Source organism: Xiphophorus couchianus, chromosome 15 (genome assembly GCF_001444195.1).
Source record: "Xiphophorus couchianus chromosome 15, X_couchianus-1.0, whole genome shotgun sequence".
Classification (NCBI taxonomy): domain Eukaryota; kingdom Metazoa; phylum Chordata; class Actinopteri; order Cyprinodontiformes; family Poeciliidae; genus Xiphophorus; species Xiphophorus couchianus.
The window spans coordinates 9,136,463-9,390,842 of NC_040242.1; the positions used below are offsets into that span (position 1 = coordinate 9,136,463).

A 254,380-nucleotide genomic window follows, 5' to 3' on the forward strand; every position below is an offset into this window, starting at 1 on the left:
AAATCTTCATTTGTAAAAATGTGGTTAATATTTCTGATTTGCTTTCTCAAGGAAATAACCTTGATTTGATGAGAAATGACAAAATTAACTCCTTTTCACCACCATTATAGGATTCTCTGTAAATTTAACATCACACTCATGTCCCAAAAGCACAATCCCCCCTACCCCTATTTTCCCACCCATCAGCATTAACAGAGTGGATGCAGATGGGCAATGATCTGAGATGGCATTACACACCATCTTAGGCATTTCCTGTGGCGTTTCCTGCTTTCTCCACGACTTCATGTGTTAATGTCAATTAATCCTGCCAAACGTTTTTGCCAGCCTCCAGCACAACAAAGGCTTTCTCTCTCTCTCTCTCTCTCCCTATCTTTCTCTTTTTCACTCCCTCTGTGTCTCTCTCTCTTTCTCTTAGAGTTCACACTCTGGACTGAAAAGAACAAAGTGGAGCTTCCAGTTATTCACAGGTAATGAGATTGAACTTTGGGGGCAGAGAAATGGATTTAACATTCTTAAGCTAATGTTAAATCCATTTCCAAATATCTGATTTAATTACGGTACAAGAAAGGTTGAAAATATGAGAAAAATGTTACAAATTCAGTAATATGCATTGCTATTTCTTCTGTTTCTGTCTTGTCTGTAAGATTTGAATAAAAGTAAATACCCTGCCTTGTACACATCTGTCATAAAATGATTACTGGCGCAAAAAGACTGTCTAATCCATAATACGTTTTGTTGTGGCTGTCCTCATTTTTCTTTCAATTACACCCTGCCTGCAGGAGAGCTAAATCACTGCTCCTATTTTTAGCATTTCATCTGTCAAATTGCCCTTTGACACAATAAACACCAGACGTCATTTATCTCATGCAGCATGACACAGATCAACAATGTTCCCCATAGACTGCCACAGACAAGATCTCTCTCAAACATTCTCACGGCATATATCATCATGCAAGTCAGCGGAGTCACCACGCGAGACAAACTGTAGAATCAGACTAAATTCAGACCTGAAAGTATTCTTTTTGATAAACCTCAAAGTTGGCATGACCTAGATATTTTTGACCTATATGGTGCTTTAAGTTTCGGCTGCTGGAGGAAGTACTTATCCCTTTTCTATATTGTGCTATTCTCCATATATGCACTTGCAAATACTGCTGACAGTACCTTTGAGTGCCTTGTTTTCTTTCCATAGAAAGTAATATTGAAATGTGCAACTTGGTTTCATTCCTGGATGATACCATTAAAGTAGCTGTTGCTGCAAGTAACTTTGTTTACTGGTTTTCCCTTCACATTTAAAATACCACATGGGCTGTATTCACAACCTGCACAATTAGTTAAAGTTTGCTACAAATTTTTTTTTTTTAACATATAGTAGTAAAAACATATCCCCAAAAGGCGGTAGATAATAGCAGACGACCCTTTCTGCTGTTCTGCTGTGTGCACTAAACAGACATTGTTAAATGTGGAAAATCTCTATCTGGAGGGCAGGAAGTCATTTTGTGAGTCCCACAGTTGAAGTCATTTTAGATAAATGGCTGTTTACAACAGCGTTTCATTTCCTTGTGTTGCTGAGTGTCAAATGATACTTCTGCAATTTCAAAACGTGTAAACTGAAAATTTCATTGGAAGATGTTTAAAGCTGCAATAAAACAAGACAACCCAGTTAGACACATATTGAGTTAAAGATCTGCAGAATATACAAACAGAATGCACTTTTTCCTACCACACATAGAGTTTATTACAGTTCTCTTAGTAGAGCATCTGCTCTATATGGCACTTCCATATAACTGAAACTGGTTGGGCATGCTTCTACAAGCATGCAGAAAAACAGTTATTATCCAACAAGATTTTTTTTCTTGAGAACAAGACACTGACACGATGGGAGGACAGTAATGTTAACAGACAGCTTTGCTCTCATTTGCCTTTCAAGAAGCTACCTGAGGGAGTAAATCCTTTATAATGTTGAGGATTTGAGTGGTTTCGGTTGCCAGTGAAGTCATCTTGATGTGAGAAAGGTGATATTTTATTGAGAACATGGACTTCACTGTGAAGCAAATTCTCTGTGGCATAATCATTCAGGGTGAGATCTCATCCACAGTGAGAGTATTACTCACCAGACGAAACACGAGATCTTTAAAATGAAGACGTAAGGGGAGGATTACATTTATTAACAAAGCAGTCCAGACAAAAGAAAATGGTTTACAGAGGAAAATAAAAACCACATAACCGCATAACGTGACCCTTCATGATAATAAGATTTCATTAAATTTGAACTTGGGTTACAATGACCCAATATCCTTCATGTTATAGACATCCATCCATCCATCCATTTTCTGTTCACCCTTGTCCCTAATGGGGTCGGGAGGGTTGCTGGTGCCCATCTCCAGCTACGTTCCGGGCGAGAGGCGGGGTACACCCTGGACAGGTCGCCAGTCTGTCGCAGGGCCATGTTATAGACATAATTTATAAATATATATATATATATATATATATATATATATATATATATATATATATGTTAATTTTCAAAATAATGGTACTGAATGCGATGAGCAGGTGTTGACTATTTAGCGGTAAGCTTCTTTTTGACTGTCGAAGTTGTTACGCATGCGCAGGCCATAGCGCCAATTATATTGAAAAAGCAATGACGTATCGTTGTAAAAGTTACCAGCTGGACTTCAGTAGAGAAACAGGGAAGTGAAGTATTAAGACGGACTTCGGACCTCCTATTTTTAATGTTAATGAAGGACGTCATGTCTCCAGCGGCTGCAGGGAGTCGAGGACGTGAACTCCCTCCGAAGACTTATTCAGAAAAAACACGTGAGTGATAACATACAAGTTCTTTTCCTATAATGAGCAAAAACCATTTTCGAGTGGAGCGTTTAATGAATTACTCCGGGGCACAAGCAAGAACAAGAGTTTCGTGTTATCTGATCCTTAAAACAGGTGTGCAGGGCAGGTAGAGCCCAGGATAACGGAGATAAAAGCTGACAGACGAACGCTGATAAAAGATAATAGGTGGGATTTATGGTGAAACAGGTTGCAGGGTGACCCTGCGGGGCGGTGACTGCTAAGTGCTGTGAGATGAATGGAAAGAACGAGGAGTTCAACTTTAATGAGGGACAGTGGTGAGACTTGATAAACTCACCCTTTATGAAAATTATCTTGTATAAGACAAGACAGCAGTTTTCAAAAGCACTGTCTCACTGAAGATGGTGTTGAGCTAATGACACTGACTATTTCCACTTTTTATTCCTGGTTAGACTTCAGCCTGGTGATAGAACAGCAGCAGATGGATGAAGGAAAAGCACAGTTTGTTTTGGCACCTGCTGAAGATTTCCACAGTGAATAATTTCAGTCTTCTTAAAAAAAAAAAATAAATACTGAGGTCACCTCATATCTCAAAAATGTGTGTATCTGTGATGAAAGCAAAATCAGCATGAAGAGAAAAAGTCACTCAGATGCAGGGAAATGAGATGGAACATATACTTTAAAATTGAATAATCTAATTTATTTTAATTAACAGTAATGCCTAATATGACCATTTACTGAATAGATGCTATGAAAGTAGTATTGTCTGCTTGTAATGGGCGTGACTCTGAGACCACCTTTATACAAGCTGACTAAGACCAGGTGGAAAAAGAACCTGCTTCTTCGTCCAAAGATCCCAGTTAATCATTATTCAAAATTAGTTTTCAACGATTTCAATCTAAGCAAATCTGGCAGATTGCATCGAGTTATGGACTTGCAGCATTCCCTGCCTGGACGAGCTCGTAGCGAGACTAGACAATCGCTTGCATTGTGTCGTTGAGTTATAGCAATCCATTTTACTGCGTATGAGAAGACAAAGCTCTCCTTAGCAGGGGTCTCAAGCTCCAGTCCTCGAGGGCCGCAGACCTACAGTTTTTAGATGTGCCACAGGTACAAACCACTGGAATGAAATGGCTTAATTACCTCCTCCTTGTGTAGATCAGTTCTCCGAGCCTTGCTATTGACCTAATTATTTTATTGAGGTGTGGTGCAGCAGAGGCACATCTAAAAGTTGCAGGACTGCGGCCCTCGAGGACTGGAGTTTGAGACCCCTGCAACGGGTAAAACGCTCCAGAAGAACCTGGCTCAGTCCTAGTTTATTTGAAAAAACACATTTGACCCTGTACAAAAAAAGAAATGAATAAATGATGTAAGAGTACTTTCTATATTGAGAAAGGCACCACAGCCTAACAGAAAACCAGACCAGATGTAGTTATGGAAAGAGAAAAAAAAGCTAAAATAAGACATGAAGTCGACAGTTGAAATAACCACAAATAATGCAAATTGGAGAGTAGTAGAAGAAGAAAGTGGTGAGTCTGTTCTCAAGCAGCCTTATTTCTTTCTTTTTAAAATGTATTCAATAATTTGTTTCCATATTTGGACCTTATTTTTAGATGATGTGAAAAAAAATGCTTTCAGTTTTTTTATCTGCTTTTCAGTTGAGTCATTTATTATCAAACTGTTGTATTTTACAATACAACAGAAACTCCACAAATGATGAAACTGTATTTATAGCCCACATTTTAATATTTTGTCTTTTCCTTTCTAACTTACAACTTGAAGTCTTCTGCAGTAGTTGTGAATTTTGCCCTTTATTTTCTCAGATGGAAAAGCTCTCAGTTCTTCTTGGGCAAAATGGCTTCAGTTCCTTTATTTTTTAAATCATTTTACTTGAACTGCATATTTGACTTCTCCTCAAAGTGGATCATAGATATTGAGGTCAGACGACTGAAATAGCCGCTGCAGAACCTTCACTTTTTTGTGCTGTTGTCAGTGACTGGTCCACTTGGCCTTGTGTTTTGGAGTGTTGTGATGTTTGAACACAGGGTTGGCCCAAAGTTGTATGGGGACTTAAATAGAATTTGATTTGGGGCACCACTTTGTGAAAAGAACATCATTAACAGCATTTCTGTACACATTGGCGGAAACTTATTTGTCAACAAACTGAGCTAAATCATAAAGAGAATATTTGTCTTGTAGCATCAGATTGCAATTATATTACAACATCCATCTAACGATGAGAATTATTCTTTGCACTTAGATAAAATAAACTTGCCAGTTTCCTTAAATTAGTATATCAAGTCTTTTAATTGATTCATGGTGAGACCATCAATTCAAATCGAACAGTCTTCTCATTCTCTATAAATAAATTGTTTCAAAATGTTTTCAATTTGTGCTTATGCAACATGATTTGCATTGTATTTCTACATTGTTTCACTCTGAAGCCCGTTGCCCTTTATGTGTTTGTCCAGCCAAAACACTGTTACCATGTAAACAAGAGCCCAGTGCGCAACTAAACATTTGTGTTTCACTGTCCTATAGCGTTGTCATGAAAACTGGGACTTAGTTTGCCGGCGCTTTCTTCCAGCTCTGATGGAAGGTCCAAATATTGATGATGATCCCGTAAAAATGGACAGTGTGAATTCTCTATTCACACTGTGCACACTGTTCATTTACTATTCTTTTGAGTAAATTAAGGTTTCACTCAAAAGACTCAGTCTCAAGGATTTCCAAGTCCTTAAATATTTTTCCTCTTACAATATGACCCTCATTGCAAAATAATCCCAGACACCCTCAATTGTTATGCCCTTTCAGTAATTTGGTTTTTATGACTTAATGTCTTCCGCTCATCTTCTGATGAGATTAACTTTGTCCTTGGGATTGTATACTGATGGCTTCGAGACCTTTCTTTAAAGGCATTAGGGTATGTCTGGAGATTTGGACAGCTTGGAATCCTGTAGCAAGTAGCAATGATATTATTCACAGAGATGCAGAAGGAAAATCTCAAAGAATGTTTTCATTTTCCAGCAGAATAATTGGAAGGAGTATTTATTTCCCAAAATAGGTAATGGTAGATATATTCATCTCTGCTAGATGAAACACAACCAAAGGGTTGGCTCATTTTGTGATGAGTTGCACCTGTCCAGCAGCCTTCTCCCATGTCCACGGATGGATATTTTTACTGGAGGGCTTTTAGACGGAAGGCTCAACAGGATGCATTTGGTCCCACGCTGTATCAGGTTTCTGTCCCTGAAGATTAACTAAAATCACTCCACAACCTGCAATATCTATGTTAAGGTCCAGGTGTTGTGTATGCGCGTCCAAAATGCATCTTCATAGTATTCTTTCTTTTGAACAATGATGTTTTAAATGTTAGTGTCTGCATGCAATGATTGTGTTGATGTCTTTTCCCCTCCATCTGGGTCTTTTATCTCTGTTCTGCCTGATGCATTTCCAGGAAGCATGTGGAGTTCAAACATACTGCAAGCGGAAGAAACCCAACTGTGTTTCCATGGGAGGTTTGGCACATATGTGGACTATTTTGGACCAGATTAATTAGTTTTTGAGGAACTTGTAGTGCAAAAAAAAAAAAAAAAACATATTCGGAACTGACATAAAAATCAACAGATTTATTTATGAAAGGTTTATTAGTTCAACATTTCTGCTTCTTGTCTGTCAAAAGGACTTCTGTATTACCTCCAGTTTTTGTTTTAAGGCAAATTATAACTGGTAGTAAGGTGTGTTTTTTTTTTTTTTTTTTTTTTTTATCTCTGCTTTGCCCCAGAGGTTGGGAGGCGGGCAAAAGGTCTTTGTCTTTTGGGGTCATGATCTATCACCTGTTGCTGGCATCCATCCATGGTGCAAGGTCACATGCAGGAGCTGAGGCGTGAAGACACTAACAAGACAGAGCAGGCAATGGAGGACTGGAGAGTAGACCAGGAAAGGTGATAGGGGGAATATATTTTTCTCACTTAATACCTTGAAGGACTGTTTGGGGAGAGAGATGAATGTTTGCATTGGACTAAAACTGTTGAAATACAAAGATAAAAATAAAAGCAAGGGCAAGCAGAAGGGCCACGAGAGGCTCCCAGCTCCTATCAACACCAACATTTGTCTCAGTCAGACTAGCAGGGCTTTAGCTGCATAGCTGAGTGAGCTTTCCTTCTTGTCATACAGGAAAAAGGAAGTAAGCTGTGCTAACAAGCTGATTTAAAATTAGCTTCTGCTTTTATACAATGCTGCTTCACAAAATTGTCCTGTCAAGTTAAAAACCAGGAAATGTTGTTAACCTCAAGAGGAGTATGTATGAGTTCTCAGCGTCATCTCCTTTTCATGCAAGGTAAATTTTCCTCTTCCAGAAAATATTGATAGTTTACGTTACAGCAAGTCTTATCTGCCTGAGGCGATCAGATTTTATAATACATACACAGTCTGTAAAGCTGTGTGTTTTTAAATGTTACTTAAATATTTAGTAATGTACTGAGCAATATGTGTGTCCTTAGGACTATCACTGCTCATTGTTATTCATTATTGCTGTAAGTTTATTGTTGCTAACCAAGTCACTGGAGTCCAATATGGACAAAATTCATATAAATAAAATATGCAAACTTTCTTTGCCTGTCTACTTACCTCTTGACCAATTTTTTGATCAAATTGTAAATGTTTGTTATAGCTTGCACTAGTTTTCACTAAGTGCTTAGTGAGAAAGTTTTTTTTTAATCTAGTCTATTTTTATTTGTTTACTTTGATTTCTGAACATCATTTCAAGACTCCAAGTGGAGTCACGCCCCAATCGTGGGCACTGCTACTCTGTTGTGATTATAGAATTATAATGCTATTATCTTAGTGTGTATTATTTCTTCTGGTAAGAGATTTAGTGAACAAGTTCCATCAGATTGTTGGTTTGTTGGGGGACAGGAGGGAGAGGCTCCTCAAGTTTCTTCTCTCTTCTGGATCACAGTCTTTCAGCTGATATCTTTACATCATATCCAACTGTTGCAGTGTAAGATGTTTGAACTTCAAAATATATTTTCTTTGTAATTTTATACAGTTGTTAATGATGTGAGTGCTGAACAGGACAGGACATGGAGTAGTTTGAGCAGCATAAGGACAATAACTGCTGGATATTTGTCTCTACCTGTTGTGAGCTGAGATGCAAAAAAAAATGGTGCTGGCCTCAACTGTCATGCAAAGCGTGGCCTTTTCTCATGCAAAGCTGGGTGGTAGCTGCACACTGTGCAGCCTGGAATAGACATGAATGTCAGTGTGAAGAAAAGGTCACACGATTTCATTAAAAGTTTATCCTGACTTAATGTGATCAGTGTTCATTTCGGCTTATTTGGGTTTGTTCTAATTATCTCATGTTTTTAAAAAGTGTCATCCTGTTGGCCTGATGAGTGAGGTCATCAGGCCAACAGGATGAGCTCCGGTGAAGCAAATGGCTTGCTTCCTGTTATAATTTCCAGATTGTCTGTCACTGTGCTGCTCATGTGTGTCTGTATACATGCACTCCAAAGCACATAAACCTGATGCATATCACCATGTGCTTCCTGTTGATGTGCATAGGCGTGCATGTAGGTTCATGGCTGATCGTGTATCCTCATGTCCAGCCAGCGTTTCACTGGCCCAGACGGGAGCAGAAGACAAACATGCTGGGACCTGCTTTGTGCTGAACTGGGATATTTTTGGACTGTTGGGTTGCTATGACATAGACTGCCAAGGAACTCGCCTTAAAAGAGCAATTTGGATTTTTTTTCCCCTCCCTCCTTATTAAGTCTTGGTTACTTGATTGTTTAGCAGTAACTTTCTCTTTACTTTAGTGTGGAATTACCATTAAATCTCAATAAAATAAAAAATTGTGAGTGGGTACAAGCAACTTTGGCAAGATAGTGATTTTTTTTTTTTGCATTAAAGGGATAGAAGACACATTAAAGAAGATTGTCCTGGGTGTGCTCTGTATTGAATGACCCAGCTTCAAATAAATGTAGGCACATAAACCACAAAAGAAATGAACTCATCTACACAACACAGACTAATAATAAATCAATGAAGATAACTTTAAAAATTCTTTGTGGTCCAGATGAGTCTTTTATGCTTCATTAAAAGTAAAATGACGCATGAAAAATTTCTGTCATTACCACCTTGAATAGTTAACCCATTAAAATTGTTATATAATAATTAGTGTACTTTGGTGTACTTTGACCTGCTGAAAGGATTTTTTTTTTAAAGCAGAGTTTTTATTTCTTTCTGTTTTAATAACATAAGATAATATAAAAAATCTTATCCAAATATGTCTTTCCAGCTTTCTTGTGTGAGAGCGCCTGGGTGGGTTATAGAAAATACCATGTCCTTCACTGATGATAAAAACTAATCCTGAGTGTTCGACCCTTTTGTAAAAATGTCCACAAATATGAGTGGTATTGCCACCTTGACCTGGTAATACTTGTGATGATGCGTTCAGGAAGTGAAGAAAATATAACATTTATCAGATAGGTCTAGCTGATTGTTCTCAGCGCATCTCAAATCTTGAAGGATGCTCATACTTTTTACCATTAACTTACTTTAATGTAATTTTTCTTTCCTTAGAAATGGCACGTGATCATTGGTTTCTTTTTCCTGTGCTTATTCAGCATTTTTCCTGAGCTAGTCTATGCGTGAGGCTGCAGTAAGTGTGCGTCTGGTTTAAGACTTTAATCACTAAAGCCACAGTAAATGGGAGCTGTCAAAGGAACAGCTAGGCTTACAATATAACTGACACACCCACATATAACTCAATGCATTTGGTCCAGTTGTTAAATGAAGCATGTATTGGCTTATTTGCACTTGTCTTATTCTACAGGTCGCAAGATATCCTGTGCATCTGATAACTGCTGGTTTTCTAAATTTGTTCAGCTGAGAGACATTCCAGGAGTTTTACCTATAGGCTGTTATTTAAGTATTCATGTCTGCTTGAGCCTTTATTTTAGAGATGGGCTGTAACAACATGTTGTGCCTAATTACATGGTTTGTTACATTTACAGAGAAAGTCTAGCCTACTGTCTCGTCTTTTGTGTAATGTATAAATGGTAACCTTGTAAAATTCTGTAATATGTTGCCTCAGACTAGCTTCACCTGTCTGGTTAAAATGAGCCTGAAATTAGAGGGGTTGCAGAGGTGTATATCCATACCAGGATTGTTTTCTGCGTGTTGGGTTGAAATAACATCTTGACAAATGTTATTTTCTCCGTGTGGGGTTTTGGTACATGATGTATCAGAGTAAAAGGGTGGCATTCCTGGTTTGTAATTTTGATTCACTATTGCTCTGAAATTTCTGATGGATGGACTACAATTAAATTTGTGCACATTCATCACATTGAGTGGTTTCTCTGTAGAATTCCTTATATTTTTTTCAACTTCTTGATGCATCAGTTTCCAGTATAATCATGCAGGTTGGTATTTTATTCCTTGGAACATGTTGCATGAATAGAGTGTCTATTAGTTTCTGTAAACAGCAGTCTTTGTGTGTGTTCCAGGCGAAGGCTAGCTTTCTGTAGCAGCCAGTTTAAACAACTAACATATGTCCATATAAAATGCCAGTTTATTTTTAAATAACTTCTTGCAACTTTTTTTGTGCTTCTTTTCACTACAGCTTAAACATCTCACCGCTATGTTAAATATTTCAAATAGTTAAAGGACATTAGCATACGTTTGATTGCCTGTCTTTATAGAAAGAAACCTGCACCAAGACATTAGTTTCACACTCAATTTCAGCTGCATATTACATCTATATTTTTATAGAGACAAGATATTTTCTTTCCGTGTTAGGCCAACCAATGAACCCTCAAGACATTTGGGCTGGTTGCTCTTATGACGTCATCATGATTCATTGGGCCTACTTTATATTAAAAAGTCACAATCATCTTTGCGTCTTGCAGAACAGACTCAATAAAATTGCACTTTTTTTATGATGGCCTTTAAAATATCAAGCAGAAAAGGCATAAATCTCTGCCCAAGCAGCATTTTAACAATTTTCTGACTTATGAACAAATGTGTGTTGGCATTTAAAAAAACTAGTCATTACTTGCTTCAACAGTATTACTCATAAAGTTGCATGCAAAGACATGCAACTTGTAATTGCATGTCTTTGGAAATATAATATTTTTTGAATGCTAAGAGTCAATCTTTTCCCCATTATGCAGCACACTTATGAAATGAACAACACGTTTGTCTTTCATTGGAAAGATTTAAAGATTTTCAGAGTTGCATCTATTTGAATTTTGTGGTCAATTTCTGGTCCACAAAAATGGCTGGAAATTTAGCTAAGTATATTATTTCTAACTACTTAATATGATCCATAAATCTTTTTTTAAAGGCTGTGATCTTGACTTTCAGTTTAGCATCTAGTCATGTGTGCTTACATGTGTGCTTAATAAGTATTCTCTTTGTGTATTGGTGTGTGCAATTTAGTGTATTCGCAGCTGGAGATTTCTTATCTAGGGTATTTACATATTATAGGAGCAGTCAAAGTATTTATGGGGTTGTAGTGCAACTGACAGATTTTCTTGCCTAATTTAAAGTTGCTGTATATTATAATGTATAATATAAACTTTACATTGCTTTGTAAGGGAACTCCACTGTTCATAATAATGAATAATGCTTTAATGATATTAAATTTAATATTCTTTAACAAAACATTTTAATAACAATTTTGTAGAATTTGTAATAGGAAGACATTAATAAACATTGAAGTGGTTGAACATTAAAGTAGCATTCTTGCTTCTCTGTGGTTCCCATTTATGACATCATGTTTATCAGTATAATAGACTGGTGGTGATCTGCAGAACTATTAAGGGACAGAGAGATGGAGAAGAAGAAGAAAAATGGCCAAGTGGGTCAGGGGTCACAAACTTGCCATACCCAAAGAATGTCCCTTGACAACCATTGACATTTTTATATCTGTGGGGCAAATTCTTAGCTATAATTATCAGTTTGGCGACTCTAAGGTGAGACAAAAAAGAATTCCTCTGGTTTTATTTACATACATGCTAAACTTTTACTTGTCGCTGGGAATTAGTCTTTAAAGTAACTTTTTCATACCCAATATTATATATGCAGAAACCCAATAATGGATGTTGTTGCATATGATCGAACACACTTTTACCTTTAGAACTACCTTAATTCTGGTGACGTGTTGGATTGAGATTTGGTGACTACATAGTCCAATGGAGTACATTAAACTCAAGAAACCAGTTTATTTGATCTATGTGAAATGGTGCTAGCAGTAGCAATCAGAGAATGGATGTACTGTGACCATAAAAGGATGGGCTTGAGAAGTCCATAAGACTTGCACAGTGGTTACTAAGTGATCTAAAGTGTACCAAAACAACGCTCCCCACACAATTACATCACCACCAGTAGCCTGAAATATTTGGATGTACAAGAATAGATCTATGCTTTCTCCCCCGAAGTTGATATGAATGTCATTTCTTATTGTCCAATTTTACTGAGAATCTGTTATTTTCCACAGTAACACATTTTTCTTTGATTGGCTGCTTTGTCACATCATAAGACATTGTTATTTCAAAGGGAATGATGTGGGATTATTATGCAGGCCATTTAAATGAAAGTGGATCAGAAGATACCTTGTAGTAATGCTTTAATTTATAAGATCCATATCCCATTTCCCAACTGTTACCAACTTCTTTCTTTGAGTGTTCCCTTGGCTGATGAATTGAATCCACGAGGTGCATAGGTCATTATACAATGATGTTGGCCAAAAAGCAGATGAATTAGCCATTATTGTTTTGTGTTTGCAGCAGTTTCAATATGCTATGGATGCAACAAATTTTTCTTGTAGCTGTAATATGCTTTAATGTAAAACAGACTTGGAAGTTATCCATTTGGCTACTCTCGTGTTTTTAAGCCTGGTCACAGATTCATTTATGTAACAATCAAAGCAGATGATGGGTGCAAGTCAACCCACTGCTGTTTATGCTTTTAAGCTACTCACAGAGAACAGAGTTCTTTTGTATCTGCTGTGTAGGGTCAAGAAAATGCTATTGCAGTACAGTCCCGATATGCCTTTTGACATAATGTTTGTTCTATTTATTTACTCCAAAGCTGTTAATAATGTTTTAGGCATAAATTTAAATGTCATTGAAGTGACATCAGTGCAATTATAACCAATAGCACTGATGTCTCCGATTGCCCGCTTCTTTGATGTTATTGTGGGACATGAGGTGTTTGAGCAGCTGATAAGTGGACATCCAAAACAACTTAAAGTGAGCATATTGTTTTGCAGTAATTTTGGAAAGTAACTTTTTTTTATTTATTTAAAATTTTTCTATGTGCCAACAGTGAAATCTTGACTAGGAGAGAAATTGGTCTCCTAGAGCAGAGATCTAAAGTTTGTAGGACTGGATAATACATTATTTAGTCTGTATAGTTTTGTTTTACAGCTTGAACACCTAATTTAAATTCCTACATTTTGTTGTGTTCTACTTGTGTTACCACATAATGAGGCCACCAGAAACTTTTAGGTTGAATTAGTATGTGAATGTGTGCCATTGTTGGCTTCTCCTTTCCTCATCATCAGTGTTCTCTCCAGGGTCTCCTCTCTGTGGCTTGCTTCTTTGCCCTCTGATTTTATGTCTGCAGTCTCTCCAAATACCCTGGACTATTTCTGGCATCCATTCATTTTAACATACATGTGAAAAGACCAAGCTTTAAAAATACAATGAGCAGTTAGAAGATTGCTTCATAATGTATTGGACGATAAGAAATTTAAAACCTATGTTTAAAAAAAAAAAAATTATAGTCTAATCATAGTCCCTTTTTTGGCTAAAAGATCTGAATTTTATTCTAGAGTCCCCAGGTCAAATATGCAACGTTCTAATTGGCTGATTTGTTTTCCCAGTCTGTTGGGTGGAGTGAGCAGCTGTATTTGGACACTGCCAAGGGCTGTATCAGAAACATCAGTGATTTGATTAGAAGTTTAAGCCACTTATCTATCTCACAGAGCACTAGGAGTAACCTATCAAATGTGGGGCTAAAGTACAAATATAAGAGCGAATAGTTTAAGTTGGGTTATTGGTTGGTATTAAACTCTTTTGCCGTCAGACAAAGTTATTTGACATCAGGATATTTAGCTGTTCAGGATTTCAAGAGGAACTTTTTATTAAATGACATGTAATAAGTTATTTCATAGGTCACAAAAACCAGGTCTTTTAACAGTGGTGTGTAGACCTTTTGTATCTGCTGTGTAGGGTCAAGAAAATGCTATTACCAACTGTACTGTACTGTAATAGATATATCTATTACAGTACAGTCCCGATAATGCCTTTTGACATAATGTGTGTTCTATTTATTTACGCCAAAGCTGTTAATAACAATGTTTTAGGCATAAATTTAAATGCCATTGAAGTGACATTCTTATTGACTATTGTGGAAAACATGAAAAGTGGCCTAATGGAGAGTCATTTCTTGAATTCCATATTTCCCTAGTCCTTCTCAGTCTTTTTACAGTTTCAAATTATTCTAAAGTATTCAACTTCTTGCATTGTTTCCAGAAATGTTATATCTATAGGTGTGATAAACCAGTTGGAAGCACTTCAGTAATCATGTTTTGTTGTTGGCAATACCACTGACACATTGCATTGCTTAATGGTGCATTGCTGTCAACAGCTGTTTATTCCAGGTGACAAACAAGGGTGAGAAGCCAGCTTATCACCACATTGCTTCATCACCCCATTTGTGATCCCTCTCATCAGCTTTTTATAACTCAGTTCAAAATATGAAACTTTTGATATATCTGTTAAAACCTGGCTTTAAACCATGTCATGTTGACATAGATTGGCTGGTCTCAGCACTAAGCAAGTTCAAGAACATTCTAACTCATCCCTGTCTCCTTCTGCGCAGTTAAACTTTCAAAGCTCATAAGATATTCAGTACCGAACAATGAAGCTATTAGCTGTGTCTTTGTATACTTGCCACCATGTGTAGAGTGCAGAGGCGGGGGGAATGAAGCGCACTCTAGCGATGGCAAGCTACAGACATAAAAGTAATTTATTTCACCGACAGAGGACAGAGAAAAGCCCCCGTTCTTCCAGGTTTCTTTTTTCTCCTTGTGCTCCCCCTTCATCCGACGCTACTGCTCGGCTGCTGCTCTGCAGCTGTTCCTCTCACTTTCTGCCCTCCATCTACCCCAGCGTACCCTCCTAAAGACTCCCCCCACCTTCCTCCAGCAGGCTCAGCGTGATCGCTTTGTTTTATTGTAGTGCAGCATTTGGCAGGGGAAACCCCCGTCTGCAGAGGGACAGGGGTCCGGCTTGTCCTGACTGGTTGGATGTAGTGAGGGTGCGCAGATAAGCAGAGCTGAGGATTAGTGGCGGCTGTTGGACATTTGGTTTCTACATTAGCTCTATTATGTTTTTTTTTCTAAGCTGTTAGCTTTGGCTCTTTCTACAGAGAACTGTTTTTTTTAAACACCTGTTGGAGAGGTGAGGTAATTTTTCTGGACATATTGACTTTGTAGCAGTTTTAGCTACTGGAGAGTTTCTACTTGTTTTTATGCTTTGCTTTTTATTATTTTGCCAACAATGTATTTTTTCTAAAGAATTAAAAATTGTGCGTTTTCCACAAATCTTTTTACCCAACCCAGAATGCTCTGGCAAAAACAAAAGGAACATCCCCCAAATTTAGTCATTGGCTTTCACATTTACTATGCTCTATCCCAGACCCTTTGTCATGCTTAGCAAAAACAAAACCCAAAAAACATGGATCACATGTCATATCCACACTGTATTCCAGGTTATTTCCACACAGGCAAAAAAAAATAAATCCCTTGTCAAGGACAGGAAAGAGAGGGCATTTATTTGTGTTGACAAAAGGCTGTTTTCCTGCACAGAGGAGGAAAAAAATGTAGCGGGACAGTAAAATCAGTACTTTATTACTGCAGTGCCCAACAAAAACCTCTTGACTAACTGCCTCGCTGAGTGGTAAACCCACTTTTTTTTTCTTTTATTGGCATTTTTTCTATTTAACTTTTAACAAACAGGATCTGTTTTCTTCATCATTTAGAGTCTGTTTTTCTTCATCTTTTGTGCAGCCCTTTGCTCACTTTGCCTTTGCATTTTCAGCAATAATCTGAGCTGCAGATGTGCTTTTAAGTTTGTTCCCAACTTGATTACCATGTATGATGTTTTTTTTTTCTTTTCTATAAAAGAAGCAAGTAAGCGCAAAAGTGTGTTGGACATGCCCCAGACAAATTCTGTCAATGTAAATGGAAGCACAAATAACCTTCACCTTATGCTCTTAGACCCTTATCTCAGCGGTAAATTGCATGTTTGCACTAACATTCAGAGTGGAATACACAAAAATAAAAAGTAAAAATGGGAGATATTGTCAAAACTGCTTTTGTTTGAATGAATTAATCATACAGAAGCTGTGAAGAGCAGATGTGAAGCCTTTGCTACATTTCGTAATACCTGGATCAGCGTCGTAGATCTTCGTGGTTAAAGCAGTTGGTCAGTGGTTTGAAAACAAAACCATACTGGTTTCCTGTACCCCTGCTCTGCCCCACTGCTTTACTCCTGGGGCCTGCTGGGTTGGAAATATAATGATGTGAACTGTTTACCCTATAGAGGCCATTTTGGGCTGCTCTTGTCCCCAAAAGAAATAACTCTCTGGAATGGTCTGCAGAGATTGTTAAATTACAGAAATCTATGTATTGCCCATTTGGCAGATACTTACTGTTTAGAAACTCTAGAAGGTTTTTAGACCCTTTGAAATATTGTTTTAGATTTTTGATAACAAAATTAATCTTTTTCTGGTTGCTCCGGTTAGGTCTACAGAATACATATAAACACCAATTTGATTTAATTATGGAGAAAAACAGTTGTACTCGACAGTAATCTGATTGATTGGCACAAGATCTCAGAAAGATGTAAAGATACTTGGGAGATTAGTTCATTGTTGGACTTTATGATTGACAAACTATAACTAATGTGGGCTTGACTGATTTTGTACCAAAGTCTAGCTAGTTAAAACTCACTTGAAGAAGGAATTAAGCTGCAACAAAGGCACTAGACTTCATCCCAGTGGCATTAACCTTTACTGTAAAATGGGTTTAGGCAGCATTATTCTGTAAGAGCTAAGAGATGAGCAAAATTAAACCTAAAAGCTTAAACACAATAAACTGAAAGTTTAATGTGACTGTTGCCTGTGAGTTTCTGCTAAAAAATTTACAAGTTCAGGTGATAGCCTTTCAAGTTTTAATACTGTATTATGAGCGTCTGTTGGCTTTTTGAAGGATCTGGCTGTTTTAAAAAGAAAAAAAATTATGTATTACAGCTGACATGTTGTGGTTTAAGACTTTAACAAGCTGTCTGCTGAACCCTCTTTCCAAGTCTCCAACATTACCACTCTCAATTTTTCTGCTTTGTGCACAGGGGTCTGAAAATTGATGCAGTTTTTATATGAGGTTGTGTGACTTAAATAATGTTTTGTTGTGTGAATTAGTGTGCAAGAATGTCTGGGTAACAGGTGGCATCGATTTGTAGACTTTGTCACTCAGGCGCAGAACAAAAGCAGTGGATTTTCCCGAATGCTGTCTTGTTTCTGGTCTCTGGCTGACATTCTTTGTACTGCAGGCCTTCTGAGCTGTGTGTGTGTGGTCAGCTACATATGTAGACCAGCCATTGTGCCCTTGACCCTCAGCAGATGTGGTCTGAACAATGAGCTGGGTAAATAAAAGGAAGTGGTGTATAAATAGCCTTTTACGTCTGAGGGAGTGGACTTCACATGTGTGTATGTGGAAAAAGAACGATCCTGTTTGATATGAACAAATTGTATTTTAGGAAGTTGCTGAACTGAATGCTCCACAGGTGGTGTTTGCTAAACAGTCAGTCATGTAGACTTCCCAGCAGTTTTGTACATAACTTGGCTTTGAACCCGTCAGCTATTCAGAAGAATTGTTCACCATTGTTCTTAGATTTGACTCTTTGTTAGCAATACAGTGTTTTTCATGGGCACCTATATTTTGCCTGCAGATTACGTTGAGCTTCATCACTTCTCTACATCGCATCCTAGTGAAAAGTGAATGCGGAACAAGACTAAAAATAAAGCAACCTCCTCACTCTAACTCTCTGCTTGGCTTTCTTGTATCTAGGCCACATATAGATCAGTGACCTGATGTATTTCATGTTGCATCATACAGGAATGTATTAGCCTTTGAATCTTGCTCAGCATTACTTTATTACTACTCCTTAGTAATAATCTTTGTACATACTTGCAATGTGCTTGAAATTGAAATTTGTCCAAGGTAATTTCTTTTACATTGACTGTTATATTCCTTTTTGCACTAACTGAACAAATTAAGTTTGTTTTGTTTTTACATGTTTCACCAAGTTTGTAAAGCTATTGGTGTATTTAAGTGTGCTGTACTGGTGAAGAGTTATAAACTACATTTGTAATTTAGTACATTTACGACTGCATTTAAAAAGAAATGTTTTAAGTCAATTCAGCACTAATTTTCTGTATTGGATCAGTATTGGCCAATACTAAACCTGAGATGGTTTAGTCACTTTTTCCACGATACCAATACAGATATCTCTGTCTGATAGATATCTCTATCTCTTGGTATCATGTTGCACACACGATACACACATTGTGAAAAACGTGGACCGGTGCATTTTGACAGACTAATCATTTACATGTACTATCCACACATTTTAAGTATATTAATTAAAATGTATGGAAAATCTTCTGGTGAGTAGTTCTGGCAAGAAATTGGCTTGTCAGAAACTAAAAATCTGACTGGTTTTCCAGCTAGTTACTAGCTGACCCAAAAACAAAAACACTCTGGATACTGTTGCTGAACGAAACAAGGCTAAAAAGTAAAAGCGATTAGCATTTATGAATTGAATAAACAGCTGTCTGATATAAAAGTCACTAAACTTCAGTCTTTCCTCAGTAACAGTGGCCGCACTGATTGAGGGGTCTAGTCAGTACAACCTAGTTAATATTCTGTACTTCTCAATCAGGAAAAGACAGGATTTTTAAATTTTGGTCAGAGCTAAACAAGTTCAAAATGAGCGTCTTTCTGATTTTGCAGTAGATGTTTAACAATATTGTGTACAAAGGGCAAGTTTTTATTTTTACATCTATTTTGATATGTTTTTGTTGTGGTTTAGAAATTATTCATGTTTGCCTTCTTTTAAAAAGTTGTTTAAGTTATTTTAAATGGCTGAACATTAAGCATGATTATCTTTGAACATTGAAGTTGAACTGCTGTTAATTAAATGATTGATGTCAGAATGTAAATATTTGCTCTCTCTCTGATATTTTCAGTTACAAACCATTTCCTCATGCCTCTCTTCACATTTATCTCTGATGTCCCAGATCCTGAGTTCTGTTACAGCTCCACAGGGATATATGTGTGCGTGTATGTTTGTGTGTGTATTGCAGATTTAGTCTCTGGTCTGGATTTGGGCAGTTGCTTGATGTTACTGAAGTCACTGATGGCCTACATTAGCTGCACACTTCACAGGAAACATGGCACAGTTGCTGGACTCTGCGGTGAACCTAAAGGCAGATCAAGACTGAGAGACCTGGAGATTATTAAAGGTAGAGTTCTGGTAAAGAATGAAATAGAAGGGTGTAATCAATTTTGAGTCTGGGCCTTTGTTTTTTGTTTGGAAAGCTTTGTTGATTTTTACTGCAGTTTGTCCCCTGTAAACTCATATAAAAAACGTATTTTTTTCCAATTACCCAGTAACTGTTTTATTATGAATAGCATTTAACCATAAACTATAACATTATGGATTGGATGCACATTTCTGCAGTTTATGCATTTTCCTGTATTGTCACAATCATAAAAGCTTACTATTTGCAAGTTTAGATAGTTTTTAATGTTTATTTACTTGACTTTTCATTAATGAATGCAGAAAATCCAAATAATAAAGTTCTCCAAGCATGTCTATTTTAGCTCAGATTAAATGTTGCAGACTTATTCAAAATGTAGATTAAAGCCAATTCAGGTGTAGAATTGATGCTCCAGTGTTGTTTAAGGGGTCCATCTTCCATTTGGTGATGTCTGGGTTAACTTTTGACATGTCAGAACCATCTGCCGTTACTTTTACTTTCTGTTCAACTGTTCAGACATCATTTACCGGTAGTTAAAGTGTGAGATATTTGTAGCCTGGGTGTCTAAATGCTATCAGAATAACGCCTCATATTTTCTCTCTGTCATCAAAATCAGTAGCACAAGGCCATCACATTCACCAGAGATTGGTCAGACAGAAGCTTCCTTTCAAAATGCTGGAGCATGAATTTATTAAGAAGTAATAAGTATGCATATTTTCTTTTTTTTACCCTATTAACCTTACTTTTATGTTCTTTCCAAGTACGCAAGTACAGGTTTACTTGATTTGTGGACAAATTAATTATGTTTTAAATAAGAAAATCCTTCTTTGCCAGTGCACTTTTAGAAAATATTTGCTTTAGTTGAGACCAGATAAGTCGAGCCTTCTTTAGACAGCCTTTGACTTGTCATCTTGGACACTTTTTAAAAAAAATTAAACAAATAGATGCATTCCAGAGATTAAGGTAACTCCAATCTTGATTATTGTAGGTTTTATATGTGTATTTTTATCCTGTGCTCTTTAACGTGCCTTAACACAAACATTTGAAGCCTTTTCTAAAAGCTTTCATTGTTTTCCACTAATTTTAGAGGATCAGGGTTTCATGTTTTAGCTATACTCGCGTGCCCTACATGGATCTTCGTGTCTGTTTTTGGATGGCTCACTGGAGATTTGGCATTCTGCACCATAAGGTTTACAATTAATCTTAGACTTGCTGGTTGCAAAACCTACAATTTACTTTATTATGGTGATGGGGGTGGAGTTGAAAGAGGGTGAAAGACATGATGGAAAGAAAGTGACGGAGGAGAAGAGGTTTCAAGACTGAATCAAAGAAACTGACTGGAAAAGGGTAAAAAGGAGATGCAGTTGAGGATGACAGATGGGTGATTTTTAGAGTGGGGTTAGTATTTGGGAGAAGAGCAATTTTCTTTTGGTACTGTAAATAATGGGCCCTGCTTGAGTTGGAAAGCTTTCATTGCCCCTTTTGTGTGTGCTGACATCTTAGGTTCCCAAAGAGAGAAGAGGGACGGAGAGGGCTCGGCCTCCAGGGTTTTGCGCTGGCATGGGAAAGACAGAGTATTAGCCCAATATGAATATGGGAGAAAATAAAGCCCCCACAGGTCAAAGGGAACCTGCCAGTATGCACTCCTGGCTCTTTATTCTTCTCAAACCCACATCACCACACACACAGACACCACTACCCACAAAGTGGCGCCTGAATGGAATGGAACAATTCCCCGACTGTGGTTAAAATACAGACAAGTTTTCTCTTCCGTACTTTATCACAGTCTGAATAATGATGTGTTTTGGCTCCTACTTCACTAAATGTTTGAGTTTCTTCTCTTTTTTATATTTTTATATATTCTTTGTTTATAATTTGAAAGAAATACTAGAGTTATATTTCCCATTAAGATAATATTGGGAATATGAATATATTTTTGTTATTTTAAAACTGTAGGATGTCTTTAAATGCTTCTCACAAAACTGTACATGCAAAGTTGTAACAATTCTTTTCTAAAAGCACTATTGTCAACCTTTTGTTTTATATTTATGACAAATTGAGTGCATAATTCTTTTTAGTTGATTTAATATCATGAAAATTGATAGGATTAATGTGTGAAGTTTCGATTAAAGTTAAATATAAAATCTTTTAAAACTGCATATAAACAGTAGCAGCCATAGACTTCTGGTATTTGTCTTCAAAAACTGCACAATCCATAATCATTTCCAGATTGTATGATTCATACAGTCAATGGGGTGTATTAACATTTGTTTGCTTGCCAGACTTTTCAAAAAGAGCAAAGTCCTTACACTCGTTCCATTTATTTCTACTGCAGATCTAAACATTTCTCATGAATGAAGGAAGGTTATGTCTTTTTCATCAGTAACCCTTGAGGGTTTGACCAGTCATGGGACCATCAAACCATCTACTCCTCATACGGATAACTTCTGGATGCTTCATTGTACCTACTGTTTATTATTGCATTAACAAAACATCAACTGTAATCTAGTTGGTGTACTATAACATAGTTGCAACTTCTTTCAATACTGACTCAGTAAAGACAGAAGTGTCACAAAATGTCAGAAAAGACGTGAATGCTTCGTTTGACATTTTAAGCATAAAATGCACACGTCTCTGCTCAAGCAGCATTTAAATAGGATTCATACAAACGGATGATTTTCAGCATTTAGGAAACTACTCATCACCTGCTTCATGTGAAAGAAACAATTTTTTGGCCCTGGCTTCCTAACATTTTGAGAATAATATTCCTCCAAATGCAAAAGTTGTCACTGACTAGAAGTTGGATAGGGAAGCCTTAAACGGATAGCTTAATTTTTAGTGGTGCACACAATAATAACAGAAAAGGTACAAAAATACTAGACTATTTAAAATAGTGTTTAAAAGGAATTTTTAAAAAAAGAAAAATTCTCATGTTGCTATAAAAAAATGGCTAATGAAAAACTCAAATTCCTCTACATTCAAAATATTTCTTTATGTATTGGTGGTTAGAAATACTTACTTTTTCCAGTGTGATGGGATCGGAGGTTTCCTTTTGTTGATTATGCATAGTTTAAATTGGAGGGATTTTGTGAGCATTTGTATTAAAATGTTAATTTCTAATCTCTTTCTTCTTGGAGACTATTGAAGGTGCAAGCTTAATGGAAAACATACTACCTTGGACTTTTTTCTTGTTTTTTTTTAAAACTAGAAGTTCTCTGTATTTTATTAGTATTATATATGATAGTTCAACATGAAGTTGTGAATATATACATGTGAAATGGACAGAAAATAATACACAGTCTTCAATTTTATTTTACAAATTTGTAATCTGAAATGTGTATTCTGCCTCATTTACTTTGATTCCATTAAAATAAATGAAATTTTCTTCACAAGTCATGTGTTTGGTGAGCAAATTTAACACAGTCATGAATCCTTTCATCATTCAAAAACGGCTCGAGTCCTGATGGGTGGTGTGCAAAAGACTGTTCTAGAAAGTATTGACTTGGGTTGCTTCCCTTTCCTTCCACTTCACAGTTATGCACTGCTTTGTTTTGGACACTTTAAATCCTAAAAATGAATGCTTGTCGTTGCAATGTGATATGTAAAAATGTTCAAAATATGTGAATACTTTGGTACTGCACCTGGATTATAGTTTGTATCTATTAAACTACCATATTCTTTGCCACCTTCATCATTATTCAGAGCACAAACTGACCACATTAATTGACACGTATGAAATATAAAAGCTGTGAAGTGTGGGTGGAGGCGGGAGCGGCTAAGAACACTCAGAGTGAGATCACTGTAGTGAAGATCCTGAACAAAGGGGACAAATGATGGACTCAGTCGCATTTCCTCTGAGAAGATACAATCAGAACCTTTAGTGACGTTAGAATGAGAAAACCGTCATGCGAGCATGATTCACCTGCTTAATTATGTCACGTCCTGTTTGGTCCTCGTTTGTAAACAAGTCACTGAAGATATGCGGGAAATGGGAGGAGGGACCCTTCCTGTTGTTTTGTTTTTTTTCTCTGTGCTTTTTGCTCCTGTTGGATAAAACCTCTGTCATTCTTTCAATGACACCTTGGTGTCCGAAAGTTAATGCAGGGGAACAAAAGAAACAATTCTTTTCGACTAAATACAAATGTTTTATGGATTAGTTCACTGGTATGGACAGACCCAGCCTGCTAGATAGGATATGACTTGTTTCCTTTAGTAGTCACCCAGTTAGATTTACCATGTAACATCATGAGCTAAATGTTTGTTCTTCAAGCATTTGAAGAGGATACAGATTAAACTTTCACCGGAAAGGCACCATTAAAGTTTGTCCTTTTCATGGATTGAAAATGACACGAAACTGTAACTACACTTTACTAAATACAGCTTGCTACTTTAAAGCTATTAATTAAAATATTGTATATTAACAACAAAAATAAATCCCCAGACTGAAAATAAAAATAAATATTCACTCTAAACATATGGTCGATAAGTTGATTCTAAATATTTACCCAACCAAATAATGTTGCTATAAAGGTAATGATTATTCTGTTTATCAAGACAAGCCTCTTGAAGGATATATTTTCTTAGACAACTAGCCCAGTTAGCTGGGTTAAGTTTCACAGAATAGAAGCTGATTACAAGTTGTGAAAGGTGTCAGCCATTAATACTTTATCAAAGTTGACGTGTCAAAGTGCTGTAGAAGCTGTTTTCCTTTATTCATACAAATATAATCAGTAGCCGGGGCTCAATTTCAGTCTGTCTGACCATGATGAAAATTAATAATTCACACAGACTCCATGGTTAACAGAATATCAGGCAGACTATAATCCTGCCTTAAAAGATCCATTACTATTCCAGATATTCCAGGCAATGACATTTGCAGTAAGTTTCTAACCCATATAAATTTAGTTTTCATAGTCACCCCTCATTTGAGTGAGTTAGTTCCCTCGAAAAGATTGACCACTCAAAAAGTAATTAGGGCATTAGAGCAAGCTGTGAAGTTTTCTTATCAAAGTCAGTGTTTCCCACCATCTGTTTTTGCTCTAGGGGCACTTGCAGTTTTGTTTTCCCTGGAAAAGACGGTGAAAACGTTGAAGTGAGAAAGTTATGCTGACAGGGCCAGGAGTCGCTTTATCAATCTCAGGAAGCCTTGCTACCAGAGGGCAGGAACTGCCACTGGCTCCAGGAGAAGGGACTTTCCTTTTTCCTCCCCCACTAGAATGCAGAACAATGACCAAATAAGTTATATGTTCATGGCCATTTGCTGAAGTTTCTTCTATTGCTGCGAATGGGTTCATGAAATGTGTACTTTTGTTTGTAGTCAAGTTAACCTCTCCCCAGAAACAAATGTCTGCATCGGAGGCATGTGGATATGAAAGTTGGTTAGGCAGAAAAAGTCCCTGAACTGCCTCTGCAGGCAGTGAGACCCACTTGTTGGTGTATTTTTGGGGTTAGACAAGACAGCTCATCTGTGTGTAGTCCTCTTTTGCATAAATGTCACGTTTTTTTTCCTCACCCGTCACCCTCCTCTTTACTGCTAATCACTGTTATTTCACATTAACAGTTTGTCACCGCTGCTCATCTGCCGTTTAGCCTCTCAGCAGGTTGTCACAGTTTCAGTGACAGCTCCTCTTGCGCTTTCCAGTGTCACTTGTGTCACCTGCAGTGCTGGCAGCTCTCCAGGTACTTGAAGCGATTGCGCTCGGCAAAGTGAGGGAGGATGGATAGCGCAACTGGCCATTTGGAAAAGTGGAGAAAGAGAGAGAGACAGAGAGAGAGACTAGTTTTGCAGCACTAATTGGTCAGGAAGTGGGCTGCTTGGATGTGCAAGCTCTTCGCTCCCTGTCGCTCCCCCTCCTCTCCCAGTGGGCAGTCATTTCTGTTGGCGTTGTTTCCATCTGTCCCCCCTTTGCTTTCCTTTCAGTGTCTCTTTTTCTTTGAGCTGACCTCATTTTGTAGAGGTGTGGGACGACAACAGCGAGAACTATCTCTTTAAATCATTTGGCCTTATACTGAAACTTTTCAGGTTTTCGGACATGGATCTAACATGCGAAAGGATACTGGGATACAAGCAACTGAGAAAAGGCTAACTGTGAGAATGGTCTCTCAGAGGTGAGTGGCAGGTTGTGTCTCTGTCTAGAAGGGAATTGTAAAGTCATCAGTAAATGTTAAACTGTAAAATAGGTTGTACGTTGGGATATTAGCTCATACATGCAAGTTTTTTCCTTGCTAAAAGAACCCAGGTCTTTATTTAATCATAATTGCAGATGTTGTTCCTGCCAAACCAAGTCTGACCAGCAATTACGCACGCCAAAGTTTCAATTTGGCAAAAGTCTAATGGCACCTTTGTATACTTATCTAGCTGGACAGCTTGGCAGCTTCTGCAGTCTGTGTTTAAGACTTTGTAAAATGTGTTTGAAGAGTTGAAGACCAGGCAATTAAAATGATGCTGGATCAATTTTGGTCTTGTAGTTGAAGTTCTAATTTAAACAAATTTAAGATGTTTTGGTTGTAAAAATATATTAACATTTAAGATATTTCTTGAATGTACAATCTCTCTGAGTTCCATTCCAATAAGACTTATCCATGCAGGTAAAGTTTGATTGGGTGAGATCATTATATACCTGGTTGATGAATCATTTCATTTTTAAGGTTACTGCAATGACACTATATTCTTGCCTGCAGTGTTTTGTGTAGGCGTGCACAAATGTGTGTGCTCTCTTGTGTGGTTTGTCCTCATTTGAGAAAGTCCTAAGTGGAGCACCCAGCTTTCTGGGGGTCATAAATTTAGATACGATATGGTAGCGACTACTTTATCACCCCAACTCAATGATGCAATAATGCTTATGTGTTTGACAGGTTTTGAAAAGTTCTTTATTAAAAAAAAGGAAACCTCATTTTTGAAGAGATGATATATTCTTAAGAGATAACAATGTTCTTATCTAACCTGCATTTTGATTTTTTTCTTTGAACATAATGTGTGGCTTGCACTTAAAAACACAAGCAATTTAAGAAATGTGTGTTTACATCTACCTTTGGGCAACCAAATGATGTCAGATTTTGTCAGTGGTTTATGTATTATTTGAGTGTGTCATTACTGGCCACTTCACAAAGTACGCCTTGCCAGTTTGGGATTTGAACCTATTTTGTCTTCAGGACCACATTCCTTTTTGCTTATTCTCATCGAACCCTCAAGATGTCTGCAACACTTCTCAACTTTTTGGTTCACATTGACAATGCTGGCACTATGTATGTGCAGCACTGGTACTGACTGCACATCTGTAATGCTAATCTCCTACTATACCATATCCCAAAACGGCTATCGGACTGAGATCTGGTGGCTGTGGAGGACCACTGCAGTACTGTGATCCCATTGTATTGTTTAAGAGACCAGTTGGAGATGACGCAAGCTTTCTAGCACGGTGCATTGACCGGTGAGAATACTGTTGTAAAAGGGTCGTCAATAATAATTGGGTAGGTTGTGGCATCTTTAACTATACTCAGTTGCTGCTACAAGGCAGGCAAGATTTATGATTTCATGTTTATTCTACATCTGACCCTATCTAAATGTTACAGCTAAAATTAACTCTGATTGGGTGTGTTGTTACCTGACAGGAGCGCATTCATTGATCATATTAGCATTACCTTGTTTGAAGCAAGTTGTTTAAGCTTCTGTTGCTTTTTCATCATCTGGAACCATTCTGTCTATCCTCCTCTGATCTCTGATACCAACAAAGTATTTTCGTCCAAACGATTGCCTTTCACAAGATATTTTCTCATTTTCTAACCTTTCTCTGCAGTGGGAATGCATGAAAATCCCACTAGATCATCCGTTTTTGAAAAAAACAGAATGTTGTCTGGCAACAACTGTGCCTTGTTCAACATCACTTAAATCCCTTCTCTTTGCAAATCCAATGCTAAAACTTCAGCAAGTAATGCACTGAATTGTTGAAATGTGATTGGCTCATTTTCTATTCGTATTGTCAAGAATTTGAAGAGTTGTACCTAATAAGATGGCCAGTGAGTGCATGTCCCTAATGGAGGAAAAATTCCCCCTGTTTGGTCTCTTTTCCTGGAGTGGGACCCCAGTGTATTCTAATCTGAGCCCAAACACAGCTTCCTCCATATATCCGCCACACATGCTCATGCGTACAATGATTGTTATCCTAAACCTTAATACGCTATTGTTTTCGTGGCTTAATGCAATATATGTATATATTTTAAATGCCCTCTTCTTTTCATGAAGAGGACATTAATCTCCTGAAACAATTACAGAAAACATGTTAGCTAGGCCTGTTACAATAACATTTTTTGCTAATGCAACAACACATTCTGAAATATCAAGAAACTTTAAATTCTAACATTTAACACTGGAACTGGAAGACATTTTAAATATACAAAATGAATAAAACAGAAATGACAAATAAAATGAATTATTAAATCTCTGTAAACAAAACTGTTCTTCAGAAAAAGAGCTAGCACCAGGCTGAAGACTTTTATCATCCAGTTTTTGTAGTAGAGAGTGAGAAGCTAAAAACTGCAAGTTGTACAAATGAAAATTAAGCTGATTTTAATTTATTACAATGCATTTATTTATTGTGTATTGCAACAAGTCTAATGGTAGCCCATATGTGTTTCTGCTTCTTTGTCTATTGCTCATTATTTAGCTTTCACACTTCACATCTACCTTGCTGTATTTTAAATACTTTTCCCAGGTTCTTCATTAGCCATGGTACCACCCTGCTCTATCATTAGCTACAGCTGTTCCTCCGGAGGTTGCTTTGTTGGCGTTGCGGCTGAAGTTTTTGTCTTTGTCACTATTGATGTTGTTTAGTCTGCTAGAATGGGAAATACATTTGTTTGTGTTTCTAGCTGCTTGTCTGGCAAAGTTGTAGGTACTCCTCCTCTTACGCAAGCTTTAACCGGTGCTGCAGCCAGGTTGTTTTGGCCTATAAAACTTAGAAATTCCTGAACTTGTCCTGGCACTGAAAGTGGACAGCTGAAGCCAGAATGAATGCCGTCCAGGAGTCTGGAATGCTCATAAATATGGAAATGAAAGGAAATTAGTATTAAAGCAAGTTGTGAAATGTAGAGTTCACTGAAATAAGAAATATAATTTGTATGAGCTGAACTTGCTCTTTATCCATCAACTCCAGCGCTGGGCAGTTTTGAGAAAGTCTTGTAACAGCACTTCAGTGGACACAGATCTGTGATCAATCACATTTATAAAAATAATCAACTTAATGGTACTTCGGACCACCAATTTTGGCAAGCATTCTACTGTAATGTTTGAAAGGAAAGATAATAAAATAGAATTCATATCAGTTTGGATGGCTAATAGTAGTTGGTTTGGTCACTGTGCACAGGAATTAGCAAATCAAACTAGTTTTATGACTTGCACAATGTAAAGTCAGAATTAAGTCAGGTATGATTCTAGATCAAGGTTCTGACGTCCCGGCTGCAAGTAATACAGAATTAGAAGCTAGTGAGCATCATGTTACGTTAGCTGCAAGTTATGCAGAAAATCCCGAGGTGGCCCTAATGGGAACAAAAAAGAGAAAATGCGTGTTATTACATAATCATATTTTTTAACTTTATTTCATATTGTAGTGTTATTCCCTCACCAAAACTTTAATGCATTCTTGAGAAATCTTTGGATATACTATGGCAACTATTCAGGGGTGCCTCAGCACAGAGGTTATCTGCGTAATATGGGAAATTTACGGGAAAATACTAATATGGAAGCAGGAGTAAAATATGGTAGCTAGCACTTAGCATCAAGAGGAAGTTTGCTCACATTAATACAAATAACATGTCTTTTTTGGTGATTTTACACAAAGCAATGCTTTTAATGAAATGACAAAAGCTATAAAACGTGATTTAAAATTTACCCATGGTTCTGTTTTTATTTTTGCTTGATATCTTTTACCTTTACTGGCTGTGCGTTCGGTTTGTTGCCTACAGTAATACAGACTAAGGAATGATTCTTCAATCTCAAACTTCTTAGCAAAGGGGAAAAACAGACAAAACAGTTAATTAATTCAGACGTCAGGTTGCAAAAAGAAAAGCTGTGAGTGATGGCGACACTTAAAAGAATCTGTGAAGATAAAGACGGACTGTGTATTTTTTGCAAATGATCCATCTCAGCATTGACAGTGTCACAGAGGGAGGGGGAAACCATACATAAATGACCCCTCCACCCGCCATTAGTCACAGTCTCCCTCGCTTTCCGGATGCTTTTTTTCTTAATATTCACACTTCTCTTGTTACCACAGAAACACTTAACCTCCTTTTATAAACTGAAAATTTGAAGAAGCTGTCTGACTGCGCGCTGAAGTTGGGTCCTGATTTCACACTCAACACGGTCACTCACACATACTGTCAACTGCAGTAATGAGCTTTAAATTAGCCCTCTGCCTCTCTGTGGGTTTAAAGTCCTTCTCTGTTTAGTACAAAAGTAAAAATGGAAAGGAAACAGAGTTAGTTTTGACCATACAAGGGGCTGAAATACTTTTGGAAAACAAATTTTGTGAGTGGGGGAGTGAATGTCTTTGTTTTATAATCATGACAATCTGACAACATGCAGCTAAAATTTCTACACACTATAAAAACCTCAGCTCTTCCTCTGCATGAGGAAACCCAGTTTAAGGATGTTTGCCTCCTTCAAAGGATCCAACTGCCTTGTTTTAGCTTGTTGTCAGTGTGTGAGATCCTGTTGAGGAAATTACTGAGTGGTGATGGATGAGAAGTTGAAGGAACGTGACTCTGGTGTTGAGCTGTAGACAATGGTCCAAAGTTGGTAGTGTTTAGGGAAATAAGGTGCCAGAGGTTCAAATAATTTGGTGTCAACTTATGGGTTTAATATGAACTTAAGGTTTTATCACAGTATTTTGTGGTAAGTTGTGATAAGAAAAGTGATAATACAAACTATTTTTTACTTTTTTGAAGAAACCTTGGCTTTGACAGCATTACACAGTTATCATAATCCCACAAACACAAAGACTACTCTTGAAAAACATTCCTATTTGTAATACGACAGTCTCACAAAGAAGTGAGTTCCATCACTAAACTGCACACAGTAGGGGCATTTAATCATATTTTCAAACGTATTAATATTTGTTGAAGCTCTCATTGAACAAACGGTGGAGAAAATGGTAAAATTAACAATCCCGACAATACAGTTATGTGGGGGTTAAACATCATTAATTGGAATTTATCGTGACAATACAAGAAGTGTAGCATGATAAACGATACAATAAATGCCCAACCCTTGCTATATATAAAGAAAACATTTTTCAAATTCTATTTTTTTTCACATTTTTTTTTTTTATCAGTCTGAATTTCATTTTTGCACCAGAAAAAGTACCAAAGCTCTTCGGTTCTTCCTATGAAATGAGTTTAGTATCATTTCAATCATCAAGAAGTTAAGGCTTTGGGAGCAGCCACAGGTCATCAGATAAGGGGTTTCTGCTGTAGCCTTATGTCCTCAACAGTTCACGCTTGGGTGAGCTGAGGAGTTTTGAAGATCCGTGTGCGTGTTTGCTAAGCTTGTGTTGCTCATTATAGAAGAGCTGCGTGTGTGTGTGTGTATTTCAGAAGAGAGGGGGTTGCAGGTGAACCATTTGGATTCAGACTGAGGTCCTTCGTGGGTCAACGGATCCTCTGACTGGTTGAGAGAGAGGTCGTGATTCTTAGACTCTGTTCTGTTTGTGATGGTCGTCCAGGGGGAATCTATGTAATGGCACTGGTTAGGGAAAAAAAAGAAGACTGTTAGGACCCCTTCCTGCTGTGACCAGTCCTCGTCTTTATGGGAGGAAAAACAAATAGTCAACACATTTGCTTTGGTGTACAAGACTGAGGATTGGGTGTCTCGCATGTGTCATTTTGATGACACTCTGTCTGTCCTGATTTATTGTAGCCTTTTCCTGTTAACTATGTGACCATTGAAGAGGATGGATCAATCATCAGCACAAATCAAATTGGTGAATGTAGATAAAAAATAAAGTCAAACTATTTTTCACAGCAAAATATTATTTTATATTTACTCTTTTTTTCTGTTTTAAGGTGATGTCAAAGAATAATTCTGTTTTTTTTTTCCTTTTTATTATTTCCAAGGTTTCCCAGAGAAAACTTGATAAGGTCGGTAGTTGGGTGGTAGGGGAATCATTCATCCAGTGGCCAGTTGTGCTTTTGAGTTAAGACATCTTTAAAGTTGACAGGAAATTTAAACATTTCACTTGATAATCATGTGTTATTGAAAGATTGGATGATTAATGCCTGAACACCAACTATAAAGTCTTAAAAAATGCAAACATTTTAAAAAGACTTGTATAAATAAATAATGATTTCCCTGGTGGGGGCACAAGTCAAGCCTGGTGGCCCGCCAGGCTTATAACACTGAAGGAAACCCTGATTTCAATTCCCTAAACTCCAAACATTAAACTTTTACCTTTTCTTAATTCTCGTAATATGAGTGCAATTCCATTTGGCTTTCTACAAACTTTTGGTTGTTTTGTAAGTTTGACTAAAATTGAAGCAAGGCTCAACACTAAAGAACAATAAAGGACATTCTCATCAAAGCAGTTAATGCTTTATTAACATCATTTTGAGTAATATATCGACATTAGCCCATCTTTAAATCCTACAAGGCTTTTGAGCTACAGCTTTACTGAGTTTAATCGTTTTTTAAAAAAAATTTCTTTCTTTGGCCTTCTTCTGTTTGGGAATGTTTTATGATCATCCTGTGCTGGTGTTTCTCTAATCTGCAACACAAAAAAGCAGTCCGATTTCTCTCAGTGGATGAGGAGCTTTTGTCCAAGCCGACTCGCAGCCTATTGATCACTCATAACCCCCTCTCCTTCTTGTGAAGTGTGGATCAGTGTGGAGCCCATGCAGTTGTGCACCAGCAGCAAGAGTTTAGCTGTTTTCCAAGTGTGCAACAAATATACCTATAAACTTTTTGTTGCTGTGCAAACTTTCAGGCAGAAATCTAAAAATTCAGCTTAAGGCTGAACTGACTTCAAATGAAACAAAAAAACCTCAAAAAAACAAACAAATGAACTAAAATAAGGAGTGAAAAACGCACAAATTGTGGGACTCCTGTCTTCTTGTAATTTGCTGCAGGAGAGTGAGAGGAGGAGCCAGGGGGAGGGGAATACACAGCAGGGAGGGGAGCATGAGAGAGCAGAGGCCATTCACTATGATACACACACACACACACTCCAATGCAAACACATGAACACTTCGAGACGCGCACATGCACGCTGTGGATGCAGGAGAGAGGGAGGGAGAGAAGCTTTCAGAGACAGAGTAGGCAGAGAAGATCATTGGCAAGTTAAAGAGAGTGAAAGAAAGGACCTGGATGAGTTAGTTCAGAATAAAACTTACTAACTTCTAGAAAAGAAAAATAAAGAAAATCACAATGCTTTGGAGAGTTAAGAAAATCTGAGGATTTTTTTTTTTCCTGGAACTGCTAGGAGTATGTTTTGGAAAAGTCTGGATATGTGACCTTCTGTGGAAATCCTGGTTCCTTCTGAACTTTCTCACTATCACTTTTGAGAAACATTTTGTCATCATTTCATCTGAAGAAGGGCCAAGCCACTATGCCTACTGGTAAGAACGGAAATGTCCAGCTACCAAACATATATTTCTTTTCTTAAATGGGTATCAACAGGTTTCTGTTGTGATGTGACTTGATTTTTATGCCTGACATTTTTCTTTAATGTTACACACTAGTTGTAAATTTCTACACTATATGAAATTTTGCTATCACAATATCACCCTAAGTGCATAATTTCTGTGAACTACTTGGTTTATGTTTTGACAAATCTTAAACATGTTGCTTCCCTCTTGCTGCATGTTGAGATGCCATTCGGCAGCCTGTGACCCAATTTAGAGCCTCAAAGGGCAGCAGCTGGCAGCAGGCTGCAAATGGGTATGAAGCAGAAAAGAAGAGGAGGGGGAATAATTACTTTTTCGCGCAAAGTCTTTGGTTTCGAGGTGCTGGAGACAATGGAGTACTCCGTATTTCTCCTCCCACTCTGCATGTCCGCGGGGAGGGAAGGTTGCCCATCCAAAACACATAAGTGCACATGGCTCGGGGGGAAGTGGGTGGTGATGAGATCCCTTAAAAGTTCCTACTTTTAGAGTCTCTCACCTGGGGGGGCACAGATGACACCCTGTAGGTCCAGCTGTATGACTTTTTTATTTCCATTCAGAAATTTAGGCTAGCATGCCACAGTCTCAAGCAAGGCTGATGGGTGTGAACAGCAAGCGTATCATGGGTGTCCCGTGGGCGAGTACAAGAGTGTGGGTGTCTGAAAATAGGGACAGCATGTGGGTGAATTCTTCTCCCACAGCTACTCGACTATAACTACACTGCACATTCCTGAGTGCTGTCTTTGTGGTGTCAAAAACACAAAGAAATCTTTGGACTCTTTATTTTTCATAGGGGGATTTTAGATTTTAAATGTGTTGCGGTTTTGTTGAATGTGTTCTCTTTATTATGTGAAAATGTTGTTGTTAATTAGTCCACTAGCTGCACGCATGTGTTTGCTTAGGTTTTATGAGGCAATGAAAGCCCAGATTTACGTTTAAAGGGATAGCGCAGTGAGATGAAGTTGTATTAAACTGTAACAATCAGTTAATATCTTGCCTACAGTGGATAACTCTCATAATGACTTTGTTTAATGTAAATTCATATTCTTTGGATCAGAAGGCTGAAACTGACAAGTAGTCTTAGTTGCCAAGAGCCAGGGGCTTCTATTATTTTAAAGAACCCCAAATTTCAGAAACATCCAATTATTATCCAATAATAAAGTGTAAAAATAAAAAACATGATAGATTGAGCATTATTTTAATTTTTCCTTTTACATCGGAGATTTGCTGTGACCAGAAATACTTTGCATGTTCCAATCTCAATACGTTTCACGCAGGACGCTCATTGGTGGCACACCGCCTCTAACCTCAGTGTAAATAATCACCAACTTCTGTGTAAATAAAGATTTAAAAGGTCACAAGACAATGTTTTCATAACTTTGCACTTTTGAAATTGGAGTTAAGACATTAGGCGTCTGATTTGGTCTTAGCCCCTCTTGGACTAGCCCTTAGCTGCAGTTAATCTGGATTTATAATAAATCAAAATGCAAGGAGAGCAATATACTGCAGATAATTAACTGCTTATAAATCGAAACTAACTTTAAGCGTCCCAAACTCTGTTTAACCCGTGCACATATTTACTGTAAGCATCTTGTGGTTATGATGAGTGTTTATACTTCAGAAGACAAATGCAGTTGTTAATTGGTGCACCAGGTGTGTGCTGTGTTTACTTTAGTTTATATTAGAGCCTTTGTAAGCATGTTTTCTTTTCTACCTCCTCTTACTTTGCTCCAGCAATTCATGCAACATTTGCATTTGAGTATATTCCCCAAACCCGTGCATTTCTTTGTTGGTCTAGCAGTAAGTTCAGTGGAAACTCCGCCTCATTTCCAATCCTATGTTTCACCTCTTTGTCTATATGTGCCTAACCTCTGGGCCCTGTGTTCGTCTGCCTGTCCTTGCTGCATTAATTGGGCTGCAGTGTGAAATCCAGAGCGACACTTTGAGGTCTTTAATGTCGGTTGCGATCAAGGCTATGACTCTATTAGAAATGGAGACAGATCTGAAGTGGAATATGCAGAAAGTGGGAGGTCGAAGATTGTCAAGGTTTCAGAGCATTAAGTTAAATTTTTAGGATATACTGTTATAAAGTTAGTGCTTCATTGGGTAGATTGGTTGGGCAGAAGCAAAAGGCAGAATTCACAAAAAAAATGTTGAGTGGGAAATGGAAGAATGGAAAAAATATGGGAGTGGGTGGTGTTTGACCTTTGGCCTTCTTTTTCATCTTTTCTTCCTACTTTCATTCCTATGAGACATCTACTCTCATTCCTCACTCTTACTCGCAGTTACTCATGTCCCCGAGGTTAAAGACGCTGCCAAAGTGAAAACAAAGGCGACTGCATTGCAACTGGTTTCGGTTATCCGTTCAGAATTCTTGAGTTTCTAGTAAGAAGTACACAGGAAGGTCAAAGATTGAGTTGCCATCTGGAAGACATACCGTTTAATAAACAAAATCTTGCAAGCAACTTTGAGTAATGTGCAGTCAAATCCTGTCTCGTGCTCACACTTTTTTGTTGGGATCCCTTCTTTTCCTGCAAAGGCTGGTTGAAAATTTAAGGATGTTCCTGTACTTATGAGTAAATCCATTTGGTGTTTAAACAGCTGTCAGTCAGAAAGTCACTGTTGGGAACTGCTTATAATGGGAAGCTCAGCCAATCACGATGTTCAAATATGCATATCTCTTGCAAAAGTAACCAAGTCCCAACCAGGGAAAATGGAAATCTTATTGTTTGTCCACCTTTTTATTTAATTGACTTTACTTTGGTTAAAATTGCAGTAACTTATTTTTTGAGTGTTTTTATGTCCCATAAACTTGGAAAGCAAAAAGAGCCTGAGGAGGAAAACATTTACTGCACCTAAATGTGAACATGGGCCATGGTGGTCAGTACCCACATTATGTACAGGTTGGCCTATGGTTATTTTCCTAAATAGAATAGAACAGGCATGGTCTGACTGAAAGGAATGTCTGGTGGAAGCTGAATTGTGAAGTTGGCAGGGTTCCTGTCGAGAAATACCAGATGTGTTTTAAGTTTCATAACAAGATATGATGTTGGAGAAAAAGAATGACAGGAAGGGAGGAAGAAAAGGATCGGAAGTCAGTTTATGACTGATTCTGAGTGGTATGTGAGCGTATTGTAAAGGTGTGAGAGAGCAAGATGGAATAAATTATGGAAATAACTGAGGGAAAGTCATTTAACTTGTTGGTGTGGTTAATGTTTTGGCCTCTCTCCACTAAGATGGAGCTGAGATGGAGCTTGTTTTCCCTGCTGCATTACACTCAGTTGCATGTGTAAATTAATCTTCATTAAAACCTGTTAGATTATTTCAGTGTTTGGCTAGCTTTGGCTGTTGGTGTTTGATAAAGTCAGATGCTTAATTAGAAAGACTAATAGAGGCTTTGTCATATGTTTCTATTCTGTCTTGTGAATGTAACTACAGCAAAGAGGGACATATTTTAGTCATTCAGAAAAACCACCATCAATAAGTAGTGACTAGGATTTTCCTGCAGGCTGAGGTTTTTGGAAGCCTCCTGTTTGTCTTTAAAGAATTTCATTTAAGTGATTGTTGTTGAAGTCGCTGCAACATCTGAAGAAAACTACAAGAATTTCACTATAAAGCTTTTTATCTTTTCCGTGACTGTCAGAAGCTCAAATCAGAATACAAATAATTTAAAATGTTCTTGGGGGAAGAAAAAAACTGGATCAAAACGCTTGTACAGTGGTAAAGTCCCAGTATTTCAAATCAGGAATTGAGTGTCTTCTAGCGTTTTACTTCCTGAAATAGCATGAAAATAGTGAGCAGCTTGAAGGTTTATGAGAAAATCAGGATTATTGCATATGAAATGTTTTTCTCCCATGTTGTCGTCCTTTGTTTATAGAAAATCACTTTAACTGTCTTAGTTTTCTTGCAGTGTAGCCAGAGAGAAAGGGGATCTAATTACTGCATTTAGTTCTCATAAAGGTGCCAAAGGCTGTTGTGTGTGTAATGGACATGTTTATCTTAAATTATATTAAAAGCTTATATCTTTAGTCATTTTTTGACTTTGACACAAAATAATTTCTGTAAATTTCTCTGTTTTTGCAACAATTATGGTGCTTTGACGATGCATACGAAGTTGAAATTTGAATTGAAAAAGTCTGCGTTTCACAAACACCCACTAGTTTTATTTCGAATGCGGGCTGTGGATACATAAAATGTAGTAAAGATGGCTGATATATGAATGATTTAGTAGTACTTAAGATTATCTTTACAACAAGGGTCCAGTGCATTCATTTTCTCTATTCTGACAAATTAGGAGAATTCATTGTCTTAATGCATCTTGGTCTTAGCCACAACAACAATTACCATGACTGATTTGTGCAACAATAATTGTAATCCTAAAGTACAGATCAAAGTAGTGATGAGAGCTCTCAGCTGCACAATGCAAAGCAGGTTGCCATAAGGCTCCTCACATCAGGAATGAGTCTTGTGCCTAAATGTCTCCTGTGGATTATTTCCATATATTTCTAACCCAATGGTTCTTTGGGCATTTACAATGCAAATTCAGGACAGACCTTTGTGCATGCAAGTTCAGGACATGTTACTTCATTTGCTCCACATCTGTCTCTGTAATGTATTTGTCTGCCTCTAAAATGTTTCCTCTCTTGCTCTTTCATTTGAGTCTCTTGATGTAGCCAAACCAAGTGGGTATCTTCTCAAGTGGCAACCCTTACAGGATGAAGTTCCCTTCTTTGATATTCTGTGGACTGTGTTTTCTTGCCAACAGATCCTCCCTGGGAATCACGTGTTGGATTTGTTGCTAGAGCCACCATGTTACAGATTGTCAGTGTGTTTTTCCTGTTGGAACCCAGTGATTAAGGAAGCCACTTCACTTCAAATAAGCACTGGGAACAGTTTTTGCTCAGTGACATTTTGTGTATAGAGTAATGTTTTTACGGAACAGCTTCACAGTTTAAAAGATTGCATGAGATGTGTATTACAAAGCACTCTTAGAGCTTTTTAGCTACTTGTGAGGCCCCTGGGGCCGTAAATAGAGAGCAGCGCTCTCAGCTGTTTGCTTACCACTTCACAACAAAGAGCACTTCAGGTGGCTGTAAAGAGTATGACTGAAGTGAACCAGTTAAATTTAGCATGAGTCATTAAACTTGGCTGGACTGATAGGGAGGCTTGTCCGGCTGGCTTGCACCAGTGGAAGGGAAATCACTGTGCTTCTGTTTGCAGATCTACAACTCATTACTTTGCAAGTCTGTGTGTTGTGAAGGCCCTTTTTGTTGTATATACATTAATTAATGCTGTTAACCAGTCTTGATGAGAATTGCTAACAATGATAATGAAAATGACAAAGTGACTTTATAAGCAAGAAGACTTTCTCTTTATGTCATAGAAATGTCCATAGACTGGATGTTTGGCAGCTTTGAACGTTAATTATGTACACGCTTTAAAGATCCATGACTACAGGGCGAACTTACACAAGTCAACAGTAACGGCGTCTGCAGGTGTGAAATCTGATGTTTCTCTTAAGATTATGAGTTAACCTTGCTGTTATATAACGAAAACCAAGATGTTTATCTCTTTATCTGGAGACATCAGTCTCATGTTTAGTCAAAGCGACAGCCTTTTATATGGAGAAAACAATGTTTTCTTGTGATCATGAGATAATGATGGCAAGAAAGCGAGACTGTTTTGTGTAAAACTCAGTTTCATTGTTCAGCATCACTGCAGTCACACGTATAATTGTTTCCCGCAATGCTCCTTAAAGTGATATAATCAGCTCAAATCAGTTTCTACATGCCCCTCCTAATGTCTAATAAAGAAGTAATAGTTTTGTTTTTTAGTGACGTCACACTGAATTATTCGCATAACAAAAACAAACTAGAATTGCAAGCAGTTAAAAAAGGGGTGGAAGCCCTGCTTAACAAGTCTGGCCACATCCCTCCTCATGCTGTGTTGTGCTGGTAACATCGTCTCTCCCCCAAGTTGGCTGACTGGGTGTTGCCAACAGGGTAGATATAGTCCTCTACAAACTACAGTATGCTTTTCAGACTCACTATACCATAAAAAGCAAAGAAATGTTAAATGCAGTTTTAATATGATGCCAGAAATTAATCACAGTCTTGCAAAAAATTATTGGATTGATTTAAAAGCTGTCAACGAGAGTTAGACTTCTTATTTTTAGCATTCCCCAACCTTCAGTTTTCTGATGTTTATTATTTTTTATATTTGATTAACATTCTAAAAATAACATAAAACTTCAAGCTGACAGGCCACTCTAGGTCTTTGGCAATTTATTAGAACTGTAATGTCAGCATTCAGCTAAAATGTTAAATGAATTGACTAAAAATACAGAAATTGTTTAAAGATATTGTTTTCTGGTGACAAAGTCCAATTCTTATACAAGTAATTTTTAAATTAAAGGTATTTTCTTTTTTATCTTAAATATGGCTTCTATCTGGTCATGCACAAACTTTCTTCTAAATCAGTTTGTTTTATGCAATAATCATTTTAAGTATATTGAGTGGAAAGATTATTTACTTCTGTTACTGTCACTTACTATATTTAAGTTAAAAAATAAATTCTAGAGAATAGTCCACATACTTGAGCGACATAATTTCCTCATGGTTTCTTGTAAAACATTTCTCTTAATCCATTTGCACACATTATGATAAAATAAATGATCCAGCGTTTTGTACTCGGTGTTCACTGTTTGCCAGTCTTCCGTCTGTTTCTTTCTGGCTGTCTGTGTTTGCCTTTCAGCTGGGCCTAATGTCGAACATATGAAATCCTCGCTCTTTGTTTGAGTTCAATGAAAGCCAGAGATTGATGCCAGGTTGCTCAGACACTTGCTGTATTCACTCTCTCCCTCCTTTGGCAGGAGACACTGACCTCACACACAATCCTTACTCCTCTCGTGCACACGCAGAGACAAACGACACACACACATGCACAGCGCAGAAACAGTCCCAGGCTGCATACTTGGGACCATAATTAGAGGTAATTTACATGGATCAAGTTGAAAATAATCTGGATAGCAGGTAACTAAATCCTAGTCATCCTTATTCTGTGCTTGTGTATGTGTGCGTTGAGGTCAGACTGGTTGATGTGTGAGAGGGAAAATGGCCTGTTCACCCAGGAAACGGACAGGGTGTGCCCCAAACATGAAGCTGAAGGGTGGGAATGAGGTGCAGGGCAAACATAAGATGGGGTAACTTCTCTGTGGTGTTTGGGTTTTTTGTGTGCTCACACTTTAGTCTGCATGTGCAGGATTCACAGATTTGTACGTTTTAAATAGTTGAACTTACAACTAGGTAGAACCGTTGGTGATAGAACCATCAAATAATCAGCTTTGGTATGGATTGTTGAATAAATAATTTCTTGTGAAATGTGCACTGAAAGATTTGTCAAACAGCAAAGGAAATGGGCATTTTCTTCTTAAAGTCACAGAGTTCAATTTAATCTGTCTCTTTGTGTATTGTATGCATGAAAGCAGAGTGTGGCTTACTGAAAAGCCAAGTCTGTTTGTGTTTATGTGCGTTGTTGATTCACTCCATAGAGTTGTTATTCTTTCTGATCTTTAATTGTTAGAAAGTGGGTCAGAGCTGGGGTTTAAACATTTAGAGGACACAAAAACAAGCAGTAAATCCTTTCCAAGCTTGTCAGAGAGAAACTAAAACTTCATCCCACTTAAGTCTTGAGACACTGGAATTCCTTCCTGTTTTTCTTGGCAGGGGAGTAGAACTATAAAGAATCCTGGATCATTATCCATCCATCCATTTTCTGTACACCCTTGTCCCTAGTGGGGTCGGGAGGGGTGCTGGTGCCTATCTCCAGCGAACGTTTCGGGCGAGAGGTGGGGTACACCCTGGACAGGTTGCCAGTCTGTCGCAGCCTGAATCATTATCTGTAAAATATTTCAGGTTTTTACTAGAAAGTGTCTGTTTATTTTGGTTTGCTTTAACTCTGAGCATGTACATCCAGACCGTAGACTCATAATGGATTTGGGTTCAGCTTCTTACTATTTGTTTTGAGTCCAGTCTGTGATCTGCTTATCAGAGAACAGTCCAAGTAGAAAACAGACATTGCTGTGGCAAAATGATGGGCTGTTTTGAAAAGGGAGAGAACGGGTATGGAGCTGGATTCTTTGAGCTTGTCCTCAGTTTCACGTTTCATGTTTTGAACCTGAACCTGTGATCTCAAATGCTTTGAAGTGAGAAAGGTTGAGCTGGTGCTGCTGGCATTGATGATCTTCCTGGATGTCGCTGTTGGCACAACACAGCAGCTGCTGGTACACCAGTAACAGCCTTTTTGAGAAGTGATTTCTGTTTTGAAACATTGAATGTTAAAGTTTACTTCAGTTAGACTCACTGTATGGCCATTTGAGGTTGGTAAACGGTATTTTAACGAATTTCTACAAACGGACTCTGTTGTGAACCAGTTTGACACAGGCTAGATGCCAGAGAGACTACTGTAGGTGCACATATCTTTGAAATAGGGCTTTCATTCATAACATGGGTTGCTCTTAGCATGCAGTGTTCAAGCAAATCGTCACCCATACACGCATTTGGTCAAACAAATTAGAATTCAGAAATGCTTGGTTTTCTTTCTGTTTATTTTCTAGGTGGTGTGACGACTGTTAGGCTTTTATTTGTAAAAGAAAAACACTTTTGGAGAGATTTATGGTAGATCTCCAAGTGGCCCACATATGGTGGGTGGTCAGTGTAAACGTCCGTTAACTGTGGTCAGGAATGAGGATGATAAACAGAGGCCCTGTAAAGATGTTTAACTAGCACTTGCAATTACAGAGAGGGATTCATATTAACACTGGTACTTTTTTTTGTTTAATTTGAATATTAAATGTGATTGTTGGGCCTCAATATTTCTTTTTATTTTTTAAGAGGTTTTTGCCCAATAAGATTTTAGACTTATAACATGCAATAATACCTTCCTCATGAAGGAGCTCTGATGTTGTAGGCAATGTTTTTATAAAGCCTTCCCACTGGTAAATTCACAATGAGTTAACTAAATTTTCATAACGAATAATCTGATTACTACCCTCTGTATCAAAACAGTAGAGTTTTTTATTTTTTTCTAATCTGTTCTGTTCCTGGAATTAAGAAAGTTTTAGTTGTTTTTTGAAAACCTACCTCTTGCTTTACTGTTTAAAGAGTAAATATATGAAACCAAAATGCTAACCTCAAAACTAAAAAGTTAAAGAACAATGCAACTTACACAGGGTTTGTTTCTGCAAAACCTGAACTAGACATTTGGTCTTGCATTACATGGTTGTGTGATATCACATTCTGTTGGTCGTTAAGCTGGCTTAAACGTCAAAACAGTGACAGAAATATAACTGCACTCCTTTTGTGATAATCCCCAGATTTATCCTAATTCATACAAAATGAATAGCAACATTGATCTGTGTATTACACAGTTGCCATTTTCCAGTCTACAGGCCTCAAAAGGTTTCACCAAAGCCTGCATCTGGATAAATAAGAAACATGCTTGGCCTTTAGAATTAAGTCTAATAATGTTTTTTTTTCTCTCTCTCTTTTTTTTTTTCTCGTTAGACGACTATAGCTACCTGCCTGATGTGCTGCCTCCTCTTCCCGAAGTCCCGGACTCCGGCTCAGACCTGAGCTCCGTTGACATCCCAGCACGCTGCCTCCGCAACCCGGCCTTCCGCCACGCCTCCTCGCGTTATTGCTCCGCCATCAGCATGGACTCCTCTCCTGACAGCGCCGAACGACCCATCAGCTACAGCTCCACGTCCTCCTCTGCCTCCTCCAGGGACAGTCACTGCTCCTTGGGCAGCCGTTCGACCCTTGTCGCGGCCCCTCAGTGTAACCCCATGACCCCTGACCGGGACTCCGGGGCGATTCGATTGGAATTGGTCCCTGCCAGGCAGCTGGGATGCGAAGTGGAATATGAGGGAAACAATGGAGACAGAAGCAGACAGACTGCTACAGAACATTTACAGCCTAAGTTGAGTCCAGAGGTACAAGAGAAGATGAGCCCGGTGCAGGGACCCAGGACGTATGTGGACCGGGTGGTGCAGGAGATTCTGGACACAGAGAGAACCTACGTTCAGGATCTGCGCAGCATCGTAGAGGTAAACTAGTGTTTATTTGTAACATAATATACAAATTAATTCAAAGTTCTTTATGGAAAAAACAAAAGGACAGAGATATGACACATTCAGAATGTGAAATACATCAAAAATACATTCAAAAACTTCTTTGATAGATTTTTGATCTATCTAGAAAACTTACAGTAAATATCACATTTTCAGTTTTGATTTAATGAAACCAAATGTTTCTGGACTCTCAAGCTTTGGAAGAAGCTGGTACCAGACCCGATCAGCATAGAAAAAGATGATACCTCTCTGATGGCCTGAGGAGCCTACTGTATATCGTACATACATGGCTAGAAATTCTGACTCCTTACTGAGGCCCAACACAATTCAGAGCCGTAGACCATCAACAAGATCTTGAATCTGTCCTTTTACAAACAGGGAGTCAGTGGAGTGATTTGTGGCCCATTGAAATATGATTCAGGTTTCAGTAACCTCAATAGATAAAGCTCAAGTTGTCATAGAACTCGAAAGTTGTATGTCATCAACATATATTGTTAACGATATGGTACTCTATGGTGTTTTTAAAATGAAATACTTTGAAAATAAATTAGACGGCCGATGATGATTTATTCACGTTTTATACTTTTAATGTTTACAAGTTAAAATATGGTAGATTTCCTTTAACTAGTAAGAATAATTTTGCTTTTTTGTGTGTCGAGCAGTATGTTGAAGTTTAACCATCCTTTCGATTTTATGGGGGTTTTTCACACACATGAGCTCCTCAGCTTGTTGCCTGCAGGGAATCTGTAAGGTCACCTGTGTGGGCGGGGATGGGTCCAGTCATATGACACCCTGTACCTTTGTCCTGCATTCGCTGGCACACATTCGTTGTATGCATACACACTCAAGCAAATGGGCTCATTTAGTGTTGTTCGCTTTGAACTGCAAGAATACACATCACCTCAAGACTGAGCTCCAGTGGCTTTGTTGAGGACTGGGTGTAGTGGCTTGCATCAAAGCTAGCACTCTTTTCCATTACCTCCCATTTCTTTCTGAATTGTTTGCTTATGCTCAGTTCCTTTGTTGTGGATATTAATACAGACTTCAAACACATGCACTGTTTTTCTGCTTAAACATTGTGTGGTTATTGTGTGGCTATTTGATTGGTCCAAAATGACAAAAATCTTTTGTTGTTCTTAGAGCTTTGTTGTCAATGTTCTTTGTTCTTTATGCCTCTCTTCCATAAAGTCCATATTTGATGATTGTCATGTCAAGACATGACAAGTCATGATTGTCGTGATTGAATTGCATTCTTTGGTCTTCATGGTGCATTTGTTTACTAATGTTCTCAAAACTAAACAGCTGTCTTTTACTGGATTATATTACTCACAGGCAGAGCTTCCATTAGATGGCTTCGGAAGGCAGCTGGTTCTATTGAAATTTACTTTGGTGTGTGAGGGTGAAGTCAATACGTGCCACACTTTTTCGATTTTTTTGTTTTTTTAAGTTTTTCTAAAAAAAATCTATTTTCCATCCATTTATTTTTATTTTAAGTGCTGACTTGTGACAAAATAACTTGCTTTCGATTTCAATGGCAGAGCAGCAAATTCTGCACCTGAGGTTTCTTCTGTCTTGTAGCAAAAAAAACAAAAAAACAAAGACGCACACACAATACACACAGCAAACTGCCCAACTGAGTTGTCCCAGAGTCTGTGTTGCAGTAAATCCCTCTGCCCAAAATGCTTCCTGCAAAGGAAGAGGGTGTGACAGCCTCGGAGAAATATTTACCCAGGCTCCCCTGCGTTCACCTGTGTATCATCTGTCAGCAGCACTGCCGTTGCGAGTTATTCTTGCCCGTTTTTTCCTTTTTTTCCTTCTTAGTGATGTGCCTAATGATTTTAAATATTTCTGTGTGTTCATTTTTTCATCTTTTGTGAAGTTGTGGGGTTTTTTTAACCTCCCATGCTGTGTATTTGGTGTCTTTTCACTTCTGCATGACCAGTAATTTCTTCCCTCAACTATTATGTGCAACCAGACCAATCCATCACCAGTCAGCTAAGTTTAAAGTTTTAGAAATTGTTTGGATCTTGTTTTCCCCTTCCTACTTTTCCAATCTCCCTCTTGAACTGGGTCATTTCAAGTTGTCCATCACTTTGGAAATAATCTGCAGACATTTCCTGGCCTATGAAAATACTCAAGCGTGAAGATTGAGATGTTTGCACTCTTCGTTGTATGGAGTAATCACTTCCTACTGTGGTGCAGTGTTAGGGTTATGTTTGGGGAAAGACTTGCTCAAGGTTAATGGTTAATACATGAAAGAATCAGGTTTGTACTTGTTATGTCTGATGCTCAGAGGAGGGAGTCAACCTTCAGGTGTGTGCATGTGTTGGTCTAACCTTTGTTGAGCTCACTGAGGCGGAGCGTGTTTATATGAGCAGGTCACACCGGGTCAGATCCCTAACCCTGTGGCTAATAAAGCATCACCTTACATATTACTGCTTAAAGTCATCAAATCCTAAACCTGACCTGCTTACACAGCCCTCAGCATAACCACCAGCCTGTCCATAGTGGATCTCCAAAATCTCAGTCTATACCTCAAACCCTTTGAGCCTGACAGTGTCCATTTTGTCAGGATGGACAGACTTTGAGTCTCCATCCCACAATCCAACTATTGATTGATTCTCCTAATTAATGCATAACTAATTAAGCTGACTAATTTGTTTTTTTTCTGAACCTTTAAAACATTATGTTTTAAAGTCTAGTAAACAAAGTTGTTTGAAGTTTTGGAGCTATCAATTAATATTAGAGGTAATTGATTGTGCTTTCCCACCAAACCTTTTCCTGTCTTAAGCCATGATTAGCTATTTCTTATTATGCCTTTTAGTACAACTTACATGTCAACCTATTTTTCTCTTATAGATTAAAAAGTCATAAAATAAAAAATTGACTGCTGAGGTTGTAATATAACTCGGAAAATTGGACATCTCTCCAACCATCCTAAGCTCAATATCCAATATGGCTCCCACATGTAGTCAGAGCTGCAGCAATAAAATGTTTCTTACACTTTTAATAGTTTGTAGGGTATTAAACCCAATGGACACAATCTATATGAAAAAGTTTTTTTGAGTGAATTAGGGTTGAGACTTTAACATTATTTTTGATAAGTTAATTACATAGATTTTAATGTGCTAAATATTTTTAACGCAATATATTGCTTCTCTTTTTTTTTTCCACAAAAGTTTCAAACCGGAATCTTCTGTATACATGTTTCTGATACACCTGTAAATCTGACACACAAACACTTCTATGGGGATCAATGACGACTTCGCCCATCCGGGTGTTAAGTTTTGCTTCAAAAAAACAATCTAATGGGATGTTCGAAAAGACTATTGTTGTGTGCAAGTTGTTCACAAAGGAGTTGGCCTGCCACTGAATCTATTCAAACCTAAAATAACATCTCGGTGCAAAACATGTTGCAGCAAGCTCAAATGTCCCCAATGCTAATGTCAGTATCCACAATCCACATTTTTAAAGTATTTCTTCAAAGAAGTTACATGAATAACCATGGGTTCCTGAAGCACTTGAAAGCATATTGTCCCAATCTGATAATTTAATAATCTAAATAACACTCTAAAAACAATAAACATAGTTGTTGTTAAGCTTGTCTATCCCAAATTGGAACTAGACCACATTAATTATCTCAGATTTCAAAGGCAAATCAAAGTCACACTTAATTAATCCTTGTTTACACTGGTGAAGCATGAAATCTTCTATGTATCAATGTAAAATAAAATGGAGACCATCAAAATAATAAAAAGTTGTGAAGGCCATTTAAGGTCTGTGCACTGATTCAAGATAGCTTTTTATCCGTTGATCTAAACAAAAACAGATGAAAGGACTGATGTCTGGGGCTCAGCTGCTCTTATTACTAAAGAACAAACAAAACAACAACAGGAACTTGAGTTAAACCATCAGAATAGAAATTTTAAAAAAAGTCAATAAATTGAAGAAAATGAATAGGGTAACTCCCTAACCTTCCCTCTTCTTTGTGTCTTATAAAAGCAGCTTTATGTGATGAAATGATTACTGGGTGTTTCTACAGGTTCAGGACAGTCTTGTTTTTCTTACTTTCTCAGTGTTGTAACATCTTTGTAGGGTCTGGTTACAGAAATGGTGTTGAGTTTGTATCTTATGTTCATCCAGCGCATCGTTTGTATTACCAAAGTGTGCGTAGGTGTTTGACCGGTGACTGCTGGGGAGTGGTTGCCAACACTTGTTTTTGGGATGAACTCAGACCTGCAGGAACAGATGCCATCAGAGCTCCGACTAAGACCAACATTTCAGAGATGTTTACTCTGGATACATCTGTCCTATCCAATATCACTATATAAAGTTTTTACATTAGTGATCAACACTTGTATGTTTTCTAATGATACCTTAAGCTTATTTGTATCTTCTCTCTTTGACTGCCACCTTAATGCAAAGTGACATAACATGTCCATTCAGTCAATGCTGTGCAACAAGAATTTCTCCCGTAGAAAGTCCAAATGCAACTTGCATGGAAACCTTTCCACCTGTCCTAGTTTCTCCACGTCTCACTTTCTGCATGTATGGCAGAGAGAAGCTGAAGACTTTTGTCTAAACACCATCCACACGCATATCAGCACCCATCAGTAACGGATGTGATTGAGGCAGTGATAAGATGTGCTGAGTGAAATCCTCCCAAGCTGACATGTACCTGTTTTTAATGGAGTCTTGTTAAACCAGTCTTTCACTAATTTGTATCAACGTAATAGCCTGCACCATCTATTCGTCAAACTGTTTACCGAAAACAGAAAGTGAGCAGGCTTTTAACTTTTAAAAAGAAGCCAAAGCGTTATTCAGAAACCTTTCTGAGGGTTGTTTTTGATTACAGTGTTTCTGCACAATTAAATACTGTATGAGAATAGCCAAATCTCTATCTCAAATGGTTGGGAGTTTTTAGATGAAGAAAGTGAGTGGAAAAATCAAGAGATTCACACCAGACTGAGGACTTATTAGCTTTAATATATGCAGTTATTTGTGGAACGCCATGACGTTCAAAAGTTCACATTTTTAAGAGAACTTTAGAATTTAAAATATTTTTTATATGATTCTTTAATATTTGACCAAGGCAGTGAAAAGCAGGGGGAAGGGAAGGCTGAAAACCTGAAACAAAGTCAGTGAAGTTTAAGTGAATCAAGATGTGAACTTTAGTGTTTATAGTCCCTCTCCTGACTGCTCTGCCTTTGTCTCTACAGGACTACTTGGAGTGCATCAGTAACCAGTCTCGACTGGCCCTGAGCTCGGAGGATAAAAGTTCGCTGTTCGGCAACATCCGGGACATCTACCACTTTAACAGGTACTGTACACACACAGAAGCCCAATAGATTTAACCTCAAGAAATAAGTCAGACATTAAATTGCAACAGCAGAGACTGGTTGATATTCCTGAAGGCTAGTTGACAAAGTCTGCACCATTTTTAGATTCTGATATCTTGGAAGAAAATCAACATTGGCTGTCTTCTGATAACACTCCAGAGTGGACCCACATCAGTGTGCAGTGAGAATTTCAATAAAAATGTCTACTTAACAAATGGTTAACCTTTTCTAGTTAAGGTTTGGTAACTTAAGGTTACCAAATGTATTTTTCTTTGCTAACTGTCAAAATATTGAGAGATAATTATATTTTTGTTGCTTTTTTCAAAGTCCAATTGTTAATGACTTTAAAAATGTTGGAAAAGCCCAGATGATTAAGTCATGACTTTGTAATTCACAATATTTGAATTAATTGGAGACAGACCAACAACAGACAGGACAACATCTCCAACCCACTGCTTCCTTACGTGAAATCTTTGGAAAACAAAAGCATGCCAGCCAAAGCAACAGGAAGTGAATTTTGAATCTTTACAAGTCTGAATCTCCCCTCGGGTATAATTTCTAGATGCCTGTATGTGCCATGTTCATCTGTTCAAATAATTATACACAAGTAGAAGAGCAATGGAGACATCTGCTATACTGTTTAAAGAGGAGGTGGTATCTTTGTTTCGGAGATTATTTTTATACAAAATGTACATAGAAATCCCAGGACAAAAGCAAAATGCTGGCTGAAACTTGTGTGTCATTATTTAGACTGAGTCCAATACTAACATGAGCTTAAAACACTCATTGATGAAGAGGCATTTAATTGAAAAGCAACATAAAAAGCAAGTCTGAAAAACTATCTTCACTATGAAGCACATGTGTATAGGAGCATCGTCTTGTGGATGAAGGAACTGGTACACTCAGAAAATGGATGGCACTATGAGAAAAGACCATTATGTGGAGATGCTTAAATAATATCTCAGGACGTCAACCAGGTAAATTAAGCTTGGACACAAATATATTTTCCAGATGGACAATAAACTTAAGCATGCCAAATTAGTCAAAATGTAGCTTCAGACCTCAATCCCTTATATTTATTTGGCCCACAGTGTGAGGTACTATTTTAAGTGCCTCTATAAAATGTGCACCATAAATGTTAAATCAGTCAAAACTAACTGCAAGTAACATTATTTTGACAGTGTCTGTAGTAGCTCTATTGTGTGCAAACAACAATTTTTAGAAGTATTCAGAGACGTGGGAGCTAATTTAGACAGACAGGAATATTGTTTGGAAACAACTTTTGCTGCTAAAAGACACACCCCGAGTCTCTGTTCTCTTTCTGGCTCCACAAACGATGTCCAGCTACCAGAGAATCTGGGTTGAGGTGGTTGTCTGATGTCTAAGTATATCTTTCCATCAGCAGTCAGGTGTGTTTACAATATTTTTTGTGTGCTTGTGAGTTCTAAATCCAGAAGATGTGGTGAGTGGAGCTTCGCCCACGGTGGTCTGGAGACACGGCCGTTTTCTCCCACCTATTCATTTCTGGGCAGTTGCACACAGACAAGCTGGCCTGTAAAAAGGAGGAATTAAAGCAGTTTCAAGCAGTCATGATAACCTCATGCTTTTGCCACAAAACAATAACCTCAAGCAGTCCGTTTTCCTCAGCGTGCAGCAATACACCCATATAACTTTACACATGGGAGCCGGTTGTGTGAATGCATGGAAGTTCTTTATTTGTTCACTGCTAGTCGCCCTATGATCTACCTCTTACACCTGAAATTCAGAGGAATTGTTTTGGAGTTTAAAGTTTATAGAATCAGGAAAATAACAGCATACACAGTTCCTATCTTCTGACATCTCTGTCGTCTGTTTTAGGGATCTTCTTTATGAGCTGGAGAAGTGCAATGCAGACCCTGTGGCCATTGCAGAGTGCTTTGTATCCAAGGTAAATATGATCCTGTGTCTTTTATTCCCCTTCTCTCTCTTTTATCTTTATTCACATCTCAGTTTTCAGTTGTGAAGTCTAATGACTTTCATTTATTCAAGGAATTAGCTGTGACTGTGCAACTGCCTTCTGCAGTCTGATTGGCAACTTTTGCCATGCAACCTTAGTTTTATGCCAACATTCTTCTCTAAGAAATACAAATCAGAGAAGATTACAAACTGAGGTGTTCATAAGTAATACTCTGTTTAGCTGCAGCAGAGGTGGTCAGGAAGGCATTGACAGCTTCACAGGAATTTATACCCATTATTTAAAATTCAGCCATCGTTTTTCAACAATAGGAATAATAGCAATGCTTCTCTAAGCAACTCTACTTCAAGAATTCCTCTGTTCATGTGGTTCAGCTGTTCTTCTACACCCACTCTTCATTTACTTAGGTCCCATAGAAATGATTGCACGATCATGTCCCATGATAATGTATTGCATTCCAGCACTTCCTACTAAACATATTACATTCCCTCCCTGCCATACTGCAATTACCCCCACAACCACACAGCCACTGTCTGACCAGATACAAAAAAGAGAAACACCCATTCAGCATCACTTACTGTCGAAGTCCACCAGCTGTTGTTGAAACACTTGTTTGTTTGTTTTTTGTTTGTTTTTTTGTTGGTTTTATTGCAGCCCACATCACTTTTTGGGTAGTTAGTTGAAATTCATAAACAAACATCCTGTATCTTGTTAGCAGCTGATTAATGCTGTAGGAAATCTCAAAATGAAAGTTTTGTCAGAGAAAAAAAAAATGCTGTGGTATTTTTTTGGTTCCAGGTAAGTGCTCTACTTACTGGACCTAATATGAGTCATATGATGACTGTTTTTTTTTTTTCTTTGTTGTAATTGCTGCAATGTGGATCATTAAGGCAATGAAATATCTTTGTGGTGTTAAAAGTTGCTTCATTTAGGAGTGAGGTTGAATTATGGTGAGATGAAAGAATGCCTCCACCATTTTTGCAAGTACAGTAGTACAAAACATCTCAAATGTCTGCACCACATTTAGATGGCATAAAACCAACTCCTCACCTCATGACGTTGATATTTTTTTCTCTTTTACTGGGCCTTAACATCTATCTCTTTGTCAGGTTCTCTTCAAATAAAGCTTCATTGTATGATGAAGAGGCAGTTTATGGTTTAGAGTTTTGGCACAGTCAGGAAAAGTGGGAAGAATCAAAATAGAGAATGGCAAAAATATTTGTAATTCTGAACATTTAAGTTCAGAATTACTTAAAAGTCATTCTTAAGCTGGGTACCAGCTTAAATTTATACATTTATTAGTGTATCTTTCCATCTATGCTTTAATTTGTTTTTATCCATCCTTCTATCATTTTCTAGGATGTTTTTTGCAGGTTGTATTTAAAGTTGGTGCTTCTTCAAAGCCACAAAAAACTTTGTATTTAAACTGGAATTGTCCTATTAAAATATAATTTAATTATATTAAACAAGAGTTTATCATTAGTATGGCAAAGGGCCTATCCAGCTGGATAAGATGGAATAAAATAGTTTTTATTGTCATTGTAAAATCTGTGCAGAATTGAATATGCAGAATTGAATATGCAGAAACCATCATGCTAAAGCATACATTCTCAAAAACCAAATTATATTAGACTTCTAAGCATTAACTCTGCTTGTATGAATTTGTCATTATGGTCTTTGAGAAATGAGTCTCAGCTTCTGCAAATATTTAGTCACCACTGACTGTCACCCACTTTGCGTGGCAATTAGAGCTGTTGTTTTCTATGTGTGTGTGATTCCATATTTTTCCAGACTGATGTCTTGTAATGGAGCTTGCTTTTTTTTTTACTTAATGATGGTTGCTTAGATCTATAAAACCACATATAAGCATATTTATCTTCAAGTTTTAACAACCAAGAATCACAACCCAGCACAGTTTTTGAAGAAGATACGGATTCCATTGTAAATCTGTCTCTCATAATTGGTTTTTCATCCCCATGTTCTCTTCTGTTTGACCTTTCTTGCCATGAGTAAGCCTTTCAAAGTGTTGCCTGGGCTGCTACGACTGATTGAAGCACAAAGAGAACAATTACACAAGCAGCTAAAACTTTTTTTTTTGATTTACAGTGTTCAATGCCTACTTGCTGACTCACTTTGATCGGTCTGTTCTTGGGAAATCATCGCTCCAGCAAAACCTTGGGCTTTATTACTTTGTTATTAAAGTGATGAGTGGGCTGTGGACCAGCATGAACCTTTTTTTTGTTCCCCTCTGTAGTGATTACTGGCTTCAGCTCCAACAAGTCAAACTCCTTCCATATAATTTGTCTCTTTATACTGCAGAGGAAGATGTCTCCTTTCCGCATGGGTACCAGCTGCACACAAGTGTTCAGAACTCTAACATGAAGAATCAGCATGTGGTGATTATATGATTTACCATGGCTTGTATATATTTCTAAAAAGGGAAGTGTATTACAGATGTGAGTTATTCCAAGGTCTGCTGGTGAACTGGTTAGATTCAAAGAGTTTCTGTAGATGTGTATGCTTTGCATTTCAGTGTCTGCAAACGTTGCAAAATTTGTTTTTATAGGGCCACTTATGTACTTTGCGGTCTTGTGTTGTTTTTTTTTTAGCTGCAGAGGGATATTAAGAGTGTGCTTTGGGGAGTGTTTGTCATCAGAAATCGATGGTGGCACATCTGGTTGTGTTTAGGACCAGTCTGTGGCAGCAGCATGCTGCAGACAATGAGGAGGAGGAAGAAGGAGCTTTGTTTTTCAATTTAGGACGGTTCCCACAAAGTACCTCAGGCTAATAATTCAGAAGAGTTTGAGTTCCATGTTGGTATATTTTGGTGGAATACATTGTTTATATAATTTGCTTTATATATCGGATTAAATTAGAGATAAAGCTCAAGTTTTTGCATAAATGTGATGTCTGCAGAATGTTAATTTACTATGGATTAGATGCTCATAACTGTCTGTTTGCTTTGTATGTTTGCATGTGTACAAAGGCTAGAACAGGCTTCTGTCATCTTTCCTCTGTGTTTATTCCTGAAATCTTGCATTCTGCTCAGTCCTCTGCTCATCACACACAGAAAAACTAACAGAGTTAACATGGAGTCTTAGTTTCGCAAGAGAAAAGAGTTCATCTCAAAACTTCAAAGGACAACATGGACAGAATTGAAAATGTCCATAAAAGACCTTTCAGGAAAAGATGTTGCATAAACAAAAACAAAGTGAAATCTTGACTGATGTGAAGAGGAGACCAGAGAGATCTTACTTCCATCTTTGATAAAGTCACGCTGTCCCTTTTGATGTCTTTTGATGTTCAGAGAGGTATGCAAGGTGGGAAAATGTATCAGTTAAAGGGGCGGCGATGAGGAATGAGGGGCAATTTAATCCGCCCGCTCAGAGCTGTTGGGATAAACTGCGAATTAAAGGCTGGAAGCTCTGCTAATCATAAGCTACAAGCACGAGTTTCAGTTGGGATGAGTGAGCAGAGGAGAGTGGAGGCCTTGTATGTGGGCTCTGACTGTGCAGGGCAGTAAACATGAAATAAAGAGCTAGTCATCAAAGGTGAAATTAACTGCAGATAAGGTGAAACTGGTGATAAACAGAACAAAATTATATAGATACGAGTTGTTCAGAAGCTAAATAACCTAGATTGTTGCTGATGTCTACGGGTACTTGTATTTATAAGTATATTTTTAAATATAATAAAGGGAAGAAGTATTTAAAATGACAAGCATTTTAACACAATTAAAAGATTTGACATACTGATTGGAATCTTGTGGCCAATTTCCGATCTCTAGTTTTTAACCAACTTTAGAGATTGTTGGGGAGACCTGGCAGCAAAATTGCAGACCACACAACTAGAAAAAGCAATGCTACCAAGCACAGATTAAATTAAACAATTATTAAATAAAGATGAGATGCACTGATGGTAAACTAAGCAAACCCATGAGCTTGTGTTTATTCTAGATGCACTTTTTTTTTATATTCCAGAAGTTTGTTGTTATGCCCACCCAACTCTTTGGTATGAAAATGCATTAGTAATTGATTCTCTCCTTACCACAGCATTAAATTACTATTAAATGCTGCCAGAGAAACATTGCTGGTATTTGATTTCCTTAAATCAGTTTCCTATTAAATATCGCGTAGTATGCAACAATACAAACCGAGTAACGCAGACCATATGTTCACCCCGACGTTTCAACAGTTTGTTGTTGCAGGCTTAAAACTCGCAGACATCATCACTGTAGTCAGTCATAAGAAAATGAGATCATTGTGAGCATTTCATTTTATATTTTAAAGTTGTGATGTTCACCTATAAAAATACATTAGCCTGAAGTTCACCTTAAGTTGTAAAGGAAGATAAACTTCCAGAAGAGAAAGCAAAACCATATGGAGTCTCCACATTTAGAAGTTGCTTTAGTGGACAGTCTAAACCATTGGGAAACGTTAGGATTGTGAATGCAAGATTTAACTATGAGAAAATAAGCATAGAAGGGACTTGACAACACTTATGATCTGAATCATAAAATATAGTGAAATATGCTGGAGGCTGTGACAGCAACAGCAAGTCAAACAAGAGTTTATCATTAGTATGGCAAAGGGCCTATCCAGTTGGATAAGATGGAATAAAATAGTTTTTATTGTCATTGTAAAATCTGTGCACTATGGTATTTGGAAAGACTGCACAGTTTAGTCAATTTTGAAATAAATAACATATGAAAAGTGGTAAAATGTCAGTTCAGAAGGCATTTAGTGACCTGGAGCCATTTTTGAGTTTCCTATGCACAACAATAAAGCATTTTTAGTTTACAGGAGTGAAAAGCATTCTGCAAATACAAACATGTTTTTTGGGAAATAAACAAAGACTGTTCCATCAATCTTGTTTTGTAAGAGAGAAACAAGATTTTGTTTTTCGAAGAGAACATTTAATATGGAAGGAACTACTAGATGAAGATTAATCCATTACTGGCTTGTGGAATTGCTCAAAGGAAGAAAGTCATGCTTTTGGTGACCTCCATTATTTCTAGATAGCATGCATTTATTGCCTAAGGATTCTTGACTTTACTGAGTATTTGTAATTCAAATGATGCATTAAGATGTTTGCTCCCATAAAAAGAAAAAGCCAGGTTTTCAGAATTATTTACCCAAATTGGATTTCAGGTATGAGGTTATTATTAGCCTTTCAACCAAGTTTTGTAAACAGCATAGCGTGGGGTCAAGTGTCCCAAGTGTTTTAGGATGTTAGTGGTATTGTGTTCACTATGGCAACTTATTTTGGTAAAGACTTTGATTTGTCCAGAGACTAAATTAGATCAAGACTCCCCTTTAAAAAAAGATTTGGTTTACTGATGAGCTGATTCTCCCCAGCTCCAGCTCAAATGATTAAAACTCTGTTCTGAACCAACACATTTCCTATGGATATTTTGTGGTTATACTCTGTTTGGTGCAAATTTTACTAAACTTTATCTCTTCCTTTTATGTTTCCTTTTACAGAGTGAAGAGTTCCACATTTATACCCAGTACTGCACTAACTATCCACGGTAAGAAGTTACTTTTCTGAGTGTTTATATCCATTAGTGCTTTCATGGGTACAGATACAGAAAGAAGTAGAGATGCTAACAGAAATGGTATTAGCTGTTTCAGTGGCAGAAAAAAAATAAAACACTAAAATCTTAGCTGAAATTACATCATCTCATGTTTTCTGCTTAGGTAAAAGCTGCTGTTTATGATGCAGCACAGCTAGCTGCTGCAGAAAGTCGGAAAAATAGCCATTTGTAACTACCATTTGGATTGCTTTAAAAAGTTGAGGATTTTTTTTTTTCTCTCATGAAAATGATTAAGCAAATAGAAGTAGTTGTTTCTTTTTTGTTGTGAGCATTAAACAGAAAGTGCTCAAAGACATGTAATTTTTGAAAGTTGTACCCTAGCCCATTTAAAAGGACTCCTGTATTCATCCAAAAGTGATATAGTTTTTTTGTTTTTTATTTGTAAAGCAATTTTCTATGAACTTCAGCTCCCGTCCTGGAAGTGTTGTCTTCTGACGCATCTATCCTGTTCTGGAGATTTGTGTATGGTTGTTATCACACCCTCATCATCTACACATGCTTTATTGTGAGCGCCCTTCGGTGAAGTACATTTTACCCCTCTCTGACACGCTGACACACTCTTTTGGAGACCTCCTACGAGAGTCAAAGTGTCTGCCATCAGATGTGCCTCAGGGTTTCTTTGCCTTCCTTCCTGCTCCTTTCACTATTTTTTTCTCCCTCCATATTGTGACAGCTCACATGCTGACAGACAGGGTATTAAAGTTGTCACCTTATCGTACCTAATGGCATTAATGTGTTATTCTGCTTTGTGCGAGCACCGCGGTGCCTTGGGACACCTGGGAGGAATAATCTGGGGTATTTTTGTGTCAGTGTGAACGTTGCGAGTGATAAAATCAGCCTGAAATGCAAGTTTATTCCTTGTGGTCTGACAAACCGCTCCGTCTGACGCACCTTCTCCTCAGGCTGCAAATCCTTCTTACCAAGAAAAACACAGGAGAGGACAATGCCTGCAAGTTACTGACTAATTAAATGCTGATTTGTATGCTGTCATCAGCTGTTTATGGTTGGCCTTCTCCCACATCCATACCACAGCTGGCGAGCCCAGTGGAGGTCACACAGAAGGAGACACTTTGCACATAAACTCACGCTCACTAAGGCTGTGGATGCATCACGGCCATCGGGATCTCTAAGGTCGGGTTTCCTCCAGAACAATGTGAGGCCTGTGTTGGAGCCGCACTGGAATGGAATTAGACATGCAGACATGCACATACACACACACACACATGAGACGAAAAAGAAAAAAAAGACAAGTTCACAACTGTCTTTCTCTGTCTTGTTCCACTGTGCCGAAAAAGCTTTTTATTCTTCTGTAGGTTGCACAGCAACGAGGCTCTGCCAGGCAGTAAATCTGCTTCTTACAAGGTTGTAAAGGGCTGCTGTTTCAGGGGAATGAGTTGAAAAAATTTTTGTTTAGGTTGGCAAAATCTAAAAGCATTCGACATGTGTCACGCAGTTAAACTGACATCCTACACTGACGTATGGCAGCAAGATCAATAAGTTTATATGCAGTCAGTGGAGAAGTACAGAAATAAATATATTGTATGATTCAATGTCTTATGAAACAAGACAAGTTAAAACTGTGTGCTTTGCAAATGTTCACTACTTGAACTTTTAACCACTTTATCACATTAAAACCACCAACCTCAATAGATTTACTGGGATTGGTATTTTAAACCATCACAAAGTAGCACATAATTATGAAGTGGAAGTAACAATGGTGAATGATTTTTAAATTTTCTTTACTAATAATCATCTATAAAGTGTTGTATGCATTTCTGCTCAGCCATCATTACACTGATGCACTTAAATGAAATCAGAAGATGCTTTTTGGAATACTTTTTTTTAGAAAGCAATGTAACACTTTTGTTCAACTTTACAATGATGTGCCACTGCATTGTTACTACCACAAAATTGTTTTGTAGTCGTAACATAGAAATATGTGAATAATTTCAATAATTTTAATAATCATTTTGTTGCTTTGGGGTCCGTGCATATCATTAAATAATGTCAATTGTAAATGCTTAACCCATTGTTTGAAATATTAACTTTTGTGGTTTTTGTCAAATTTTCTTAAGTTCATTTTCATTGTATTGCGCTTTTTAGAAAATTTTCAGTCATCAGAAGTTGTCATTTTCTGGATTGTCACTGAGAGAATAAGTCACAGTTTCCTTTGTCCAGTTTGCTGTCGGCTTCCTCAACTATGACATTTTATTCACTGAGATTTGTCTCCACAGGTCAGTGGCTGTGCTAACCGAGTGCATGAGGAACAAGGCGTTGGCGAAGTTCTTCCGCGAGCGCCAGGAATCTCTGCGGCACTCCCTGCCCCTGGGCTCCTACCTGCTCAAGCCAGTTCAGCGGATCCTTAAGTACCACCTCCTGCTGCACGTAAGTTTGTCTGCCAGCTGTCAGTTTCAAACACACATACACACACAATGGCATGCAAAAAAAAAATTACCTTTGTCAGAGCAGGAACAAACTTGCGAGCACAAACTAATAATATATATTTTTTTATCCATATCATTGCAAATGTCAAGCTGACTTGGCTTCAAGCATGGCTCTGTTGGAGAAGCCAAATGTTCTAACATATGGCACTCAGTACGACTGTTCTTGTGGATGCCCATGTTGTATTTCCTTTCTTATATACACGAAATTAGTGAGCATTCCTGTGTGTGTGTGTGTGTGTGTGGGCGTGCGTGCGTGTGTGTGCATTTGCTAACTTGAAGCTCATTTGTATGTGATTGTACAGGAGATAGCCAACCATATGGAAAAAGACACAGAGACATACGAGGTGGTGCAGGAAGCCATCGACACCATGCAGAGAGTGGCCTGGCACATCAACGACATGAAGAGGAAACACGAACACGCTGTCAGGCTGCAGGTAAAAGCTTTCCAGGCCACTCTTTAGCTTAAAAAGGATCGTTCTTTTTCTATCCTGCTGAGCAGTCATGTGAACTCACCACCAAAGCCCCGATATTCCTAATATCTTACGCAAGACGTCCTCCTAATGATGGCCTTGCATAAGGAAGACATAAAAGGCAAAGCTTGATTCTTTTATCTGCCGGGAGATGGGATGGTCTGCAGGAATGCAGGAATGTGTAAAAACATTATCGACACACAAGATGTATTTTCAGCTTTTGTTGGGCTTTATATAGAGATGCATCAATCAGGCTGTTACTGGCTGAAACTAATTTTAAGTCTTTTTTTTAGATCTGACTTTCTAATTCAAGTTTTGACTGATTTAAGTCATTTTAAGGACTGTTACCCATAAAACAGATGGAGGCAGGAGATGTGAATCCAACAAAAGAATTTCAAAGAGTATTTGAATTTATGTATCAAAGCATCTTTTTCTAACTCAAAGTATTCTGAGGATTCGTTTTGCCTTAAGCTTACAGAAGTGCACAGACCAAAATTGTTGTCATATTTTTTATGCGCCTAATGAATAGTGAAGAATTAACATTATTAGTATTTGATATGCTGATTACCAATCAGAGCTATTCAAAGAAAACTTGTGTATCTCCTCTTTTTATGTTCCTATTATGTATTTTTCTTTATTTACCACTTTAAATTTTATGTTGTTAACTTCTGTGTTTTAATGGCATTTAATCTATTTCTTCTACCTCTTGTCCATTATGTAAATGTGCTTAATGTAGCCATAATTGCTCATTTTCAGCAAATTAATAGATGGGCAACAAAAGCAGAATGCATCAATTGACTTAAGACTGCAATTACAGAAAATTAAAATCGAAACATTTAGCAAACAAACATCAACCTTTACATTTAAGTGAGATGGAAAATGTAATTACTCATTTTAGAATTAAAAAAAAAAGGTTTTTCTTGTAGTTATTCCATTATGAAGAGGTCTGACCCTTGATTGTTGTTCTTCCATTGAGTGATTATTTTTCTGGGACAGTCCAGAAATGTTCTATACTCATTGCAATTACATAAGTGCTCTTCCTGTTTTGTGTCAAAATAAACATGATCGTCTAACTCCTCTCTGTATCCTCACTGCAGGAAATCCAAAGCCTCCTGACCAACTGGAAGGGCCCGGACCTGATCGGATACGGGGAGTTAGTTCTCGAAGGAACGTTTCGCCTGCAGAGAGCCAAGAATGAAAGAACCCTCTTCCTGTTTGACAAACTGCTGCTGATCACCAAGAAGCGAGAAGAAACCTACACATATAAGGCTCACATTCTGGTCAGTGTTGTAACTTGAAGTGCCTCATAGATACTCCAAGTACCAGAAGTTTTCTGCTTTGTAGCAGCAATTCTAATACAGATTTTTGCTTGTCTTCTCCAGTGCTGCAACCTTATGCTGGTGGAGGTTATTCCTAAAGAACCACTGAGTTTCAGTGTGTTTCACTACAAGAATCCCAAACTACAGCACACAGTTCAGGTACAGCAGCAAAGTGTCCAGATGCAAATGTTCCTTTAATTGTAATTACATATTAGGAAATCCTTTGCAGCTACTGGCAGCATTGTGCAAGAGCCAGAAAGAGTGAGGATAGTTTACAGCTTTGTTATCGTTTTGTTGCACATTAAAACTCATTAAAATGAGCTGCTCAGACATGTTGAGTGTTTGATAGCTAAAAGCTGTGATATTTGTTACCTAACCGCTCTCTTTTGGGCATTCATCAGGGGGGAGGGACAAAAAAACATCTAACGTACGATGTGCAGGAGCCGTATTTTAAAGGAATCATGTTGCCCCATTTGAAGCCCATGTATGACATAATCTTCTTACCCCTGTTTTGTGCTCTAACTTCAGGCCAAATCCCAGCAAGACAAGCGCATGTGGATCTTGCACCTTAAAAGGCTCATACTTGAAAACCATCCTGCAAAAATTCCAGCCAAGGTGAGACGAGCTCACTGCAGACTGAGTGGAATTTGTTGGAAATATCTCCAATATTTCCCTTTATCCTGTCCATATATTACTTTACATTTTCTTGTGCTCTTATCTTTGCTTTCTGCTGCTGGATTTATTACCTTTTTGTCTTGCTGATACTCTGCCTATAAGAAATGGGCATTTATGTCCTTTGATTACAATCACTGAGCATTACAGTTGTGCAATGCTACTTATGTCTAGTGTAAAACAATAACAAAGTACAATTAGAAAAGTATTTCAAGATAACAAAAATACTGTGCTGTGTATAACTGATATTGCTGTGAACATATTCATCTAGATCTTACTCAGTGTATCCAATTATACTTGATAAGATATGGAAATTATGTTGTAAGAGGCAGAAAGTAGAATATCACACTTTATCACAAAGTTAATTTGCAATGCTTTACAAAAATACTCATTCTCCTTGAACATTTTCACATTTATCACATTACATCTTAAAATGTCAATGTATTTTCTAGGATTTTATGTAATATAACACTACACAGTTCATATCTAGGAAGCTTAAGGTAATATATATATATATATATATATATATATATATATATATATATTTTTTTTTTTTTTCATTTTTAACAAATAATTGGAAAAGTGTGTAATAGTATTACAATTTTTTGCAATTGATTGTACTGACTGCTTTTTAACCACTGAAGCTAAAACAAATTAAAACTGTAATGTGGCGCCACCTAGTGTAAGAGAGCCCTTTGTGAATCTTATAATGAAGTAACCTTTTTTCTATATTCATGTTGTCAAATTCCAGGCCAAACAAGCCATTTTGGAGATGGATGCAATACGTAAGTGCCAGCCTCCATGGAAATCATGTCCAGTTTTTGCATTCTAGTACTTATCCATGTACTTGTGGTCATATTTTTAAAATATTAATTGTGATTTTTGTTGTTTTTTTGTTGTTTTTTTAAGACCACCCTGGGTTTCACTACAGCCCTGACGGTGAGAAGAAGGATTCCCTTCAAACCAAGGAAGGCCCCACTCCTCGTCGAGGACGGAGAAAAGGTGATAAATTAAAAGAATTAATAAAGATACTTATCCAAAGAAACTTTAGGAGGTAATTCTAAATGTTAGTTAATATATCTTCCCAGAGCCCCTCTCCAAATTACTGAAGAACGCAAAGCAGAATGCTGCCAACAATGATGGTGAAAAAGTGAGTTACAGTCAAACAATTAAGACCAGTTTTAATTGTTTACTCATTTTTAAACATGCTGCTTCTTCTTCTCCTCCCCAGCGTACCAGTCTAGGTGCTAACCTGCTATCCCCCGTGTCCCAGCTGGCTCTGGGCACTATCGGCCGCAGCCGTAGCTTGATCAACCAATCACAAGAATCCCTGGACCCTGGAGATCACTATGAGCACAGCGACAGGGAGGAAGGGGACGAGTCGCATCAGCAGGATGCTGACGATGAGGATGACAGCATTCTTGTGAGTTTATGTCTGATGAAATCAGATTGAGCAGACATTTGTATCCCAAGAATTATTCATTATAACTATTGTGCCTCAATGTTTCTTTGTTTAGGGTCGTGGAAAGAGACTGAAAGTTCCCGGCAGAGGCAGCAGAAAGAGACTGAACCCTCAGGCGTCTGTTGACAGCATAGAGCAGTGGAAATCTTTTAACATGAGTGCCTCAGACCTGCAGGTGGGATAATTATTCAAGGTTGAAATGTTAACTTGGCATTGGCATCCATTTGTTATTGCATCATTTTGTCCACAGATGATGGCCTGTGTTCGGCACATATACATTTATATTTTTGCTTTACTTTTTTAACTTAGCGAGCCAGGGAATCCCTGGTAAGGGACGGAAGTCACCATCCTCCACTTCTCAGGACCCCTCGTGTGACAGAGGAACCTCCAGACTCTCCAGTTCCAGCTGTAGTCGTGACAGAAACGGACCATTCAGTGAGGAACATTTGGGCTGATCACCGGGCTCGCAGGGCCATGTTCCCCACCCGACAGAGAACGATGCAGCCAGATGATGAGGAGGAGGACATCTACCAAATGTTTGTTCCCACAGAACCAAGCGCAGCAGAGCCAGAACCTCCCTCAGAGAGACTGGAGGCTCCGTCGTCACCTAGAACAGCCCGGCCTTGCAGCTGGCACGTTGAACAGGTGCCCACAGTTCAAGTTGACCCTCCCGCTGATAACAGCAGAGTCTTGAGAAGGGCAAGCAGTGCAGGAGAGAAAGCCACAGAGGCTCGAGAGAGTCCAGGGAATGACGAGACTGGTCACAGCAATTTAGAAGTGATTCACACCGAATCATCCAGCAATGACATATCTGGGTCTTCCTCAGCTGAGCAGCTGACATTAGATGATATTGAAAACGTGTATGACAACATCAGCTATGAGGACCTGAGGAGCATGGGTCTCATCAGGAGGGATGCAGATGAAATCCAGATGCAGAAAGACTTGAGGAGAGAACAAAGTGCTGCAAAGGTCAGAGAGTCTCTCATTGAACCAGACAGTTCATCAGAAAGTAACCGGTCCTCCACACAAGACATGAAGCCATATGGGAGCTGTGATCTTCAGATAGTTGAAGAAAATATATATGACACCATCTGTTTCAGAGAGCCACCGTCAGTGGAGCTCAAGGGAAGCAATGAAGGAAGTAAAGAAAAAGAAGAGAGGAGCAGTTTATCATCAGAGCAAGGCTTGACTCGAAGTTTTGCAGAGTTTGTTTCTGAGGACAGCCTCCATTTGAGAAAGAATGAAGAATCCGATGCATCTAATCCTGTCCTCTGCTCTGCGGAGTCAAATTATCCTGCCTCTGCATCTAAAATCTCTCCACGGGACTCCAACAGAGCTGATCGGATGTCTGAGGAGGTTGATGAGCTTTGTAATGACTTAGAAAACTACATGAAGAACACCAAGAAAGCTGAACGACTTCCTGCTGCATTCCCTGTGAATTCCCATGAGTCGCCCAAGAAGATCTCGTCTGCTAAAAACAGTCCTACAAAAAGCTGTCCTGTGGTTGCTGCTCAAACTGCCAGCCCTACACGCACAAGCCAACCAGCACACCAACCCAAAACCCCACATGTCACCTCTGCACAATCATTCACTATCCCAGTCATCAACCTTCCTGATTGTCAAAATGAAAGTACCACTGAAGAAGAAATCCACAGTCCTGCCCCTGCATCCCGTCCCCTTCCTGCCACCCCAGAACCCCCTGCAGGCACAGTGAAGAGCATCCGAAACAGATTGGCGCGCCTCAGCAGTGGCAGCTTCCGCCTTGAGGACGATGATCTGGTGGAGCTGCCGCAACGGACCGCCGCTCCGAGAGAGAGCTCCCTGAAGGACCTCCAAAGTTTGTTTCCAGGGGAGCTGGCGGGGCTGGACTCACCCCTGGCAAACTCGTCTTTGCTGCTGGGGGAGTCTGTGGACTTTTCCCTGGAGCTCATGGACAAAACAAAGAGTCGTGTATTCTTGATGGCGAGGCAATATAGTCAGAAGATCAAGAAAGCCAACCAGCTGCTACGAATGAGGAGCATGGACCCAGGAGATTCCTGCAGTCGAGCCAGAGCAGAAAGGAAACAGAAAGACCTTGCCGCCATCTTGGAGGAGAAAAAACAAGGGGGTGCAGCCATAGGTAACAAGAAACATTTATCTTATCTACAAAATGGCTGCTTTCTCTGTCTAACCTGCATAGTTCTAAACATGTACCAAGTTTTGCTGGTGCGTTCTAATTACAATTTTTCTTGTTTAGCTATAAACGGTATATTTTGAACTCGGTAGCAGAATTCAAAATAATCAAGTAGTTTGTCAAAGATCATATAAACTAGAAGATTATTGTCATGGCAAAATAGGGCTTTGCCCATTTGAAACACATATTTTTAACTGTCTTTAGCATCTTATGTTCGGGATTAGCATCACTAACTGTAAACAACGGTTCCCCCTAGTTATCACGAATATGGACCCTTACTTTAACTTTGAGATTTCTGTATAATGACAATATGTTTCATATTCAGCTTAAAAGAATAAATCAAAGCAACTTGGCCATAATTTGTTCAGTCTTCCTGGAATTTGCTCAAGCTAGCAGAAATGAACTAGCTCTTTGCAGTAGCAGTCTGAATGAAGAGCCTGGATTCATTTGGTAGAAAATATTTCCTTTTAAATAGCTTCTTAGAGCATTTTCCTTCATTACACTTGTAACTAAAGCTGAAAATTGCAAACTTTGATGATTCATCCATCAACTTCTTTGCTAAACGTGTTGCGGTTAGCGTGAATGGGTAAAGTTCAGGAACACGGCACCCACTGATCGAAAATAGATTGCATATTTGATTCAGAGCGGCTAAAACTGAAGGTTGATAACTTGTTGCATCATTACATCCTGCTTAAAAACATGCTGTTGGAAGGAGATTTTTATAGCTTTTGTTTTTAAATTGAAACATAAATGGGGTAGGTCACATGTGGCCAGTACAAAAGACATTCTAATGAGGTCCGCATCTGTGTCAATGGTTTCTTAACTGAACAAGTTCTACAGAGAAATTGTATTTTAAGTAAATTTATTACAAGTGTCAATGTTATCAGATTTATTCTATGACTCTAGTATTGCAAAACGTTCAAATTTTCCCCATGTGAACAAAATAAAGTCTTCGGTTTTAATATTTTAGATAATCACTCACCCTGTTTTATGCCTTCTACACTACCTTCTCAGGTGCAAGGATAGCGGAATACTCACAGCTCTACGACCAGGTGATGTTTAAGGACACTCCTCTTTCTACCAGTCAGACCTCCGCCTCCTCGCATCACTTCCACCCAGGCCTGCCGTCCTCTCCGTCAATGCCGGAAACTTCTCTGGATGATGACTGGCTCCACTCCATCTACAGCAACGGGGAGCTGGTGAACTTCATGTCTTCATCCGGCGGGGGAACAGACACTCAAACGTCCTCCAGCTCTCAGCATAGACTCACCCACACCACCTCCATCCCTTCTCTCAAGACCACCCCACCCGCTCCGTCACAGAGGTGGAGCTCGTGCATTTCCGCGCCGAGTGAAGAAGAGCATGTGTACAGTTCTATAAAGAGAAATCCTTCTTTTAATGCTCCCACCTCGAAGTCTTCCCTGTCGGATCAATCTCAGTCAGCTGGTTCTCTGACAAATCCCCAGCAAGACAACCACCGGCAGTCTGGGCTCAGTTGTAATGGACCCAATGTGGATCCGTCCACAGACGGACCTCGTGGACCCAGCCTGAAGCGTGCCGGTCGGCAGAGCAGCCTCCCAGACCAGACCACCCTGAGACAGTCGGACCTCACCTTACACGATGGCCAGCAGGTGGTGGTCCTGAACCGTGCTTCTGCTCTGACTGGCATCCTCAACGCCACTCAGAACTACTTGGCCAACTTTAAGGACAATGAGGAAGATGACGACGACTACGTTGAAATCCGCTCAGAGGATGACAGTGAAGGTGAGCGTGACAAGTTGAACCAGGGAACCACAAGATCAACTCGGAATCGGAGCACTGTCCAGTCCCAGAGTCTGCCGTGCACTCCTGTCCACTCCTGCCACCTGCTGGAGCGTGAGCACTTAGAGAAGTACCTGTGGAGTGAGCCGCAGCAGAACCAACCCAAGATCGTCCAGTCTCTGAGGGAGAAGTTTCAGTGTTTGAGCTCCAGTAGCTTCGCATAAGGCTACACAGAAACTAAAAACCAAAAACAACGCTACCACACCGCATATAGTTTGAAAGGGGACAGTGCTGCTTTAGGTCAAATATGCCACACCTTTCGCTGACGAGACAAATAAATATTAAGACATAAATAATACATCTATCAAATCAATCCTTGGATTGCAGCTTTATTTTTAGCGAACTGTTACAGATATATTAAAACAGTATAGGTCACAAGTAAAGGTTAAAACAGTACATCATTAGCTTTTACGTGAACTTCCTTCCAAAAAATTTGGAGAGGTGGAATTCATTGTGATGAATTATGATTTTAAAACTTTTAAACCTCTTTACATCTGAGCCTTGTAGAAACATTTGCAACTGATTGTGCTGTACAGATGCAGTAGTTCAGGATATCTGTTAATTTTGCTCCTAAGGACGACTGTACATCTCGTCATCTTTACATCTTTACTAGAGCTGAAAGCACAGTTACTGCTCGTCTTCTTAATTGTGCTATTATATAATATCGAACAGTTGTGAACAAACTGCTTTTACAATTCAAGATTTGTGCAACTTGAGATGTGCTGCTCAGGCTAGCTAGTCACTTTTAGGATCTTTTAACAAGCAGGAAATAAAGACAAATATTTGGGGGTATTATAACATCCAGTAGGTTAAGTGTACTTATACTTGGAAATTTAGTCTTTTTTTAAAATAGTGAGTCAATCTTCCTCAGACATTGGTCAGCAATAGGGAGTCATGCTTAAAGAAAATTGAGATATTCTCTAATAAATAATAAATATCCATTTCTTTTAAAATTGAGAGCATCTGTGAGAAATGGTTCTTACATGCAGTAGATGATGTAAGTAAATGCTGTTTTATTTTCCTTAAATCTAATGTTAGTTTTGTTTTGAGGATGGACCACAAGGGTAAACAGGTGAATTGGTTTTAAAGACGACAGTACTGTATTTGGTGTCTTTTGTTTCTTCTTTATTCAAATGCAAATGTATTTTAATGGTTTACTTTATGGAACACTATCGCACTACTGATTTCACTTCCTCACTCGAAAGGAAAGTCACGTTACAATAAAAGACACTTTAAAGTTCACAGTTGTTTTGTTAAGAGTTTTACCCCCACAATTGTTTGATTTCAGATAAAACGATGTGAAACACAATATATGACTTATTTGTTCGACTGCGTTCCTGCTGTCTCACCAGTACCGCAAGCCACAAACTGTAAATTAGATTTAAAGATATTTATTTAAAAAAACAGTTGTGCTTTCATTTAGGGACTCAAAATTTGAAACAAACTGTGAATATTCTTGGAAATTTGTAGATTTTAATGCACTATTGAATCATAAATGACTTAAAATAAAGAAGCACATGGGGAAAGGCTAAATAAAAACATCAAATCCAAAGTAGGAAAATGAAGTATGTTTTTGTTTGTACATTGCTTTGTTTTTGTTTTTTTCTTGGTGGTAATTTTTTTTGCACTTTTTTATTTTACATCTTATTTGTAAACACTTTGTAAAGATGTACATTTTAGGAGTTATTCTTGTATGCCATAGATATGCTTTATAATGCTTTGACGTTTAAGTTAAGTTTACTGTATTTTTGTAACTGGCTAGTCATCATTGCTCAACAGCACAATGCATCTGAGGTAATAAATTCAGATTATTCTCCTCTTTGTGTCTTTTTGTGATAAGTGAAATAAAACGTGAGACCCATCTCTTAAAAACAAAGCAGAATCTGGAAACCTGGACATTGTAACATGACAATGACCCCAAAATGTACTGGTAAATCCACCCATAAAGAATGAATCAAGGAATTCCTAGTTTAATGCCCAGACATTAATCCCAGTGAGATTCTGTCTCATCTGAAGGCCTCAAGATGAATCTCACTAAAGTTGTTTCAGCCATTACAAGCTAGTGATGCCTCATTTACATTCAACTAAATCATTTTGTTTTCTAGAGATAAATAAAAGAATAAACATCAATCTGAAGATTTCTTAATGAATTGAATATTTATTGGCATGATATTTACACTGTACTTTGCAGCCAGACAAACACAAATCACCTGACAAATAATCAGAACTAATTTTATTTTTGATCAAATATAAAATGGAAATGATGGTTCTTCGTCAATGTTTTCATACCACTTGAACTTTTTTTCAAATTTCAAACTACAAACCTGAATAAATTTCACTGGGATTTAATGGGTCAGACCAGCACATTAATGAAACTGAGGGGAGAAAATCTAACGGCTCTATGTGTCAAAAAAAGTGGGAGAAAATTTCACCTGAAGTGGAGAGTTAAGTGGCGGCTGAACTCAAGGAGCCCTTTTGGGTTTGAACGTTAGTGGGCGATGGGTGACGTCCGGGTCAACCTCGCTTTTCCACATTGTTGCTAAAGGTTGACATGATGATTGGCTTACAACAGCAACTCCACCATCTTCATGCATGGAACTGCTCTCTGCTGCAGTGTGTGGCCTAAACGTATAAGAGACATAACATCCAAATTAAAAATGTTGAACCACGAATGTAAAAATAAATAACACAAATAAATAAATTTCAATCGGATCCACAAACGTTTCAGTCATAAGGTTGGGCGTCCACTCGGATTCCGCGTCTTGGGAGATCAGAAAATATGCTTTTTAAACCAGGTCACAAAGTTCATGAATATCAGACCAACAGTTTTGTGTCTCTGTGCGGCCAGGTACTAGCCGCATCATTTAAAAAAAAAAAAAAACCGCTCACGTAAAAGTTGCGTCATATTTTTATCCAGCATGACGCATGAAGATCACTCTTATTAATAACAAAAGTGGCGCCATTAGCCACTGTTGCCAGATTTTAAATTTTCCAGTCTAAACACAGGGTAAAACTAAACCTGTAAAACCTGCCCAAATGCAAAGAAACAATACGAATCTAAACCTCTAATAAAACTCATGTTAATAGCACTATGTTTTATAATTTATCCCTAATATATTTTTAGAATAATTTAGAGAAAAAGCAAAATTTTATATATATATTTTTTTTAGAGTGAGGACTGAAGATTTTCTATTTAAATAGAATATAAGTTCCTGTATAAGTTCGGAGAACTTATACAGTTTTAGAACAGATTAGAGAAATTTAGACCTGTGCAACAGAGGGCGCTAAAAACCCAATAAGTAAGCGGTCCGGTAATCTGAAATAGAGCATCCTGGGAAATGGAGTTTTCAAAGATAATCACGCTAAGTCGTTATTTTCTTATTTGATAAACTAACTGATCGAACGTAAAATTTCAACAAATATTAATGACTTGAATCCACTCCTCAACTAAAAACCATCGAATTGTGGGAGTTGGGAGTATTTGGACTAATTTTCTTCTCGAACCTTCTGGTCGGTAACAGTTTACCCATAGAACACCGCGCCGCTTCCTTTCTTCTCTGTGGTGCGGTGGTCCAATATGTCGCTGTTAGATGGTCCGTTAAACGTGTTCGGCCAGAGAACTACTGGCGAGTCTGTTCGCACTCAGAATGGTAGGTTGTTATTAATTCTGTGGTGCGGTTTAAGCTTGTGGATGTTTTACAAGCCGGCAGAGTCTGAACTGAGTTTTTAATGTATAACACACGTGCCGCTAAGGCTAATGCTAACTAACTTTAATGCTAGCCTAAATTGGTTGTTGCGTTCTACTTTTCTTAACTGTCAATGTCTTTTACTTTGAATAATTGCTGCATTCTATTATAACACAAGCAGTTTTAACTGTAGGTGTGTAATCCCATTTTAGTACCTTCCACTCACTGTCTAATGAATGGAGGGCTATGCTAATGGGGAAGAGAAACACTGTCATGGTCTGAAGGTGTGGCTAGCTGACTGTGCGCCCCACTAAATAAGCTGACAGAACAGCTGAATCAGAAAGTTACTTTTCAGTCAGTTACGTAAAAATGTATCTTTAAGAAACTCCAATGGTAGCAGAATGGTTTTGTGTTTTTTACAGTCATGGCTGCAGCATCCATCGCCAACATTGTCAAGAGCTCCCTCGGACCGGTGGGCCTCGACAAGATGTTGGTGGACGACATAGGGGTCTGTGTCACTTTTTTAAACGAACTTTTCCACGCAAAAATGATTCTAGTATGCATTGGTTGCTTATCAGTCCTGACTTGGTCATCCTAACAGGACGTCACCATCACCAACGATGGAGCCACCATCCTGAAGCTGCTGGAGGTGGAGCATCCTGCCGCCAAGGTCCTCTGTGAACTGGCTGACCTGCAGGATAAGGAGGTTGGAGATGGGACCACTTCTGTGGTAAGTGCTAGCTGTCAGTATTTATTTATTTTTAATGTTCATGTTATTGTGTCTTGTCTCTATGCTGTAACTGCGAAATAATTTTCCTGCTGGGATGAATAAAGTACTTCTATTCTATATATTCTATTCTATATCATGTCAGGTAACCTCCTGAATTGTAAACAATTTTATAAAAATAAATTGGAGATCAGTGTCTATTAACCAGACTGGGTTTGTCTGGAATGTTTCATTCAGCTTTGTGCAAAGAATTTACTTTACAAGATTAGAAGAACCTCAGCCAAACTCAGTGAACTCAATAATGACCATATTCATCAGAAATCTCTCTTTATTTCTGGATTAATTTGTGCCTACACTCCTCACCATTTTGTAGGTTCAATCTTAATGAAATTCTGAGGTTCACAAAACAATTTTCAGCAACTTTACTTCACTTTTATTAAACATGTGGGTGCAAAACAGAAGTCAAAACCTGCTTAAAGCAAAACTTTTCTTCCCATTTCTGCTATGCAGGTGATTCTTGCTGCAGAGCTGCTTAAAAGCGCAGACGAACTGGTGAAGCAAAAGATTCACCCCACGTCTGTCATCAGCGGATATCGCTTGGCGTGCAAGTAAGACGAGGATATCAAATATGAGTCCGCATTGAAAGCAGATCAAGATCATCTTTACAACTGCTTATTTTTGATCTTCCAGAGAGGCTGTGCGGTACATAAATGAGAATCTGACTATTGGGACAGATGATCTGGGAAGAGAGTGTCTAATCAATGCAGCAAAGACCTCCATGTCTTCCAAAATCATTGGAGTGTATCCTAAATATTTGTCTGATTTAGCAGCATGTTAACAAGATGTTATGATGATTTTTAAGTGTTGTGTGAAGGCAGAAAGCAATTCAGTTTCATGTATGTGCCTTGACCGTGGGTCCTTAGTGATGCAGACTTCTTTGCCAACATGGTGGTGGATGCTGCCATAGCTGTGAAGTTTGTTGACGGAAAAGGAGTAGCCAAATACCCCATCAACTCTGTGAACGTGTTGAAAGCTCACGGCCGCAGCCAGAAAGAAAGTTTCCTGGTCAATGGATATGCTCTGAACTGTACGGTTGGTTCACAAGGTACGTATTTTACTGGATTAATTTGGGTGCTATTCACCACTTGCCTCAAGAACTCCCATTTCTTTTTGCTGCCATGTCTTTTAGTGATGTACGCAGTGATACGCGTGGGAGAAAGTAAACTGGTTTTGAAAAGAACAAAGTCACAGTGGGATGAAAACTGTGATGCTTCTTGTAGCCAGATAGTAAATCAGAAGCTGTTATCAATACATGAGACTATTCTTCCTTCCTTTTTAATTTGAGTCTATTTCTGCCGTTGAATGCTCGTTTTGTATACCCACAGAAATGGTGAAGCGTGTTGTAAATGCTAAGATAGCCTGCCTGGACTTCAGCCTGCAGAAGACCAAAATGAAGATGGGGGTCCAGGTCGTCATCAACGACCCAGAGAAACTGGACCAGATCAGACAGCGGTATGTTATAGATCATGTTTGTCTTTCTTCTCTCATCTTTAGGAATAATCCCATTTTAATTTGCTGTGGCACTAGTCCAATAGTGCATACAGTGATACGCGTGGGAGAAAACATGAGCAGCCACAAGTCAAGGCAGCAGCTTCTCTCTAAGCTGCAGGACCACTAATTTGAGCTGGACACATTTTTTGTGTGTTGTACTAGGACTAGTACAGTACTGCTTTCCTGTTTTTGCTCTGCCTTAAATTCCTTGCAGAAGTATTTCAAATATAAAAAAAATAACATGATTTGTTTGTGTGGTTTTAGGGAATCTGACATTACCAAAGAGAGGATCCAGAAAATTCTGGCAGCTGGAGCAAATGTTGTACTGACCACTGGTGGCATTGATGATATGTGTCTGAAGTACTTTGTGGACAGTGGAGCCATGGCAGTGAGACGGGTTCTCAAGAGGGACCTTAAACGCATCGCCAAGGCAGCAGGAGGTGCGAGCGAAGTTCGTTGTCCTGTGCAATGGTTCCGCATGTCTTAAAATATTTAAATGAAAAGTGTTTGCATTTATCTGATGTTTTTGTGCATTTTTAGCCACTGTCTGCCCCTCCCTGTCCAATCTGGAAGGAGAGGAGACATTTGAAGTCACTATGCTCGGTCAGGCTGAGGAGGTTGTGCAGGAAAGAGTCTGTGATGACGAGCTCATTCTCATCAAGAAGTAAGAACACAATAACAGATGCATAGCTCCTAGGTTTGGTGTAAAACAGTATTAAATAATTAAAAATGTAAATCATTTTCTACATCTGAGGTTGTTTTTAATATTGGTGGTGCATTCATTGATAACTTGATACTAGGGGTGTACCAGTAAATCGGCCCTGATTTCCTTAATTTTGGGAGATCAGTGATCAGCCAATACTTAAATATGAAGCATACCTTGCCAAAGGTCTAAAAACCATTGCAAAATCCTCTTGCTCTGCTGTGAGAGGTTTAACTGACAGACTGGTGCACTAGGTCATGTCTGCACATTTGAAGTTAACAATAGTCACCACACTGTTGCCAACTCAGTGACTTTCTTGCTATATTTAGCAGCATTTCAGACCAAAAAAAAGCTGCATCAGTCAAAATTGGAATAAGCAGGTAAGGCTTTTTAAAGATCGGCCACAAAAAAAGTGCAATCGGTGCACCCCTAATTGATATATGAAGTCTTCAGTGTAGAGTTGTGCTGTCATGCTACAAAGGTTTCAATCTGAACCTGTCTCAAGAATGAGTTGCATTCAGGAACTTGTCTGCTTGACAGAGAAGAGTTGCAGTTTTCAGCTGAAAGGCAGATTCTCCTTTCAGTAATTTTACTGGTTTTCATTCCTTCAGTACAAAAGCCCGTACATCGGCCTCCATCATTCTGCGTGGAGCCAATGACTTCATGTGCGACGAGATGGAGCGTTCACTGCATGATGCTCTCTGCGTGGTCAAGAGGGTCCTCGAGTCTAAGTCTGTTGTACCAGGAGGAGGCGCTGTTGAGGCAGCTCTGTCCATTTATCTGGAGAACTATGCTACCAGCATGGTGGGTTTATAAAACTACAAGCCTTCACCAGTAGGGCTTCCTTTAAACTGAATAAACAAACTTTTAAACATCTGTTGTTTTATTTCTTCAGGGTTCCAGAGAGCAGCTAGCTATTGCTGAGTTTGCAAGGTCTCTTCTCGTAATACCGAAGACTCTGGCTGTGAATGCAGCGCAGGACTCCACCGACCTGGTGGCCAAACTGAGGGCTTTCCACAATGAGGCACAGGTCAATCCTGAGCGCAAGAATCTCAAATGGTGAGTTTATAGACTTGTCACAGAACTGAATTCATTGAAAGCAGAGTCTTTACACAATTTGGAAAAGTATTTTAATTCAAGATTTTGTGCCACTGTTTTGTTGCCTGGAAGTTGTATCATCATCACTCCGTTTGTCTATGTCTACTTAACCAGGTCTGCCATAAATTCGAAGTAAAGTTTTATATGTATACTTAAAAATGTCAAAATGCTCTGTGAATTCTGGAAATTGCTTATAAAAATATGTATTGTCTCTGTGACTGTAAGAATGCTCATGAGTAGAGCCACGCATTAATGTAACAAAGAACTTGGATGCAAGATTTGAGAGGGTATCATATTTTAAATGTCATGGTTGCAAATTCTTCATGACACTAATATGTTTAGCCTGTTGAATAGAGTCCCTCTACCATTCTATGATGCCTGCAACTGGTGCATTTTTTAGGTGTTAAGATGCTTAAGCTCACAAAAATGGTGGGGACAGAATTAAAAAAAGTCAAAATGTGGGTTAACCATTACCTGCTTCACTTCAGTATCTACAATTATAATTTCCTACTATTACACAGGTTTGCTAATAAAGAAAATCAAAGCTGTAAAATGTTTCTGTAAAATTGCACCTTTTCTATTTTGAGGCTTCATGTTAAACTTTTTGTTGTGTAGGATTGGGCTGGACTTGGTGAATGGCAAACCCAGAGACAACCGCCAGGCCGGAGTGTATGAACCCACCATGGTCAAGACAAAAAGCCTCAAGTTTGCCACAGAGGCTGCCATCACCATCCTGCGTATCGACGACCTCATCAAACTGTTCCCAGAGCCTAAAGAGGGTGGAAAGTCCTACAGAGATGCTGTAGAATCTGGATCTCTGGACGGTTGAAATATTTACTCGTCTCCGTTGGTTCAACATCTGTATTTATAAATTACTGAGCTCTTCATGGCTGCTGCTCTAGTGTATGCCATGCATTTTGCCTCTTTACATTTCTCCCACTCCCATCATCTTTGGAATTTATGCTTCCAAAGGAACTGTTAGTGACTGTTTTGGTTTTGGACACACAAATAAAGCTTCAGTGGCTGTAAATGACTCTTTATTCATTATTATCAGCACATACCTATTTGCATTACAGTAAATTAAGTTTACAGGAAGCACCAGATTAGAGAAGGCAGCTAATTATTGGCACTGACATGTTTTATCTGCACAACTTTGAGGAAAGATGTTCATCCTACAAGCTGATATTGGAATGTTGAGAAATGTAAACCTTTCTAATGAAGACTTAAATCATTGCAGCAAAATTAAAAACATCCTTACAAGACAGTGTTTGTTTAAAAGCTGTACTCCAAGTAACAACTTGAGCTTCACCGTTTGGAATTTGTTTCTGGAGCCTAATGAAGCTGACTAGTCTTAACAGCTGTAATCTGCACAGGTTTAAGAAACCTTTACTTTCCAGTTCAGACTAAATATTTTAATCACTAAGTCAAACACCAAAAGCTGAGAAATTCAAATTCACAGTGATAATGGCTTTTTATAGGAGAGGGGGTAAGACCACCACATTACAGCATGTTTTACATCACCCAACAATGTAAACAGATTTTATAATCCCTTAATTAGCTAAAAATAAATCAAGTACAATCTAAGCTTTAAGAGGTTTGTACCTCAAACCCTCTCCACACACATGGTGATGCCCATCCCTCCTCCAATGCAGAGGGATGCCACGCCTTTTCTTCCTCCAGTTCTGTTCAGAGCATGCAGTAGCGTAACCAGGACTCGGCAGCCCGACATGCCAATGGGATGGCCCAGAGAAATGGCCCCGCCGCTCACATTCACCTGAAGAACAAAACAAAAGCTTTCAGTGGTACGTCAGCCAACTTCCTGCCCACCACTGGTTTACAAATTAGACTAGAACCCAGATACTGATGCCAGTCTTTACTGTTACCTTGTCTTCATTCAGGCCGAGCTCCTTAATCACAGCAAGAGACTGTGCAGCGAATGCTTCGTTGACCTCAAATAAATCAACTTGATCCAGCTTCCAGCCTGCTTTCTCCACCTAAAGGGGAGTAACTCAAAATTAGAAAAAGAGTTGAACAACAAAATAAAAGTTTTTCGATTTAAGACATTTAATGTTCTCTTGATATCTCACCGCTTTCCTGATAGCTGGTATTGGCCCGGTTCCCATGACAGAAGGGTCCAGGCCTACCTGAGCCCATGAAACAATTTTGGCCATGGGTTTTATGCCCCGTCTCGAAGCCTCTGATTGGCTCATTAAAACAGTAGCTGCTGCTCCATCATTTATGCCTGTAAATGTAGTATTAAATCACCTTTATGACTGTACAAAGTCCCATTTTGTGTTTGATTGTGGTTCATGAGTAACTCTGGAACCTGAAGCGTTTCCAGCTGTGACAGTGCCACTGCTGTCCTTAACAAAACACGGTTTGAGTTTGGACATGGTTGCAATGTTGCTTCCGTGTCGAGGAAACTCGTCCATCTTCACCTCAACAGGACCTGAAGGACAGAGTAGCAGTTGAAGACAGAATGGCAAAGTGGTCACCGGGCAACTGAAAAAGTCTGTTACCTTTTCTGGAGGGCACTGTGATGGGGACAATCTCCTGATCAAAATGTCCTGCTTTCTGTGCCGCCTCGGTTTTGTTTTGAGAATTGACAGCAAAAAGGTCCTGCTGCTCTCGACTGATTCCCCACTGCTTCGCAACATTCTCAGCTGTAAAAGGTTGGCAATCAGCATTAAATACTTATTGACAGAGTACACAAAGCTGACTGAGTTGCTAAGCGTTTACATATAGACTGAGACCTGTAATTCCCATGTGATAGCTGTGGAAGGCATCGGTCAGGCCATCCGCAACCATGGAGTCCTGCAGGGAGGCGTCACCCATCTTCACTCCTGCTCTCATTTGCAGAGTGTGTGGAGCCTGATTATAGACAAAAGAAGTGATTGGTTTTATGCACAACTTTGTGTTGGTCTATCCTTTAAAACTCCAAAATACACGCCAAGATCTGTGGTTGTGAGGTGACAAAATTTGAAAACTTTAAGGAGTATGAACACTTTGGAGGGCGCTAGATATTCATATTCTTTTACAATGATTTCCTCATTACCAACCCTGCTCATGCTCTCCATGCCCCCTGCTACTACCACAGTGGACTCTCCAGACTGGATGGACTGAGCTCCCAGACACACAGCTTTAAGCCCAGAGCCACACACCATCTGGCAGCTCCAGGCAGGGACAGGATACGGGATACCAGCGGCAACGCTGGCCTGACGTGCCGGGTTCTGCCCTTGACCTGAAAGAGAGTTTTAGAAGTTGTTTTTTTTTTTTATTATGTAGGAAACAATACTGCAAGATTTGTTAAATAGTGTGAAAACTCTAAAAGGTTTGATAAACATTTACCTGCAGTGAGAACATGTCCAATGATAACCTCAGAGACCTCTTCTGGTTTCACCTCAGCCCGCTTCAGAACATCCTTTATCACAGGCGAGCAAAGGTCACGCAGAGTCAGCGAGGAGAGAGCGCCACTCAAGCAGCCTGTATGAAATCGGCAAGTTATTAAAGTGTTAAATAATAAGTGGAGTCTCTAAATCTATTTTCGGTTTCACATGGTGAGCCAATCTTTTCAACCATATCTTGTGTTAAGCTCTTAGAAGTAAAATGTCTAGATCTTCACAGAAATGGCCTGTACAAAAAGATGATCATTACACTCTAAAAAATGTGGCCTTTTAAAACTGTTCTTTTGGAGTTCTAAATAGATCTTTTTTATTTATATCCACACTCTGAAGCCCAAAGTAGTATAAAATCTCAGAAAATTATTGATTATATACCTTAATATCTGATTTACAGCACTTTAAAAATGTATCCTGACACTTTTAAATAAACAGAACATTATGCAGTTTGATATTACCTGTCTTGACCTATAATATATAATATATTATATATATATATATATATATATATATATATATATATATATATATATATATGTATATGTTTCTCAAGCAAAGTTCTGCTAAAGGATTGTAGGACCTATATTATATTTCAATTTATTTCAGTATTTTTTTCCCTCAGATTAGCTAAAAATGATGTATTAGTAGCCTGAATGTACAGGAAACTGCATGCTAATTTATGTGGTTTATCTTTTAACAGAAACGATCAGATAAAAAATACTGTACCTTTTGTCCCTATAAATGTCAATGTTTTCGTTTTGAGTTTTTTTTCTTCACATTTTGATTCGCTTTTATTTAACAGCAAGCGGCTGGGAATACTTTAATGGAAAAAAGTTAATTAAATCAGATCAGAGAAGAAGTAGATGTCGTCTCACATCATGTATTTGGTAGCCAATACTAGCAGGCTCGTGTTCCATGGGACTACAGCTACCGGCCAATCAGCAGCTAAAGAATACTCCAGATATAGAAGCCAACCAATCAAAACTCACCAGGAACCTTGCGAGTTTAAGTGCAGGACAGAACCTCTTTGCTTAATTACAAACGTAAATAAGATGTAACATATAGCATTTAGTATAAACATATGCATAAAATAGAAATAAAACAATACACAAATGAGTCTCTTATCCTCACAGATAACTACACGACAATAATAGTTTAAAAATGTAACAAATGCATAGTTACAATGTATGAAAGTCCAGTTTTAACAAATAACTCTAGAACATTAAGGAGGCCTGGCTTTACCTATTGGAGTCCGGGCGGCAGAAACGATAACAACAGGTTCGGCGTTCATCCTGAAAGGCGCTGGTTTGAAGCTGAAGTCTTCTTTCTATTCCTGCCTGTCCACTGACACGGCTCTGTTGACACTGCATAGACGCACAAATGTACAAATGGAACTCATAGAGAACACAGCGCCACTGTGTGTTTGGGAGGATGAGCACAAAAGGGGTGCATAAGGAAGAATTAATATGGAGATACAACATTTCCACTAATTTGCCAATAAATATTTAATAATATTACTTAAACGTATCATCAACTGTTCAAATACAAGAGATGGACAACTTGTTAAAAAACAAAATAGCTTGTCAATATAAATATCTATTATAAAAATATTTTTATATTTGTATGTATTTCACTAATTATTCTAGGTTACATTTTACAACAGGAATATTTATCTGCCAGCTTTGAACAGGATTGGTGGGCGTGGCTACAACCACTCTTGTTAATAGGATTGGTCTAAAACTAAGCTTGTCTGCAGAGGTTAATCAATCGTTATGATGTAATAGCCACAGTGACAGTTTATTTTATGGTGCCCCACAGCACAAGAACCGTGAAATAATTAAACACAAATAATGTGTCTTTGACATAATCATGCACTTAAACTGAAATACATAATTAAACATTTAGTAAATCTGCTACCAACTTCTATATCAAAATAATATACCAAAATAAGATCTGTACTGTAATGCCCTATGTTCTAAGTGTTTATGCAAATCTTGAATAATACAAGTCTTAAACTATTTTTTATGATTCTTTTAATACTGACAATGTAAAATAAATATATATTATTTTTGCACATCAATTAGTTCAATGTTTGAACTTCCTTTTCCCAACACATCAAATTAAGCTTTCCCAAAATTGGAGCTTTTATACTAAGTTCCTGATTTTTATTAATAATTGGTTTCACTCTATAGTATTAAAAATCTTTATTTGTATTTGGTCAGTACATTAAAAGGGCTGAAGAATAATATGGACATCGCATATGAACTACTAACATTTTAACAGAATTGTCAAAACTGATTTTTTTGCCAATGAAAATAAAAACTATTCTAAAACAAAAAAAGAAGAAAACCCACAGGCCAACATCTAAAAATTACCTCCTTGAATATTGTGAACCTAATGAAATTTTTAGTGATGTTACTGACTTGACACATTACAACACCAGACGGCCTGATTTCAGTGTCAATAGCTTAAACAGCATAGCCGTGCTCAAATAAACAGAGTGAAAGGTACTAGTTTTAAATCATACATTCACGCAATTCAAATCTAACATCAATCCTGTTTATATCCCCATTAAGCAACACAAATGTGACAAAGGCATCACAACAGGCAAAGGGACAAGGGTGAAAACAAAACTTCTTGGACAACGGTGCTGTGTTACAGACTATGTATTTGCTGCCTTGTTTTTTATACTGTATAAAAAAAAAATACAGAACACATTAAGTACATTACAAAACCGCGCCATCACTTGTGTTGGAGTCCAGGCCGTTCTGGGCATGACGTGACCCTGCAGTCCTGGCGCCCTTGGTCACCAGGGCAGCCTTGTCCTCGTTGGGATCGGTGGTGGAGTCTGTGTCATTCGAGTGTTGAGTCAATGATGTCTCGCTGCCTGTGGGAGAGTCCACACTCTCGTACCCCGCACTCAGCTGGCTTCTGAAACCGGCAGGTCCTCCAACTCTACCGGATGCAGTCTGACTTCCTGGCGCCTCCTCTGAGTGGTTGGGGAGTTTGGTCTCGGTGTCACCGGGGCTGGAAACCACAGGGGACATTGGAAAGTCTTCTTCGGCGCTGCTGACCTCTCTGTACAGGCTAGGCGTGGTGGTCTCACTCCTTTGGGATGAGTTGCTATTGCTTGGACCATTGGAGACCCTTCCGTAGTCTTTTCCTCCTTGTTCGGTTGGAGCATTGGCCTGTTCTGGCTGAGTGGAGGGTTCGGCAGATGAGCTGGAGGCAGAGGGTGAAGTCCTACTGGGGCCTGCTCCAGCTGAAGCGCCCTGAGACTGAGTGAGCTGCTGACGGGATTCTTTCAACTGTTGCTGTAGGACAAGGATGGTACTCTGCATCCCTTCCACCTCTTCGTCTAGCTGGATAATAAAGTCATTTAGCTCTGGAAGTGATGATATAAAAAACAGAAAGGACATTTTAAAATTTGCTTGAAATATGGTACAGAGGGGAAAAAAGAAGTTTGCTCATACCGTCTTGACTGCTTTTGAGTTCTTCGCTGTACTTCTTCTGCAGGGCCAGCTCAGCCTCTAGCTGCGCGATGCGTCCCTGGGATAGCTGCCTACCCAACTCCTGGTTTTCCTGAATCAGCATCCGACATTTGGCCATCAGTTTCTTCCCTGTTTGGCTGCAAGGGAAACAAGTCTCACATCACACAGTGAACAAGGAGACAAATGCAAAAGGCAGGCAGACACTGATGATCTGTTCCCACTGCCTGTATCAGCCCATCATCGCCCCACAACCCTAATAGAAAGTCTCCACATGACCAATCAGACCTAGCCTCAACATGAATAGCAACCTTTTGAAAGGGCTTGTTGAATACAAATATATGCAAACCATTTAAACTCGTCTGAACCAATGTAGTCAGCATGAATAAAGAAACTTCCTTACCCCAATGCTTTAAAAATTCAAACATTTTGACAAGTAAACTATTTCAATGATGTTTCAGTCTACCTCAACTTACCACAATGCGCATGGATGAAAGATGAACATTGTAGAAGGCAAAATCACAGGCTTTTAAATTTTTTACCCTTCCACCATTACTGTGTCTAAGTATTGGGAGTAATTTGAGCAATGTCACAGAACATTACATCCACAAAAACACCAAGAAATGCTTCAATCTAAGAAAATCAGTACCAAACTTAATGTGCACAATAAATGATGCACAGATTCTGTGAAGTATTCCCTTTAAAGACAAAACAATGAAAATGTTAAAAGCAAAATCAACCAGCTTAGGATGCCGTTTGTTCAAGTTTTCAACAGAAGAAAAGAGAAAAATATATTATAGTTGCAATTATCAAGACTATTTATTTTAAAACTGACTAGTATAGAAGGCAATAGTGATTGTTGAAATTGTATTACTGCAAATGCTTTAACACATATATGCCTACGGTACTGTCCCCATGAGTTAACATATAATAAAGACAGCAGCAATTGTGTCCAATGATAATCATTAAGATTAAACTGAATTACCAAAACCTTGTTATTGTCATCACTGTACTATATATCAATTACTTGATTGCATTAACAATTTTGGTCTTATTTTTCCCCCCAAAAAATGTTCTTTAAGTCATTAAAAATAAAAATGCCAACTTCAACCCAAAGCCACACGATATCAGCAAAACAAGAGCATGCAATATCATTCCTAAATATTGAAATATTGATACCGACTGGGAGTAACCCACATTTCTTTTTCCATCATGTTGACCACCACTATCCCTGAGTTGTGGCATTTAAGTGACTAAAATCGTCATCATGTGTGGGCATACAGACGGTGAAAGTCCAGCCCACTGAGTTTGAATGCTTAGCACCTAGAACAAATGACCCTAACATGGAATCAAAATAGTTCTAGGAAATTGCACATAAGCCGCTATGCTAGTTGTAATCGGAAAAAAAAACTGCAGGTCTACTTTATGTCTGGCTTTATAGTAAAGTGAATGTAATACTTTTTAAAAGATAAAAAGAGTATGAGAGCTTCACAAGTTAAATGTCTGAGTCACATATTTGGGAAACTTAATTTCTAAGCTGTGGAAGAAATTATTTGGTCAATCACAAAAACACACAATACAAAACAATATATCCTCATCAACTGATAACATGAAAATCTGCAGAACATTTGCACTCACAGTTTGACAACAGGAGCGCACCTACAGCAGTGTGTTTCTGTAATGAATTTCAACTGTTCTGCAAACTTTTACACAAGTGTAAAAGATGAGGACCAATCGTGCCTCTTGGTTTCAACACACACTGCTGTAAGTGTTTGCTTTAAGAGAAACGAGAGATCAAATTAAATGGCAAGGAAAAGAAACAATTCACAAAATAAAACATTTAAATACACTCTACCGTGTGGAGGCCCATGTTCAAAGGCATGGGCGAAAGGACCCTCATGCCTGAACCATAGTCCCTTTGTGGATGAGGATCTGTCTCCGCTCACAGTCTTATATCAGTTCTAATGTCTCTTCCCCCAAAAGTCTTACTTTTAATCCTAGTAACTTTCCTCTTATGAATGAAATGTGTCTAGACTGTCCAGAAGTCTTTACAATTCACAGAAAGACTAGCAGGTAATTGTGTGATGTGATCCACTGTTAAATGTCTTTACAAAAGCAAGTATGGAAGCTTTCTTTGAAATGTTCAATTGATGTTTTAGGCTAGGGATGCTCCCCGCCTGACACGACCTCCCCCATAAGCCCTTTATTTTATGTGTGAACTGTCTGGTTTGAGCTGAGGGGTTGGGAAGGGGTCATCCGGTGCGGGCAGTGAGCGACCACCTCTTCGGAACAGTCCGGACTCCTTCAGGCCCTCGGACGGTGAGGGGCGGGAGCTGAAACACAATTGTCACCTGACCATACTGTCTTTTCTCTTTAGATTATGTGATATGTAGCTGCCACAGTACAAGAGAACAAAAGCAGTTTTGTTTTTGCAGTGACTGGCTTTCTGTAAAGTCTGAGTCTTGTGACCAGTACAGCATTTTGTCAGCCTTCCGCCCCACCATTGTTCCTGCATGCCTGCAGTGAGAGTGAGGGTGGGGGGCGTGAGGAAGTCTTGACTTTTTGTTTGAAGGGGGGAGTTATTTTGATTGTCTTTACCTATCAGGTGTAAATTTCCAGGCACTCAGTTCATTTTGGGCCTGCTCCAGTTTGTCTTTAGTCTGTTCCAGTTCAGCCTTCATTTTGAGGAAAAACAAGTTGATGGCTGGATCCACCATGGACGACCGCAGCTGGGCCACACTCGGCTGCTGGACTTGCTTGAGGTACTGAATCTGGGTCTGCAGAATGCGACAAATGCAACTTAGTCACTGGTATAGGAGTACAACCAACTTCACTCATTTCATTTGCCAACAGCTCTCTACTACAAAACTGACATTAAAAATTTGGATTTGGAAAGCATACAGTTATGACACTCATGAATGTTTGTTTTGTTAAAATGTTCCAACCCTCCTTATGCACTTTAGCACCATATCCACTACAAAATTTATGAGGTGTAGACATTAAGGTCGATGACATCACATCCAACCGGCCAAATATATTACTGTTATGGGATGCATTAATGTATTGCAATCCACATATAACAGTCAACACAATATTGCATCCAAACATTTATTTGTAAGTGGGAAAATTGCACAAGCTGATATTCAAATTTAAGAAACTGTGCATCTGTAACAAAAATAATCTTGCAGCAAACATGTGTTGTTGTTTTTTTTTTACCAGTTTTGAGCACCACTTGGATGACAAAATTCAGATTATCAAGGTAAGTAAATCTGCATACTAATTCTTTTAAAAAAAAATCCACCTAATAGCCCATTTTACAGCACTTTGCTCATTCATCATTCGCAAGAATCCCTAATTTTCCACCACTCTTAGATTTCCATGGATGAGTGTTATGCATTCAATCAGAAAAAGCCTTGTAAAATACGGTAATGCATTAATAATTAAACATAAAAAAGGAATTGTACGATTCCTTGAGAACCGTTTGTTAAAAAACAGAACAAAAATGTATCTGTCCAGAGTGAAAAAAAACATGACAGCCAGCACTGCAAATGTTTGCACTCATATTATTAATGGTCAATATGATCAATATTTAAAATTTCCAAAGTCATGAGAAAAATACCTAAGGCTTTTCTCAACCACCAGTTGTCAAAATCAATCTGATATTGCATAAATTTGTTTTCTGAAAGGGGTTATATGTTGTTAACATTTCACATTATTAGAATTACAAATGAAAATGCATCAGCATTGATACAGCCATCATCTGAAGGCCAAAACAGGAGAATTCCAGGCATTCCAGTATAAAATTAAGTTCTATTTTCTGAATAAAAAAACATATTAAATACAAAATAGAATAATGTTAAACTGATACATACTGTGCACTCTTGCATTTCCTGCTCCTTGGTGGCAAGTCGCATCACTAAGATGTTCTCCCTTCGTGCAGACTCCTGCTGCTGCTGCTTGAGCTTTTCCTCAGACTCCTTCAGTCCTGGCACATCATTGGCTACGGTGTGGAAAACAAATGCATCATCAGGTTGAATTTCACTGCTAAAAATACCAATGTAATAATGAGCTAACATCAAATGTACTTACAACAGAGCTCTGCATATTTTGTTTCAAGGACCTGGACATATGCATCGTGTTGCTTCCACCTGTAAAACACAAAGAATTTTTTAAGTTGTTATTAGAATACTTAAAAGATATTAATTTAGATATCATCTTGCACATAAAACAGAGAGGGTGTTTACCTTGTACATAGCTCTTCTCTGGTCAAGGTTTTCATGTCAGACTCACTCAGGCGAACCTGTTAGAAGAGAAAAACAGCGACTGGTCAAATAATTCCGTTACCATTTTAGAAATAAATGGCTCTACAAACAATTTATCTTAATAACAGACCAGCGGGACAGGACTAACCTTTTTCGGAAGAGGCTCCTCGTTGGTCATTGTGAGCTAGAAGCAAAGAAATGAGAAAACCGATCAGCAACCGAAGCTTTAGGTCAGTACATCATATTTTCAGTTGCCAAGGGCTGAATGTGGCAACACAATAAAAATGTGCCATGTTTGAATACAAAGACATAGAATACATAGTGAAATATAATGAGTGTGTGATGGAGGATAGATACTGCAGCGCTGTTCACCTATTCGCCACTAAAAGTTACCATAACCAGCTACTAATCGCTGTCGAGCCAAATGTTCGGTAGTGTGGCAGCAGCCAACAGTTAACAGCGACACAGCGTGTAGAAGCTAACCAAGGTTAACTACTGATTGCTAATGACATTTACCAACCTGCTAAACATTAAAAACATTTAAAAAACCGCTGATGTAACGCTACGGTGTTTTTAACGGTCACTTATGTTACGTTCAATTCTTGGCTCCGGTTCGACTCCTTGTTATCACAAAATGGCGCTGAAGGAAATGACTCCCTCCCTTACGCTCCTTTTCCTGAAACTAGCGGGCTCTTGGCTGCGGTTACCAGGCCTAACGCCATCAAAGCACTCACCAGGTTGGTTCCTTTCGGTGTTTCCGGAAACACTCGGCTTTAATAATTCCTTGCAGGTCCAAATGTAAGAGATACGTTAAGTTTCGCAAAGGAAATTTGCAAGTTTCAGTCACGCTTCGGTGTCCGGACTCTCATCTTCCTCACCGAGGACAGAACAGAATGGCTCTGAACGAGCTGCGGTTGTATTGCACTCAGGCTGCTGCGGAGCAATGTCAAAGAGGGATCACAAAGGAAGATATAACACTCCTACTTTTTTTGTTTAAAATGTTTTAACTGCAGAAAAATTTACTTTTTGATTTTTTTTTCCTTTCACGTTGTTAATACATTAAAATGTTAGCAATCTTCGACCCCGAAAAACAAAAATGTTTTATAAATTTTGTTTAGATATAATTTATATATAAATACAAATGTGAGCATAATACAAGGTATTTTCAGAATAGCTTGTTAGGCTAAGACTGAAACATACATGCGGACATATTTTTTACCATATATTTGTAACCAATTTATACTCATTCTAGACTGGTTTAAGGAACATGGCTACTTTTTCCCAAAAGAAAATCTTTTATAATTAACTCAAATATTCAAGAGCGAGTCCTCATCACTGTGTAGACGATCTCCGATATTACTTGTGACGTAGGAACGGATAGTTCCATTTCACACTGTGGGTTCCACGTTTTCATTTTTATTTTATTTATCTTTTATTTGTTTACTATACTGTTTTCGCTAGGGTATAGCATTCCATAATATAATAGTGACAAATAATAAATGCCTAAGTTTAAAACAGTTATTAAAATCTCCAAGTTGCTCTCACGGGATCACAGTGCATTCTAATCAAGGCCATGTGAATTAAATGCGAGTTATTTCAGGCGATAAACATGGGAATTGTCAGAGTTTTTTTTAATTCTAAAAAAATCTCAATTCTACCGTGGAGTTCGTTGTGCTTCTTTATTATGGTATTCGCCGTCCCCACGCAAGCTTATATAAGTCCTACGCACCTCACGAACCCCCACATCTGCTGATAATAGTACCGTCTCTTCGGCTGTCAACTTGAAGCTGCACCTTTCAAGGGCAGTTACAATTACTTATTGGACTGCTCACGAGTTGCTGTAATCTTGCACAGAGTTATAGGAAACATGCTTTGCAGAGCTGGAGAACTACGCAGGTAAGGCAGCTGAAAATGACCGAGAAATAATACCGCTGAAACTGCATAGAGAACCAGTGGAGCTTTTGCTAGCGGCAGTCAAATGCTAACTTGCAATAGTGTAGTTGTATGTCGCGTGCTAACAGTTAGCTTGTCAGATGCTAAGTTAGATTAGCTACTCCTTTATGTTAGTTTGTGGTGGACCAAAAAAGGATTTGGGTTAATTTGGTTATGTATTCTTATGTTTCGGTGCACGTGTAAACTGAAACGTGGCTTTGTAAAAATATTTTTTTTAAATGTAGCCGAATCTGTTTGCTAATTTAGTTGATGTTTATCCACTTTATATAACCAGAACTAAATCAACGTTCACCTGTTCATCTATAGTTAATTTTCTTTAGTCCACAATGCCCTGCAAACTTGCCTTATAACCCTAGAATGTTGCCATTTTTACAAAACCTTTGTGTTCAGTTTTGCAATTATGTGAGCAGCTTTCAAAAATGTTTTAAAACTTAATCCTGCTTTACAATTTTCAATAATTTTTACTGACATATTTCTTTTTATGTTCCTTGGTCTTCAAGCTTGCTTAAAAATCCTCCACTTTTACTTAATTCAAAACAAAGAAAAATCTTGTTTTCCTTTTATCTCACAATCAATTTGTGCTTCATTTGATCAGCCTGTCACATGCTGTATTCTGATTGAAGTATGTAGTTGTAAAGTGGGGGGAAAAAATGGAAAAGTTCAGTTTACATGTGTCATCAACAACTGGTTTATTCTTTTCTTTGTTTTGTTTTCTTTCCAGGTGTGCTGCCAGCCTCAGCCAAAGCATTTGTAAGGTAGCTGCATCGAGGCAGAAGCATACACTTCCTGACCTGACATACGACTATGGAGCCCTGGAGCCTCACATCAATGCAGAGATAATGCAGCTACACCACAGCAAGCATCATGCCACATATGTTAACAACCTTAACGTTACGGAGGAGAAATATGAGGAGGCTCTCGCAAAGGGTACAAATGGCCACCTGAAGTCACTTAGGACTGCATGAATGCAGATTTAAAATTAGGATAGTTTGAGAATCGTTTCCAAGGGTGCATATTTATGTGTCCTCAAGCATCTCTCTGTAATCGGTATTCTTCATTAAATTTTGACATTGCTGGTGTGTGACTTATTTTAGGAGATGTGACTGCACAAGTTGCCCTTCAGCCTGCTTTAAAGTTTAATGGAGGTGGCCACATTAATCACACCATCTTTTGGACGAATCTCTCACCAAATAGTGGCGGTGAACCCCAAGGTGAGGCAGAAACAAAACCTTATTTTGTTTGTTTTAGTTTTCTAACTCTTAAGAAAACTTACTTGAACATGAATAAATCAGTAGGTCAAAGTGATTTGCTAGTTTACAGAGACATAATTTGAGTGGTTGTGTGTTTTGTTTTGTTTTGATCTCCCTGACCTGGATTAGTCAGGGAAATGTGCTAACTGACAGTGTGGGAAAATTTATTGCACTTCCTCGGTGGCTTTAAAATGCCACAACTTTCTGAAGTATTTCAGCCTGTGGAGGACACTTATTGCTTACTGACTGTTAACTTTGTAGCCTGCGAGTTAGTTTTACTGAGACTTACTCCTGATCATGGATGTTATTGCTCTAAAGTAAAGATCTGTCTTTCAGGGGAGCTGATGGAGGCCATCAAACGGGACTTTGGCTCCTACCAGAAGATGAAAGAGAAGATGGCAGCTGTCACGGTAGCTGTTCAGGGCTCAGGCTGGGGATGGCTCGGTTACGACAAGGAGAGCGGACGACTTCGCATTGCTGCTTGTGCTAACCAGGATCCACTGCAGGGCACTACAGGTTTGTTTAAAATGGCTTTGAAGTGAATCAGATGGGACCATCCACTTCTAGTATTTCATTGTCATGTACATTTATTTTTTACCACCGTAGGCCTCATCCCTCTCCTTGGCATTGACGTATGGGAGCATGCCTACTATCTCCAGTACAAGAATGTGCGCCCTGACTATGTGAAGGCTATCTGGAATGTAATCAACTGGGAGAACGTGCAAGAACGTCTACAGATTGCCAAAAAGTAGAAAAGGCTCTTTAGTCAGCACCCAATAGCACCTTTTATCAAAACCTTTCAAATAATGGATATAAAAAACATTTTTGGTTAAGCAGCACTTGCCATTCAAAGATGTCTGTAGCATTCATAAAAATAAACAATTCAAAGTGCTTTGCTGTTTAAAACAAACCACATCCCCTTTAATTAAGGAAAGAAATCTGAAAACCAAAGACTTCTGCAAATGCAAACCACCAGAGTCTTGTTAAAGCGCACAAAAACCGGCCACCTTTTGACATAGAACCTGGCTCTTGCTTTTCATACCCAACTAACTGGTGCCACATGGGTGCATACTTAAAAAGGTGTGTTTTTGTCCAAATAAGTGACACTAGGATCAGACAATATAACGGCTGTCCATGTTTTTGATGTAATATAATAAAATAGTGTTTCAATTGTACAGGCTTGACTTCTATGTTTTACAAATTGTCCTGGACACTACACTTGCTGGTAATGTCTGGATTACCAGCAATGAATGAATAACTGGATAATTCATACTGAAATCAGACAATGTAGGTCATCTTTAATTCTGAATTGAGCTTTTCAGTACTGTAACTCAATATTTTTTATCTAGTTTAAGCAATATGTGTGTCCTTGCTGGAGTAGCCTGGGTTGCCATTATGTTTTAAGTACAAGTTGAAGTAATGCAATGTCCACTTCAGTACCAGAAACAAAATGTTTTTAAGAGGTTGCATTAATGAGATGATCATAGTAATTTGCTTTGGATTCTAAGAGCAGACTGTTTTGCCTGTGAATTCTCTACAAATTAGGTAACATGGGGAGGTTTATATACTTTGAGAGAGTTTGCAACTTCTGAGTGTAATTTTCATCATTAGTCACCTGAGATTTAATTCTGTTATTAAATGGCGCCAACTCAGGTCATCTCTGGGTTTTTTCGTCCAAAATTTGTTAAATTGTGTAGAATCTTACTGAGTTCAATTTCACATACAATTACGGTAATTCAAACCTAATTACAACACATTAGTCAAATTTAGATAATCATATGGAACAGTTATCTAAATAATAAACAAAAAAAATCTAAGGAAGTGCAGCTACTTTCATTGAGTCAGTGAATTTGCCCATTCTTAGTAGGCAAGCAGCAGAAGAGAGAAACTGCCCACTTCTAATAGAATTAAACCTCCAGAAGGTCCTGGACAAGAATGGGCAGCGTTTTCTGCATCATGTTAAAGGGTTGTCCAGAAAGTAGACAAAGTACTGTGTACTTTCGATGGAAATGTTTTCAGTCTCTTCCTAGCAAAAGAAATGAGAACGTTCTCCAAAACACCTTTCATCAACAAACTGCAGCACTGTTGTTAAAAGTGTACACAATAAAACGTACATATTGTATGAAGAAAATAGAGGCCTTACTTTGTGCACTTTTTCTTTCAGCCACCAGACGGCAGTGTTTTCAAGCTCAAATTTACAAAAGCACCACTCATAACTGTGACCTGTAACCAGGTCTGTCAACTCAGTTACAAGCGTTCATGCAACTAATTATATGGCATTAGTTGTTCTGCAATAGTTTCAACAGAAGACATTCAGCGGTTGAACTATTGTTGGTACATAAATTGTGGTTAGTGAATCATAACTAGGCCGATTAGTTTCCTTTACGAAGGCAAAGGAAACTAATTTGGAAAAGTGAATTCAACCACCCAAAACAGAGGAGTTCCAAAAGTCAAATATGGCTATGCCTCAAAAACAAAGTTTTACTAGCTAATAAGAGGATTACCAGAAGAAATATAGCAGACTCTCTTTTTGCTGAGGCTCATTTGTGCAAAAAGGAAATTTAATTTGAACAAAATGCAGAATATATAACCTCTGGAATGAGAATTGGAAAATGTTGGACAAATATTTTAAAGTTATTTCCTCTGAGTTGCCCAGACTTTGTTGAGCTTATTTCAAACCCACAACACACATATCATTTGAAACACAAGCTCAACTGCTGGTGCTGCTGAATCTCTGTGGTATATGGAGGCATGCAATGATACTGGCGTGAGGGTTTGTTTTGCATCCATTTTTTCATTGTCAATGCATGAGTTCTGAAACTACCTCAGCTAAGCCGGATAAACGGTTGCATTTATTTTTGGGCTTTAGCTGATTATTTGGCTAAATTATAAAAGTAACTTAATAAATGTACTAAACATTAACCCATACGCATGACCTTGCAATCATAGAAACTGCTTTGCTCCAAATTTCTGTGAAACTAGCTTCTTATGACTAATCTTACATTAGTCATTAGAAGCTCTCTTGAACCCATATGGCATTTTGAGTCTTGACGTTTTTATTACCTTGAAGTGTCATGTCGAGAGTCTTATCTGAATATCTGTCAGAACACATGTTCATATTCAATCTTTAGAAACTGGTTTACAGATTCAGAAATAACATATTAGTTATGTCTAAGTATAGATTAATTTGTTAAACTCTGAAAACTGTCTTTTTAGTCAAACAATTACACGTTTGAATCCTTGAATATGGAACGAGCCTGTTTTATCTTCAAGGATAGTATGCTTACGTTCTTGGTCTATTCATGAGTTTAAAGCATTTGACTTGGGCAAAAAAACAGAATCGATTTTGCATGGATGTATGTTTCCTGAAGTCTAACTCTGATTGGCCAGTCAACCGTATGAGGAAAGTTTCTGTCTCTTAGGGCAGTGTCCCAAGAGTTCTGAGTAAAACTAAGGCATTAAAAAAACAGCAAGAAGCCTTGCACAGCCAAATCTGGACAAGGACTAATCACCCTGTTCAGATTTGGTTATGGATAAGTATTTCTGTTAGCTTCGGTTGTCCGTAGTTGAATAAAATATATATTTTTTAATGTTTTGCCTCTCTTGTATAACTTGGTTTCAAATTTAAAATGAGAAACCACCACAACATCCGATGACCTTGACCAGAACTTTCCATTTCTAGTGAGCTTCAAATCTGAACACAAAACATGCTTAAAATTTCCCCACCAGCCAAATTAGAAACAGAACTGTGGCAGACTTTGAGTGATGCTGTCAGTTCTGAGTGAACAAACATATTTGCAGACCACACGTTTGTATTTTTATTGTTTAGGTTCTGGTGGGAGAAGTTGACTTACCCCCACATGGTTCTAAAACTTTGAATTACTCCTCTTTTTTTCCTCCTAAAGCTTTCTGCTCAAAATTATGCCTCATACCCCTTCCTTTAAATTTTTTTTGACAAAAGTTAGACTGTAATGAAGTTTCTAAAAACATTCTGAATATCTAATTTGTTATTCATGAAGCCTCCCCTTTCAGCTTTCAGTAGCATTTGAGTTAGTCACATGCGTATTTCTATCTATTTGTGTCTGTTTTTTGTTGTCTTTGCTAATAATTATTAACTAATAAGAGTAGACATTAATTTAATTCATAATGAATATCAATCCTGAATTGAAGTGTAGTCGTTCATCCTTCTGACTCATCTTTGATAGATTACAATTCTGATTTTTGTATTACGTTTGATTACAGCTTAACATATCTTATTAATGCTTCATATTGTTGCCCTGGGCATTGTCGTTGCTCATCTAGGTTCCATCTGACAAGCTTCTGAGTGAACTATACCTACACTGTTTGTCTTATACACAAGCTGCCATTGTCCTAGTTGGACTTGAATAGAGTCAGCATTAAAGAAGTAAAACTTTCCAGGGCTTCTCATGCACTGCTCCTGGCAGATAGGGTGTCAGAGAAAAATTCAGGGCACCCGTTTGGGTCTCAGCCTGGGTCTGAATGCTCAACCAGGTGCTGAGTGCCAGGAAGCAGACATTTCAGAGGCTGTGGGACTCTACAGGAAGCTTTAGTACTGCAGTCTGTGGATGATTGATTCATCATGGCTGGTGAAAACACCATGCAGACAGATGCACATTCCCAGGAGCCAGAATAAAGTAAAGGTGCGCACAGTAAATTTCCGTAACTCTGCTTTGAAAGTCTCTCAGTCACTTTAGAAAGTCTGCCTTTAAAAGAGAGGAAAAGATTGTTTTAGCAACAGGGTGTGACTGTGTGTGTCTGTTAAATTATTTGTAGTTATGTAACAGCTGGTCTTTACTCCAGTGAGTCCAAAGGCTTGGGACATCCTTTAGGCAGCATGGCGGTATAAATCACTGCAAAAACTGAGGTCATTTTGGTTCATGTTGGATTAATTCAGGCTTGGAAATTCCACACGGAAATCTCAGAGTTTTCTTTCTGAAAAATAGAAAGATCCAATTGTTGCAAAATGTGGTTCATACAGGGATCATGGCTCCAAACATAAAAGCCTTGTATCCATAATTGAACAATTATTTTACAGGATCATCATAATCTGTACATAAGCTTTTTTGAAACTTGGAAGCAATGGAACCCTGATCAAGTTTGTTTGGGAATTATTTCTTTCCACATATTTGTCCTTCTGTTATTATCTGATGTTGTTTCATACATTAGTGTACTACTCATCTAGGCAACTAAGGTCCTTTGGTGTGTAATGTGATAATAATCCTGTTGGATTTGACCCTAAGAATGAAAACATTTTCCTCCCCAGAATCTGTGTCTCTTTTTCTCCTGCTGTGATGAGAGTCAGCACTTAGCAGATCCTTTTTGGCTGCCGGTTCAGGACGTCAGAGGAAGGGAGATGAGGAGGAAAGCTCAGGGAAACTGGATGATTCCCAGCAGCTAGAGCACCATAATACAATAACCGTCCTTCATGCGCAGCAGACTGGATCTAATCCTGGGAATGCTCTTGATGATCCAAAAATGATCCCACTTAACGTGATGCATCCGTCTCCGTGGAGGTGGTATTTTACACACAAGAGATGGGCACAAAAACATCTTTTCAAGTCATTAGCAATGCTTGGTGGCTCATTCAGTTTCTTATAGATTCCCAACTTATGAGCCAGGTTTTTAAAGATAATTTTGCTAAAATAAAAAGTCAAAGTGATTGGTATGCTTATTTATGAGACCAGGCATTAACTTGGATCTAACATATGGAAAAAAGCTGTTTCTTTAAATATTCATCTTGCACCAGTGTAATTCTTTAAGCAGACACACTAGCACATTTTAGTTTCAGTAGAAATTTGACACACTATAAATTATTCAAATATGGATTTTGTTTTGGGTAAAGGTTTGCCATGAGGTTAGCAAGCATCTAGAAAAGAAAAAAAATCTGAGAGATCAAAGATAAAATGATAGATGAACTGCAAGGATATGATGAAAAGAATGGCTCATTGTGAGCATAGTTTGCTGGAGAAAGTACAGTAAAAGATTAAAAACCACTTCTAATAAATTGAAGGGGCAAGTACTTCAATTTATTAGCCTATGCTAATTTTTAAACTGAAAATCAAACTACCACTTTCCTTTTGTATTGTTTTTCATTATTAGTGTTTGAATTTGAAGAGACCTATTTCCAATAAAAGGCAAAATCCAAATTTTGCCAGATTAAATTATGAGTTGCCCAGCAAATTCTGGTTAATATTTTAAACTTATATGTTATATTTTGCATTATATGTTATATGTTGTTTTATGGCAAAACAGTTTTTTTATGAGAGAATATATAAAGTAACACATACAGTATATATCTGTCATCCTGAAAGAACTGCCGCACCCGTTCTACAGCATGACGCCAATAGCCCAAACCTAAACAATTGGGATGGTGTTTTCAGGTTTCCAAGCTTCTTCCTTTTCCTCTAATTATAACGATGAGCATTTTAGGCAGACACTTCAATTTAAGTTTCATGAAACCACAGGACACACATCCAAAAATTAAGATCTTCTTTCCTTAGCGCATTTGCAAATTGCAATCTGGGTTTTTGTGTTGAGTCTAAGGAAATGGCTTCAAGGGTTGATTCATTATGGATAATGACTCCTTGTCCAACTTCAACCTTCATCTTCATAAGGTGCTTTTCTTTTTTTCAGAAACACATTTTACACTAGATGTCGTTTATTTTTGGACACAGAACCCATCTTTTTCCAGTGCAGTTGAATGTTTTTCAACCCTGGTCCTCAAGACACATTGCCCTGCATGTTTTAGGCATTTCCCTGCTTCAGCACACATGATTTCAATTGATGGCGGATTAACAGTCTTTTGAATCATCTGAAAGGGGTGTGTTGAAGCAGGGAAACATTTAAAACATGCAGGGCAGTCTGCCTTGAGGACCATGGTTGGGTAGCACTGCCTTAGAGTACGTCATCACAGGTTTGTCTCTAATTATTGTAATTACTGCAATTTAATAATTTAATCTAGTAGAAGCTTAAAAAGTCATTAAGCCATTATCATTGTTTACCCAAACTGTACACAAAGGTATAAATAAATAAAGTTTGAATGAAAAAAAATCATGCAGGCAACTATCTTGTTGATTACTCTGACCGTACGTAGTCATTCTAATATGAAAGATGTAATAAGTCTCATATACGACAGTAATAAACAACATAATGCAAGATGAAAAAAATATATGTATATCTGGTTGTAAGTGTATGTAAATACCATAATGCATGTCTTTAATTTTTTTCACTCTTCAAAGGTACAGATACGAGCAGCTGTTTTTGTTTTGAGAGAGAGAATGACAAATCTTCTAACATAAAATGCTAACGTAGAAAAAAAAGTACCTATAACAGCTGATTTAAGCTGTCCAGACTGAAACACAGAACTCTGTTATAATGATAGATTTATCCAGCATGCACTCCGTTTTTGTTTGAAAAACCTAAAATTATCATTTCATATCACATTTGCCTGAAAATACAGTTTGCTTTAAAAGTGTTGCAGTTTACCCCAAAAGGTTTCATCATGAAAATTGCAAGTTTATCTTTTAACTGAAGCTAAAGTTTGAGCAACATTCACATTAAGTTGATTCACAGCTTCATGATTCATTTGGCTCACTAAATCTATATTGCCACTTGAGGCCTAACTTCTTATTCTTTTGAGCTATTTCCAACTTTTCCCTCTGCTGCTGCAGGGTTTTTACATTCAACGGTGAATGGAAACAGTCTTAACGGTATTTGGCAGATGCACAAATGTGAGTCTAGAAGGCTAGCTTAGGTTCTTTGCTCAAATTCTTAGACTTGAAACAGATGGTCACATTACATTTCGTATATAAAACAGAACAACAAAAGAGGGATTTAATGTAGTAAAAACCCAGCTGTATTGTAGTTGTGCTCTTTAGAACCTGCCTGGCATTAGAGCATTCTGCTAACACTTGCCACAATTCAGTCCAAGAACAACTATCCGTGTCGCATTAAAAGTACTTGTTATGCTGTTAACCTGACATGCTTATGTGAAAACTAAAGTTAGATCAGGTCTGGAAAGGACTATATACAGGATATATACTATGTGTACACATGCTTTTTGTTGGCATAAATAAGGTTGTAGCATAATGGGACTTCCAAGATGTGACGTTATTCTCCTTACAAGTTCAGGTCATGTATAGTGTTGAAACAGAATAACATTGATTTCTGTTCAGCCTTGGACTAACTTCTTACCAGTTGACAAATCCAGAATGTGGAATCACTACTTTTATGACAGGCTAATGCTGTAATTACAGAAAATCATATTTAATGATGGGATTATTTAAATCCTCATACTACAATATTTCTTTGTTATGAAAGATTTGATCTTTAAATGTGCCATTGTTTAATGTTCAAAGGCTACAGGAGATTTCCCCTTTTATTTTGTGCATTACACTTTTCCCATTTTTGATAAGGTTAGATTAGAAATCCAACTCATTATGAAAGCATCTACAACAGTATTTGTTGGCTGCTGATTTTCTCCTGTTGCTGATGTAATTTGTACTTCCAGGAGGGAATTACTTTTTCTCGCAAGCAAGCTAGACTCTTTGAAAGTAGAAGAAGTGTTTTACTGGGTCCCGACTTTGACAAGAATGTGGCAATTGCTGAATCGATTGATCACCAGAGCACGAGACTCAGAGGAGAAAACCCTGTTTGTGTTTGTCAGTTCAAATTTTTCTCATCATCCTTAAAAAAAGGACTGTGCTTTCCAATTTGATGTGAAGGACATTTCACCAAAACATTTTCTGACCGTTGCTGATAGTATTTGGAAGACTGTATAGATTTGAGCTGGTAGCAATTACGCAAAGATTTAGAGGTCAGGAAACTTGTTATGTACAGAGGAGAATGGAAAAAAAAAATAGAGTTAAAGGAATGAAGTTACTGTACTTTATTTTGAAGGGTGTGGTAGGGTTTGTGTGTGGGTTCTGTTGGAAAAACATAAACTAATTAGAAACGTTATAATATACAACATAAACATTACAGATACAGTAGTTCTGTATATTTCAATACAATAACTTGATAAACTCTAGCATATTGAATCAGACTGATTAAGTGAACTTGAAGTTGACCTTTGTGAATTAACATACTGCATACAGCTATGCATCAAAGGCAACATGCATACTGTTGCCTACTGTATCATCCAGTAGACGATACAGATAACAGAGACAGAACTGTCATGTTTGGGCAGTTTGACTCTGGTGCAGGCGACAAATACGGACACGGATGAGGTAAGTGAAAAGAGTTTATTATGAACATAACAGGATCTAGCTGTGGAAACGGTGGCAGGAAAGGGAAACCAGCTGGGTCCACATTGGGGGAAAAGGTAAATGATTAATATGGGTGTGCAGAATAATGGAAGATGTGCAGGCTGAGGGAGAGTAAGAGCTGGGCTTGCTGCTGATCATGAAGATGGTATGTATTTCCACTAAAGCTGAGATTGGTTGAAAGCAGGCGAGTAATTCTGTCAATATTGGTTACTTGTTGGTGTTTCCAGGAAAAGAAGCGGCAGGTAAGGCAGTGGAGAGTGGACAAACGAGTAGGGATTCAGAGCGATGATACAATGAGACAATCCAAGAAGCGCTGTGGGACAGGCAAAGATGAGCCTGGAGAAATCAGTGAAGCATGAGTCAGATCCCAGGAGGACATGGACTGACTGCAACTTACCCAGGTGAGATCAGTGGCACGGGAGGACAATCCAGGAATTCAGGAAGAGGTTAATCAAATTAGGACAGACTGCAGGAGGAAGACAAGTACTCAAACTGAGATTGGTAGAAAACACTGATTAAGCTGAAGCTGGGTTACAACTGGAGGTGAGAGAACCATCTGGAGTCATGGAGAACCTGCACCTCTAAATGCACCTCCTGGTTACGCTTGATGAAGACCAAATGAAGCTGCACCTTCCCGACTAAACTTGCAGAGAGATGGTAGGAGGAGAAAAACAGCTAAGTCAACATGAGCACAACATAATATCAACAAAAATCTCTGGTACAAGTTAGCAATCAAATCTGTCATGCTAGCTAGCTGCTACTTTGCATGACTTTATTTAAACAGAAACTACATAAAATGCTCCCACCCTCCAGAGAGGGGTGATGGTTTGATACTGGAGCGCGGTGCCAACATATGAACCCTAGAAAACACAGAATGAAGCTTCTACTACACAGGTGGAATTGGTTTTATCTCTGACTACAATGAGATTCAAAGTGAAGAAGTGACTGCCTACCCCTATCAGTAGCTAAAGGAAACACTTTTATTTTGACATGAACAATTTGTCTCTCCTAATCAATTAAATTATACAAGATGGAAAAGCATGATCCCCTTCTTAATGCGCAGGATATTTGAACCTTTGTATTAGTTCCAGTTACCTTCCAGTGTTGGCCTCCAGAAAACTGCCTGGTGCGGTCATGCAGCTGATGTCATCGGAACCGTGTGCCCCTAAGTGAATAGAATTGCAATGATATGTTTTTGGACAGGTGGGATGTGGTAGAACATCCACTCTTGTTACCTTTAACATCCAAGGGCTCCGACAGCAGAGAGAAGAATATAAACACTGACTAAAAATCTAAAACTTCAATATATGCTCAGATTTAATAAACATAGCAAACGTGTCTCGCCAGACTTCGTATGTCACACATGATGAGATCATACTGGAGAGAGTAGAAGTCTTTCTGTCATTTTGTTTGCTAGAATCTATCAGCATCCATTCACCCCTCTTGCCTGATATATTCCATTGTCTGTCCAAGCACATCTCCACATGGAAAATTAGAAGCAGAAAGTAGCATGGAAAAATGACTGGGTCACAACACAAGGTACTTTACAAAGAGAAGAAAAAAAAATTGAGGTCAAAGTTTGGAAAACATCATTTTCCCATAAAATCCTTTCCGTCTCTCGTCTTCTCCTGCTTCGGGGCCTCACAAGAGTGAGTGCTGAGTGAAATGGTGACTATAGGAAAAGCAAAAATAAAATTAGAAACTGGCCTGCACCTCAATAACCAAAGCCATTAGGGGATTATTGATTAGTTTAAAATTATTGAATGTGGCATAACGAGCCCTTTGCTTCTGGGGAATGAAAACAAAAACAGAAGGGAAGCATGAGAGGATCTGATGGATGAAAATGACCCCGTTCATATGTGGGGATAAACCTTAGAGGCACAGGTCAGAGTTACCTAGGAGGGCAAACAGAGTTCATGTCCTAGTTTCCAGTCATGTGTGTTTATCTCGCTCTGATTGAGAATCTTTCTGCCAGGGGATTTTCCATACTTACTGCTGTGTTCAGGAACAGATGCATTGTTGGCAGTTAAACTAGCAGTCTGGTAGAAAAAGAGGCTCACAAAGCATTCTTTCTCGTCTCCATACTTACTTCATACTCAAACACTTTCTTACTGCCTCCCTTTAAAATGATCTAATTGACTTGTCTATCTGCAATTTGTCTTGAGGTTCTTTAATGGTTTTTCCCAAGTCCACTGGCTTCAACTATTTGGTGACATTTGTTATAGACTGTTTCTTTCTGGAAAAACTTCTGATAACCTATGCAAACTTTCACTGTTTGTAAGATGAACTCTCACCTGTAGTGCCTTGCAAAGTTTCCCACTTTTTAGCGTTCATAGTTATGCATTACTTTGTGGTGGTCTTTTACATTAAATTCAAATATTTAGAATTGTGTAAAATATTTCTCTCTTGAAGTTGCACACTGGTTGATCAGCATTCCAAATACATTTTTGGTTTTAGCTCCTTTAACTAGTTACCTAATGAAATATAATATAATTGAGATGTTTATATTTTAGTAGCTTATTTTATGAAGTGAAAGATATTATATTATTTACGCAAAGATTGATGATTCTAAGCCCTTTATTTTTATTAGTTATGATAATTTTCTGAAAATGCATAATTTAAGATTAGAATATTGCGCATCAGACCAATAAAAAACTTTTTAATAGTGAAATGTAGCCTTAATGATATTTTGTAATGCCTCTGAACGTTTATTTTCAAAAGTTACTTTGAATTTGACAAATGAGTCTCATCAGAACCCATGTCCTAATTCACTGAATATAAGTATTTGTATGTTTAGACAGAGTTCGGTCAAGATCTGCCCATAAATAATGGCTTCATTCCACTTGGAAATCTGATTTTCAAAAGTGGGAAAAAAATCAAATCAACATGCCCACCTTGGAATAAGTCTATGCATTACTCACGGCCTGATTTCTACATGTGTCATCTATGATTCAGTCAAATTTTTGTCATTTAACATCATCCCGAAGGTAAAATTTTGCACCTGCCTAAATAGTAAAATAAAATAATAATAATAATAATAATAATAATAATAATAATAATAATAATAAAAACAAAAACTTTGATTGACTTTCCTTTAGCTGTTTTCCATGACCTAGTTTAAAAAAACATGAAGGGATGATGGAATGGTGATGGAAGAACTTTGCAACAACTTAGGAAAAGACATTTACCCTGCAGCAAGAATCTGGTCATACTTACATTCAGCTGCTCTCTGTGTTTGTAGCTCCAGCAACACAACACATATTCAGAATCTTACACCACAGAAATAACATTTAGTTTGGCCAATCTATTCATATTTAGATTGTATCACAAACGCAATGCTATGTATAACATGCTCATGGGCTTCTAGTGGGAGCCTGCTTTGAACCTTTTTACTTGTTCTTCAAAGATAACGTCGCCAACTTTCTTCTTTCAGGTCCTTCCACTCAATTTAAATACTTCTTGTGATTATTTAAACAGACCCTTAGCTTGCTGTGAACCTCAAAGAACAGTTTCTTATTTGTAAAGAGGGCAGCTGGTGTTTTTACCTACTGTTGACTTTTGTTTTGACTGTTTTTCTGCGTTCCGGTCCACCTCTGCTGCTCTTTGCCCATGTTAGATGATTCAGCATCCGTTTAAGTCATTTTGGCCCCTGTGAGTGACCTCATGCTTGCACATATGCTACAGTCTTTTACTAACCCAGGCAACCATGAAAAGCTTCAGTAATCAGCAGGGCTAACTATCAACATATGCACACATGCAAAAACAGATATTATACAGAATAAAAATATCTTAATGGGTATAGATAAACAAAGCCCAGTTGATGATTACTTGCAAAGCAGTTGCAATTTTAAAAGCTCACAAAAATGAATATTTTTATTGAATGTGCAAAGTGTTATACATTTTACACAGGGAAAACATTACAACAAAATATAACAGTTGACACATTTCTGGTTGTATATAGTCACTGACTCTGACCTTCATTTAAAAAGGGGACATTTGCATAAAGAATGACTGAGTTTCCATCATAAATATTTGGTTTCATTAGAAGAGGTTGAATTTTATTCCATTTTCCACATATCATTCAAATAATAAACTCCAACCAGCTTCCTTGCCTCTGCTGCCAAAACTTTCAAAATGATGCTGCCACTACCATGTGTTCAGGGTGGCATGCAGTGATCCTCCACATATTATATTTTACATGTAGGCCAAAAGAAATTTGGGGAAGATGACACCCAGACTCCTTCCTCAAAGGATGAAAAATTTATCAGCGTTTCAATAATATTCAGATTTATTGAATAGGTTGTAGTTGTTTGGTGATGAAACCCTTCAATTCTCAGGGTTTAAAACTTTTGCAAGGCATTATGTTTCAGAGTATCAGCGGTTGCAATGAATCTTTACTGGCTCATAAAATCTACTTAAGATAGATTCATCCTCATCACTTCCAGCTATGTCATACTTGGACAGAGTGGTAGCAGGGTACACAAACTCACTGTTAGTCACACTGCTTGGCCTATCTGAATTAGAGTTTCAACTGCTTGACGCTTTTAAAGAGCAACAGAGGAAGTTGCTATTATGAGCTGTGCCAAAAACTATGAATAGCGCCACTTTAATAACAACCTGTCACTGTAAAATCTCTAAATATATGTTTGTCTTTATGTGGGAAGGGCTTCAGTTTCTTATAATATGGATTCTAAGCTAAATAAAACTTGCAAAACTACAATCTGAAAACATTAAATGGTCATGAGTGGCCTTATGAAGTAAGACTTAACATAACAATAAACAGCTGCCTTTTTACAGAGTGGACAAAGATGGCAGACTACTTATACAGTAAGTGCGTCTCATGCCATTTTTTTATTGCCCAATGTTTAATATCTTGTTAGCTGTGGTATCTCCCTAAATTCTTACCCATGCTCCCCAAACGAGTTTCAAACTAAGGGAGTCAAACAATTCCTTTTTTTAGAGGGTAACATCTGTTGGATATGCCTTTTTAGAGTGTTGCAATGGTCCAGCTGTTACTGCAACACATCAGGAAAAAAAAAGGGGATGTTGGATGAACTTTTGTTCAAGACCCCTGTCTGCAAGCAGTAATATTTTAATGCTAGAATGTACAGTTTAATAAGTCAGATTGAAATTACTTACCATGTTCTCTCTTTTAAGGTTATTCTGGTTTTCCTCTAATTTGTTACAATTTTATTTTTACAGATATTCCAGATATCTGTAAAAATAGTTGCCCTGCTAAACGTATGTCCATGTTATGGTCAACATGCAGGTAATGTAAAATTAGTATAGGTGTGTATATAACTTTACCAGGGTGAGTTAGGGGTAAATTTTGACTATAAACATTGTTAAAATTAATTATTGCAATTGAGATTTAATTTTTATGTGCCACTATTGATGTTAATTTTTTTAACTTATTAGATCTTAATGACCTGAAGTGACTTAAGAAAGTTAAATTTATCTAACAAATTTTAACATCAGACCAAGATATTTTGAGTAAATATAGTTTTCTGGACCTTCCTATCAAGATCAGAATGGCCTCTTATATCTCCACTGCACCCAGTATCAACATCAGTTCTCCACAAGAGTGTGTGCTGAGTTCACTTTCACAATCCGCTTATATTGTACCCTTATCGACCCAGCAACAGCATCATTAAGTCTGCAGATGACACCGCTCTGCTCAGGTTAATCACAGGGGCTAGAGAGAGCGAGCTTACTGGATCGAGCAGAGTCAATAATCTGCAACAGCAGCAAAACTAAGGAGCTGGGTATTGACTTTGAGAAGAGAAAAACAGATATTCATCTGTTGTGTGGAGAGGGAGTCAGCCTTCTGTTTTCTGAGAATGGAAATACAGAATAATCTTACCTGGGGGGCAAATACCAAACAGTTACTAAATAAGGTGGAGTACAGACTTTATTTCCTGAGACTCCTCAGGAAAAACCATCTCCTACAAAAGCCGCTCTTTGCCTTCTACATCTGCTCAGCCCGGAGCATTCTGATTTACTATATGTGTGTGTGGTTCAGCCCCAGCCTCAGAGAGGAAATCCCTCCAGAGGCTTATCAGGTCAGTAGACAGTCTGATAGCCTGCACTCCCCCTCACCAAAACACACAGTTCCAGATCCCTCAGTAGGAGATGTTAGAGAGTCGAAACTCTCACAACCTGTCTAAATAACACTTTTAGGTTTTAGCTCGTCAGGAACTGACTTGCTGTATTGATGAAATTAACTGAAAGTACATTTTCAAAATGTCAACTTTTAAGCAGGTATTAAACATACTTTTCATTAAACCCCCATTTCTGTTTTTAAAGAGTTTTTTTTTATTGGTCTGATGTAATATTCTAATTTTAAATGTTTTATCAGCTGTTTAAAAAAAATGATCAAAATTAAGAGAAATAACGGTGTTTAAGCATCAGTCCTCTCATTGATCTACATGTTTCACTTGGTGATGGTGTTACTGAAATTAATTGACTCTTCATATTAAAATTTATTGAATGAGTCTGTACATATAGTTATTTTTTTGATAAAATGCACAACAGCAATATGAAATGGTTAGCATATTGCTGTTCCGCATGCTCTATTTTCAAAGCAGCTGCTGATCACCCTTTGGGCAGACTACAAATAATTGTAACTTTCCCTTTAAACCTCCCCTTTTCAAACTTTCTTTATCAGTTAGCTGTGCCACAAGACTGTACTATCTTTTGCAAAAATATACATGGTATTAGTTTTCTTACCATATGACTTAGTTTTGTTTCTATAATATTGTGAGAACATGACAACATGTAGATTGGTATCTCTTCCTTTGAAAAGCTAGTATATCCTTTGCTATTGCTTTATTTGTTTGTAGCAAAGGTTTCATCAATTCTATATTCACCACAAGTGAAAACTGCTACTGTCAACTCTATTTCACTTACTACAGCACAGATATGTAAAAGTTATTGATGTTTTCTTGAAGCAAATGGCTCATTTTGGGACCTCAGAAACCATATTTATACATTTAAGTTTTACTTTGTTGAAACTTAAGCTTTAAATTGAGATGGACTCACAGTATCAAAGGTTGTCCTCCCCCGGCAGTGCTGCATGGATTTAGATTTACTGTTGGATTACCGACCGACTCTGTTCAAAGAGAACCTGAATGCACAACATCCATAAAGCTTCCACGCTGTGCTCCCTCTTCACCCCTGTGTGCTTCTGTTTGCTGGATGTTTCTTGGCTCAGCCAGTCAGGACAGGCAGCCTCTGTTGTTATGTGACTTTTCCATGTAGAGCTTTAGCCAGTCAATCTGAGACGAACTCATCTTCCTGTTTCGCAACATTTCCTGGCTGCACAATGTGGATGTTTTTTTGTGTGTGGTTTTTTAAGACAGAGTGATTAATAAGACTTTGGGGGAAAATTTAGCTATAAAATGGCTTTTCAGTGTGTTGTATTTGTGTTTTCTTTTTATTTGGATTTGGTGTTGAGCTACAACTAAAGTATATGCTAAGAGCAATGCTTACTATCCATCTTTAGTTTTAGATTTGTACACGAGTGTATTTATGGAACAAAGTTCTCTTCAGATCATTGGGACAAGGTGTGTTTGTACGTGAACTTTACTTTTGTATTCATACTGTTTACCTATGATGTCTTTGCTGGCGTGTGACGAGCATTTGCCAGCGCTCGGAAGTAATTACCTTTCTATTTATTCCACAGCTGTCAGGGTCTTTCTGTGTTTAAATAAATCCTTTCCCTACAGTGCTTTCCAATAGCAGTTAAGTGATAATTAACAACATATTTTTGAACACAACTACCAGACTGATTATGTTTTCTTTCAAACAAACATCTATAAAATCTTTTTGTCCTCAGTGTGTGACATAAATAGAAAAGCATCTGAACACCAGAAGTCAAAATAGTTGGGACAGAAGAATGGGGGGGGGGGGGCATGAACAAAGAAATTGCTGATTTAAAATAAGAATTACATACCAAGCTTTGACAAAATATTCATAACACTTGAGCTTTTTTAACATTTTGTCATTTTAAAACCACAATTTCAGTGTTTCTACTGGTAATTTATTGAACAGATCAAGACGTAGTAGTGCATAATAGTGAAGTAAAAAAATACATAACATGGTTTTAAATGCATATTTGCAAACTTATATCTGAAAAACTTGTGCGGATTCATATTCAACCTAATACCCTAAATAGCATTTACATTTCAGCATTCCAGGCATTCTCACACAGCACTTTTCCATTAATCATCTAAAAATGGAGAGAGCTGATACTTATATTAGACAACTACAAACCTACCAAGATGTGGCTGTTCATCTTAAATGACACCAAGAGACTTGAAGTTAATAAAAGTGGCTCCATGACACTTTGAATTTGGCTTATAGGGATTGGATTTAAAATTAACATTGTTCTTTTAATCTTTTTAGTTTATGTACAGTAAAACTATTGATCTATAGATCAATAGACGGATCTATATAAAAATATTGTCCATATGTTTATCCTACAATTGTTTGGCATTTTTGTCCCATTTAAAGTGCTGGCTAAAGTCAGAAAGGCTGACGTCAGGACCAAGCTGTGGAGATGATTTTCTTCTCCATGGACAGTAAAACTAGTCACTGTTAAATGGAAAATGAAAGGAGCTAAATTGTGTTCCTTTGTGCATGAAATGCACTACATAATTAACTTTAATAGTCAGCATTTCGGGAAGCAAACCTCATTCGGGGCTGAGAAAGAGTTAGGACTGAGTTAGTGGTTCACCTTTCAGCAGAGTAGGAAGGACAAAAATACAGCCAGGGCTACAATGTATATGTCAATTAATAGCTAATGTCCTGATTTTCCAGTCCTGATTTTTTTTTTTTTAAAAAAACATTAAGAAAAAATTCACTCTCTAAATATGCAGAATTGGTAGAGACATATACCAAAGAAACGTATTTGCAGCGAAGGGAGTTCTACAAACATTCAGTAATGGGGGCTGAATACAAACACACTCCACATGTTTAAGATTTGTTTTGGTAAAAATGTGGCCATTATGTGACAAAAAGTGAAAAAAAATTATAGGGAGAATGAATATTTTTGAAAGGCATTATTTGTGTGAAATCGGATACACTCGAGGCTAGTGCAGCTGACATGGCACCTTTTACTTTAAGGTAAGCTGTGTTTGACATGCACAATACACTGTGATGTCATAGAAAAAATAGCTCCACCACAGGTGAGCTCTGCACTTTTGCGGATGTGCCACTTTAGGTTACAACAAATGCTAATAATTATTTACAATCACACCATGTTTAGCCCTGTCAGGAGGCCAAGTCTCACTCGCTGTGAAGGATCACATCAGCTGCAAGGCGCCTTCACAAACCAAGAGGCAAATGGCGAGAGAGTCCATCTGAATAACTTCTATACTTCACCTTCACATAACATAAACACCTCAGAGGGAAAAGTCAGTGTGTCACATTTTCTCTGCTTCATAAATGAACTGAGAAAAGGCATAACAAATCCAAACAGTTTCTCTGCCAAAGTTGAACACTGATGAATGTCTGCTTTATTTTGAGCAAATGTTAGTTATGCCTCACTTTATAGTGTGTTTGTAATTTAAGCTATTATGGTGATTTCAATGGTTCTTGCTGTGTGCACGATATCTAGTCTAACTTTCCGTAGAATTACCAGAAACTTCACCAACAGTTGAATCTTTTTTTCCTATTATTTTTAATAAAAAAACAAAAGTGTTTAAACAAGAAAGCAGACTGTGAAGTATTTTTTTATTAGGGTGGAGTGTAGGATTCATTCCTTATTGTGCATCATGCAAGACTTTTATGAAAGTGTTTATTATGTTTTATTCAGAAATTAACTCAGTAAAGAACCAATGCAGACTTTTGGTGGATTTTTAGAAATTTATAATGCGGCACATCCGAAATTTATAATGCTGTCAATTATGAGTTATTTTTATTCAACCAGGAAGCATTTTTTTCTGATTAAGACCTCTCCCAAAATACAAGACAATGAATGATGGGTGTCATTTTTGACAAATATATATTCCTGTGTTTCAATTAACATTTGTAGCACATACATTCATAAGACTCGATGGAAAAGTATTCATTGGCATTACAACCATCAAAGTAACCAGCAACCCAGGAGGAAGTGTGACTGATATCAAAATTTCTTTTAAATACTTCTTGAAGTGCTGACCAGCTTTCTGCATGTTTCTACTTATATTTTTTGATTATTTACCGTTTTCCAAGTCTTTCAGATTGGAAGACCACGTTGCCATCATCCTAATCTTTAGCTCCCTTTCTCCATACATTCAGTTCAGTGAATCTCATTTGAATCCGATTCAATCAGCACTTTGACTGGGTCATCCATAAAATGAATATTAATACCAGTCAAAAGAAACATGATGGTAAAACTGAAATCTAAAAATACTGAAGTAATGGATAATATTTAGTTTTACTGTATATCAGAACCTGCTTGTTTCTTCTCCTAATTAATATATTTGTACAACAAGATTCTATTCATCTAAATGGTGTAAATTACAAAATGTCAAGATAATCATATTAGGATAACTGAGGTCAAAAAATAGATTCAACACAGTGTATGAGTGGTACAAACTGAAGTAGATTGAATGCTGTATTTGAAAATAAATATGCTATTTTTGCATCCTTTTTATATTTCCTATAAAAGGATGTAGAAATGTAGAAAGGTAGAAAAGGTGAAATGATTTATCAGGGTTTAATTTTAGTCATAAAATCTAGCATTTAAACTGGATTGTTTGGACTGTTCATGTACACTGAATAAACATTCATTCTAATGTTATCTTCTGATGGAAACTAAAACCATAACTTTTTTTCTGATATAAATTTGATTTGACAGAACTTACAGTAATAAAATCAAAAGGTTTTGTAGATTCTGATAGTTTCCTGGCCTTCCTTTATTTTGCTTTATGAATCTGCTCACAAGACGTTTTATTGTACTTTTGGCCAGATATAGTAGTATCAGAGCAGTTTACTGCCCTCGAGGAATTATGATGAACTCATACTTTTGGGACATGTAGGTTGGAAAGTGTTTTAAAAGCAGCCCATTCCAAAACAATACATTTTCAAAATGTAAAAAAGCTCTGCCAGCTTTATGTTTACTTTTAAAAAAGTAAGAAACCTGCTGGCACAGACTTACCAGTGATGATCTCAACAGAGGTGGAATGTAAAAATGATGTAACAGAAAATCTGAGCAACTTGGCTTTCAACAAGAGTGGTGGAACTGATTTAATGAGATTTACATGCCAAGATCTGGAACACACTGTCATATGAGCTCATTATCAGTTAGATGGAGATTATGTAATATCAGGTTCATATTAAATTCTCAACTTTTTGACAGTGAACACATTTAAATCCTGCTAGTTAAGTTGCTGTGTTGCCTTCCTTCTTTGTATTTTGTAAAAATGCTTTGTGTATTTTTAGGTCCAATAGGCAAAATATTTAACTTTTTTATGGAAAACCCAACAAGAGACTAAAGAGGACATTGGTGTCTGTGAAGACATAGGTGGTAGCTGACTGTTTTGTACCAAATGAATGGATGTCATTGAGTAAATCATACAGATATTTGGAACCTAAATACCTTAACATTTTTTAAAATATAAAAGTAAAAAAAGTTAAATTTTTCTACATAAGTGTGAAAAAGTATTTGCACACCAACAGATTTCCTCTGTTGACAATAAACAAAAGACAGTTTGAGAGCAGGTTTCAAATTAAGTTTTCATTAAAGTTGCAGTATGTAACTTTTATTTTAGAAAAAACATACTATTTATATATTTATTAAAACTTTCACTATGTCATGACAGTATAATATGAAACAGATAATCTGGTATGTACAGAAATACGTAGCTCCTCCATTAACACATTGATCATTGTGTACACGAGTATGATTGACAGCCTAAGACTTTCCTCCTTCACTGACTGCTCTGATTGGTGTATTTCTGCAGATAGCACTGGGAGAAGATAGAGGAGATTGATTTTGTCACAAATTATCTGTTACATATTACACTGACACAACATAGTGAAAGTTTGAACACATATGTAAATAAAAAATTTTTTTCAAGTAAAAGTTACATACTGCAGCTTTAATGAAGCTTTTAGTACTGGTTTAATACTTGTTGTTTTGATATTGAAGAGTCAAAACACAGGTTATATTTCAGTGTCTAAGTAGAATCTCTAAAATATGAGCCTTTATGCCCTGAGTGACCTAGACAGGAAGGTATGAATGAAGAATTTACCCACAGTCAAAAGCTGCAGACAGCCTGGAGTGCCGTGGTGCCGTAGCGGTTAGCGCGACCCATGTTTGGAGGCCTTGAGTCCTCGACGCGGCCGTCGCGGGTTCGACTCCTGGACCCGACGATATTTGCCGCATGTCTTCCTCCCTATTCTTCCCTCTATCCTATCAACCTACTTTTATATAAGGGACACTAGAGCCCACAAAAGACCCCCAGGAGGGGTAAAAATAAAATAAAATAAAAAAGCTGCAGACAGTCATATAGGGAGGTAAGTGCCGGATATAAGAAGCTGTTCACATGTTGTCTGTAACATACAACGAGACAATGTGACTGTAGTTCTTTGGGAAACTGAAGAAACTTAGGGAAACTACTAGCTTATCCACTGCCTTTCTACACAGTTCTGCTCGACACTAGTCTTGCTTCAGAGCTCAGTCTGGGCTTTGTCCCATTAACTTAGATTCCCTGCGGTAGAATTTCTACCGGAACAGAAGGAGAAGTTGCAAATAATGATGTTGATTTCCTGCACTGTTTTAGAACTGTAGTCTGCCTGTAGTTTTAGCAATGACAGCGGCAGAAGTGAATAAAACCGTTCAGTCTGTGTGGGCCACACTTCCAAACATTGAATTAACATTAACAGCTGTCTCGTTCAGCTCGGCACTAATTTCTTTGCATGAGGGGATTGGTGGACTTCAACACAGGCAATTTTATATGTCACTGACAAACGTTAGCGATTGGGTAAAATTTAAAACCTCAACAGAGACTACGCCTTCTAAATCAGAGCTTTGAAAGACCCAGACCCTCTGTACAAAGCAGAGCGTAAAATAAGCATCTGGCAGAGGCATATTTATAGAACCTTCAGTACACTTCAATATATTAACATACCTGGAAAAATAGAAAACGGTGTAACAGCCCCTAAATGATAAGTTCACATTTGAAACACGCATTTCAACAAGAAGGAAAGTACCTGATGGTCAATAAGGCATTGAAAAATGAATAATACTGCATTTACTTGATCCACTAGAATATGTTTGCCTTTCACTTTTATGATAATGATCTACTTATTTTGTCTCATTCATTTGAATTAGTGTTAGTCGACTGATGCAATCAAATTAGTCACGTCCAGTACTGTTGATGTGTTTGAACATGTAAAATGTATTCATGGTTCCATGTATGGGTCAAACTTCAGAAAATGACTGAAAATATGTTGTTCAACATTAAAGGAAGGTTCTATTGCTGTAGAGGATTTATATGTTTAAAACTGTAAAAACAGTCACAGAAATAAAAGCAACTGAAGCTCCTTCCTGTCATGTCTGTCAGAACTAAGGAAAAGTCTCAGTTCATTTTGATCTTTGTCAGATTTATTAGTCAGAGCTTATCAAAGCGGCTGTGGTTAAAAGAAATCAAAGTCTAGGAAACAATTACTCATGCTCCTAAAATATTTGTTATCTGGGGACCAATAAAACAGTATATTGTTTAAAAGAAGCTGGGTTTAGGGGGGATTTGCTCACGTTAAAAAGTGAACTGTTTTATCTGTGAATTAGTAATCCACATTCATGTATAAACAGCATATTGTCACAGTGTGTTTACTGACTTATAGAAAATGTGAAATGTGAGTCAGACCTCACACAAAACCTCAGAAGATGGTCTGTGGCAGTCACTGTCAAAGCTTAATGCTAAAGAAAACATCCTTCACCAGCTGAGTTAATGTTGTCTGAAACTGGCAATACTTTTTTAGCCTGAAGTCAGTTTGAACACTCCTGTCTTAAAATAATTTGAACTGCTAACAGAATCAGGACATTGCTTCAGCCTGACCTGGTTACCTGGTAATTAACTTTGAACATGTCACTTGTTTTTTTCTTTTCTGTACTGTGTATGTATTTGTATGTGTGTGTGTGTGTGTGTGTAAAGCATGAAATTTAGTTATTTTTGACTTGAGAGTGTGTTTATCATTTAGCATCATGTCAGATCGGTGCTGAAATCAAGCAAGATTAGAAAGCAAGATTAGAGTTCCTATTTCATGACAGTTTCTTGTCTTTCATTTCTAATCATCCATAGTGTGTCTGGATTTTTATTTTCTCATCAAAGGCAATGCAGCACTGAGGTCTACATTTCTCATATATTTCACATGTTTGTACTTTGTTTTGCTCTAAGCCTTAGCATAAAAAGCATTAAAAATTACATAGAATGGACTATCAGTTAGATGTTATGTATTCCTAACTTTATCCTTAATTACAATACACTTTTTCTGTGAGATATTTTGTAAATTAAAGATCTACAAAAACTATTTAATCTGCAAAGATTAAATAGTTTTTAATTACAACCAGATGTTTAATTACATCTGGTTGTAATTAAATCACCAGATGTAAAAAATAAGTTAGACTTTTAAGCTGTAAAAGTTATTTTTAAAGTAGTGAATATTTAATGATGTCTATATTTTTTCCACAAGACTATGTCCGAATATCTATGTATTTGTAATATTTCATGGTAAGCATTTTAAACATGTACATTTAGTGTAATGTTTTTTCTTTCTTGTTAAAAGTATTCCACAAGAAGAGACAAATAGGAACAGGTTTATAGCACTCTACATTAAGCATAATAATCATACTGAAAACCTGAAAAACTACAGTGCTTTGAAGTTTTCTCTTCAAGTATCTGTTTCTCAACCTTTTCTGCTCTTTTTCGTCTGTATTTAATCCTGACCTGATTCTCGGGATGATTTCAGCTCACTAGAATGGAGCTGAAGTGTTTTCCAGCTCACATTGTGTGTGTGACTCACTTCAATCAGAAAGAATTAAAGAAAAAAGCGACATGTGGAAAAGGAATGACATCTACATTTGCTCAAAACAACACTCTTTTTTTCTTCCCACTAATTACGCAAATTTGGTGTTAAATTCAAATGCATGGATGTGAGCTCTTTCTTAAGAAAAGGAATCATTTCAAGAGGAGCTGTCTAGCTCTGCAAGGACAGTTTGAGAAGGAGATTAACGCATGATGTAAGATCCATGTGTGGAAAGTCAGCAGAGCCTGGACTCAATCAAGCAGCAATGGCCTTTTGCCCTTCTTTATATTAGCGATCAGCACTTCTTACACACACATTCAAAAATGCTTCCAGATAATGTGACAACCACTCAGAAAACGCTGACCTATGGTGTTTCTCCCTTTATTGATGACTGACAGAAATGTCAGCATTCCTACGTAAACTGAAAACTCAGCGTTTTGTACACATGTTGACTTGAATATATACATATGGTTGAATTTAGTCAACACTTCATATTATGTGTTTACACAATCCTTGCTTTGATCTCCCTAAATTCTCTTAAGACTTTCTCCTCCTTCAGTCAAAAGCAAGAGTAGTGGTAATACAGGAAAGAATCTGAACATTTTAGCTAGCTGACTCTCATCCTGGCTACTCCACACTCAGCTGCAAGCTGCTCCAGTTCATTCACAGGGTCATACATTTAAGAGAACAAAAGAAATTGGACCTTGAAATTCCCAAACCAGACATGGTTTCTCTTTACAACACCCTGAGATCCTATCCATGATCACCACAAACAGGGTGGGTCCTGGTAGCATCCAAACCACAGATGAGGTGGCTTGCACTTCTGATCAGGATGCCTATATTTGGTGGTTTTCTGGGTGCTTCCCATCTGGAGAAGAGCCCAGGGCAAAGCCACAACTTGATTAAGGTACTATGCATCTGTTCTGGCTTGGGAATGCCTTCTGAGTCTCCAGTGCTATTGGATAGAGAGATGTCAGGATTTTTGAACCTGGCATCCCCAGGAGTCAGTTCTCACAGCAAGCAGCTGCCAACCCCACAACCACTGGCCGTTCAAATCCAGACTAAGATCATTACTTTCAGTGGTCATTTGCCACCTGAAATCTTGAATTGGTATTTGGCTCTTAACCACTTACCATAGGGGAAACTACCATGGGTGGCCAAAGCTTCCAGGATGACTTGAGAGCTTCATCATGTACTGGAATGGTTTCTGATGTTTTCTTTCAATTTTAGGGTAACTTTGGTTGTACTGTATTGTATCAACATAGAGAAAGTATTTTTAGTGGGTGTGATGAATACAATGTGCCTTTTGTCAGATGGTTGTAACTTCTGTGAACCAATCTATATTGTGATTTACAGTTGAGTTCTTGTTTTCCCTGACACAAACACTGACTTCATATTTTTATACTCTTCTGCCATCACAGATCAATATTTATCATTGAAAGTGCAGCAGACACGTGTTTTTTTTGTCTTTTCTATAACAACATGAATGCTGGAGTTTGAAAGTGATATAACAGCCAATCTTGAGGTAATTATAGTTGAGGACAAACCAATTACAAAGAGGATGGATAGATAACTACACCTATTCTACTTAATTGCTTTGTCCTGTTGATGGTTGTAGGATCAACCATTTTCAGTAGCCAGAGGCAGGAAAATCTAAGTTTATTGCAGATTATACACAATTTAGACAGTTAGGGCTAGGGAACCTACAAAAGTCATTAGTCACAACAAAGGCATGGATCAACGACTGCTATGAGCTAAGTGCTTCTGCTAAAGATACAAGAAGATGGAGAGACTCATTATACTTTCACCAGAGGGTCATTCTGCAACTGTGATACTGATCTCTAAAACAGATTTTAATTGTGCCTGGTGAAAATAACTGGTGTGCAAAGGGAGTCTGTCACAAGCAGTCAACTGGAAGAGATTCATTTTATTTCCTGGTTGTGGACCAAAGCAAAAAGCAAATGACATCAAAAGTCTAGCTCCAATTTATCAACATGACAGGCAGCATGAGGAAAAGCATTCTACTTCTGCTTGGAAAAAAGTGAACGACTGCAACGTTGTGATGACTTGCTGTCTGACTTGTTGTGGTGGAGTTGATTAATGCCGCAAACTGAAACCCCTTTGTATTTGAAAATGGAAATTTCTCTAAAACATTGTTCTTCATCGACAAATGTGTTTTTACAGTGCTGTAAAAAAGTATCTGGCCTTCATAGAAAGCTTTTCCATGTTTGCATTTAGTCAAATTGAAGTGTTTTAGATCTTCAAACAAAATTTTATATTGGCCAAAGATAACCAGAGCAAATAAAACTCCAGTTTCTAAATGGTAATTCAGGGAAGGTCAAACAATATACGAGAAAAAGAGACTGGACATTTATACAAGAGTTTCAAGTGCTGACCAAAGATAATTCAAAAGCTTACCCCAAGAAATATTTTGATGATCCACATTAACACATCATCACATTCACAAAAAGAACATACCGACTGTCAAACATGGAGGTAGTGTTGTGATGGTTTGGACGACTTTGCTGCTTCACTATCAGGACAACTTTCTGCAGCTGAAGGATACATGAAATCTCATCCCTCTCAGAAAACACTAGTGGAGATAAATTAGTGGAAATGTATGTTCTGCTTTCAGGCCTTTCTAGTTGTACCTTTGACTGCTCTCTCTCACTTGTGTGCAGATTCAGTCGGAACATTCTGCACAGGACAATGTTCTGCTTTTCTTCCTTTGCTTACATCTGCTCCTATTCTTACTTTCTGACCCCAAAAAATTTGTATGACCCATCTTATGTGCAAGAGAAGGGTTGTTTTTCTTATTGTGTTTGAAATGGATGATATTTTTCCACCCAGGTCTATAGCAGCAGCCAATAAAAATGTTTTGAGGGCAAAGAGATGTGCATCACTCACTGAAAACATATGATAGCAGAGACTTACACCCTGTCTAAGCATACCTGGAAAGAATGCATACAATCTGCACTAATAACCCATTAGAGTGATGACTAATTGGCCTGCTGCAAATCTGAAAACAAGCCCTAAAACGCTTAGTTTTCTCAGGGGAAATACTTTTTTCATTCTTCAGAAGTACACAGTCCTTCTCATAATAAGACTTTTCTGTTATTGTGGTGAGTGTAGAAGAAAATACAGCACAGTATGAGTTTAAACATCTTCGGAATATCATAAATATTGTTCCTAGAATCAAATTTGACAGAAAAATGCTCATAATTACTGTTAGAAAAGATTTGAAAAGAGAAAAGAGGTTAACGCTTTTGAACTCTAGAGAAACAACAATCCATCTGACGTCTGAGAAATAATCTCAAAATCCCATACATGCAGTAATGACTCCTTGGCAACAAATACAAAGCAAACCCCTTCAGTAATCCAACGCTGTTGGAAGAACTTTTCCACCCAGTTTACTGTGGTGCTGACCCGTTCATAACTGTACCCTTTGCCTTTTGTATCATAGTTATTTATGACCGATTAAGAATAATTAGTGTTTAAATGGTGCAGTCAACTTGAACCATCACACCTGGCTTAGGAAATAAAAATAAAGCCAGTCCATGAAAGATTTTATCTGCATGTATCAGAATGGTCCAACAAACATATTAAGTAATTGGATTACGCCTTATACAATTGAGGAAAGAAAACTGGTTGCAGTTGGTTTAATGCATTTTCTTCTCTAAGAGTCTTTCCATGTGTAACACTGAAGATTAGATCAGTTTGTTGGAGTGGTAAAAAAAAAGGATACAGGCCGTTGCATAGAAAACTCAGTTGCAAATGAAGTTTGCATAATTATAACCTTAATTAATAGTGCAAATGCTCTGTGATGTCTGTGACTGATTTAAGTATTGCTGTTTGGAAAGTTTGGTGCAAGACTGCACCAGCTTTTGTAGCCTGACACAATTTACCACAAACCACAAATCACAGTGCAACCTCCAGCCAACATTATGCCCACAGCCTTTTTAATGTGCAGCATTTTCTGATGATGCTCTTTTTCATGTTTGAACGTCCGCAGAAGTGACGTGTGAGGCATTGTTTCCCTTATTGAGCTACCTCCTCAGCACGCCATGAAGTTAAGCTGACGGCTGTTTATGACCCATTAGTTTAAAACCGTTGGGTGAAATCAGCAGTCTTCAGTCAGAGGTCTCTTCAGATTCATAGCAAGACATGTGGAATTGATTTAGCCAATCCTCGACAAAGGTCTAAAAGCCAGTCAGTGTCCTCTTTTGCTCTGTCTGACAAATCCACTTATCAGGTCAGGCCTGCATGTCTGCAGTTAACAATAGTCAACCCACTGTTACAAACTGATCAACTTTCTTGCCATATTTAGCAACATTTCAGACAAAGCCATGAAAATCGAAATGGTCAGGTCAGGCATTTTGAAGATCAGCAATGGGCAATTGGCCAGAAAACTGCAATCCATGCACCCCTAAGAGGAAATAATCTCTGCATTGAATTTAATTTTAACTTGATTTTCTGCACTGCCTGTCTTTCCCACATGTTCAAAAGCATTGTGAAAGTAGAAGTACGTAATGTTTCAAAATTTGGTAGCAGAGGAAGCATAATATAACTGTTGTTTTTGGATTGCAGTTGTTTGTCATAGCACCTTTATTCAACGTCTGACATTTCCTGAGCACATAATTAATCTTTTATTCTTTGTCCGTATACATATAAAACTTACATTGTAATATTTAAATTTTCAAAGCGATACAAATGGGGTATTAAAAACAATATGATGGGTGTAGAACACAAATAGTTAAAACAAAGTCATAACAATACGTAATACAAATCCCATAGATGGAAAATAAACAGACCTATACACATCTCTAGTGCTTGTTTGTACAGTTTATCTTGCAGTTTCTGTTTTGGTCCAGTGTCACCGGATTTACCACATGTGGGTTTGTTATCAATGAGATAAATAACACTGGGTAAGGACCTGTCTCTGTTAATAGTAGAGGAACACTTGTAATACCAAGTATGCTAAGCAAGACCAAACTTCTTTTCTCTCATATACAGACTGTTTTATATAAAAAAGTGCATTGTAATGGAATATACCTAGCAGTTAAAAGTACATATTTGTATTTATTATTTGAAGCAATATTACATTATAGTGGTGTTTTTGTGCTTGTTGGTAAAAGTCTGTTTTTAATGAACAAAACCAGCAGGTGAGAGCCTGTAGCAGGATGCCGAGCTGTTCAACTTCATGGAAAATGTCTCCTCTTCAAGCAGAGTTACCACTTTCCAGGGATGGGAACCCCACATTCATACCAGCCCACAAATGGATGTGATGTACGCCGGCCAATGACTCCAAACGTAACTGGCTCCTGTCTGTAGGCACGGTAATATCCTGTAATACAGAGGATTTACCAAAGACCAGAATGTTATTAGGACTTCAAACCAAACATACACTTTTGGTGAAAAACAATCAATATTTAATATTGGCTAATATTTTCCATCTAGCAAAATTCAGAATAAATCAGCTAATTAATGGTTTAACAACACTGCCTTTTTACAAAACCTGCATATTTTTAGTCTGCCAATACAAAGCAAGTTTCCATTCAAACTTTATTTTGGATTTGTGTGCGTAACATAGATAAAAAAAGGAATTCTTTGGTCTTGCAGCCTAACTATTTATAGTCAGTCTGCAAGGGAAAAAAATGATAAGTTGTAAGCCATGTGTGCAGCTGTTTGTGTTTGCCTTGTGCTGTAGGCAGAGTTTCTGAGAGGTAGGCTGGCCCTGTTCTTCCATCCTTGTGGGAGTCCACAAACTGGCAGTGGTCTTCACCTTGGCCCAAAGTATCTCCTATACTGTAAAAAGGCTCTGGGGAAAGGAAATTATTTGAAAAGTTGAATAAATCAAGTTTTATAGAAATATTCCACACTTCAAAGTTAATGTGTTACCTCTCAGGCCGTCTCCCATAAAGATCTTGTAACGTAGAGAGTTACACAGAACGACACCCACAAACTTTCTGTACCACGTCCGCTTGACATACTGACTGCCCTTACAGCTGCTGTGGACTGTGTTATACTTGAAGGTAAAAGGAATCCAGATTGGTTCTCCACCTAATGACATGGAAAAAACAGAAGAGGAATTGTTGTATATTAATATCTTGCCTGCTGCTGAAAAAGTGTAAAGAAGAATAGTTGTTGTCTCCACAACATGTGGCAGCATTTTAAACTGACAGAATTAAAACGGCATCAGACTCAAAGCAAACATCTAATATTAGCAGATGTTTTATTAATAAACTGAGAATGGTGTGTCCTAAAAGAGAATTACACATACACACATCAATGTGTTTCTTATGAGCAAAAATCTGCCAGACAACACATTCCTGGGGGAGTTGTGGTTGTTTTTGTATGTCCCTTAGAACATTAATGCTGTAAAAAAAATTGAAACAAACTTAAAACCCTAAATTGTTTTTTTCCCCCTCATGATTCAGAGGCTGTACATCTTAAGATGGCCAACAGTGGAAATTTGATATTTATCTTCCTAGACATTTTTAATGTCACTGAAAAACACAGTTAGACCAAAATTTACATAGCCCCGACAGATTTAGGCTTAACATTATTTTTCATTCAACTGAGGTGTTTGTTCCTGATAGGTTCATTATTAACAGAATGACACAATGCAACAATGAAACAATAATCAATTTGCCAAGGTTATGAATAATTTTGAGCTTAAATATATTGAGTTGCAAAAGAGTTTCAACTTACATCCACTTACTTCCATCCTGAAGGTTCAGGGTAAAGTAATGGGGGGATAAACTTATATCTTGCCAATCTGTTTTACATGAGCATCTACAGTGGAAAAAATAAAGACTATCCCCGGCTCCAGGAAAATGTTCCTAAAGGGGAAAGTTCTCAAACATGACTTTGGTTTTTCTGCTTTTCTAATTTCTATTTCCTAAGTACTTCCTCGATATATTGACTAAGTTTTTATTTTTTTTATGTATTTTACTTTGAATAAATCAGTACATCAGTTCACATCTCTTTTTTGTTAAGTAGCATATGAATAAATTTTTCTTTTTTTAAAATACTACTTTTGAAATCAAACATTAGTGAAGAGACTCACCAGGTGGTCTGTCAATGAGAAGAGGATCATCTGAAAGGAGAAATATGACAATGTCATTCAAAACGAAAAATTAACTTTGAAATACTGAAATGAATATGGAAACAATGATCACTAATCTCTATTCTCCTGTTCACATCTTGTACCTTCACTATCATACAATACAAATAACATAGAGAGCTGTTTTGAATATTTCAACAAAAGGATCTCAATATGTATTTTTGCCGACATACCTGACTCAGTGACATAGGTTAATGTCTCGCTGAATGGTCCCAAACCAAACACATTCTTGGCCTGCACTTTGAAGTAGTACCTGCATTCAAGAAGAGCACAATGCTGAGATTTAATGAGGGATTCAGTGGCTACAGTGTCATTCCGCCCAATGTGTTATGACTGGAAAAGATAATGAGTGCAGCAGATGACTTGGCATGCTTTAGCTGCTCTGATTCAAGGGCTTAGAGGGCTGTAGAGAAGCTGTTTGCTGAAAGGACCCTAGGGAAGTGGGAGTTAAGAAAAAGGTGATTGAGAGTGAAAAAGAAACGTTTACAGAGATCGACTCAACAGATAAGTGTACAGGATGAATATAAAAGTGAGGGGAAAAATCCTGTGGAAAGAGTGAGGCAGTTAAATAGATTTTTAATTGTTCAGCGCAAATGGAAAAATGGGGATGTGAGGAGTGTAGTCTACTGAGACATTTCTGACTGAGCGCTTTAGTACATGTCACACATTTTGTTGCCAAAGGGCAAAACAAACTCGTGCACTGAACGCACCCTCTCTCTAGGTAGGTGATGAATTATAAAGTCCTCTCACAATGAAGACACAGCAGATATTTAGAAGATTTTGCAAATTTCCAACTGCAAATGGCTGATTTACACAATATTTTTTGATTCTGCAACATTGCAAGGCCACATACAGTATGTTCATGGTCCATCACTTTCTACCCAAAAGATTTCATCACATGCAGCCACAAGCCTGGATCCAATCACTACGACCATATGACGACATTGACCAAAATGTTTCTCAGAGCGAGAGACAATAAAGCAATGCAGCTGCTGAGAGATGATGTAATGTAAAAGGCAAAAGGAAGGAACTGTGTCCAGTGAATGCGAGACAGAGTGTTAAAACAGAGTGCAAAATGCTGCACCAATACAATCGAGTCATTTAAAACTGATGTTATTTAGAGTGACAAAATAATTGTATGTGCAAGTAGTCATGAACAGATTTTATTAACACGTGTATCCAATTATGTATCATAGCTTTACCACAAGTTAAATAAAATGTTTGAAATTAATGTTTTCATATCTGTATTGTGGTGATCTCTGAATGAGAAGAAAATTGTAAAATGCTCTGCAGGACTATGAGGAGTCTAAAATAACAGTGAGGTTAATTTATCATTCTACCATTTAGTCAGTCCTATGAAAAGCAGGAATTTTCCATGTGAGGATATGCAGAGAGGTGTAACACTGCTGTGGTTGAATACTTCTGGCAACCAAATGGGGCTTTCAACTTAAAAGAAAACACAATATGATCTTTGGTAGAAAGTAGCTGCCAGGAAGGAAAACTCAACTTGAAAACTTGTGGAAAACTCCTGCATGCAATTGTGGCGCTTGGTGGCAGGTGTTTGGTAAGAGCCAAACTGTATTTTTCAAACAGTATGTGTAGGTATGAGACAAGACATGGGTATATTGTAAATGTTACCACGTGAAGCCCAATTCATACAATTTTAAGCAAAATTGGATGAATGTATTAGTGTACAATTTAAATATGTGTTTTAGCCACATTATTTAGCTCTTATTTTATATCTTTCTAAGCCAAAGAACAAAGTGAACAAAAAAATTATACAGTAAGTATCCATAAAGGGATATTTATTTAATAACCAATCAATAAAATTGGAAAGCAAAACATGTTTTTTTGATTTAGTTATTTGGATGGGCAACATGAGATTCTCATGGAAGAATTATCTTCAAGGAAAATTACTTTGTTTCACAGTATCATGGTATATAGATAGGTATTTCAAACAAACTCATAATATGATCTAATTGCTTTCATTTGAAATAGATGCTAGTCCATTGCACACAAGCTAATTAGCTGGCTAATTACTCATTACTTATAGTCAAATATTAATGTATTATTTCACTTGTGCTATACAGCGTCAAAATGAATGGAAAAGCTCTGCCACTTGGGTAGGTGGCCCTAACCCTATGTCAAACTTAGATTTATTTTATTTTAAATGCATAGTTTTTATGCAATGCTGGTTGTTTTTTCTACATTTGTTCCATGTTCCATTATTCATATGTAAAGCTCCTTGAATTATCCTGTGTATGATTATTGCAACATAAATAAACATGTCTTGCCCAAAATCCGTACCTTGAAAAAGTCACCAAGTTTGTCTTTCTTGTAAACAAGGGAAAAATGTAGCAACATCTTTTCTGCTATCCAAGCAATAGTGCACAGGAGCATGTGGGTAAGAGACAGCCCTGCATTTTTAATACTTTATCCAACAGGAAAAAAAACTCCAGCAGTCTCTTATACTTTCTCCAGTACTTTTTTTTTTTTTTTTTAGGAATTACAGCTTTTGCCATTTTGAAGCCATACCATTACATAATCTTGTTAGATATTGTCACATGCTTAATTGAGGTATTTAATGCTAAGTGAGATATGGTAAATGTAGAATTCAAAACTTATCAAACACTGTCAATGTAAAGAGAAATAAGCTGTGCTGTTGTAGACAATGGGCTAAAGTAGAAGTTAACCTTGAACAAACATCTGCTAAGAACTTTCATGCAATTGTAGATAGGCTTTGAGCTTCCAACAGCAGCTCTCTTGGGTTTATGTTTGCATTATTGAATTGTTAAAACAGCGGAACAAGGTTTTGGAAACTCTAACACCAGAAACAGGCAGAGTAAGGCGTATCTGTTAGTGAAGGTTGGATAATAAGTGCTGTGTTGACATTGTTCAATTTTCTAAGCTCTCAACAGAATTTTACAGCCACGTGTCGCATTAGGTTTAAATCTGTTTCTGTGCCTGTCTCCATTTACCCAATTTACTGTACTCTGAGCAGGCTTTTCTGAATTTTACAGGGTCCAGCTCACAATCTACTCTGAGCTGCATGAATCTGGTTTGACATACATACACCTTTATAAAAGGCTGGGAAGAACCCCGCAGTGAGATCAGCTTACACTGTAAAAATATCAGAACCAAGCAGATCTCTTTAAAATCTGGCTCTTCTTTTTATGCCTCCCCAGTCACAGATTGTTCGGTAAATCACTTGAACACCAGACATGAACCTCACTCTAAGCAAATATGCATGAATTGTGCAGTGGTACAAACACACGCCATTACATCTGTTACCTGGAGTTGGGCTTGAGATTTTCCACAGGCAGGTGGGTCCCATTGGAGATTTTGGACGACCACCTGTTGTTGAGGACGTCGTCATAAGAAGCACTGTGGACCATATAACCTTTAGGAAGCAATGCAAAAGTAAATTGTAATCCTTTTCGTCAAAACACTTACATTTTATATTTTACTCTTGATGACTATTCAGAATTTATTTGATAGCAGTTACTTAAAAACAGAATTAAATATATGCATACTATTATGACATGCCAAAAAGCTTGAAAGGAGTCTTGGGTTTCTTTAAAAATTAATAAAGTTTCCTGTCTGGCTCGGCTGCACTGAGTATTCCCTAAACGCTGCTCGGTTTCTTAAGGTCATGTGATCCTCAGTTTTTCATTTGAAAATTGTGGTAACCACCTCTGCAACACACTCAACTACCGATTGAGTCTACTGGACCTCCTGACTTTTCCATCTGTTTTAACTGGAGCTGCACCAAAACAGCTGGGCACTCTCTGTGTGAAGGACAATAAAAGTGACTTTGTTTTTTCAGATAGAATATCTAAAATTATTCCATTTGCGGTTGTAAAGGGGCAAAATATGGAGAAGAGAAACCTTTTCAGGAGACAGGTTACATGCAAAGTTCAATAGGCTGAGAGGAGAAGAAGTACAAAAGAAAGAGAGAAAGAAAACACAAGTAACAGCACACCATCTATCTGTTTTAAACATCAGAGGATGAAGTCCACAGCATGACCAGCAGACTGTGTTTGTCTGCCAAAGGAAACACACTGTTCCTCTATGTGACCAGACTGTTACCCTGATAGCTCACTAGCCTCATACAGTTGGTTGTTTTCTTCCGATTTTTCTTTGTTACATACTTTCCTTATGTCATAATGCAGGTCGACAAATTTATTTATTTACTTTTAAATTTTCCGTGTGAAACGGTAGGAGTAAAGCAACCATTTTGCATGTGTTCATTTAGAAACAATTTTTTGGTTTTCGCAGAACACTTCTGGGACCAATTCTTCAAAGTGAGTCATGAGGAATGCCTAAAAACATGTTAAACATATTTGCCAAACCGCAGAAAAGAAGAGGTTGATGAAACAGGTTCCATTTAGTTGAACACTAGGGCTTTTTTTTGGCACCTGTTCTTAAGAGTAAAACCTCACCTGTGGAGCTTCATGCGGAAATATAAACTGACGTGACAAGGCCATGGGGATGGTCTCCACAGCAGCACTGACATTCAAGAATTTTGGAAGCAGACATGTTTTCAATGTACATGGTACTCTGCTAATATTAAACAGGGACATAGCAATGATTACGCCGACTCTTTCAAAGAACTAGTAACATCAAGGCACAGAGGGTATGCTCCTATGGCAGTGGATGTGCCTCACCTTCCCAAAATTCAGCAGGGCACCCTCTGCTAGTTATTGAATTGAGGATTACGCAAAGATATAACACAATGGTTAAGATGTAGTGCATTTAAACAGAAGTTTTTTTAAGTTTTTCTTTTCTTTTTTTTAAACCTTTATTAACAACTAGTAACTGTGTATGGATAAAAGGAAAGCAACGATTTGGTGTACATTTTGGTATATAGAGGTGTTGCTGGTAGAGCCACTGATTCAAAGTTGACATTGCGTTTGTTTTCATCATTTAAAATGCGGGAGTACTTGAGCAAGTACAGCTTTGTTTTGGGAAATAACTCCTTACCTGACACCATATCATCCTTCAGAGGTTTGGCCCAGTCCAGGATGATAAAAGAGTGACAACCTTCCATGGCAACCACGGTGAAGTTTTGAGGTTTGTGTTTTGGAGGCTGGTTCTGATTGACTGCCATGCGGTCCTTCTCCATCAAGTTTTCCAGGACATCTACTTGAAGGTACTCCAGAGCCTCCGTTAAGGAGCAAGGTGCACCTGGGTCCTTCTGGATGTAGTTCACAAAAGGAGCTGAAGGCCAAAACAAGGTTATTTATTTCAGTGAGGAATGCTGATATTGGATGTGTCTTAATACAGATATGTCGTTTTAAAATAAAACTCTAAATTACTTTTCCCATGGGCAGATGATGTTCAGAAAATGCATAGTAAATATTATAGTTCAAAGTCTAGGTCTAAAAACATTTTAACTGAAATATACAGCATTAATTTGTATCAGTTAAAATCATTTTCAGGATAGCCAATAGATTAGCTCTGACAAATTATGACAAAAATATTTTCACCTCAGATATTGAGAATGATTAAGGAATATTTTTTGAGTAAAATTTGTTCAGACAAACCAGAAGTCAAAGGCTGCAGGAGTCTCTGTCAGACACTTTATTTTTTCTAAAGCATGTCAGCAAGCTGCTGATGTGGACCTAAAAATATTAATCGAATAAACTTGGAGGAGGAAGTCTCCACGTTGAGCCAGCAGACTCATCTATCTGCACTGAGGCCAGACACTTCAGCTTTTATGATTTCCATTTTTAATGTGGAAGAATGATAGCTTTCACATGGTCATGTGAATTATAAATCTGTGGGTGTTCAGCATTGTTGCATCATTGTAGCTCACCTTTGGAACAGATTCATTCATATTGTATTTATAAGGATATGGTCATAAATTTTACTTTTTAAAAGGCTCCTCTCAAATATCAACATAAATGAGAGTGACAGTATGCATTTAATCTGTTTGTAAGTAAAAAACTGCCATTAGTCAAGGATAACGTACTGTAAAGGTTCAATGGCCAATGGCCCTCTCTGCATGGAGAGTAATACCCTTGTCCTTGATGGACCAAAATCAGATTTTATGGTAACCAGATGTCTTGTCACCCTCAAAAATTGCTGGATGTTGTTGAAATTTCAAAAGTCAAAGTCAGTTTGATAGCCGTTAAGTATTACAGAGACAGTGAGAACAGTTGTGGAACACCTTCTTTCACTTCACAAGGAGTTTCTCATGTGCAATTTACACAAACAGTTGTGACATACTGGCTTCTTTTTCTAAAATCGAGTTTAAATATTGGCTCTCCTCAATGAAACAGATACAATATCAGCACAGATGCATTTAAAACCATTTGGACATACACACTTAGGAAAAGAGACAAAATTTTGTTTTCAAAGCAATGAGCAAGAACTGCAAGAAAAATTAAGCTGATATTAACTGCTCACTTTATTACTACTCTGACCAGCCACGTCACATTCAAAGCCACTTAAATCCACTTGAATTCTGATGCTGAAATTGAATTTCAGTGATCCATCGTCACCACCTCTAAATACCTTAATTCAGTGAATTGCTACCATGTCATTAACTGATTTGCTATTTGTGTTGACAAGGAATTTAACAGGAGCATCTAATGACGTGACTGGTTAATTTTTTTTGCTAAGGGATTCAGAAGTAAATGTTTGAGTACCTGTGAAGCGCTTCTTTCCGCTGAGATCAAACTCCGATACAGGACCTCTGTTGGACACCCTCACTTGTGGCTCTGTAGTTGGGATCACTGTAGTAGTGGTAGTAGTTGTAGCAATTGTGGTAGTAGTTGGTGGTAAGGTGGTTTGCACCAACAATTCATCTAGAAATCGTACATGATAATCAGTACTTAATGAATTAATTTACAATATTTTGCCCAAACTAAGCATTTATGTTTTGCAATCTTTGAAATGACTGTAAAATGAAAATGTTAGACTAGTTTACTCTACTGTAGACAGATGGGTGAGCTTGCTTTGCTTGTGATCAACATCTAAAGCTGTAATTTTGCTACCCATATTTTCCATGTGTTCAGCAAGAACTATTTCACAACTCTCCAAACCAAACAAACCTGCAATGTAATTTCATCCACAAAAGTGGATATCCCAGTTTATGACCTGGGGTGCACCAGTGCACCATGCTGCTACATCATGGTCCACATACATGCTGACCAACACAGTGCCATGGCAAGAAATTGCTATGAATATTTCAAAACTCAGTGAGACTTTTCTGGCAAGCCCAAAACAGAAAAAAAGACTATTATGAGCAACTAATCCCCTAAAGCGACCTAGTAAATGTAAGTTCTCACACAAAGCAGTCCCTGCAGTTTTTCATTCAGCTTGCTGTTTGGCAGAAGCTAGGTTCTAGCAATTATATAACAGAGTTGAAACAGCAAATACATTGAATGAAATTATAAGCAAGGATATTCATTTTATCTTAGTAACAACGTGAGGCTTTTGGAATAAAAAGTGATTCAAAGCAGCGCATAGTGGATGTGATCCAGGACCATAGTGATGAACTTTGATCAAGCAAAACAAATGTTTTCAAGAAAAAAATAAACAAATGAAGACCACAGGAAAGATCAACAAAGTAGAGAAGAGAGATGTTGGCAAATCATGAAAACAGAATTGTGTGACAGACAACAAACAAAAATCATGCAATGCAATTAGTCAATTCAAGCCCGGTGGTAGATTGGTCTGAAGCCAAATGCAGCCAATACCTTTGTCAAGATTTAAAGCATCAGGCATCATGGCCACTGTAAGCATAGGATCCATTTCCATCCCTGAGGATTCCTCTGTCAGAGAAGTAGAACAAGCTGCAGCATCAATTTCACAATTGATTTAAAGTTTCGGAACCAATAATAATAACAAAATATGTTTTCATTTAAAAACAGCTTTGTGCTTGTTATTTGACTCATTTCTATGTGATGTAATTGCATTTATTTTAATTAATCCAGACTTAGATTATATACAAATATGCAGTACATAACAGAAAAGTCCTGTTATATGTTTATGCTTGTTTTTTTGGCATATTGTAACACCAATGACAATGTGCAACTGAAAGATTGTAGAGTGTTTAACCAGTCTGTATTGTGACCGTAGCCAGCTTCCACATGCAGAGACTTACATGTGGCTTCTGTGGTCTTACTTGAATGCACTCAGATCTTTTATACACACACCAGATCACGCAGTAATACACACAGTAATGGGACTCTGAGGATACAGACAGGAAGCATACACAGTCTTGGCCTGGATGGTTTCAAGTTCAACTGAGTGAAGTCATACTTTTCTGTGCTTATTATTTTTGGGATTAATTTGGCTTCCCGTTGGTCAAAAACCTGTTAATGTTGTCAGTGTGTCATATTTAACTAATGCAACAAGATAATTCCCTAAGACATCTCTTGTCAATGTTCTCACCTTCAGGATAGCAGTCCAAAATTCCTTCTGGATCAAGAATTGGATATCCAAATTCATCTGTTTTGGAGAAAGTTCCTGGTGGACAGGTTGGGTAGGGCAATGCAGTGCTAAAATCCTCTGTGGTCCAATCTGTGGTTGGTTCTAATGTGGTAGTGGGAGCCAAAGTAGTGGTGGTGGTTGAAGTTTTGGGAGGAGGCACATCCAATCCAAGAACAGGTTTTCCTCCAATCATGAGGACCTTGTCTTTGGGGTTGACCACAGGCTGGCTGTCTCTCCCATGTCCGAACAAAGCAATACCTTCCTGGCTTACGAGGGGGCTACCCATATGGTCTGGTGGCATATGACAGAAGAGGAGAGAGGAGTGTATTTTTAGAAGTTTCAAATGTAAAACTGTATCACATTTAAAAATCTATGCTCATGTTGTAAAATAAATGCAGTAAACATGGAAAAACAAAAAACAAAGCTGTTTAAAAATATAAACAGCTCTAAAAACTCTTTTCAGAGACTTGTGATTGGTTTGCACCAAATCACAAATTGATACAATTTTCTCAACTCTTTGAGGTTTATATGATACTTAACAAATGAAAAAACAAGCAATCAAATAATATCTAAAGTATATTACCAAAAATGGTGCGTCCATCTTCTCCAAGGACAACTCTCTTGGCTTTGCCTTGTGAGTCCTGAAGAACCTGCCCATCTTGGTTCATAAGAACACCTTTCTCCAAGTCCACCACCTATAAAGAAAATATATATATTTTTTACCAAAGCATACATTTAATGTATACCAGGCTGGGGAATAAGAGTTCAATAAAGCCCATAAAAGTTTGTTACCCATCTGGTTCCATCAGGCCCAGTGATGAACTTTTGTCCAACAGCCTTATTGCTTCCATGAGAGGAAGTGGTGTCTTTTCCATTCATTGCTGTCAGATTGGGCTTTCCATTTCTACCTACCAGTTAAAAGATTTGAGGCAGAGCTTAGTATAATCATTATAGTTCAACATTTTATCATTTAGAAATTAACCTTTAGTTCAAGTATCCATTATATTTAAAGTGAAACAGTATTTGAAAACAGTACAAACTGTATTTTTAAACACATACAAATACCAAAAGACTTTACCATTTCCATTGCCTGGCTTGAATCGTCCTCCATTGTTTGGGCTCCCTCTGACTATGGGATAGCGAGTCCTACTCCCTTGATTCCTAAAGGTGTTTCTGGATGAAGGTAAAGACGATCCGGAATGTGTGTTTCCACCAGTTAATTCTGTATCTTTCACAGTAGCATCATGATCAGTGTCACTGGCAGAGGTAAGGACCGGTTTGGGCATGTTTAAGGAAGAAGTTGAAGATGAGTCGGGTGTTGACCCGCCAAGCCGAGAGTTCTGCACTAGCTGTGGTCTGACAGAAAGCCTTGATCCAGCAAGCTGCCTGTTGGCTAACAGAGAAGACCGTACCCTTCCATTCGTTCCTATGCCAGGACGACGAATACTTGGACTTATTCCAGTAGAAGTTCCAGCCCTTGCCCTGGACAAAGTTTCTTTTGTAGCCACGCTCTCATTGTTTTCTTCATGTCTATGGACAGATGGTGAAGCAGGATTTGTCTGGACAGATGTTAGATCCGTAAGTTTCCCTTTCCTCTCTGTACTCAGTGTATCAACATTTTCCCTCATATTATCTCCACTCTTAGATATTTCTTTATGGGTGACCTCACTGAAGTCTCTCAATACACTTGATTTCTCAAGCGAAAGGGAGCCAGAATTTGAAGACATTAATGTTTCAGTGGAAGAAACTGTTGTTGGATTTCTGGTGTCACCAGTTACGGCATGTTGATTGGGCAAAGAAGACTTCCCAGAGTTCAGTATGACACTATTTTTCATTGAATCAGGTCTGGATGTGACCTTCAGATCTTCAGTGGTCTCTTGCTTTAAAGGAACTCTTGAATCTCCAGCTTCCCCAGACACCCTAGTTGGTGTCTTTCTTAAGAGTGGTCTCTCAGCACCAACAGAAGATGATACCCTTGTTAAAGGAGTCCTGGCATCCTGTCTGGGATATGAAGTCCTTGAACTCGAGGTAAATCTGCCTGGATAGTGACTTGCTAGCCAAGGAAATCTTTCAGCAAAGGAAGAGCTAATTCTTGTACGAGGACCCACAGTTTTTTTATTACTACTTTCATCTTGTCTGTCTTCTTCCCTACTGTCTTGTGTCGTTTGAGCTCTGGAGTTTAAAGTTGATCCCTCAGCTTTACTTTCTATATCATCTTTATTATTGTAATCAGTGTTTTCAGTTCTCTTGCTGAGAGAAATGTCTCGATTAGATGACGTGTCTGAACCCCGTGAGTTTTTGTTGTTTTGTGAAGTTGAAGAACTACGTCTTTGTGATACTGATTGAGAAGAACCTGATATATCTGTATTCAAATTGTGGATTGGACTACTATGTGATGTGGATGCTTGACTGTTTTGTGAAAGTTTAGAGCCATGAGACCTTGACTCTGATGCGGGGTGTGATTTATCAAAAACTGATGAGTCTGATGTTGTTTGACTTTCCAGTGTGCTTCTTGAAGTTGACTTGGATGATTTTGGATCAGAAGGATTTGAGGTTTCATGGTTCTGACTTCTTTCTGTTAATGCAGACTGGGTTTTATCTGAACTACCTGTATTTGATATCACCTGATTATTACTTTGGCTTGGAAGATGAAACTGAGTGGTTACAACTGGTTTATTGCCATTTAGCAATCGAGTTGAATTCCCTCGAAAGAAAGATCCGGGCTGTCGTCGTCCATAACCATATCTTGAACCAAAACGAGAGCCAGCGTTACTGCTGCGCTCTGCCACGGAAGAGCTAGTATCTGTCAGTGTAGACTCTGTCTCCTGTGAATTGACAACGATCAAGGGCTTTCCATGTGTTAAACTGTTTCTAGTTGAAGTTAGGTTGGGTTTTTGATGTATTTTTGCGGTCTCATGGTTTGTTGACTCAATGTTGTCCTTTTTACTTGGTTCTGATTCTGGAATATGTGAGGAAGGCAATAATGAAGTGTGTGACAATGATGATCTGGAGGAAGAAGAAAATGAGTTTTCAGAAGTGGAGGAAACTGGGGATGTTGCAGAGGATGATGAGGATGAAGTTGAAGATGATGAAGATGAAGAAGATGAATCAGCGGATGACACAGAAGAAGTACTTTTAGATCCAGTTTTTTGGTGGACCCTGATCTTGATTGGCCTTCTATTTGGTCGATAAGGACGCTTAAATGCAGATTTGGTTGGGGACGGTGTCAAAACTTTCAGGCTGGGTGTTTCTGTAGTGAGGGGCTCAACATTGTAATCAACTTCCTCCTCAGATAGAGGGGAGACATTGTTGTCCAGCTCTTTTATTTCTGGCACAACTGTAGTTGTTTCTGCTACAGGAGATGGTGTTGTGGGTTTTTTGTCATCTACTTGTTCTTCATGTTCTCTCTCTGCTCCTCTTGCTGAGCCTCTGTTTGCTGTATTCCTGACTGAACCCCTGATAGAGGAGAAGATACTGTGATAAGAGCGTGTCTGGGAAAGTGGACGTAGACGTCTGTTGGTATTGTGTGGCTTTGGGGTTGTAATTGGACCCTCAGGCACCTCTGTGGGCTCGAGGTCGGATTTTTTATCAATATCCTGTTTGATTATAGTTTTACTAGTTGTCTGAGTGTCCTTTGGTTTTGAAAGCGAAGAGGCAGTACCGCTGGCTGGCAGAGACAAAAGTGAAAACGATCAAGGAGTTATGATGTGTGATTTTCAAGAATAAATGCATGCCTATATTATGTAGAGTCAAATGTGTTTACACCGTGGCATGGCAACACTGAAGGCCTTGCTCTGTGGTCCCATTCCTCTCCTGTTGGTGGCTCTGATCTTGAAAATATAACGCTCTCCTGGTGTCAGGCCATCAATGGTGGCTTTGGTGGTGCCCTCCCGATATGTTATGGTTTTCATCCCGAATGGTTTAATAGCAGGGGCATAGGACAAAATATACTCTGTGTGGATATAAAGCACAAACATTCAGCAAGAAGCTTAAAAAAATCCCTCCAATTTTAAAATCCAGAACAAAAAGAGTTTCCAGCCTTTGTGATCCATTCAATGAAAAGTTACACAAAACTTTTGTTCATTTGTAATCATGTAGGTTCAAAGTGTCATTGTTTACAAATTCTATTAATTCTCTAGCTGATAAAACAAATAAAAACATGTTTCTAAAATGTCTTCTTAGATGCAAAAATGTTAAAGTATCTTGACCTTTTTCAGCCAAATACAAACTAATCCCTTTCCTGATATCCTTACACCTCCAAAGCAGAGCAAAGTAGGTCACAATGTCTTCTCTCTGTTACAAATATTTTACTATCACAACTAAGTATAGTAGCTTTTATGTCGCTGTGTTGTTAGGTACTCTGTATTATTGTCAATCTTGCTAAAACAAGTATGCAAAATGATTCCAATCTGCTGCGTGTTACAGGGTTATACAGACTTTGAATCTATTTATAAGTATTTTAAATGTCTCACTTGATGAAATTAGCTTCATTAAGAGAAGTTTAAATTCAGATTCACAATATTTACCCATAATCCACATGGCTATAAATCTAATGCCAAAGAATAGCAGAGATTCAAGAAAATGATGCCTTTCTCTCCCAGCCTCACCTCTTATCCTTCCATTTGGTTCTTCTGGAGGATCCCAAGTTGATATCACAGCAGTTCCTTTTCCTCTTAGTGGCTTGACTTCAAAATTTTCAGGTGGCCCAGATGGTGCTTTGAAACAGTAGAGAATAAAATCAAATCAGGAGTGAAAAAGCAGAAGAACATGATGTATGAAAGGTCAAAGCAGGTTTTTAAAGTGTGTGAAAAAGTATAGCTTCAACTGAACAAAATACAGCTGCCTTATATGGACAGAAAATGTCCCATGGCAGTTTGTATGGAGCTGCAGATGCAAATCTGAACTGGAAGCCAGGCAATAAATTCTGACATTCCAGTGAACCAAAACTCAGGAGCTCCTGTGACATAGCACAACTGCTCCAACTCTGACAGAGCTGCAGCCAGAAATATATATCAAGAGACTTATATGCGGTGATAGTAATGAGGTGTAGCATGAAGAAAAAAGGAGAAAAGGCTTAACAGGGTATTTCTTTTAGCAAATGCTGTGACAATACATACCCGATTCAGGAGTCCGCTGAAATACTGAAACGCTCCATTTGCCCTGTTTTTCTCCTTGAGAGATCCTGACAGAGAACTCGTACATGCCGTCAGCGGACAGGGTGTCGATCATTATTCTTCTCTGGTTGCTTTCCTTGTACTCCCAGCGTGCTGATTCCCCCTTCTCCCTGAACCTGACTGTGTATGATCTGATTAAAGAGTACATGAAGATACTCTGTTACAATGAGCCGCGTAAGGGTTAGTTTCAGCTCATTTTTTGCATCAAATGCTTGTCTGTCATTTAAAAAAAAAGGGGTTATACACAGCAACAGTTTTTAAAAGCCCACCTGGATGCCCCGGGGTCAACTTTCCTCATTTCAACGGCAGGGTCAACCCAGGAGATGAGGACTGACTTTGCAGACATGACCCTGACACTGATGTCCTGGGCCTCATATTCAGGAGGCTCTAAACAACACACAGTTTCGCAGACATCGAGACAAATATAGTTAGGTGCGAACAAACTCATTTACTTGCCACACGGACTTGCAAAAGTATTTATGGCACTTTTCACATTTTGTCATTTCACAACCACAAACAAAAATGATCTTATTTTGATAAAGAGCAATGGTTACTCTAGAAGACCAGCAGAGAGCTACAGTTCAGTAAAGAGAATTTGTTGAGAAGACAACAATCACTTGTGTACACCATAAATCTGTTCTTTATAGACGAATAGCAAGACAAAAGCCTATGTTTAAAGACGGCAACAATAACTTCTGTTTGTGGTTTGCCACTAGTCATACAAGGCAGACAGTAGCTGTTTGAAATAAGGAGTTTTGCTCAAATGGGACAAAAATAAATTAGGCCTACGTGAAAAATCATGCATAGGAAATAAAAGCAGTCTTGGCGGCATCATGGTGGTCAAAGTTGATGTGAAGATCTGTGGAACGAGACGCAAGGCACTTTGGAGGACATTTGCGAAAGACTGCTTTGTTTTGGTCTAATAAATTACATAAAGTTTGTGGTTGTTATGACAAAGAAGTTCAAGTGGTATGGATACTTCTGCTTGGTTTTCTAAATGAGCTTAATCTGGGTACCTGGTGGGGAAGTTTTGGCTGTAGCTGCTCCATTGTTGGGTAGACTCTGCCCAAGGGCCTTCTGTGCCTGCAGTGACACCACATGAACGGACTCAGATGCTATGAATAGAAAAGGATACCAGGCACGGCCAGGGTTTACACTATGAACACTAAAGATAGCCCAAAAAATGTTTTTACCTAGCAATCTTATCACAGAGAAAAAAACAATCCCTGGTTATCAGTTGTACAAAATGTAGGTCCTCTTACTGAGTTTTTGTGCTTGTCGGTTTCTCTGGTCAGCCTGAGGCTTGGTTCGCTGCTGGCGTCTTCTTTCTAACAGCGGCGTTCCTGGCAAAGCTTTCTCAGGCTGTCTTGGGCCCGAGGAGGACTGAGGCGCCCTCATGTGTGTCCTGGTGAAGGCAGCACCTGCAGGCTGAGTGGTTCTATCCACCCTGGTCTTCCGTCCTGCAGCAGAGTTGCTTCTGACTGTGGTCCTGACAAAACCTGTTGGTGGATGATAATGAACTTTAGAAAGAGCACTTGAGTTCATCCCACCTGTGAGTCTCCATAACTCAATTCTATACAGAGCACTGACTTGAACTTCCCTTCAGGCCTTCTTGAGACTCTACCTACCATGGAAAATGACTGCACCTTCTGTTCCATTCACTACACATTTATATTCCATTCATCCTGAGGTCACAGTAAACATAGTAATTTATCACTAAAAGGAAAAGATGTAGAGCAACAATGTTTCCCCCTCCGTCATTTGTCCCAACTTCTGCTGTTCTGCTTTAAATTTGTGTCTAATCCTAATAGCCACTGCACTTTGGGAAATCTTTTACACATTGACTCTCACTGCCAAACAATCTCGTTCTTTTTGGCCAATGAAGGGGATCACCTGGTTGATGAAGTGGTAAGCTAAAGACCTGCCAGAAGACACATGAAAAATAAAACACTTTCCACTTTCCTACTCTTATTTTTTTTCTATTCTTTCATAATCATTTCCTCATTATTGCAATCAGAGGAAAAAAGATGAAAGCAAATGTCCTGTCAAAAAGGGAAATGCACAACAGGATGAATAATGTCAAGTCAGCAAACTTGACAGGTGACATTTGATGAAAAACAAAAGGGTATCAGGTGAAAATCAATGTATGCGATATCCAATGTCAAAGATGTCCAGAAAAGAGATGGTTCAATGTGTTTCAAACTGGAATAGTGTTTTCTGCCTTTGGTGTCTGACCAGTCAGACAGCATTTCCTGCCAGCACAGGACTGAGTTGATTTTTCCATAGAATATTCTGCTGTCTTAGATACCAACCTACAGAAGCATGACCTCTTTATTGAAAGGCAAATAAAATTCTATGTTAAAGAAGCATATAGTCTACCATAACCCAATGCATCATTAAACATTTAACCCTGACGTTACCAACATCTCTGATGACACTTATTCTCTAACACCAGAACCAGAATCATGTGGTTTTCATCAGCTAACTTGAAAATTGTCATCCTCTGTTCCTCTGGTTATTTGGCGCTGACAACCAAACCATTAACTCCAAAAGTACGTTTAATTCCTGATCTCTTTTTTTTTTTGCCTTCATGGCTGAGGGTGTGGCAAAGCTGGCATGACAGTACCACTGTTGCCTCAGCGGAGAGAGCCACCTCAGTTGGCATCAGATGTTTATGAGATGAGATGTGAGTGTTCTTTGCCTCAGTGCTTTTCAAAAACTAGCTGGCTTTAACTACTGTCCATGACATTTCACCAAATCCAAAAAACAACCTAAATACTGCAAATGTTAAACTGCAAGATTTAGGTCTCAGGATACAGTGTGTTGCTCACTTTCCCCAAAGGTTCAGCTCCAGAAACAATTTTCTGCTAAGGAGTTTTCCTACATGCCCAGATAATCAGTTGAGGTTTATCTGGCAAGATAGATTATTAACAAGCCAAGAAGGGAACAAAACAACTGCACATAAAATACACAACACTGATGACATATGATGAATCAGTAATTATTTACCCGTGGTTTGCCACCAGTGATTAGTTTGGCACATAATCTGAAACATTAAAAAGCCAAACTAACCAGATGAGTATATAGTATCCAAATGGCAGTTTACATTTGCACAGTACATTTACTGCAGCTTACCTGATAAATGAGCTTAACTTTTGGCATTTTACTTTAATTGGTTTCTGAATATATTTGATCAAAAATATATTCTGATGCATATTACATGATATGTAATATGTCATTATAATGCACTGGATCCATTATAATGCATTTAATGCATTAGAATGACACTAGACATCATTATAATGCAAGGGTTTTAACTCTTCTGAATTGATGTTATGAATTACCATTGAATATTTTCAAAGCACAGGGACAGTGGTACATTTGGACCAAACCTGGATGTGATTATCCTAAAAAAGAGAAGTTGTTTCCTTTTCTTAGTAAAAATGAAAAAGTAAATTCTATCATTTGTTTTGCTGAAATCTGCAAAAGAGTAATGTAAAGAGATTAAGCATCTCTCTGGGGACATATTCTCAGATTAGCATTCTTTTAGGTTAAAAGATGATTAAATATAATTACAGTTTATGATTATGCTGATCTGTTTTTATAGGATCCAAGAACAAAATAAACCCTCCATCGTAATCCATTTGCACTTCTCCCTAGCCTGAGTTATGTACTGTTATGGTATCAGTATCTCTTGCTGTTTAACCATTAATTAGTGTCATAAACATTTTTAATCTAACATTACATTGACATGAACCCAGTAGTTGGTTAACAAAAGCCGCTAAAGCAAAACTGGGCAACAACACTCCCCCATAGAAAAGCATTATGGTTAGCCTTGCAAACACTAAAGAAATTTGTGGTTCTTGATTCTCTCCTCCAAATGAAAAACTTGAAGTGGTTCCTATAATCCCTTCCAAAGCCAAATATGTAAGATCTGTAGACAGACCAAACTGGAACAGTGTCTGGTCATGTTAGTCTTCCAATAACAATTTCATATTATATAAAACAAATGGAAATAAAAAGAAAGCAAATTTATCCCCAAAGCACTGGTGAATGGGGGTTATAATCTTCTACATCACAGTTCCACAGGTTCCTTATAGATGTTAATGTGACAATAAGCAAGAAGCACATATGCCTGCAACAAATTTTCACACCAGTTGGCTTTCTACTGAAATCATTGTAAAGGAAATATGATGTAATTTATATAGCATATACCATTACCACACATTCTTACTCGATGTTAAATTTTGGATGACCCACAGGGAAAATATACCTGGTTAAAAATATAGGAAACAATGAGTCACAACTTCTTTGGATCCCATAAGAGGATATGAAGTGGGAGGCACCTCCAGTACCGAACTGAACCAATGATCCAAGGTGGCATACGCAAATCTACGCTTTCATGAACTTTAAACCAAATTTTGAACCTAAAGTCTTACATCTCACAGCTGAAAAAGAGATTTCTGATATTTGGTGTGTTCCTATGCTGCTTTAATGCATCTGGTTTGAAGCGTTGTACATCCAGTGATGATATACTGCATACCCTTGTTGTAACTGCTTTAGTCTTTCAATCATTTAGACATCTGACAAGACATTTGGTCAACACAATTTCCACTCAGTATATTTTCTTTTTTTCTAGGACCATCCTCTGTAATGTCTGTACTATTTATGAAAACTGCACTATATTAGCAGTTTCTGACCAGTCAGACCAGCTCATCTGGCACCAGCAACCATGATACATTCACAGTCACTTAAAACCCTTTTCCTCCCTCTTCTGATGCTTAAGCAAGTAATCTTCACCACATTTTCATGGATAAATGCAATTAGTGCCTCTGCGTTGACAAGCAGTTGAACAAATGCACCTAATAACGTGACCAGTGCAAACAATTCTTCTTTGACATAGAGTTTACCTGCTGATGAGTTGTTCACAGGTGCATGACTCAACACAGCAAATCCGTCCAGATTGATCCACTCTGGGTCTGAAATACAAAGAAGAAACTGACTGTATTTGTTATGCTGTCAGTTGCAGAACAAAACATTTCTCTAACCTTATCTAATCAGCATACTGTCTGTTGTTCTTTTCTGGTGAGCAGGTCAGTTCCTTTCATGCGATATTGAAAAAAGTGGAATGGTTTTTCTAATATCCTCTCTCCATTATTCTCCATCTTGCTTCTTCTTGCTCATAATAAGTCAGCTTATTTTTTGTTTTGTTTTTTTTGCTCCAGCAGTGGCTGGCCAGACATATTAATGATGTGGAAGCAAAGAGAGCGGTGTTATTTATGGTAACTAATGTAGCTTTCATGCTTCTAAGGGAACAGCATATGGACCCAGAGGAATTTCTGGAGAGGCCGCACTAAAACGTCAGCCCAGTTGCCAAAGATTTATGGCAAACCTCACCGGAGCTGGAAAGACCACAAGGACTGCCACAACGTACACTGAGCAGCACACACAAACCAAAAGGCATCTGGAGTAGCTGCTTTCAACAAGCTAGAGACACAATACAAGAAGATGCATGACTTCACTACTGTGCATCACTTCCACGACCACACATGCTCATAACAAGTTACCACAACACAGAGAATTGAGTTATAAGAGTTGGGCCGGGCTTGAAAAACAGCTTTCTGCAGACTTTGCGTCGCTCATGAAGTTTGGCTCTGAGTTGTCAAAGACTGATGCAAATGGAATAATGACAAAAGCAGACAACACTGTCTCAACAATGCAGACTACTGTTTTTGTGTGGGAGGACCAAGAGCCCAAAATATTCTTTACAGGACAGGGAACTAAATATTACTTTACAGTCTAAGATAAGCCCTATGCCGGTGACTGTTGATCACATATACAAGTCATGATCCAACTTTGTTTTTTCTGGCAAACCTTCTCGAAAGTACGTCCAATTATGAACTAATCCACTGAAAATAAATCAATCACATATGCACTCAAGTGTGTTTTTTTTCTCCCCAACTTCTTGTGTTGACTGCTTGCATTTGCTTGTCCTCTTATTACTGTTGAACTTGAGAACTCAAGATTCAAGAATAAAGAAAAAATGTCTCAAATTTAATTTTTATGTAGCATGTCTATTTATTTCCCTTTCAATAGCTTCTATCAATATTTGAACATTCATTCCACTTTGCTTTGCTACGATCAACTAACTATTTCAGATTGTCCAAAAAGGCCTTAGTTAAACTTCATTTGTCTTACCTACATCCTCCACTGAATGTGGACGGCTCTCTTTGTTCACTTTAGTGAAGCGATGGGATCTGCTGGGTTTGTTGGAGTTGAAGACGAAGCGGTCCACGGGTCTTCCATCCAGATGGATCGAAGGCTCCCAGCTCTCCCTGAAGACTTTCTCTGCAGCTGTGTGCTTCCCGCTTTGAGGCCGCACAGTTTTTTCTGCTGTAAAACAAGATTTTAAAATAATTTTGGCTAAACAAATTCGACCTAAACATTAACATCGTGACAGATGTGATAACCTTTTGTTTTTAAAGCATACTGTATTGGTTCTGAAATCTAATTTTCTATCCTAACTTCACAACCAACTGACAGTATCCAATTTATTTATTGTTCTTGCAATGCTTCATTATTAATGTAGAAAGATACGCTCATGGAGGCAGCGTTAGGAAATACCAACTAGTCAGATTTATAAACAACTGCAGACATGGTTGAATGCTGAAAGTTCTTGACAATAAGAAACCTTTGTTTTTTCTACTGACTGTGGAGCTTTCACTTCAGAATGAAATCATGTATTTAGTTTGTCTAAAATAAATTGTTAAAATGTCTCTGGGTGGTTTGGAGATATGGGAAATAAACAATCTCAACTGGTTTCAGGCTTCAGAATTTACGTAAATGCTTGAAACTCATCTGAATCAAAAAATAAAAATGACACTGACACCATACGCCATGCAAAAAACACATCACTTCAGGTCTCTGTAATACAAGGAAAACCTTGATATGATTTGCAATTTACTTTAAATATAGCACACAATTCCAATGAGTCAATTATGTCGCAATTAGAAACTGAAAATAAAATCAAAATATGTGAACACTCCTTTTATTTTACACGATAGTTTGGCCTCACAAGTTATTTCAATAAATGTAAAATTCAGTTTCCATTTCAAGCCCTCAGCTGGTGTGGAAATATGTCAATTGTACTGATTATACATCTGGGACCAAACGTAACTGTTCTTCATGACTATTTTTTCAGTTCGATTGTGCATTATTTTGAAGAAATGCTGCCTACCTCTGAACACCATTGCACACAAAGTTCAAACGATTCATATCCGGCACATACAGTTGTACATAAAAGATTTCATGTGGAGATTATTCTCTCACTAGTTCAGTTTCCACTTGGTCTTCAAAAATAAAAAATCTGGGCCAGATTTTCCACTATGAGCAATCGGGCTTGCTGACTTCAACTGTAAGACGTTTGATCGAATGCAGGTGGGATGCATTGGGGGTTTTTTGAGCAAAATCAGCTCCCTGTTCCAGATGCTGCTGGAAACCCCACTGATGAGAGCAGTGAGAACAAACCAAAACATTTATGCAGTTCATGGATAACTTAAAAGTCTTGTGAGTCTGATAGTTTAGTTTTAAATGCATAAACAATAGCTTTATTGTTTGCGGTCTGAATTTTTAAGCATTTTCAAACTTTAACATGTGGGTACTTTCTAAGGTGTAAATTGGATGTTTTCCAGTATTCTGATTCACAATCACTGATTTTGTTATGCCTTCTAACAACCATCTCCAAGTCTCCTGCTTACAGGTGTCTTCCAGTTTGAGGAACTTTATTGAACTCCAATGCTTTTTGGAGTTTTAGTGCTGAAGGTTTACCTTATCATATTTTTGTTCACTCTTACCACTCTATAGATCTGAGACTAAAATGTACATAGAGCAGTAAAAGAAAATAAAAATAAAGGAAGAATTAATTAGGGGAGGGAGGGTTTTCACCAGCTGTTCGAGTTCGCTCTCCTCTAGCACACCTTTCAGTCGTTTCTGTTTCAAGTTACCCTGTGTTATTACACATAAAGGGATCTACTCCTCTGTCCAGACTTCTTTCTGTCTCTTTGGAAAATGTATGATGCAAGGGGAAGGCTAATATGTCTAATTAAATCAAGACTCCTCCAAACTCTGCGGATGCATGTTTGTCTTCCAACTACAAACATTTTTGGAAGCAGTTAACTGAGGAGATGTTGCATTAATGTCTGACAGCAGAGGGCTTGGCTGTAGGCCGTTGCTACAGGAGACAAAAGCAACAATTTAAAATAGTCTCTGCTCTGTTTGTGACTGTGATACAAAAACATAAAGAAAGAGTGATTGAATTTGATGGAAGAAAGTCATAGGTATGGTAAGAATGAAGACAGGAACTCAGGGTGTGCCATTTTATTACCTTGTGTGTAGGTTAGATTGATATAGCACACATGCACACCTGATGACCCACAGACAGACCGGGAGGCACATGTAAGTGCATGAATACTTTGGCACAAGAAGCATGAGCAGCTCAGGCCTGAGGTCAAATGACTGCTGTAGTTCTGAAATTTATTAGTGCTCATGCAGCTGCAATGAGATTTTAAAAGAGAACCTGCTCACCCAGCCACAAAATCACACTGACCCTTCATTTACCCCAGAAGAAGTCATGATCAACCTTTTAAAACACATTTTGCTTCCACATAGATTTTTGTAAGATCTAGGAATATAAAGGAATCCATTTATGCTTTCTGTCATTGGTCAAACCACGAATAACAAATAATGAATAAAAATGATCGTTTTTAGTGCTTCTCTACTTTATGCTCTCCTTGAAAGTCTATCAGCTTACGTGGCCAGCCAAGTGTTTGTTGGTTAGTAATTGTGCCATGCTCTTTCCATTTTTTAGAAACTGGATTCAATAGAGTTCTTTGAAATACCTAAAGATCAGATTATTTGTGATAAAATTAGATGAGCTACAGGTGGACACTGTTTAATAATTTCATGACTTTTGAGGGAATTTTGTAAAACTGGACTTGTCACTGCCAGAGTAAATGTACATCACAGCTTTTAGACTTTCATTGTTAAAAGAATTTCAAGTCATGTATCATTTTTCTTCCACTTCACAATTATGCACTATTTATCTTGATTTTCTTGATCTAACAGAAAAAAAATCATCATCAAATAAGATGATGGTTGTAACAGGAGGAATGTGAGTAAGTTGAAGGCAGTAATCTTTTTGTAGTAATGTTGATGCTGCACAAATCATGTTCAGCCACAGGAATCTGTGTTTGTGTACTTTTGACGTTTGATGATATTTTCAACAATCACAGTAAAAACTAAAATGCTAGACCTTCAATCTGATTGGATGGATTTAGCTGCACAGCTTTGTTTACAGTTCTTATTTGAGATATTACCATCAGTATACTAATAGTTGGTCACACTCATTGTACTTTTGGTTGTGGGGTATTTTCTGTTTTTTTTTCTTTTTAATAAGGATTTGTTTCTGGATGATTTGCAGATTTTACATAGCTACAGTATAACTATGTAAAATTTGCACTTACAGTAGAAAACAACAAAAGGTATCTTAGAAAAGGAAATTACCCAACTACTTCCATAATGTTTTATCCACAGAAAACTCTTTCCTTTTTATTTTGGCAGTGGAAAAAAAGCCCAAAGGACCCTCCACTTCCAAAAGAGAGACACCATATCTCTCTTTTGCACTGACCACTCCCTTTAAGCTGTCAATTTTGAAGATATTGCCAAAACATGTTTTTCACACATTTTTCTACACAGTGATTTGGTGTGTTACATCAACTGTATCCAAAATTCATTATGATAGTAGCTAAACAATGTTTTATAAATACAAAAACAGTTTACACAGCTGTTAGACTCAAGTTTTTCTCGAGTAAATCAATACAAGTTCAAAATTACTTAGTTAATCCCTTAGGTAAATTAAACATTTTAAGGCACTTCATCCAAGTGTCTTCAAAGAGTCACTGTGTTTGGTGATGCTGGGAGCTGAAAGAATTGACAGTGGTCAGTCTTGAAAACAAACTCGAAGAAGCCCCTGACTGAAGGCTATTGAAGTATGGCAGTCTCTTGATTGTCACAACATGATAGCAGCTTATTGGCACTAATCCTAGCAGCAAAGACGATACTTCATAGTAGCTTGTGATAACTCCATCCATTGTTGACAAGCCCTCCTAATCCACCTCATTTGCTTTTGCTGCTCCTTTTTAAGTGTCTGTCTGGTTGCATGGTTAGAAAGCAGAAAGAGACGTTGGAGTTATGGTCATGACCGAATTATATTGTGATCGATCAACAACATAACTTTGAAGTTTGTCCTTCTCTCTCTGCTCTTTGGTCCTGCTCTGCATCCATGAAGCCTCCTTTTCAACTTCTCTGGTATTCCCATAGTTGAGGTGTTGTTAGATACTATTGAGATATTTATGAGCTCCCATCAGTTGCAAACAAAACACATTGAATGAGCATTATTAAATTTTTTACTTTAATCTATTACATTCAAAAAAATTTGCTCCATATTTTGTCTACATCTATAACAAGAAATGGAATGCATTCTGTTTGTACTGCATCCATTTAGTTTTCCAAACATTTTTTATGAGTATTGGCTGGCTATAAATGCCACATGTGCAATTTTGATACCAATTGCTAAAGCACCTGTGTCATCTTTCTTCTTGGTTTATGCCTCATTGAAGATTCCCCCCATTTCCACTTCATTCTTTTCCAACAGGCAGAACAGACTCCCCTTATTACCACTGTTTCCACATGACTTAGACATTTCTGCACATCCATCCATTTTCTGTCAGATTTTTTTTTTTCTCTATGCCTGCTTAATCCTGTGCTTAGTCGTGGGAGTGGGCTAGTGATCAGACAATTTGTTATAATGAGACTAAATGACTTTATGTCTTTTAAAAGCATTCACACCCACATGAACATTTTCACAATTTGTCACAATTTATTTGACAGAACACACAAATAAGTACTTGTAAGGCAGAATAGAAATAATGCACATTAAAAAAATCTATAAAGTTCTGAAATGTTTGTTGTGAAGTTGTATCAACTCTCTTTAATCTTACTCTATCTTTCTCCTTGCATGAGTAAATACGAGCCCATCACCCTCATTTTAGCTTCTCTCCACTGGCTCCCCAAACATTTTTTCACTTTATTTGTTTTTTAAGCCCTCCGAGGTCTAACTCCATCCTGCCTCTCTGGGCTGTTCAATCCATATATGCCCTCCCTTTCCCTCTGGTCAGGTAATCAGCTCCTCCTTGGAGCTCCAGAGACCAAACATAAGCTTAGGGGATGTTGTGTCTCTTCTATTACTGCTCATAAGATGTGGAATAAACTACCTCTGCAAATTAGACATACCGCTTCTCTCACTGTTTGAAAATCGCTTCCTAATGCTCACCTCTTTGCTCAGGCAGAAATGAGCATTGACACCACTTGAGATGCTGAGTTTTACCCTAGTCTGTTGTTTTATGTTTTTTTATTGTGTGATTTCTCTTACCCCTGTTTTATATTTCTTAGTGGTCACTTTTATACGTACACTTTGTAATTTTAAGATGAGAGAATGCTGCAAATCAATGACTCGATGCAATCTGCAGGGTTTCCTTAGATAGAAATTGCCAAAAAAAACTGTTGGACTGTTTGAAAACCAGAATCAGTAGGAATGTATGCATGGTTGAATTGACATTTTTTTTTGCAAAGTGTTATTTGTTGCGAATTGGCACTCCAAAAATAAACTGAGTTGAATAATTAGTAAACAGAATCCCCCAGTGACTATTTTAATCTCAGTATAAATACATGTAGATAGAAAACTTTAGTGAACAAACATCATCCAAGTATTACAGAACACATCTGACAGGTCAGGGATATAGTTGTGGAGAAGCTCAAAGAAGGGTTGGTAATAAAACAATACCTCAAGCTTTTAAAGTCTCACAGAGTACTTTTCAATCCATCATCAAGAGATGGAAAGAACATGGCACAACTGCAAACCCACCAACACATGGGCGTCCGCCTAATCTGACAGAATGGGCAAGAATCAGAGAAGCAGCCAGGAGTCCTATAATAACTCTTGAGCTCTTGGTCATGCTCACTTAAAATACCAATTTATTGTAAAAGTGTCAAGAAAAAAACATTGTTGAAGGAATGCCTCAAAAAGTTCTGCTTCCAATCTGCCACAAAAACATATGGAAGAAGGTGATCTGGTGCCATGTTGGGTGGAATATTAACACTCCCTCATCCTTAACACACCATCCCGCTCTTAAGAAACATGGTGGTGGCAGCATTATGATGTGGGGATGCTATTAAGAACTAGGGGAAAACACAGATGGAGCTACATAAATACAGGGTGATCCTGGGAGTGAACCTGTTAGAGATCGGCTAGGGAAGAGGTTCAACAGCATTACAGCTGGAGCTCCAGTGGGATTTAGATCAAAATATATTTAAGTGTATTAGGAATTAACTTGTCAAAGTCACGACCCAAATCCAATTAAAATTATGTGGTAAGACTTGAAAATTGCTGTTCTCTTGAAGTCCACTGTGAATCGTTAAACATGCAAAGCTGGTGTGTAAAGACTTGCTCTTATTGCAGCAAAGGGTGTTTCTACACGGCTCCGACGCAGGGCAATGGAATAAAAAGTCACGTTACGCTTTATTTGCTTTCATTTATAAAACATGATCAATGCCATGTGTGTTTCTCCTTCCACTTCATGTCTGTGAACTACTTTGTGTTGATCTGTGACATAAAATCTCCTCAAACAAAGAAGTTTGTAATTCCGATGTCACAAAATGTGAAATATTTGAAGGGGCATGAATAACCTAAGAAGTACTTGTTTCTGGGATGCCTTCATGGTGCTTATTTGGATTTAGATTTAGTTTGTCAATCTGCTGAACTCTGGCAAGAAGTTTTGTTCATGCTTCAGAAAGGACTCTTATTATAATAAAGTTAGCACTGAGCACATTTTTAAAGTTTTGAAAGGAAACATAATTTAAAAACTTTTATTTCCTCTTTATTTCTTCTTCAAGCAGACGCAGGCCACCATAATTATCGGATAAAGTCATGTTTCCCAAGTAAGTGTACGTTTTGTCAAAACAGTTTGCTCTCATTTCCAGTATTTACTCACTAATGAAGGGTGACACTCTACTTAACTGCCTTCCTGCACCCTGAGCAGGCTGATCTTTGTTACGCTTTGACAGGTGTGCTCATCTTCCAGGTGGTACTTGTTTGAATAGCTGGAAGGACGCCCAGAAATCACATCATCGCAGGATTTGCTCATGCCAGCACTGGTAGCTTCGACAGGCAGCTAAGCAGCAGGGCGGTGGGGTTACAGGTCAGAAATTATGCCAGTGTTAGAATTTTCCTAATTCAGTGGAAAAAACTGGAAGCATAGATGTATGTCATGCCTGCAGACATTATGACAGAAAGTCTGTGTTCTCTCTTTTTTTATGGTTTTGTTCATTCTGTAAAATGAAGTACCTGCAGAATCCCAACATGTTAAGAGAAGCAGTGAAATAAAATTCCACTTGCCTGCAAGAACATGATCCAATCTTTCCAAACACTCTCTGTCTCACTTATTCTCCACAAGCTTTCCATAAGCTTTTAGAGTAAAGCTGCCCAGATAGATTCGACATTGTTGTGGTTTTGTTTCTTTTACTTTCACAGTTCCTTGCAATGCCAGTCTGAGTGTAAACCTACTCTATTCGACAGGTGACACACAAGTGAAGAGGGCACTTGTATCCAGTAGTTATTAGTTGAGTTGTGGGACAGGTCACCAATCCATTAAAGGTACAATCTTTATAGTTTAATAGTTATGGCAGTCATCATAATTTAAAACTGTTGTATAGTTGGCTATCTGTGGCTGCTTGGATCTTTACAGTTTATGCACTAATTGACTGTTGTTAAATGTAGGGGTTGAATGAATATTTTCTGTGATTTCTTGTAAGCAAAGGCTTCTCACCCCTCATTCTTTCATGTTTGCATTAAAGTGTTATACAACAGACACAGCTGTCAGATCAAATCAGAAAGTCTGAGAAATAACCTCATCTCAACCGCATTTGTAACTATTCTACACCCTTAATTTCAAGTGTAATTTATTTACCTGGAGGGATTCAATAAATTCTGTCACATATTTATTTTCTCACTAGTTAACTACTGTAGTGCACAAAGTATTACATATCAAACTTTCACAACTTATAGGAGATACTAGTTGTGTTGCTAAAAAATGCCTTCTGGTCAGATAAAATCAAATGTTAATGTTTTGGCCCACATGCAGGGTAAGGCCATTTGTGATAGAAAAGTTGATGTTACATAACTCTGAGCACAACCTCCACATAGTGAAACATGGTCATGGTAGCATCATGTTGTGGGAACCCTTTTTCTAAGCAGAAACAGAGAAGCTAGTCGGAGGGAGACATTAATTAAAAAAGCAGCCAAGAGGCCCATGATAACTCTAAAGGGGTTGCAAAAATCCACAAATCATGTGGGAGACTGACATCTGGTCTTCAAGGAGAAGTAGAAAGTAGAAAGACAAAAAAAGTAATACACGGTTTGACACAACCTGCATAGGAGACAGCAAACATGTGGGAATAAACAGTGCTCTGGTTAGGTCAGACCAAAATTAAGCTTTTTGGCCTCCTTACAAATAGAAAACTAACACCAGTATGAAACTGGCCAAAGTCAACGTGAAGAAAGATGAAGTTGAATTCAGAGTAATCTTGGGAAAAAACCTGTTGAGTAAGTCTGAGAAACATCCTTACTGCCAGAGTTCATTTGCAGCTTTCATATTCTGTGATGCAATGAATTCAGGAATTAGATCACTAATTAGCTAAATGCACACTTAATGAACAAACTATGATTGATTAAGCTCAGACATTTGATAAACAACATTAGTGATGGTGTGATGATTGGTGGATAATAGGTGGTAAGTGGGCCCCCAAATGAAACACCACATAGGGCCACATTGGGTTGGCTCTGGCTCCTGAAAACATCTGGATATTCTGCAATACCTTAATTCATCTACTATACTCCTGTGAAGAATTTAATAAGAAAACTATAAGTTACACCCACATTTAATTAATAAGCTGATTCTCAAACACTCAAATGAAGCAATAACTCAGAACATCTGCACTGTGTTGTTCAGATCAGAAGTGTTGAAGTCTAAATGTGCTAATTTGTTTTCAGGTGGGAGAACGCATAAGAGTTCATTGACATCACTTAATACATAAAGAAAAGAAAGACCACAACAAAGAGCATCTGTGCTAGAGAAAGCACTGATTTCATGCACCAAATGCTCACATTTGAGACCAGAACAAATAGAAACTCACAGATCAACTCACAAAATGTGTGCTGGATATACTTTAGGAGGAGGGAAGGAAAAATGAGAGCATGGTCTTTGAACCCAGCCAAAAGGATTAGCGTCCTCCTGTCTAATACTCTACTCTCTGAGCTTTATGACATTTTTTTTTCTATTTTCACAATTTTTTTATTGTCTGAAGAATGTACTGAAAATGGATGAGGTGTTACTGAAAATGGATTTTATAGAAAACACTTTGGACATTTTTAAGATGTCTGCTACTGCAATTTAGTGTCCGTGCATACTGAAGAAAAATGTGCAGCACAATTGATAAATGACTTGTGGGTTAAAACCATTTGGGTCGGGCTTGCTATCAAACACATTCACAATAAATAACCCATGAAAGATTTGAAGGGTGACGGACAAAAACTTCACAGCCAGGTAATTTCTTACCACTGTCAGGCCGAATAGTCACCAATCTGGCACAAAATCACCTAAAGGAAACACTTGGACTAATCAGTGTATTTTATGGTGTAGGCTGAAATTTGTCGCCATCCTACTAGCCACAGCAACCACCGCAGTTACTTCAGCAGATTGATTGGATCTTTCAGTTACTGTACTCTCCTGCATAAGATTTTGAAACTTAAATTAAAATATACAAACTATTCTGAGCATCGTTTTCCATTTTCCATTGCATAAAAAACGTAAAGCTTATGGCGAATATTATAATAAATAAAGTCCACTCGTTTTTTTTCCTATGCAGAAATGAACACCTTGAACAATCACGCACAGACATAATGAATTTATCTTTTACAGAGAACAAAAAGATGTTTGCATAAGTCTCGAAAAAAAAGGCACAAGCAACACAAACTCATCCGCTAAGCAGTACACAGCTGAGTGCAAAACCTGCACCCCCCTTTAAAACGCAATAAAACAATATCTTTTACCTGCCCATCCGCATTGTGGAGCGCAAAACGTAAAGAATAGCGCCAGAAGCGTCCTGCCTGCGGCTGCAGCCATTGTAAATGTGGCGCTCTGCAGCTGCGGAGTGAGGGGACAGCTGGATGCAGAGGGCAGGGACGCGCCGACCCTCCTTCTTCTTCCTGCAGATGGAAACCCTGTTGAATGCCACGGTGTGATTTATCTATTAGAACAAAAATGACTTGCAGACACTTCCAGAAAGTTGCAATTGAAGTGTGCGATTCAAAAGGAACCAATTTGACGAGGGAAGATAAAAAAGAAGGCAAACAACTAAAAGAAGAAAAAAAACCCCGTTTGTTTTTCTTTGGTAAATAATGAACAGACAAACCTTCACTGCGAGTACTCTTGTCTTTAAATTCTTGCAGGTGCCCCTGCTGTATAACTCTGTTTACTACTTGACAAATAATAAAGCCAGCGGAGGTTCATATTTAAGAAAATGTCTCCCTCTTCAGAAAGCGAGAAGAACTCACCAACATTAAAATATCTACTGGTAACTGAGTGCGGAAGAGCTTCTTTATCAACACTTCCACAACTGCAGCCAGAAGATGGCACTATTTGCTTATTCAGAACTCGTGTCATAAATCGCCTGATGGACATCATCATGAATGCCTCTCTGGGAAAAGTGCCACCACTTGCTATTTCCAACCTCTTCAGCAGAGTTTAACAACGATTCAAAGACATGGCATTAATAGAAATATTCTTATGACAATGCTATTGTTGGTTGTGTTAAAAAGGGAAACAAGGATGAGCACTGGTGTCTGCTTTTGTATTTTGTAGGACAGTCTGGGGGAGATTTATTTGCCTTTCAATGCAACTAAAGCAAAATAGACGGTGATGGATTGTACGGGAAAACAAATCACTTCCAGCTCTAGTCTACATCAGTGTTTGTGAAATAGAGGTCAGAAACTCCTACAAGTAGTGTGATGCTAAGTAGCAAATGCGATTGGTCCACAACTTGAGGAGGGTCAGGTACAATTACATCTGTTATACAATCGGGAGATTTACAACTCCAGATTTTGTCAGCCTTGGCGAGTGAGATGCATCTGACCTTGGTATGAAACTCACCAGGCTGGGATAGGTGATTGAGGGTGACAAAGCAGTTAAAATTTTGTGGAAATTACTCATATTGTCTCTAAGAAACCCTTAACAAACATAATAAACCCACAGAAGTTTGATTCAGCCATAAATTCTCACAAAAAAATGCAGAAGGTCATTCCTGCCAGCTGTAGCTAGACTCTGCAAACACCACCGCTGTAAGTCGAGGCTCCCAGACAAGAATCTAACCTGATCTCTGCATGTGATAACAATCTGGACTCAATATGTTGTTTGAAGGCAATTTTTTGTAATATTTTACCCATTCTAACAGTTTGAAATGTTTTATTACATGCTTTTTGCATCATTTGCCTATTCTATTCTATTCTATTCTGTTCTTTTCTTTTCTTTTCTTTTCTTTTCTATTCTATTCTGTTCTATTCTTTTCTTTTCTTTTCTATTCTATTCTATTCTATTCTATTCTATTCTATAGGTCCCACAAGGAAAATAAACATATGCTTTTACTTTTTTGGAGGTGATTTTCTTCCTCTCTAACATCTCTTTCAGTTGGCTAAAGTCATTTAAAAAGCAGTAAAAAGGTCAACTCAGCTTTTTCACAACCCAGTTCAAGAAGTCAAGAGAAGTTGATATAAAGATTACAAAAAAAAATGTGGATCAGAAGTTTAATCAAAGCATTCATAAAATTGAGAATTTGGACACAACTTTGACAACGTAGACTTTAAGCTTCACATTGATTTATAATACAATTAGGTTTTCAGCTTCCAGAGGTCCTGGTTTTTGTTCTCTGTGGTTTTTGTAACCCATGAAAGATTTGAACATGCAACACATAGATTGAATCCTAAAATATACATCTACTATTAATATCAGTTGACTAAAAAATACATGACAAAAACTTGTTTTGATTTGTTGACTTTGTATTTGCAACGGGACACTGGTTGTAATTATTTTTGTGCAGATGATGTGCAGACAGAAAAGCAATGAGGAGATAACGACTTCTGATCTCAGAACGATACCTTTCATTACCTCATTTCTGATTCTCAGCACCGTGTTACAGCCACACACACACACACGCGCGCCCTCACAAATTGCACTGCAGCTCACCGAAATAATGCATGAGTCAGCACAAAAACATAATGTATTTTTAAACTGAAAACTTTCAATGAAGCAGATGGTTGTCTTGGGGTTTCTCTGCAAAGCAGCAAAAAAAAAAAAAGTGCCAAAACCCTGTTACAGCTTCACGCAAAAACAGACTGAGTGAAGACAGCTGCATTCCTCCAGAGGTATCGCTTCAGCCAACTCAGTCTACAGGCTGCAAAGGGCTCTGACTTGTTATACACATGCTTGAGGCTGTTTGTGACATGTCCTCCTGATTGCCCCGAGTGAGGAGGCAAGGTGCTGATAACAAAAGCCATCTCCACGAATTTATAAGGTGGCTGTCTGGAAGGCTTACCCAGGTAGGCATTAAAGCATAGCGAGTGCTCCAGTTCTATCAACATTTTATTTAATATGGTTTTCTTTTCTTTTTTTCTTTTTGCTTGTCACATTTGCTTCACTTGGATTTAAAAAAAAAGAAGTATTGAACATCTTTCTCATTTGAGAACACATTTTGAGAGAGACCATGGACATGCCTTGACTGGTGTTTCTTCTATTAGTAGCCTATATCTATTTCTTATTGATGTAACTTTTTAATAGATTATTATTTGGAACACTTTGGGTTTCTATTTTTGCATTTCATTTATCTGCGTCCATTTTTTACAGCCCAGGACACTCGTACTTTAATAAGCCACACCAAAGAATTTCTAATTCTAGAAAATAAATTCAGTGTAATACTCTTAAACCATCTTGTTGCAAAAACATTGTGGCACAGGTGTATCTATTATACTCACATTTATTATACACCAAAAGGTTTGAGTACAATTTTAATTGTTAAGGCCGATACAGTCATGGGGAACACAACTGAACTGGCCAACCACCAGGAGACCCATTCACAAAAGGTCTCTGCTCAAAAAGATTGATGCTCATAGAGTGACGCCGCCAAACATAATAATGGTAAGTTCAGTGGAAGGAAAAAATGTAGTAGAAAACTGTATAATAGAAAGCGGGATAACAACAACCCTTAGAGAAGAGTGAAGCAAAATCAAATCAAGTTGAAGGAAATTTCACAAGGGACTGTGCTAGTGCTTCACCACACGCAGATATCTCCAGGGCATGGTTTGCAGCTGTTGCATTATTTGTGTTAAAACTCTCCTGACTACAAGACAATGTCAGAAGAAACAAAAAAATAACTCAGTTGTCTCAAATCCAGAGAACGTATTGCATTTCATTTGTAAGTCAACTTCTGAGAGCCTCCAGGAAGAGTGAAGAGGCACGTCTAATTACCTTGAGGTCCAGTGTGATGTTTCCACAGTCAGCGAGGATTTGTGGAGCCTTGTCAGCTGCTGATGTAGACCCACTGTGTTTTATCAAATCAAATCCAAGCCCAAGACCAGATCCAATGATGCAGATGAGCTAGTGCCTACTGTCAATGCAACCAGAGCCTCCATAGCACCTCAACAAAGCCACAAGCTGGTCTCCTCCACTAAGTAATTTATGAAAGAGCCCTGACAACACATCCTGTGCAGTACATGGACTTATGTTTCCATAAGTAGACATGTCTGTTTGAATAGATAAAGAGCAATATTGAACTTTCCTGAGAAACTAAAATTAATGATTTTAGTAGCTTGAATCTATATTCATCAAATTTATCACCAGAAATACATCACTCTATGTACTACATGTCTACATATAACCTCCTGTACATGTTGCACTTTTTAAAATGATTTACTGTTGTAATTTAACTTTCCGATTTACTAAGGTGTTCCTGCACAAAGAAATAAGATCACTAAAAGGTCAAAAGGACATAAGTTCTACTTTCCAGTTTCACAGACTTGCAGCAATATGGGAAAAATTATTGGGAATCTTAGCAGTTCCACTGATTTCACCCGGATGTTTCTGGGCTTTATTATGCAGGTTACTCAGACATGACCCTTGTTATCGTCAGTGACTGCTATTACACGATTCTATGGTAATCATACCAGGCGTATTGCTGAGGAAATGACTGGGTGATGAAGCAGCCCTTTAAGGATGCTCTTGTTTTTGCTTTGTGACTCTCATTAGAAAATGAGATGATGTCTCTTTGACGCTGCCTGAAAAATGTTCAGTACACAGAGACAACATTGGGAAACAATATTTTTATGTCTTATGTTAGAATACATTATTTTTAATTATATTCACTTGGATGTTACATATTTGTGTTGAAAATGAATAAACTCTTGTTGAGTCTTTGACGTTAAATTCTAAAAATCATGAAAATATTTTTGACAGGTGCTTTTAAAATAATAAATCATTTTAAAATACTAAATAAAGCAATTTAACAACCAGTTTTTCTTTCATTTTTTAAGACTTTAAAAAGTGAGTTCTTTCTTTTTCATGACAAGATCTTTTATATTATCAAGGTCAATCATCTTTTCATTTTCTCTAGCTAACTCAATCTCTACAGGCTCCCTTTTCATTGTTGGAATGCTTGCAGGGTTTTTTTATTTGATTCAGTGATTGGATTCAAGGCTTTATTGAAGGTCTGGCCTTATCTGATTTATCAGAGCATTATACTTGCTGAGATCAACCAGGCAATATGTTGTTCATTTTTCAAAGCCCTAAACAGAGTAGAAGAGGTGTTCTTACCTGCTTCGCTGCTTCTAATTTTTGAAAAAAAAAAAATGTGCAAGAAAATAATCACATTCCTTTCCAGCTGTTTTTTATATGTTCATTTACTGACCAGTGTAACATTCTGTAATCAGACTTCTCAGTATAAATACTCCTTGATATGGTTACTCTTTTATCAGATCCCCTACTGTCATCAGTCTCTTGAGTTCTGTTGTTAATTAATCATTATGGTTGTCTTTGCTTAGGGTCTCCAATCATGTGCAATATACGCTCTATTATCATTATTTATTTGCTTCTCCAAGCAGATTTTTGTCAATAAACTAGCCATTCTCTTTTCAATGAGCTGTCACAGTAACTCCTGATTCTCTGAAAGAGTCATTTCCTCCAGAGTTTCTATTCTTTACTGCATATTACATTAGTCTTTTTTTTCCAGTAAGAACAGAAATATCTTCAGCATATAGCACGATGTCAAAACTTTTGTTTTATATATTCAAGGGAGTGGGTGGAACTTATTTATATTCCTAATCATTATCTTCACATCGCCTACATAACCTTAAATATATTACATGAATCCAATACAACATACTTATTTAATAGCTAACCTATCAATATGGTATTTATTTATATTAAATATGGCAGCAAGAACAATATTATGTTTGAATTGTTAAAAAACAAAAACTAGCAGAAACAACAAAACACCAATAAGTATTACAGTAATTATTTTATATATTAAATCCAATAGTAGCCATTATGTTTGTCTGATGATTTGAACTGTTTTATGATTGGACATTGTCTAAGTAAAATATTCAAACTATTCAGCAATTTAGCTCCACATACTGATACAGAGAATATTTTTCTAGTAGTTCTTAATTAGCTTAATTAGCTTTTCAATGTCCACAAATACTCCAAGAGAGTTTCTTAAATTACATATTTATTATATCGCTACAGTTTCTAAAATAACTTTTCTCTAAAATTTAAGCTCTTCTATAAACATTTTAGGACATCCTCTCACCCATCAAACAATACCATAGGATGTTCTTTCACTTTTTTTTTTTTACTCTGGTCATCGATGTGTAGTATAAAATACTTTTGAAACATCTGGCAGCCTGATTGGTTGTTTCATCTGATTTATGTGGGCTCCAGTCAGTCTCCAGAACAGCATCTGCCCATTAGCCAGAGAAGGACCTTGTTCCTCTAACCTCTGATATTCTCCTAACTCACTTATAGACACATACATGGGGCAAACATAGTTGCTTGGCAACTGTAATGTCAGGGAACATACATTGAATCCTGCGGCAGGTGGATAATCTAAGACAAAGGATTAATATTTGCTTATCTGCATAATTATACGTAATTTCATAGTCATCAAACCTATGCAGCTGTTTGTTTTGGAACACAATATCAAAGAGTTATTCTTGTTCGCTTATGAACTTAGATTTAAAGTGTTGTGTTAGCTAAGCAAAGTTTCTGTCTATAAGACAGTGAGTCAATAAATAGCCAATTATTTGGTCACATAGTTACAGTCATATAAAACAAAGGGTATAAGCTATTTTCCTTTGAATTCCTTGCCTCTGCTTTTAACCCTGCAATTAGAGCACCAGCATCCTCCCGCTGGAAGTGAAGCCCGCCCCCGCCCTTCCTGCGCTTCGACCAGCGTAAAATCCAGCGCCAGCTCGGAAATGAGCGACAGAAACTGGCTGCCAGGGACCATGCCCGGAGTTCGGAGAAAATATTAACAGGAGCCTGTGATTAATTCAGTTTTATCTCTCCCCCCCTTTTTTTCCTTCTTTTTTATCTGTCTTATATAAAAGCCCATAGTGCGGGAGAGGGGATTGCTTTTTGGGCAGAGCGCATCCAGAGCCGAGCAGAGGCTCTCATTAAATCAGTGAATGCACCAATTCGGTTCAAGTTTTATCTGCGTGGAGTAAAAAATTTACTCCCCCTCGGCCTAAACGCACTGATGATGTCTCTAGTGGTTCACCTGAAGACGGCGGCTCACCTTCGGGGGAAAGGTGACAGGATCGCGAAAGTTACATTCAGAGGTAGGAGCAACATTTATGCATGTTGAAGCCCGCGTGTTTAACACTATGTTGTGTCCTAGTTTAAGTTCGAGTGTATAACGCAATGGGGCATAATAAACGAGTGATGTTGAGTTTCTGGGGGTATCCCAGAAAACTTGCTGGAACCTTTTCACATATTTTGTTTGACAAATAATTAGCATGATAGACGTATGCACAGCAGTGCATTATTGCTAAATGAAAGTAAATAAGTTTACAAAAAGAAAAAAAAAATCTGAAAAGAGTGTTGTATTTAGCTCCCCATGAGTTAATGTTTGATATTTTTGCCATGCACGAGAGCAAATTGCTGCCCCAGACATTTGCAGCCTCTAAGTTGTCTTAGAAGTTTGCCGTATCATCTAATCAGCTCTGTCCAGCTTCCCTACTGTTGAACAAAACCATTCCCCCAACATGATGCTGCCCCCACATTTCCACACATGGCTTAGGTCAAACTGCGGGTGGGACCCTTCAGGGCTTTCTGTTAGCCCTGAAGAGTCGTAAACGGTTTCATAAATTAGTGGCTTTCTAATTTACGAATGACAAATTTGCTAATTAGGATAATCCTGAATGCAATTGGATTTTATTTGGGGAAATTAGAGTTAAAAGGGTGAACACATATGCACACAATCTTTTCTGAACTTCTACTTGTAAAGCATTTCAAAACTGTATAATTTTCCTTCCACTTCACAGATATGTCCTGTTTTGCTTTGGTCTGCCACATTAAATGCAGTGCAATGAAATGCATGGAGGTGTATAGCTTTAACAAGACAACATAAGAAAAGGTTCAAGGGTAAAAAGCCTTTGCAAAGTGTCAAGGTGTTCTGTTGTCAGTGCAACAAAATTATCAAATATATTCTATATGTGAGATAATGTGAAAATATGCTAAAGCATAACATGTTTTTTTTTGTCATTTTTCTGTCACAAAAACAGGCTCTTTCTTATTTTGCACTTTGTACAGTACACATGTACAATACCTTGGCTCTAGCACATAAGGTTGAAAAAGTGTGAATTCATTCACTCCTCAGTGTGTTGCTCTGTGTCTGGGAGATAAGGAGACAGGAGTGCATCTTTCAGCACCTTGGACAGTGATCAGTGCTCCCTGACAGGTGCTTAGTGCCTCCTCAACTCTGATTTAAAAATCCCAGTGTCATGATGTTGAGTGCGGAAGATGGTACAAAACCCACATGTAGTTCTTGTCCTTTCGTCTGCTCTGTTCATACAGCCGTGTGTGCTCTGTGGAGAAAAGCATGCCTCTCAGTGTTAGGCTCTGTGCTGCAGTGATTTCGCTTGGGTACAGATATTACATGAACCGTGTCATCCTTGTCAGGAATTAGACTCTGGGCTCCTTTCTCCATGGAGAAACTGTCAGCTTAGTAGCTTCAGTTCATCTCTTTATAATTTCACCAGTGGTTTGTGTATGTGGAAGTTTTTAGTGTCATCCAGGTTGCAAATTTCTTCGTTTTTTCAAAATGGTTCACGATGAGAAGGTAACGTGCCATGAATATTTAGACTGTTTCATATTTTCGCTCATTATGACTACAATATATTAATATATTTTTTAATGGCTTTATTTTACAAACACAAAGTAGCATATAACTGTGTGAGCTGCAGAGAGCTTAAGTGTAGGTGAAATAATCTGTTGACAAATTTTTGAAGCCATCAGACACTCTACATATAGTACGACACAAGTCAGGTAGGAGATGTGACAAATATGTGGAAGAAGATGCGCTTGGTAAAAAAAGATCAAAGTTAAGGTTTTTGATCTATATTATTTGTCTTCAGTGCAGCAGAAGACAAATAATACGCATCACCATTATAACACACCATCCTGACAGTGAGGCATAATGGTGGCAGCATCATTTTTGTATGGATGGTGATACTACAAGGAAACATCCAAGTTTGTGGCTCTGTAATTCCAAAATGTATTTGGATACTTTTTCAAGGCTCCATTAGAAAATGTTCTGACAGAACGACAGTTTTAAAAGTTACGTGTACATTATTACAAAATTTGTATAAGGTGATAAAATATGAAGAACACGCTGTGCTGTGTGGATGTTTGCCTATTTTACTTTATTTTATTTTTTTTGGACTTGGTCCATGCTTTCTCTGCTCTTGTATTCACTGCTTATTCACAAAGGTTAAAATGAGTAAAAATGGATATTGATGGCATAGACATTAGACAGCTGCATTATGAATAATATTAAAAGACTTATTCTGTCCAGTCCAGTCTCCCCTAAACTAATGCTTTCAATAGATACACCAATCAGACTTTGACTTGGCTGATTACAGTTTTGCAGTTTCTTTGAGGTCTGACTTTAGACTTTAGATTTAGTTTTTTTGAAACATTATTGCTTCTGTGCTTTTGTTTTTGTTATCAGGCTTGTGTCATTCTGTTGTGAAATTTGATTTGATCTATTGTCTAAATAGTGTTTTTTGTTTGTTAGACTACAACATGTCCCAGATTTTAATACCACAACGGTTGGTGTTGTTTAATCAGTATCCCCTGTATTGTTTGGTTTATTTTGCTTTTAATATGGTTGTGTTTTACTGCTCCTGCTCTTTGTTCAGTTAGCTTTACCCTCCTCTGTGTCTTTGTGTATTCTGGTCCTTTTATTTCCTTTTTTTTCCTATTATGCAGGTGACCACTCATTCTTTGTTCCTTTATCGTCATTTGCACCAATGCACGTTTCTTCTCATCTTTGTTTTTTGCACGGTTGTACAGCATGATCAGCATGATCTTTTGAGTTATTTGCACATTTTGTCTCAGTAGAGCATAACAAATAAGAATACAACTGAAAGGGATATATTTTCTTCAGAAAATGATTGGGACATGAAACTTTTGTTAGCACACACTTTTTCCACACTCCTGGCTTTGTACTGCCAGTAGGCGTCGCTTGTTGCTGCCACACTATACACTTCACTATATCACTTGCTTCTTCCTCATGTTGTGTTTTCAATATTTCTCCCGTAGCTAACAGAACAGCAAGAAAGATACCTGAGGTATAGGACCTCACTTCCAGAGCCATTCAAGTTGTATTTGCAGTGAAAAAATACAAGGCTTCTGTGTGCAACGTTACCAACCAAAGCTGCTCTGTCATGCAATATAACTTAGATAACTCTAGTAAGTCATGTGCACTTAGAAGAACAGGGAGAAGCAGCTGCATATTGCCAGGTTTCTTTTTAAATGCCAGGCCATAGACAACTATGGCTATCCTGCTTTGGCATAGACTGTGATTTATAGGTTACTACTAGTGCCTGCATGGTAGTACAGTGGTAAACAGTCTTACCTTGCAGCATTGTGGTCCTGGGTTTGAGTCCTGTCCTGGGCTCTTTCTGCTTGGACTTTGCACATCTTCCCCATAAATCTCAGGGTGCTTCATCTTCTTAACTTGTCAAAAATATGACTTTTTGGTTAATTGGTTGTTCTAAATTCCCCTTAGAGGGGTGTATGTGTGAGTGTGTGTGCCTCTGAATGCACTGGTGACCTGTTCTTTGACAGCCTTACTTACATAAGCTCGGTAATCCCAACTAACCTAAACCAGGAAAGGTTGAGTTTAATTAAATGTCACAGTGTGAACAGAAAAGCGATTTGACTCTTTATACAGTTTAGATATAAGTTTGTTTTCAACTGCATAGTCTTTGGGATACAGTGTGACAATGTTTCTGTTCAGTGTGTGTTTGTGTCAATCTCTTTTGCGTCTGAGGGATTATTTTGAGTCATGCCTTTCTCTAAAACTTGTCAGTGGAGTTTCCTTAGCGCTTTCAGCTCTGAAAACTTCCCGTCTGGGCAGGAAAGCATCTGTCAAGAAGAAATAGATTGTTGAGAGGGGTTAAAATGTATAAGTGCCTTTGAAGTGTAAAATAAATGGTAAAGTTAAAGATGATATTCTTAACTTAACAGTCTTGCATTCTACACTCTTATAAATAAAACATTAGACATAATTACTGCTCTGAACTCCTTAGAAAGCAATAACCTTAAATGGCTCAGCTTTGTTTATGGTGTGGTGTAAAAAGCTTCCTTAATGTCACTCTTCCATAGGTTAAGGTGTAGAGTCAATTTACTGAGGGGTTTTCTTCTCTCTTTTGATGATATTTATATGGAAATATGCTTTAATATTCAGAATAATTCACAGGTAGACACAAATTAACTTAATCTGAAACAGATTTCAAGTTGTGCTGCTGACTCAGTAAACTCAATATAAGCAATTATTAAACTTCTGCTGCTACTTTTCTGTCAGACACTTTTTGCAGAACAACACAGGAATCACTTCCTACTTTGGAGCTGTTCTGGCTCACAGCTGCATGATTATGTGTTTAGAGTTGCTGTGGCTACTACCTGTTTTTATTAAGATATTCTTGGCTTTTATTTGACAGTTGATAGAAAGGAAAATAAAAAAATTCAGTAAAGTAGTGTAGGACCTCTGACAGCTGCACTGAGGACTGACTGCCTCAGCATATAGTGCATCTGTTCTACTCGCCGTGTAACGTGATGGCCAGTTGCTGCAGATTTTAAGGGAACAAGTTGCCACAGAATTACCATTTACAGCTCATGGCCTGACGGTTATAGGTGTTTTGCTGCTTCAGCTCACCTTAAATTAAATGAATGGTTCATTAACAGCCACTAGAAAACTTGATGGCAAGCTCAGGAGTTCATTCAGCCATTTGAAACAGCTGTGTCAGAGCAGGGACACAACTTAATGTCACACAACATCGGTCCGTGTGGGAACAGAGTGGGAAACCATTGAACCATTTTCAGCTTGTCTTTACATCCTGCTGCAGTTTTTAAAGATTCTCCTGTTCTTTTTAGTTTGTGATGGGGATCATTGTCGTGTTGGAAAATACTCATCTGAGAAATTCACATAAACAAGCCAAATTCTTCTAGACGAACATTTTATGTCGAGAGGCGACAAAGATTGAGCTGGTTGTCCACAATAACAAAAAAAAAATGTTTGGATGAGTCAAAGTGCGGCTTTTAAATCTAAGAAAACTCTACCAACAATATCAAGCATCGGACTGGTAGAATCATGCTGGGGGACTTTGCTGGAGTAAATTGCAGAATGTGGTAGAACTATTGAAGAAGGACAACTACCTCCACAAATTAATGGCTAAAAAGCTCTAACTTAAAAACAATTGGATATTTCAACAGAACAAGGATCGAAACATAAATAAAAACTTGTCTTGGACTGGATGGTTTTGACCTCCATCCTTTTAAGAATGTTTGGACTATACTATAAAATAGTTTGATTTCTCTGCAAGGTGGAAAGTGATGTTTAATTAAAAAATCCATAGGGATATGTCCTGCATACCAGGGGACTCCAAAGGTGGGTCTTTGGCTAAAAATAATGAAGAACCAAGTAATGTTTTTAATATAAACCTGATGATATGTGTAATACTTCCTAAATGTTATTTGAAAAAAATACTTCTAATTGGACAAACAAGCACGATTAGAACATATGTCTCAATTTACTGAGCTGTAACTTTTGTGCATTTATTGTGCATTTGTGGACGCTGACCATGTAAATTTACTCAAGTTTTCTTTCTGTAGTTGAATCCACACGTTAAGTCTTTCACTGAAAAACTTTAAGGCCTCCATTCATACATCAGGAGATTACAAAACTGTAATCAACGCAAAGAAGACTTAATTATAAACTGTCTTCTTGCACCCGTGAATGGTTCATCATTTTTTTGAAAAGCAGATATAATCAACGAACCGAGGTCGCCTTAAACGAAGAGGCGTCAAAAATTAATTGATTTCTTGACAAATCTTTAATGAACTCTCTGTTATCTGTTGCTCTGGGTTTTTTTAATGAATAGTGCTCCTGTACTGGTTGCTCATTGGTTGGCGCCGTAGCCTGCAGATCTTTCGTTTAAGTGTGTAATATTCGGTGAAATCATTAATGAGAACATATAGAAAAGTTCCTTTGCCTGGAGATATTTGAAAACTTTAAGCTTTGCTCTTGTCTTGGACTTATCAAGTCTTGTCTTAACATTCACACAACAGAAGGATTTTAAAAATATATATTTTAATAATTTTTCCACTCTGTAGTGACTTGATTTATTTCTCTTATGCTTGTATGGACATTTGGTTCATATTAGAGGCACTTATTTTGAATCCAAAGCACTTTTAGTCCGCTGTAATAAAATAGAACATAAACTAAAGGCAAAAAAAACAAACAAAACAGCACATCTCAACCTTTGTCTTTTCTTCCTTGATTGATTTTTTTCTCACTTCATAAAATAAAACATGTGTTTCTCATTCTAGGAAAGTTTTCTCTTTATTTATGTTCACTCAACTTTGTGAGTCTTTATATCTCCCTCTTTGGGCAATGCCAGCAACTTGAAGTGATAGGCGGAAAGTTTTCTTCAGTTTAGTTTGGAGCACCTTACATAAGCCCCACATTATCTATTTTTCTCTCATTGGGTGAAATCGCTCCTGTGAGAGGCCACTGTTATCAATAATGTAGGAGGTGTGTTGTCTCTTCTCCCACTTTGACTCTGAAGCGCTATTTATTTTGTTAAAAACTGCTTCAAAGGGACGTGGGCTTTCATGAGGTGGTGCAGAATCTCAGAGAGATGCGACAGAGATGGGGAAAAATGAAAAGCGGCTTGTCTTGATGAAATGTGAAAGTTAAAACAAGTTTAGTATGTTTTCAGCTGTGCTCTTTTCTGCTGCGCGTTTTTATTTGCTCCTAAGCTCAGACGACGTGTGTTTGCTTCATAGATGAATGAAAAGATATTGTGAAGCTTTGTTATTCACAATATTATCAGAGCTAGGCAGAACCTAGGATTTCTATTCAGATGTATTATTAAAGCTAAAAGAACACGGTGCTTTATTAATATTTGTGTGTGCTTAAGTTTGTATGGCTGTCCACATGTTCTCACATTAAGCCTCACTAATTCAAAGCAAATAAACTCAACAAAGCAGAGTGGGACAAAGCAGCCAGGCGATCAGGAGCTGCTGCAGACGTGAGGGAGGTGTGTAGCTGTGCAGTGGGCTGATAAACACTTCAGCAACAGAAAGCCGGACCATTAAAAGAGACTAAATGTGACTTCTGTTTTTCATATTCTTTAAAATTTGTGACCTTCTCTTGGTTGAAGAGTTAATCAGGAAATTTGCTGTCTCATCATTCACATCTTTTGCATCTTTCCTAGCTTTTCTTGTAATTTTATGAACTACTTTGTTGGTTTAGTCAAATATTATAGAAGGCAATGGGACTATTTTACATTTTGACACATTTCTCAGTAACTTGAGAAACGGTTAAGCCAGAGTTGGCTTATGTTCAGCCAACACTGATTGATTTGAATGAACTAATTTACGTAATTTACCAATAATGCGTCTGTCATTGTTTTACATAAAGGAAAGCCAAAACCTATGGAAGAGATGTGTAGCATATTAAGACTCCATTTTCAATTGCAGACCCTCATAGTTTTCTTGATTTATTATTTTCATTTTGAGGCATGCCCAAGAAAACAAGGCCTCTAAGTCAAATCATATTTATACCAAAAAAAACAGGAACAATCTGTACCTGCAGTAAAATACTAACATATTTTAAGGCTTTTTAGCTAGCATTAGCTGTGCCAGCAAGTGTGAAGGCTACTGTGTCTCTGTGTGTGTGTGTATGTTGCAACCTAATCACACAGCATGCACAAAGTACACTCAGATCCGTTTCTTAAAGAGAAATAATGGAAAATGTTTTTGTATGAACTTGCTGATATTGCCCTTGCATGTCTGTATGTTTTGCAGCAGTTGTTCAGGTAGAACAATGTGTATTGGCTCTAACATGAGATGTAGTCAATTCATCCTGTAAAAACAGCCCTCTTAAATTCACAGAAAATAGTACCGCCACTCATAAAGTCCCATATTTGAACACATTTGTAGAAACAACCGACTTGACAAATTCACGTATTACATGTGTCTGAATTGGCAGTGATTTGAGGACTGTTATAACTAAATTATAGTAAGAAAAGAAGAGAAGAACTTTTTTAAGAAACCTAAACTAATTCCGCTTTATAGCTCCTCTACTATAGAGCAAGCTTTACCCTCTTTAAAGATCACAGTATATATCAGAATTTGCTGGGGGAGCTTAACAAGCTACAAAAAATAGGTTTTGCTAACAAAACTCATATATAATAATTACGTGAACTGTCTGAAATGTTGTTCTCAGGGGTCCCAGTTATAGATTTGAATCGAGCCAAAAGAGAATATGAGGCTAATTGTCCCTCTGTTGAAAACAAATAAAAAGCAACTCTGAACAAATACTCAGAAAGTTTTTTGACGGTAGCAGCAGTGTTATCCATCCAAGCCATGCATCTAGACTGTCTTGTGTATAGAAAACTCTGACTGCTGTTTTCTATGGAAACCTTCCCAGGCTGAGTCTGCCCACTCAATCTCAGCTATCATGATGCCATTAAGTAAACTGCCTTTTAATCTCTGGATCCTCTCCATCTTTCAGGTCTGCCCCTCTACAGCCGCATAGCAGAGAACTGTGGGGAGGTGGCTCACTTTAATGAGGTTGGTATCTTTGTTTCACTTTGCTGTTATCAGAAAACATCATGCTGGTTTCACACTTTGAACGTTTTCTTAATGAGTTGAGGTAGAAACTCAATAATTGGCAGAAACAATAGAGGCTGAGGCATTACATTTATTTAGGATTTAGTGGAAAGCACACTGAATGTGTGCAACATAAGTTCTCTGAATCCGAGGAGTGGATACAAGAGTTTGATCCAAACAAAACGTCTTCTATCAAATATAAATATCTGGTGCTTTAATATACTATTCTTCTAATAAAAAACTGGAGAAAATGGTTGTATGTACTGTGTTTGAGGCATTATTCTCTGGACTAAAGTCTGTTTCACATGAATAGGAGATACACACCAACCACAGGCTGAATTGTGAGAACGTAATTAGCTTATCTGGTGTTTCCAAAGGCTATAATTGAATTTTGAGCCAACAGCAGGAAGTGTAAAGTGATTCACCGTTTTTTTCAGCCACACAACTAGGAACAGTTTTGTAACTTTTCCTAAAGTTTTTTTTTTCTTTTTAGAAAAATAAAATCTTTTAGCAGAATTTAGCAAATAAATAGGCTAAATATATAACGCAGGTCTGTTTATATTTTATCTTGGCTTTTGAATCCTTAATGCTACTGAATTATATATAGCACTGTAATTATACTGTAAGTCTGATGTAATTTTTCTGTGGGAAAACATGGGAGCAGATTCTCAGATACTGTACCTTACAAGGTATTCATATTCCTTGAACATTTCCACATTTTGTCTCATAAATGTTCATTTATTTTCTTGGGATTTTGGATGATAAACCAACACAATGTAGCATACAGCTGCAAAGTGAAACAACAGTTATGTTTTTATTGTCTTTTTTCTTACAAATGAAAACTTGAAAAGTGTGGCATGCATATGTATTCAGCCCTCTTTACTCGAATACCCCTAAAAATGTAGTAATTTTTCCCTAAAAAGTCACCAAAATGAAAGTCTTGCTATATAAGCTGCCTGTGTTTTAATTACAGTGTGAATACAAGTTTTCTATTATGTTTTTAGAGATTTGTTAGAGAACTGTAGTGAACAAAATACATTTTGAGTAATCAAGGAACATACCAGACACTTTTAACTAAAATCCCAGTGAAATAAATTGAATTTTGCAGCTTTGAAGTGACAAAATATGGAAAAGTTAAAAGATTATGAATACTTTGCAAATCGCAGTGCATATACACACTTCCATACACTTTACAAAGCCATTTTGTTTAAACCTTGTGAGAATCCCACCAAGACACTTCTTATGTGTCTATATTACCCACAAAGTTGTCAGTAAATATTTCGAGCATTGTTACTTCAGTATGGCTTATTAAGGAATTATCTGCAAAAGTTATGACTTGCAAAAGGCTAATTTCTTCAGATGTTTTCAAACCCTGTGCGCTTATTGCCTGCCAGGGTCTTCGATTCTCACTCTGCTCTAAATAAGGTGTAGAAGGGTGAAAGGCTGAAGGCTGTGAAAAAAGCAAGAGGGTTTAAGTGCTGCTTCTGCCAGACGTGGAAGCTGAATATTTAAGCATAGGTTGGAGGATTTGAGCTGCAGTAAATGAGAATATTCTCGACAACAGCACACTTCTCTGTATTCCTTTGAGTCCTTCAGGTTATAGTTGGCCTGTCTTTATTTACCATGGCTGCTCTGAGATTATGGGAAACATTCCCAAATCGCTTTCCGACAAACTCCTGCTACTGAACAAAAACAAGTTTAATGATGAACTGAAACATGAAGGCTCGTGGAAAAAAAAGAAGGTGGGAAAAACAAGAACAAGATGAAAATTGAGGATCAAGAAAGAAGTGTTGCTGGAAAATTTGCCAAAGCTGGAGAGACACAGCAGCGCTATGGGATAGACTCAAGAGAATAAAATCCTGAAAACAAAACGAAAAGTGCCTCAAACACATTCAAAATCTTCTCAGAGGATATGAATGCTGTTTTGGCAAAGAAAAACATTTTTTCTTTGATCAGCTAACAAGCAGAGTGCTACTTCCTTTACTGATAACCAGCTTTATTGTTTTGCTTTTAATCAGGAAGTTTCCACTCACTCAAACGCACCGTGGAACTCATAGGGTTGTACTGTCCCACCAGCGATTGTGTTGTTTTTGCAAACTATATTTTCACTATATTTTATTTATATTTTAAAACTGCAATGGGTACAACAACGACTGGCTCTCATTTTAAGCTCCTCTGAAGTCTGGACTGATTCTTGCACCTCAGTCAAGAATGAGGTGCAAGAATCAGAGGTGAGGTCATTGACATCTCTCAGCATCCATGCAGTGTCCAGTTCTCTCTTGGAATGACATGTTCTTCCTGCACTTTGAAGGATTGTGCAATAAGTGCATGCAAGTGCTCAGGCGTCTTTATTGTGACAGGTGCACCATTGTTGTGCTTTCTTCACCCTTCGAACCATTCCCAATCCCTTCCTTTTCACCAATGTCTTCATCAACATTTGGAACACTTGCAGGTCTCATTGAGCTCAGCAGAGCCCCTGAAGTTGAGGGCCATTAGCATATAGCTGTGTGTCTTTTTGCTTTATGCATGGAGTAGCAGAATGCCTTTGAACTAGTGTGCAGATAGGCTGGATAGGGAATCTGTATTCATTATTCAGTGGATGGTGAGGCTTTTAGCTGCAGAACGACAGGGCTTCCCCCTCAAAAGTTCGACATAACTAGAGCAGAGAACAGAGAGTCCTGCTCTATATGTGGCCGGCAGTGTTAGTTAAACCATGCTCTGCACATGTTCAATTTGATCAAAGAGATCATTTGTTTTATTTGGAGTTAAACTATGAACACCAAGGTATGGAAGTAATAACTATATGTCAGCATAATGAATATGGTCAGTGCAGACTTTAAAATTGTGAGTCTGACTTTAAAATAGGATTTTGTTTTTTTTTTTTAGCTCAGAAAACTGAATCACAAGTTTTAACACATTTATGAGATGTGACCTGAGTGGTGGACAGTGCATGGAGAGAGTATGCATTATTACATTTTACAAGTCACAACTTTAAAATACAATAATAACATCATAACAATTAGAATAAAGAAACAGTGCTGTTTTGTTCCAAAAGCAATGTTTTTACTTTTTTTTTAGTTTTCTAGTTTTTTTTCTGCCACTTTACATGAAGTAGGAGTTTTAATTACAAGTTGCTGAAAAATTTAATCACCTTTGAAAAAATGGTACAGTTTAGGAGTTTGCTGAAATAGCTGACTTTGCCATTTTTCTCAGTTTGCGCTGCTGCTGAAAGCCTCATCAGCCTGCTGGGCTTGTTGTGGCTTACCGGAGATAGAGTGAAGACACCTCATCGAGCTCACTTCCAAACCACTTCCTGAACTGTCTGGATAATCACATTTAGAGTGAATTGAACAGATTAAAGCAAGAAATGTCAGATATATGAACCCTCACTGCATCACTATCAATGGGAACATTATATCATAAGAGATGTTGACATCTAAGGTTCTTATTTCAGCTGATGGCCAGTGGGGCTAACAGTAAAGAGGAGAAAAGTAACAGATGCCTCAGGGTGAAGCACAAGTTTGAATATTGCCAGTTCTGAAAATAGTTTTTAAAGTTCTCTAAATGCTCAAGGACACTCCAGGAGTGTGCTCTTCCAGCACATCTTCCAAGATTATGAATAAATGATGACTTGTGCAAAATATTTAATTTACAAGCATGCAGTTGGATGGGACCTAAGCATGGGAATATGTGGCATTAAAATTTATAAAATCAAGGACGAAAGGGACAAACCAGATTTGGGGGACTTATTTTTTTCCAATAGCATTCCCTGAATTTTGTTATGATATTTGAAAGTGGTGTAACTGTTACGATATTTATTTGGAGAAATAAATGCAGGAATTGTTCCATGGATAAAAATGTAAGTAAATTCAGATTTATTCACATAACATGCATTTTAAAATAAGCATTCAAAAATGAGCAAGAAAGCTGATAAATGTGGATTGAAAATGGGAGACTATGAGAGATAGTGTATCGGTGTGAAAAGAGAAACACTCATTATATAACATTAATTTAATTAGGCCTCAAACTGCACAGTTACAAAACCAATAGACTGTGGCAAACCATCCTCTCTACAGTTGTTTATAGAGATAATGCTGTGTTGCTATGCAGATTCATGACTTTTCATAGAAAAAAAGTAATAAATAAAGTATGTATTTTTTGTATTAGTGCTGCACTATACATTTGTAAAAAACTAGAAATATATTTCTGTTTGGGCATCTGTCTGTTTGAGCCTATGTGCATCAGCTTGCAACAAATCTCTTTCACAAGCGACCCACTGGGACAGTAAACATCAGCCCAGAAATAATGATGAAGAAACTATTCCTTCTTAGTAATCGCCTGACCAAAAGTAATAGCAATTATAAAATAAATACAAATAGTGAGACGCAGAAAGTTCAATCAGGTGATGCATGGGTAAAAAACTTTCCATCTGTTGTAGAATAACTGTAGGATAGAAGGAAATAGGTCTTGAGCAAATTATATTATACAGTGAATGTGTTTGTGTTACATTCCTAAAATCACACTTCATTCAGTAGCAGAATTTAGTTGGGTCAAGTCACACAATTACAATTCAACCAAAACATGAAAGATACGCTATAAAAAGTAACCTACTTTATTTCATCTAATCATTAATGCAATCTGAAACAAGCACTAGGGGACAGTGAAGATGAATAGCTCCCTTTTAGCGAGAATAAACTTGTTGCAGAATCAGTTTGGACAACCAGCTGTTTTAAATTGCTAAAAGCTTTAAGAATAGGAAAGAAATCCAAAAGAAAAACAATGATGCAGTTGGACAGAGTTACTAACATACATATTAAAACCATAAAAAGAGATTTGTAGAGAAAAGCTGCACAGTGCTGCTAGGCCTTCAGCAGTCAACTCTTTCAGCAGCATATGGTTTGTTACAGATTCATTGGAATGGAAAGTCCTAGCTATTAACTTTATTGTCTACCTCATTAATTAAAACTCACAAAACGTCCACAAAAGAGGCACTTGATGAATGAAATGTCTGCTTTCTCTTTTATATTAATAAACTCTATAACTTTGAGAAGTAAAAATTGGAAATCTATTTTTTAATCCCTCCTAAAGTCAGAATTCTTGATGCTGATTTTTCTTTTTTTTTTTTGTTAATTTGAAGACGTAAGTGAATCTTTGGGGAATACTAATATTCTGCATCTCTCTGAAAAAGGAAAAAACTAATTTTGCCAGTGTAAAGGGAAGAAAACGGTCCTGGGTTATAGAGAAGATAACCATGGCAACTTTACTTCCTCACACTGTTTTTTTCAGGTAACATAATACCATTTGAGGAAAAAATTATTTGAAAGGATTTTGTGAGATAATTAAAGATCTTTGAGAATAAAATCTCCTCTAACTTTTATTTTATGGAGGTATTACTTGTTTAAAACAGAAAAAATGTGTCCTATTTGGTAACTTAAAGGTAATACTGTATACTGATATTGTTCAATTAACTGAAAAAAGTTACTATTTTCCTGGTTCCTTTAGTAGAACACAACAACAAAAATCTATTGTTGGTTTAAAGGGAGTTACATGAAACATTAAACCTTTGGACAAATTAGATCCAACATATTTAAATAAAACCAGACAAAAACAGACAGCTGGTTGTTTATGTGTTGGAGAAACTAAGAATTAGATACAGTCCATCTTGAATAAATGGGTCTCTAATGAATTGGTTGAAGAAATTTATTGCACCTTTCTCCTCAGCTTCAGGATTGGAAAAACAATTATTTTAACTTCAGTCATCAAATGGGGAAAGTTCTAATCCTATAATGGTAATGCTGGTTTGAAGAAAGTGTTCCATTCCCCATAAATTAGACAGAAATCAGTTGGGAAGCGTCGGAGTGACACTTGAAAAACAGGTCGGAGATTGAAAAGTACGGCGTTAAAGAGCTGAAGTGGAAAAGCAAGATTGAAACAGAGTTGCTGGGGTGAACAGTTATACCTTGCTGTCAGTAAACGGAACACAACTTCCACTGCAGACCCAGCTTATTAGTGATGCTGCTTGATCTTTGCTGTCAGACATACACACACGCACAACCACCCCCACACACACATCCATATATAGATAGATAGTTTTACATACTGTGCATAGTGTGTAGGATAAAATCTGAGGCAAACAACGCTGGACCTTTTCTAAGTCAGCTAAAATGTTAAAAGCTACAAGTTGTAATAAAGGAAGGTGGCAAAAATAGTAATTTTATGGGAGGTTCAGAAGTGCAGGACACCAAGTCCACTATTACCTTAGGGCCTTCTACACAGAATCAGAGCTGTGTTTCCATACACAGCATTAATAGAATTGTGTTTAAAGTATTACAGGGAGATCACTTCTCTGCTTTTATTGTCAGTGTTGTCATTCTGATTACATCAGAAGGTATGCGCATATCATCCAGTGATGCAGTAACTGCACTGCATCTCCATGGTGAAGAGGGAGCTGGGTCACAAAGTAAAGCATAAAAAGGGATACATGGTGCTCCTAACTATAACCATGTCCATCATCTTTGAGTGTAATAAAAACTCCTACAAGTGCAAATGCAGGAAGCTGAAATAAACTTTCTTTATGGAGGAAATTTATAATGGAAAACCAAGGGGAGCTTAAAGTGGATCAACCGTTTCTCCAATATGACAGGGCCTGAAAAACAAATCCCTTATGACAACAAATATCTTTGGCTATTATTTTAATAAGGTGGCAAAAAATAAATATCGAATATCCATGTGCTTCTTTACCGCAAGTGTTGTGTGCATTAATTGTAATTTAGTGCTACTTGTAATATAAAAACAACATGATGGGAACAAAATATAACAAATGGAAGAGAAAATAGTACACTTGAGTTACTTTGGCAGAAACAAAAATCTTCTGCCGCATTAAATATAACAATTAAGGCAGCGGACTAATATTAAACAACACAAGGCAAGAATAAGCCAAGAAGAAAGGGAGTGCATTGTGACCATCCTCAATCTCTCTCCCGCTGCATAGCCTGAGTCTCTTTCACAATGCCACACATGTACACAAGCAAAGTTTTTGTGAGAAACAAAGAAAGGCTCTCGTTAACTTGATTTCTACAGTTCTATGGAAAAAGAATCTTTCAAAAGAACCTGATTGTTCTTGAACATCACATCACTAGTTCGCATTTTAACCCCAGTATTAAAAATCAACCTTGAGCCATATGCAAAGAAGAACATGTGACATTCAGCATGCTGCGTTTATGGAAGTACATCTGGATGCTGCACGTGTCATTTGACTGTCAATTTCAAAGTTGTGCAACTGGAGCACAAAATAATTATGAATAGTTCCATTATTGATGGAGGTGGTGTTGTTCTGCAGAGAGCAAGAATAACGGGACTCAGCTGTAACCTGCTTCAGCGTGAGCATGTCATTATTAAATAGAGCAGCGGTAACAACATCTGCCATGCTTGTTTCATCCATGATAGGTTTGATTTCGCCACTTTTTGCCTCCTCTTGTGCAAAATGGAAAGTCTGTCAGATGCAATCATGTAAATGTCTGGTAATATGCTACATGACCGTTCAGAATTAGGACACTAAAAAATCATCAGCTATACACAATGTGGGACTACGTTTAAAAATTGTCTGTGTGTGATTCAAAAACATGTTTGTGTCACGCAGACTGTCATAAACACGTTCGACAGGCAGGAAGTTGTTTTTGTGCTTTCATAAAATTAGGAAAATTAAACATCAAGAGTGAACTAGTTCTGATAAGATACAAGAACATAAAATATGTAGAGTAAATGAGATCAGCTCTAGTAGGAATTCAGCAGCATTAAAAGAGCATATGAGCACATAATTCAATCTCAAACTGAATAATATTTTTCACAAAACATGATCAATGAATATAAATAATTGTAAACTACAGATGCCAAGTGGGTAACTATGGACATGAATGTATTTAGTTCTTCTTGTGAACTGCACTGTAAGTTTTTAAACTGGCATTTGACCTTGATCTGTGTTCATTACCAAGCTAACTGACAGGAGCTCTAAGAAGAAGTTAGGTTGCACTGTTATTGCTCTTATCCATCGAGGACACATCTAAACCTTGAGAGAGTTGCATCATAAGATTATAACAAGCCTGGAGTTTAAAACACTGTGAGCTTCTTAGAAGATCCTCTAATTGTGTCACATTCCTCCTATCATTATCACATTAGAGAGTAGAAGAAAAAATAGAAGGAAACATATTGTTCATAATTAATCATGGGTGAGTTTTTTTCCCCCCACATCTGAATCTAGTATATAACAGTCATAAAATATCAAGGAATGATGTGTTGGGGAACTTGGGATGACCCTGTTTTCCATCTGACCAGCACAATGCTCCAGGGATCTGAGAAGAAACTTTTTCTCCTCATCTGATGATCTGAGTGTTTAGCCCCTGGGGAAGCGCCAATAGGCCTCGAGGCGTTTAAGAGAGAGAGATCATTTCTGTCACTTTTAATGAGTCATCATGCTTTACCAATTAAACTTCATACAGCACTGAGCACTAGAGAAAAGGGATCTGAGAACAGTTATGAGAATGACTCAGACAAGCTAAATAGAAAGGACTAGTGGTGATTTTTTTTTCCCACAGCAAAGTAGTGATGACTGCTTTACAGATTACCATCTGACACCATTTCTAACCAACATATTATGTGATAAAGTCTGACTGAGTGCCAGAGTCGGAGTATTGCAGCAGTTTTTCATCATTCAAGTTTAAGGCAATTTATAGCTTTAAGCGTGCATTCTACAGAGCGTCAATGAACAGAGCTCACTGTAATTTAATATTCATGCTTGTTCATGTTTCTGGACTTGCAGAAATGTGCACCATTAAACAGGATACATGATGCATGTAAAAGTAATGAATTAATGTTTGAGTGTAGATAGATTTAAAATCTGAGATGGAAACAGAAAACAAATCTAGCAACTAACAACCTAAAGCTCCTGAATAAAACCCACCTCAGTGTAAAAGGGATTTTACTTATGTTAAGGATTTCACTCATGAGCTAAACAGAACGGATGAAATAAACATCAGAGTCAAACAACAAATGAAAATTCCCCCTTCTGACTGAAAGTAAGAATTTTTTTTATCTTTAAACAACAAACGTACAATCTCTAATCTCCCTGCCTGGCGACCACAAGACAGGACGCAACTGGCAAAAAAAAAAAGAATTAAAGAAAAAAAAAACAGAAAATCCCCATACCTAACTTCCAACATATCTTAAATTAAAACAATTCACCAAACAAAAAGAGCTAATCTCAGGATTGCTCTGAGTACACAGGATCAAGTTTAATAGTAAACTTAAATCACAGATGCTCAGGGGGAAGAAGTTTGGCGTTAGATGACTGATGCTTTTATCCACGCCACTGATGAGGAGGATTGATTTTACCTGTGCATCATGATGTGACAACAGGTCTGAAAACAAAACAGAATGAGACATTAAAGGATCTCCATTATCTCAAAGTTTATTCAACTGACTGCATTTTACCAATACGATTAGAAAACTTAGCCACAGTGTTTCTTCTGCTTGAACTACAGTGATATCTTTTTTGGATGCAATAAAAGAGAAGAAGAACTAGTGTAGTATAGCACTTAATAAAAACGTAATAGTATTTAAACTATGGATAGCACAAACTTAAAGTTGAAACACTTTTTTATAGGGAGAAAAAAGGTAAGACTCAGATTTTTATGACTTGCATACTTCAGAATAAGTGTTGTTTATTGTGAAAACACAGATTAAAACCTGTGCTTCTCTGGGGAAATTGACATGCTTGGAATTGAATAACCCAAACATAATCTCATTATGATGTGCATCATTTGAGCTTATGTGTGCTGGTATAATGTTGATCCCTTCCCTAGCTGTGTGTGCTGTCATCATTAACACCATGCTGAGGGCTTACTTTTCAGCAGCTTTATCACACAGGAGGAGAATTGTTATAAAATAGATGCAATGCAATTGATTTAGTTGATATATTCTGACGAGGACAAACACTCAGGAGCTGTTAGCAGCTTCTAAGTGTTTTAAGTGAAGTGGGTGACTATTGCTCTGAAAGTGGCAATAATCCTGTCCTCAGTAGACGAGAGATTGCGAAAAGAAAGCACAGACTGCAGATCCTCAGGGTGGAAAGCACAGACTCACAGCTTAAAGCAGTGCATGCATGTGGATGCACAGATCCTCTAAGGCAGGTCTAATGGAAGCAGGTGGGAACTCCAGGATTCAGTAATGGGACAGTCCTGATGGATGTGTTTCCTGCCCTGCAGTGTTTTCCAGACTTAGAGGCTAAAAACAGTGGGAAGTCAATGAGTTTTAAATCACCTGTGCAATCTTTATACATCTGTCGTCACGATATTGTTTCATCATAATACTGTAATTAAAAACAGTTTGCTGAATGTTATCCAAAAGGCTAATTAATCATCCTTTGAACTTTTACAACAAGAGCTTTTGTTCCTCTACTTAATTATGTAGTCATGTACTTGTTGTTCGAAGCAGCAAAACAGAGTGATGTGGTGTAATATGGTGTCAGAGTTTGACGTTGTTGGAGGACATTAGTGAACAAACAGCAACATGGAGACCACAAAACAGAGTAGGTTGTTCTGGAATACAGCTGGGGAGAAGTTTAAAGCAGGATTAAGTTATTGATCAAAATCAAAAGCTTTGAAAACCTCACAGAATACTGGTCATTTCATTATCTGCAAATTGAAAGAGTCGATCACGACTGACAGGCAAGGTTGACAAGAAGAAGAACATTTATCAAAGAAGGAAAAGAGACCTATGGTAACTCTGGTGTCACTGAAAATATCCACAACTAAGATGACAGGAAAACAATTAAGCATACTGTGAAGACACCACACCCACTATCAAAAATTTGTGTGGCTGCTATGGTAGTGGGTTGTTGTTTTTTTTTTTCCATCAGGGACGGGGATCCTGTTCAGAGTTGATGGGATTATGGCAAGGATTGGTTTTCCGCATACAGTCTATAAACTAAACTTTGTATGTTTTGCTGGTCATTCACATAAAATCATAATAATGCACATTAGTGTCTTTAGATTTAATGTGAAAAAGAGTATAAATTGCTCTGCAAGACACTGTAATAACCATCGAACACAACAAAAGACAAAGATCAAGAAAACTCCTAATTAAATTAGCATTCATACATAAATGTATAAACCTACATCAGTTTGCATTAGTGATCTAGACATTTGTGAAAAATGTACTTCTCATTTAATTAGGATCCCAGACATGGATGTGTTTGTCAAATGCATATTAATGTAATGCATCATTTAATCCTATTAGATCCATTTTATTGCCTCAGAACATTAAGACTGAAGTATTCAGAAACATACAATAGACAACAAACAGGACACTTCTGCCAACTCCTGTATCTTTGTATCGTTCTCATTAAATGCATGCGTTTAATGACAGCTCAATAAAATGCATGCATCTTGCTGTAATATGCTTATATGAAGAGCTGCAACATTTTCAGATTTTTTTGTCAGTGAGTCAAAAAACATCCTTCAGAGTAATATTTAGAATGTAATTAAAATAAGCAATCCTTTATCTTCTCTATCATCATAACTGGAATTTCACTCAAGAAAAGCTAACACTTACAGTACAGTTTCTTGTTTTATCTCAAGAAAAAAAAAACTATTATTGTTTCCAGTTAACTCAACTCAACCTGAGAGATGTTTAGAGTGATGAATAAAACATTCCAATATTTTGCTCCCTTCAGAACAACAGATCTGCCTTCGGCAGAAACATCTACACTCTCAAGGACTCGGTAGGGTAGCCGATGTATGCTGACGCTAGGCCTTGAATCAGCTACTTAAATCCACTTCGGGGGGAATAATTTACAGTGATTTATCTTTTTGTCTGGCTAAACATCACAGAAGAAAATTTAACCTGCTGTCATGTCTGTAATTATGAGGGTTCTTATTAGAAACACAGTGGATATATGAATAAATAGCACAAATGCTGTTACGTTTTAATGCTAAACTACAAGCCTTTTTTCACTAAATAGTGTTGTATGAGATATCAAATGTGTTAAAAGCTGATCATTTAAGCTAACTACATGGTGCCTGAGTATTTGACCAAGATTTGCTCTTATTGCATTAATGGAAAAGCTTAACACGTGGATCTTCATTAAATGGGCTGAGAATGAAACAGGAAATGTTTTCTAAAGAAAATGGATAGAATTGCAGTTTACGTGATTTTAAAGGAAACTGCTGTTCTGTTGATCTATTATTCTGGGCTTGTGTTCCCAGGAAAACTAAAATATTTAAAATCTGAACAAAAATGCAGAGTATGGCAGGAAAAAAACAGGTGTTTATGTGTCCATAGAAACTATTCATTTATTGACCAATTATCAGCTGCTCCATATGTCCGATAAATCAGTGGACCCGTTGTTGATTCCTCTGAATTTAAAGTGTTGCTGGACTTTTGACCTCATCAGATCTATCCACCCCTCCATGCACATTAGAAGTTGGTGAAGTTACTATTGTGAAGTAGGCATTATTTAAGAACTTCTCTCTTGAATTTGGATATTGTCAGTGTCAATGTTATTGCCACCTACTGGGACAGGATAGGTGTTGCATTGCTTTTTAATTACATCTCAGTGTAAACAAAATAGTTTTACAGAAAAGAAAGTGTAGAATAGTTCTTTACTAAATTGTCTCATATTTTGTTGCTACACTTTTGTAACCCTTGATATTTTTTTTCCTCTACCAGACTTTTCGATGGCCCATTGCCAGCAGACTTGATCAAAATGAGATGTTGGAGGTCCAAGTGTACAATTACAGCAAAGTCTTCACAAATAGGTGAGTTAAGACTCCTGCTCTGAATTCTTCTTTTTAAAAACTACTTTCAGTGCACAACATCTTTTAGTCTGAATGTACTACGTACAGCACAGCAATTTCATTTGTATCATCTTTTGGTGAATAATGTCAGCATAGATGGTTGTTTAAAAAAATAAATAAATAACAAGAAAGTGAACACAGTGAAAATCTGTTTCTATGCTAACATTATGGTTAAATAATATTAATAGTGAACGATCTTTAATGAAACCTCTTATTGGCAGATTGGTGAGTGAATGCTGTAAAGCTGTGGTACATTTTTAAAATCTAAGAGTTGCCAGAAACTGTTGGATTCAGAATGAGTTGTATCCCATCCAACAGCATTTCAGAGTAAATCCATTTGTGGTTTTGGGGCCTTGCTTGTCTTTTAGCGTCAGCCTGTGACCAACTCGGACTCACACATGGTGTGTGTCTCTGAAGTAAGGAAGAGAATGAGCTTGAATTCCCAGAGAGCTTGACTTAAATGGAGTAAATTGCCTGTGTAAAAACATTGTAAACCACTGAGCTGGATGTGAGTCACTTTCACATCAACAGAGCGCTTGAAGTAATGAAACTGCAATTCAACCTCTGTAATTGGCTCATTTGTCATGTCACACAGTCCAAACAGTCAGATCATGAAAAACACGATGTAATGTAGCAGAGTTTAATGCTTAGGTTCTTGACTAGATGACATATAAAAATGCAATACACTCTTCCTTTCTCCACACAGGCTTTTTTGAATACGCACAGCCACACATTTACCTTCTATTTGACCCACATATGAGTGTAAACACACTCTGTAAACAAGGAGCTATTAAAGGCAGGCCACAAGCTGCGTTTAATACAGAAATAATTAAATCTGCCTGGTACTCAGTGACACCAGTGGTGGGAATAATAAAAAATAATCTAAACTATTATTATTCCAATAATATAGAATCACATCATAACATAAATTATCATGTGTTTGCTTAATTAAAAACGTTAATATTTGCTGTGTGTTCTCTTATGCAGTCCACAATTTCTTGTCATCAGTTAGAATGATGAATGGCATTACAGTGGAGCCAAATAATTCCTTTTCTATTTCTGAGTTATTTGCAGATGCACAGTTTATGTTCAAAATAATAGCAATCATTCAGTACTAACCATATCAATCACCGTTTTAAATTTAAAAGATTTATAGATCTTGTGTAATTAGACCATTAATTGCAATGTGCATGTTTGAAATAATATCAGGTGTTGTTCAGTCAACAGAAATTTATTCTGTAAAAACAAAGGACAAAGGCAGGTTATGAAGCAGTCATTCCTGAAAATCTGGGTTGGGCTGATGGAAAAGAAGAGAACGAAACAATATGCTACTTGGCTAAAGTTTTAAAATTAAAACCAAAATGCTGAATGATTTTTGTTTCTGGTTTGAATGTTTCTGTATTTAAACCAGAAACATTTAGCTTCAGCCGTTAAGGAGAACAACTAAAGCTGTAGGCAATCAAAGAAGGTTTACCTGTGAGTAATAAATGAAAGATATTTATGTGAAGCCCAGTTAAAGGAAAAAAAGCTGCCACAAAAACTCAATATGTGCTGAAGAGGTTATATTGGATGCCTTAAGGTGAGCTGGTGCAACATTTTATGGTCCTATTGGAGCAAAATTGTTGTTTTTGGGTCTAGGAGCCAAAAATAATTTAAAATGTACACCAATTTATGGCCTTCCAGGGATCATGGATCAGCCTGAATACATTTCCTTGACAAAATGGCTAGATTGGAAGGCTTCCTGCCAGGTTTTTCCATCTCCTCTACAAATGTAGAGGCAGCTTGTCTCCTAAACACTGAAAGCAGGTCCATTTCCTGTGTTTGAAATAGGTCCAGTCAGGTTTCACACTGAGTTAATTGACGCTTTTTATAAACAGTCAAGGGGCCAGACTGGAGAAAGATTGCATGGCCTTGTCGTCATTCAAACTTTATTCGCTTGTCACTCTGTACATCTGTTAGTGCTAACGTCTTGGGACTTTATTTGCGTAACCTTACAGTCAGATGGTGACTCACTACTTATCCAAGCACAGAGATGACTGAGATCTAAAAGGTTGGTGACAGGTGTAGACAGAAGTTGTATCAGTTTTAAACAGTTCTGACATCGAGATTTCTGTAGTGCTATTGTGAGGGCAAGTCAAGCAGTCTCAAACAGGAATACTGTTTCATAACTCAACATAATCAGGTAAATAGCTTTGGAAATCTCATAGTTTGAAAAGTAACTCTACTCATACTGTGACAAAGCTGGTATTCGTGTGAAAATTGAATTTGGCATTATGAAGTAAGGTAGTGTAAGCAATTTACAATGGATCTTTCAAGGTGTCAGTGTTGGTATGTCACGTACTTTGTTTTATTCTTTTTCTTACTCACCAGTCTCCCAACAAATTGTGGAGTTAGTTTCTTATCAATTTAAAGCAACAATATTAGGCCCCTGCTATTTTCTTCGGACTTTTTTTTAAAATAAGATCTGCATTTATAATTTATAGCTAAATATCTTCAGAAGTTTACAACAAATCATCAACCAATTAAGAAGACTTGGTGTCAGACAGGACAGATTGTAACTACAGAATTTCCTTGTTATTTATTTACTCCAGAAAATGGCCTTACTAAATCTGTTTCTTTATTTTATTTTTTTCTCCAGTTTTACTTTTAACAGTTTTATTTTTGTAAATTCAACTATTTCCAGTTTAGCTAATATTCATTAGCCCAAAAGTTGTTTAATTATAGAGTGAATCAGAAGTAATCAAACAAATCAATAGACAAAAAAAATCCACAATGTGAAAATAGAGTTTGTCAAGAAAAAAAATATCTGTGAGCACTTTGGTAATATTTATAGTTACAGTAACCTTTGCACAGGGAAGTTAGTAAATAATTCAGAGTGAAGAATAGTTTCTGTTGTTCTCACACCTGCTCCATTGTCCACGGGCTACATGACGAAAATGATGACCAACCTACTTCATCTCTTTAAGTACCAACACACTGTGAGGCCAGCATGTTACACTCTCTGACAATAAGGCTGATCACATTACCATAAGACAAAGGTGGCGGTGATGCATGAGGGTCACCGTATGCCATCGGCATATACAACATGTTTAATTAGCAGTTTTCTCCCCTGCCTGATGGATATACTTTCTTAAAAGGCTATTGGGGGTGTGTGTGTGTGGTGGTGGGGGGGGATGCGGGGGTGTGTGCGTGTGGCCTCCATTGTAATATCAATTTTTCTAACACATACTACATAGTGGGGACAAAGTGTTCTTTATGGGGCCCAAATCCCAGGCCCCATAAGGAATACCATCTCCCTTACACCTGGATATTACAGAGGCCTGGTAATGAGCCATTAATTTGATTCAGGTTTGTTGGAGAGGGGACAAATCTAAAGGCTGAAGGATAGTTGCTCTTAAGGACAGGATTTGGGCACCCCTGATTTACATGAAAGCATATTATTGTTAAAAAAAAAAGTGTTAAAAATGGCCCATTCAAAGTCCAACTGAAAATTTGTGGCAAGATTTGACTGTTAGTTTGCTTTTTATAGAGAAAAAGTCATATTGTAAATCTAAACACTGTAATTGTCTTATTCTTTTGTAACAGCACAAAGTATCTCCAGATATGATGATGTGTTGCGAAGAATTATGGTTTTCAGAACAATCCTTTATCATAATTCATTCTGAGATTATTTTAATTGTAAATGACTTCTTTATAATTAATGTTAAAATATACTGGAATAGGGATTTCTATCTACAATTTGCATGCACTGTTACATCGTAGCGTCTATAGCTTGACTACACTAACAGGCATCATAGCTGAAACATCTTTGATGTCCGTATGTTAAGCAGCTTTTGAAAGCGCCCATGCTCTAGTTCTGTAGTTCCTTTATTTCTATTAAAAAGAATCTGAGTGAAAGAAATCTGGGTCATACTGTGTTTGTGTGTGATTCTTTCTGAATCTCTCCTGTGATGGTACTTGGCTGTTGTGAAGTTGGAGCGGCACTCTGCCCACAGGCTTCTCTGCAGTAAAAACACCTAAAATGAGCCGAATTGGAAAACATGTTTTTGGGAGCTCACCCATTAAAAACAGCTTAACTGCATTTTGTCGTCAGTATTGTCCATCTGGAACGAAGAGACATACTGTTTATCTGCAAACGTTGCCAGTCGATAGATGCTTGTCCTTGAACACCATGTATACGTTGTGATTATTATTTATTTCCTTTTTGTATACATAAATCTCAAATATCTTCTCACTTAAGCATTTCTTATCATGATCCTTTGCTTGGTCATGCCATGCTTTGCTAAAAAAAATAAATAAATACCCGAGACTCACAAAGAAAGAAAATACAAAATAAAAGGAAGGTGAGGTTTGAATTATGGAGCAGAGGAAAGTAAATTGTTGGTCAATAATGAATGGCACCCTTTGAAATGGTAAAAAGTGAGGCAGAACATGATAGGCCCCGCTCAGTTCAATTATTCACCACCTGTACACTTGTCACAATGGTTAAAAGGAAACGACAGAACAGGCCTGAATGTATTGATCAGCCCTGTCTGATGAAGGAAGTAGTTGATTATAATGCAATGGGTTTGGACTTACTGTGACAGGATCAAAGTTGAACTTCAAGAATAAAGTTTTTTTTTTACACAAAGCTATTAGTGTCCTTTCCAACTTTAGTTTGCAAGTCTCTGAATATATTCACTGAGGAACCTGACAATAACTCACCTTCACAGCAAGAGCATCTGCCTAAGCCTGAGGGGAATCACTTACAAGAAAACTTGTTCTCAAAGTAAAGTGAAGTTCAAGAATACATTATTGGGTTTGGAACTGCTGCTAACTCAAGTATAGCCTCACTTCTTAATGTAAAAGCAATTCATAGCCACTGACTTCAAAGAAAACAAAGTGCTGGTAACGACAGCAGGCACAAAGAGGGATTAAAGCTGGGAGAAGACTGGAATAATAACTGCCTTATTTACTCTCTGATAACATGCTGCCCTGCCTTTGTTGTGTTAGTCTTTGCTCATAAATTTAATTAGAAAGTATTTGGTGTTTTCATGTTCAACTACAAGCGTTGTAGTGTACCCTTATTTTACTTTTCACCTGGCTGTCAGCTTTTATTGTCCTATTGGAGAAACACAGCAATATGTGTGTGTATGTTTGGCTTCTGCATGAATACCCCTGTTTAACAAATTTAGATTTCCCTCCCTGCTAAACACCTGTGAAATTTCCTTGTAATGGTACTTTTGTTGAATCATTTGAATATATGATATGAAAAGTATAATAGCTTATTTTTCTGTTTCTTATCTTATCTAAGATTAGACGTAAACAAAGGTTCAGTTGGAAATGACATATGGTTGTGGCTTTACTCTACATATCTGACTTATTGCTCTGCAAACAATGCTCTGTTTTGAAGGAAACTCTTTAAATTATTCACCAGCTCTAATTGGCTGCTTGAATGGGACCTGGGACAGAGTTTCTCCCCACTGTTATATTTTGTGAGGGGTCCTTGGGCAGCAGTGACCTCCATTCAATCGTATTTTATCCCATTCTTTTGTATTTATTTGTGTTTTTGAGGAAGGTTTTAAGAGGGGAACAGAATCGAACACAATGTCAAAATCCCAACAACCCCAAAGGACTGGAGACACCCACAGTTTAGATCCTGCTGTATCCCTGGATTAGAAGAAAATTGAATAAGTTCAGCAGGCAATATGTGATTACAATAAAGAGTTGTTTGTTTTTATTTCTATATATTTCTTTTTTCAGGAGATCAGTTTTATGTTACAGGCCTGGTTTGAATGGTGTTTTTTTGCTTTTATTGATACACAGCTGAATGAAGTGACCCAGTAGCAGCCGATAAAGAGAAAATCTAAATTGGAGATTCAGTACTTTCTTTACCATCTCTAATATTGCTAGACTAATCATCCTGAGAAAACAGAATACCTTTTTCTCTTCAAGTTTCTTGTGATGTCACCACCTACACATTGATGTCAAAATTTGTTTTCTTTGTTTTGCTAAGAGAAAACTAAGCTTATGATTGTTATCTTATCTTTTATATCCTAAAAGAAGCTTTTACCTATATTTATTTGTTGATATAAATATAGGTTCAGCATCACATGTGATGCCATATCCAAACCATCCATCCATCCATCCATCCATTGTCTGTTCACCCTTGTCCCTAATGGGGTCGGGAGGGTTGCTGGTGCCCATCTCCAGCTACGTTCCAGGCGGGAGGCGGGGTACTGGACAGGTCGCCAGTCTGTCGCAGGGCAACACAAAGACATACAGGACAAACAACCATTCACACACACACACACACACCTAGGGAGAATTTAGATAGACCAATTAACCTAACAGTCATGTTTTTGGACTGTGGGAGGAAGCCGGAGTACCCGGAGAGAACCCACGCATGCACAGGGAGAACATGCAAACTCCATGCAGAAAGACCCCGGCCGGGAATCGAACCCAGGACCTTCTTGCTGCAAGGCAACAGTGCTACCAACTGCGCCACTGTGCAGCCCCACATCCAAACCATGTGTATTAATATTAGAGTTATGGTTTTATAATATTTTTAATATAATTTATCACATGATCCACCTATTTATGTTGTATTTAGTAGTGGAAGACTATGAATAATTTCTGTACATTTAAAGTATAGAAATTAAGAACAATCATTTAAGTCAGGGAAAGGCATCAAATTCTCTTTTTTGCAACATTTTAACTGGGTCTTCACTCAGAAGCGAGCAAAATACATACTTGGAAAGAAATGTAATACAACTTCCTCTTTTATAATTCTTAAATTGTATAAATTTAGCATCATAACTTACTGCCAAATGAATGAAACATGCCAGTGAAACAGAATCTTTATCTCTGGGGGTTTAGGTGATGTTTGAGCTTTTTGTTTTTCATATTGTTTTTAAAGTGTGAGATTCTGTGTGTGAGGGGTTGACAGTGTGGCACTTTCTCAGTATGTTTCATCTCACCAAAGCAGCTTCTGTTTATGACACATTCACCTACGCACTGTGAGGAAGGAAACACACTGGAGAGCAGATGCCTCTGGTCAGCAAGCAGGAAATACAATTAGCCATTTTTTTTATTACTGTAAGTGAAAAGGCAGAAGTGATGTTGCAAAGACTCACTGAGGCTACATGGTTGAACAAATGTGCAGGAGAGTAGACCAAATGGTAAAAAAAATACAAAATAAATAAATAAAGCGTTGTCTTATTTTACTGTAGTTGTTTTAAATTGTGTGCCTTTCTCATTTGCTGCAGACTTGTCGGGACATTCTGCATGGTGCTTCAAAAAGTGGCTGAAGAGGGACATCTAGAGCTGACAGATACCCTCATTGATGACAATAACATGTCTATAAAGGTAAGATCTTCCTTTTGGGTTGTTAACAGTTTTTGTTAATGTTGTGCATTTGCTCTTCGCAGCCAAAAACGTTCTATTCAATGCAGCTTATTAACTGTGCATTTGAATTGTTCTTTTAACAGTGTGACTGATTATGTAACTTATAACTGCAATTAATCAAAAACAATACTGCACATGTATGTATTGCAGATTTTCTCTGATTCACATTGGGTGAATGTTGTAGACACAGACTACAGCGTGAAAACAAGGTGCTGAACAAATTGAAATCAACATCTTAAAGCTGCTTTCGGCACTGACATCTGCCTTGTGGTGGAACATTTTAATGTCATGAAACAAAGACTGACTATTAAAATTTGTTTGTTTGGAGTTGGTTTTCAAACTCAACACCATAACTACTGCCAAGCACGATAATGGTAGCAGCATCATGCTGTGGGGTGTTTGGCTACAATATTTTGGTGCGTGACATAGGATTTCTATTGAAATATGTTTAGAAAACTGAAAGGAAAACTTAAAGGCAAGTTAGTGGGTATGGCTTATATTCAAGTGTGCTCAATAGTCTGTAAAATATAATAAATGTGATTAAATATTACAGACATTAAGTCAATGAATTTGGTGACTTCTAAAGTCTTTTGGTTGCTGTGGTGGAAAATTATCACAAGTTAACATCTGCTGACCATGTTATACTAAATGCTTGTGAACTTTCACCAAAAGAAACTATTTGGGTTACATGTACAAGGTTGGGAGTTGTTTGCTACAGCTGCATCAGAACCAGACTGTTTCGCCTCTTGTTTTGGATCCCTTATCCTTGGTATAAAACTCATGTGTTGTCTCTGCATGGCAGAGCTTTTCACCCAGAACTGTTTCATTATTGATTGTCCTACAAACTCTCTGTATTGTGCGCAACATATGAATAGACCTGACTGAGTGATTTCACCTGTGCTTGGAAAATATATTTTTTTCCACAACAGTTGCCCCGAATTAAATTTAGGGTTATATTTCACAAATATGCAGTACTTTGTGTTGATCTATCACATAAAATCTAAAGAAAATAAATTGAGGGTTGTGGTTGTAACATAATAAAAAGTTTAAGGGCTACAAATACTTTTTCAAAACATGACGAGGTTCGAAGGGGAAATTTTCAATCGCTCCTTAAATTATTAATTTAAGGGCAACTTCAAGGTCACAACATTTTCTTATTGGGTATTCTTTATTCTTTTTATCAATAAGTATATTTATTGAAGAATCCAAAAAGGAAAACCTTGTGTGAAATATAAAAGAGAAATGAAACTTGCTTTGGACGTTCAGTTCTAGAAGAAGACATAATAAACTTAATTTGCCAAAAGGGACCTCATCATTAAAGAGCTCCACATCAACAATAATCTTATATATACTACAATCTGAAAGCAATATCAGCACATTTAGATGCTCAGCAGAAGTACTGATAATCTATTGGTTTTAAATTAAGCCCTGAGCAGCTTGGTGGAGAGAAGAACTGTGTGATTGATAATGAAAATATAGTGTAGGAGTGTATTGGGTATGGGAGGAAGAGGACGCCGTGATGGAATGCATTGAGTAAAACAAACACCATATAAAATCTGAAACCACTGCAGGACCGTGTTGGTGGGTTGGAGAGTGCTGGTGTGTTTTTTCTTAGATGATGTAACACTGCATGAGAGCACTCCTTGGTGTGCATGCAAGCTCATATTCACACCCATGCAGTGTGTTCATGAGGAGTTCTGTGAACACACGCACGCACACCCCCGCACACACACTGCGAGGAGAATTTCACTGCTTAGCATCCCTGTAGCAAGAGAGCGGTAAAACTAAACCTGACATTACCTGGGAGCACTACTATTGTTGTTGCCATAGCAACAAATCTAACTCCTGGTGGACCCCACAGATTGCCTGGTGAAGACGTTGTAAGGAAAAGACCGTGAAGCAGAGAAGGGTAGCGGAAAGGGAGGGAGTTTCTCGTATATTTTTCCCTCATCTGTCTTTGTCAGTGGAATAAATTGGACGCTCTGTAATAAAGTTTAGGTCATTGTCAGGAGGATAGTATTTGTCCAAACATGTCTCCCAAGAAGATGCCAAAGACAAACTGCCGGGTCAGCCATGCTTCTGACCTGAAAATGTCAGTCAGAATTTTTGCAGCACACAAGGAGCCAAAGTGATTTATTGTCATGCCAAGTTGGATGCCAATGTTGAGACCACATTGATGCACCAATAAATAGAAAAATCCTTCTTGAGAATACAGTATTATTACCAAGTTTTAATATCCTCACAGAATGAGTCTTAAATGTAAAGGTTAAGAACTTGCTGTCACATTAGCATCTCTGAAGCAAAACTCTGTTAAAGTCACTTTAAAGGGAGTGAATATTTACGCAATCACTTACTGTACGTTAAATGTCTTTTAATTGTCAAAATTTTGTAGAAACCAGTTTTCACATTGATATTAAAGGGAATTTTTGCACAAAAACCCAATTTTGTTGACCACGAGTGATTTGCAAAAACAGAACGAGAGTGTAACATCCAAGAGTGTCAATACTTTTTGTAGACACATTTATGTGAATATACTGTAGCTAAATGCTTAAAATGATAAGAACTATCTATTTTGTAAAATATAAGACCTACAAAATATGTGAATAAAATTCACGTAATAAAAAGTTTCCTCAGGCGATAACAGGTGATACTGGTCCACTCCAAACAAAATAAGGACAAAGAAATATATCAACCAAGCAGAGAAACATTGGTTTTCCTGAATCCAAACTAACCCTAAAACCAGCAAATGATATGTAGCAGGTTAGAAGTTACTTTATTCAGGAGGCACAGCTTTGGCTGATCAGTCTTCTTTTTTATATCTGCTTAGCAAATCAATTCTAAAAAGAATTGATTTCTTTTTAAGGTGAGCTCACTTTTATAAGTGAGCTCACCTTAGAGCTCACTTATAAAAGTGAGAACACATGTAGCACATGCCAATTTTGAAGCTAAGCACTCTATCATAATTGGGCCCAATGTTTTAATGTCTTCCTTCCTTTTCAGACCAGTGTCACCATAGATATCAGATACCAGCCGATGGATGGCACAGGGGGGATGTGGAGCGATGGAGAGTTCCTGGATGTTCCTGATGACCGTGATGGGATGTTTGCTTTCGAAACAGACAGTTTGCTTTCAGGACAGAGCCACGGATCAGGGACATCTCCTGGACGGTCACTACAGGGGTCCATACCAACCTTCAGAAAGTAAGTTAAACAGTTAACTGAATAGCAGCCGACTTACTTAAAAAATGAGGGGTTAAAGTTGATCATAGCTGTTCCCGCTACACAACAATTTGATTTATTATTGTAATAACCTTAGTTATTGAGGATCTTGGTTAGTATGCTCAAATGTTGCTACAGCAATCAACCAGGAAGTTAATGTTTGGATGCAAATCAGTCTTCTAAATTCAAAATAATCCTAAAGATATCATGAAAGTAGTAACAAAGTGGATTAAGGACAAAACACTCAATATTTTTAGTATGGTCATCAAAAAGTCCTGGTCTCAGTCCAACTCGAAATTTCTGAAGATCACTGAATTTGTGACCCAAATCACACATTTCATTATTCAGGGATTTAGCAAATAGAAAATACATTGGTAATCAGACCTAATACAAGGAAACCTTTTTGTGTGACTTAACATCAGTCACTGAGAAAATGTTTTTATTTCTTCATCATATACAGCATCAGTAAATCAAGAATTCAAAGAGTGGCAGAATGACTTCAAAATTAAATGGTGTTTTTAAGAAGAAGGTTTTTTAATGTCTTTTCTTGGTATTTTAATGATGCAAAGCAAGAAGAAAAAGGCATGATAAAAATGTGAAAACATTTCGTAACTATTTTGTTGAAGTCAGAATGTTTTTTATTCTACTTTTTCTAATAAGAGACAAGTAAGACAAGCATGTATAAGGTTGTAAAACTATTGTTTAAAAGCTGCAAAAATCTGTTCAGATTATGCCATTCTTTTTTCTCTTCATCTCTCTCTCTTTTCATTTTGCCCACAGTCAGTATATTCATGGACCGTTAATTCTCATGCTTTTGCTGAATAGTACATGAAAGCATCTGTAGGCGGTATTGATTTTCACTGAGACTATCTGCTCAGCCAGACACATAAACACATCGTTATGCTACAGATTGAATAGGAGCCTGGAAAAATTTGAGTCGTGTCTAAATAACATCATGCACATATATTTCTTCTTGTTCACGAACATGGCAGATCTAATCTGCTCTATTTTACAGCATAGAACGAAAGAAATACATTTGCAGTGGGAGTGAAAGCAAAGGCAATCCCAAGGCTCTTATATGACCAAAAAATAAACTAAAAAGTATGACTTTAGAGAGTTACCTAAAATGCTTCATAAATAGAGGCAAGAAAGATGCTGAATGAAGCTTACATTTATATTCCACATGTGTGCTAAAGATGCATCAAGTACAAGCTCTGTATCTTTGTTGCTTGTTGCAAAGAGCTGTCAGTCAGGTCAGATGGTGTTGTAGAGAATTTGTCCTGAGAAACAAAACTAAATGTGCAATAATACAGTAAAAGAGTAAGAATGAAGAAAAACCTACAGTCGACAAATCCAGCGCTAATCTCTTATTTTAATTGCCTTGAAACTTTTCTTTCAAACATTTTCCCTCCCTAATTATCAGCACCACAGTTTTCCTATTTTCTGAATTAAACTTTCTAAAACTATTTCACCATCTCATCGATTCTGATGCTCCATATAGCCAGTTCTTATTTCCCTTCCTCTGGTAATGAGGTGTGAGTGTGGAGGAGATGATAACTTGGAAAGACTCTTCTGCTATTAAAGGGAGAAGAGGAAAGAGTAGGGCTAATAAGAGAACTTGGAGTTGTTGACCTATAAGAGAAACAAATCCAGCACTATTTGTCGACTGCAGTTAATATACTCAACTGCTGTTCTTTCTAACTGTAAAATGTTTATTTGATAATTCCCTGGAAATGCAGTATAGCATGACATGCCCCCCACCTTGGGGGACATGTTGTACAATATATAAATATATGAAAATATATGTTTGTTGTTCTCTTTCTGTGCTTTTTGGCCCAAAGTTCTCAGAAACTCAAAAAACAACCTTCTCATCTTATATTCCTCTTGAGGTTTAAAATATATATATATATATATATATATATATATTTTGTGCCATTCAAAATTTAAGAGGTAACGTTTTTCCATTTTTATTGCCCTATAAATCATGCAGCACTCAACATAAATCAGATTCTATGTTGTGATTTAGATTTGTGAATTTAATAAGTGCAAATTGTTATAAATAGCAATAGCGTACAAAATTCCATGCAGATTCAAAACTAGACCTGGGTGTTATTTATTTATCTGTTTGGGTTCATTGTGCTCTATAGAGAAACATTTTAATTTTAGACTAGACAGATTTTGAGCCATTTATCCACAGTGGTGATTAAATAAACAGTAACTTTTAAAGAAATTAGCCCGTGTAAGCAAAACCAAAACCTTTTTTGGACTTTGAGTGTGAAACTTTGCAACAAGATTTACATTTTATTATTGTTTCATTTTAGAGTATCCTAGAGGGAATCACTAATTAATGTAAGAACAAAAATAGAACTTCACCCACGTATAACTATATCTGTTCTATCAGCTGCAGCCCTTAGGTCATCTACATTTCTTGGCGAGGTGTTTGCTCATTATTATTATATATATATTTTTTTAATCAAATCGGATTCACACTCCTGTGTTGCAATGGAGACAAATGGCTTTATAAGCAGAACTTAATTTTCTTCACTGCTATTAATAATGCTGACCATTGTACTCCTTCCATCAGCCCTCTTCCATCTCCACCTCCAACATTGAGTCTGTCCCTGCAGGATGATTTATGGTAACACCCATAAAGCATCTTGTGCTGTAGGCAACACCACAATGAGCCAGCTTAGCAGCAGTTTGCTTATTACCAGCTAATAAATCCTCTGATGTGTCATTTTACTGCTAGGAAAGCAAGAGTGGAGAGAAGCACATGTGTTAGATTTAAAGGGGATAGATTCAAAGTTAACCTGTTATTTGACCTCCAGACATGAAATTCTTTAAATGTTAAGGCTTTAACCTGTGGTACACATTGACGTAACTCAGTCAAAATAGCACGTCATGTAGCTATAATGCATAAATAATCATCTTATATCTGTGCAAAATCAAATCAGCTTTCAGTCTTTGCAATGCTGTATAATTACAATAATATTCTGCAATAAGTATTGATTCTGGGGTTTTTTCACTATGACTGTCTCAAACTGCTCTCTTATGTGTAAGTCCTCAGTGACAGCTCTGGTTTTACATGATGCATCACGTCGAGGTGCTTTAGACCAGGTATTCTGCACTTTTTTATCTCAGTTGTCTTTTGTGCGGCGGGTCTGCTTCACCGCTCCACCGACTCCCAGAGGAACAATCTCCACGGCAAATACAGCAGATCAGCTGAAGCAGAAATATGGCCCACATACTAAACATGGAAATTTATCTTAATTATAGATGTTGTGCCCTTTAATTATTTGTCTTGGTTGTTGAGCATGCAGCTTAGTGAGGAAGCTACAATTGTGTTGAATAATTAGACACTTCCTGAAGTTTGGCAAAGCATTCGGGTGTAAGTTATGTTGTAATTGATGTTAGATTTGCCAGAAATGTTATTTACTTTATATAATTGAGAACCACTGGGCCTTAACTATTATCACATAACTCATTAAGTTGCTATTTTAACTGTGGAGGTTAATATAGAAGAAACAATAACATAAAATACTTTGGTATTTAGATATGGATACTCATGAGATTCCCAAGCATATGGAGCAGCTCTGGCTATGTATATATTTGGAAGGATAACTGGGTTTGTACTACCACCATATCAACTTCCTTTTATAGAATTTGTTTTTGCTTTGAAAACAGGCTTTGAAACTGAAATACCAGGCAAAGGTAGCCCTGAACAAAGCCAAAATTCAGTTTTCAAATCATGACTATTTGTTAGAGGACAAAAGACATTCAAATCAAGCTGTGAAAAGTTGTTGCCTCTTACACCTGATAACTAATACTAATAACTTTCCACCTTTGGTAGAAATCACTCATGTGAGACACTTGGTATATTTGGCTGAGTCTTTACCTCAATGTGGGGAAAGTTTGATGTGCTCTTCTTTGCAGAATTGCTTTATTTCAGCAACATTTTAGGATTTTTGAACATAAACAACCTGTTTTAGATCACGCTAACACATGCCAATCAGATTGAAGTTCAAGATTAAACTAGTCCATTAAATAAGACCACACTAATTGTGTGTTTTTATATATATTCTTTTGAGCCATGGGATTTTGTTCTTGAAAGTAAAATTTATGGTTCCATAAATCACAGAACACCATCCATGACCTGGAGCATCAATGCAGCCCCAGACCGTCATGTCCGCCATGTTTGACTCTTGGTTTGATGATCTTATTCTGAAATGCTGCGCAAGTTTTAAATTAGAACCTTAGAAATGGTTTTGTGATCCTTTCCAGACTGATAGATAATAATGACTTTTTTGTTTTGTGGTTCTTAAGCTTCATTAGATTAGGGCATGATGTGTAGCCTTTTAAACATTTTAACCTACGTTATGCAGCCTGAGAAGTTCTTTCTAGTGATTTATTGCTGCTGAGAATTAGACTCCGTTATGTTTATGTGGGACTGCACTGCCTTCATCCCACCCCAGAATCTCAGATAATTTTCTGCATCTTAATTGACTGGGTGGTTGCAGAAGGAGAGGCTCAACTTGTGATCCTCTCCACACACAGTTATATACAGTAAGTAAACTCTATAAATTATGATGCTTCAAATGTACAGCAATTCATAACAAGCAGAAACCTTTAGATCAGTGATTTATAACATTGTTTTTAGTAACAGATAAGATTTTACGTAGTTATTCCTTGAAAACAAAACTTAGAGTTAATTACATTTTTTTAAATAACATAAATAAAGAAATTTGAAATCACTCAACTGTCAAAGAAAAGGGTTTAATGCTGTCTTACTTTTATTTACCAAAGCTTCATTTTGCAGTTCAGTGGCTACAATAACAAGTTTAAGAAATACAAGAGAGCTTTCAGTGCACTATAAAAAATGTAAAAGTGTTGCCTTTTATAGAAAGTTTCTGATGCATAACATACATTCTCTTGGCTCATCTCTCACCACATCTCTTCTTCTTTTTCCCCATTCCTTTATATTATCTAAAATGCTTAGTAATTCCTATGCAAAAGGCTATACAGTAATCCCTTCATTAACATACAATATGGCTTTGAATTAAAAAAAAAACTGTGCTGCACTGCTCCTGTAGTTGTTTGCAGTATCTAGGTCAGGAAGACTCAGGGGACTTTTTGTTTGTGAACACATTAAAGTTGCAGACGGGTTGAAATGTGCACTAATTGGAGTAAATTTATAAGTGTACACATGCTGGATCACAGGAGAGGAGCATCTGTTTCAGAATCAATCGAGAATCCTATAAGCTAATGAAGCACAACTTTGCTGCACTTTAGAAAAATATATGTCAATATCATAAGGATAAGAAATGATATTGATGTTTGTCTCTTTTATGAGCCAAGACCGTACTACTAGAGAGAAAAGTTGAGAAACAGTTAAGACTGGGATAAAAAGTGAAGCCTGCAAAGCATTCAGCATGATTTAATCTTCGTTAGTGAGATTCTAATACCAAGTTATGATGAAGAACTGATATCCTTCTGCCTTGATTCAATGAAAACTTTGAAGCACTGGAATATTTCCTGTGAGAAAGAGAACAGGTGTGATGGGGGATTTCACTGAGCTCCATTCAGCTGGATCCCTGGAGCAGAGCATATGGTATATGTCAATGAATTATTAATAAATGCTGGGGTTTTTTTTCTCTTTTTCTTTCTTAATTTATTTTTTAATCTGAGGTATATGGCATGTGAAGTACTCCAAGTTGGGTTCTCTCTGTGCCTTTGTGGATTTTCAAGGACACAACAACTTATGTATTTGTTTTTTTACTTTGCTTTTGAGTTCCTTAAATCCTAAATTGATGCTATCTGAGATCAAATTCTCCCTTGTACAAGGTGAAATGAATTTTATGAACCTCTAGACATGAGGCTACAGAGCTGCAGTCACATTGTTTCTCATATTGCCACGAATGTTGGCATATCTAAAAAGGCTTTTTACATTCAACCATGAAGAAATTAACATTGTCTTGTGAAACTTTAAATCCACTTATGTCTTTAACGCGTGTATTGTTCTATAACTGTTCTTTAACACTAGTTTCCAAGATCCAGTTGGATCTTGGAAACAGTATTGCTAATGTAGATCATAAGGAATGTCAAGAAAAAACAAGATTGGGATGTTTGGTTATGTATTTTATCATGTTGAGGGAATCATTTTTAATGAGCCTGGACAAGAAACTGCAATATTTAAAAGTTTTGTTTGCTCCAAGAGTAACTGAGCGTGTTGCAGTATGAATGTAAAACAAGCATAGAAAAGTGAGAGGTTGACGAGTGTCTATAATAACAGAATCTGCTGTGTTCATGAACAGGAAAAACAAAGCTGAAACATGTTTGATATGTTATTTTATTTTTTTTGGTTTACCTTTTTAGCTCTTTTAATTCCTTATATTATCATTTACATAGTGCAGATGTCATTATTTGTATGTTTTTTTTCAGTAAAAGGAAAAATAACCTTTGTTATTATTTCACTCCAACATTCTCCTACTGAACTTTCTTGTCTTTAATGTTTCCTCCTGCATTTTTCCTTCCTTAGCTATGTAGTACAAAAAATGAGAGCTGTATTGGTTCCTCTTTGTTTACTTAAAAACTTTCTTTTTTGCTCTAGACTTCTGTTCTCTTTGTTTGCTCTGATACACATAGAATCTTCTTCTGAAAAGGTCAGCGTTGAATATTTGATGCTAGTCTGATGTTAGTTTTCCTCACATGGGAAATCCTTTGTGGCAATACAAATAATGATTCAGAAGCACAGAAATAGTTAGTCTTACATTCTCTGCTATCAGTCAATGTGTGTCTTTAACCCTTTGTCCTTTTTTGCTTATATACTATCAATCTGTTTAAAAATCCTCCTTGCTTTGAGCTAAATATAAATGACAACTGTGGCAATTTCATTGAATAAGAACTGATCTTTACACTGACAGGTTGCAAAAACCAATAAATTGACAGATTTTTAAAAAAGTAACTTTTTCCTAAAGTTTTTTCCAGTTAGACTGGGGATGAATTATGATTCAAGTACAGTTGCTGGAGATAACATAATAAGGATGCTTCTGACTTTTATATTTGACTTAAAAACAAGGAAGAACAGAGATTCACATTCAAAACTCTGGATCAAAAGTTTCCATCGGTGTTTAGTCCCACTTTACTCTGATACCCCTGAATAAAATCTAATTCAACCTGCTAATGGCCTTCAGAAGTAATCTGAAGACTACACAGAATCCACATATGCATAATAAAGTACCAATTTACTGCTCTATAGTTAATTCAGGCAATTGTTAGAGAAAATTACTGAACAAAAGTTGTGGGCAAGTTTAATATCATTCAGACAACTAGACAAATAGTTGTATTTCTGGTGGAGCGTGAGAATATCTTAACAAAACAAGCTTTAGTTTCACACTAGAAATCAACATTTAACTATTTAACATTTTTGTTCCAGACAATTGACAAAATTCAGTGTAATTGTGCTGCAGGCATGATTTTTTTCAGCAGGGACAGCTGCTTGCAAGTTGGATGGAGCCAAATACAAACAGGCAATTCTGGAAGAAAGCCATTTTAAAGACTCACAGCCCAATGGACCCACAGCTGTAATTGCAGTGAGAGGTGGCTCTAGAAAGTACTGAGGGGCTGGAAATAAATGCATGTCACACTTTGCAGATTATTATTTGCTATAAAAAAAAAAAAATAAAGACAACACTTTTTTTATGCTAGTATATGAGAACATTTGTGTTTTCAGGGGAAATAGAGGTTCTCTCCATTCTGGAGCTGTTTCTTGAGTCAAGTAGAGTTCTTTGTTTTATTTATCCCTACTATGACTAGAGGCATCGATTTTGAACTGGAAAACTCACGTCATGTATTGTGAATTTTCCCAAACTCTACTTGAAAAAGTAGATACTTAAAGATGTTTTTAATGAATAAATGAATGTATTTTTCTTTAATTCATGTTATTTTTTAATTTAGCTGTTAGTTCTCTGAAAAAAAGCTTAGTGCTGTTGCATACATCAACATAGTTTTGGTTTCTGACATTATCCTAGTTTCTGCTCAGTGTAAATGTAGATTAAAAATGAGAGGGAGTTTTATTTACCAGTTTTTCAGAAGGGCAGTCATCCGCTGACTGGTAGGAAATTTGATAACTGTTGTGGAAAAATGAATTTACCCAAACAGTAGAAAAGGTGAAAAGCATCTTGGCATGTGAGAGCAAAAAACTGTAGAACAGACATTCACCTTGAAGTAAGAAGCTCTGCCAGACAGAATCAACGCATGTTTTACACCCAAGGAGAGGAAATTAGCAAAAATATTTGTAAAACAGACTGTGAAAACTAGCTCCTTGGCAAGGCATTGTGGGAGAACTCTGTTTATCTATTCCTTACAGGTGCAAAGAAATTTCTCTGGCAAATAACCTTCAGAGTAACCACTCAGACGAGCTTCGTCTACAAAAGTCCATAAGCAAAATAAGAAATAAAGACTTAACATAACATGAGTTTAATTCAGTCATAAGACGCGTAAACATGTAATAAAATTTTCATCACGATCTTCTCAATATTTTTTTACTTTTTCTTTTTAAACAAAACTTTAAATTACGTGTATTCCCCTCAGTGTGAGTAAAATCACAATTAAACAAAGCATCACTTTGATAGGTTAGGTAAATATAAATGCATTATGAAGCACTTTGTAGAACTTAAAGCTAAAGTAAAGCATATAAAGATGAACAATTTCCATTAATGCTTTTGAGAGGTAAAAAAAACGCTCTAATTTTAAGTATGTTGTGGTCATTTGTTCTGGATTAAACAAAGTTTTTAAAAGTAAATACAATACCCCCTTATCTCCTTGCACCTCCCACCATTCCCTGTTCCCCTCTCCCTCTCTCCTCCCAGCCCTGCAGCTTTCACAGATATCTGCAACTCTTACAGCATCTACCAGCCTTGTCTTTGATTATTACACCAGTCTTTTTTTATGCATTCCTGTAAAGAAACTTAGTTCAAAGTAAACCTAGGGGTGGATTTACTGTGGAGTTGAATGGGATCAGTGTTGTCATTGATGTGGTATGTATGAAAACCAGTGTTTGCCTCCTTTCTACTTGCAGTTTATCTGAATAAATACAAGAAAATGTATTTAATTACTTAAATTCTAAATATTAATTCCCTAAGCGTAGCATTTTTTTTCATTTTTAAATGAAATATTAAACTATAATGTTGGAAGTGTTTTCTGTTTTTACTGAATAATTTGCATTTTTAAATCAATCTTCTTTGCTGACATTTGTTTGCCATTACACCATATTTTGTCCTCTTTTCATTTTGTTTCAATAGGAAATGTTTTTACTTAAGAAACCTGTGAAATGTAAATGTAAACTTTGATTTTCCATAAAATAATGAATATAAAAATAATCTGGATATTTTAAATAGTGAATTTTACATCTGTTCTCCAGTCTAAAGATATGTAAGCACTTTCCCTTGAAGCTAATGTAATTGAATTGTATTCACTTAGTTTTATTGTAAAGTACTTTAAAACACCATGCAATAATAATTTAAGAATTTCACTAGAATCATATCTGATGTAACTTAGCTGAACTCTGATACACTTGACTCGGAAAGCCCGAGTGAAACAAATGGAAACCCTGTTCATTAATTTCCTGACATGTATCCATATCCGAAGCAAACTGGATGGTTTCCCACATTTTTAATTATTAAGGCCCCTCATTTGTCACCCTCTCAATGACATCACATGGTCTTTGTTGCTGTGGTGATATATGATCCAGATAATATCGTGAGGACACCAGATACTCTTGTTTTGTGATTGGGGGTTTTGGAGTATTTGTTTTTTCTGCTGAATTATTGCAACCTGACCATAATGTCCAACCAACCTTCAAAGAAGTACATAAAATAACTAATTTAGTTTTTCTTCATTTATCAAGTTTATCCACTGAAGGCTCCAACTAACTGATTGAATGTGATGGGAAACAGGTTTATCTGAGGACAGATCAGCTGTGACAGATCATTTTCATGACTCTTTTCTTTGATTCTCTTCAACAGAGCAGGGAGAGGAGTTTTCTCAGCCATGAAACTTGGCAAGACAAAATGCTCGAAAGACGACCATAAAAGAGGAGGTAAAACACATACCGTCATTCATAATATGATTTGAAATCTCTCTAAAAATGGTTTTGATGTTTGATTATTGCACTACATGACATAAACAGATGAACCAGCCGTCCTGGAAATGGAAGATCTGGATAAGAAAGCCATGCGTCTTGCTGGAATGCTGGAGCCGGACACCATATCTTTGGCCTCAGTGACTGCTGTCACGACTAATGTTTCCAATAAAAGGTCTGAAACAGTCCCACACACACATAAGCTCCCTTAAATGTACAACAGGGAAGTTATTAAACTTGGCTTCTTTTGTAGGGTACCATTGCAATTATGTCTGAGATTGGGTGTGCAGAAAAACTGCTTAATTGAAAAGGGAAAAACCTGAAACAAGGGGAATCCTTTGCAATGTGTTAGTTCAAATGCAGCCGTCTTTCCTTTACAAAGCTGCAGCAGTCTTCTCTGAAGTCAGAGCAGTGAAAAACAACCAATTATAGTACGCATTAGTTGTTTTTCCATATCTGTTTTTTATTGCTTGCAGTAAAGCCTTTTGTTTTCACCAAAATGTTTTCAAATGACGTCATTTAGCAAATGAATGAACAGAGAAGTTACTGAAGAAAGCAGAGAGAGATAATGTTATATATACAATGTTATCCAATTTTGTGATAACTGAAAACTCAGTCCTTATTTTGCCATTTCTGCAGATTTAAGATTAATGAACTGGTTCTGTAGAATTAAACATCGAAGGAAGGAAAATGTTATTCAGTTAAATGTTTGAAAATGTCTTTCTTTCTTTTTCTTTCAGGTCAAAGCCAGATATCAAGATGGAGCCAAGCTCTGGAAGACCCGTTGATTATCAGGTGTGTTTGTATGCAGCTTCTTGGGTCTTTTTCTAGTTCATTTTCTCAAATTGCATCTGGATTTCTGTCATTTTCTATGCTGAAGCAAATCTTTATAAAATGAGCATGCAGTATGGTTTCAGGTACATTCTAAGAAAAAAGACAAGTCATGTTAACGCAGTCACTTTTTAAAAAGGGCTACATGGGACATTAATTCTGATATTCTGAGTGTTTTTATCTCAGAGATAGAACTTATTTATAAAAGCATTTACAAAGGCATAAAATCCAAACCACCTACCTAACAGTCCCTGATCGATCAAAGCACTGACTCCACTTACTGAGGAAAAGTTAATTAGTGTTATTATTTTCACTTGTCAGTGGTTATGATTTCATGCCTTGATCGCAGTTTGTGGGCGTGTGTGTGTGTGTGAGTCCACTTTCCTTCTTTAAAAAGAAAAATAAAACAGCAGCACCTTTCCTCAGAGTGAATTCCTTTGAGAATTTCTCTCTCTTTGCACATCAAAAGCCAAATAAGATCACCCTAAACAAAAAAGCACACAATTACAAAGACAGCCATGAATACAAAACAGAAGAATGTAGTGAATGTTTTCTCTTTGGTTTTAATTTATTTCTTTCATTAAGACAATACACCAAAGGATCAAGTGCAAACTTGTTGCCAAAGAAAGTTAAGTAAGTAAGCAAAAACAAGCACTACTTAAAAGACAGGAATTTATAAGGTTTAGTCCACACTCACACAAAACAACAGTGTACTGTTCCAGCACAAACCATCACTTATATCAACTTAACTCCAGAAGTTTACAATTATATAAAATACTTGACTAAATTGCAAACCAAAGAAACATTTACTACCTAATTAAACTAGTTCTGATCACTGAATTCTACAAAATTATCTGACTTACTTAAAAGAACAAAGTTTCCAATCACAAGTACCGAAGATAATTTGGATTATTAAAGAAAATAGTACTGTTTAGGTAATAAGATCTGATAATCTCTCCCATCAGATCAGTATCACAGTAATTGAGGCTCGGCAGCTAATAGGCCTGAACATGGATCCTGTGGTGTGTGTGGAGGTTGGAGATGACAAGAAATATACATCCATGAAGGAGTCCACCAACTGTCCGTACTATAATGAGGTGAGAACTTGTTTGTTTTTCTATTTATCGTGCTTCATGAAAAAGTGTGATCTCACACATCCATATAAACCTTGTTACTTTACATTATGATAAGGTTGAGGAACACGAGGGATTAGTTTAGCTTTCAGCTTGAGATTGGACTCAAAATAAAGACACAATATTGATTATGCTGAAGTGTAGAGTACTCAACCCCTGTGATGATGGAGAATCTCTGCTGGATCTGGGAGGGATCAGCCAGGGTAGAGGAGAATGTTCCAGAGCCCAGACTCTTTGTTGTGCCCTGCAGGGAGTGAAATGACAGTTTGTCTGTTATCGATTCCCTTAGTCTGACTGAAAATCCCCACTGAGAGAAAAACTTGAAGCCAAAGAAGTTGAAATGGCAGCATCTCATGTTTCCAGTGCTCACTATCAGATTGCTGTGGCTTTTGCTTTTTGCAGATATTTGTTGTTTTTTTGGGGGGGTGTTTGCACAAAATTAAGTGAAATTGATAGATATTACTGCCTAATTTTCACCAGTGGAGCTACATGTTTTAGGCAAATAATGCCTCAAATTAATTCATGTTGGATTAGAAAGCATTGCTTTTAAAATAAATAACTGTCTTTACAGTCCTTACCATTAAGATTGACTTAACTATATAGAGTAGATTAATTTATGTTTTCACAACTCATTATATTGTAAAAATCAAGGGATTTTTTTACCTTTCTCTTTATTTTTTTTCTATCTAAGTTAAACAATTTTACTTAGATAATTGATCAGTTTTCTTGTTGAAAAATATTTAGGGCTCTGTTAAAGTTGAGATTTAAATGATCCAAGATTTGATTTTTATACTAAGATTTTACTGTCATTTCTTTATATCAATGAAAACTTACAATCAACATGCGCAAAAGCAAGAGTCTGTTGATGCTACTATGCAGTATTATATTATTAGAAAAGCATATGTGCTGACGGCTTCAGTTATTTAAAGCAGTATACCCCCTTGCCTTTACTATCGTCTTACACTAGAAGCTTATGTGAACTAATATACAGGAAAATCCCAAGTTTCCCATGTCTCACTATAAACATTGGCTGCTATGTAACCTTGCTGCCGCATATTTTCCAAGGCCATACCTTTACCTGCATACTGATCCCTGTACTTCAAACAAGCTCATTTCCTGTGAAGATGACATGATAATCCCATTTGTTCCTTACTGAAAAGTTTTGATACTTGTTGTGAATTCTGCAGCTATCTGTGAACAATCACAGTCTGCACTCAGATCTATCAATCATCTGTTTTTTGTATTTGCTCCTGCACCTATACTCAGGATCGCAGAGGGGTTTTGAGCCCATCACAATCTGAGCCAAGTGGAGAAAAAATGTGATATTGTACTGTTGATGTTAGAGGCAGGAGTAAATACATTGCATTTTAATGGAAAACCCCATTTCTCTACTATTTTAGTATTTTGTCTTCGATTTCCACGTCCCACCAGATGTCATGTTTGACAAGATCATCAAGCTCTCGGTTAGTAATCCATACTATTTAAAGAAACTCTTTCTCATCCAATCTTTGTGCAAATTTTAAGAATTAAATTTAAAAATCCAATTTTTCTTGTGAAAATCAGTCCCATAATTGTGTTTTTAGTTCACTTTCCTTTGTGTCTACTTAGGTTATTCATTCTAAAAACCTTTTAAGAAGCGGGACGTTGGTGGGAACCTTTAAGATGGATGTTGGGACTGTTTACTCTCAACCTGGTAAGCTAACATTTTTATCTCCAGAAAGCAGTAGCGGATGACTTTGGCTGTCAGTATGCAAAAGAGTTTATAAAAATATTTGTTTGACAAGAAGAATCCACTGCTTTGAATTGAATATTTTGTCATTTTTGCTGGTTTAACAATGCATTTATTGACATCTGTCACAGAACACCAGTTCTACCACAAATGGGCCGTCCTATCTGATCCCGATGACATCACAGCGGGGTGCAAAGGATATGTAAAGTGTGACATTGCAGTTGTCGGGAAAGGTGATAACATCAAGACGCCGCATAAAGCCAATGAGACGGATGAGGATGACATAGAAGGGTGATATGTGGTTTCTTTCTCTTAAAACTAGATTTCATCACAAGATTAAAACTCCTGCTTGCTGCAGTCAGCTGCATATCCAAAATCATTCATTTATATTACTGTATTATATAGATCTGTGTATCATTTCCCCTCAAAATAAACTAGTGTCTTGAAATATTTTTATAACAAATTGATATTCTGCACATAAAATGCAACTGCAAACAGAGAAGCAAGATGAGATGCAGCATCTATACTTGTGTTAATATTTCATAAGATTGAATTTGAAAGATTTCCCTCCAAGCTCAAACAAAATCTGTCTTATCAATAATCACCCAGTATCTGTGAATGCCTCAACTTTATAAGATTTAGATTTCTTAGTGAAAACTTAGCAATAGATGCAATCACACCCCGTGGTCTGCTCTCTGAATATGTATTTCTGCTTGTGCTTGTGCTGCAGAAATCTGCTCCTCCCAGAAGGCATCCCAGCAGAGAGGCAATGGGCGAGATTTTATGTGAAGATCCACCGAGCTGAAGGACTTCCTAAAATGAACACCAGCATCATGGCGAATGTGAAAAAGGCTTTTATTGGAGAGAACAGAGACCTTGTTGACCCCTATGTTCAAGTGCAGTTTTCTGGGCAAAAGGTTCATTTTTTTTCTTTTTCACTCTTTTTCTAAGTGCTTTATTTCTTTTTTTTATGACTCCATGGGGAACATTTGGAGTGAAGAACTCTGTAGGTCTGACAAAGCATACAGATGTGGATTTGGTTTAGATTTACACCAAAGGATTTAATTATATTTTAGGGTTATTTTATATTGCTCTCACCTTATTCTGAAGCAGTAAAAATAATTTATCTTTTTGCATCCATTTTTTTCTCAGAAAATCAGCCTCCAATATTTTCACAGTTTTGCTATCTGAAAAGCTCAAATGTGTTTTTTCTTAGAATCAGCTGCTGACTTGGTACTTCCCTCCAGAAACATAAAATAGATTACACCATAGAGTACTGTAAGATTGATATTGTGATCAGCTGTGTGTGTATTTCCCCAGTCTGTGAGTTGAGTGTTAAGTTGCTCCTCTATGTCTCCAGGGAAAGACTTCGGTCCAGAAGAGCAGCTATGAACCAATCTGGAACGAGCAAGTCATCTTCACAGAGCTGTTCCCTCCTCTTTGCAAGAGGATCAAGGTGCAGATTAGAGACTCGGATAAGGTCAATGACGTTGCCATAGGAACCCACTTCGTCGATCTACGGAAGATCTCAAATGATGGTGATAAAGGTATCAGTCAAGAGGCAGCATGGAAGTCGATTGTCTTATTAGAAATGATTGGTGATGGAGCAAGTTCATTATTTTTCCACAGTTTTATAGCATGTGATGATTTGTAGGTCAAACCCTGTTCCGCAAAGATTGTTAAAGGCATCCAAACTGATGAGCATTTGTACACGCTCTGCTCTCGAAAAGGAAAGTGGAAGGAAAACAGTGAATGGTTTTCCAGTTTATTTTACTAGTAAAATCTTAAAAGTGTTGTGTGCAGTTGTATTTACCCCCCTTTACCCAAAGACCCCTAAGTAAAATTCAGTTCCACCACAAACATTTTAGAGGTACCTGTTATATTATTCAACTACCAATACCAGGAAATTAAGTTTTTTATTGAACTCTCTTTTACCCTGAGCATGCAGGTGAACATTTCCTCAGCCCTGTTTTGCATGCAAATCAGGACATCCAAAGTTTTGCAAGGCACCAAATATTATACTATGATATAGTCAGCATATAAGAGTTAAAACAACATGTTAAATGTTAATAAGATTCACTTGTACCATCATTTCTACTGTTTATGACTTTCATTATTTTTCTGAGAAAAATCTCAAATTTCACTCATAATCAAAACAAAGTGACAGAGTAATTTCATTATAATTCATTACTGTATGTAATTAGCTATGGTTGGAATTCATACGTAAACATGTCAAAAGAGCTCTGTTTTCCCTGCGAAACACTTTTACAATAGTTTGGAGAAAAGGATTTTGAACTGAATACACTGAATGTAGAACATTAATGTTAATCTCAGCAACAATGTCACCTCAGATCAGCTTAAACCTTCTCATTTTAATGTAAACTTCTTCAGGTTTTTTGCCCACCCTGGGTCCAGCCTGGGTCAACATGTACGGCTCCACTCGTCAGTACACTCTGATGGATGAGCACCAGGACCTAAACGATGGTCTCGGCGAAGGTGTGTCCTTCAGAGCACGCCTCCTTATTTCGGTAGCCGTGGAGATCCTGGACACTACGTCGCCTGAAATCATCTGCTCAACTGATGTTCAGGTGGAGCCTGTCTCCAACATCTCAGAGGTGAAAAGACTCCCTTGGTTTTCAGTGGATACTTGTAAGGGTGCTAAGCAACCAGTATCATTGGGTTTTTTTCACCTTCCTTTTAATAGAAATGCTTATTAGCTTTATTTTTCCATCAGAGTGCCACAGGGAAAATGGAGGAGTTCTTCTTGTTTGGTTCGTTTCTGGAGGCTACTATGATCGACAGAAAGATTGGTGACAAACCGATAAGTTTTGAAATTACAATAGGTATTTGACACTGCTCTTGGTCTTCACACAAAAATCAACAGCTACTGTAACTCTATTTAATCTCTTGAAACACTCTGCCAACAGGAAATTATGGCAACCACATTGATGGCGTGAGCAAATCCTCCTCTGTGAAGAAGAAAAAGAAGGAAGACGAGAATCAGGAGGAGGAAAATGAGCTGATCCAAAACTCCAGTGAGGATGAGGCTGATGAAGATGCGGACCTCACCTCAGTCTCCTCGACTCCTCCCATGAAGCCTTTCATCACAGACAGGTGAGCTGGCTAAAGCAGGAAGAGACTTAAAGAAAAAAATAAAAATAAAGAATCTTTAAAACTTTAAAATTAATTTCCCAAACTTTACAGAAACTACTTCCATCTGCCCTACTTTGAAAAGAAGCCATGTGTCTACATCAAGAGCTGGTGGCAGGATCAGAGGAGACGGCTTTATAATTCAAACATGATGGATAAGATTGCAGACAAGTTGGTGAGTTTAACTCTTTCTATGTGACTAATTTATATCTGTGATCCTCAGGACCATTAATTTCTTTTACTGATGAAGTTGAACTTTTTTTTTTCCAGATTGGACTGAAAATACGCCATACAACCTAATTTATTTTTAAAAACAAAAACTGATTACGCAGCTTTGAATTTATTGTGGCTTTTCTGTAACCCACACACAGGTTTTGTAGCCATACAAAACAAAGATTGAGGGTTTTGTTCCAAATGTAACAAGAACAACATTTGGAGGATTCATTTGAGTTTTTCAAACTACGAACCCTCTACAACCTATAAAGCATGGTGGTGGTAAGGTCATGCTGAGGGACTGTTTTACACAAAACCAGTCCCTCAGCTGATAAAGATACTAAAATGTAGGAACCATAATTCCAAATTCTTCAGTATCAACTCAAATTAGAATCTACATGGATGAAACTTTCTAAACTGGTTTAGGAGGCGATGCTGCAGACTAGAGTGGCATTAAATCTCTGAAATTACCTTTACCACAAAATATATTGAAATTTAAAATAAACTGTATTTTTTGCTTTGAAGAGTTGTCAAATATTCTGTAAGAGTTATGCCAGGAGTGTACAGATGGAACATTTAACGAAATATTAGTGAGGGTGTATGCATATACATTATATATTAGCCTATGTATATAAATCTGACTATGTTTGTGTTACAGTTATTATATGTCTGCATATAATAATAATAACGTAATGTATTAAGTAGATATGGTTAGGTATTGTAGTTTTATTAGTTTGACTCTATTTCCTTGTGTGCTCCACCAGGAAGAGGGCTTGAATGATGTTCAAGAGATCATTAAGACAGAGAAGGCCTTTCCGGAGCGCAGACTCAGGGGAGCTTTGGAGGAGCTCACAATTGGATGCAGGTACTGTAATCAGCTCTGTAGCAAAATGTTTCATCATCTTGAAACAGAACCAGAATTGTCAATAGTAGTAAGTAAGCCCCTATAGAAAGTTTTTCCCAGCAGTGATTACAGAGAAAATGCTATGATTGTTTTAGGCTGTCCCCGAAGGGGCTAGTTTAGTTTTGATGCTATCTTAAAAAATATCTCCCCATAAAAAGGCAGTTATCTGCCTCTGGAGAATCTTCCTCCAGCAGACAACTCATTCATTAAGGGTTTCATGGTGAAACAGGCTGCAGATTTCAGCAATTTCTTTTTTCTTCCACTTGATGATCTGATTGTGTTTTTTAAATTCATTTAGAGTAGTACAATGCTCTCAATGAGAACCATCATGACACTGACACCAATATGTTATGAATATACGTTTCTCTGTGTGCTTTTTCCTTTTTATCATTTTTGGTGCAGTCGGTATGTGACACTTGCCAACAAAGATGTGAACCTAGCAGGCAGAACTAAGCTTGATCGAGAGCGGCTCAAGTCATGCATGAGAGAGATGGTAAGATTTATTCCTCTTGAGCACAGGAGGGAGCATCAGTGAATTAACGCATCAGTAGCTTCTAATCTTACTGCAGTAGTAAGTAAATGAAACAGAAATGTATTTATATGTTAATTATTTCTTGTCGGTCATCTGCATGCATTTACAGGATCATGTTGAATTTTCAGTGTCTATTTGAAATGTTTGAAATGTGAGAGAAAAATTACATAAAGAAGTCTTTTTTATCATTAAACATTGCTATCACGTTTTACTGCTGCAGGACAGCATGGGACAGCAGGCCAAGCAGATTCGCACACAGGTGAAGAAAAACACGGTGAAAGAAAAACTCAAGCTGGCGCAGAACTTCCTGCAGAGACTCCGTTTCCTTGCCGACGAGGTAGAAACTTGGTTCTCTGTAATCCTTAATACTCTGTAATAGCTCATGAGGAAGGAAAGAACTCAAGACAGTTTGAAGTTTCCTTTCTTTAAATTATTTCCAGCCTCAGCACAGCATCCCAGATGTTTTCATCTGGATGATGAGTAACAACAAGCGCATCGCCTATGCCCGAATTCCTTCCAAAGACATTCTGTTCTCTGTGGTGGATGAAGAGACTGGCAAAGACTGTGGAAAAGTCAAAGCAGTCTTCCTCAAGGTACCATCACCCATACCAGTCTTCAATCAGTCCTCCTTTCTTAACTTTATAAAGATCTGATCACAGATTAACATGAAGGCATCATGGCTATGAATAATTGATTATTTGGGCGTTTAGTGATGCTATGCAACAAATACCATTAGTGTTTGCAATACACTAAAAGAAATATGCAAAAGTTAGTATTTTCTGTGGATTACTTCAGAGTCATAATATTAGATATACAGACTGAAATGTGCACAGTCCCTCAGATGTTTAGTTAATTGTTTCTTAGCAAGCCAGAGCTCAACCATCTGCTTTCTGTAGCCATAAATAAAAAACGTCTGACAGGATTTTGACTGGATATTAATTCGCTCTTCTTGGCAGAATTGGTAGAGCTTATTTAAAATGCGTGGCTTTCTGGAATTGACCTGGCTTTTAAGCATAGTTGAAATATGAATTTCTATGCAAACCAAAAAGCCTACTGGCTGAAAGGCTTTGCTGGCAGATTAGGAAAAAGGAGCTATTTGGTAACAATTGTAAGAAGTCATTTGGAGGAGTTAAAGGAGAGTTTTCAAATCTTACAACACTGTACAAACTGTCAAAAATGGTGGTGGTAGCATTATGCTAAGGGACTTTTCTCTCCCAGTGTTACTGATCCATTGCAAGGACTATCTTCAAATTTTCCAAATTCACCTCAAATTAAGAAGTACATTTTTAAATTTGGACTGATCGCAAACACACATCCGTATGTTTTGGAATCAAAAAAGCAGTCTAACATTAGGACTCTTTATTTTTGGCATCCGACCAAACTAAATTAACTCTAACACATTCTCCTAAGAAGAGTGGTGAAATCACTTAAATAACAAAAGAGACAGAATATATTGAAAAATATGAAGATACATTCATAAAAGCTTGCAAAAATGTAAAGATAGGGCATTAAAGTGACTCTGTAGTAAATAATTTGAAAATTGAGCAAATTTGGTTACTGGCAGCAGCAGTTTTCTTGTGGGAGCTTTAGGTTTTAGTGACTTCATATTAATATTCATTGTTGTAACCTCTGTCCACAGCTGCCTGGTAAAAAGGGGTTTGGCCCTGCTGGCTGGACAGTCCAGGCTAAGCTGGAGTTATATCTGTGGCTCGGCCTCAACAAGAGCCGGAAGGACTTCCTAAATGGTCTCCCGAATGGTTTTGAAGAGATCAGAGCCACCAAAACAGGCCATGGGCTTCCTCCAGTCACCCTCGTCTATGACAGTAAGTAGTGTGTAATTAGTAAAAATGGAAAACTGTGAGCTCTACTAAGCTGTTTTTAAACTTTCATCACATCTGTTGTCTTTGAATAGTTTAGCAACCAACTTTTAAAGAGAGGGTCATTTCTTGCTGCAGAAAAAATGTGTTGGAATAAAAAGTAAAAGCTCCGTGTTTATTGTTTTCACCAGTGAAGCAGGTGTTTCAGCTCCGAGCTCACATGTACCAGGCCCGCAGTCTGTTTGCTGCTGACAGCAGTGGGCTTTCAGACCCCTTCGCCCGGGTTTTCTTTTCCTCACAAAGCCAGGTTACTGAGGTAACAGCGGTCTTACCGTGCACTTCCCACTTCTGTGTGAGTTTTTGTATCGATTCACGTGCAAACCGTGCTGGTGTGTGCCACAGGTTCTAAATGAGACGCTCTGCCCCACGTGGGACCAGCTGCTGGTGTTTGATGATGTCGAGCTGTTCGGAGAGGCTACTGAGCTCAGAGACGACCCTCCAATCATTGTTGTTGAATTCTATGACCAAGACACTGTGGTAAGATCCTTTGATTTGATGCTAAACTTTAAAATATACTTGTGAAACAATGAAAATAACTGAAGATTGTGGCAGTTTAAACTAAAATCTCTGCTTTTCCATCCCTTATTCCTTCTGTTTGTCCAATCTTGTTTTGTTTTTTTTTCCCTACATATTTTTCATTTATCTTCTCACTTATTTTTGCTAAATAGAGTACTCATATTATAACTTATATATCACTTATATTGTAAATATTTAATCATGATTATGTAAATCTACTACAAGTTGTACTAAGTAATTGAACAATATTCCAGCATTGCACCACTTTGTCTAATAGTGACACCAAGTGGCTATTATTGGTAACTGCACCCAGACCTGCGTCTAATCCCCGTACCTTATCCCCTCAACTTTTGCTTCACTGTTATGTCACACAATGTGGTGCACAGGGAAAGGCAGAGTTTATAGGTCGGACGTTTGCAAAGCCCACCATTAAGATGTGTGACGAGCCTTATGGACCCCCAAGGTTCCCCCCACAGCTGGAGTATTACCAGATATACAGAGGGAACAGCATTGCAGGAGAGCTGCTGGCTGCTTTCGAGCTACTGCAGGTAACAGAGGAAATACGGTTAACCATGCTGCTTAAAGATGCTACTTGTGAGATCACAGATTTTCATTTTAGAAATTTGGTATGGTCCCTTTTCCATTTTTGTTGTAAAAGTCCTTCCTTCATCTTTCTTCTATCCTCATCACTATGACTATTTTCCCCTTAAATCAATGCTTTTGTCTTTTGACTACTACTTTTTACAGATACCTTTTGATGCGGAGGAGATCAGGCGAGCTCTAATCGCTGTCCATGACTTTGCTGTTCCTCAAATAAAGGTCCTCTTTAAACTCCTTTTTTTTCATTTCACTTTATCTTGCTCTCCTAATTGTTTTTCCATGTTCATCAGTGTTGTATATCCTTTCACTTTCACTTCTTCACACTTCTTGATTGTTTTTAAGATAGAATTTTGGTAAAAACTAATAATGTAGGACTTTTAACTGTGATTCTTTTTCAGGAGTACGGTAGCATAAGACATACACAGACTATGAACTTAAAAACAAGAATTGGGTGCATACATACAATCTTAAACAAATCTAACACTTCCATTATTTTGGGAGGTACTTAGCAAGTAGCAGAAAATGACATGAAGTGAGAATAACGCCAACTGAATATTTGAACACTTTGTATCAAAAATACATAGTAGAGCAGTTTTAAATTTAACTTTCTAGCATTGACCTATCTTTTAAGCATGACTTTAAATTTGATTCACTGTGCAGAGTCAAACTGGCGTCTTTCAGTTAAAAGTAGACATCAATGTTGGTGGTTCCAGGGTTGTTCTTTTAAATTCATCAGTTATGCTTAAAAGTGCATCCCCCCTATTATTAAACAGATCCACTGGGGCTGTAGGAAATATATCTCATAATATGTCTTAACCCAGTTATGTTCCTGACCTTTCACCTCATATTAGGTTGGTCCAGGGGGCAGGGCTGACCTTCCTCCCCTCGAAGGGCCGACGGACTCAGAGCGCGGACCCATCCTTCCTGTTCCCCTGGGCATACGTCCCGTCCTGAGTCGCTACCGCATAGAGGTGAACTGTTCCTCCTACGATTTTGTGTTTGGAGCTTTACAGGTTACCTCCATCTCACTCTTCTTTTTTCCCAATTCAGGTATTATTCTGGGGATTAAGGGACCTGAAAAGGATCAATTTGGCCCAAGTTGATCGACCCCGGGTGGATATCGAGTGTGCAGGTCGAGGAGTTCAATCTGTCCTCATTCAGAACTACAAGAAGAATCCCAACTTCAGCACCCTGGTCAAATGGTTTGAAGTGGTAAGTTTGTGTGATTTAAGCCGTCTCTGTTCTAGCAAAGGTTAAGCCGTCACTCCTTCATCACAGCCAATTGTAGTTTTATGTATAAGGTTCTTTGAAAAGACTTTTTAATCCCTTCATTCTCTGCAGTTATTGCAGAATGTTGCTGAGAGTTGTTATATGAAGCATAAAATTGAAGTATGTAACTCTTGTGTTGGTCTCCCTCCACTTATTTCCTATCAGTTACAGGATTTATTTCAAGATTTTATTGTTGACTTTTAAGGCTCTTATTGTACTGTCCCTATTTTATTGGCAGGACTTTTACACGATCATGTTTCATATGGAAACTATCTAAAAGCATTCAGTCGAGTGGATGCTTTAGATCAGGGGTGGGCAATCCTGGTCCTCAAGGGCCGGTGTCCTGCAAATCTTAGATGTCTCCCTGGTCCAACACACTTGAATCCAATAACTGAATCACCTCCTAAGTGCAGTCAAGTTCTCCAGAGTCCTGCTAATGACCTCATTATTTGACTCAGGTGTGTTGAAGTAGAGATGCATCTAAAAGTTGCAGGAGACCGGCCCTCGAGGCCTGGAGTTGCCCACCCCTGCTTTAGATGTTCCTTGATCTAAACTGAAACGTAAAGGTGATTACACATTATTTTTGGGGAACTGCCTGTTGTACTATATTAGAACTGCTGAGACCTTACAAATCTTTAAGCTGATTTTTATATCTAACTTGAGTGGACAATTTCATATTTCTACCTTTATATGCCTTTTTTTCTCTTCTAATGTATTGCAATATGTTTTCTGCAAGCATTTTTGTTTTATCAATAACTGTCACCTTCACAATTATTGCCTTCTCATGTAATTTCATTGTTTTCTACAGTATTATTCTTTGCTTTTTGAGCCCTTCATCATGTTTAATCATTGACCTTGATAATGACATTTTGTTACCACAGGACCTGCCAGAAAATGAGCTTCTCCATCCTCCTCTTAACATCCGGGTGGTGGACTGCAGAGCATTCGGACGCTACATCCTGGTGGGGTCCCACGCTGTTTCCACCCTCAGACATTTTATTTACAGTCCTCCAGACAAAAGCTGCAACAATTGGGCCTCTGCAGGTACTTACAGCCTAAAGGATCCTTTGTATTTATTAGTGTCAGTTTTTTTTTGTATTTCTAAGTTGACATTTTTTTTACTCAATAAAACAATAAGTAATAGAATACTTTGATTCAACTTCATATCTCTGTTTTAATTACTTTTTCTGCTTATTTTCATTCCTCAAAATCCCTCTTGTGGATATCTTACCTCTATTTTCTTATCTTGTTCCTCTCTTGCATGCCTCCTCCTGTCTTGTCCTTTCCTCCTGCCCACTGCTGCTGCTGTCTTTCATCATCGGCTTCCTTCCAGCTAAGCTAATGAATGGCTACATGGTTCTAACCAATGGCTGCTCCCAAGCTCGCTCATCACCCAGCTTTTCTTCCCGCACCTTCTCTCGTCCCGCAGGTGACATCTCCGTCAACCTAGAAGCCGAACCCCCAATCCGAAAGATGGACACAGTTGTCAAGTTGGACGCTGTAAGGATTTCTGTCCTGTCTTCAAGCTGAATAAATACATTTATATCTGTTCTGTATGTACTTCCTTAGATCTCAGTAGTATTAGCCTTGCATCTTGTCCTATGCTTTTTACCTGCCGTTGTACTTGTGCTGCTCATTCCTGTATCACTCATTGTGTATTAACCCTTGTGATGTTTTATGTAATGCCCAGATGTCTGATGCTGTTGTAAAAGTTGACATGGTGAGTAGTTCTGTAGATATTTAGCAGATAATAAGTTCAGAAGTGCATGCAGTAAACAGATTCAGAGCCTTGAATGAAAAACCAACAACAATCTGGAATAAATTTATGTCTCTGACTTTTTCAAGAACGAAGACGAGAGTGACAAAGAAAAAAAGAAGAAGAAAAAGAAGAAGAAGGGAGGAGTAGAGGAGGAGGAAGAGACGGATGAGCGAGTGCTGGACTGGTGGTCCAAGTATTTTGCCTCCATTGAGACGCTGAAGGAGGTTGTATGCTGTTCTTCCCAGCTCTGTTCACTCATTTTTATATTTTTTCTTGTGTTAATCTTGTTCTGTATTTTTTGCTGGTCTGTTAGAACCTCAGATCCCAGGAAGCAGCTCAAGCAGAGGCAGAGGAGAGAGAAGACCTCGAGATAGCAGCTGAGGCAGCAGGTAATTAACTTCTACAGAATATATACAACAAATATTAAATCTTTGATATAGACATATTTATGCACATTTTCTGCCTTTAATTTTTGTTTAGAACAATGAGAGTTATTCTGATTCTCCATCGTTAATTGTTTTTGTAGGGGAAATATTTTCACAATCCTCTCATTTTTAAAAATTTGTCACATTACAGACACAAACTTCAGTGCATTTTGTTTTAATTAGAACATCAATTTTCAAATCTTGCCACAGAGACTCATATATTTAGAATTTACCACAAACTGTCAGTGTAACACTTGAAGATGTATTGCTCTAGACATGGATGTTTATATCCTCTGGTTTTATGTTCTATCAGGTAATATATTTAGTCCTGCTGAAGGTGAACCTTGGTGGAGTTTTTTGTATTTTGTAATATATGGTAACATAAGTCAAGAACAGCTACTAATTTTGCTAACAGCACAAGGATTTTTTTAATTTATAAATTTGAGTGTTTTTTTATTTAAAAAGGCCTCATTTGGATTCCTGCAGCAACACCAAAAGAGTAACTCCTGTCTAATGTTGCACAAGTTAATGACGATCAGAACATATCATCTGACTTCAGCATTTTAGCGAAATGTACTTTTTATGATTAAAAGGTGATACACTTCGAACACATCATGTTTTGTACTTCTACATTTAATCATCTTCATGAATCCATTTGAACTTAAAAGTTTCTCATTCTGATCAGAAATCAGACCCGATGACCTCCATCTAAAAGGCTCCAAAATGAGAGAAAGGTTCAAAGAGAAGAAGAGCTCCAAGCAGAAGAGGAGTCATGCTGCGGACAGCTCAGAGAAGCGACCCCCTAAAGCAAGAGTGGATGAGCTAGTGGTGAGTTTCTCAGGCAGCAAGCCAGCAAACAACTAAGTACATTTGAATTTTTCATGTTGCCTGGCTCATGCAGGTGTACAACAAAGAGCTGGAGAGTGAGTACGGCAACTTTGAGGATTGGCTTCACACGTTCAACTTGTACAGAGGAAAAGCTGGAGATGATGACGAACACGCCCTGGATGATGACAGGATTGTAGGCAGATTCAAGGTAGGAACACAGAGTAGAAATGACTGTGACTCAACCAGCTCGGATGCTACTGCCATAATGATCAAACTCAGTTGTCAAAGATTTACATAAAGAAGGCAGCCATTTAACATACCTACAAATCAAGCATACAGAAATACACCTAGATTCAATAAACTATTGGCTGATTAACTTGTATTTTATCAAATAAGGTCAAAGTAAGACTGTTTTCTAATCTTAGGGAATAGAAACAGATTCAGTGTCTGTTCTGTTTTTCAGGATTCAGTTCATTTATACATCTCTTATTATGACTGAAATGTAGTTTGAATTAAAGGCACTCAAAATATTTAAAGAATTTGCTTACTTCTACATAAGATTGCAAAATTCTTGAAGGATTTCTTGTAAACAAATGGTTTATATGCATAAATTGACTTTGAACCACACAAGATACAACATTTAAAGTCGCCTCTCTGAGTGGAAATGTCTGTGACTTTGCTGACTCGGGTAATTTTCCTTACAATTTGTCTATCTCTTTGTGATCCAGGGCTCTTTATGTATGTACAAAGTACCACTTTCTCAGGAGATTACAAGAGAAACTGGGTATGATCCCAATATGGGGATGTTCCAGAGCATTCCGCATAACGACCCCATCCACGTTCTTGTTCGTGTCTATGTGGTCAGGGTGGGTGACATTCTTGATGTTGGACTCAATTCAAGAGTGATTTAAAAATGCATAAGACATTTTAAATGAATATTCTTTTTACTTTCTTGTCAGGCCACAGACCTTCATCCAGCTGATATCAATGGGAAGGCTGATCCATACATCGCCATTAAGCTGGGCAAATCAGAAATCAAAGACAAAGAGAACTACATCTCCAAGCAGCTCAACCCTGTATTTGGCAAGTGAGTGGAGAAAAAGCTGCTTTTAGCTCTTTGTTGTTACTGAATTCAAATGGTAGAAGTGAGATATGGTGAAATTATTTTCCCAAGTCTGCATTTTTTTAATTTATCAGTATGTATCTGCTTTTTCACGTTCAGATCCTTTGACATCGAAGCCACCTTCCCCATGGAGTCGATGTTGACAGTGTCTGTGTATGACTGGGATTTGGTCGGCACAGACGACCTGATTGGAGAAACAAAGATTGACCTAGAGAATCGGTTTTACAGCAAATTTAGAGCCACTTGTGGCATTGCGTCCAACTATTCTATGTGAGTAGCTTTATTCTTTATTCTGGGATTTATTTCTTCAGCTGTTTGGAGTTTTCTGTTCTTCAAATGAAATGGAATATGGGTGTAAAATTTATTAGCACAGTAAGTGTTGTGCTGTCCAGCCTGGAAATGCATCCTGCTTTGTGGTAGCTGAAGATCTTAGCTTAGAAGCTAACAGACCAGGCCTGAAAGCAAAACTCAGTTTGTCATTTATGCTTACACACAAGCTGTAGTGCTTTCGCTGCAGCACAGCACAGGTTTCAGTAACAGAAAGTTAGAAACGTTGTTTATTAAATCTCATATGTGTATTTTTTTTAAAATAGGTGGATTTTCCCCTTATTGCAAATAATTAGACAAGTTGAATTTGTGAAAAGCAACTGCAAGTCCTGCCCCCAGGTTGAAAAAGTGGTCTCTGGTTGAAATCTTAGAGTTTAAAGCTTGAAAAATCTTTGTTATCTGTTGACTTTAGGCATGGTTACAACATTTGGCGTGATCCTATGAAACCCAGCCAGATCCTAGCTAAGCTCTGTAAGGAAGGGAAGATCGATGGACCTCATTATGGGCCTGGAGGCAAAGTCAAAGTCGCAAATCGAATCTTTACTGGACCAACAGAAATAGAGGATGAAAATGGTAAGAATGAATTTTTCTTCTAAAATTATGAGATCAATGAAAGTACTTCTACAACTGCTTGTTACGATATTCAGAATTACAATTCAAACATTATTCAGTGTGTTGTCTTACAATTGTGTGCTATTTTCAACCTTTAGCGTTTCCACGCTTCAGTTTGTGCTTTTGTATTTGTATTGATGATGCAGGTCTGAAGAAGCAAACAGAGGAGCATTTAGCCCTGAGCGTGTTGAACCACTGGGAGGAGATCCCAAGAGTCGGCTGCAAGCTTGTTCCTGAACATGTGGAGACCAGACCTCTTCTGAACCCGGACAAACCTGGAATCGAACAGGTGGGATCGAATCGATTGGTCAAAAGCTGTAAATAAAACTACTCTGGTCATTACAGATTCTTTTTCTCTTCCATAAAAGGGGCGACTTGAGATGTGGGTGGACATGTTTCCAATGGATATGCCCGCTCCTGGACCTGCAATTGATACATCACCACGGAAACCAAAGAGGTAGGTACTGAGGAGAACAATAAACAAATGTTACCTTAAATTTTTATAAATTCTACTTCTTATTATTGTCCTGATGACCATTCAGTCAAAAAGAGATGTATTTGAAATACTTCAAAGTATTTAACAAAACAATATTTATTCTAGCTTAAATTCAGGTGAGTTATTTTTTTGTCTAAATTTGTCAAATGCAGCTTTCGTATGTAAATTTTAACATTAAGTGCAACTACATATGTATGTGTTCCTCCTCCTCTTACTAGATATGAGCTCAGGGTGATTATTTGGAATACTGATGAAGTAATACTGGAAGACGATGATTACTTCACTGGGGAAAAGTCCAGTGACATATTTGTGAGGGGGTAGGTACGGCGGGACAAGGCAGCCTAGCCTCGTCCCGTGGGTGTGAGCTGTATGTGTTTTTTACTGTTAACCATTATTTCTTTTTGTTTTGTTTCCATCTTTTCTTTTTCTGTGTGCGTGATTGTGTCACGTCTCTGTTGTTTGTGGTGTGTCTCCTGTCTGTTGTCTTCTCTCTCCTCTCCGGTTAAAACTCTGCTGGTGTCTAGTTTTGAGCTCCGTGTTATTATTTGGAACACTGATGACGTAATTCTAGAGGACGATGCTTTCTTGACAGGAGAGAAGATGTCTGACATCTATGTCAGGGGGTAAACACACCTTTCCATTGCATGGCTCGCAGAAATTCCTTGCTTCCCTGCTCCCAAATACCTTGATTAATTTCTCTGTGACTATTCCTGCTGTAAAGCTACACGGCGCACGCAAAATTGCTTGTTGCAACCACTTTTTCTAACACAACAAAAAGCAATTCCTATTGAAAAAGTACTGCATTAAGGACCAAACCTCGATACACATTGACATTTTACATTAAGAAGAGAGTAATTTAACCTAAACTAAACTTACTGTGACACACCTAGATTCAATTAAAAAAAAATTGAAACCATTAGTTGACTAACTTGTATTTTATCAAATAAGGTGATTATAGTGTACTTTCCATTTAGATAAAAACTGATTTAGAGACTGTTCTGTTCTTCTGAATATCCAGGCTACTGCATCTGAATTTTATTAAAATACACTATTTGATTGTGTGGGAAGCAAAATATCATTATCAATATAACTAAATCAATAGCAAAATTCTAAAGATTACAAATAACATGTAAAGATTATGTTTTACTGCAATTTTTGGCTGTAATCACTGGTATTATTATTTCACTTGATAAAAATGAAATAATGATAATTTAAGCTTGTATAATATATACAAGCTTAATCATTTACAGTGTCAGTAGGCAGCTGTAGTATTGTCAGGTCACCAGTTCATCATGGAGCCTCCTAGACAGATACAACCTTTGAAACACACTCACTCCCCAGAGCGCTTCAGATTTTCCACTTACATGCATTAAAGTAGAATAATATCTTTGCCCTTTGCTGTCTGAGAAAAGTTGTCTTTAGTTTAAGAATAAAAAAAATCATAAAGTTTCATAACTCCTGCAGCAAAATCTCAGAAGTCAAAGAAGAAAAAAGTATTTTTTTTATTGTGGCATGTTGTTACATTTCCATTCAGAGTGCATCCAAAACAACAATTGGCCGATAGTCTGAACTCAGATCAAGCTGCAGGGTAGCTGTGTGAAACGTTTCAGCCCAGCCTGAATTTCACTCCACGATCAAGTGGGGATATTTTTTCTAATTGTTTTTCTAAAGTGGTTTGGTCCTCTACTGCAGCTATATTTAAGGAGGTTTTGAATTTTCCGATTTGAAAAAGAAAAAATGTCTTGCATGGAAGCATACTTTCTTGTACACTCACCAAGCACTTTATTTGGAGCAACATCCTTTTACTGGACACCTCTTTTTTTCTGCTTAAAAATAAAAATTACAACTATCTTGATGGACATGAAGGAGATTTGATTTATTATTTTTGGACTGTACCTCAAGAGTCATTCTTTACATAGAAATTGCAAGATGGTCAACTCTACAGTGATACTCATAAGCACAGGTATCTTTTATCTACAAAATGTATTGACTTTTTGTTTCATTGTTTGAATTCTAAAACAAATTTGAGAGTCAGAATATTTTTTAGCTTACATCCTGTTTTTAGGGCTGGATTGACAAATGTAATTATTTGCCTCAACCAGTTTAGTCATTTACCGTTAATCAAGTACTTCCTCCTGCAGTACTGCTTCTCACAATGCAGTTATAAACCACCAATTTTAACGGTAGCTCTGTACAATTCAAAGGGGCATCACCAGTCAAAGTGGCTAAAAGTTTTCTTTCTTTTTTTTATTTAAGGAAACCAGCAACATTTTCTAGCGTTATCTCGATCATGTACATGTGTCCCTAATAAAGTGCTTGGTCATTGTATGCATGCTCGAATGATGTCATTTCTGCAGCCTGGATTTGAAATTAAGAAATAATTTGTTTATGTAGTTTTTGCTGCCTCCTCACTTCTGCCTCTCTTCACAATAGCCAGTTTTTCCACTGCTGATGTCACCTGTGAATCTGTTGCCCCTTGACTTTACTGTAACACACAGTGTCCTAAATCATTTCAGCAGCTGGCCAACCAAAGTCATTGTAGATATAACGAAAGCACATCTTGTGATGTTAAGGGTTCCAATGCAGACTAGACAAATGTGGAATTACTATTGTGTATGGATTTAAGTTTGAAGAATAGAGTCTTTGTGTTTACAGATTCCACTCTTGGTTGCATTTTTAATAAATAAAATCTGTCATTATAAGAAAAAAATGAATGGAAAACAAAAGCGGGATTTATTCTAATGGGATTTTTCTTAAGATTATAAGTTTACTACCTTGAAAATAATGTAATTTTTTGTGATAACTGTATGATTATGACACAAATATTAGTAGTTTTTGTGATTTCAATATTAAATATGAAAGTCATGACACTTGGGGATAATCTGCAGCATTTATGCCGCCCCTGATACAATGTCGCCCTAAGCGGTTGGCCATGTCACCCATATGAGAAACCATCACTGCCAACAGATGCATGTTTATATAGTTTAATGTTTAAACATGGGATGCTGCATCTCTGGTGTTACGATGGGGCTTCAATGCATAGAGCCCACTAATAACTCTGTAAGCCTCACACACTATAACAAAAAACAATCAAATCCAATTAAATATTTACAGTTAAATATTTAAATGCATAGAGAAAATTGAATAACGTGAAAATTTAAGTCTTGAAAAGTCTAAAATTTTCAAACAGAAAATGTGTTGGAACCCTGGATGTTTCAGATGTAAGTAAGGTTATCTCCCTCTTTATCCGAAATAACATTTCCTGATGCTGTTTCTCGCCTCCACCTACTGCCCAGCCTGTTATAAGCATCTCAGTTACCAAATCAAACCACTTTGTTTCATCAAGATTCTTCAAAGATGGCAGAAAATCATCTACCTATTGGTGTTTTTGAGAACTGAGAGAGCAGCTCTTCTTCTGCCCCCCTGACTCATGAAGCCAGTCTCACTCAACTGTTAATGAAAACAGCTACTTTGATATTTGAAGCTTTAATTTCGTCAAACAATATTTTAAATACATCTTCCTCAGCAAATTTTTTTATTTACAGTTTCATTAACTTTATTTGATATTATGATGAAGATGTTAAATCTGATTTATATTTTAGGAGCCACACTACCTGCTGTGATTTTAGCCTTCTAAAATTGCCTTTCTTCTTTCTTCTGTATTGGACTGGTTCATTTAACAAACCTAAATTGTTAAGTACAGCAATAAATTTGATCCCAATCACTAAGCTGATATACTAACCAACTGTTGCAAGTTTTGTATGCATGATCTTTATAATCAAACAGCAAAATCTGTTTACATATCATATTGCTTTGGAGACCTGCCTCACTCCTTTTTGTTTCACTGTTTCCAAAGATGGCTGAAAGGGCAGCAGGAAGACAAACAGGACACAGATGTGCATTACCATTCCCTAACTGGTGAGGGCAACTTCAACTGGCGCTTTGTCTTCCCATTCGATTACCTCGTGGCTGAGGAGAAGATCGTCATCTCTAAGAAAGAGTCCATGTTCTCCTGGGACGAAACTGAATACAAGATCCCTGCTCGTCTCACAATGCAGGTCTGGGATGCCGACCACTTTTCTGCTGATGACTTTCTCGGTAAGGACTGATGATTATTCTCTTTTATTAGACCAGGTTTTAATCATACTTTGACTTTTTAGATTGAAATGCTGTTGGGTCATTGTTTTAGTCTTGCTGTTGGAGTGGGATATCCTTAGACGTAACTCTCTGGATCTACTCAAGAGATGCACCCAAGGATTTTACTCAGTCTGAAGGGGCAGGAATATTTGTTGCTTTCCATATGTTTTATGGATCTGACATTTTTGGGCAAACTAATTTATCTGAGAGTGACCTCAGAGTCCGACTGCTGTTCATATCACCATTTTCCAGGGGCTATTGAACTGGACCTGAACAGGTTCCCCCGCGGTGCAAAGACAGCCAAGCAGTGCAACCTCGACATGATCCGAAATGAGCAAGAGCTTCCCACCATTTCTATCTTCAAGCAGAAAAGGGTCAAAGGCTGGTGGCCTTTTGTGGCACGTGATGAGAACGACGAGATGGAGCTCACAGTAAGAACATTGTCATCTTCAGCAATGATAGAGACTTCATAAAATAATAGTAGAAATAGGCTATTTCTATTTCAAATAGCCACTATATAGGAAGCAAAATGGAAAATGGAAGGTAGAGAGGATAGAATAACTATAAAAGTGAAAAACTGTTGTGGCAGAAGAAGGGTTTCTGAAAAGATTTTCTGAAAAGTCATTTTTTTTATATCTTAGCCAATTTTGGAAAATACTTTAAAAATTATTATCCAGATTTGTAAAAGGAAAAAATATTGTGTTTTCAGGGTAAAGTTGAGGCTGAGCTTCACCTTGTGACTGCAGAGGAAGCAGAGAAAAGTCCTGTGGGACTGGGGAGAAATGAGCCGGACCCACTGGAGAAACCAAAGTAAGACTTTAAATTCATTGGGATCCAATTATTTACAAATACAGTACAAATACTGGCTTTTCCAGTTAGAAAGTGTGTGGATCCTTTTCTGCAACTACACTCAAAGGTCTCTTTAGCTTTCCTTTTTTTACATTCATTCATGATGTGCAGTAAGCAGTGTGTCATAAATCAAATTCCAGATGATTTTTTTTTCTACCAACACTGCTTTCTGCACTGTTAAAAGGCCACTGTTACACACTCGTTTCTCCTCCTACCATGTCTTCAACTGTGTCCCTGTCTCTTCCCCTCCCCTCGTCCCTTCCCCTCTTTTTTTGTGCACACAACTCACCCTTTACTCCCACTCTCTGCCTCATCGGCTCTCCTATCCTTCCTCCTCCCCTACTTTCTTTTGAAAAGCCGTCCGGATACGAGTCTAATGTGGTTTCTGGGCCCTCTGAAGTCACTTCGTTACTTCATCTGGCACAACTACCGCTGGCTGATCCTCAAGGCTCTGGGGCTGATACTGCTGCTGCTCATGCTGGGCCTCTTCCTCTACTCCATCCCTGGCTACCTTGTCAAGAAGATCCTGGGGGCCTGATGCGCTGGTAGCCTCTGCCCCCTCTTCACTGTCTCTGATGGATTCAGCTGTCTTTACTATCTCCTCTTGTTTTGTTTTCTCTGCTGTCTCCAACTTTTGTCTCCCTCTACCTTAGAACCAGATCAGTCTACACTCATATTGTCTCTTGTGTCTTGTTTCAGTGTCTCTTGTCAACAAGTGCCATTATACATCTCATATGTAGCCACCTGACTGATTTGGAACAGGTGTTTTAAGTAAAGTGTTGGATAAATGGTTTATGAAAAGGAGTGGAGTGTTTCAGGGTCACAAAAGAGTTTGGTTTGTAAGGATACTCCTCTGCAAAATAAAAAAAATATTCTCAGGTTTCTTTTATGGGAAAAGAAAGTACACCCTATTAATTCTGGGTTTTTGACATACCTGACTCTAAAATTATTGTGATATAACTGCAAGTAAGCAAAACAGTCTACAGGTTTAGTATTGTTATTTAAAAATAGAAAGCCAAAATAGAAAAGTCATATGTGAAAAGCAAAGTAAGCCACACAACTTAATAACTACTAGAACCACCTTAAGAATCAATAACCTAAAAATAATTGTATTAGTTTCCTACGTTGTTGTGAATGGACTCTTTTCTTTGGATTGCTCTCTTGCCTTCTTGACTAAATTTCAGCCAAACGTCTGCTATTAGAAAGCTACAAAGTGCACATGTTCTGTGGCAGCAGACCACGCTCAAATCATTCTCCACCGTGCTTTACAGTTGGAGTGAAGTTTTTATATTGCTTTTTGTTTGGTGCCATGGATTTTGGACAAAAATCTTTCCTTTAGTTTAACCTTAGTATTGGGATTCATTCAAATGGAGCTTTGAAAACCTAAGTTGTGTTGCATTTTCTTTAAAGAGAGAAGATACTTTCTCCTGGGAACCCTTCCAACCTGTCATGTTGTTGAATATTTCCCCACCTGTCCTGAATCTAATACTTAACATGTCAACTGGGGACATGTAGACTATGTGATAGAATTTCTGCATTTGTCTCAATTTATAGAAGACTTGCAAATGAAATGTTTGCTTTTTATAAAGCCTTGCTCGCTGCAGGTTCAAAAACTTGAAAAACATTTGACTCCTTAAACTGAATAATTTTGTAGATTATTACTTTTTAGCCTAATGACAAATAAACAGTTGTTACTGAAAACCAGCGAGCTTAAGAAAAAGGAATTATTTAGACTGAATCAACTCTCTTTTGGGTGTGTTAGTTTGTATTTGTGGAGTTTCCAGAAAGGAGTGTAGAAACAATGCCAGCTGTTGGAGCTGTTGCTCAGTCCAGCCCATTCTCACTCCCAACTCGTCATATATTAACGCATGGGACGGTCCGTCCTCGTCACATGTTGACGCGCAGGGTACACCTTTCACGTCAATATGTGACGCGAGGTGTTTTACACTATGCCTTACCGTAATTTTTGCCCTAAACCTAACCAAATCGTTGGGTTTTGAAGGTTCGGCAGCGTTTACGAGAACCCTTCGCGTAAAAAATCCACGTAAAACATGTGACCTGCCCAAATCGTCAACATGTGACGCTGAAGGACCCTGCCCAAGTCGTCAACATATTGACGCGAAGGGGGTACCCTTCGCGTCAATATGTGACGCATGGTCAGAAATTGTCCTAAGTCGTCAATATATGACGAGTTGGGAGTGAGAATGTGTTGCTCAGTCATCTGTGCATTTTTCCACCCATCTACCCATTTTTACCAACCGTTATTGTAAAGCTTTGACTGTGATTTGTGCTTTTGTTCCTCTATGAATGCAATTTGTGAGTAACCTGTTCGACTCACAACTGCAACATTGCTTTCAATGCACTAACACGGCTTTCTTTTTCTCCCATTTCTGCCCCTATGCTTCATTGTGTTCTTCATTATCCCTTTTTTACTCCCTTCCTCCTCCAACCCACCCATCCAATGATTCCACCTGCATGTCGTTTCCAACGTTCCCACTTCCATCCCATCAAACCTTCATCCAGTCGCCCAGACACCACCTTCCTGTGGTTCCTGAGCCCGCTGAAAGCCATCCGCTACCTGGTGTGCAACCGCTACAAGTGGCTGATCATCAAGATCGTGCTGGCCCTGCTGCTGCTCATCATGATCGGCCTCTTCCTCTACAGCATGCCAGGCTACCTTGTCAAGAAGCTGCTGGGAGCTTAGGGCAATGCTGGGAGAAAGGGGAGGATAATGGGGAGGGTGGGGCTACTAGGGGATCCACTACTGGTAGGGAGAAAGACTCTTCTCATCAAATTCACTCCAGTTTTTGTAACACTACTTATTGCTTTCGAATAAGCATCTGGACTTCATCCTTGAACTGCACAGCAATCTGAAACTACAAAATAACCCCTGATTTATGCTTCTGTAACAATATTTGCAGTGAATGTTTCTTTACCCATTTGCACAGTGTTTTATTCATTAACATGGAAACTGTCAGGTTAGTGGCTAGATGGAGATTCATTTCAAGTGATGCAACACAGGCTACATTCACTGTCTGACTGATCCTCAAGGGAACAAATGAAGGGGACTCTTGATAACACTTTGACTTCCGTCTGTTTGAGCATTTAAAAGAAATTCAAAAACATTCAGGAATTGGCTTTACAATTCATAATTTAACTGCAAAAACATGTAGAACACCTAAAGTAAAACTGATGTTTTTATTTTATACTTTTATAGTTCTTTATATTCTACCGTCTATTTATATTTCATCAACCGTAAGACCCACAGGGACATTTTATTTAATAGAACAAAGCAAAATACAGCGCTGTTAAGTTTTTGAAGTATTTTTTCTGGTTTTGAAATGTTTCAGGTCATCAAATAGAGGCTGATGTCATGCAAAGATACCTGAATAGATACAAATAGCTGTTTTAAAATACTAATTTCATTTACAGAACAAAAAAGCTATCTAAGCCAACCTAGCTTTGTGTGAAAAAGTAATCACCATGGTGTTGTAAACATGAACTAAGTGTGATCAATCAATCTTTGTAGGCTAATTTCAATTACAGGTTGAATTCTGGCAGAATGGTAAAGTCACTTTAGATGTAACTTTACAGACAGCAAAAAGGAAGAAAGTGTTAGAAAGACATTTCTAAGGTTTTGGTTCATCCTGGTGAACCAAAATTACTTCAAGAGAGCTTCGATGATTCATCCAAGAGGTCATTTGACAAAAACAACCCAAAACAACATCTAAAATATTACAGACCTGTTTGTCTCCTATAATTTTGGTGTAGTTTTTCTTTCGCTAATCATGAAATCATCATTATAAACAGCTTTTTAGATGTGTTTGAGTTGTTTAAATGTGATAAAAGTAAAAACCAGAAAAACTCTTCAAGGGACAGCACTGTATATTTGTAGACATCGAAATCTTTCCAGCTTATCTTACAGGTGGTTATTGTTTATAAATGCTACAAATAGGCTTAGAGTAAAGTGTTACAATTTTAACTGTTATAGTTGTTGCAGTTTTTGCACACTTAAATGAGGATAATAATAATAATAAAGAAAGAGACGTTTTATTTTCCTACTGAGTTCAATGAGACAAAGAACAAAATGACTTAAAAATATTCCAGGGAATAAAAACTCTTTTTGTTCCGATACAGTGTTAAATATTTATTCAATACACTGAGCTGCAGATTGTTCAGATTGGGTCAAACAGTGTTTGTCAAATAATTTCACTTTTATTTCAATATCTATACCTTTTATTTTGACACACACTTTAGTTTCTTTTTGGGTTTTTTGTGACCTTGATGATCTTAATCATCACTTCCATGTGTAATTTTGTACATGTCGTTCAAGCCCCCGATTTGTCTAATATATTTATTTTAACAGCAATACTTCCATAGCTTCACAATAAGACCTAAATTAATTGCAAATATAGTTTGACCAGATCTGATTTAAAAGTCTTCAGCGTAAGAAACAAATACTTCTGTTTTCACTCTTGTCTAGTAGAGACTTCTGTGTTAATCTGCATGCATCGTTGTGAAAAGCGACCGGAGAGGTCATGTGTGTTGGCATGACTTGTCTTTCCAGCTCGATGCAAAACCAAATCATCCACCCTGTTGTCTTTAATGTTACAAATAATGCAAAGATAAGTTCATGATATGGTGCAAGTGCATTTGGAGCGTAATAGGAAGTGAAAAATTTTCAGCCTGTCTATAAATCAAATGGCATTTGGTGTGTGATGTCCTCTTTGAACTTTATCTGTGATTCACCTCATTTGTGTTGCAATCTGTGTACTACCAAGTACAATTATGGTTTGCACTTAACTTGCCTGTTTTTTGATGAATTTATGTATTTATATGTGTGGAAATGTGTGCAATATTTTTGTTTGTTTTAAAATTTGAAATAAACTGAATTCCATGGACAACATATTGTAAACTCATTAAAATAAGAATTTATAACTTCAGTGTAGCACATTAAGTTACAGCAGAAGAAATTAATTTTCTTTAGATTGAAGGCCTTTGACACCTCATGAAATTTCCTGATTGGTTGATTTTTTTCTGGTATAAATTCTTTGTGGGGAACAGAAAAAAGCTGATGGGAGAAACACTTTAACATGACACAAGCTTATCTAGAAAGATCATGTGACTAGGTTTTGCTTACTTTTTTAGATGATATGCAATTCATGTAAGACGTCTACACCAGTTTGTCATGAGGATTCATCTCATTTTAATTTGGGGCTGTTTATTATTTGTTTGAACTGCTATTTTTTAGAAAGAAATGTCCATACAGCATATCATCACAAAGACAAAAAACATAATTGATTGCAAGATTATTGTGGATTTTCTCCATTTCATTCAGGTTCACATTGTGCATACAGTTTCAAATATAAATAATCTAATTTTTGCCCAAATATTATTTCATTTTTAAGCTTTGAAACGTAAAACAGAAGACTATGAAGACAGTGATTTACCTGGCTCTGTGCTTCCATCTAGTGGTGCTTTTTATTTTATATCTATTGTTTGTTCCTGGCTCATTTTGCTCAAAAATATTTTTTTTTTTTCAAATTTTAACTATTTGTGGAGAAAATGTAAAAAAAAAAACTGTATCTTAACAAAAGATACAGTTTAATAATAAATTTTTTTTAAAAAGATGAATATTTTGTGCAACTGTTAAATAGTCTGACCTTTCTTAGAGGTGATGTAAGGAACTAAATGAAAAAGAATTTTACTTGCAGGGGCGTTTTTAGATAAAAGGCATATAATTTATACACATATGCATCTTAAATCCTTACAGCTCTTGGCACGATTCCTACTCTACACATTACAAGTTTTATGTATTGCAGCCTTAGAAAAGATGACTTACATCTGAGTAACATCATAAATGTTCATGGCATATCAGTGCTACTGAACTTTAGGTGGCACTACTGTTCTTTGAACGACAAACCAACCTCAGTGAAGGGTTTTATTTTCAACAGCAGCGTGTTTGGAGCACATGTTGCAGCACAAGCCGCATAATAACAAACAGAGCTCCAAAGACTCACATGCACGACCATTTTCCAACTAATAAATGTCTCCTCAAGCTGATGGCAAGATGGGGTCTGTCTGGTTGCACACACAAATAAACCTCCGCTCGGGTCAGATGTTCTTGCCCTGAAGAGTGACCCCCCTCCCACCTTTCCCTGCTCTTATCCCCTCAGGGAATCTCAGCGCTCTTTCTCCCTTCAAGTGGTCTTGGCTGCCGCTGAGCCACAAGGGATGCAAGTCAGCAGGCAAAGGTTTCTGACATATGATCCAGCATCTGTGATGTCACCAACAGCTGACTTGTCTTAAGACCTTTGAGAAAGGAGGCTCTTGTTGCCAACAAACCCTTAGCTGGAACTCTTGGTGCTTATGCATCAAGCTGCTGCGATTAGAAACTGAATGACTGCTATTAGAGAGTGATTCTCTAATCTATTTAATACCATAAGCTAGGGCTTGACAGACTTTGACCCAACTCACAGGTGTATAATACGTTTTATTCAATCTGCATATGCTCTGAAGGAGTGTGTGTTCAACTTGTTAATTCCTCCTCAGGGCAAAATGTTTATGCCTTGTTCAACAAAGCATTTTATTCTTTGCATGGGGGTTGAGAGGTGTGTAATCTAAGCCTGACCTTTAGCCAGTTAACTAACTGACAGCTTAGACTGTTGTTGGTGGATGGGGTTGCATAACATTGAAAATCCTAACTAACTCTTAATATTGGCTTAATGAAACGCAGATTGGCTCCCTCGGAACATTGGATGTACTTTGCAGAATATGGTAGAGTGGAGGATGATTGCAGCAGAAAACACAGAGGCATTTAGTCTAGAGGAGGCCGTGACCTCACCGAGAAAAGAGCAAAACATGGAATTTAATAATTGGGGTTTAATAAAGGAAAAACAGGAGGCTGGGATCATTGACAGCATGGCAAGCTTCTCTCTGCTCCTTCAAATATGGCCTTGTCTCAAGGTAACATGGAAAGCAAAGAATGTTCTCTGCTATCTGCAAAAGGGAGCTCTGCATAACTGTTGTCTCTGAATTTTCTAACTGCAGCACTTCGACTTTAAATATTAGAAGTGAGAGAGGGGCTTTCTGATTGAAGAAATTAAAATGTATTCACCTGATGCACGATGCCTGTGCAGATGAGACCACTTATGCTCTATTACAGTCATCCTGTTTTAGCTATTTACATCTTTTAGGTTTGAGTCACCACGTTAAACATCAACATTCTTCACTTCAGCTTTTTTCTTCACCTCACACTTCAGAGTTTCCTCCAGAGCTTTGAGTGAATTACCAGGTTAACACGTTCTCTAAGCTGAGAGCTAAAGACAAAGGAATGAATGGATTAGTCAGAAAGAGCATTTCAGTGCCTGAGTGAGCATTTAACCATTTGTATATTCTAAATTATTACAAAGTGCCTTGCAAATGTTTTAATTAATGTCATGTTGCATCCACAAATCATTTCCCATGATAGACTAACACAAAAATGAACAAAATTGTGGAGTAGACATAAATGGATACATGTTTTTCAAACCTTTTTACAAATGAAATTTTGAAAAGGTGTAGATTAGATAGAGAACATCTGTAAATATATGTTTATAAGTCTTGCCACAGATTTTCAATTGTCTTAAGGTCTCAACTTTGACAGAACCACTAACACTTGAGAAAGCTACCTTTATTGAGCAACCTCTAACATTTTTATATTTAGCTCCATTCATTTTCCCCATCAACTCTGACCAGCGTTTCTATTCCCAAAGAAGAAAATCCTCCAAACAGCATGATGTTGCCATAACGGGACTGCTGCATCCAGGATTACTTCAGTTTTCCACCACATGTAACACTTTGCATGTAGGCCAAAAAGTTACTTTTGCTTTACACTGACTTTATTTTATTTTCTGTCCTATAGACAATATTATGAAGAACTGTAAACAGGACTTCTTGCCTACAGATATTTTTCTAGGTCATTGTTTTATTGGTATTTTATAACTCAAATATTTCTACAATAATGTGTGTGATGTTAACACTATAGCAAGGAAAGAAACTTGTTACAACAGTCAGTTTTGAAAGAATAGACTTGACAATAAGAGTAAATCTAAAAATGCCCTTGTCTTTATATGTACAAAATGAACAAAAATATTCTAATATTTTCTTAACAGGTTAAGGAGGAATTGGACTGTTTTACTGGCTTTATTACCAACTATTTGTTCTCCTGATAAATGTGTAAAAAGCCTTTAAATAAATGCATCTTTTACTGCAGTTGGACAAATTTTTGAAAAATCAAACTAATTTGAATAAATCCAATGAGGGAATAAAAATACATTAAGAAATAATTATTTTTAACAAAAATACTTGATGAGGCAACACTTTACCACGGTCTGGAGAAAGAACAATCTTCTTCAGAGGAATGTAAATTGCTAAGGATGTTCATGAACCACAGTCTGACATTAACTGGAAACTGCTACACCAGTGTTGCTGTCCAAAGTGAGGCAAGGTTTACATCAACATGGACAGAAATAAGTCTGATAATAAAAGATCCAAAACTTACACCCTCAAGCTTGACTGAAATTTCCAGCTATTTGCCCAAATGGACAAGCCAAAAGCTTTCTTCAGCAAACTTGTTATCAGACGAGACAAAAATTTAGCTATGTGGCTACAAGAAATATACCTGAAGGACTAAAACCTAAAGACACCTACCATGTCTTTGTACCATCATGTCAAATTTACCTCAAGCAGCTAGACGATTGATTTCAAGGCAATGTTCCCAAATATACAACAAAACAGGCACCATAAACTGTTCGAAAGGCATTCCCAAAACCCCAACTCTATGAAAAAGATGTGGATTTTACTAAAAAGCTGAGGCCTTGTTAGAAGAAACCAAAAGGGTGGCTGATAAAGGGGTTCTAAACTTCTACAGAAAGTCAAATGTAAGCGGAGATTTTTGTACATATTTGAGCAATCCAGATCTAATTTGCTCAGTTCATTCCATTCTGCAAATTACATTACAAACTCAACCGTAGTAACATAAAACTGTGTGCTACTGCAGGAAAAGTCAGAACATAGTGCACACTATGACTGAGACAAAACTCTTCTTGATAAGCCTCAAGTGTAGTAAGAACAAGTATTGTCTCACTTTATAAAGCCTTCAATTCCAGTTGTGTGTGCATACTTTCTGCATACATACTGGCGGATTGTAGCTACTTTTCCCCTTCAATTAAAATGTAAAGGATCTAAATACTTCCTTCACCACTGAACGGCCGCTTTTCCACTGCTCCCCTCAATCACGTGTCAGCTTCTGAGTTTTTCTTGACTTTCACCCCTGCTCACAGAGCCTGTGTGCCTCCGGGAAGCAACGAGGCTTAACAGGAATCAAAGCTGTCATTCTTGAGCGCACACAAGCCGCTCAACGCACTTCTGTCCTGGAGCGCAAATGAGGGAAAGCTTGTGGTTTCCAGGCTCCGTTTGGCCGCAGCAGCAGGATCATGCGACTAGGTATGTTGGTAATGCTGAGTAAGTCACTGATGGCCGACCGTGGCTGCACTCCAGAAGACCAAGAAGCCAAAGGAGTTTAATCGGTGTGTTGTTGTGATTATTTGGCCAAAGTATCTTTAGCCCACGTTTAGATTAGCTGCAAATGATGAGGGAGGAAGGGGGGAAGTGGAAGGTTTGTTGCAAGTCACAGGAGAACAAGGTGGTTGTACCTGTATAAAGTAGCAGGACTGTTTCTTCTTAAACAGGTGCCCAACTAACTAATAAAACTTTTTATTTTTTTTAAATACATGACTAATGAAGCTCTGTTTTGCTTCAGGTGATTTCATTAATATCCATCTGTCTTGCATCTCTTAGGATCAAAAATGTTAAAATAATTAGGGACAAAATTATAATAAAATGTACCAGTGATAATTTATTTAAACTGTCAGTTTGGAAAGTAAAAAGTAATAATTGAATGAGTAAAAAGTACAAAGTACTCTCTCATATGAGCTAAATAGACTGTCAAGTTCAGGATTTATGGGTAAAATTTAATGCATGAGTTGCAAATTATTTAGAATCCCTAATTTATAAAAAATTGTTTTTGCATCAAGTTCATTCACTTACATTTATTTACAGCCCCATTTACTCTGATATCCCTAAATAAAATCCTTTTCAAACAATGGAAGTTACCTCAATTGTAAATGTAAACAGTAGTCTCCCAGACTGCAGCCTAATCCCAGGATAAATGTTTGTTCAAGGACATTAGTGATCAAAGAACACCATGAAGACCAAGGAACACAGAGAAAAGACTGTAGAGAAGTAGCTTTGAACATTTTGCACAGCACAAGTGAAAAAAGCATGACACAACATCAAATCTACCAACACATGGTCAAGAAAAAAAAAAAAGAGTATTAACCAGAGAAGCAACCAACCATTGGTAGTCTTGGAGGAGATGCAGAAACCTGCAGGTTGGGTGGAAGAATCTGTCAACTGCATGCAAAAGATCATAAACACGCAGGTGATAGAGACAGAAAGGTTGTTCAGAAATGACAAGAAAATGATAGTAAGCGCAAGCAAATCAATTATAAAACTATAAATAATTTGAGCTTCCCCTTCCAGCAGGACAACAAAACATACAGACATACAGACAGTTACAACAAAACTGTGTTTAGATGCATTTGCATAACCCAACAATAATCTAGCTTCAATGGTAGCAAAAGTGATTCTATAAGGTATCAAGTCAAGGAGGCTAATTACAAATGCACTCAACACTTTATAGGTTTTTCTTCTTAATCATGGAAATGCAAAATGTTACAAATTAACAAGTCTGAACTGGGGGTATATTTAATATTTTTTCTTGTGCATGAGTAGTACAAGGAAACAACTTTCTGCCTTCCTTCCACTTTGAGAAAAAAAAGTTACTAAACTATACCAATAATCAGTCGCACCTGTTCAGCTTTTGAAAAACATTAAGGAAAAATATTAATTAAAAAAAACGAATCTTTTGTTTTTTGCAATTTTAATTACTTATAACCCTGAATATTGTTCAGATCATCAGTCAGCAATTAAAAGTCTGTTTGAAAATTAAACTACTAGTACCCCAAACTTGTTTGTGACAAAATGGATTTATTTGCATTTGAAAATTAAAGTTTGCATTACTTTAGAGCATATTTATCAACATAATACTCATCCATCCTGAAGATGATTTTATGCAGAAACCCTTAACAAATTAAATCAAATATCAGTGCAAAACAACAACAGAGCACATTAAAAGCTTTATGCAACCTCAAAAAAAAAAAAAAAAAAAAAAAGAAGCTGACTAGAAAACAGGTAACATCACAGTGTGGTACTTTGGAGTGCTCTTACATTGTGTCTAATGTCTTTATTTACTCCCTAGCCAACCAATGTGCACCCCCAGCCCTCACCCCTCCTTCTTACAGCAGTTACATGTCACCACTAATGGACATCAAGTGCTTCCTTTTTGCAGCTCTCTTCTGGACATACATTAGAGACAGAAAGCCCATTTCTCCATCCATAAATAGAGCACATACAACTACACACACACACACACGCGCACACCCGCACGCACACACACAATATTCAGGGCACTCACTTTCTATAGTGACAGCAAGATGCACTTAACAACCCAAAGATTGTTAACAAGTTAAAAAGGAAGAAAACGAGAATTAAAAGTATATTGTGCAGATATGTTATTAACCATCTGATTAGTTTACAATGTTAGAAGTTAAAGTGATTTAAACACAAAACCTGCATTGAAGGTATTAATCGTGTAATATGTAACTAAGCAGACTTGTTGCAATTTTTTTTTTAAATTAACATTTAAATTATTCATGATTAACTCAGATTTTTATTAACTAATTAACATAATTAAACTGTAAAGTTCTGCATTACATATCCCAAACGTAATCATTTATATGTTTTTGTAATTAATAATACAAAATTACCTCCTGGATGATGAATTTTAAGAAAAGCTCCCAATAGGATGTGAAAGCAAACATTTAATGAAGACAAACCCTTTTTGGACATTTTACAGCTGAGTGCATTTTAATTCATTCTAATTATATCTTGATCCATCCCAGTCTTGTGAATACTCTTATTGGTTAAGAAGAAGAAAAAAGTAAAAACAAAATAGCTCTTTAGTCATATGTTTATGGAAGCCAAAAAAACACCTCAGAAATTGTGAAGGATAACCACACAAGTTCTCCAAATCCAAAAAACGTTTATTTCAGCTTTGTTTGTCCTGAATGTTCATCAGGCTGGTGTGTGACTTTGCTCGCTTGGCTGTAAAAAGACAAAAACAGAAAAATCTTTTTTTAAAAAGCAGAGATGATCAAAAATTAAGTTTGGAAACAAAACAGGAAAGAATCTGAAGCTCAATAAAATGTTTTAAAATAGTTTTATAACATTGATGCTTTACCGGGCTAGATCTGCATACAGTACAATTATTGACTAAAGCAAAAGCTCATCTTTAATATGAGCATTTTCACCACGTCAGAAAGAACCTACAGTGATGCTGTTAGGTTAAATTCACCTCATTTAATGTTTTAGGAATGAAGTCTTTTAATTTAGGAGTTTGTTGTCTCCATGCAGATTCAGTGAGTTCTTTCTGTCTCATCTGATACCAACAATAATCAACTCTCACATATTGGATTGACAAAAACTACTTACAGTCTATTTGTAGAAATAAATAACCTCTATATTCCACTTTATTTGAAATTTTGTCTTCTCCATATACAACAGTGTTTTTATAGTGTTCCACATGGTTCTGAACTTGGGTAACTCCTGTTACTTCTATTCAGGAGAAAAATTGTTACCTTCACATATTTAATTTTATTTTATTATATTTCATCATCTTCATTTGTACTTGTGTGTTATGCTTATCTGTTGGAATTGGGAAAGCACAGATATACATTTTTAACCAAAATATAACAGTAACCAATGCAAGAACCATCTACACACACATATACAAACTAAAACTCTTCTATAATCTATAATCAAATCCACAATGTCGCAGTCAATCCACCCCTCCCAAACCTCAACCACAAAGACCCCAAATCCTTCAAAAAACCCAGTCAAAAAATCTGTGACAATGGCTGAATTAAGCTGGTTACTCACGGTGTATGAGCTTGCGTTTCTTTTGTTCCGAGTGAAGGAAGCTGCTCAAGTAGAAGATGATGGGCAGAAAAAGCATAAAACTGGACACAGCAATGACAGGAATCGTCTCCTCGCGAGGTAAGGAACAAGCGAAGTTCTTGCTCCAGAGCTTACGGGTCATATTCATCTGAAACGAGTCAACGGGTTCAGTCACAGCAGACCTCATCTGTCCTAGAACAGCATTAACTCAACCTGATCAAACCTTCCCTTCAGATGAACATCTACAGTACTTTCTGCTGCTATTGTAGCTTTCTAACAGCCTGAAGTGCTACTTGTTCCTAATCTTAAGTGGAATGAAATTTTCTCTTGGTTTGATACTCCTTATTTTATTGAGTGCAAATCAGTTTAATTATTTTATTTTTCCTCACACCTGATCAACAGTAAGTAGTTCAGAAAGTAAAAAAGAAAAAAAAAACATGTTAAGACATCTTCCTCTAGGAGGTGCAGTTTTCCCACTTGATAATAAAGACTCTTTCCCCACATTATGTATAAATACATACCGAATCCTCCAAGTCAATACACAGGGTGCTATTCTTCTCCATTCCACTGTACAAGTCATTCAGTCCCTTATAAGCATTTTTACAGTTTTTGCACAGTTCTGTATAGTTACCCTGTATGGAAGAGTGTAGAAAAAAAAGTCACCAGAGTCTATTTATGGAACAAAATATATGTAAAAGAAAAAATGACAGGTAGACAACCAGATCATGTCATACCTCTTTATACTTCTCAAAACAGGTGATGGTTTGATTGAGAAGAGTCAGGTAGTAAAGTGTGTCATTGTTCGGGCCTGTTAAATCCGTAGTGACACATTCTGTAAAACAGTATTTAAAAAAATAAGACAAATTAGCTAAACAGCTGTAAGATGCATTACAGCAAGTGGAGGCATTTTATAACATGTCTCATAAGGTTCTCAAATGATAATAAAAAGTGGGATGATGACACAATTAGTTCATAATCAGATACTGACAAATATTTCGAAATACAGCAGATGCGTTAGTTTTTGTGTATTTTTATGACTTGTTACATTTTTGGGGGGTTTGTGTTGTATTGAAGTAAACATAAAGTGAGTACACTCCAAAGTTAATATCATAAATGAGGTTAATGTTGAGACACTAATAGGAGAATTAAGCTTTCTAAACCTAATTTGTGTTGTTTTTTGGGGGGGTTTGAAGCATTTCTGTTTTGTTTCTACTACCAAATCTCTAAATATAACTTCTCAGACATTAGGAGCAGAACCTTTAGCTTTTTAATCTCATAAATGTAAAAGCAGTGTGACTTGTTTTCATTGCATTTTCAGGAGAGGTTTCATTGCATTAGCAACATAATACTCTTGTTACCTTTCTCATGTACTCTATATCTGGTCACACTATAATGAGGAGGGGAACTAATGTTACTGGAATTTAAATCAGCAGTCTAGATTGGTCAGCAAGGGAATTCACACCTTTGGGACATTTTTCATGTTACAGTCACAAACTTCAATGTATTTTGGAAGGTTTTCTGGTCAGAAAAGCCTAAAATTGAATTTTATGGCATAAAGCTGGTTCTACTTAGCATTGACCCAGCGGGACTAGCTACGAATGCTTGCCATACCTCCATATTTTTTATTTATTCAATGAAGAAAATCTTTATCATTTTTCCTCCACTAAACAATCATGCATGTCTATCAGTTGCAGTTGTAGCAACAGTAAATGTGTACCCTGGAACAATGCCTGGCATTCTTCTGCCGACATAAAAATTTGTAAGTAAATCTACCATATCTGATCCACTTATAATCATTGAATTTTATCCCAGCCCATGAATGAGGACAGTTGGAAATTCCAGTCATTACAAACTGGGTCACATGTTTATAGGGGGTGTGCAGTTTAAGTACCTGCACCCTCCGTATAAAAAACCCCACAAAAAAAACACACATGTCAATGCATCTGTGTCGTTTATAATCCTATAAATCTACTGCTTCAGAACTTACGTTTACAATTAGATTTTTTCCAAATGGTATCCAGGCTGCCGTAGAGAAGGAAGACGAGCATCAGTCGGTCACTGCGCAGAATGCTGTCCCTACAGCTCTCATTAGCAGGACCCAACTGAAGAGACAAGCATTCAATTTAGATATACGTGCAAAGATATATTTATTTGAGCGTTCTAGTACATTTTTATTACCGATGCAATACAATTATCTGACAGGGGAAAGGGAGCTTCCTCAAATTTCACAGTCACATTTCTAAACTCGTGACTGAGTCGACAGCGCATGAGCAAATCCAGCTGAAAGCTTAAAATTAAATCACAGAAAAGACATTTGTGTTTTGTTTTATTGTATACCTTGTCTGATGAGATGTTGAGGAAGACTTCGGAGAGGCTGCTATACCCTGGGGAGCAGTTCTGGCACACTCTGACGGGTCGAGCAGCAGGAACCAGGCAGTTCACAAAAGCTACATACCGCTGACCGAACAGCCGGAGCAGCTCTGTGCAGTACTCGCTGAACTCCAGGTCATCGGGGAAGGAGGACAGCAGATTGATCCAGTACGAAGAGTCCACAGCAGGCTTGTAAACAGGCGAGCTGACCACGGCAGAGGAGCCGTGGCTGTGATCACTGGGAGCTTGTAGCGGGTTTGCAGCTGAATCCGAAGCGGTGACGTTCAAGGCATCAATAAGTCCAAGAGAATAAATATTTAGAATTATAAGTAGAAGACCCAGATTATATCTGTGCAGCGACATGGCTGAAAAACAGTTTTGTTTTGGGGCGTCACTCCAAACAACCCATGACTTCCTCGTTTTCAACCAGCACGGTCATGTGACTTGTGATGTGAAGTCTCGCGAGAACGCCCCGGGACAAAGTACTTGAACTACAAGTCGGATAACAGTTTGAGCATAGTTAGCCAAAAGTGCAAGAATTCAGTAAATACATGAGAAGTTAATTAAACCCATTAAGTATGAGATAATTTAAATAAAATCCGAAATAAAGACTATACGAATACAAAGCTTAATTGGGGGATCAAAACTAAACATGTTACCTGTGTGTAACACACATGGCATGTCAGCAATAACGTTTAAAACCGATTTAGGACATTACATAAAAAGCAATATTCCAAGCTTTGAATATTTCATACATTATTGATCAGTTAGTCATCTGAAATTGGAAAAATATGGCACAACTTGACACCAATACTGCCATCCTCCTAAACTGAGCATAGAAAACGTCAGAGCAGCCAAAAAGATCTATGTTCTGGAGGAGCTGCAGAGATCTATGGGTTGCACTGTCAAGGGGATCACCATTAGCTGCACACCCAGAAATCAAAACCAAAGCCATTATTGAACAAAGCGATTTATTCTTAAAGTTTGCAGCAAATCATGTGGAGAACACTGAGCAAGCTGCACAATTTAACCTTTTGCCATACATGTAAAACAATTGATGGATAGCTAACATCCTGAAATCACCCTGAAAATACCTTCCCAACTGTCTGTCTCTGCCTGCCTGTCTGTCTGTCTGTCTATCTGTTTACGTGGTGTTGGTCACTACATTTTCAGTGTTATTGTGCCTGGCCTGTTGGAGAGAGATAGCCCTTCCTCTTGCTCTCCTCATTATTTGTGGGTTCTTGACACCACGCATTTTCGCGACGCGCAGCAAATAATCACGGAGTCAAGGTATAAACGATCTGGGCTCCAATCCTGATTGAGATAATTGTCAAAAACCCTGTCGAAATCAAGCGACCGCAGTCAATGGTCGTTAATGCGAAATTAGCAGCTCTTGATAACTTGAGGCCGCATCAATTCCGCAGTCATCAGAGCCTAATGAAAATAAGCGGGGAGAGAATGCGGTGCTGCATTCACGGCCCACTCTGATGCCTCCTCTGATAATTCTGGCCCCTGATGCTGCTCTTGCTGCACATGGCACCGGCAGCTCATTAACTCTTCTTTTCTTGACCAGAGTCCACTATAATTGTAATGTGATGGCCCTCATTCCTTTATTATTTTTCCAGCGTGGCAGATAAAAAAAAGAAATGATTGCAGCATGAACTTTAAATGATCTTGCCGGGGGGTTTTTTTTTTTTTTTTTTTGCACAGTTTCATAAATATCTTTAACTTTATCTGGCTTAACCTCAGTATCAGCAGCAGTGGTAGTTGTTTGTATATCAAATAAATATGTTGATTTTTACCTACGTTTTCTGTGTCTTTCCTAATAATCAGCAGATCCCCAAGCTGGATGTCTTACGGAAATGACCAAGGAATGCCTTCATTAGCATCTAATAGACAGAAAGATCCAGTGGATAAAAATCACTGCATCACTAATTGGGTCCATAAATTAGAGGATGTGATGATGAGGGAGGGCTCTTCAGGAACTAGACATAAGAAGACCCTTGTGATTTAGAGCACAATAGTCATGTATTCTACAATTATATTGTGCAGGGAAGAAGCTGAGAACAGGAAGTAATCTCAGTTTCATGGTGTAAATCCTTTGAATTAAACCTGTGGACTCTGGGCGATCGAGAGATTGGGTGAAGATGATGGGTCAAAGATGCTCCAACCTGATGAAATGTCAAAGGAGAAGATTCAGGTTTACCAATCACTGACAGCAGAGATGTGAGTAAATGGGTGATTTGTTGCCACACTGAATAAACGTACTACTCAAATTAAAGGGTCTGTCTTTGTAAAACGTTCTCTTTATTATTAGCTACTGTAATGAATGATTAATTTTTAAGGCTTTTTACACATCTCTGCAATGTGAGCAATAATTTAGCATCTAACTGAAAAGTGGTCATCTTCAAACAATTGATAATGGAAGATTATTATGTGCTTTCCAATAGACAGAGCAGAAACATCTAAAAATATCAAGTACGCCATCATTTCATATTTACTAATTAGTCAATCACACTGTGTAATAGACCTCACAAAGTCACTGTCTTAAAAAAGATGTTAACGCTATGGAAAAACTGCAAACATTACTGAAGCAGCTCATACCAAATCTATCTTATTCTAGTTATTAAAGTGGAACACCTTGAAGAGTAAATTTTAAAATGTCTAAAATGATGTTAAAACTAATGCATATCTTCTACCATTAATGGGCAAATGTGGCTCTTTGAGGATACATTAAATAAGAGAAAAGATGAATGACATACATTATGACATTGGATAAAATGTTGCTTTCCTTTACAGACATTTTTTTTAAAAGTTTAAAGGTCTTGACACTACGTCTGTGATCTATTCAGCATGCAAGTAAAACAGACAATGGTCTATCTTAACCATACATACATGTTTAACTTGCAGTTTAGACCACTGATTTTGATATGACCTCCTGAACCTAGGTAAGAACAGAAGGGTTAACTCCACCGGTTTTAAACTTGGCTCTTGCATAGGGCGAGAAAGAAATAGCTCTAAAGTTATGCAGAAGTTATTCTTCATCCTTTGGGCCGTCCCTAATCCGCCAAAAACCTCATTCATTCATCGGAGAACTGTGCCTCCTTTCTAGTCCCTCCTTCTCTATACAGCATAAAGTCAGACTGCATTTAATGGTTATGTCGGGATGGGAGAGAGGCTTTCTTCTTCCCCTTTTTCTCCAGAATATTGCCCTTTTCGTCCTGTGAGTCTCCCAACCCACAGGGACCCCCATATTCTTCCCTTCTGCGTCTGACTCGCATCTCAAACTAACCCCGATTTTCACCACTTTGCTGGGAATCGCAGCAAGTGATAATAGAGATTTCTCTTTCATTTTATACGCTTGACTTAGTTATTGTTGCCTTTCTCCTCTCCCGTGATTCTCCTCTTTTCCAGGGATTAGCCCTGACTTCGCCCGCTACACTGGCCCGCCGAAGTGCCCCTGAGCCCCAGGATGACAATTGAAACAGATCAAGGCGGGCCTATTCTGTGCCTGTTTGAAAGGAGCTGAGCTGAGTTGGGCTCAAATGGAGGAGTTCTAATTGAAGGAGACTAACAGATGCTCTTTAGTTTAATATCCAGCCAGAAAAGCAAACTTTATTCCATTTTAAGGTATTCGACTCAAATGTTTTTAATACAGCTTAGCATGATGGGTGTAGGAACCCAGATTATGAAGATATTAATGGTGAACATAGAGAAAAATAGCCAATTGATGCAAAGAGATTCCTTTATATGAGGCAATATTAAAAATATAAAGTTATCACATTAATAAAATGCCTACAAATTATTATTTCTTCTAAAACAGAAACAGAGATTTACAGGAAGTATGACCATTTAAACTCACAGTCCAAAAATGTTCAGAATGATAGAATTTTCAAAATAGCATTTGTTGTATTTTTACTATTGCACATAGTTTTTTGGCTTAGGTGAATTTTAAAACCCTTTTGTTAAGCATGTCCTTGTTCAGTCTATTTCACTTTAGTTGCTCTTGTATTGAAGAGCCTTGTATTTAACTAATTGTCCTCCTGCCGCTTCTTGTGTGCCTGTAATTTGGTCCTTCAACCAACATCACCCTCAATATCACATCAAGAAAGTGGAAATACGGTAATGCAAAAAAATTTATAATAAGGTTTTAGAACAAACCAGGTCAAGTAAGTGAATGATTAACATCGGCTAAAAGGAAATTGGATGGTACTGATGCATTAAAAAGTGTCAGATTATAACCAGATTGTATTTCCAGTTACAGTCAGTGCATTTGAGCATATTCAGAGACATGTTGCAGACATTAACTGTGATGGCCAATATAATTCAAGATAAATATTGTCTCTTGATTCATTGCCTTTTGTCCTTTTCTCTTAGTGAATCTTTCCAATTTTCATTATTAAAGAACAATCCTTTCACCTTCTGTCTCTGCATTTGAGTCCAACGTGAAACCAAAATATAGCAGTTGCTTTTGTTTCTGAATTTCTTTGTCACCTTTCAGTTTGACTCTTGATTAATAAAGTCACACCCTGCTGCTGGTTTGTACTAGCTTCTTGTTTCAATGTCTTTGCTTCTCCTGGTTCCCTCTGGACTGGACTGGACTGGACTGGATAGTAATTACACTCCCAAGTATCTAAATCTCTCAGTTTGTTTGTTCGTCATGTGCGGTAAGCTTTTCCTTCTTTTTCCTCATATCAAACCTCCATTCAGCCAGGGCAACCTTAGTCCTGTTATCATTTTGGTCCTCAACAAACAGGACAGATAAACATGGATAAACATACTCTACTGGGAGTTTAACCGAATTATGCATTGTCACTAGATGAGACTAAGACTGGGAAAGAAAAACATCCAGACTGGATGACTGTTCAGGAAAGCACCTTGTCCTCTCTGGTAAGTAAGGTGGATGATCTGTGATGTTGTGGGCTTGCTTCTCCTCCAAGCCCACAGCATCACAGACCCTGAGAGATTTACTGTTATATCAGCTATTAAACTTCTGTAAGCCCAGATCTGGCTCTGAATCTTTAAAATAAAACAAAGCTTCAAAATGATTCATTAAAGCCATTCTTAACTTTTTCTAATTCTTTAAGTTGTGGAAGGTTTGCAGGATGGAAACAAAGCTGATATGTCGACTTCCATCAATTTATTAAGGACAAAATAATGTGTCCTACTTTGATGTAGCTCACAAAATACACACAGTTGAGGAAACTGATAAAGGTTGTTATGGGGCCTTAGTAAAAGCTTTCCAGGTGTCACTATACAAACACTTCAGCTCTATTTATGAAATATATTTTCTGCTTTTTTTTATCGGTCATTCATCATTGAGACTCTGTAAGAAGTTCATCTTTGTGGAAGGTGAGTTGTACACATGCGAGCCATTTGGGTTAGGATATCTTGTGGAAAAGTCCAGTCTGTGCTCACATAGAGGGATAGGGGAGTGTAATTACCAAACACGAACCCGACAGCAGCGACACAAAAGCCACATTGACTTCCTCACTGCTGGTCGTCTCCAGGGGATGGTCCCGCTCCCCGCTTACCCTGCTCACCCCGCACTCCCAGACCGTCACTCCTGAGAGGCAGGACGACTTGTTCCATAACAAGACGCGAAACTGACTTCTTTCAGCTCCAGTGAACTGGACATAAACCCCGACTGACAACCTCCAGTGCCCAAACAGAACAGGGAGGACGGGTGGGCCGGGACACAGGGGAAGAGAGGTGGGGGCAGCACATGGCTCCCTAAATAAAGTTGTTTTGCATGTTTAATCTCAAAGGAAAAAAAAGGAACTTATTTTTAACTGCTATCACAAGTCATCATGTAGCTCCTCTGAACCTCTCTGGCCTATGTTTACTAGTTATTTTTCTCCAATTTCATAAACTGTGATTTCTCTTCACACCCCCCTCCTTGCCACCCGGCCCTCCACCCCCCACCTCTCTCAGACCTCAGTGTGTTACAGCAATGAAAGCGCGACGTGCTGTAAATGTAATGGGCCGGGGGTGATTGTTTCTGACAAGCAACAAAACACATCGTCCCTCCCCTCAAATTAGTCCCTCAGGAGGGGGTGGGGTGAGGGGTTCACATCCCAGGAGACACATGAACACGACAGCATGCCAGCATATCGCATGAGCACCCATGATATTCAATTTCAATGTTAACTGAGAAAATCAATAGAGACGAGCAATAAATAAGCAATATAAACTAAAAAAGAAATCTTTTTTAAACTTTGTGTAACGTGTCATCTTTAAAAAGCATATTTTTGGTGACGAAAAACTTAGGACACCCTCTAATTTAACCCCACGTAAAATGGCTAAACTCACACAGACAGGTCACATCAGGTGTACATGGAGGTTTGCCCAGTTTAAGCCTCAGATATTTGGTTTTAAAAAAGTGAGAGTGAGCTTTAACACTGTAGATACAAAAGAGAAACAAAAAGATTCAACACAAGTTTAGCCTAAATGAAAGGTAAGCAAGGAGAAAATCCTTCAATTTCCAGAAAAAATGTAGACAAAGACTTCAAGACTTCTGAATGTGTGACTGAATTGAAATGACTTTTTGTTCATAATTCTTAATGATTGTTGTGAATTATCAACAGTACAACTGAACTGAATTGGACTAATGTTATTTGGATTGACAATACATTCCAAGACAAGTAAAGAGTCTCAAACCAATGGTGTGGCACAGAGATAGAAGTGTCATGATTTGGAGAGGCTTTGCTGAAGCAGGACATGTCCAGCTCACTATCGTAGAAACCCCAATGAGTTCTGACATGTATAGAAGGGATAGACGGAGGCTGAGGAAAATTTAAGAAAATCTGTTGAAAAAAGCAAACAAAAAAAGAAAAACTTTAGATAAAACAGACCAGAATCCTGTTACAAAGTCTGATGTCAGAAACTTGAATATAGAGACAAAGATTCCATATTTTGTTTGGGATCATTAAAGTATTTTTCAAATTGGATTTAATTTGAAGGTTAATCTTTTTTGCTTGAGAGTAATTATACTAAGTTGTCGTTTTATCATTATTATTATTATTTTATTTTTTATTTATTTATTTATTTATTTATTTATTTAAATGCATCCAAATAAGAAAGTGCAAAGAAATATAATTTTTATGCTGAAAAAGTAGCTAAACAAAATTCTTATTAAGTTAAATCCAAATCATGTCTGTCCAAGAAAAGAGATTGAGTTGACCAACCGGTAAGAAAAAAACCCATCACCATACATAATATTTTGATACTGAAATTAAACTGTGTCCGAATTTCTAACATAAAGGGGAAAAAATAATTGTTAAAAGTGGGAATTTTATTACTAGAAAATACATGCTGAAAATATATTTGTCCTACAAAAGCTCTCAAGCCACAGCTTGTATCTTTTAGTCCTATTTTTAGTGCGTTCATATGTTTTATTGCAGACTTTGTAGTGAAGTAGGATGATGCTTCCACCGCTATGTTTCACAGTGGTATCATTCATTCAGTGAAGTTTAGCATTTTTTTAATGCAATAAACAACCCATAGTGATTCTGAAACTGTCAGTCTGGCATCTCCCAACAATTTGAACATCTAAATGTCAAGTTTAAGTAAGAACATTCTTACTCTTACATCTCACATTAAGCTACGTTATATTGATAGAGATGTATACATGTTTTCATGTAGCTTATTTCTATTTGGATTGAAATGCACATTAAACAAAGTAAAAGAAATCAGATTTTGAAGGTGATCATTTCTAACTGTGCAGACGTTCCCTTTGGGTATTTTTATTCACAGAGAGCTGGGATTGAATAGGCAGTTAGCTCGTCAGTTTAGCTTTAAAGTAAGCCCTGATTTGTGAACAGGGGGAGAATTTGGAGGAGTGGTGGAGAGCTCGATGTGCAGGGAAGCCTCTCCTGGGCCAAAAGAAAAGGATTTGGCCCAGATGCAAGCAGCGATGTTAACTTTGAGTGGCCCCTGTGGCTCAAGCTTGGCACCCCCTCTTTCTTACTTCCCAAGCCCCCAGGTTGCCTTTGGATGACATCATCCCCAAACTATGCCCCCCATACCCATGTGAATCTGAGCTGTCACAATCGGCAGCCACCCCCCCATTAAACTGTACTGCTCTGCAAACCCATACGTTTCTTGTTCTCCCCCCTTTTCCTCCTCTTCTACCACCAATCTCCTCCCTTCTTCTTCTTTCTTAACCCCCAGAAAGGCATTGTTTGAGTCAAGGCTTGATCAAAAAACTGTTGCCCGCCAACCACAGGGCTTTCTGTAAATTCAATAAGGCCACCTTAAAGATTTTCCTAATTAATGGATGACATCTTTGGCTGGAGGAGAGGCGAGGCATTCTGCTCCGGCTCGCTCTTTGTTCGCCTCCTAATTAACTTTCCTAGGTCACTCAGGTCCCCGCAACCTGAGAGTGAAGAGCCCCCATTGAGGAGGGAGTTGTAAACTTACTTTTTTTGCCTCGGCACTTAAAAGGGGAAAGCAACTATAGGGAACAGAAAATATCCTATTTAAGTCCTTTGTGAGTGAACTGCTTGCACATGTTCCAATAAAGGAAGTCTTCTAAATAAGCTGCCGTGTTGCTCTCCACTCCCCCTCTCTCTCCCTTATCCAACCTCTTTCACTCCCAGCTCCACAGAAAGGTTATGAATGATAGGTCTGGGCTGAGGGAGGGGGCGAAGGGCCAAAGGACAGCATCTGGGTATTGTGAAATGGTGAGCATATGAAACTTTGAGGGAATCTGAGGATGGGAAAGCATCGAGGTTCTGATGATGATTAGGAAAATGTGAATATGAGGGGAAAAAATTGCCTTTTTGCCCTTGATATCGTTTGGGTGTTTCTAAAGGTTGCCTTGTTGCTTTCATTTCACTCCAACACTTTATATTTGAAAGGTGAAGCAAAATATAGGAGCTTGTTTTAACTGCACTTTTCCTTAATATTGATTTTAAAAAATAAAACAAATGTTCACTTACAACAAGACATTTTCCCATGGTGGGTCAGTGCTTAGTGCTGTTGCCTTGCTGCAAGAACATCTGGGTTCAAATTAGTAGCCAGGGTTCTTTCTGCATGGTGTTTGCATGTTCTTTCTGCATGGTGTTTGTATGTTCTCTCTGTATACTCCAGCTCTCTCTCACAGTCTGGAAACATTCCTGTTAGGTTTGTGGTTGTTTGTCCTGTGTGTCTTTGTGCTGACCTGTGATGGACTGGTGACCTGTCTAGGATGTAGCCTCTTCTCGGTCAATGACAGCTGTAGATAAGCACCAGCTCCTACGGATGTACTGATCTTCACATGGTGATGCAGGCTAAAATCTAAATAGTTGTGGTATCCATTATGATGAGATACATAACACTAGAAATGACTGAAATATAATTGAAACAGTTCAATTCAGTCTTTTTGCTTCTGAGAGAAATATTGCATGTTGTTCTTCACAACAGTTGCTAGGCTCTAAAGCCATAATCATCATCTATAACCAGGAGGACAAACAAAAAAAAACTATAAACGTCCTACTATTCTTTCCACAAATTATCATATTATTGTAAATAATCTGTTTTTGCATAAATATACAAAGCACATGTTGTACAGTATATATTATTAAACTTCTACTTGTAGAGGTTTTGTAGAAGTGAACCTGCTTCTAATTAAAATATTAATTGGATCTCAGCTTTTCTAATTTATTTTTCGTATTACTTGCTTTACTTATTTAAAAAGTTCAGTCATAAGCCTTCTGCTTACACAAAACATTGTCATAGTAATTTTTTTAAATCTAGAAACCTCGTTCTACAAGCACAGACATTGTGACAAATTTGCATCATGATTTGGATTTTGCTGTCAGAATTAAGGAAAAAGTTCTTTAAACTTTTATTCAACAAAAAAAGTTTATATTTCTGTGAAATTGTTCTAAATTTTTTTTCATGCAATAGCATGCATGGCCATTAGCTCAACATGTAGCACACATTCATCAACAAAAATTGTTTTCCAAAATATAAAAACCACCATGAATTTAAGCCTTGATTCTATCAGTGAATCTTCAGTTCTTATCCTGTCTGAATGTCTGTTTATGTATCAGGAGCTTTGAGGTGAACACAGGGCATGTCCTGCAGGGTTAATGACGAGAGGAAGCGGTGACCTCAGATCATGACCGCTGAACCCGACCTGTGGAGTCAGCGGGGAAACAGTGGGAGAAGCAGGGCAGAGGAAAGACTGATGGCTGAACAGAGCTGAACGAACAGCAGAGTGACCGCCAGAGTGACTCCAGGTAAACAGCTGCAGAAGACGAACACTTTCAGGTTAATCTGTGTTAAACACTGACGGCGTGTCCACACAGTGTGTAAAATGTGTGTGTGTTTGAAATCCATTAAAACATCATGCAGAATTTCTTTGTGTTGCAGGCAAAACCATTTTGAATGTTTCTCATATTTTTATGAACTTCCATTACTGTGACCAACACATTGCAGCTAGATTCCTTTGAAATTAACTTGCAGTGTAAGAGATGTTTCCCAGTATAAGACTTGTTTGCATTTTGTTTATTTCTTTTCTTTTACTCAAGTATTAGCTTTTCAACATTCAGGGGAAAAGAAGTTGATCTCAATAGCTTTAAATGTTTAACAGTTTCTAATCTTTTTATTTTTATTTTTTGCCCTCCAGTTCTCTGTTGTTAATATTAATCATACATTCTTCTTAATCGGGTTCAGTTCAGATTCACCAAAAAAATGTCTGTGACTTGATATGAAGTGGCTCAAAATTCCACATAAAATATATAAAAAAGTAAATGCAATCTGCTTTTAACCCCGTAACTCCCATGAGGACACCTGTGCCTCCGTGGACCAATAAGAAATTAAAAATCAAACATTTGAAGGTAATATAAAAAAAAAAAAAGGTTTGACTTAAAAAGAAACTTAAAATTGTCTACATAACATTAGTATATTGTGGTAAGGTGCCTTCAGCTCATGCAAAATTCTTCAGTAAAGACAGATGTTGCCTTGCTATGAGAGTTGAAGTTCAAAATCTAAAAAAACCCCCTAAAAATACAAAATATTTTATTGAAATTTTATACAATATAAAATCACAATATTTTCCTCTATTTGTTCTGCCCAAGCGTAAGGAGGGAAGGCTTTGATATTTTACAGACTCCAGTCACCTCTGTATGACTGAAACTTTTCAACTGTGGCAAATCCTAGCACTTTCACACACCACAGGCAGAATATTAAATGAACTGTAGATACACTGATCACACAGTGGACTCCTTGGCTCTCACATGTTTGTCTTTCCAGCCTAAGCCCCTCTACTCAGCTGTCATAATTTGTTAACGAGTCTTTTCAGAGAGAGGGAAAAGAAAGAGAGAAGACAGAAGCAAGAAAAGAAAGCTCTTCAGCAGGCGCTGAAAGCCATGGTCCATCCAGAGAGGGAACCCAGGGGCGACATCAGACCGATTTCAGACCAGCTCGTGATGGCATCTCTGTATATTTTAATATTAATGACTGCAGCCATAAAGCCGCCCCTAAGCCTCCAACAGGTGCCCCCAGCCCCACTCGAGCCAGCATTCAACACATCCCGGCTATTCTCCGTCACCGCCACCTCTGGTCAGTGGACACAAATGGAGAGGATGAAGGCAGAGAGCAGAATAAAGCCACATGAAAAGTGGAAGAGGAGTTAGAGAGTCAGCGGTCTCTCTCACAAACAAGTTTTTGAGTCACTTTCCCCTGCAGAAACACGGGTCGATATTCAGCACCCCCATGCTCCCCTCCGCCCCCCCTCCCTTGAGAAAGAGATTGACTTTTGTTTGGAGTTGTGAGAAGTGGGAATCAGAAGCGGGACAATGGGACTCCCCACAGCGAGAGGCTGAGAGGAGCCATCTCAAATCAGTCAGCCAGGGGACTGACTAATCCGTCCATTGTCCCTCCCCAGCCACCGGCCGCACATCAACACATTCACCCCCCATTGTCCCCCCCACCCTCATGCAGCGGGATTTGCTCTCCCCAACAGTCAGTTTTGTCCAAGGCAGTTCGAGCGGAAGTTTCTCACTGACAATTTGCCCCAAATAGACTTGTCAGAGCATCCAGCAGCAGCACCGCACCAACCTGTGGGCTTCTGGGTTTGGGTTCTGGGCCCGGGTTTGTTGGGGGTGAGTAATGCGCTGGTCAGTGTGAGTGCATGCACAGGCGGGACAAGACCTGGACAGCACTGCAGAGGATGACACATGATTTCCTGTTGTGGATTGATGATAATGAAGGAATGTGCGTTTAGATTTGTTTCTAACATCCTCGATAACTCACACAACATAAACTGTGTGTCCTAAATGTAAGGCATGCAGAGTGAGATGCTGTTCACTTCAAAGAACAAATATCACTTCTCCAGGGTTTCTTGTTGAGCTTGATTTACTAAACTGACTCTCGGTCAAGTTTTGATACAGATCTATTAATGCAAAACAAATAGAGTCAAAACAGTGTCTTTGTCTGGCCTATCAGGTTGTTAAGAACCTGCCTAATTCAGATTTTACTCTTTATTTGAAATGCACTAAACTGATGGTTCTCTTTCCCACTTGTTACATAGTGAAAATAAAACTTTTTTTATTCTCTGTAATAGTCGACCATAGCATAGGCTACCTAAAATTATTCATGTAGTTCAAAATATATGTCGGTGATGCCTAATATGATGAGAAAAAAAACAGCAAACAGGCTCCAAAATATCCATTTAAACGTTTAAGGTCAATGTTAGAATTAATAATGTACAAACTATATTTAGATTGCTTGTGCTTGTGTTTATGTGGCTATAAATGGACTCATTAAACACACAAAAGGTTGAATCTATGTACAAATGTGTGTGGATAAAAGATTTAGTAATTAACTTGGAAAAATTCAGTATTTTTACTTCTCACACATAAAAACACACAGCATATATGTTCCATTTGATTCACTTTTGATCCAGCTGCAAATTTTATTTTTTTTATTATTATGAAATATTATTCTTAAAAGATAAAGGTACTGACATATAACTTATTAAACATGTATGTATCTTGTATGTAATCTTTACAGCTGTGACTGAGCTGAAAGTAAATATATTGTCTCTGATGAAAAATGTTAAGTTATAACAAACATTTGTTGTATATATTGGATTTGCTTTCACCAAAACAAGGTAAAATATATACATAAACAAAAACACAGTTAAACGTTACTATATTACACTAAAAATATTAGCCAAAATGTAAGTCATATAATACAACAAAATCTATTTGGTGTTAGTGTCAAAAATAACTAGACAATAAAAATTTAGCAATTGTGGTTATGATATTTCACTTAAAGGATCTTTTCTAATTCCAAAAGAAATACTTTAGGGTAATTTCAGCATAACTGTTCCATAATTGCCCCCAATTAGGGCAGAAAAGGGCTAATTAAAATTAAAAATGTGACCTTATATTTATTTGTATAAAACAGCAGTATGTTGTCATATGAGTTGCTCACCAGTTCCTATAATAGAAAAACTATTTTAATATTTGCATAGAATTTTCAACTCAGCTTCCATCAAACGTTAGGCTACTTTATGTGAGTTAGAAACAAATCCATATAAGTAGAAGCAGGTAGTAAGAGCACTTTTGTAAATCACATACATTATTCATTTTAGCTGCAAATATTAAGGTAATTAAATGTCACAACTCAACTAAAGCATTGTTAGATATTATTTTTGTTTTTGTTTGTTTTGTTTTGCTTGTGCTGCCACTTTGACATGAATTCTAAGCCTGATGCTATTGCCTTTCTTTAAACAAATCCATAAAAATGTTAAATGCGTAGTCACAATTAACTAAAATAACAGTCAAATCAACACGTTACTTTGTCTTTAAAATTACATTTTATCTCATTTTGAACCCTCATTTTACTTTTTGATGAACTTTAGATCTCCTTTTAATTGAATCCAAAACACAAAATGTGCTCTAAGAAACATGTCATGCAGACAGTTACAGTGTTTTTGGAAGCTTTGACCTGATTAACACTCATTGTCACACAGATAATTGGCTATTTCAGTAACAACAGGTAATCTGCATCTATTTAGTGACTCCTTTTTTGCAGAACTGTCCATGGTGCTGAAATACGGCTGGATTATTTTCTTCTCATTCAAAAAGGAAAACATATATAAGACCATCTAATTTCAAAGAGGTCTTTCAATATAGTTTTAGTTATCATGTGTACAGATACATGTACAAAAACATCTTCTCTCTGTTATTCAGAATACCTGGACTTTGCAGAGTCTCCAAGATGAAATACGAAGATCTCTTTGGCCACTCTGAAAGGATGCAGGACTGCATACGGCTTTGGTGGGCTTTAATTCTCCCTATTATTTGTTCTCTGGAGCTTAGTGACTTCTCTTTAAAGCCAATTGGTTCACGCCTGGTTGGTTAGGGGCCTGGCCAGTGATAGCAGTGCCTAAAAGGCGGTTAAACTATAGTCCCTGGGTGGTGATTCCTATTGGCAGAAATGATCAAAAAAATAAAGTCTACTTATATTTCACCGGTAAAAATGTATAGCAGTTCAACAGAATCAAATAAAAGGCAAATGCTCGAAAGACATAACAGACACGTCAAAGGTGGAGTAAAACAAAAATATTCATAATATAAAACAAATTATGAAATCAAGCTCTTATAATTAAAGGCCTGTTGAAACAAAAAAAAAAGTCTGTCACTACTTCTTAAAAGCTACATGGAATCAAAGCAAGACATCCCATAATCTGGAGGCCACAACTTTAAAAGATCTTTGTCCTCCACTCTTAAAACGCGTCTCTGGTGCTAATAACAACCTGTTACCTCAGGCTTGGAGAGGAGGTGAAGCTCTAGCTAGTCACATAAATAAACAGGGGCGGAACCACATAGGCCTTTAGAACAGGCATTTACACGGACTTTGTACATTAATAGATGTTTTCTTCAGAACCCTTAAAGAAGTGTTCTACACAGTCAGCCAAACTTCTTGTTGGCTCATCAATTAAAAAGTGTCTGAAAAGATACAAAGTCAAAACTACCAAGATTTCTAAGCCATGATCAAACAGTTGATTTCGATGCACTAATGCATTGCTTGACTGCAGATTGTTGACATGCAATAATAAGACTTTCATTCTTGTACGAATTCAACTCTATGCAGTTATTATATTGTTTTTGTTTCACTACTGTTGATGTACAAACCTGATGTAGATTTCTGTTGACAAAATGCTTAAGTTAGCAGAAAGAGGAAGGGGAAAATGTGATGATAGAATGAGGAGGAGAGTCGGGGGAAAAAAATCAGCTCTATTTTTAGAGAAACTACACTATTACACACATTACACATTATTTTTCTCTTAAATGCATTCAAAGAGATCAGTTGTTCCAATGTAATATTGTCCATTTTGTTGTTTTTGAAGTATGCGCACTGAATAAGACCCCTGAGAGAAAACCAAAAAAACTGATTTATTATGTTTCATATTTTCTCATCCATATTAAACAGATGACTTTTATATGTTTTAAATCTCTTTTTTCTCACGGTTCAAACTCATTCAGCTAATGAGCACACACACGTGTGGTCTCTCTGCTTTGCTCCGCGCTGACTTCTGCTGGACTCTTACTCGTTGTTAAAGTCCATCCTATAGTATGTCAAGTATCTGCCCGCATACTGATGCAGAGCTCCAGAGAGAAAACAGATACACAATCCAGTCGGGCCTTTTGTTCGTGCCGTTTTCATTGACTGCTTGAGGAGAAGGGAGTCACTAATACAAGGCGAGTGAAAGAGGGAAGCCCCGGCAACCATGATGTTGGTTATATTTGTGTAAAGGCTATCAGTGAATGACGAGGATTAGGACGAGTTAAGGAGATTATGTCACACATTCAGCGTTCACACACCCCCGACAGCCACCCGCCCACACACACACACACACACACACACACACACACACACACACACACACACACACACACACACACACCCATATCTGATAGCCACACATTTAGAAATGCCTCTAAAACCTGATTATTAAAAAATAGGAAACTTTTCATATAGAATCTTATGAACAATTAAATAGATTCCTGCTATAATAAATTGTATTTATTTTCTACTTTTGTAAAAAAAAAATAATAATAATAATAATAATTTAAAAAAATGTAATATGTGGCTTTTAAATGTCGCGTTTCAGACGTAAGGCTCTCCATGAGTCCCTTCAGGGGAATCAAAGGAATATCAGGGTGATTCCGTGTCGGCCTTGTTAGGCTCTAGCACTACAGCCGTTCAGCTGAAAGGCAGGTTGCAGGACGCAACAATGGCTAATTGCAATTAACTACGCTTCTCCGCCTAACCCCTGTCCGCTTAAATCGACACTTTGTGCGTCCATATGGCCCTTGGTGCACCGTGGGAATGGACACAATTAAAAAAACGGAATATGGATTTCCAGAGATACCCGGCGAAATCGGAACAAGCTGTCAAGGTCGAGGCCCTCCGTGCAGGCCCGCGGGCTGACCCCCGAACTTTGTCCGGAAGGCCCCGGTGCGCAGGCAGGACTTCAGGGGTCCGAACCGCATCAGGGGCCGCGGGGGGTTCTGAGAGCGGCGGACTGTAACACTAATTTAAAATGTGGGCATAACTATAGGAATGTAGCTCTGAAGGCATTAAAGACTATTTATAACGGCCTACATTTAAAAAGTAATCCAAGTATTGTTGCTGAAACGATGGATATGTTTACAGCTATTTTCTTTAGCCTTAAACGAGGACAAAAAAAGTGTCAAATTGAGAGCAGAAGCTTCAATGATGTCCCGTTTTGAGAAATTGCTG

At 37.6% G+C, this 254,380-nt stretch overlaps 8 protein-coding genes, 1 long non-coding RNA gene and 1 other non-coding gene across 23 annotated transcripts; 5 read left to right on the forward strand and 5 right to left on the reverse strand.

Moving 5' to 3' along the window:
* Nucleotides 1-2,715: 2,715 nt before the first annotated feature.
* On the forward strand, nucleotides 2,716-68,280 carry LOC114158543 (pleckstrin homology domain-containing family G member 1). 3 transcript variants are annotated; one of them, XM_028040149.1, is made up of 17 exons: nucleotides 2,716-2,820; nucleotides 42,648-43,189; nucleotides 48,433-48,533; nucleotides 50,410-50,479; nucleotides 55,990-56,036; nucleotides 58,337-58,487; nucleotides 58,849-58,980; nucleotides 60,114-60,296; nucleotides 60,399-60,494; nucleotides 60,864-60,950; nucleotides 61,759-61,792; nucleotides 61,917-62,009; nucleotides 62,096-62,157; nucleotides 62,239-62,430; nucleotides 62,525-62,644; nucleotides 62,779-64,588; nucleotides 65,657-68,280. In XM_028040149.1, exons 1-17 carry the CDS (start codon nucleotides 2,736-2,738, stop codon nucleotides 66,625-66,627), a joined length of 4,776 nt encoding a protein of 1,591 aa, XP_027895950.1. In that variant the 5' UTR covers nucleotides 2,716-2,735; the 3' UTR covers nucleotides 66,628-68,280. The 3 variants fall into 3 exon arrangements, with proteins under 3 accessions (XP_027895950.1, XP_027895952.1, XP_027895951.1); XM_028040151.1 differs by lacking the exon at nucleotides 2,716-2,820 and adding an exon at nucleotides 25,239-25,539; XM_028040150.1 differs by lacking the exon at nucleotides 2,716-2,820 and adding an exon at nucleotides 32,645-33,039 and having other exon boundaries at nucleotides 65,657-66,627.
* Nucleotides 68,281-69,958: 1,678 nt separating this feature from the next.
* On the forward strand, nucleotides 69,959-75,258 carry tcp1 (t-complex 1). The gene is made up of 12 exons (XM_028040440.1): nucleotides 69,959-70,113; nucleotides 70,572-70,657; nucleotides 70,751-70,879; nucleotides 71,387-71,484; nucleotides 71,567-71,677; nucleotides 71,800-71,981; nucleotides 72,262-72,388; nucleotides 72,692-72,867; nucleotides 72,968-73,091; nucleotides 73,742-73,934; nucleotides 74,026-74,189; nucleotides 74,844-75,258. Exons 1-12 carry the CDS (start codon nucleotides 70,041-70,043, stop codon nucleotides 75,055-75,057), a joined length of 1,677 nt encoding a protein of 558 aa, XP_027896241.1. The 5' UTR covers nucleotides 69,959-70,040; the 3' UTR covers nucleotides 75,058-75,258.
* LOC114159173 (small nucleolar RNA SNORA29) lies at nucleotides 70,349-70,486 on the forward strand. The gene has a single exon (XR_003598558.1). It is a non-coding gene; the product is annotated as a small nucleolar RNA SNORA29 (small nucleolar RNA).
* acat2 (acetyl-CoA acetyltransferase 2) lies at nucleotides 75,249-79,015 on the reverse strand. The gene is made up of 9 exons (XM_028040441.1): nucleotides 78,869-79,015; nucleotides 77,577-77,711; nucleotides 77,288-77,469; nucleotides 76,982-77,099; nucleotides 76,748-76,891; nucleotides 76,555-76,677; nucleotides 76,316-76,470; nucleotides 76,112-76,222; nucleotides 75,249-76,002 (listed from the first exon to the last, which is right to left on the reverse strand). Exons 1-9 carry the CDS (start codon nucleotides 78,915-78,917, stop codon nucleotides 75,832-75,834), a joined length of 1,188 nt encoding a protein of 395 aa, XP_027896242.1. The 5' UTR covers nucleotides 78,918-79,015; the 3' UTR covers nucleotides 75,249-75,831.
* Nucleotides 79,016-79,815: 800 nt separating this feature from the next.
* On the reverse strand, nucleotides 79,816-86,305 carry wtap (WT1 associated protein). Of its 2 annotated transcripts, none has more exons than XM_028040192.1 (8): nucleotides 86,111-86,305; nucleotides 85,525-85,560; nucleotides 85,359-85,414; nucleotides 85,204-85,262; nucleotides 84,987-85,114; nucleotides 83,713-83,891; nucleotides 81,100-81,254; nucleotides 79,816-81,011 (listed from the first exon to the last, which is right to left on the reverse strand). In XM_028040192.1, exons 2-8 carry the CDS (start codon nucleotides 85,552-85,554, stop codon nucleotides 80,353-80,355), a joined length of 1,266 nt encoding a protein of 421 aa, XP_027895993.1. In that variant the 5' UTR covers nucleotides 85,555-85,560; nucleotides 86,111-86,305; the 3' UTR covers nucleotides 79,816-80,352. The 2 variants fall into 2 exon arrangements, with proteins under 2 accessions (XP_027895993.1, XP_027895994.1); XM_028040193.1 differs by lacking the exon at nucleotides 86,111-86,305 and adding an exon at nucleotides 85,897-85,919.
* Nucleotides 86,306-87,097: 792 nt separating this feature from the next.
* On the forward strand, nucleotides 87,098-89,754 carry sod2 (superoxide dismutase 2, mitochondrial). Its single transcript, XM_028041020.1, has 5 exons — nucleotides 87,098-87,272; nucleotides 88,051-88,256; nucleotides 88,424-88,540; nucleotides 88,916-89,095; nucleotides 89,186-89,754. The coding sequence occupies exons 1-5, from the start codon at nucleotides 87,244-87,246 to the stop codon at nucleotides 89,329-89,331; spliced, it is 678 nt and encodes a 225-aa protein (XP_027896821.1). The 5' UTR covers nucleotides 87,098-87,243; the 3' UTR covers nucleotides 89,332-89,754.
* An 8,074-nt stretch (nucleotides 89,755-97,828) lies between these two features.
* On the reverse strand, nucleotides 97,829-105,240 carry LOC114158244 (uncharacterized). Its single transcript, XR_003598371.1, has 3 exons — nucleotides 104,908-105,240; nucleotides 98,264-99,031; nucleotides 97,829-98,179 (listed from the first exon to the last, which is right to left on the reverse strand). It is a non-coding gene; the product is annotated as an uncharacterized LOC114158244 (long non-coding RNA).
* Nucleotides 105,241-116,812: 11,572 nt separating this feature from the next.
* fndc1 (fibronectin type III domain containing 1) lies at nucleotides 116,813-150,188 on the reverse strand. 2 transcript variants are annotated; one of them, XM_028040596.1, is made up of 22 exons: nucleotides 149,846-150,187; nucleotides 139,822-140,016; nucleotides 138,534-138,602; nucleotides 134,886-135,122; nucleotides 134,640-134,738; nucleotides 133,893-134,010; nucleotides 133,567-133,754; nucleotides 133,057-133,164; nucleotides 132,213-132,401; nucleotides 129,528-132,116; nucleotides 129,242-129,357; nucleotides 129,033-129,144; nucleotides 128,411-128,740; nucleotides 127,714-127,788; nucleotides 126,661-126,819; nucleotides 124,991-125,227; nucleotides 123,299-123,407; nucleotides 120,181-120,260; nucleotides 119,951-119,980; nucleotides 118,780-118,941; nucleotides 118,577-118,699; nucleotides 116,813-118,225 (listed from the first exon to the last, which is right to left on the reverse strand). In XM_028040596.1, exons 1-22 carry the CDS (start codon nucleotides 149,916-149,918, stop codon nucleotides 118,110-118,112), a joined length of 5,514 nt encoding a protein of 1,837 aa, XP_027896397.1. In that variant the 5' UTR covers nucleotides 149,919-150,187; the 3' UTR covers nucleotides 116,813-118,109. The 2 variants fall into 2 exon arrangements, with proteins under 2 accessions (XP_027896397.1, XP_027896398.1); XM_028040597.1 differs by lacking the exon at nucleotides 127,714-127,788 and having other exon boundaries at nucleotides 149,846-150,188.
* A 6,088-nt stretch (nucleotides 150,189-156,276) lies between these two features.
* Nucleotides 156,277-227,154, forward strand: otofa (otoferlin a). 10 transcript variants are annotated; one of them, XM_028040582.1, is made up of 48 exons: nucleotides 156,278-156,676; nucleotides 165,145-165,203; nucleotides 177,966-178,054; nucleotides 185,341-185,440; nucleotides 188,480-188,679; nucleotides 198,720-198,793; nucleotides 198,884-199,010; nucleotides 199,576-199,630; nucleotides 200,632-200,763; nucleotides 202,200-202,262; nucleotides 202,408-202,492; nucleotides 202,660-202,819; nucleotides 203,259-203,445; nucleotides 203,889-204,075; nucleotides 204,920-205,143; nucleotides 205,263-205,371; nucleotides 205,456-205,642; nucleotides 205,733-205,853; nucleotides 206,656-206,756; nucleotides 207,198-207,288; nucleotides 207,548-207,664; nucleotides 207,768-207,920; nucleotides 208,967-209,150; nucleotides 209,336-209,460; nucleotides 209,547-209,681; nucleotides 210,107-210,268; nucleotides 210,468-210,539; nucleotides 211,172-211,291; nucleotides 211,371-211,532; nucleotides 212,471-212,633; nucleotides 212,923-213,089; nucleotides 213,280-213,309; nucleotides 213,435-213,572; nucleotides 213,662-213,737; nucleotides 214,459-214,601; nucleotides 214,675-214,809; nucleotides 215,330-215,467; nucleotides 215,561-215,688; nucleotides 215,824-215,994; nucleotides 216,464-216,624; nucleotides 216,810-216,952; nucleotides 217,032-217,120; nucleotides 217,378-217,476; nucleotides 221,016-221,257; nucleotides 221,549-221,727; nucleotides 222,006-222,106; nucleotides 222,503-222,690; nucleotides 224,669-224,837. In XM_028040582.1, exons 1-47 carry the CDS (start codon nucleotides 156,595-156,597, stop codon nucleotides 222,681-222,683), a joined length of 6,147 nt encoding a protein of 2,048 aa, XP_027896383.1. In that variant the 5' UTR covers nucleotides 156,278-156,594; the 3' UTR covers nucleotides 222,684-222,690; nucleotides 224,669-224,837. The 10 variants fall into 10 exon arrangements, with proteins under 10 accessions (XP_027896382.1, XP_027896388.1, XP_027896391.1 ...); XM_028040580.1 differs by lacking the exon at nucleotides 217,378-217,476 and adding an exon at nucleotides 217,684-217,782 and having other exon boundaries at nucleotides 156,595-156,676; XM_028040581.1 differs by lacking the exons at nucleotides 217,378-217,476; nucleotides 224,669-224,837 and adding an exon at nucleotides 217,684-217,782 and having other exon boundaries at nucleotides 156,277-156,676; nucleotides 222,503-222,683.
* A 6,062-nt stretch (nucleotides 227,155-233,216) lies between these two features.
* Nucleotides 233,217-238,083, reverse strand: ostm1 (osteoclastogenesis associated transmembrane protein 1). Its single transcript, XM_028040836.1, has 6 exons — nucleotides 237,602-238,083; nucleotides 237,252-237,366; nucleotides 235,999-236,096; nucleotides 235,786-235,896; nucleotides 235,247-235,412; nucleotides 233,217-234,412 (listed from the first exon to the last, which is right to left on the reverse strand). The coding sequence occupies exons 1-6, from the start codon at nucleotides 237,995-237,997 to the stop codon at nucleotides 234,357-234,359; spliced, it is 942 nt and encodes a 313-aa protein (XP_027896637.1). The 5' UTR covers nucleotides 237,998-238,083; the 3' UTR covers nucleotides 233,217-234,356.
* Between the last annotated feature and the right edge of the window lie 16,297 nt (nucleotides 238,084-254,380).

What these genes read in the sequence shown, in the direction of transcription:
- LOC114158543 (XM_028040149.1), top strand. Translation starts at nt 2,736, where the DNA reads ATGTTAATGAAGGACGTCATGTCTCCAGCGGCTGCAGGGAGTCGAGGA. An exon ending in TACTGCACTAACTATCCACG is followed by an intron (nt 56,037 to 58,336) that starts GTAAGAAGTTAC and finishes TTGTCTCCACAG; the next exon opens with GTCAGTGGCTGTGCTAACCG. An exon ending in TCGTCGAGGACGGAGAAAAG is followed by an intron (nt 62,010 to 62,095) that starts GTGATAAATTAA and finishes ATATCTTCCCAG; the next exon opens with AGCCCCTCTCCAAATTACTG.
- tcp1 (XM_028040440.1), top strand. Translation starts at nt 70,041, where the DNA reads ATGTCGCTGTTAGATGGTCCGTTAAACGTGTTCGGCCAGAGAACTACT. An exon ending in GTCTGTTCGCACTCAGAATG is followed by an intron (nt 70,114 to 70,571) that starts GTAGGTTGTTAT and finishes TGTTTTTTACAG; the next exon opens with TCATGGCTGCAGCATCCATC. An exon ending in GGATATCGCTTGGCGTGCAA is followed by an intron (nt 71,485 to 71,566) that starts GTAAGACGAGGA and finishes TTGATCTTCCAG; the next exon opens with AGAGGCTGTGCGGTACATAA.
- acat2 (XM_028040441.1), bottom strand. Translation starts at nt 78,917, where the DNA reads ATGAACGCCGAACCTGTTGTTATCGTTTCTGCCGCCCGGACTCCAATA. An exon ending in TACCAGCTATCAGGAAAGCG is followed by an intron (nt 76,223 to 76,315) that starts GTGAGATATCAA and finishes ACTCCCCTTTAG; the next exon opens with GTGGAGAAAGCAGGCTGGAA. An exon ending in TCGGCCTGAATGAAGACAAG is followed by an intron (nt 76,003 to 76,111) that starts GTAACAGTAAAG and finishes TTTGTTCTTCAG; the next exon opens with GTGAATGTGAGCGGCGGGGC.
- wtap (XM_028040192.1), bottom strand. Translation starts at nt 85,554, where the DNA reads ATGACCAACGAGGAGCCTCTTCCGAAAAAG. An exon ending in AGGAGCCTCTTCCGAAAAAG is followed by an intron (nt 85,415 to 85,524) that starts GTTAGTCCTGTC and finishes CTCTTCTAACAG; the next exon opens with GTTCGCCTGAGTGAGTCTGA. An exon ending in AAAATATGCAGAGCTCTGTT is followed by an intron (nt 85,115 to 85,203) that starts GTAAGTACATTT and finishes TCCACACCGTAG; the next exon opens with CCAATGATGTGCCAGGACTG.
- sod2 (XM_028041020.1), top strand. Translation starts at nt 87,244, where the DNA reads ATGCTTTGCAGAGCTGGAGAACTACGCAG. An exon ending in TGAGGAGGCTCTCGCAAAGG is followed by an intron (nt 88,257 to 88,423) that starts GTACAAATGGCC and finishes GACTTATTTTAG; the next exon opens with GAGATGTGACTGCACAAGTT. An exon ending in TCCACTGCAGGGCACTACAG is followed by an intron (nt 89,096 to 89,185) that starts GTTTGTTTAAAA and finishes TTACCACCGTAG; the next exon opens with GCCTCATCCCTCTCCTTGGC.
- fndc1 (XM_028040596.1), bottom strand. Translation starts at nt 149,918, where the DNA reads ATGGCTGCAGCCGCAGGCAGGACGCTTCTGGCGCTATTCTTTACGTTT. An exon ending in CCGACAAGCACAAAAACTCA is followed by an intron (nt 134,739 to 134,885) that starts GTAAGAGGACCT and finishes TTCTATTCATAG; the next exon opens with CATCTGAGTCCGTTCATGTG. An exon ending in TATGGGAGACGGCCTGAGAG is followed by an intron (nt 118,700 to 118,779) that starts GTAACACATTAA and finishes TCCTTTCCCCAG; the next exon opens with AGCCTTTTTACAGTATAGGA.
- otofa (XM_028040581.1), top strand. Translation starts at nt 156,595, where the DNA reads ATGATGTCTCTAGTGGTTCACCTGAAGACGGCGGCTCACCTTCGGGGG. An exon ending in TCTATGACCAAGACACTGTG is followed by an intron (nt 209,682 to 210,106) that starts GTAAGATCCTTT and finishes TGTGGTGCACAG; the next exon opens with GGAAAGGCAGAGTTTATAGG. An exon ending in CAAGAGTGGATGAGCTAGTG is followed by an intron (nt 214,602 to 214,674) that starts GTGAGTTTCTCA and finishes TGGCTCATGCAG; the next exon opens with GTGTACAACAAAGAGCTGGA.
- ostm1 (XM_028040836.1), bottom strand. Translation starts at nt 237,997, where the DNA reads ATGTCGCTGCACAGATATAATCTGGGTCTTCTACTTATAATTCTAAAT. An exon ending in GTTTTGAGAAGTATAAAGAG is followed by an intron (nt 235,897 to 235,998) that starts GTATGACATGAT and finishes TCTTCCATACAG; the next exon opens with GGTAACTATACAGAACTGTG. An exon ending in GTATTGACTTGGAGGATTCG is followed by an intron (nt 235,413 to 235,785) that starts GTATGTATTTAT and finishes GACTCGTTTCAG; the next exon opens with ATGAATATGACCCGTAAGCT.